At 34.8% G+C, this 275,955-nt stretch overlaps 4 protein-coding genes across 4 annotated transcripts; 2 read left to right on the top strand and 2 right to left on the bottom strand.

The window, feature by feature from the left end:
* Positions 1-56,883: 56,883 nt before the first annotated feature.
* Positions 56,884-62,366, bottom strand: LOC149964405 (uncharacterized). Its single transcript, XM_090167212.1, has 3 exons — positions 62,217-62,366; positions 57,484-62,173; positions 56,884-57,431 (listed from the first exon to the last, which is right to left on the bottom strand). Exons 1-3 carry the CDS (start codon positions 62,364-62,366, stop codon positions 56,884-56,886), a joined length of 5,388 nt encoding a protein of 1,795 aa, XP_090023338.1.
* An 8,011-nt stretch (positions 62,367-70,377) lies between these two features.
* LOC149964404 (multidrug resistance-associated protein 1-like) lies at positions 70,378-106,891 on the top strand. Its single transcript, XM_090167205.1, has 16 exons — positions 70,378-70,598; positions 72,836-72,982; positions 73,042-73,144; positions 74,045-74,232; positions 74,538-74,714; positions 84,162-84,329; positions 91,530-91,756; positions 92,818-92,833; positions 93,550-94,083; positions 95,944-96,143; positions 96,929-97,055; positions 97,856-97,957; positions 98,471-98,617; positions 102,076-102,401; positions 104,089-104,283; positions 106,774-106,891. Exons 1-16 carry the CDS (start codon positions 70,404-70,406, stop codon positions 106,889-106,891), a joined length of 2,970 nt encoding a protein of 989 aa, XP_090023331.1. The 5' UTR covers positions 70,378-70,403.
* Positions 106,892-123,891: 17,000 nt separating this feature from the next.
* Positions 123,892-152,921, bottom strand: LOC149964403 (uncharacterized). The gene is made up of 5 exons (XM_090180902.1): positions 152,850-152,921; positions 151,950-152,006; positions 148,419-148,565; positions 131,550-131,660; positions 123,892-126,782 (listed from the first exon to the last, which is right to left on the bottom strand). Exons 1-5 carry the CDS (start codon positions 152,899-152,901, stop codon positions 123,994-123,996), a joined length of 3,156 nt encoding a protein of 1,051 aa, XP_090037028.1. The 5' UTR covers positions 152,902-152,921; the 3' UTR covers positions 123,892-123,993.
* Positions 152,922-190,678: 37,757 nt separating this feature from the next.
* On the top strand, positions 190,679-191,378 carry LOC149964402 (uncharacterized). Its single transcript, XM_090167195.1, has 2 exons — positions 190,679-190,903; positions 190,950-191,378. Exons 1-2 carry the CDS (start codon positions 190,679-190,681, stop codon positions 191,376-191,378), a joined length of 654 nt encoding a protein of 217 aa, XP_090023321.1.
* The last annotated feature ends 84,577 nt before the right edge of the window (positions 191,379-275,955 follow it).

The following is a 275,955-nucleotide window of genomic DNA, read 5'->3' as shown; positions in this document are numbered from 1 at the left end:
CAGACAGGTTTCCCTGGCCCCCGACCTTTAGGGGGCCCCATCGCGATCGCGAACAAGAAGGGGTGGCCCGGGTGGGATATTGGGGAATCACTGCCACAGGTAGGGTGGGGGCCCCTTTTTCGCGTTCAATCCTGGGCCCTACCGTCATATATTTACGGCGTTTTAGGGTCAAGTTAACCTCAAACTTCGCCTCCCCCGCCCCAATTTCGGCCCCTTATCGAAACCGTGTATGGTCAGAAGTAATAAATAAGTGTGGCACTTTCTTATCGAAACCGTGTATGGTCAGAAGTAATAAATAAGTGTGGTACTTTCTTATCGAAGTCGTTTATTTGTGGCGCAAAATAATATTATCGCCTTCTTGGCGAACTTGTATAGTTTGTATAGTTGGTTCAGAGATTTGGTCTCATTCGATAGAACTCTTTGACGCGCACGCAGTGCCGTTAATTTCCGCCCCCTTCGACTAGCCCCCTTAAAGGGAAAGTGACCGAAAAAAACAAGTTGGTCTCATTCGATAGAGCTCTTTGACGCGCACGCAGTGCCGTTAATTTCCGCCCCCTCCGACTAGCCCCTTAAAGGGAAAGTGACCGAAAAAAACAAGTTGGTCTCATTCGATAGAGCTCTTTGACGCGCACGCAGTGCCGTTAATTTCCGCCCCCTCCGACCAACCCCCTTAAAGGGAAAGTGACCGAAAAAAAACAGTTGGTCTCATTCGATAGAACTCTTTGACGCGCACGCAGTGCCGTTAATTTACGCGCCCTCCGACCAACCCCCGTAAAGGGAGAGTTACCGGGAAAAAAGTTGATTTCATGAGGGTGGGCGTTGGCCACTCTTTAACATAGGATGGTGAATTTTATATTAAACAATAGGAAATCACCCGGGTCAGCTGATGGTGGGCGGCATCCAGTCTTTAACTTAGGGTGCCAATTTATTTATCAAACGATAATAAATCACGTAGCCTCAACAGTTTTTGTATTTGTTTGCCTACCTGTGTCAACTAAGGGTGTATAGGTTTGTCCACTCTAATACACTGATGTGGAACTCATATTACGGCCTGGGCCGACTTGATTACAGTTAAAAACCCACGAACGCTCGGTGCCAGCGGAATTTCTTTACAATAGTCTTAAGGCTGGTTTTCACTAGGGCAAAAACGCAATAGCGGTGAGCGTCAACGTAAAAATATTGTATTAGGCCTAACGGGATTTTTCGCGTCGACGTTCACCGTTGTGGCTTTTTTGCCTTAGTGAAAACCAGCCTTTAGTCGATAGCTACGCCGCAAAATCAAAATTTTCGTTTGGAAACGAAAATGTTTGAGAGAGTTGGCCGTTTTCGGTCTATTGAAATCTGGCAGCATTGCCTGCCTTCCGTCCTGTATCTCCATACCGAAAATGGCCGACGATTACGTCGCCGAAAATATATAACTAAACTGATCGGCGGCGTTTTTGACCGTTTTTTCTAGCACCTACCGGTGAAAAAATATTTTTAACAAAAATCCGAAATTATTTACGATTTTTCTGAATTTAAAGCGATCCCACACTAGAAATAATACCCTGGAAATTTCACAACTAAGAAATTTTAGTTTTTTACAAACTTCTTACATGGCCAAAGCTGAGGGATTCATGCATGCGCAGTAAATTGAAAAACATGTACTAGCAATTTCTTTTAAATGCCTCTCAGCTTCTGAGCCCCTTTAACGAACTACGCGAACACCCGGTATCGGACATGAATGTTTCTTTCCTATCTGTATAATGGCCACCGTTATGTTAATCCTTTAAGAATAGATTTGTTTCCGGCACCGTCATTTTAATCCTTATTTTGCGAATATTGTTGTCCCACTGGCGCCATTACCACTCCCAACAGTCACCACTAAAGGCCTAAGTCAACTTTTGGGGTCTTTTTAACCAGTGGCCGGGTTATACATCGTAGGAGAGTGGTGGCCAACCCTTCATACCACGCGAGCTAGCAACCGTCTCTTACTTCCAGATATAATTTTTGCAACGCCCTGTGGCATAACCGGGTATAAACATATAGTTTTCGTATACTTATGGTATTATGTTACTTCTGGTCATAAGTTATGTTTAAAAAGTGGGTAAAAATTCACGTTTGACGAGGAATATTTTGCATTCCTTCCTCGGTGGCTTCAAATACAAGGCTACAGAACCTAGTTGCGCCACCAAGTAACAGATAAGATATATTAAATATACAAAACTGTGGTGCACTTTAAATATAATGCGCAATAATGCGGGCGCGTGTTTTGAGTTAGAAAATTAGTTAAGCATAACCCAGAAAAACAATAAAGTTATAGTCATGTCTGTGATAGGCGCAACAACGGGTTAAAAGTTTTTCGCCAATCGCCATTTCTTGTTCACACTAAATGTATTTAGACATTTTCGCTTTACTGCTACAAAAGAACACGGTCTGTTTTCGAAATTTCATCAACATCTGTAAGTTGAATGCTTCGGCCGTGTTATTAATCATATAAGATTTCATTCCTACAAATCTGAATATTCGGGTAGACGTACAAACAGGTCATATGTCCAGTTGCTAGGAGTATTTACTAGGGTTATTCCCACTATTCCGGTTACAGACTATTCCGAAACATATTACGCGCTATTCCGATTACGCGCTATTCCAGTTACTCTCTGTTCCGAGTACCTGCTATTCTCGTTACTGGTTATTCCGAGTACCTACTATTCCGGTTACCGACTATTCCGTAATGAAACATTTTACGCATTATTCCAGTAACCGACTATTCCGAGTACGTACTATTCCGCCCGCCCGAGCCAACAGCTCCCTACACTAACTTTTACCGTTAACCTCAACAAGTTTTTATGGAAGGTGAAACCGAAAAGCTCGTGGGAAAACCCTTTAAACCAGTGAAGAGAGAACTTGCAAACTCAACGCAGAAGGAGTTGTTCCGAGTTTTCACCCAGTGCCACAATCTGGGATCAAACCCGGCTCCTCTTGCTGCGAGGCGAAAGTGCTAACCACTCCGCCACCCCACGATCAACTACTGTTGTCGTACGAGTGTTTATTCGGAACAGATGGGCCATTCAACCTTCAGAACAACCACATGTGGGACTACGAAAATCCATACTGGGGATTCCCTCACCACCACCAAGTGCAGTTTCTCATGAAGGTGTGAGCTGGTCTGTTAGGTGACAGACTTATTGGCCCGTTCTTCCTGCCAAATCTTTTGAACGGACCAAACTACTTGGAGTTTCTTCAAAACGAAACATCCAACGAGTTGGACGTCATTCCTTTTGCCGAGTACAGACATATCTGGTTCCAGCAAGATGGGGCGCCGGCTCATCAACTTCGTGATGTGGTAGCATATCTAAACGACGAGTTTCCTGGAAGATGGATCGGAAGAAACGTTTCTGTTCGTTAGTCTGCAAGGTTCCAGGATCTAACACCACTCGATTTTTTCCTTTCGGGCTTCATAAAGGAATACGTTTACCAAACACCTGTGACTTAATACAAAGAATCATCGAAGCCTGTCGTCGCGTCACTCCAGAAATGGTTCGGGGTGCATTTCAAAATATGGAACACCGTGCATATTTGTGCATTGCGTCAGGAGGCGGAATTTTTTTTTGTAAAAGTCATTAATAGACATTTGTCACTTTGTCTAATTTTTTGATTTTGTAAAATATATAGCTGAAAAGCATGTTTCCTACAATTCGTTAAGGGCTATTGGCTCGTAGAACCACTTATCTTTTTCCACGACCTCCAAACTCTTTTTCGATCGAACCAGATTTATTTTAGAATTTGACTATGCTCTACAACTTTGCCGTTGAAACATTTTGTGTGACACCTACCGATGAAAAAATATATTTTCCATAAAACGGCGAAAATTCGTTCGCTTTTTCTCTGACATTTTGAAACAAAACCCTTCCATACCTAACAAATATACCCTGAAAATTTCAAAACACTAGAAGAAAAAAGCCCTGATCAAGCAAAAATTGAGACATAATCAATTTTGCACTGCCTAATTTAAGATAATGAGCTGCGCAATGAACAACTTTTGCGTTTTCCTCAAGCTTCAAAATTTGCTTTTACCATAGCATTTAAATAGCCCAATCAAGTTTCCTTCCTTCGCGTATCCTGGTTTATCATGAAAATAGTAAGAAAATGCATTTCCCATAAAATTACACACTGAGATCTCTTAAAGGTCGATGGACGTCGACTTCGCACTCAACACTTAGTCACCCTAAAATTAGGCTGTGCCCGGAAAATAGTTTTTGATAATAAACCAATCATTGAAGGTAGAAAACAGCTCAGACTAAATATGCGACAACGTCCGACCAATGCGACCATTGCAATTGCATACATATTTTTTTGACTAAATTTTTTTTACTAGAATTATGCACTAATTCTAGGCAGTATAATTTAAAATGAAGTAGAGTAGATCTCGTAACTCGGTAAGATAAGCTATTCATCTATAAAGACTGAACTCAGTGTGAAGCTAACCCTTCCTTAACCTACCTTTAGCGTCAGCTAATAACTTGCTCACCTTTAAGTCCTTGATAATTTGCGCCCCCAAAATCTCTTACGCCCGTACGCATTTGCGAACCCTAAGTGCCCTAAATCGCGACCCCTGGCTCTAGATAATTTTGAGCTTTCTATTGATACATGTAGTTTGATTAAAATAAAACAGACAAGAAAATTCACACAAAATCAACGTTTTGGAAAAATAATTACCTTTTTACCGCAGAGCCAAAAAGAAACTAAAAATTCCCACGATATGGGAAATTTTCTACAATCTGGCAACACTGACACCGTGTTTCCATATTTAGTTAAAGGGGAACGGTCAAGCTTTAACAAGTTAGATAGCCCTATAGCTCATTAAAAACTAAAATTTATGGCGAAAACCGCATCAAAACATATTGAGGGGTAAATTTTTAATAAAATAAAGCAATTTCGGGAAATCGAAAAGCGCGCATCCGCCGCTACACCTGGTGAGAAGTCGGTGAGACAGAAAAAAACGTAAAAGCGCGGGCTGCGGAAGACGCATAAAATTTGTTTTGCACGCGCGGCGCGTTCCAGTTATAAGATACCTAAGCCTAAATTGTGCGATTTTAAAAGTTGGGATAGTTCGAAAATCGCTCATACGGGATTAGGGGCGCTGGCGGCAGCACCTAAGATGGCGACGAAAATTCAAACCCCACCTGGCGTTATTTTTCGTTTCAACTTTTTGGGCCAAAAGCTATTTTGTCAAGACAAAAAAAGTACGTGTTAGTATATTGAACGTCTTGTTAATCTTTTGATACGGAATTAAGGCCATATTTGGAAAAGCTTGGCCGTTCCCTTTAACTCTCGTCAAACCAATATGGCGGGTCGCAAAAAAATTAAAGATATATTACATGTACTTCAAAAATACAAAAGTGAAATTTATCATGAAGCTACTGATACTATAACCAGCAAGAGCTCGGATATTTGGAAATTTATGCCAAAGGAGCTAAAGGAAGTGAAGTCATCTTTAGCAATATACACCATAGTTGTTAAAAACTATCATCCTTGTTGGAAGTTTTTAGAAATCAAGAGAGGGGGCGTTGATTCAGATGTTTTAGAGATAGAAACAACCGACGCCGAATCTGTACATTCTGAGGACGATGAACAAATGAATCTAACTCTGATGACGATTCTAAGTCCCATGATGATTCTACGTCACCTTCCAATGATGAGATCGGATTTACGATCACATTAACACCAGAAGAGTATATGAAAATTGCTCCGATAAAAAAGCTATAAATTAAAATTAAATTATTACAAAAACTATTGTAGAGCAAAATATAATTGTAGTGTTGTATAATGGAGCAAAATGAGACGAATCTAATGCACTTATTAGTTTTTGAAATGAGTGAGTTTAAGGGGTGCTAGTTATGAAGTTGCCCCCCCAATTAAAATTAAATTATTTCAAAAACTATTATAGAGCAAAATTTAGATTTAGTGTTTTATTTTGGAGCTAAATGAGACGAATCTAGTGCACTAGTTAGTTTTTGAAATGAGTGAGATTTAGGGGGACTAGTTATGAAGTTGCCCCCCCCAATTAAAATTAAATTATTTCGAAACCTATTTCTAGAGCAAAATTTAATTGTAGGGTTGTATTATGGAGCAAAATGAGACGAATCTAATGCACTTATTTGTTTTTGAAATGAGTGAGATTTAGGGGGACTAGTTATGAAGTTGCCCCCCCCCAATTAAAATTAAATTATTTCAAAACCTATTTCTAGAGCAAAATTTAATTGTAAGGTTGTATTACGGAGAAAAATGAGACGAATCTAATGCACTAATTAGTTTTTGAAATGAGTGAGATTTAGGGGGGCTAGTTATGAAGTTGCCCCCCCCCAATTAAAATTAAATTATTTCAAAAACTATTATAGAGCAAAATTTAATTTTAGTGTTGTATTATGGAGCAAAATGAGACGAATCTAATGCACGTATTTGTTTTTGAAATGAGTGAGATTTAGGGGGTTAGTTATGAAGTTGGCCCCCCAATTAAAATAAATTATTTCAAAACCTATTTCTAGAGCAAAATTTAATTGTAGGGTTGTATTACGGAGCAAAATGAGACGAATCTAATGCATTTAATAGTTTTTGAAGTGAGTGAGATTTAGGGGAACTAGTTATGAAGTTGCCTCCCCCCAATTAAAATTAAATTATTTCGAAACCTATTTCTAGAGCAAAATTTTATTGTAGGGTTGTATGATGGAGCAAAATGAGCGAATCTAATGCATTAAATAGTTTTTGAAATGAGTGAGATTTAGGGGGACTAGTTATGAAGTTGCCCCCCCAATTAAAATTAAATTATTTCGAAACCTATTTCTAGAGCAAAATTTAATTGTAGGGTTGTATTATGGAGCAAAATGAGACGAATCTAATGCACTTATTTGTTTTTGAAATGAGTGAGATTTAGGGGGGCTAGTTATGAAGTTGGCCCCCCAATTAAAATTAAATTATTTCAAAACCTATTTCTAGAGCAAAATTTAATTGTAGGGTTGTATTACGGAGAAAAATGAGACGAATCTAATGCACTAATTAGTTTTTGAAATGAGTGAGATTTAGGGGGGCTAGTTATGAAGTTGCCCCCCCCCAATTAAAATTAAATTATTTCAAAAACTATTATAGAGCAAAATTTAATTTAAGTGTTGTATTATGGAGCAAAATGAGACGAATCTAATGCACGTATTTGTTTTTGAAATGAGTGAGATTTAGGGGGTTAGTTATGAAGTTGGCCCCCCAATTAAAATAAATTATTTCAAAACCTATTTCTAGAGCAAAATTTAATTGTAGGGTTGTATTACGGAGCAAAATGAGACGAATCTAATGCATTTAATAGTTTTTGAAGTGAGTGAGATTTAGGGGAACTAGTTATGAAGTTGCCTCCCCCCAATTAAAATTAAATTATTTCGAAACCTATTTCTAGAGCAAAATTTTATTGTAGGGTTGTATGATGGAGCAAAATGAGAAGAATCTAATGCATTAAATAGTTTTTGAAATGAGTGAGATTTAGGGGGACTAGTTATGAAGTTGCCCCCCCCAATTAAAATTAAATTATTTCGAAACCTATTTCTAGAGCAAAATTTAATTGTAGGGTTGTATTATGGAGCAAAATGAGACGAATCTAATGCACTTATTTGTTTTTGAAATGAGTGAGATTTAGGGGGGCTAGTTATGAAGTTGGCCCCCCAATTAAAATTAAATTATTTCAAAACCTATTTCTAGAGCAAAATTTAATTGTAGGGTTGTATTACGGAGCAAAATGAGACGAATCTAATGCACTAATTAGTTTTTGAAATGAGTGAGATTTAGGGGGGCTAGTAATGAAGTTGCCCCCTCAATTAAAATTAAATTATTTCAAAAACTATTATAGAGCAAAATTTAATTTTAGTGTTGTATTATGGAGCAAAATGAGACGAATCTAATGCACGTATTTGTTTTTGAAATGAGTGAGATTTAGGGGGGCTAGTTATGAAGTTGCCCCCCCCCCAATTAAAATTAAATTATTTCAAAACCTGTTTCTAGAGCATAATTTTATTGTAGGGTTGTATGATGGAGCAAAATGAGACGAATCTAATGCATTAAATAGTTTTTGAAGTGAGTGAGATTTAGGGGGACTAGTTATGAAGTTGCCCCCCCCAATTAAAATTAAATTATTTCGAAACCTATTTCTAGAGCAAAATTTTATTGTAAGTTTGTATGATGGAGCAAAATGAGACGAATCTAATGCATTAAATAGTTTTTGAAATGAGTGAGATTTAGGGGGACTAGTTATGAAGTTGCCCCCCCCAATTAAAATTAAATTATTTCGAAACCTATTTCTAGAGCAAAATTTTATTGTAAGGTTGTATGATGGAGCAAAATGAGACGAATCTAATGCATTAAATAGTTTTTGAAATGAGTGAGATTTAGGGGGGACTAGTTATGAAGTTGCCCCCCCAATTCAAATTAAATTATTTCGAAACCTAGTTCTAGAACAAAATTTTATTGTAAGGTTGTATGATGGAGCAAAATGAGACGAATATAATGCATTAAATAGTTTTTGAAATGAGTGAGATTTAGGGGGACTAGTTATGAAGTTGCCCCCCCCCCCAATTAAAATTAAATTATTTCGAAACCTATTTCTAGAGCAAAATTTAATTGTAGGGTTGTATTATGGAGCAAAATGAGACGAATCTAATACACTTATTTGTTTTTGAAATGAGTGAGATTTAGGGGGGCTAGTTATGAAGTTGCCCCCCTCAATTAAAATTAAATTATTTCAAAAACTATTATAGAGCAAAATTTAATTTAAGTGTTGTATTATGGAGCAAAATGAGACGAATCTAATGCACGTATTTGTTTTTGAAATGAGTGAGATTTAGGGGGTTAGTTATGAAGTTGGCCCCCCAATTAAAATAAATTATTTCAAAACCTATTTCTAGAGCAAAATTTAATTGTAGGGTTGTATTACGGAGCAAAATGAGACGAATCTAATGCATTTAATAGTTTTTGAAGTGAGTGAGATTTAGGGGAACTAGTTATGAAGTTGCCTCCCCCCAATTAAAATTAAATTATTTCGAAACCTATTTCTAGAGCAAAATTTTATTGTAGGGTTGTATGATGGAGCAAAATGAGACGAATCTAATGCATTAAATAGTTTTTGAAATGAGTGAGATTTAGGGGGACTAGTTATGAAGTTGCCCCCCCCCAATTAAAATTAAATTATTTCGAAACCTATTTCTAGAGCAAAATTTAATTGTAGGGTTGTATTATGGAGCAAAATGAGACGAATCTAATGCACTTATTTGTTTTTGAAATGAGTGAGATTTATGGGGGCTAGTTATGAAGTTGCCCCCCCAATTAAAATTAAATTATTTCAAAAACTATTATAGAGCAAAATTTAATTTTAGTGTTGTATTATGGAGCAAAATGAGACGAATCTAATGCACGTATTTGTTTTTGAAATGAGTGAGATTTAGGGGGTTAGTTATGAAGTTGGCCCCCCAATTAAAATAAATTATTTCAAAACCTATTTCTAGAGCAAAATTTAATTGTAGGGTTGTATTACGGAGCAAAATGAGACGAATCTAATGCATTTAATAGTTTTTGAAGTGAGTGAGATTTAGGGGAACTAGTTATGAAGTTGCCTCCCCCCAATTAAAATTAAATTATTTCGAAACCTATTTCTAGAGCAAAATTTTATTGTAGGGTTGTATGATGGAGCAAAATGAGACGAATCTAATGCATTAAATAGTTTTTGAAATGAGTGAGATTTAGGGGGACTAGTTATGAAGTTGCCCCCCCAATTAAAATTAAATTATTTCGAAACCTATTTCTAGAGCAAAATTTTATTGTAAGTTTGTATGATGGAGCAAAATGAGACGAATCTAATGCATTAAATAGTTTTTGAAATAAGTGAGATTTAGGGGGACTAGTTATGAAGTTGCCCCCCCCCCAATTAAAATTAAATTATTTCGAAACCTATTTCTAGAGCAAAATTTTATTGTAAGGTTGTATGATGGAGCAAAATGAGACGAATCTAATGCATTAAATAGTTTTTGAAATGAGTGAGATTTAGGGGGGACTAGTTATGAAGTTGCCCCCCCAATTCAAAATAAATTATTTCGAAACCTAGTTCTAGAACAAAATTTTATTGTAAGGTTGTATGATGGAGCAAAATGAGACGAATATAATGCATTAAATAGTTTTTGAAATGAGTGAGATTTAGGGGGACTAGTTATGAAGTTGCCCCCCCCCCAATTAAAATTAAATTATTTCGAAACCTATTTCTAGAGCAAAATTTAATTGTAGGGTTGTATTATGGAGCAAAATGAGACGAATCTAATACACTTATTTGTTTTTGAAATGAGTGAGATTTAGGGGGGCTAGTTATGAAGTTGCCCCCCTCAATTAAAATTAAATTATTTCAAAAACTATTATAGAGCAAAATTTAATTTAAGTGTTGTATTATGGAGCAAAATGAGACGAATCTAATGCACGTATTTGTTTTTGAAATGAGTGAGATTTAGGGGGTTAGTTATGAAGTTGGCCCCCCAATTAAAATAAATTATTTCAAAACCTATTTCTAGAGCAAAATTTAATTGTAGGGTTGTATTACGGAGCAAAATGAGACGAATCTAATGCATTTAATAGTTTTTGAAGTGAGTGAGATTTAGGGGAACTAGTTATGAAGTTGCCTCCCCCCAATTAAAATTAAATTATTTCGAAACCTATTTCTAGAGCAAAATTTTATTGTAGGGTTGTATGATGGAGCAAAATGAGACGAATCTAATGCATTAAATAGTTTTTGAAATGAGTGAGATTTAGGGGGACTAGTTATGAAGTTGCCCCCCCCCCCAATTAAAATTAAATTATTTCGAAACCTATTTCTAGAGCAAAATTTAATTGTAGGGTTGTATTATGGAGCAAAATGAGACGAATCTAATGCACTTATTTGTTTTTGAAATGAGTGAGATTTATGGGGGCTAGTTATGAAGTTGCCCCCCCAATTAAAATTAAATTATTTCAAAAACTATTATAGAGCAAAATTGAATTTTAGTGTTGTATTATGGAGCAAAATGAGACGAATCTAATGCACGTATTTGTTTTTGAAATGAGTGAGATTTAGGGGGTTAGTTATGAAGTTGGCCCCCCAATTAAAATAAATTATTTCAAAACCTATTTCTAGAGCAAAATTTAATTGTAGGGTTGTATTACGGAGCAAAATGAGACGAATCTAATGCATTTAATAGTTTTTGAAGTGAGTGAGATTTAGGGGAACTAGTTATGAAGTTGCCTCCCCCCAATTAAAATTAAATTATTTCGAAACCTATTTCTAGAGCAAAATTTTATTGTAGGGTTGTATGATGGAGCAAAATGAGACGAATCTAATGCATTAAATAGTTTTTGAAATGAGTGAGATTTAGGGGGACTAGTTATGAAGTTGCCCCCCCCAATTAAAATTAAATTATTTCGAAACCTATTTCTAGAGCAAAATTTAATTGTAGGGTTGTATTATGGAGCAAAATGAGACGAATCTAATGCACTTATTTGTTTTTGAAATGAGTGAGATTTAGGGAGGCTAGTTATGAAGTTGGCCCCCCAATTAAAATTAAATTATTTCAAAACCTATTTCTAGAGCAAAATTTAATTGTAAGGTTGTATGATGGAGCAAAATGAGACGAATATAATGCATTAAATAGTTTTTGAAATGAGTGAGATTTAGGGGGACTAGTTATGAAGTTGCCCCCCCCCCAATTAAAATTAAATTATTTCGAAACCTATTTCTAGAGCAAAATTTAATTGTAGGGTTGTATTATGGAGCAAAATGAGACGAATCTAATACACTTATTTGTTTTTGAAATGAGTGAGATTTAGGGGGGCTAGTTATGAAGTTGCCCCCCTCAATTAAAATTAAATTATTTCAAAAACTATTATAGAGCAAAATTTAATTTAAGTGTTGTATTATGGAGCATAATGAGACGAATCTAATGCACGTATTTGTTTTTGAAATGAGTGAGATTTAGGGGGTTAGTTATGAAGTTGGCCCCCCAATTAAAATAAATTATTTCAAAACCTATTTCTAGAGCAAAATTTAATTGTAGGGTTGTATTACGGAGCAAAATGAGACGAATCTAATGCATTTAATAGTTTTTGAAGTGAGTGAGATTTAGGGGAACTAGTTATGAAGTTGCCTCCCCCCAATTAAAATTAAATTATTTCGAAACCTATTTCTAGAGCAAAATTTTATTGTAGGGTTGTATGATGGAGCAAAATGAGACGAATCTAATGCATTAAATAGTTTTTGAAATGAGTGAGATTTAGGGGGACTAGTTATGAAGTTGCCCCCCCCAATTAAAATTAAATTATTTCGAAACCTATTTCTAGAGCAAAATTTAATTGTAGGGTTGTATTATGGAGCAAAATGAGACGAATCTAATGCACTTATTTGTTTTTGAAATGAGTGAGATTTATGGGGGCTAGTTATGAAGTTGCCCCCCCAATTAAAATTAAATTATTTCAAAAACTATTATAGAGCAAAATTTAATTTTAGTGTTGTATTATGGAGCAAAATGAGACGAATCTAATGCACGTATTTGTTTTTGAAATGAGTGAGATTTAGGGGGTTAGTTATGAAGTTGGCCCCCCAATTAAAATAAATTATTTCAAAACCTATTTCTAGAGCAAAATTTAATTGTAGGGTTGTATTACGGAGCAAAATGAGACGAATCTAATGCATTTAATAGTTTTTGAAGTGAGTGAGATTTAGGGGAACTAGTTATGAAGTTGCCTCCCCCCAATTAAAATTAAATTATTTCGAAACCTATTTCTAGAGCAAAATTTTATTGTAGGGTTGTATGATGGAGCAAAATGAGACGAATCTAATGCATTAAATAGTTTTTGAAATGAGTGAGATTTAGGGGGACTAGTTATGAAGTTGCCCCCCCCCAATTAAAATTAAATTATTTCGAAACCTATTTCTAGAGCAAAATTTAATTGTAGGGTTGTATTATGGAGCAAAATGAGACGAATCTAATGCACTTATTTGTTTTTGAAATGAGTGAGATTTAGGGAGGCTAGTTATGAAGTTGGCCCCCCAATTAAAATTAAATTATTTCAAAACCTATTTCTAGAGCAAAATTTAATTGTAGGGTTGTATTACGGAGCAAAATGAGACGAATCTAATGCACTAATTAGTTTTTGAAATGAGTGAGATTTAGGGGGGCTAGTTATGAAGTTGCCCCCCCAATTAAAATTAAATTATTTCAAAAACTATTATAGAGCAAAATTTAATTTTAGTGTTGTATTATGGAGCAAAATGAGACGAATCTAATGCACGTATTTGTTTTTGAAATGAGTGAGATTTAGAGGGGCTAGTTATGAAGTTGCCCCCCCCCCCAATTAAAATTAAATTATTTCAAAACCTGTTTCTAGAGCATAATTTTATTGTAGGGTTGTATGATGGAGCAAAATGAGACGAATCTAATGCATTAAATAGTTTTTGAAGTGAGTGAGATTTAGGGGGACTAGTTATGAAGTTGCCCCCCCCCCAATTAAAATTAAATTATTTCGAAACCTATTTCTAGAGCAAAATTTTATTGTAAGTTTGTATGATGGAGCAAAATGAGACGAATCTAATGCATTAAATAGTTTTTGAAATGAGTGAGATTTAGGGGGACTAGTTATGAAGTTGCCCCCCCAATTAAAATTAAATTATTTCGAAACCTATTATAGAGCAAAATTTAATTTTAGTGTTGTATTATGGAGCAAAATGAGACGAATCTAATGCACGTATTTGTTTTTGAAATGAGTGAGATTTAGGGGGGCTAGTTATGAAGTTGCCCCCCCCAATTAAAATTAAATTATTTCAAAACCTGTTTCTAGAGCATAATTTTATTGTAGGGTTGTATGATGGAGCAAAATGAGACGAATCTAATGCATTAAATAGTTTTTGAAGTGAGTGAGATTTAGGGGGACTAGTTATGAAGTTGCCCCCCCCAATTAAAATTAAATTATTTCGAAACCTATTTCTAGAGCAAAATTTTATTGTAAGTTTGTATGATGGAGCAAAATGAGACGAATCTAATGCATTAAATAGTTTTTGAAATGAGTGAGATTTAGGGGGACTAGTTATGAAGTTGCCCCCCCAATTAAAATTAAATTATTTCGAAACCTATTTCTAGAGCAAAATTTAATTGTAGGGTTGTATTATGGAGCAAAATGAGACGAATCTAATGCACTTATTTGTTTTTGAAATGAGTGAGATTTATGGGGGCTAGTTATGAAGTTGCCCCCCCAATTAAAATTAAATTATTTCAAAAACTATTATAGAGCAAAATTTAATTTTAGTGTTGTATTATGGAGCAAAATGAGACGAATCTAATGCACGTATTTGTTTTTGAAATGAGTGAGATTTAGGGGGTTAGTTATGAAGTTGGCCCCCCAATTAAAATAAATTATTTCAAAACCTATTTCTAGAGCAAAATTTAATTGTAGGGTTGTATTACGGAGCAAAATGAGACGAATCTAATGCATTTAATAGTTTTTGAAGTGAGTGAGATTTAGGGGAACTAGTTATGAAGTTGCCTCCCCCCAATTAAAATTAAATTATTTCGAAACCTATTTCTAGAGCAAAATTTTATTGTAGGGTTGTATGATGGAGCAAAATGAGACGAATCTAATGCATTAAATAGTTTTTGAAATGAGTGAGATTTAGGGGGACTAGTTATGAAGTTGCCCCCCCCCCAATTAAAATTAAATTATTTCGAAACCTATTTCTAGAGCAAAATTTAATTGTAGGGTTGTATTATGGAGCAAAATGAGACGAATCTAATGCACTTATTTGTTTTTGAAATGAGTGAGATTTAGGGAGGCTAGTTATGAAGTTGGCCCCCCAATTAAAATTAAATTATTTCAAAACCTATTTCTAGAGCAAAATTTAATTGTAGGGTTGTATTACGGAGCAAAATGAGACGAATCTAATGCACTAATTAGTTTTTGAAATGAGTGAGATTTAGGGGGGCTAGTTATGAAGTTGCCCCCCCAATTAAAATTAAATTATTTCAAAAACTATTATAGAGCAAAATTTAATTTTAGTGTTGTATTATGGAGCAAAATGAGACGAATCTAATGCACGTATTTGTTTTTGAAATGAGTGAGATTTAGAGGGGCTAGTTATGAAGTTGCCCCCCCCCCAATTAAAATTAAATTATTTCAAAACCTGTTTCTAGAGCATAATTTTATTGTAGGGTTGTATGATGGAGCAAAATGAGACGAATCTAATGCATTAAATAGTTTTTGAAGTGAGTGAGATTTAGGGGGACTAGTTATGAAGTTGCCCCCCCCCAATTAAAATTAAATTATTTCGAAACCTATTTCTAGAGCAAAATTTTATTGTAAGTTTGTATGATGGAGCAAAATGAGACGAATCTAATGCATTAAATAGTTTTTGAAATGAGTGAGATTTAGGGGGACTAGTTATGAAGTTGCCCCCCCAATTAAAATTAAATTATTTCGAAACCTATTATAGAGCAAAATTTAATTTTAGTGTTGTATTATGGAGCAAAATGAGACGAATCTAATGCACGTATTTGTTTTTGAAATGAGTGAGATTTAGGGGGGCTAGTTATGAAGTTGCCCCCCCCAATTAAAATTAAATTATTTCAAAACCTGTTTCTAGAGCATAATTTTATTGTAGGGTTGTATGATGGAGCAAAATGAGACGAATCTAATGCATTAAATAGTTTTTGAAGTGAGTGAGATTTAGGGGGACTAGTTATGAAGTTGCCCCCCCCCAATTAAAATTAAATTATTTCGAAACCTATTTCTAGAGCAAAATTTTATTGTAAGTTTGTATGATGGAGCAAAATGAGACGAATCTAATGCATTAAATAGTTTTTGAAATGAGTGAGATTTAGGGGGACTAGTTATGAAGTTGCCCCCCCAATTAAAATTAAATTATTTCGAAACCTATTTCTAGAGCAAAATTTTATTGTAAGGTTGTATGATGGAGCAAAATGAGACGAATCTAATGCATTAAATAGTTTTTGAAATGAGTGAGATTTAGGGGGGACTAGTTATGAAGTTGCCCCCCCAATTCAAATTAAATTATTTCGAAACCTAGTTCTAGAACAAAATTTTATTGTAAGGTTGTATGATGGAGCAAAATGAGACGAATCTAATGCATTAAATAGTTTTTGAAATGAGTGAGATTTAGGGGGTTAGTTATGAAGTTGGCCCCCCAATTAAAATAAATTATTTCAAAACCTATTTCTAGAGCAAAATTTTATTGTAGGGTTGTATGATGGAGCAAAATGAGACGAATCTAATGCATTAAATAGTTTTTGAAATGAGTGAGATTTAGGGGGACTAGTTATGAAGTTGCCCCCCCCCAATTAAAATTAAATTATTTCGAAACCTATTTCTAGAGCAAAATTTAATTGTAGGGTTGTATTATGGAGCAAAATGAGACGAATCTAATGCACTTATTTGTTTTTGAAATGAGTGAGATTTAGGGAGGCTAGTTATGAAGTTGGCCCCCCAATTAAAATTAAATTATTTCAAAACCTATTTCTAGAGCAAAATTTAATTTTAGTGTTGTATTATGGAGCAAAATGAGACGAATCTAATGCACGTATTTGTTTTTGAAATGAGTGAGATTTAGGGGGGCTAGTTATGAAGTTGCCCCCCCCCAATTAAAATTAAATTATTTCAAAACCTGTTTCTAGAGCATAATTTTATTGTAGGGTTGTATGATGGAGCAAAATGAGACGAATCTAATGCATTAAATAGTTTTTGAAGTGAGTGAGATTTAGGGGGACTAGTTATGAAGTTGCCCCCCCCCAATTAAAATTAAATTATTTCGAAACCTATTTCTAGAGCAAAATTTTATTGTAAGTTTGTATGATGGAGCAAAATGAGACGAATCTAATGCATTAAATAGTTTTTGAAATGAGTGAGATTTAGGGGGACTAGTTATGAAGTTGCCCCCCCCCCCCCCAATTAAAATTAAATTATTTCGAAACCTATTTCTAGAGCAAAATTTTATTGTAAGGTTGTATGATGGAGCAAAATGAGACGAATCTAATGCATTAAATAGTTTTTGAAATGAGTGAGATTTAGGGGGTTAGTTATGAAGTTGGCCCCCCAATTAAAATAAATTATTTCAAAACCTATTTCTGGAGCAAAATTTAATTGTAGGGTTGTATTACGGAGCAAAATGAGACGAATCTAATGCATTTAATAGTTTTTGAAGTGAGTGAGATTTAGGGGAACTAGTTATGAAGTTGCCTCCCCCCAATTAAAATTAAATTATTTCGAAACCTATTTCTAGAGCAAAATTTTATTGTAGGGTTGTATGATGGAGCAAAATGAGACGAATCTAATGCATTAAATAGTTTTTGAAATGAGTGAGATTTAGGGGGACTAGTTATGAAGTTGCCCCCCCCCAATTAAAATTAAATTATTTCGAAACCTATTTCTAGAGCAAAATTTAATTGTAGGGTTGTATTATGGAGCAAAATGAGACGAATCTAATGCACTTATTTGTTTTTGAAATGAGTGAGATTTAGGGGGGCTAGTTATGAAGTTGCCCCCCCAATTAAAATTAAATTATTTCAAAAACTATTATAGAGCAAAATTTAATTTTAGTGTTGTATTATGGAGCAAAATGAGACGAATCTAATGCACGTATTTGTTTTTGAAATGAGTGAGATTTAGGGGGGCTAGTTATGAAGTTGGCCCCCCAATTAAAATTAAATTATTTCAAAACCTATTTCTAGAGCAAAATTTAATTGTAGGGTTGTATTACGGAGCAAAATGAGACGAATCTAATGCACTTATTTGTTTTTGAAATGAGTGAGATTTAGGGGGGCTAGTTATGAAGTTGCCCCCCCCAATTAAAATTAAATTATTTCAAAACCTATTTCTAGAGCATAATTTTATTGTAGGGTTGTATGATGGAGCAAAATGAGACGAATCTAATGCATTAAATAGTTTTTGAAGTGAGTGAGATTTAGGGGGACTAGTTATGAAGTTGCCCCCCCCAATTAAAATTAAATTATTTCAAAAACTATTATAGAGCAAAATTTAATTTTAGTGTTGTATTATGGAGCAAAATGAGACGAATCTAATGCACGTATTTGTTTTTGAAATGAGTGAGATTTAGGGGGGCTAGTTATGAAGTTGCCCCCCCCCAATTAAAATTAAATTATTTCAAAACCTGTTTCTAGAGCATAATTTTATTGTAGGGTTGTATGATGGAGCAAAATGAGACGAATCTAATGCATTAAATAGTTTTTGAAGTGAGTGAGATTTAGGGGGACTAGTTATGAAGTTGCCCCCCCCCCAATTAAAATTAAATTATTTCGAAACCTATTTCTAGAGCAAAATTTTATTGTAAGTTTGTATGATGGAGCAAAATGAGACGAATCTAATGCATTAAATAGTTTTTGAAATGAGTGAGATTTAGGGGGACTAGTTATGAAGTTGCCCCCCACCCAATTAAAATTAAATTATTTCGAAACCTATTTCTAGAGCAAAATTTAATTGTAGGGTTGTATTATGGAGCAAAATGAGACGAATCTAATGCACTTATTTGTTTTTGAAATGAGTGAGATTTAGGGGGGCTAGTTATGAAGTTGGCCCCCCAATTAAAATTAAATTATTTCAAAACCTATTTCTAGAGAAAATTTAATTGTAGGGTTGTATTACGGAGCAAAATGAGACGAATCTAATGCACTTATTTGTTTTTGAAATGAGTGAGATTTAGGGGGGCTAGTTATGAAGTTGCCCCCCCCAATTAAAATTAAATTATTTCAAAACCTATTTCTAGAGCATAATTTTATTGTAGGGTTGTATGATGGAGCAAAATGAGACGAATCTAATGCATTAAATAGTTTTTGAAGTGAGTGAGATTTAGGGGGACTAGTTATGAAGTTGCCCCCCCCCCAATTAAAATTAAATTATTTCGAAACCTATTTCTAGAGCAAAATTTTATTGTAGGGTTGTATGATGGAGCAAAATGAGACGAATCTAATGCATTAAATAGTTTTTGAAATGAGTGAGATTTAGGGGGACTAGTTATGAAGTTGCCCCCCCCCAATTAAAATTAAATTATTTCGAAACCTATTTCTAGAGCAAAATTTTATTGTAGGGTTGTATGATGGAGCAAAATGAGACGAATATAATGCATTAAATAGTTTTTGAAATGAGTGAGATTTAGGGGGGCTAGTTATGAAGTTGCCCCCCCCAATTAAAATTAAATTATTTCAAAACCTGTTTCTAGAGCATAATTTTATTGTAGGGTTGTATGATGGAGCAAAATGAGACGAATCTAATGTATTAAATAGTTTTTGAAGTGAGTGAGATTTAGGGGGACTAGTTATGAAGTTGCCCCCCCCCAATTAAAATTAAATTATTTCGAAACCTATTTCTAGAGCAAAATTTTATTGTAAGTTTGTATGATGGAGCAAAATGAGACGAATCTAATGCATTAAATAGTTTTTGAAATGAGTGAGATTTAGGGGGACGAGTTATGAAGTTGCCCCCCCCCCCCAATTAAAATTAAATTATTTCGAAACCTATTTCTAGAGCAAAATTTTATTGTAAGGTTGTATGATGGAGCAAAATGAGACGAATCTAATGCATTAAATAGTTTTTGAAATGAGTGAGATTTAGGGGGGACTAGTTATGAAGTTGCCCCCCCCAATTCAAATTAAATTATTTCGAAACCTAGTTCTAGAACAAAATTTTATTGTAAGGTTGTATGATGGAGCAAAATGAGACGAATATAATGCATTAAATAGTTTTTGAAATGAGTGAGATTTAGGGGGACTAGTTATGAAGTTGCCCCCCCCCCCAATTAAAATTAAATTATTTCGAAACCTATTTCTAGAGCAAAATTTAATTGTAGGGTTGTATTATGGAGCAAAATGAGACGAATCTAATACACTTATTTGTTTTTGAAATGAGTGAGATTTAGGGGGGCTAGTTATGAAGTTGCCCCCCCAATTAAAATTAAATTATTTCAAAAACTATTATAGAGCAAAATTTAATTTAAGTGTTGTATTATGGAGCAAAATGAGACGAATCTAATGCACGTATTTGTTTTTGAAATGAGTGAGATTTAGGGGGTTAGTTATGAAGTTGGCCCCCCAATTAAAATAAATTATTTCAAAACCTATTTCTAGAGCAAAATTTAATTGTAGGGTTGTATTACGGAGCAAAATGAGACGAATCTAATGCATTTAATAGTTTTTGAAGAGAGTGAGATTTAGGGGAACTAGTTATGAAGTTGCCTCCCCCCAATTAAAATTAAATTATTTCGAAACCTATTTCTAGAGCAAAATTTTATTGTAGGGTTGTATGATGGAGCAAAATGAGACGAATCTAATGCATTAAATAGTTTTTGAAATGAGTGAGATTTAGGGGGACTAGTTATGAAGTTGCCCCCCCCAATTAAAATTAAATTATTTCGAAACCTATTTCTAGAGCAAAATTTAATTGTAGGGTTGTATTATGGAGCAAAATGAGACGAATCTAATGCACTTATTTGTTTTTGAAATGAGTGAGATTTAGGGGGGCTAGTTATGAAGTTGCCCCCCCAATTAAAATTAAATTATTTCAAAAACTATTATAGAGCAAAATTTAATTTTAGTGTTGTATTATGGAGCAAAATGAGACGAATCTAATGCACGTATTTGTTTTTGAAATGAGTGAGATTTAGGGGGGCTAGTTATGAAGTTGCCCCCCCCAATTAAAATTAAATTATTTCAAAACCTATTTCTAGAGCAAAATTTTATTGTAAGGTTGTATGATGGAGCAAAATGAGACGAATCTAATGCATTAAATAGTTTTTGAAATGAGTGAGATTTAGGGGGGACTAGTTATGAAGTTGCCCCCCCCCAATTCAAATTAAATTATTTCGAAACCTAGTTCTAGAACAAAATTTTATTGTAAGGATGTATGATGGAGCAAAATGAGACGAATATAATGCATTAAATAGTTTTTGAAATGAGTGAGATTTAGGGGGACTAGTTATGAAGTTGCCCCCCCCCCAATTAAAATTAAATTATTTCGAAACCTATTTCTAGAGCAAAATTTAATTGTAGGGTTGTATTATGGAGCAAAATGAGACGAATCTAATGCACTTATTTGTTTTTGAAATGAGTGAGATTTAGGGGGGCTAGTTATGAAGTTGGCCCCCCAATTAAAATTAAATTATTTCAAAACCTATTTCTAGAGCAAAATTTATTTGTAGGGTTGTATTACGGAGCAAAATGAGACGAATCTAATGCACTTATTTGTTTTTGAAATGAGTGAGATTTAGGGGGGCTAGTTATGAAGTTGCCCCCCCCCCAATTAAAATTAAATTATTTCAAAACCTATTTGTAGAGCATAATTTTATTGTAGGGTTGTATGATGGAGCAAAATGAGACGAATCTAATGCATTAATTAGTTTTTGAAGTGAGTGAGATTTAGGGGGACTAGTTATGAAGTTGCCCCCCCCCCAATTAAAATTAAATTATTTCGAAACCTATTTCTAGAGCAAAATTTTATTGTAGGGTTGTATGATGGAGCAAAATGAGACGAATCTAATGCATTAAATAGTTTTTGAAATGAGTGAGATTTAGGGGGACTAGTTATGAAGTTGCCCCCCCAATTAAAATTAAATTATTTCGAAACCTATTTCTAGAGCAAAATTTTATTGTAGGGTTGTATGATGGAGCAAAATGAGACGAATCTAATGCATTAAATAGTTTTTGAAATGAGTGAGATTTAGGGGGACTAGTTATGAAGTTGCCCCCCAATTAAAATTAAATTATTTCGAAACCTATTTCTAAAGCAAAATTTTATTGTAGGGTTGTATGATGGAGCAAAATGAGACGAATCTAATGCATTAAATAGTTTTTGAAATGAGTGAGATTTAGGGGGACTAGTTATGAAGTTGCCCCCCCCCAATTAAAATTAAATTATTTCGAAACCTATTTCTAGAGCAAAATTTTATTGTAGGGTTGTATGATGGAGCAAAATGAGACAAATCTAATGCATTAAATAGTTTTTGAAATGAGTGAGATTTAGGGGGACTATTTATGAAGTTGCCCCCCCCCCAATTAAAATTAAATTATTTCGAAACCTATTTCTAGAGCAAAATTGAATTGTAGGGTTGTATTATGGAGCAAAATGAGACGAATCTAATGCACTTATTTGTTTTTGAAAAGAGTGAGATTTAGGGGGGCTAGTTATGAAGATGGCCCCCCCAATTAAAATTAAATTATTTCGAAACCTATTTCTAGAGCAAAATTTTATTGTAGGGTTGTATGATGGAGCAAACTGAGACGAATCTAATGCATTAAATAGTTTTTGAAATAAATGAGATTTAGGGGGACTAGTTATGAAGTTGCCCCCCCCCCAATTAAAATTAAATTATTTCGAAACCTATTTCTAGAGCAAAATTTTATTGTAGGGTTGTATGATGGAGCAAAATGAGACGAATCTAATGCATTAAATAGTTTTTGAAATGAGTGAGATTTAGGGGGACTAGTTATGAAGTTGCCCCCCCCCAATTAAAATTAAATTATTTCGAAACCTATTTCTAGAGCAAAATTTTATTGTAGGGTTGTATGATGGAGCAAAATGAGACGAATCTAATGCATTAAATAGTTTTTGAAATGAGTGAGATTTAGGGGGACTAGTTATGAAGTTGCCCCCCCCCAATTAAAATTAAATTATTTCGAAACCTATTTCTAGAGCAAAATTTAATTGTAGGGTTGTATTATGGAGCAAAATGAGACGAATCTAATGCACTTATTTGTTTTTGAAATGAGTGAGATTTAGGGGGCTAGTTATGAAGTTGGCCCCCCAATTAAAATTAAATTATTTCAAAACCTATTTCTAGAGCAATATTTAATTGTAGGGTTGTATTATGGAGCAAAATGAGACGAATCTAATGCACTAATTAGTTTTTGAAATGAGTGAGATTTAGGGGGGCTAGTTATGAAGTTGCCCCCCCCCCAATTAAAATTAAATTATTTCAAAAATTATTATAGAGCAAAGTTTAATTTTAGTGTTGTATTATGGAGCAAAATGAGACGAAAATTTTAAGTTTTTGCGTCTTCGTCTAGAATCAAAGGGGGGGACAACTTAAGGGACCCAAAATGGGTCACGACTCGCTGGGCGACCGAGTAGAATGTCGGGAGAGGAAGGCTACGCTATGAACGAAAGGAGCGCGAAGTGAACGCGTTTTTTGAGCCCGAATTCCCTTGTGGACGAGAGTTGCCTTTAAATAACGATGGTGGCGTTGGGGTAGCGGCGACACTAGCCTAACAACAACGCCTACCTTCATTGCAGTCCAGGTGTAAATGGTCTTAGGATTAAGCAAGCTGTTTACTTTGCGATCCTCGCACACACGGTGCAGAGACGTTTAAAAATTTAATTTTCCCTGGAATCGGGGGTGTTTTTATTTTTTCCACTTTTATCATCAAGGTACGTACCAATGAGAGAGCTTGAATTTTGATACAGTTATTGTCACCTTGCGATTCGACATTGTGAGCCTCGCTCTTGCGATAAAAAAATTTCTTACTCTTATTTTTTATTAGATATTTTAGTTTAATCTTTATATTTTAATAAAATGTATTGTGTAAAATATTTTGTTATAGCAATATAAAAGTTAATGATAATTAGGTTTTTCTAATTAAAAACCTTTTTAAACTTATTAATATATTTGTTGCACCTACTATATAAATTAATAGTGTTGTAAGTCGGAAAATTTTCCGCTGAAATTTTTCCGGAAAATTACCGAGGCCTTTTTTCCGGAAAATTTTCCGTATTTTTCCGAAAAATATTAAAAACGTTTTCATTACATGATTTGTCTAATATATTGTTTGCAAATTTAAATAAAGCGGCATTTCCACCTCATTTTTTCTAATCTAAAAGTAAAACTAAACCTATAGACTAGTTTAAACTGGTTGAAATGTAACACTATTAATGTTTTGTTGTATGTTTACTGATATTAGTCATTTTAAATCGATAAAAAGTTTAAAACTTTAAAAACCCTTGAAAAGTAATTTATGTTTAAATTTTTTATTTTTCCGATTTGCGGAAAATTTTCTGGAAATTTTTCCGGATTTAATTTTTCCGGAAAATTAACAACCCTATAAATTAATGATTTTGTTATTTTTTATTTAATATATATTTAAAATATAATAACATAAAGCTCGCGCCTTAGCTCTGGACAAAGTTTGACAAATACACTTTTCGGGAAGTGATAATTAGCCACAAGCTCTCGTTCCAATAAATTCAAAGTATCTGACCATTCGTGTTATATTATTTAATTTCTTTAATAAGGTTCAAAACCGTCTACCTCTAAAATTATGTCCTGTACTTTTCTCGTATCACCAAACGATAAATAATCCACCATTTTAGCTAGACCACTTGCAAAATAAACAGAACGCCATCCTGTTATTTTAGCAGTTGAGATGTCTCTGCACACGAAGTTGATGATTTAAAGAAACCGCACCCCATTTCTGTTAATATAGCGAGGAATCGTTATTTTCAATTCTGAAAACCGTCTCTGACCTGGGCCCTTCGTTTCTAAATCAATTTGGGATATTCTATAAAATAAGGGAGACCACGTCGTGTTTATGTTAGTTTTTAACGTTTAGGATAAGAGCGCGTGCTATTTTAATTTTAAAGACCACGTGCAAAATTGCGCGAGTCAGTTTATATTTATGAACAAACATACAACTTTTACGTGTTTTAACAATATATTATTTAGGAAAAAGCTATTATAATGGGATTTTTTTAATATTAAGTAATTAATTTATTAATACAGTTTTTAAATAGCTACATGTTTGACGAGACATTACTACGGTATACTAAATGTATGCTACCATAAATGGTCGGGAATATCTTTTACGTTTAACGACTAGTTGAGAATTCCTCTCATTAGAAATACAATTTCCGAATTTTTGTTTTTTGTTTTGGTGTTCAATTTGTTTCGGAACAACGTTACCTTGTTGAAGAAACACGGCGGAAAACGTTCCAATTAAAGACGCGAATTGAGACGAATATAGTGAAATCTTTTCTGAAATCGCCGTGACTAAAGACAGGGATATTATGGAGAGGAAAATAATTCCAAAAAACTGAAATAAAAACAAATATTTAGAAATGGTATACTTTCTTTTGATCACTTTCTTCAAATAAACGCTTCGATGAAATCAGTCTCAAAGTTAAATTAAAGTTTGAGCTATCCCAATTACGTGCATGGGTTTCTATAGTGTACAGTTAACGTTGCGTATTTTATTCATGGTCCGAAAGTAAATTAGAGAGTCCGAAATAATTTTATGGAAGCACCTTTTGAAATTATTATTTTATATGAGACCAATAATGGAGGGTCTTTAATTGATAAGTATCCTCAGGTGGATAAAAATCTTTTTTTTTTGGAATTATTATAATTTCCTAATTATTTTAAATCAGAAACTGGACAAAATATTTTTATGAGCAACAATCGATATGGCACTTTCAAATAAAAAGCTTTTAAAACACAAGTGTGCCACTGTTATTGTTAATTAAGTTTGCTCTTTTATTGGTCTGAAGTTTTAGAAACCCAAAGAGGAATTTGAAAAAGATTATTCAGAAAGCTTGAAGGTGTTGCCACTGGAAGTTGCGAATAGAGATAAATGTTGCCGTAATAAAGTTCAGCACTTGCTCCGTAAGAATTGAACCGCTGGTGTGTCAACGAATTAGGATAGCGCTTTACGTCAACTATTGCTCTCTGAAACAAACACATTAAACATTGTTTCAACCTAGGAGCAACAAACGCAGCACCCCACACAAGGTGAACGCAACCCGTCAAAAGTCGTGCATTTACTTGCGTACAATTTTCATTGGTTAAACGCTTTAGCGCCTGCTGCCGTCGGAAGGGGAAAATTCGGAAATAGTCTTCCCTCCGCCCTTAAAACGATCAGTGTAAATGCTCGTCCTATGAAATTTGTACACAACACTGCGTTAACGTGTTTAAAGGCTAGCTGCATTCTCCTTGTGTTTTTTGCTCTTATTTTTAATATTGTTGCCTGACTCGCCATGTAACTGGAACGGGAACCTTAAAATGCGTTTAAGTTAGAAAGAGTGAGAGAACACAAAGTTTTACGCGTTATCTTTATAAATTGCTACTAAACGTTTAATCGTTTCATTTCTATAGACAGGTTAGTCAATTTACGTAGCATTTTCTCTTAGCATGAAAACTTTAACAGTAAAATTTCATTTTCTACCAAGAAAGAATAAGTGAGCAATTAGGTTTAGCTAAATTCCCTTTTATCATATTTCAATCCATTAGCAGATTTTTTCGCAATGTAAGTTTCAAAAGTACTAGTTGGCAAAAGTAAATAGTTAAAAAAAATTCAAATAACTTGACTTAATTTAGAAAATTTGTGGATTTATAAATTACTATAAACAATCTATTAATTATTGGTTTTGGTCATGGTAACCTTTGGTTTTAAATCATTCAATTCCAAACACGTCAAAACAGTAGTGGTGGAAATTTGGAGTGGTGTTTCAGTTCTGTAGTTGGTTGTAATAAATTATTATACCAAGCTTTTCAATGGAAAACACAAAAATATGAAATTGAGCCATGATATATATTTTCATAGATTGGACACTTAATGTTTTTGGTAAAGATAAACATGATTTTTTGATGGGATCGGAAAATAAAATACAAAAACCAATTTAAATGAAGGAAACAATAAAATTTAGCTTTCGACCAGCAGGTCTTTATAAAGATTTTAATATTAATTGCATTAGAAGAAGATACGGAGAGCATCTTTGGATATTTCTAAATTGATCGTAAATGGGTCATTAGCTTAATGTTTGGTTCATCAGGGAGAGTGAACTCAATCTTCTCTAGACTTGATTGACACAAAATGCTTTTTACCGTAATTTGTCACTCGCAAATGTGAAGCTGGATTTTGTCTTAACGTATTATCCACAACAACGTTGAATAGAAAAACTAATCGGAAACATTTACTCTATTTTTAATATGATCCAAACAAAAAAACCGTTGTAATGATCCTTTTAAGTTTTGCTATTATTGAACTTATAGCATACCTTCTACTCTCTTTTTTCGATTTATTTCGAGGCAAGAAACTGATGTGATATACGAGTTAACCCAGTTAGGTAAAGGCTTATAGTGAAACACTTATTAGCTAATAGGTCTTTGCCCAAAGCGTATTATGTTCATCAAGGGATCGATCACATGCACCACTTTCAATTAGATTTATGATTTTAGTTTAAGTTTTATTCTATGCTCTACATGGTTGATATTAATTAATGAATTGTAATGTTGAAGTGCTATTCGACTAGAACTCGTCGAGCTCATAATTTTTGTAAATAAAGATGTAATATTTACTTTGGTTTACTAATTATAGAAATTTATTACGTACAATAAATATTGTTTCGTGGAATAATTAACAAATAAAATCTGAAAGACACCAGCTCATCACGTCACTCATCATTAAAGTATTTGACAATTCGCGTTCTGGATCTCAAAAGTATTCCAACATGTATATACGAAAGCAGACACACTAAAAAATAGACTTTTTCATATATTTTTTACAACGGGGTTACCTTGGGTCTAAACAATATGCCAGTATCTATCTAATTTGTTATTTTTAGTGTTATGTTTTGTGTTTGTAGTTGTCGTATGTCGTCATTTTTAGTTCGTGATTTTCCCACATAGCTTGGTTATCGTTGTAGGCGTTGGTTGGGAAGCATTTTTTCGTCTTTGGTTATTTTCCAGAATCCTAGACTATTCATCATTAAACTTAATACAAGCTTACTCCATAAGTGACAATTCACTTGTAACTTTTATCTCTAAAACCATATTGACTTGGCTAAAAATATCTTTCAGGATCATATAAAAATATTTCAGTAAAAGACAAACGACATAAACCAAGAATTCCAAATTGAAACTTGACTTGTCATAAATTTAACTTACCGTTACTAAACCTCACCAAACCTAATACTGCATAAACCTTTTGCATCGGAAGTGAAGTTAACATTAATAAAATGGTGAATTGTTGCAGTACATTAACTAACTTGTTATTGTTCTCCCGTATCCCCATATTTCCCCAGTCAACGTTTGGATGAAGCTCTACAACACAATTCGTTTTGAATAAATAAAAAAAGGTTCAGTTATAGATTAATTTTTGCTAATCATTTTATCTTCATCATAACAATTTCAATTTTCTAGATTTCAGAATTTTGGAAATGAATCGATTTTCCGAACAAAAAACGTCTTGCAATAATGTCATATTTATCATTCGATATATGTATCATATACCTGTATTTGTGCGTTAAATTTATAAGAAAATAATTAGATTTTTATCTTACATTTGTTGATGTCTTGTAAGTTAAACTGTAATTGAAAGTAAATTTCAAAATTAATTTAATGTTAATTTTGCTTAAATTTTTATTGACGCTTATTTTTAATCGGGAATTATCAAGATATTTAGTGGTCAACGAGAATCCCTTTGAATTCATTTGTTTTAGCGGTCCGTTTGGAGGATTCTTTCAACGCCACAATTATAAGCAGGGAGTCAGTTCAGGATACTAATGAGAAGAATCAGGCAACTTTCTTCAGGGTTTGATCAATCGTTATTTTTTTTCCGACCGAAATTTTATAAACAAAAAAATTCGAATTTTTCCATATGTGTTTTAAATTTTCATCAAGTAAAAAGTAAATGATTTATGGTAATTTGTTACTGACGAGACGATTAGGTTTTTAACGCATCTTCAAATCCCGCAACTTTTTTTTACGCAAAACTGTACCACAATATATTTTTGTCTAACAATTAAAATAATAAGCTTTAGTTTCAGCTACTGTAAGCCGCCAAAGCGAGTTAAAACACATTTCATTCCTTTTTTAAATAACAAATGTTTTTTAAATGAAAACGTTCAGGGGATAACAGCAATATTTTATCAAAAAGCTTTTGTATTGGTCCGAAAACACTCCGAATCTTAGTCAGTTATGAGAAAAGCTAGTGTTTTTCATTTAACAGCGCCTGCGCAATCGATCCAGGACGATATCACTTTAAATCGGATTTCAGTCCCTCTTCTCAAAATCATGAGCTACATGTATATATCACGGATCTGGTCAAGAAAATAACTCTGAAATAAAATTGTTCAAGCGAAATGACACAAATTTGTTCTGTAGAAGTTTAATTACGTCTGGGACAGTGTCTTCGCGAAAATTAACTGATTTATAATTATGTATTTTTAAATTTACCTCTGAAACAGTTTAAAACAAACAAACACTATAAATAAGATATAGTAATATATCAATTCAATTCAATTCAAATTATTTTATTATCTTTAGACATTTTTGTACAAATTCGAGGGCCAAGTCATCTTGCGACTTATAGCCCTTATTATATCGATAAATAATATATTTATCTAAAAATGGTTAATATTTTCTAATTTTTATATATCACTAAAAATTTCCATAGTTTTAAATTCTTAATCGGCTTTGACCACACTTCTTCACAATATCCACACTTTTTCCACCCTTTCTTCCCAATTAGGCTGGATTTATACCTTTTCAAAGATCAATATATCCGCTTATAAAGGCTTTCCAGCCACTCATCGATTACTTTTTAGGCGTTTTTGAGTCGTCGTTTATTGTTCAAAAAGAGTCCACTGGGTCGATGTAGCTTAAACGTTCGGCGTAACAGGGAAATTTCTATATGCTGATTAGGCGTTGCTGTGGGTATTTTTTATCTCATTTCTGCCGTACATTTATTATTATTATATTATATAACCTAACCAAGGGAATCTCAATTGTTCAGATTATTGATCGAAGTTGGAATTTTTTAGATCAAGATCGCCGTTTTCGAAGTTAAGATCATCATTTTGATATTAGATATTTTTCATAACGATTTAAATATTTTCGCCGATTTGGCTTCTTAATTCCTAACAGCCAATGGAATAGACGAGCATCAATTATTTTCGTAAATTAGTATTACCAAAATAATATTTTCGAATTATTTTTACATTAACAGTGCTAAAGTGAGTTCGGATTTTTAAAAAATTAAAAACTATTCAAAATTATTAAATTTCCTTTAAGTAGTTTCCTAGTGAGGCGTTTCTAAAACTTAATACAGATGGCGGCAATCCTACTGGATTTATAATAATAATAATAATAATAATAATAATAATCAGCTAGGCTAATACCCAAGGCACCACCTTAGGCCTAAGTCGTCAAGCGAATTTTGAAGCCATTAATTCAGGTGGCCGGGTTACAATGCTACTCGACTAGGTTTTATTGTAGAATCGGGAAAACGAAATAGCTGAAGCGTCTAGAAAGTGATGATTTAGGCTTAGTTTTAGGAGTTGGAATAAGCCTACGAATTTTAGACAGAATTTTTTACTTGTAATTGGATTGTAACCTCTTGAAAATATCCGGAATGATGCCGACATATCTTCCGAACAGCAAGTTAGGGTTTTTCCCTTTTTTCCAATAAATCAACCTGTCAAACTAATAAATTCAATGTTTAAAACCATTTTTTTACTTTATCTTCAATATGTGTCACGCTTTGAAATGGCTAAACCTTAACTTTCACAACATATAGTAGATGTTCGTCAAAGCTTGTTTAGACTTTTTGTTTAATCGCGATAATCTCAAGATCCCGCTTAAGCTTTCCTTGATTTGATATACCACCGTTAATAATTTTCCTATAATATCATTAGTATGACGAACCCACTGAAAGGTGAAATTTTTGTTCATTTTCAAGTTAACGTTTTAGAAAAGATTGAGGGTAGATATATTTTTATGTATTGAATTTTAGATCGATTTAAGGTCCAGGGTGTACATTGATTTATATCGCTGTACTAAGTAATTAAATTTCGAATTAAGTTTACAAGATTTAGTTTTAACCGATTATGACAGTTATTAGGAAATTACTATAATTCCATTATTGGATATCTTTGTGGATTTAGAAATCTTGAATCTACGGAAACCAGTATCGCGGAAAGCAGGCCGAGACCCGCGAAAGGAATAATGACGAGACGGGAATTTTGCTTTTAAACAAAACGGTATTTCCTTACTTGCTGTGACACATCAAGATATATTTCCTTCGAGCTTGTCCACATGGTCTTAGAATTCTGATTAGAACGTCAATTCCTTGTTGTGTTACGAGACAGTTGAGGTTTCACAAAAATTGAAGTGATCAAGACATTCTAAGAAATTTTTAATAGATTTTTTTTATTTTATAACCTGTGGCGCTACCGTGAAAATATTTTTCTTAGATCCTATCTGCTTTTATTCGTGACTTATATTGTCAATTTTTTTTAAATTAAAGGTTAAAAAGTAAATTATTTTCGTGAGTTGATTATTTCTAATAAATGAAATTTTTCGCTTTAATGAATGCAGTACCTTTTTGAAAACTAAAGTGGACTACAAAATGATAAATTATAAATCGAATGTTATTGGTTTGTACGCTCTAATTATCTTATGTCTACGAGAAAGAAAGACAGCAAGTTTTAAATCTGAAATTTTTCTGTTCACAATTACAAAAATTATTATTCTTTACACTCGTGGCACTAGCTCACACCTTTTCAGAAAAATGTTATTTCGTGTTAATCATAAGTACTTTTCCTTCCGAACCATCCTCACTATCGAATTCCTAAAAATTTCGAAACTTGCGATAAGGTGCCGTGAGTGATGATAAAATGCTGGCTTTAGACTCCTTAAATTATTTATTTTCAAGGATATAAAGAAGCGGTAAAAATTCATTAAAATAAAGAAAAACAGACGAAATCTACTGATCTCTTCTGTTTATACTCTAGAATAAATACGGCCGGACTGCTGTATAACTATTCTTAAATATAAGTCTAGCTCAGTGTGTGGAAATTGAATATTTGTGCAAGGGAAGAGTTAATAATAAACAAGTACGCCGGTTATCCATAAAGTATGGACTTAATTTATTATAAATTTGAAAATCATTAGTTTTTTCCTCGCAACCTGATTCGAAAGATAAGCGGAACACTGTCTTGTTCGGAAATATTTATACTAGAAGGACATTGAAGACGCGCTATTCAAGCCCCAAGAGAAGTTACAACAAGGGTTTAAAACGGGACCAAACTAAAAATGGAAAGACATAAAAAGGCATACGCTCGCAAAATAAAAACTATTTCCAGAAAACGACTACCAATTGGAAAAAGGCTTAAAACGACGCAAGTTATTGAAAAAAACACCTCACTTGAAAATCTTATAAGATTGAAGATTATCCGATATAGTTTAAACTTGAAAAATAATAGCTTAACACTTGCTTTGACTTAAATTGGCAAGAAACGCACGAAAGAAATTGTATATTGGGTCAATCCATGTGAAATCGACAACTTCATCGATTTTTTTAACAAAACAAATTATATGAAAAAGGTGTCAAGTATATTAGTGAGAGCGCATGGTTACAAAATATACCCGAATTGTTCGAAATTGGTATACAGCTCTGAAAATTGATACACACGTGCCTTGAACTATACTCTCAACTACCTAAATTTTATTTTTCAAAAAACCGACTGGCTAAACTTTTATAAGCAAAAAACGCCTTTGTTGCCGAGGACGCGCGCATTTAGTTTAAAATGTTTAAAAAAAAATATGATCTAAGTTGCACCGCATCTCCGCAACTTTAGGAATAAAAAATGGTAAATCGCGTGTAGCTCGCGTGGTAAAGGTGATAAAATTAGGAATTTTTTATGGTAATACGTGTCACAGTGCTACTTAAAACCTGATATGGAACCACATCGAGGTATTATTTTTACTGGACGTTTTTTACCATTTTTCATTTTCTCTCTAGGAAAAAATGGTAAATCACGTGTATCTCGGGTGGTAAACGTGGTAAAGTTATGAAATTTTTTATGGTGATACGTGTCATTGTACTACTTAAAACCTGATATGGAACCACATCGAGATATTTTTTTTACTTGACGTTTTTTCGTTTTTCTCTATAGGAAAAAATGGTAAATCGAGTTCAGCTCGGGTCGTAAAGTTGGTTAAAATATTGATTTTTTTATGGTGATACGTGACATAGTATTACTTAAAAGCTGATATGGAACTACATCGAGACATTATTTTTCTATTTCCCAGCTTTTATCTTTTTTATATAGAATTTCCATGGCAACCACATTTAAGCCTAATTCCGCGGTTTTCAAAAGGCTGTTACATAAAGTATGTAATAAACGTAGATCATTTCAGTTGTATTTGAAGTTTTTCTTATTTATCAGGTAGAAAAAAAACGGGAAATTTAAAAAAACAAAAACGTTAGTGAAATAATATCTCGATGTGGTTCCTTTCAGGTTTTAAGTAATACTGTGACACGTATAACCATAAAAAATTTCATAACTTTACCACCTTTACCACCCGAGATACACGCGATTTACCATTTTTTATTCCTAAAGCTGCGGGGATACATTGCAACTTAGAACATAGATTTTAAAACACGATGAAACTAAGATGCGCGCCGCCTCGGCAACAAGGGCGTTTTTTGCTTATAAAAGTTTTTCCAGTTGTTTTTTTTTGAAAAATAAAATTTAAGTAGTCGAGAGTATAGTTCAAGGCACGTGTATATTAATTTTCAGAGCTGTATACCAATTTCGAACAATTTATCACCATGCGCTCTCACTATATTCTAGTGTTGTAAGTCGGAAAATTTTCCGCGGAAAATTTCCCGCTCGGAAAACTTTCCGGAAAATTACCGAGGCCTTTTTTTCCGGAAAATTTTCCGTATTTTTCCGAAAAATATTAAAAACGTTTTCATTCCATGATTCGTCTAGTATATTGTTTGCAAATTTAAATAAAGCGGCATTTTCACCTCATTTTTTATAATCTAAAAGTAAAACTAAACCTATAGACTAGTTTAAACTGGTTAACAATGTAACATTATTAATGTTTTGTAGTATGTTTACTGATATTAGTCATTTTAAATCGATAAAAAGTTTAAAACATTAAAAACCCTTGAAAAGTAATTTATGTTTAATTTTTTTATTTTTCCGATTTGCGGAAAATTTTCTGGAAATTTTTTCGCATTTTATTTTTCCGGAAAATTAAAAACCCTACTATATTCCATTTCCAAAATTTTGATCTTTTATCTTTTCTGGTTTATTTTAAAACACCTATGTGGTCTGCGACCCCAAAAAGTCTTATATTTCACCAAAGCTTCCATTAAAATTACTCCATACCAATAAATGTTTCCCAGCTGGTCAGATTTTGGATGGGATATCGAAATCAAAAGCTGTAAAGTAGCTACGGATTAGAAAATATAATGGTTTTAGAGACGTTTTTAGTTTTTATCATTACCGGAACTCACGTCGACTTTAAATTAAATTTTGTATTATTTATTACTTTTGACTCAAGGAGCTGTTTTAAATATCGAAGATGATAAAGAGTCGGCTCACAATTTTCAAGAAGTGTTTTTATTGTTATCTTGCCAATGAACCTAACGATTCCCGATATAATTTCCTTTTGATCTTGAAAACGATTAACAAGATCGTCGGAATTTCCATAATCCAATGCCTCTTTAAATGGTCAATTTGTCATGAAACTTCAAACTTCGTGGCATGACTTTTTCAGGATTAGTATCTCTTTAGTAGTTGTATTCATAGAGGAATAGCCCTGGTGTGGTATTGATAGTTCTGATTAAGCTAAGCACTGACGTTCCTCTTCAGAAATCGCGTAAAGGGGGATGCAGAATAGGGGGGGTATGTCGAGGTATACTTTTATCTATTCCTCCATTTTTCATACATTCCAACACATCAGCGCGACCATGGTGTGATCTACCGGTTAGGGTTTGAATTCTGTAAAAAGTCTACCTCAACTTTCCCAACTTCCCCCCCGCCGCCTCGAACTGGCACTACGCGGTCGGATTTAGTGCCTTCTTTCCTTTCCCCTCCTCTACTATTCCTCCATGTTGCACTGTACTTTTCTATAATTTTTATTTAACAGCTGGGGGGGGGGTAACAGAATTGAGGACCAAGGGCATCTCAATGTTGGACTTTTCCCTTGGTACATAGCAAGTAAGAAGAAAGCCGTTTTTAAATCTTAGAAAAAAGCCTCTCACCAATGAACACAGACGCATGCCAATAGTTCTGATCTTCTGCTTATCGTACCCACGTCAGTAAACAAAACTGGAAATCCCGGCAAAAACTACAAACCTAAATTATTTTTTAAATTTTGGTAAAGATTTCCATCCTCTTATAAACGACTATTGTTTTTGGCTAAGCTTAGGAGAGTTTTTGAATCTCTGGTTTGTACAAGAACTGCAAATGTTTTTGAGCACGCGATTATCCCAGCGGCGTTTTTATCCTGCTAGTGCTTCAGTATAAAAGGAAACCTTTTACTGTTCGAGGACTTAGAGGTGTGATAAACAAAGTCCAAGTGCTTCACTACTATCACTAGTTAAGTTTTACTGTCTGCTGATGAAGTAAAGCCGGGCAAACAACATTTCCAATACTTTTTTTAAATAATGGTACGTTTCTATAAACACAACTATGCCATTATATTTTAGCGTTACTTTCTTAATGTGTTTTGTTACTTTGATAAACAATAATGGCTCTCTGCAATTAGTAACCTAGGAAACAGAGACCGTTTTTAACAAAATAATATTATTGCCTGTTTGTTCACGAATACATTATTTTTACAAATGTTTCGAAAAATCGAAACTTTTTGTGTGTGCCGTTCACTGTAAAGCTCTTAAGTTTAGTAATGGAACTCCGATAAAATTGTTTCACACACTTTTTACTGTTAAAAATCTACATTAAGGAGTTCCACTGAAGCTACCATTCCATTACTTCATATGCTCAGAAGTACATTTATAAATAGAAATCCTCTACTTCTATACGGCAGATAAATTTATTGATTTCAAGTCAAACCAGTGAATATTATATTTTAAACATTTGTTGCGTTGACAAATAAATATAATTAAAAAATTAAGTTAAATATTTGTCTGCATCTTCTGGATAATGATTTCGTTAAAATTTGTTTCAAATACATTTTTTCTTAATGTTATTAGTAAATAAGGTGCCTTGATATTGTCGCAGAAGAACCGCACTTGGAAAACGTATAGGACGGACTCACACCGCAAGCTCGGGGTTCCCCAACTTCCCCTGTTCGGCATCCGCGCCGTGGCTATAAAAGGCACTGCTTCGACAGCCAAGATTGATTCCCTCCGCCTCGCCCTACAGAGGTAGCTTCTAGCGAGAACTAAAGACTGAAAAGTCCAGCTCGCTAAAGGTTTAGTATCCTGGGAGGTAAAGCTGAAAAGCTAACCTCCGGCTGCTAAGTTTTCTCGCGGTGACATTAAGCTGAAAAGCTCACCTCAGGCTGCTAAGTTTTCTCGCGGTGACCTTAAAGCTGAAAAGCTCACCTCAGATTTCTAAGTTTTCTCGCGGTGACATTAAGCTGAAAAGCTCACCTCAGGCTGCTAAGTTTTCTCGCGGTGACCTTAAAGCTGAAAAGCTCACCTCAGATTTCTAAGTTTTCTCGTGGTGACCTTAAGCTGAAAAGCTAACCTCCGGCTGCTAAGTTTTCTCACGGTGGACTCAAGCTGAAAAGTTCACCTCAGGTTGCTAAGTTTTCTCGCGGTGACATTAAGCTGAAAAGCTCACCTCAGGCTGCTAAGTTTTCTCGCGGTGACCTTAAAGCTGAAAAGCTCACCTCAGATTTCTAAGTTTTCTCGTGGTGACCTTAAGCTGAAAAGCTCACCTCCGGCTGCTGAGTTTTCTCGCGGTGACCTTAAGCTAAAAAGCTCACCTCCGGCTGCTAAGTTTTCTCGCGGTGACCTTAAGCTGAAAAGCTCCGCGCTATGAGAATTATATTTCTGTAGGGCAAGTCTGCAAACTTTATGCCGTTGGAGTCCGTCTGTAGGCCTACTCGTCCGGTCAACTTTTACGTCGCGATTTAACCTTACCTTGTAAATAATTTATGTTAATATATTCTGCAAAATACGTTTCTCCAAATAAATGTTTTAAGTGTTTTTATCGACTGCTCATTTATTACCACGACAATATATTGAATTGAGTTTTATGGTTTCGGTGCTCCCACATTTCTTTTAATTCGAACATTTTGTCGAAAAAGTTAAAATTAACCGTTCCTTTTGTAAAAACATCTTACGCATGCGATAAATCTTTTAGTTTTACTTGTCGGTCTAAAATTTCATTTACTATATGGAGATTCACAAAACTTAAATTTAAAAAATTTGGCAGTTTAAATTTAAATACATATATTTCATCATTTGCTAGTAGCAGTATTAAATAAATGCACAAAACCTTGGGCTCTGATTGTCGAACCCGTTCGAAGCTTCCGGGCGTGTTACGAATAGTGCCACAGGACTCAATTATTATTTGTCGTAGGTCGTCATTGTCGCGGACTTCAGTTTGGTATATGACGTCATTGAGGTGTCCCCAAAGAAAAAAATCCGGAGAGCCAGTCGACCACGGAACTGGGCCCCCTCGACCAATCCACCTCAAAAGGAAATGACTTATCAAAGTGGTCCCTTACTTGCCTGATCAAATGTGATGAATCTCCTTGGTGCAAAAATCGCATCCGGACTTTAGTTGCTAATGGCACGTCGTCCAATATCACGGGTAAGAGTTATAACTGAAAACAATTGGGATCAAGGTAGAATACAGGACTTCACTTATAAGGTTGTTTTGGTGTTTTGAAGGCAAATTTTCGAGGGCCAATATTTTTGAAACGAAACGCTTTAGGACTCATGCTCACAAGACATTTTCAATTCAGTAGGACCCAAAGAATACGCTCTATAATTTATGACATGGTCACCCGTAACACCCTGTGTGTATGACACCGTTAAAAATTAAGTAGGAAATCACTTTATTAATAAAAAGACTATATAAAAACTTAATTTTTTTTAGATAAAATATATAGTTTAACTTCAATTGCAGCCTTTTTTTCCTCTAGAATATTCACTCTCTGAAATTCCCGTGTTGCCAGGAAATCAATACGCATGGAAAGTCCTTATAACAGGATTAAATTTTAACTATCAAATGTTAAATGGATATAAAATTAATGAAACATTTTAAATACATCTTATGTTCGATGTTTTTTAATTATATTTATTATAATGGTAAAATTTTCTTTTTATTATTGATAATTTCTCAAAGTTTGTATTTACAATGAGCCAACAATATTTAAATGTTAAGTTGAATTAAATCACGCTTTATTAAATGTTCATTTCCATTTCATAATGAATTATTAAATATTTTAATTTAATAATGGTTAAACAATATTGATTTTTAATATATTAAATTACACATTTAAGAGGATTGAATACTTTTTTAGTCGTGACGATATTTGGTTTTATTTGATTACCTTAAATCCTCATTTATCTGTTATTATTGATCTACCATATTAATAAAAATAAATCTTTAGTACTTGAAACCTTAATTATTAATAATTTTTTAATTTAATCATGACTATTATCTAAATTTTTTTATTTAAAAAAATATTTTGTTTTCATGCAGTTCAAATAAACACGGTGATTTGGGTTTATTTTGGAAATTATATTCCCTTAAACACCTTAATGTTACACTCAATGGTGTTTCTGAAAATTCCGAAGGTGTTATAAATGTGTTTACACTCTTTTATCCCATTTAAAAGATTATGATCACCTTTGAACACCGATTCAACTCCTAAAAGTGAAACTTAACACCTTCTTTAACCATTGTAAGGCCATTTTAACACGCTTTACAACACCCATTTTTAAGAGTAAAGGATAACTTAACTTAATTTTAAACATAAGATACACTATTTCCATGCCTCAATATTTTATTTGCCAATTTGCCAGTCAAGCATATCAGCAGTATGCTTTACTTTCGCCGTAAACTGCTGCTTTTATATTCTAATTAAACTTGAGATAGTCAGATATTTACAAGGCACTATTCTTTGAATGGTCCGAGAAACAGTTTTATTACGTCCGCCGGATGTGAAAAAGAAATTTATCAACTGGCTGTGTCTTATGCTACAGGTACCCTAGCCAAGTGGTTTTAAAAAGTTTCAAATAATAATCTTAATAATAGTAAGAAATACTTTTGGGAAAATACCAATACAAAATCTTTGTTTTTTTTTTGGTTATTGATTGAATATAAAGACCAATCTTTGGTACATTTGTGTTAACTTACAGTTCTCGAAAAAGTTATTGCATCCTATTCACAAATTGATCTTTTTCATGAACTAATATCTGTATGGAAAATCAATCTTTTTTGACCGAGCCAAAGTTATTTTAACTTCTTAGTCTATCACTTATGGGTCAAATAATTAATATTTGAGGATCATGAAATTCTTTAGAATTTACCGTGTAAATTTCAAAATACGTTTTATCAAGAATATATTTATTTATATTTAGGAAGAATGATTATGTAGCGACAATCGCCGGGCACGTTGAACGCCTTTTGGCCGTCTCGCGCGGGGGGAAGACAAAACGTCACCGGCGTTTGATTTCCATCGCGTTAGGTGACGTAAATTTTAAGCAGCCAATGAAATACCGGGACTATTCGTTTTATTTTAAGCGAAGGAGCGTGCTGGGGGGACCAACGGTTGGATTGAGAGAAAGGCTAAAAACCGTCTCGACATAGACATTCTCCCTAGGTATAAATAAATACATTCTTGGTTTTATTATAAGTTTTTAGAAAAATGCGATTTAAGAGAAAAATTAGATACCCTGTATAATTTATGAAAACAGCATTATATTAGGCTCAAAATTTCAAAAACTTGATACAATGAAGTCCTAAACACCTGTGGAAAATGTCATTAAAATCGCCGACTCCTGGTTTCATCAATCCATGATTACACGTGGATAGACCCACCAGTAAAATTCAACTTATTCACACTTCATCGTTTTTTTAAATATAAAGTTATTTAAAATTTCTATATTAGGCTTTTTTTAACAAATTCTTTTTTGACATTGAGCTTTTAGCCTTCATTCGTAACAACTTCGGTATTAGACTCGACAGACTTCCTAATTATATCGGCCAACCAAAAAGAATTGTAATAAGTTCATTGGCTTTCTAAGCTATGAAAAAAAAGAGGTAAAACTGTTTAAATGGTTATATTTTCAAAAAAATGTAATATTGAGAAAATATTTTATTGTGCGCATACACGGTTCTAAACTGTTCTTTGATTAACGATGCAATGTGTCTCCCAACTATTTGGTTATTTTTGTGCTTTCTTTGACAACGTTCTCCGTCGTACCCAGAAAACTGTCCTCACGAGTTGTCATCGGAACGTGTGTTTTGAGCTGTTTCCTTCAATCGAAATATTCCATCGTGACGTACGAGTACGTCGAAATTATCGATGACGTGATAACTAGATACGTCCAATCTCTAAGTAAAAGAAAGCAGTACTGAGGAATATTTAAAAAAGAACGTTAGACTAATGTGATTTATCTGTTTAACGTTTAAATTTTTCATTTCTCCTTTAACAAGGAAGCCTCGATAATAGAAATTTAAAGATTTTGTTTGCAATTTCAGAAATGTTTTAATATTTTTATTAATTAATGTTGAGTTAAGCGATTAACTCTTAACTGTAAAGCCTATAATTCAGGAGACCACTATTCTTAACATTGCCTTGTTACTAGTTAAAATCTAGTTAAAATTTACTTGTGATAATATAGCATTTCATTAATTTAATAATTTAATTTTAGGAAAGTGATAAACAGAGGCTTATAAACAATTATGTTGGGTTTATTTTGGAACTTTTTACAAATTCTTTGGAAAATATTTCTTTATAATTTGTGTTGGTTCAAATTTATTTTATATAGAATTGTTTATGATCCAGAAACAAAAATACCCTATTATATTAGGTATCCCTAAATTAATTTTTAAATAACCTTCTTAACTCTATATGCATATTTTATTAAGTTTAATGAATTTTAAATTTTGTTGCCCGGAACAATTGAAAAACTTAATCAACAGCCGGGGTAGATTATTAATTCTTATCTAATCAAACATTTTAGAAATAGTGTATTATTTATTTTCAAAATGCTTATCTATCCAGACAATTACTTTTCACAAGTGTAGTTATTGAAATGTAACCGAAATACGTGACCTTTGTAAACATATTATTCTAACGAAAACAATTCTTTTAACGGATGCGAAATTTAGGAAATGGTTTAATACCAGAAGCAAAGATACATTTATTTATTTATATATTCACTGAAACCACAACTGCGAAGCCAAAGGCTGGCTTTTGTGTAAAAAAAAACAAGTTATCAATATAACACAATAATATAGATCAAAAAGAATACATTAAAGCAGTGGTTCCCAAAAGGTGTTCCGCGGAACCTCAGGGTTCCGCGGAAAGGTCACAGGGGTTCCGAGAATTCGTAGCGCGTCCATCTTTTTTTCTGTCAAGAGTCTTTCGAGATAAGTAAAAAAAAAATAGTTGGGGTTCCACCAGAATTAGGTGGATAATTTAGTGTTCCATAGCAAAAATAAATTGGGAACCGCTGCAATAAAGAACATATTTTAAGAATCAACATTGTAAAAGAGGGACAATTTTGAGCGGAATTTGAGGTAATTTTTTGGGTTATAATTTCGTTGAGTGTAATCATTAATTACACTGTTTGAAAAGAAATTAAAACTCAAATAAGATTTTCAAGTAGGTTTGTGAAGTTTGAGCGGTGACCAATCCATGGGTTAATCCAATAAGATTTGGACTCTTGTTTCGTTTCTCATCAATCGAATATGAATTTATGGAAACCATTTCTAGCTCACCTATCTTTTTCTTTTCGATCGTCTTCATCTGTCGGTTGGTCTTTTAACATCTTGTATATTAATTGAAACAAGTTTTACTATTAATCGAGATGAATAAGAACGAAGCTCTGAACCGAAGCTACTAAAAGCTTGCTGAATGTATTTTAAATTGTCGGTATTATAGCTTATCATTCTTATCCGCAGGAAATTCCCTGCACAGCACTGATTAGCCCCAAGAAGGCCGAAACCGGTCTATGTTAAAGATTCTGACAAATTTGTTAAAATTTTAATTCGATTATGACTCTTAAGGCTATTTATTCAGAGTTTGGCAACATTATTCTCGACGACCTATCGACCCAGGTAACTCGTAACATCTTAAAATAACTTTTAATTCTTATAGAATTTACCTTTTTTGGATCTTTACATAGTTGACCAGTAACCACTTTTTAATATACACGTTTTCGAGCATATTTGTATCTCCTTGATGCCCTATTCTTTCGAGATCCTTTCTTATAAGAATATTTTTTATACATTTTTGATTTCTGTAGTCTATGCTTACCAAGTAAAAAATATTGTGGTGGTCAGTCTTATCTCGTGCGCAGTGTTTCTTTCAGAAAATTTTCTTCGGGGGGGTCTCCCAGACATTCGGGGGTGCCGGTATCCAGTGGCGAGCGTAGCGCTTCCTGCACGCCCGGCAGTGGCGTCGGAAAAAAGGGAAGCTCCCAAGGGGGGGGGGGGTGGTAGCCTTTTCCCGGAGAGATGCCTGAAAGAAACACTGCTCGTGCGACAAGCGCTTTGGTTCGTGGCATCCTGTTAAAATTTCTAGCTTGGATACCAAATGCTGCGTTTTTTAAGTCGTAGCCAATATGCTTTGCAGCTTCTTAATCAATTATCATTATAAAATTAGAAAACACCTTAAATTAATCGTTTTGTAGTCGTTATGCAATTGCTGTTATATTTTCGTGATTTAGTAACAGGAGGGCCTAAAATTACGCGCTGTTTAAGTGTAGCGATACTCTTATAAAGCCAACACTTTTCAAAAACAGCTGTTCTTCCTCTTGCAATGCTGCTTTATTCTAATTATATCATTCTTTTATTTACAGTATAATTACAAATTTTGAAAATAAACCTCATGATTATTTGGTCAACAAGTATGTTAATTGTAAAGAAAATCTACTTTCGCGCAAACCAACGGATGACATGCAAATTTTGCCTCTCACTGATGCCATGACACCTTTTCAATTTTATGCCGGTGGTCTTGTGTTTTCGTGGATAGTTTTTCTCAATGAGGTAAGTGTTTTTTTTTAAAGTTTGCGTAGAGTGGAGATTTGGTTGTTAATTTTGTGTGCGTTTATATGTAGAAATAAGCGAACACCGTCAAACGAAATTGCATTATTTTGTTTTCGTCATGAGCGTCGAAACTATTTGTAACGGATATATTTTTGGCAACGGCAATTCTTAAGTTACTAAATAAATGTGATTTTTTTGGATATCTAGGTACCGTCAGTTATATGCACCTGTTCTTAGACGAACGCTATTTGGGTCCAATAACTACTAGGAAATCATTTTGATTTTGCACCGATAAAACCATGTAATAAAATATTTCGAAAAGGTTGCTTAGAAAGATATAATTTTATAAGATTTGGATGAAATATAAAATTTTGATTTGCCTTAGCTTTACCAATCCTATATTCATTTAAATATTTGAATTTTTTTTACCTTTTACGGTAAAACGTTTACAAAATATGTTGGGCAATGTTATTGTAAAAAGGCTCAGTACGCTGAAGCTCAACCTCATTTTCGAACTCAAAATATTTAAAATCTTTCCTTAAATTTTCACACATTTAGTTGCCAGGTCTTAAAGCCAATGGTGCTATTTTTTCGCTTTTACGCTGTTTCCCTATTTGTAAGCCTTAACGTAAACATCTCCAACGTACAATACACTCAGGGTTTTTGGGAAAGCCCTACTTATTTGAAAAACAATGCAACACCCTGTATTCGTAATTTAAATATTGAACGGATATCTTCTTTCGTGACCTTGGCATTGTTCATCTCAATCGGTTTTCAACGGAGCTAGGAAGTATGTGAGATATATACGCCAAAGCTTAAGTACTGAAGCATTTTTCCTAGTATCTAATCTGTTATTTATCTAAATGCTGTTTTGACAAAAATCTCTCAGCTTCTCTAAAGAGTTACAATAAAGTTATTCTAAGTCAAAAACGAAGAGACCACGGCGATAAAATTAGCGTGTATGTTTAAACTCATTCTAAAACGAGCAATCGTGCATATTTAAGTTAACCGTCATATCTCTTCAATTTTATATCTTTTATTCAACGCGCTGTTTTGCTGGAGAGAAAATTTGGAATATGAACAAAACTGACGATGTTTTCCATGGTTTGTGCAATACCGTTTTCTGGGTAAGTATTTTATTTGACTATGGTTTCCTAATAGATCAGATTTAAAAAGATTTCATTTAACGAAAACTATTTCTGGTTGGATTAAGTAAAGTTTAAATTTACTCTTAATTGACAGTCTTAGCTAAGATTAAGAATTCAAGTGGCGGGTATTTAAAGCAACGGAATTTCTCAGTGTTGGTTTTGATTACCCGTAGCGTTAGAGATGATAATAAGAAAAAATAATGAAATAAGAATATTAAATCCAATTAGACCTACGACTTCTGAATAGTTTGGAAAATATGAAACTATTATTTTGTAATGCATTATTCCTCTTAAAATTATAGATTAAATGTGTCAGTTTTAAGCCTTGGTCGTATAATCTCGTAGTCAAACAAAAAAATTACTTCGTATAGTATAGATTAACAAGTCGGCCAAGGCCGTAATATTAGTTCCACATCGATGAGGTGAAATTAATTATTCTCTAAGCCTTGGCACGTGTCAAAAGGTTTAAGTATAACGTCAGACGTTAGCTTCTTAATCTGCATTCTAAGTTTCAGCTCCGTATCTCAAATCCAATAGGAACTACGAAGAAAATTCGCATACGCTCACTAACCCTTGGCGCGGGTTAAAATAGTTAAACGTAGTGTCAGACTTCAGCTTCTTAACTGTATTAAAAGTTTGAGCTCCGAATCTCAAATCCAATCGAAACTACGAAGAAAATTACTGTAGGATCTATAAGCCTTGGTGCGTGTTAATATGGTTAAGCATAGTGCCAAACGTAACCACCTTTGCCTATATTCAAAGTTTGAGTCCCATATTTCAAATGCAATAGGAACTACGAAGAATATTTATTTTTCTCTAAGCCTTGGCGTTTGTCAAATGGGTTAAGCATAGCGTCAGACGTAAGCTTCTTTATCTGTATTCTAAGTTTGGGTCCAGTATCTCAAATCTAATAGAAACTTATCTATTAATAACGCTTTACCCGGGAGATTTTTGGGAACTTTCGTACTCTGCGTAAATCAATGCTCAAAATCGGCAACGGGGGTTGTTGCGCCCTCTGTTTACCGGACAGTGTAGAGGTATAGCAGTTATATAGATTAAAACTGAAACGGAATTTAAAAGTCTGTCGGATCCAAAATTATAAGACTGCGTAAAAATGCTAAAACTAGGTGAAATTAAAATTAAGTCTGGTAAAAAAAAGCAATACCCATCCTAATAACTACATCCAGTTTCAAAGTTATACCTCAAATCGTACGCGAATAGCGTTGGCCATACACGTCTCCGTTAAGTAAGTATCACACTTATTTGTTACTTCTGGCCATACACGGCTTCGATAAGAAAGTGTCAAACTTATTTGTTATTTCTGGCCGGCCCTTAATGGGTCAGAGTGTGCAATAACTGGTGGCATTACCGAGGAGTCGGGGTCCCGCTCTTGTAACCCTCAAGCTCTGATAAAATGGTCCTATCTCCACCTCCGACTTCGGTCGGGTAGGGGCTGGATACTGGGTTCGGCTCACGCTAACGGAGAGGGCCCAGGCAACCTGGCCGCCTCGGCGGATTGGATAGCCTGCTGTGGGGCGGCGGGCCTCCGTATGAGGGCATGGCGGTCCTGTTTCCCAGCCTTTTGGAGTCTCACCGGGATGTCCGGTGCCAGCTGTGCCGGGTTACTTGGACTGCTGTGTGCCCGTTGTTCTCCTTTAGGAGCTCTCTCCAAAGGGCTGGGCTCTGTACCTTCGTAGGTGGGGTGCCGACTGGAGTTTCTAGAGCATACGCTCTCTATCCCCCAGCTGTGCGCGAAGTGGCGGGCTGGTCGTCCCATTGCTGTGCCTTTTGTCGGGATGAGCGGCTTGCGTCGAGGGTGCGACCATCAATAGTGGGATACTGCTACCTATGCTGGCTTTGTCACCTGTCCGGGCTTTTTGATTCGCTTGGAGCACCGGTCTAAAAATTTCTGACCACATGTTACTTCTGGCCATACACAGCTTCGATATGTAAGCCACGCACTCTGCGTAAGTGGCACACTTATTTATTTCTTCTGCCCATACGCGGCTTCAATTACAGATTTGAGACTTGCACAGAGTGTAGAGGTATAGCAGCAATATAGATTAAAAAAGAAACGGAATTTAAAAGTCAATCGTATATAAGATCGCGTATTTTTAAAAAGTGTTTAAAAGGGATAGAAGGGGCTGGAAAATCGCCACTAACTACTTTTAACCCGCGGAACTTGGTTTTGCAGATAGTGGAAACCCTATTTAGTATTCTTAGAAAAAACAGCGTGGTTATGTCACCCCGTTAACAATATATGGAAGGTGTTGCAAATATGAACGCCAACAACGGCGACGACGACGACACTTCACAACATTCTAACGAAAACAATAGTTCCACTCGATCTATATATATATAATGTGGAACTAAAAATTGAGCGAGCTATCTACATTAAAGCCGAAGAATGGAAATTTTTATGCAGATGTTATATAATAGAAACAGATCTTAAGCCCAAAGTTTAAAACGCTGTTTTATTTTATGTGTGATTTTCATTGAAAATTTGTTTTTATCTTAATATTTCATTTCATTTAGTTAGTTCTATTGTTCTCGTCTTTGAACATAAACATAAAATATAAATTTATATAAATACAAAGTATCGTAACCTTCAAATAAAATTGTCACTGACATTTTTCAGAATTTCATGTATCATTGAGGAGATGCGTCACGTAGTTGTTATTTACGGGGTAATATTTTTGTTTATATCCTTTTTCAGGATTTAAATTTGACGTGGTATACTACTTATCCTGATTTTACACCATGTTTTCAAAACACCATTTTGGTTTGGATTCCCTGCGTTTTTCTATGGACATTCCTTTTGTTTGAAATTCAAGTCTTCAGACGATCCAAAAGAAACCGGATTCCTCGGACACTTCTAAATGTTACTAAGATAGTAAGTCTGGTGCACTGTCTCGATTTCCGTTTCTAATTTGTCATTACTTCCAAACTATAAACATTTTACGTACAACATTATGGGGAAAATATGTTTGGGCAAAAGAAATATAGAAATGCAACATCAGACAAATAATGATAATCCTATATGCATTCTGCCAACTGGTAACCTTTTAACCCTATGAGATAAATATTTAATAAATATTTATTTGTATGTAGATTGCAGCTTTGGCGCTTATGGTCGTCAGTCTCCTGAAAATAGCCTACAGCGTTTACTGGAATCAACTCTTCCTGGTGGACATTTTTCCTTCATTATTAAAACTTGTGACTCAAGTAAGCGGTTTTTGCTATTGAACTTTTATTTTATTATTTTGGTGTTTCTTCTAATTAAACTGAAGTTCCAAATAAAATTCGTTCTTAACTGGGATATTGGTAAAGGGCCTTTGCGCACGCTTCCAAGAATCAAAGAGTGAAAAAAAATTAAAAGACTAGAGTGCGTATTATGTAAATCTTATATATGGTTTATGCTCTTAAAAATAAAACAGTATCTCAAGTTTGAGAGCATATCTCCGAAAGAAAACGGTTTGTTTTCAAGCTGAAAAAAGTCACTGTTGGTCTGAAGTTCAAGAGATCTGACGAAGCCCGGGTTTTACAAGTCGTTCATTGACTCCAATTATTTGAGTTCCAAGATTTATTGATATAATTCTTTGGCAAAAATTTAAATTTATTTACTTGAGCAAAATACTGTTATTGTTTTAGAGATTTAACCGAATAAACTATTGATTTTACGAGTAATTAAAAATTTCCTTTTATCATCGTGCGATGCGTTTTAAATATAAAAACAACCATCTTAAAAATATTTTTTAAATAAATTTAGTTAAGATTTTATTATGTACATAACTGAAGCTGAATTATCATTATCCATTGCAACAAAATAAATGATAACTTGCTACCTATTTTAGGAAGCAGCTAGCTTCGCTTCAGTATCAGGTCATTTAAATAAACCTTGTCCGCATTTCCCTTCTTGAGAACGAAGTCAAGAAAAAAACCCTCTTCGAAAAAACTATAAATAAATTTAAAATGTACAAAAAAAAGGTTTAAGCAAAATTAAACATCGTAATGAGATTGTCTTATGTAAAAACCCTTGGGTATTTTATTTTCAAAAGTCACGTATTTTGACGCACTTGTATTTGGCTCCTAGGTAGCACTTGGATAAAACGTTTTACACAGTATTTTGTTTAGTTTTTTGTCATATATACTTATTTTTCTATTCAGGTTTTGTCGGTAATATTAATTTTACTTGGACGAAAAAGTGGCATTCGACGTTCGGGGATTTTACTCGTTTATTGGTTGCTTTCAACAATAGCAGGATGCATTTCATTCAAATCAGCCATTTCATTAACGTTAGACAAAGTATGTGTAGCAACTAATATCTAAAAACAATTTGTGCTCAACACATTGCTAACCATGCTATTTATACTTTTGTCAGGAGCACTTGGAAAATATCATAACATTTTCATTAATCACGGGGGAGTTTTCATTAGTGGTTTTGCTATTTCTCCTGTCTTTCTTCTTAGATGGCAAACCTATTTACGAAAAACCACAGATAACTGATGATCTGACTGAACGGGTAAATATTTATTATAGTTAACCTATTGATGAACGCACATTTTTTCACTAGAAATTGCTTTCTAAGATTTTTATCAATCCTCTTATTCAAAGAAGCTAATTAGCTTATTGCCACAGTTTTTCCAGAATTCGACTTCAGAAGCTGAACAAGATTTAATAAAATTAATTTAGCTAGCTATATAAATAGCGCTTTCTTTTCCAAACGTGATTGATAAATTTGCTAATCTCTTTATCCTCACTATCCTTCAAGGAATGATACACCAAAAGAAATGAAAAAATAGAAATCTGGTAGTCGTTCAATCGTTTTTATTTATATATAATCCATCCCTAGAGGTCGGTAACGGTTAATCATTATCCATGTTTAAATTGATTTTTTTGGGAAAAAACGTAAACAAAGAAATTTACCGGTTAATATTTCGGAAAATGATTAAAAAACATGTATTATTCGTAAAATTTCAGCTTTTTATCAAAAAAAAACCGTCGTTTTTATCCGATTAATTTTACAAATTTATCAAAAAATTAATCGGATAATTCCGAAATATAAATTACTTAAACAAAACGTTTTACGAATAATTTTGAGAGCTTTATCTATTGAATAAAAGTTAACCATCCTCGACCTCTATCAATCCCCATGAACCTTAAAATTGGTAACATTGACCATGGACGATTTACTGAAGGACACTTTTCGTGTAGCTTCTACAACAATATCTCAAAAGTGTCCTTGAGAGGCGCACGTTAGAATATATGGGAAAGGCGAACAATAGAGGGGTGAAATTGTGACTTTTCAGGGGCGTCATGTGACTACTGAACCGTGTGCTGCGTCGGCTGATACTTTTAGGCTCTAGGGAAAAATTACTCCCGCCATTATCGGATTCTTTCTCTTTGCTTTTTAACCATGATTTCATGATTTAATTAAATTATCAAGGGTAAGCTAATATTTCAATATTTGGTTTCTATTTCACCATAAACAAACTGCAAATTAATTTTAACTTATGGAATATTTGTAGCTCAAAAATGAAGAAGCATTCTATTGTGAAAGGATGTAACAGTGACAGTCGGTGCAGTGTTATTGCGAGCATATGAATAATGTTTTCTTACCATTTCTAAAACAAAAATACAAGATACCAAAATTCCCCTGTTGGTTGAAGTTTTTAAATCGAGATGATTTTGATATTAAATGTATTTAATATTATACATTTGTGGTTAAAACATTTTGTTGGAGTCCATGGCCCTTCTACAGAATACGCAGACCCTGTTCATTAACTTGATGGAAATGAAATTCAAATACTAACATTTTATCTACCATGATTGATGTTTATGTTATCAGTGACTTTGAAGAAAGTGAAGCCAATAAGGAAGAGGACGATACTCCCGATGTAAGTTTTAAATTTAGACAAACATATTCTCAAACATCGGTAAATTATTTAATTTGAATTGCAGGTAGAAGCTGAATTCCAAATGGAAACCCTGGTAGCGAACATAGCTGCTTCAACTGCAATCCCTATGGAAACGTTTCTATTTGATTTTAATAAAATGTAAAAAAGTAGTAGTTAACTTTACTGATTTTTAAATATTTTAATCAGAATTAACTAAAATTTATGGCAGGGATTATACATACGCTATTGGTAAAAGCAATATCAGCATGTAAATAACTTGAAAAACACATTTCTACAGAGAATTTACTCCACCACTAGGATGGTTTGCACTTCGTGATAATAAGATTTTGCAACTCGGAAAGCTAAATTAAAATACCAACGGTGCAATAATGAAAGTAAATGTGGAAAATCGGGAAATGAATTTTCGCACTACAAAGGGCCGTGTGCGTTTGTAGATAACGCGAACATGAAAAAAGTGTCCACAGTAATATGAAATTGAATCAGTGCGAGAGGTGTCAAGAAAAAAATTAAATTAGATGCGCCAATATTGAAACATTTTAATGAATATTTTAAAGCCCTACATGAGGAAATTCATTTTAAAATCTTTTTCTTAGTCTAGTTTTAGCCTTATTTTTTAATTAAAAACGTTAAGCCTAGCTTTCTCTTTGTGATGGTTTTTCAATTTTTAAAGTTCCCCATTTCCATCAGTCTTGAGTTGTGTGTTGATAGCCAACTTCAATAGGACATCCAACATTTCCTTGACTAAACGGAATTGCACCTAAATCCACGAACCGTTTTCAAGTGCTTGAATCTTCTCATTTCCCAAAATGTGGTCTTTAGCTTGACATTTTTTATTCTTTAAACATTTCCCATCATAAAATGGTGCAGCCTCATTTAATACTGAGTAGAAAGAAGGTTTGTACTTCGTAAGTTCCATTAATTAATCCTCCTTTTGACTGCGTCTTTGCCCAATTTGAAATTGATGTATGTTTTCCATCAGTTACGAGTAAGATCATCACTGTCGTAGAACCATGAGCTGAATGGTTAAGTAGGCGTTTCAGTACACTGACAATTACATAATGTAAAACGTTTGGTGGGTTTTCGTGAAGCTTTTTGACATTTTCCTTAACATATTTATTATGTTCTTATGTTTCAAGACAATGAAACATGGTATCCATAAGTAGCCACACGCCATATCCAAGATTATTGTCAACTTTTCGAGAATATCAGAATCTTGACGTAGAACTCTTGGCCTATTTCAAAACATCTCATGTTATACGTTACAACATTTAGAAAACCGGAAAAACCACGAATACAATGTTTTGATTTGTAAACTAACGATCCAATCACTGAGCTGTTTGATTTCTGTGGAATGATAATCTTTAAGTGCTAATTTTATCTTTTGCATTTTTCTGGGATTATAGCATCAAAACATGTTTTAGGAAACTCCATTTTTATTCCTTGAAAGTTTTAACTAATTAAAACTCACCGTATTTTTTATTGCTATATAGGAACATTAGTAATATCAGATAAAGTTTGAGTAGATAAATCCATTTCATCATGTAAAATCCATAAAATATAGGTCTTTTGGCATTGACAACTTACCACTTAATAAAACATCGAAATAACGACAGTTTAAAGAGAGTTCTAGTGGCTCCTCCATTTTCACATTTTCAATATCACTAAAACCAGATTTTAACTTAATCAATCCATTAAAAATTCCTTATTTGAAAATACAATCTACTTCCAATGTTGTTAAAATATTAATATTCGTCCACAATTTTTGCATGCTTGCTCCTAATTGACACGTGACCGTTTCATTTGCCTCTGAAAACGAAGCCAGCACGCCCTGGCGATAGAATCGCTAACTAACTCCTTTGGGCTTGCGCGCAACGTTAGCGTGTAGTAAAAAGCCGACCGAGAAGTGTCATTCATAATTCGTCCAAGCATTGACCCAGCTAGGGGACACCGCAAGGTTGGAATTGAATTATGAAACAGTACGTTTCGGTAACGCAAAGAAGGACATCTCTATGAATATACATTTACATATAAATGTATATATTCATACATCTCTATGAATATACATTTACATATAAATGTATATATTCATACATCTCTATGAATATACATTTACATATAAATGTATATATTCATACATCTATAAAAATACATATATACATATAAATGTATATATTCATACATCTATAAAAATACATATATACATATATATTCATATATTTATACATTTATTAAAATACATATATATTCATACATCTATATATATATTAAAATACATATATATTCATACATCTATATATATATTAAAATACATATATATTCATATATATACATATATTAATAAACATATATATATATTTAATAGCTTAATATTGCAAACATTTAATTTCGTCTTGACGATGTCAAATTTTCGAAACATGCTCTTCAAAAGGTGGTTTTTATGAACATATATTTTTAATTAGCATCTATATCCATTATTTACAGGTTTCAGAAAATACCATTTTTTCGTTAAATGAGCATATGTTGGTTGTAATTTATTTATTTATTTATTTATTTACATAAGCGTATCAGCTCAATAAATGTTTGCAAGTTTAACTTTAACGCAAACTAATTTTAAAAAACCACACATTTCAATGGACTTTAGACAAATTAATTGGCTTTAATGCGTGCTCTTTACCTCATCGCCATTGCGAGTGCGTGCATTCAGCCCTGCCGATGCGTAGTGCCACTGCTTGACAATACCTATATCGTTAGAATCTGTTCCATGGCGCCGAATCCCAATCGACCGAACCCAATGCAATTCGACCGAAAAAGCCGCACTTTGGCGGATTTAGGATTCGGTCTAATGGGATTGTCCCATTCGACCGAAAAACCCGCACTTCTCCGGGTTTAGGATTCGGTTTTCTCCGTTTCAGCATCTGTCAGAACAGCATGCAGTGTGACCTAACCTAACCTAACCTAACCTAATCTAAGCTAACCTAACAGACTTAAAAATATAGTAACACGCTTCCATAAAAAAACAAAAGGAGTAGAACGAAAAACTTTTTTTGCGGTCGCTCAATTGTGAATATTGCGTTGGCCACTTAGGAAAATACGAAACCCGCCTTTGGGCTAATATCATCAAAAACATAGGCGGAATTCAGTCTAATGGGAATTCGGTCGAATGGGATTTGGCGCAATGGGAAGATACCTATTGTTAAACCCGATTATCTTCTTTTCACTATTCTGCATTACTCCACTTATCAGTAAATATTTAGAGATACTGGCACCTAGGAGCAACAAACACAACACCCCACACAAAGAAACACCCCACACAAAGAGAACGCCACCCTTCAAAATTCGTGGATTTTCTTTTGTACAATTTTCATTGGTTAGGAGCTTTAGTGCCTGCTGCCGTCGGAAGGGGGGAATTCGGAAATTGTCTTTCCCCTTTCCGTAAAACGTTCAGCGTAAAAACTCGTCGAATGAAACTTGTACACAACAGTGCCTTAGCGTGATTAAAGGCTAGCTGCGTTCTCCTTGTGTTTGTTGCTCCTAGCTGGCACACTTTATGAAAACATTTTGTAGGAGAATATTACCACAGAGGCTAAAATAAGGATTTTTTAGAACTGACCAATAAAACGGCTTTACACAAACTAGACCTCCAAAAACATAATTTCAATGAGCTATAAAATCAGTTGGAATTCACAATTTGTAGCAGAATATTTTAACAAAATTAAGAGATAAAACTGGACTGTAAATCTGTAATTTAATTCAGCAAAATTTTTCGATGTGTATCGGAAAGACCAGTCGACCGCGAAATCTCCCATTACATGAGGTCATCAGCTATTTTTTAATTTTTCATACTTTTTAGCGATAAATTAACGATAAATAGCACTGCCAAATCAAAGTTTTAGAACTGACCAAAATTTCCAAAACTGCCCACTCTTTTAGGCCCTGTATTATCCATTAAATTGGGAATAGTACCGCTGGAATTCATTGGGAGCGTTCGGGAGTCGTGGTTTCGTGAAACAAATTCTGACAATACGAGTCGGACTCATTCAGCCATCAACTCTATCATTATACGGTGGGGCCACCTATCTCTTTCAAGGTGAAAAATTGTAATAAGTCATTTTCTTAGGGTATAGTTCTCGCAGCTACCAGCAGATGGCGCCACCGCCAAATGAATAAGTTCTCAATTTTGAAAAATTTGTTTCGCGGAAGGCAGATTGAAACTGTAATTCCCAATTCAATGGTATTATCATATTTATATTTTGAACAGACCGAAGAGGATCAAGCTTCTTTTTTATCTCTCTTATCTATTTCTTGGATGAACAAGTAAGTTGAATGTTCTAATCCCTTAATAGAATTTATCTATACTATTTCACAAATTTGTGTCAATGTTTAAAAGACACGAAAGGAGCCCTAATGTGGTCCCTGCTTGCCCCTCTTGAAAGGTGCACCCATTATAAAAAGAATATATTATCTTCTTATGTATCAATGCCTTATATTATTTATTTATTTTTAGCGTTACCAAATAGTATTAAAAAAATAATAAATATTTTTCAATTCTGTCTAATTAAATTCGCAGTTTCATTCAATTAAAAAAGGCATTGAATGTACTTTTGTTGGTTTTAAAAAGGTGTTTACTTTTTCACACCTTCTGGTTGTCTTAGAGACACAATTTATTCTATTATCAAAGTGTTGAAGGATATTTTATTATTTTATAATTTCAAAAGTAAACCAAAATCACTACTTTTAATACAATGGTATTATACCTTTTTCATTGTTCTAACTTTAAAATCATGATACATAATATTATCTAAATAAAAAGAACAATGTTGACATTTTATCTTTTTACTCTATTTAAGTAAATCAACAAGGCTGTCATAATATATTCCTCTTCGGATAAATTAATTGGTCTGTTAATCAAATTAAGTAATTCTTGCTAAAGATCTTTAAAACAAAATAATTTTTTAATGAAATAGCATATCAAATAAAAAAAATTCCTCCCATATTTTTTAATTATTATTTAATTCGTTATATATTATTAGATGTCTCCTTGAACACCAATAGGTTTTATATTATAACTTAAAGGGTATTAAATAATAACTAAGAGTTTGAAATAATAGCTTAAATTGTGTTGATTTATAGTCTAACAAGTGTAATTTAGTAATTTAACGTGTAATTCATTTCCATAAAAAACAATTGTCTACCCCTTTAAAATGGCTTAATGTGCATGTAAAGGATGTAAAGGTATCCCTTTAGGACCAAATTTGTATTCTCAAAAAAGTTTTCGTTCTGTGACTTTTGAACTATTCTTTATTGAATGTAGACTTAAAGTAAAATTAGCATAAGTGGGAAAGATATATCTTTATGCGTTACAACCGGCTACGATATACTTCATTTATTTTCAGTGTTATTGAATAGCAATCCATTGCTTTTCTCAATTGTAAAAACATTTTTGATTTTCCACTAGGGTTATATACACTGGATACAAAAGAAAATTAAAAAGTTCTGACGTGCCTCGAATAAGCTCCAGTTTGCATGCCAAATATACCAATTCTAAACTAGAAACATCTATTCAAAAAGATTTTAATCGTGCCAAAGATTTAAAAAGGTAAGTTTACTCATGTTTTTTTCTAGCCATTTGTAGACGATGGCTTATGCATATAAAATAAACAACCCTTAGTATGTTTTTATAATAAATTTTGTAGCCTAGCCAGAATATGTTTGAGTTTAAATTAAGTACATTCAAGTGAGGGGTTCAACCTATTACTCAATATCACTGACATCAAACCTTAACCAAAGCAATAGGAACGGTACACAAAAAACTTCAAATCATATACCCTAAAAGCAAAAACACATAACGTAAACTTCTTGATAGTCGCTTTAAAGAGTTATATAAATTTTATGATGAATTCTGTTGAGAGTGGTGAAACCAGCAGTCAAATATTGAAAATATTCGTGAAGTTAAGAAATGTTTAAAAATCAGAAGCTTTAATGCCTTAGTCTTTCAAAATATTAGTTGGACGACGACCGGTAAAAAAATGAGTTAAAATCAAGCAGGTAGACGTAAATGTATATTATAATTCAGGAAGACCAACAAATTCCAAAATAAAAGGAAAAAGATAGTTAAAGAACAATAACAAGTGTGATGTTTGGCTACTTAAAATAATTAAACGACTCAATATAATTATATGGTTCAAATTGACACGACCTGAAAAGAAGGGGTTTTGGTTCTTCCAATTTTTGTTGTTTTTTGGGAGAGCTAGTTTGGCTAAATACGTTAGCCCGGACTGAAACAACCTAACGTATTTTAAAGTTTTAATGTCTCTCTAATCCTAAGTTTTAGGCCCGAAATAAAGACAAGGGTTTTTGTTTACAAAGGTTTATTTTTACCTTCTTCGTTGAGAATTGGTTTCTTTCTGCCCTTTCCCGCTCTCTGGACCCCCGAGGAAACCTTCATAATAGAGGGAGGGGGGAAATGGCGCCAAAAGGGTCAGGTAGGTTGTCGGCTCGACCGGGCCCAATGAACGGCGCACGTCACGGGAAATTCCAGAAGAGGGACGCCAAAGGGCCATTTCCCAGAAGAGATTATTTGGGGTTTTTCCAGAGAGCGAGTGAGGGTTGGAAATACAAAATATACAATACAAAAATATACAAAGAAATTTCAAATTTGTTTAACGGTTACAATATTCAAGTTTTCATTAAGTTTAAGTTTAAATTTTCATTTAACAATAATTTTACATTTAATTATTTCGCGCATTAATTATTCAACACTCCCGCCGTAATACTGTAGAGTATTACCACTGTTATTGCGCGTCACTTTCTACATCACTAATTTCCAAATTGCATAAGTGCTGTATCGAGCGCTTTATGCTGTTTCCGTTTGTGGTTCGCACCACGTAAGACCGAATTTTGTTATCGCGAGACCCGATAATTACGTCGGTGATCAAGCCAAGCTTCCACATGTGACGTGGCTGCTTGTCGTCTTGAATTAAAACAACGTCACCTTTTTTAAGGACAGTCGCGTTTTTCACAGTTTTTGAGTGATGGGCGGATCTGAGTTCTTTGATGTAGTCCCCGCACCATCTTTTCCAAAGCTTATTCAACACTTGTTCGCGATGTTTTAACCGTTTACACAATTCGCGTCGCGACATTGGTGCATGATCAATTTCGTTTTTATTAAATCTAAGCGGGGGGAGACTGGTTAACCTGCGACCAGTGAAAAATTCAGCCGGGGAAAGTGGGGTCGGTTCATTAGCATCATTGTAGCAATAGGTAATCGGCCTTGAATTTATGATTGCCTCGGCTTCGGTCAACGTTGTCAATAATTCCATAAACGTTAGCAAAGCCATACCTAAATTTTTTTAAACAATTTTTTGTCGATTTGACCAGTACCTCCCACCAACCTCCGTGCCAAGCTGATCTTTCGATTATATATTTCCATTTAATCCCACGAATTCCGAAGAATTCTTTAATTCGCTCCTCATTGAGGTTTTGCCAAATTTGTTTTAAATCTTTATCAGCCCTTTTGAATGTGCGCGCGTTATCGGTCCAGACGGTTTTCGGGACTCCGCGTCTAGCGACTATTCTTCTAAAGGCTAGGAGAAACTCTTCGGTACTCAAATTTGGTATTAATTCTAGGTGTATAGCCCTAGTTACTGCGCATGTCATTAAACATATGTATGATTTGGTCGGTTTTGATTGACCTTTCACTAGCAGGGGGCCGGCAAAATCTATTCCTACTACGGAAAAGGGCTCTGCCTGCTGTATGCGATCTTTGGGCAGGGGCGCAGTCGGCATATCGCCCGTTTTAGCTTTTAGTCGTTTACAGATTAGGCAATCCTTGACGACGGTGCGAGCGAGTTGCCTGGCAGCTGGCACCCAATACCTCTCTCTTAATTGAACCAAGGTGTCATTTATTCCTCCGTGATAAACTTGTTTATGACTACGGACAGTTAATAATTTTGCTAACCTTTGATTTTTAGTTAATATTATGGGATGTTTTTCTTTATACGTAAATTCAGATTCTTGTATACGTCCCCCGACACAAATAAGGCCATGGGCGTTTAAAATGGGGTTTAACGTGGCAATTTTTGAGTTGGTATTAATTTCTTTTTCCCATTGCAACGCGTTTAACTCTTTCCCGAACTCCTCAGCTTGCACCGCTCTCACCCAGGTTATTTCGGCGCATTCTATTTCTTCGACGCTTACGGGGCCAATTTCGTAGGGTAATTTTTTTACTCTATTTGCGAGTCTTAAAAGATGAGCTGTTATTCGCAGTACCGGATCGAGATAGTAATGTTTGCCTAAATCAATTAAATTGGTAATACTCGATTTCGGAGCTTCCATTATTGCGGCTGTAGTTATTTTTCGCCTTTCTTTGTTAATTATTTCTAAACATTCGGTTTTAGGATTACCCTTTGGCCAATTTTCTTTCGATTCTTTAAGCCAGGCTGGCCCTTCGAACCAAAGGGCGCTATTACGCAACTCCCTAGCGGATAAACCTCGGGTCGGTAGGTCCGCTGGATTTTGTTTTCCAGGACAATGTGCCCAATTTTCAATTTTTGTTAAGCGCTGAATTTCAGACGCGCGATTTGCTACGAAGGGGCGCCAATTTTTGGCGGGTTCTTTTAACCACCCTAACGCTATTGTAGAGTCGGACCATAGGTAAGCCTCCGTCAAATTTTCTTTAAAAGTGTCGGTTACGTAATTTATCAGACGAGCGCCTAATAGGCAACCCATCAGTTCTAATTTTGGAATGGTTAGATCAGGGTCGGATTCTTTAATTTTTAGCGGCGCGACTCTACTTTTAGCGGTCACTAGAGAAACCCCCACCCTACCCTCTTTTGTTTCGTGCCTAACGTATACCGCGGTAGCGTAGGCTTTAGAACTAGCATCGCAGAAAGCGTGAAGTTCGACACTCTCAATTTCGTCGTCTGACTTGGCGAAATAGTGCCTGTTAATTTTGATCGAGTTTAAAATTGCCAATTCTTGGCACCAGGTTTCGAATACGTTCGCGTATTCTTCCGGAAGTTGGGCGTCCCAATCTATTTTTGCCTCCCACAGGGTTTGAAGGAGCATCTTCGCACTTATCGTGAAGGGGGCTAGTAAGCCTAACGGGTCGAAAATTTGCGACACGTAACTCAACACCTGTCGTTTAGTTCTTTTAAGCGTACTTAAAATATCAATTAAGTTTGATAAGTCAAAGGAGAACACATCCGCTAACGGGTCCCACTTTAAACCTAGAATTTTTGTGTCTGACGTTTCCGCCATATCAAAGGCGATATTTTTATCCTCTCTCCAGAACTGCCTAAGTTTTTCGGAGTTGGTACCCCATTTCCGGAATTTCATGCCCGCGTTTTGCATTAGGTTGGCCGCGCCTACCGATAAGTCGTAAGCCTTCTCTACGCTTTTTTCTCCGCTACAGAAGTCATCTACGTAGGTATCGTCGGAGATTTTATTTTTGACAATCTCATCGACTCCTTCCGCGGTTTGCGCGTGATAGCGAATAGTGGCTGCCAGTAAAAAGGGGGATGCGGTAACCCCGAAGGGCACCCTAGCCATTCTTAAGTGAATAAATTCCGAGGGATTAATTTGCCCATCTTTCTGCTCCCGTACCCATAGGAACCGGACAGCGTCCTTATCATCGTTATCTAGAGCCACTTGCAAAAAGGCCTTTTCGATATCGGCTACAACGGCGATTTTATTTTTTCTAAAACGGATGATTAGTAACAATAGGTCCTGGTTGAGATTGGGGCAGGGAGACAAACAATGGTTCAGCGAGGGGGCGCCGTTCGCGTGACTGGAGGCGTCCAGCACCACTCTCAACTTTGTTGTCGCGGAGCTATCTCTGACCACCCCCTGGTGCGGAATGTAGTAAGTTCCAGGTTTGGACTGACTTAATTCATTTTTCGGCATCTCTTCGGCTATCCCTAACTCTAATTGTTCAGTTATGACATTTTTGTACTGTTGGTAAAAGGAAGGGTTGTTTTGAAATTTTTTAACCAAGCCTCGCATTCGTTTCGTCGCGACTGCTTGGTTATCGGCGAGGTTCTCTCTATCAACTAGCCAAGGGAATTTTACGCAATACCTCTCGCCGTTGTGTTTAATAGTTTCATTAAAACTAGTTAGTGTTTTATCGTTGGGTGTTACTTTTAACTCGTTACTGTCGATCCCAATGCTTTCTAACTCCCAAAAGTTTTTAAGGGTGTCATTGATTTGTTTTTGACCTAAGGTTATTAGCATCGTCGTGACGACATTGACTGACACGCCATTAGTTGCAGCAGCGGTTACCCCTTGTAGGCACCATCCCAATTTAGTTTCCTGGGCTACTAAAGCGGGTCCCAACCTCATTGTTTTGTCTACGGTAACTTCCCAATAAAAATCCGCGCCTATCAAAACGTCTATTTCTGAATTAACGTTACGGGCGTTTTGGTCGTCCGCTAATTGTAGGTTTTGGGGTAACATTAAATTATTTAAATTTACGTTACTGAAATTTGAAAAGGCGTGACAGACAAAAGGGGTTTCGACTGCTCTGACAACGACAGTTTGATTTGGATGTTCTCTGTTTACGAGAGTTAATTCGACCCTTCTACTGCTTCTCTGCGATGGCTTAGTTTTCCCAAAGCTATAAACGTCTAATTTTTGATACCCTACCACGGGCAGGTCTAGTTTTCGCGAAAGCTCCTCTTTGATGAAGCTAATCTGGCTCCCCTCATCTAGGAGAATTCGCGCCATTGTTTTGTTTTGGGTTTGAAAAGGGTTTTCTACTACAGCTACCGCCGTTTGCAGTAATACGGAATTTTCTATAGTTTTGACCGGCGCCACCGCGGTGGTTATCGGGGTCTCGCTATTTTCAGTTTCTTTTAAATGCGACGGGTTTTGTTCGCACACGGCGTAGTTATGAGTTTTTTGACACCGCTTGCAGGTTCGAAATTTCGACCAGCAATCTTTCTCTTCGTGAGTTCTAAGGCAAATAGAGCATTTTTTATTATCCTTAATTAAGGTTTTCTTTTGAGATAGGGTAAATTTTTTACAGTTAATAGTTTTATGGGCATCTAAATTACAGAAAACGCAGAAAATGTTTTCTGTGGGTTTATTCTGAATTCCCGTGGCGAGAGCGGCAGCTGAAGGGCTTGAGGGTTTTTGATTTCTATTTTTATTTTTATTCCTATCTTGGGAATACCTATCATTTTGGTAGGAATCATTTTTTCCCGAATAATCAGATTTAGAACTCAACATGGTCGCCATTTCGCGGCACTCCACCTGCTCCCTGATAAAACTAACTAACGCTTCAGCGTCCCAGTCGGTCGCGTTACCGGAAGGTTTATATTTTACAAAAAATTCCGTTCTTATATCATTTGGCAAACACCTCAATAGGGCGGGGCAAACAAATGACGCTTTTTCCTTAGTATTTACACCTAGGGCTTTCAGGCTTCTAATACTAATTTCTACCGTATCTAGTAATTCTCGAAGGGCTTTTACATTGTTCGAATAGCGGACCGGCTGAATTTTCTCGAGCTTTTCCATATATTTATGGACCTCAAAATGGGATTTATCATATTTAAGTTTTAGCAAAGCTAAGGCTTGATCGTATGATTCGTCCGATATAACTAAACCTTCAATAGCCTTAAGGGCTTCGCCTTCGAGATAAGAACTTAAATAGTAAAATTTTTCTACCTTAGATAAGTTTTGTTTGTTGTCGACTGTGGCTTTAAAACGTCCCCAGAAAATATTCCATTTTTCGTAGTCGCCGTTGAACTTGACGATGGGAAGCGGCGGTAATTTTACCTCCTGGCGGTCGTTGGGGATGATGACCGTTTGTTGACCTTGACTGCCGGATTGCGAGACGACCGAATGCGTTGAGCTCGATGTTTTCGATAGCTCCTTCTGGATGATGCGGTTGATTTTGGTCTTGATAAGAGTGATATCTTCGCGATATCCGATGGCTTCATCCACGTGCGTCTCCAGCTCCTTTTCGTCGGTGATCAGCGACTCCATTTTAGCGTCGATCTGAACCAGCTCCTCTTCCTTTTGAAGTAGTAGCGCCAGTTCATCTTCAAGCTCGTCGGTTGTGTAATTTTTACTAGTCAAGAGCTTGTTGATGGCCGTGATCCGCTTCGTTGGTGCTTTTCCTCACCGCTTTGGCTGCCATTACTCGTTGATTCGAAGTTTTCGAAATTTTAGATGATTTTGAAGTTTTTTCCGTTGTTTTCGACGCTGCGGTTTCAGCGTCCGATTCCTCGGTTCCCGAAGATGACTCCACCGTTGATTCTAACGGCGACGGCATTTTGTTGATTTTGGGCGGCTTCTGTTTTGCGACCGCGTGTTTCGTTGCCAGGATAGAATCCCGGGTTTCTTACACCATGAAAAGAAGGGGTTTTGGTTCTTCCAATTTTTGTTGTTTTTTGGGAGAGCTAGTTTGGCTAAATACGTTAGCCCGGACTGAAACAACCTAACGTATTTTAAAGTTTTAATGTCTCTCTAATCCTAAGTTTTAGGCCCGAAATAAAGACAAGGGTTTTTGTTTACAAAGGTTTATTTTTACCTTCTTCGTTGAGAATTGGTTTCTTTCTGCCCTTTCCCGCTCTCTGGACCCCCGAGGAAACCTTCATAATAGAGGGAGGGGGGAAATGGCGCCAAAAGGGTCAGGTAGGTTGTCGGCTCGACCGGGCCCAATGAACGGCGCACGTCACGGGAAATTCCAGAAGAGGGACGCCAAAGGGCCATTTCCCAGAAGAGATTATTTGGGGTTTTTCCAGAGAGCGAGTGAGGGTTGGAAATACAAAATATACAATACAAAAATATACAAAGAAATTTCAAATTTGTTTAACGGTTACAATATTCAAGTTTTCATTAAGTTTAAGTTTAAATTTTCATTTAACAATAATTTTACATTTAATTATTTCGCGCATTAATTATTCAACACGACCAAAATACCAAAGTCTTAAAGCCAATATCAGCCAGCCATGAGGAAATTCAATATTCTTGGCTTTTGTATAAAATTATACTGGCAATTTGCTACACTGTACTCTATTTCAGTGTAAATTATAAACTTAAATTTACATTATTGTAAGTTACCATGGTACCTTGTTGCCAAATTATGAAAAGGTATGATAACCGAGGTCAAAACCGTGAATTCCTTAAAGCCAGGCACCTGAAATTCTGTTATGAGTGTTGCTATTGCTAACAGAGAAAGGTTTTGTTATTTCAGTTACCCCGTCGCGTTTATGTTGTAGCCTTCTCTCAAGAATGAGTTTGGTGTAAAAAAGACCAAAATTATTTTTCCATAAGGAGCTGTTTGAAAAAGATAATATTTCCCGTATTTGGCTCTCTTTACTTTAATCTTGAAAACGTCGCAGAAATAGAAAACCCACTAACTAAAGCTCTCGTTTTTTTTAATTTTAATTTACCATTAATCACACACAATCAATTAGAAAATACCACTTTTATAAATAATTGTTGCTTTAACCGAAAAATAAATTTAATCGATTTTGCAGGAACCAATTTTCCCAAAAATTTAACTTTCTTTCAAATAATTTGTACAATTTTAAATGGGGCAATATATCGAAGATATTAAAAAGATTATTTTTGCATTTTTAGTGTAGTAGTACTTAATAATAATAATACTAATAATAATAATAATAAAACCTATAAAATCAGTTTAAATTCCGAATAATATGTATTTAAAATTGTAACGTTTTGCAGGATTGTTACCTCTTTCAGATTCTATACAAAAAATTTATGCACAGAATATTTAAATTGCTTTTTCCACTCGAAAGACCTTAAAAATTTTATCTTTGACACATTCGATTTTTAAAAAAGATTTACTTTAAAAATAAATAGGTTTTATTTCTCGTAATGAAACTTTTTCCATTCTCTCTTTGTTTCTCTCGTGATCTAGTAAAAATCCTCGAATGAATAATCAATACTTTTTTTTAAAGAAATCCAAACACCCAAAACCAAAGAAAACCTGAATGTGAAAAAAGTCCGTCAGAAATTAAAATACAAAGAGCTCTACTGAAGACGTATGGCCCGTCGATGGTTTTTCCTATTTTTGTGCAAATATGTTCTGACATACTTTCTCTATTCATACCATTCATAATCAAGTAAGTTTTCACTTTAGCATTTTCAAATAAGAAACGAACACTTGAATATTTATTTTAAATTTCCTTGATAAGAATTTAATGACTTAAGACAAATTTTCTTTAGCTAAAAGGCTCATTGTTTGTAAATGGTATTTGCCCATAGCGCCGTTGGAAGCTGTCATAGCTTTCAAACATCATCTACGTCAATATTTTATGACACACATCAAATGGTAGTAGAATGGTTTCCTTTTTTTCCTCACATCCAGAGGAGCCGGGTTCAATCCCATAGTGCGGCACTGGTTAAAAACTCGAAGGGTTTGGCTTAGAGAGCTACATTATGATAAAAAATTACCATTCTTGTTGAAAGTTTTCCCGTTGAAAGATTACCATTCCCGTTCAAAATATCCCTCTTCCATCTGTTACCGTTCCGTAATTGAAGAAAGTAGTCCCATTCCCTATCCATTACCGAAATTTTAAAGGAAAAAACTAGAGGAAAAGAGTTGTTTTCTAGTATTTTTACGACTTGTACATCAATTCAAACAAAAGCACGAAATGACAAAGATTGTTTTTATTTCAAAAAGCCATTTTATTGTTTTTACATAAATACTAAATTATGAAATATTGAAAACGAAACTAAAAGTAAAACCTCGATTTTCCATTTAAAGGCCGCCTAGACGTCCTCTCGCTGACTGGAAAGTAGAAACGGCCCCTCCCTTAAACGTGCATTTCTGTTCCTTTCATCGACACGAAACTAGTTCGCCCAGTGAAACAAAATCAACGTTTGAACTACGAAGTTACGAAGGGGAGGTCGGTGGGTGAATGCGACCAGCAAGCGCGTTGAAGACTGAGACTCACGCTAGAGCATTGGCGTAGCTAACGATTTTTCCTAGGGGGGACCATAATCGGCCGGCCACGGCAAGGTGGTCACTGACTATCAGCGCATGCGTAACTTCCTAATTTTTACCTTCTTAGAATATGTACAGGTTTTGGAAAATAATTAGATAAGTAGCTAATTAAACTAATCAATTCTCAAAAACACGCACATGAACGGACTTTCTTCCGAATTCCGAATAACTATAAAGATTTCAAAATTATATTTTCCCATCTTATCCTACTTAGATACTTAGCATTATTGAGAACAAACACGGATTATATACAACGGTATATTAGTATTACCTAAACAAATTTTTATTTTATCTTCGGTGGTCGTTCACCCTAGTACATAAGAAAAATATCGAACGCTCGAGGGAAACGATAGTTATAGTTTCACTTTGTATTATTTAATTTCAACCCTGGTTGGATCTTTCGATTTTAAACGGCTAATTCAGGTTGTTAAATTACAATATATATGTAATAAAAACAGAAAAAAAAAGAACTTACGTTAAAATCCGATTTCATTAGGGGTAATATTAAGACTGAACACACTCGGATAAAACCAAGGGGAGCGCATTCGCGTTTTTGCCCGGCGTTCCTTTTGACAGCCCTGCTTTTGAGAAACATCGCTAGCTCTCTTTTTACCGCGCGAGTGACCATGGCACTTTTAAGACTAATTCCGACCTCCCCGCCTTCATCCAAAGGGCGTCACGTGGGTGGTTACAAATCATCTAGCGTCTGTTAATGCCTTTAAACAGGCGGCCGCTGGTTTACAAAGCTTAGGAGGGTGGTGGCAAACAAAAATGGGCACTATCATATCTTTTTTTAATCTGATACTGTTATTGATCGATTTCAGAAATATACCTTATAATTCTATCAATTTTGATACGATTATTAACAAAAAAATTATATACAAATTGATTGGTTGTGATTCCAAGGATTTTTATTTATAGAAAAATTGATCGAAATAGTGATGGTCGCGTTATATTAAAAAAATTGAGAGGAATAAAATTGATCGAGAAAAATTACTCATCTATGATTTTAAATTGATATTTAAACATTGCGGGGTTTTGATTGGTGGTTTCGAAATTTCGATGTCATCACGTGTGGTTGTTTCGAAATTTCGTTGTCATCACGTGGGCTAGCCGAGAGTCACGGAAGTGACGGACCTCTGCATCTTTTGTGTAAACTGTAAACAATTTCTAGAAATTTCTTTATGGCGCTGTATATAATACTAAAACCAAACCAAACCCAAGGGGAGCGCATTCCCGTTTTTGCCCGGCGTTCCTTTTGAGAAAACTCGCTAGCTCTCTTTCTACCGCGCGAGTGACGTAGCTGGTTGACGGTTTTCCCGTAGACACGGAGAGTAGGGTGTCTTATAAGTACCGTGTAGTTTGTCTGACATGGGTAAAAAAAATCTGTGCAAAAATGTTGTGAAATTGCAAAATCTTGGGAGAATGTGAAAGAATATAAATACGTTGGAATTATTTTTGGGTTTTTCAAATATTGTGGTCGGACGTGGTCAGAAGAAAGAAATATATTTTTTAATAAAACTTTTATTAAAATAAAAAAAAGGAACATTTTAATATTGAAAAGACACATTTTGAAATTCATTAAAAAAGGATTATATTGTTCCGTTTAAATCTGTCAACTGAACAAAAAGGTAGCTTTTTTTTAAACTTAACTACTTAATTTTTTTGTTTTCTTATCTTTTTTCCTGTCTTGAGCCTCAGTAATACTTTTTGAATTTAAATATTTAATTCTAGTTCTCATTTTTAAATAACAAAAAACAATCTCTCTTGGATATTTTGAAAATAATGGCATACGTTCATTAGTTAGGTTATTGACAAAAGTTTAAATCTTAATTTCCTTTCCAACTTTACCTTAAAACTATCACTTTTACAATTTCACTATTAATTTATAATAATATTAGGCCTAGGCCCTATGCTATAAGCTTATAAAATTTCTGGGTTTAATGTCAGCTAACACTGGAAGTTTTAATAATTTAGAGAATATAATACTTACAGAACTTTGTATAAAGTGCCAAAAACAAGTGTAAAATTGAAGGGATAACGACCGCACGTATTTATTTTCTATACCGCATTTTTTCTGGTTTCTTTTATTAGGAATTCGACTGATTTTTCTAGTCTCTCCTCTCTTCGCGCTCTACTACCCTCCCCGCGGCTTGTTTCTGGTTTCTTGTCAACCAGCGACGTCACTGAAGGTGGGCCGGTAGTTGCCAAGCCCCCCAACGTACCCGCTGAAGCGCTTCTCTACAGACCCCGTCGAAAGAGCTAACCTTATTATACGCAGTATTTTACCAACCTTGGGATAAAACGGACTTCTACGGTCTACCTCACGGTTATTGCTACGTTAGTAGCCGTCGGACTGATGAAGCAAAATTCGTATTTTATTTTTATTTTATTAAAAGCAAGATGGAACTGACGCTTCTTTTTTTGTAGACTTGGTCATCAGGACTTTGTTTTAGATCTTAAAAGATAAGATTCGCCCGGTTGGATTAACCTATCGAAATCGCACGTTCTAGAATTTTCGAAATGAAAGTGAAAATAAAACCTATCACCTCTAACCTTTTAACTTTCCCAGAGACAAACAGAATGAGGAAGGGTATTTTTCTAGGGTGGGCCCAAAGCTTTTTAGGGTGGGCCCGGCCCACCCTGCCCCCCCCCTAGCTACGCCTATGCGCTAGAGCTTGAAATTTCGATGCATTTACCCCGAATTTCTCGGTCGGCCGCTTTCTCGAGTCACTAGAATGTGAAGAATTAATTCCCAACCATTCCCGAACTGAAATTTTCCATTCCCATCCATTACCGACCAATTTTTTTTAATTAACGTCCATTCCATTACCTGATTCTAAGGGGTGTACTCTGGTACGGCTTAAATAAACGTCTAAACCTCTTTAAATATAATTTTTCAATCTCATTACCAACCATTCCCGCGGTATTCCCGTGGTTACCGCGGAAATAGGGAAAATACCGTTTCCATGCAGCTCTCTAGTTTCACTCTAGTTTTTCGGTTTAAGCTTTCGATAATAATTTAATAAAGTTAACGGTTTAAGCTAGGATAAGAAACTGTTGGATCTACTGGCACGAAGGGCTTACCACCACCCTAATACGCGATGTAACTCGGGCACATCAATTAATGGCGTTAAATAGCACTCGAAGACCTGGTGACTTAGGGATTATTATTGATAACAGTTCATGATCCGTTTTTACAACGAACTACGTGATTATCATGTGCTTCGGAATGCCATGGTCAGCATATGGCAATATAAATAGGAGACAACCAAAATACATTTACGAATAGTTGTCGGGGCAGCACGAGCTTCATATTTTAACTAAATGAGCGCGTTGTCTAGAGCTAAACTTAAAATCAGATACTGAATAAGTCCTATTGTGTGGTTGTCACTAGCATCTAAAAACATTCGAAGAAACATTGTGGAACTTAATTTTTAAATTACAAAAATACAGTTTTCATATTAGGACAGGCTTATTTTCCCACATTTTATTCTAAATGAACATAGAAAACAACTTATCTTTATCGGTATCGGAATCAACTGCGACAGAAATGATTTTGAGAATAACATAAAATCCCTGGCTGTTCCTCGAAGCTACTAAAGAGTGCTCATGTTTATTAAATTTTAAATTCACTTTATAAAGCTGAAAAATAAATCGATACAGAAATGAATTTTTAACTAGAAAAGGATTCCCTAAGCTAAACTTGTTTTTCTCGATTTCTCTATATAGTATATTGATATTATTTAATTATTCTACGCTTTTCAAGGGCAAAGCGAAGTCAGGAGGGGTGATAGCTTTACTGGAAATTTTTATTAAATTAAATTGTTGAACCAATTTGATTATATTCTTAATCAGAAACATAAGATGTTTTATTAAAATAATCAAACTACATTTATTCCTGTTGGGTTTAAAAGGTTTTTTTTAACAAGATTGTATTTATTTATACTGGAATTGTGGTCTTGTAATCCCTTGCCACGAGATGAGCTAAATATAAAAAATCACTTTTCGGAAGACATAATATTTCAAGGAATCAATGAAATACTGAGCTGATTTTATTTATAGGTGATTGGAAAAAACTCTCAACATGGTCCATCTATCGAAATAAACATAATTGAATTCTTCGTTATATAAAATGCATTTAAGTCTTATATTTTTCTTCTCTAAGAAATGTTTGCTAGTATGAAAAAATATTGGTTTTTCTTTTGTAGGTGGTTAATTGAATTCATATCTAGTGACTCACCTCTTTGGCATGGAGTATTTTTGGCGCTTCTAATGTTCATTATTGTAAACGTTAGAAATTGTTTGACCGATTATCGGTTTAGGCTTTGTAATATCATTGCCACCGCATTACGATCATCAATCATATCTTCTTTATATAAAAAGGTAGGTGAATTACAATAATGATTATTACTGTTTAGTAAAATTATTTTATTAATAGTCTGCTACATTTAGTTTCCATAACTGGGTGTGGTAAACTTATTCCATTGAAAAAGATATGTTTAAAATCCCAATTTTTTACTCCATTTAGTCTTTGCGGTTATCTCATAAAAGTCGAAGCGATTTGGCGGCTGGTGTTATCCTCAATTGCATGGCAGTGGACTCGGGACGATTCCGAAATGTCGCTTTATTTTATCATTTAATAGTGACTGCCCCAGTTACAATTGCGTTGGGTACTATTCTTCTCTGGTCTTTATTAGGAGAAGCAGCCTTGATGGCACTCATTATACCTCTAATAACATTGCCAAGCATACAACTACTAGCGAAAATTTCTAAATATCACCAGGTAAGCAAATATCTAACGAACTAGAATTTTCTGAACTTTTACGGACTACTCAAATAGTCTTTTTAATTGATTAATAAACTTATTACTTAAAATTTGCACACCACACATAAAACAGTAACCGATTTTAAAAAGGTCGTAGCTTTCGAGTAGACAATTTCATTAGTTATAAACATATTAAATTTTCTAAATTTGTTTATAACATTTATTTTTCCATAATTTAAAATTCTGCTTAAAATTCAGAATATTATTACACTTTTTATGTATAAAATATGCTTTGTAAAGACAAACGTATGGAAATGATGAAAGTCGTACGACCCTCTCCAGTATTATTGGTCAGCTATAAAAGTTACCATATTAAGGCACTCTATTTAAAATGAACAAATTTTTACATACTTCTTTACACGATATACAATATAAGCAAATTTAGTTCCAAAGTCTGTTGCATTAAATTCAATGCACAAATAAAAATTGAATCTGCCTTTTCCCATAAATTATCATTCGACTTGAATTTCGATTTTAACGGATTTTTACATTTTTAGCGTAAACTCATGGTATGCAAAGATAAACGTATTAAAATGACAAATGAGATCTTGAACGGGGCTCGTGTTCTAAAGATGTACGCTTGGGAGAAATCGTTCCAGGCTAAAATTGATGAGCTTCGGAGCCAAGAAGCTACACATTTAAGAAAAATAGCCAGAATAGCGGCGATCAATTTTTCCTTTACGAGGATTTCACCGATTTTGGTAATTTTTATTTTCCATCCTTTGTTATTTCCGTTAAACACGGTTCCAAACTTAGCGGGTTTCAACATTTTCACAATTAGCAATGGGTTAAATTTAAAGGCCTAGGTTTTCTTCTGCCTGTCCCCCTTTAGTTTAGGCCAACATGTTCAGCGGTTGGCCTACCACCAGGGTATTTGTGCTCCACTAAGTTAATTGAAAGGAGGACAGGCAGGAGAAAACCTAGGCCTTTAAGCATGGCATCGAAATCAAGAACTTTAGGATTATTCATTAATATTTATTTTAATTTAAAAAAATACCTAAATCAATCCAGTAGCGATTTGGGGCTTTAATAACGGAAAGGTATACAAAGGGAATGTGGATTAGCATATCATGTGTTTAGAACTCCCGACGGGAATCGTTTTTTGACCATAAGTAAATCTATGGAGCATTAATCAGAATTGGTATCATAAATAAAAAGTGTTATTATATCTAATAATTTTTTAAACGCCAGAATTACTCAGAAGTGTTTCTTACGTTTATCATTAGAGGTGTGCAAATATCATTTTTTGAGGATCGAATCGAACATCAAAATTTTTTTTCCGAGGCACGTCAAGTACCGAATCGAATATTCGAATATTTAAAACGTCAAATAATTTTGTCCAAGCCAGTTAACTGATCAAATATCAAATAATTCAACGTATTTGGTTTTCAAACAACCAATTAGTTTGTATATTTGTCCAAAATTTAAAAAAAGTAATAGAAATCACGCCAGTATTTGCAAATATGTCGAAAAATATGAAAAAAAAACACAATTAAAATCACGAGACGTTTTACTTGCAAATAGCAAAATAATAAAATAATTTCATTTGGGCCTTTGGCTTAAAATTTGGGCTTCTCAACCGTAACCTACAATATTATAGTTCATTTTAGTATCTTTTGTAAAACATTTATTCAATATTTTAATAAATGCTTGACTTACCATTGGAATAAGTTCAAAAATGCACTTTTTTAACCAAAAAGTTACTTAAACCTTTCTCCCGGTTTTGTCTTAGACTTGGTTTTCATTTTACTTTGTTATTCTAGAAAATTCTAAAACAGAAAACAGTGAAAGCAAATTATAGTCTAGACAATAGGCGCTAGAATAAACAATTAAACAGTTTAGGCTTTCGCTAAAAAGTTTAAATACACAGAGTATGGACGCGCAAGGTAACTCTTTCTATGGTCCTTGCCTCTGTGGCCTAAAGAGGTGTCAGAAATAAGGAATAGTTCGGAATTTTAATTGCGTTCTCCTTTCATGGCCTTGTGACTTATCAAATTAGAAAAAGACCCGCGGTTATTCGGCCATTTGCAAACTATTTGAAAACACCAAATACCCCCCCCCCCTCGAATATTCGGCTATTTGAATCAGAAAATAAGAATATTCGCGAGATTTTCCAAGCGCTTTTCGATAGGTCGAACGAATATTCCATTTGGTATTCGATCGAATTATTTGGTCTCACCCAATATTTTGCACACCCCTATTAATCATCTATAGTTTTTATCGTGCCTCGCGATCATGTGATTTCGTTTACATGTTAATATACATATACTTACTCATTGCAAAGTGGTCAATATATGACTGTTGATAAAGCTCAAAAACGACGCCTCCCCCGTAATTTTTCCCCCGGTTCCCTTATCAGGAGGGAAACACTAATCGGGGTTCTCCCCCTTTTCTTGTAGGCAAAGAATATCGCCCTAATTGTTTTTACAGTTAAAAAACTACAAATTGAATAAAAAACCATATTTTCCGCAGTTGAATACAAGTTTTTTTAGTCTTAGCAGAAACCTTATTAACTAAAACAGCTTGTCTTAAACCGAAGTATCAAATATTTAAAAAAAAACTGTTTTGGATTTTTTTTAATATATTTGTTTATTTTTCAAGATTCTACATGTATATAAGTTTGTTTTTTTATTTTTGAAAAAATACAGAATTTCAAAAAATTTTGGTTAATTTGAAATTTGTTTTGGAGTTTATTGCTAGTTTCAGATTTTTGACAACATTTGTATACATTTTTTGAGTTATAAAAAGTACGAAATTATTGATCAGATTTTCCTGAATTTTCAATGAGAGAGCGATATTCTCTTTTTTGTCCCACCTTCCCCGTCTGAAACATTTCTCCAAACGCTTGGTATGAAACGCATATATAATCTGCGTTCTATAATTCCACGTTGAATTTACTTTATTTTTATTCTACTTTAAAAGATTTTTCTATTTCCAGGTATCTTTCTTGTCCTTCACGACGTTCGTCATGTCGGACACTTCTAATATTTTAACACCTGCAATCGCTTTTACATCATTGCAAATAAATTGGGCGATCAATACAGTTTTCTCATTATTTCCGCTGTTTATCAATGAATTTTCCATGGTACTTTTTCGGTTCACTTCCAAGTATTAAAACCAAAATTATTTATATTATTGCTTTAGTTACAGGTGTCTTTGAAACGAATGAATGGAATTCTTAACAGCAGCGAGTTGAAATTATATGTTCAAACAGGGTATTCAAAATCTATGAAGAATTCACCTAGTGGTACGTGGCTAACTTCATAAAAAGCTTTTAAGGATAAAAGTTTAGGAATTTTTAATTCCCAAACAGTAATGTAAATAGCTCCAATTTCTACGGCACCTGTCAGATAAAATATTAGAAAACCATAATCTATTACAACAAAATCATTATAATATAAACTTTTAAATATTTCTATAAAACCTTAAATAAATTGTCAATACTTAACGATCTTAGACATGTTAGGGTGATTGAAGAAGTTTTTTGTTACAAAGACGAGCAAGCTGGAGTAGCTGTAAGACCTTGATCCCAATACACATTTTAGTTGTTCTTGATTTTGCGGTGATGGCTTTTGGCGAACAGGTTTTTCAAAATTCGCTGAATTTAGTGGTTAATGAGTGAAGGACGGTTTTCGGTTTTTGGGCTTTTAGGCTATCTGCATGTACATGATTCACTTACTTATGACGCATGATTTTCTCGAATAGAATCACTTTATCAGTGATATTCATATCTCCAAGGTTGTCACCAAAGGGACCAGATGGAGTGAGAATGGACTAAGTAGTGCTCAGAATTACCTATGTCTGACCCACAGACACAGGCAGGACTAAGCACATGTACTAAACTATGCTCGTGACTAAGGAATTTACCGTGACCACTGAGCATCTGCGTTGAGAAGTAGATTACCTGATTCATTAATGTCCCCTGGGCCAGGCCATGCACTCTCTCGTTACCTAAAATACCACTGTGCACTTAAACCCAATTAAGGGTGTCGTGTGAAAATGAAGCCTTCGCATTCTCGAAATGGGGGATAGTAGAGCATGCGGATCGCTCAACGTAGCCATTATCCCTTAGTAAAAATAAATGCGTTCAAGCTATCTTTGAATCCATAGAATGGTCAGTTTATTTTTCGTATACTTATTTTTAAAGCAATTGAAATTGTTGATGGTTCATTCAGTTGGGATTTATCTAACGAGCCCGTGGTCAATGAAGTCAATCTAGATTTTCCGAAAGGGGTTTTGGCTGCCGTTGTTGGAAAAGTCGGATCTGGAAAATCTTCTCTTCTGTATTCTGTTCTTGGGGAAACGGAGAAATGTCATGGAGATATAATAGTCCAGGTAAGATCTCTTGGAGCGTTAAAATTAAATGCGGTTCTTCGGCCGAATTAGGCCTATTAGTAAACGAGTTTTAGGAAGAAAACGCAATTTCGCTATTGCGTAAATAATATAGGACGGAAAATTAATTGTACTTAGTATTACTTTTAAAATCATTCGAGAAATCATATTCTTCTATAAATACGTTTACTATTTTTACATTTATTTTCTATGTGTCTATTATGACACGTATTATCGTTGTTTTTATAATCATTAAGGACCTTCAATAGTGTATTTATCAACCTTTTGCTTAATATAAAAAATTTAAGGGATCGGTGGCATATTGCCCCCAACAAGCTTGGATTCAGAATGCGACTCTGAAGAACAATATCTTGTTCCACGGTGAAATGAACATAGGAAAGTACGAAAGAATTATTGAGGCGTGCGCTTTGGATGAAGACATAGACATTCTACCCGCATTCGACGAAACCGAAATTGGCGAAAAAGTAAGTCCTATTTAATTATGCTATTGGTTGCAATGAAAAGTTGAAACGAAGCTAGCGTTGCATTTCGTTATCAGCTGAATTATCTAAATAGATTTTGGTAAAATGGTAAGATAAGACCCAACTTTGAGATATTTAATTTCATTTCACGCTATGTAAATCTATCATATCCTTCCACGGTTTTGTACTTTTGGACGCAACCAATAAAACCTGAAGCATGCACTAAATATCTCAAAGAAAATAGTTCATCTCTAAATTCGAGTTATGGTTTTGATTTGTAACATATACCTCTGCCTAAAAGTAGGCTCTAACAGCTTTTAAAAAAAGACCAGTTAAAAACTTTAAGGGCCTACCAAGAATGTATTTATTTATACTCAGGGAGAATGAATATGTCGAGACTATCACGCTAAGGGTGGGGGGGGGGAAGAAAAAAGGAGGCGGTCCTATTTTTTGCGTCCTCGCAGCAGCGTTAATTGTGCCGAATAACGTAATTTTTAAGAACCAATGAGATTGCAGTATTATTTGATTTTATTAAAGCGGAGGAGCATACCGGGGGCCCCAACGGGTGGGGTTGGAGAAACGCTAAAAATAATCTCGACATATTCATTCTCCCTGAGTATAAATAAATACATTCTGGGGCCTACTTTATGGGGAAAATAGGGTTTCTAAATAAGTAAAAAACCAGATTTTAATTTAAGGCTGTGTAAAGGCTTTACATTTTTCACTTGTGTGGTAGCTTTTAAGCAAGACATTCTTGACCATTAGGTTGTTTTTTTAAACTTTGATACATATTGAACTTTGATAGCCTCGGTGGATACTTCATTCAAAAAAATTATACGTAGTAAAATAAATTGATTTCATATCTCATTTCCATTTCATTTATTTATTTTAAACCACAGACATTTAAAATAAAAAGTTCTAGCCAAATTGAAACACAAATTTTACCACTTCAACCATAGATTTTTTGCTACCAGTACCCAGGTACACTATTTTAAAAAACTTCTTTGTCAGTTGCAATATTTGCATTTTATTTTAACATTTTTATAACCTATTATAGTTTGAACTAAGGAAACAATTTTATTCTTATCATTGAGTAGTATCGCTCGGTAGCTTTGGGCTATGACCACTAATTTGAGGGCAGAGTTTTATCTATCGGTAATGCCAATAAAGGTGACCTATATTAATTTGAGGCTTTTATTATTCTTGGGCATATATTATTATGAGATCAAGGGTAAAGGGGCTCAGTCTGGAGTCTATTTTATCTTAGTCTAAGAACGCCATAACGACGTGGGCAGTGTGAGCAGGACCGTTGTCCTCCATGAAAAATGCCCTTAAAGTAGAGGTTAGGGAATAATCAATTACTGGATAACCGTAGAGGAAAAATAATTTTCTTAAGTTCCAGCTTCTTCTAGATCAGCGGTTCCGATTTGTTTTTGCTATGGAACCCTTAATTATTGATCTAATTCTGGCGGAACCCCATCTTATTATTTTTATGTATCTAAAAAGACTCTTGACCCAAACAAAGATGGCCGCACTTCGAATTCTCCGAACCCTTCTGACCCTTCTTATACTCGGCATTCTATAACCTACTGGGGAGGGTAGTTTGAAGGTGGAAGTAAATGTCACTCTAGTCCTCAGCTGTGCGAGGGTGGGTTTCGGGCAGCCCATGGTGTTGCCTTTTGTTGGGCCATGATGAGGGCGTTTGTTTGCTATATGTGGGGCAGTCACGATGGCTGTCTCACTGGCCGAACGTTGTTTCGCAAAGCGCACTTTTGTCCCAGCCTGGTTAGTCTCGAAGGCCGCTGTAGTGCTTAAGGCGGAGCAGTGGGCTACAAATACATAGACTTATGACCCTTGCCGGTACCAGCGGCGGCATTGAGTCGCGGAGGATTGCTAAATTTAAGTGGCTGACTATCGATTTCAAGATTCCTGCTTGACCATCGCCCAGGCCACATCACACGTTCACCGAGCATCATCCACTCGTTTTCATTCGGGTAATTTTTTCGAGTAGCTTCTTTGGCTCTTTCGTCTCGTCACCCACACAGTCGGGCAACTGGGAGTCTGCACTCTTAAAACAGTTGGGTTAAAATCGACCCAAAATGGGTTATTTTTGTAACCCAACGCTGGGTCAGTATTTACCCTACCCTTTTTTGGGTTATTTAAATTTCAACCCAGAATTGGTTAGATCTTGCAACCCAAAGTTGGGTTGTTATGTTTTAACCCACAGTTGGGTTACAAGAATAACATAAACTGGGTTATTTTTCGTAACCCAAAACTGTGTTAATATCTAAAACAACCCATTTTGGGTTGCAATAATAACCCAATTTGGGCTCTTTTTTAAACTGAAACACCCCATTTTTGGTTGCAATAATAACTCAATTTGGGCTCTTTTTGAAACTGAAACACCCCATTTTCGGCTTTTATTTACCCAAACCACCCATTATTGGTTACAATAATAGTCCTATTTGAGGTCTTTTTTAAATTTTAATCCATAACTGGGTTAATATCCCATCAATAACAGCCCAATTTTGGTTGCCTTACAAAACAAAACTATGAAGGAATCCATATTTGGGTTACAAAGGGACCCAAAAATAGTTGGTTTCCAGACTATATATAAAATAGTCATAATACTGGATCTGTATTTACTGACATTTAGCTTAAAACTACACTCATTTAGTTTATATATACCGAAACTTCGTAACATTCTTAGTAAAAGAATCAAAACTATCTCTGATTCACCTAAAAGAATCCTTTCTAGCCTAAGCAGGTATAACCTAGCCCGTTCATCTACCCTTTGTGAATACAATCAATAAATAAATACCAAACTCAATCACTTAGGAAATTTTTTTATTTTCAAAATGTTGTTGTAAATAGTTAAATTATGACATTATTGTATTTTAAAAATTATATTGTTCCTTGGTTTTTTAAGTTAAAATTTTTACTCAACAGAACTATTATGTAACAAATTTTTAAGATACCTGTATTTTACCACAACTGTCAGCAAAATACTAATATTAAACTGTGGTAAAACAAATTAAAAATTGTTTATTACAAACATACAAACCATATGAAAAGGAATTTGGCTTAAAACTGCTTTTTGCTTCACAAATTATAAAAAGTTCAGCCTCGCTATATAAAAGTATATTATCTTAAAAAATAACAATGAAAGACTAGATTTAAAAGTTCAGTGAAATTAGGATTAAAAAAATGAAACTATAATTACGAAAAATTTTAACAAGTTGTTCAACTTATGTGAAAAATATAATTATTACACATTTTGGCTGAATACATCTTAGATTCACGAAAATTCAGTCTCACAAATTTAGTAATTTTCGTTAATTTAATTACTTAAAAGTTAAATCCCAAATAAACTGATGTTCACAATGGGCAACAAGTACCAAAACCTCAGTTACTTTTACAAAGGAAAGAAACCAAAAATCCTAATTTTTGAGAGCAGGATTTAACTAATTATTTTATAAATAGCAACAATGAGTCTGAAATGGCACTGAATTGATTTAAAAAAAAACAATTATAAAAGTGTTAGTGTGGGCAATAACCATAAAAGTACCAAAACCTCAGTTACTTTTACAATAGAAAGTAACCAAAAATGCGAATTTTTAAGAGCAGGATTTAACTAATAATTTTACAAATAGTAAAAATAAGTTTGAAATAGGTCAGAAATATAGGTATGATAAAAAAATGATTTTTCAAAAACATTTATAGAAGTGCTAGTCTGTGAAAGTTTCATAAATGTTTCGTATCACCCGTTGTATAACAAGGGACGAAGACCAAAAATCCCCATATTTAAGAGCAGGATATAACTAATTATTTTATAAATAGCAACGATGAGACTGAAACCATAACTCTATTTCTGACCTATCTCAGACTCATTGTGGCTATTAAATAAAATATTAGTTAAATCCTGCTCTTAAAAATGTCAATTTTTGATTTCTTACCCTTGTGAAAGTAACAGAGGTTTTGGTACTTTTATGGATATTGTCCACACTAACACTTTTATAATTTTTCTTAAAATAAATTCAGTACCATACCTCTATTTCTGACCTATTTCAGACTCATTGTGGGTATTTATAAAATAATTAGACAAATCCTGCTAATTAAAAGGAGGTTTTTGGTCTTCATCCCTTGTTAAATCAACTGGTTTTACGAAACATTTATGACTAGCACTTCTATAAATGTTATTGAAAAATAATTTCTATATCATATCTATATTTCTGACCAATTTCAAACTGATTTTTACTATTAGTAAAATCACTAGTTAAATCCTGCTCTTAAAAATGAGGATTTTTAGTTACTTTCCCTTGTAAAAGTAACTGAGGTTTTGGTACTTTTATGGATATTTCCCACAATAACACTTTTATAAATGTTTTTGAAAAATAATTTCTATATCATACCTCTATTTCTGACTCATTGTGGCTATTTATAAAATAATTAGTCAAATCTTGCTCTTAAAAAGGAGGTTTTTGATCTTCATCCCTTGTTAAATCAACAGGATTTACGAAACATTTATGAAACTTTCACAGACTAGCACTTTTATGGATATTTCTGACACTAAAACTTTTATCAATTTTTTAAAAATCAATTCAGTACCATACTATGGTACTGATTTGATTTTTAAAAAAATATAAAAGTGTTAACGTGGGAATTACCCATAAACTGTGTTTCATGATTCGGGCAGTTTCATCGCAAAGAGGCCATTAACCAACTGAAATATTTCAATCAGATTAATTTTCTATTAAGCTATGAAGTAGAAATTACATCTTTGAATGTTCCCACTTAAAAGGTACAACTGGTAAAATGACTTGGAGTTAGTAATATATTTTAATTAACCCAATGGCTGTAAATTCGGTTAAGCGAAAGTGAATTTTTTTTACTAAACTTCATATTCTAAGAGACCTATTAAATTTGAAAATTAATTTATATATACAAAGTATCAGGTTTAATAGATAAAAATTTTGATATGTATGAGTAAATAAATTAAAGAGACTTAAACGGTTTTAAATTCACAATATTTTTATTTATAAATATATATTACTAACTCTTCAGGGATTTTTACAAGTATGACGATATAATGGTAAAACTTTGGGACGAAAAACATTTGTGCGCTTAATAGTTAGAAGTTTTACCATTATATCGTCAGACTTGTAAAAATCCCCTGAAGAAGGTGGAAGAGTTCCTCCGAAACGTTGGATGTTATAAATAAATATATTGGGAATTTAAAACTGTTTAAGTCTCTTTTAATTAATTTTTTCACAATGTGCTTCTCTTCACTTCTATGAGTAATTAGATTGGATATAAATCTTTGTGTTTGACCACTCGGGCAGTTTATCGCAAAGAGCTCATAAACAAAGAAATATTGTATGAAATATTTTTGTATTTACCAAGCAGTGTTTTTTGTTCAATATAGGGAGCTAACAGTTCTACGTCTCACGATGTCACCCATGCTTTTCCCTATTGAAAAAAAAATTCTACCCAACATGGCGGCCAAAGCCAAAGCTACGGAGTGTTAGCTCCCTATAGTGTACTTTACAGCGTACTTCCAACTTTCTTCAAAACCATCAGATATTCAGCCGCGTTCGCTATTAAGCTTACAAAAATTAAATTTTTCCCAATGGTTGGATATATTTCATCTATGATTTTTAAGTTAATTTGGTTATGGTAGATTATCAAATTCAATAGACCCATAACAAAAGAGGGGCCGCAGACGAGGCTTAAGTGAGACCTTTGAACGGAACATCCTGTTTGTGACGTTTTGAACCACGTGGCCGCCATCGAAATATACAGGCGGAAGTAAGGAAACGGATGTTCCGTCCAAATGCCGAGCTGCCAGGTAAAAATGTTAATTTTCGACCCCCCAACTTTCAACATGGGTCTATAATTTTAGATCTAGGCGCATTTGGTATGTGTAATAGTTTACTTAAACATATATTATAGAACGCAATCTGCATAGAAATCTCATAGGTAACTAGAATGCTGCCGTGTAACTGGCAAATGGGCCAAACGCCGTGGCAGACGATAGCCAGATCTCAGCCAATCAGAGCTCAAAGAGTGGTTCTGCCAAGAATTTAATGTCACCAGAGAGAATGACGTCACCTATCTCCCGCTATAGTAACGGAACCAAGGAGGATTATTATCCTCCTTGGTGGAACCACTCTACGGCCTCTCATTGGCTGAAGGTTCAAGGCGAACTGGCGTCAAGCTCGGCCGTAGGCGGCAGCATTCTAGTTACCTATGAGATTTCTATGGCAATCTGCTTTTGCAATTGTGCAAAGGTCTATTACTACTTTTTGTTATTCTGGCAACACTTAAGCCTAACACTTTGAAGCATGCATGTTTAGGCTTATTGGAGAAATAACCTTGAATGGACCTGTTCATGGATGACTTTTACCCTAAATATTTATTATGAAGATGCTGCACAATAAAGTCGTTAAACTAATTATCTTCACCGTATAATTGAAAAGGTAAAAAGAATGAAAACAACATTCACTCACTCGAAAAAACGCTGCTTTCGCGCGAAAAATATGGCGTCGCGCGATTACTGACGCATCGTTACGATAGTGACGTCATAATTAATTTTCCCGCGAATTTTGTAACTCAATTTTGGGTTGTAAGAACATGTGACCCAAAATTGGTTAATAACAACCCAGAATGGGTTTAAAAAATAACCAAAATTTTGGGTTACACATTCCGACCCAGTTTTTTGACCCAGAACAAAATGTAAGAAAAACCATAACCCAAAACGAGTCAATTTTAGCCATTTTTGGGTTAAAACTAAAACAATTCAAAATATTTAACCCAACTGTTTTAAGATTGTGGGATAATTCTGAAACGGCTAATTCTAAAAGAAATAAACAGTTACAATGATTTAATTTAAATGTTCTAATAATATTCCATCGTAATATAAATTTTGGCGGTATAAAACGTCTCTAGGCCATCGAAGTAGCTGGCGACAAATTTGACGGCGAATCCCCAAAACAAAGAAATAGATTCGTCCATGCGTTTTATCCCAAAAAGTAACAGTGCCAATTAAATATCTTCGCAAATTATTAGACAATTAGTTGGGGCACTGATCCGCGAGTGTTTCTATTTTCCATTTACCATAAAGTGTCCTTATTTACAAGTTCTCAAAAATTAATTTTTCCAATACTGTTCAAATTATCTGGAAGTAAGGCGTGTTTGATAAAAATGGTCCAAATGTAATGCATTTCACGCAGGGTTAGCACAATTATGCTAAGGGAGGAAAAAACTAGATTTTTCCGTGGTTCTTTTCACCTATTGCTTTCCTGTTAAAAACCGTGTGGTAAATCGTACTTCCATGGTTTTTCCACCTCTAGTGGCAAAATTCCATAAAAAATTAATAATAAAAGCAATATATTCTTATACAGGGTGTCCACTAAAAAATGAACCAGGGCGAATATCTCAAAATCTGATTAAGGTACGATTTTGAAAGTTTCAAGTCGTATACAAGATCTAGGGGGAAACCTACTGCGAAAATGTCGATGACCTTGAACTAAGTCTTGAAGGTCATCAAAAAACTAACTCGAGAACCGTAAGTGTTGCAAAGTTGGTTTCAATTAGAAAAGTGTTCCACATGACATTTGAAGTACAAATAGCTTTGACCTGATCGGATTTGAATAATAGGAAGCCGAGAAATTGTAGAGGAAAATTAAGAAGTTCGTTAAGTTGATAACGTGTCGAAAGCGAGGTTCGGGAGCTGATAACTCTAAAGATACTTGTGTTAGAGTACTGAAATTTGCCACACATCAGGATTGAGGGTCTTTAGTTTAAAAATTTCAATGACCTTGAACCATGTCTTCAAGGACATCCAAATTGGTTCCAATTAGAAAAGTGTTCCACGTCCCATTGTTGATCTAATTAGCTTTGATTCGATCGAATTGGACCAATAGGAAGTCGATAAACTGTTTTTCAAAATCACAAAGGTCGTTAAAATGAAAATTGAAAGAAAACGCACATAACTCGAAACCAATTCGTGTTACATCGAAATTTGCTAGACAAACTCATTATGGTGGGAGTTCTTCAAGTTTGTAAAATTTGATGACCTTGAAGATGTGGTTTAACGTGAGAAAACATTATCTCGCGATCCATTGGGTTTAGAAACTAGGTTTCAATAGGAAATTTGCTAATCATCACTTTCTTGTCAAAGTAGTTTTGAACCATGTCTTCAAAGACATTCAAAAATGACCTTGAGAAAAACTTGAAACTGAATCAGCTTAAATCGCGTCTTCAAGGTCATCCAATTTTACAAACCTTGTAGACATGATTCAAGGTCATTGAAATTTTTAAACTAAAGACCCTCAATCCTGTTGAGGATGTGTAGCAAATTTCAGTACTCTAACACGAGTATCTTTAGAGTTATCAGCTCCCGAACCTAGCTTTCGACACGTTATCAACTTAACGAACTTCTTGTCTTTCATCTAGCATTTCTCGGCTTAATATTCGTCAGATCCGATCAGGTCAAACCAACTTGTACTTCAAAAGTCACGTGGAACACTTTTCTAATTGGAACCAACTTTCGAACACTTACGGTTCTCGAGTTAGTTTTTTGATGCACTTGAAGACATGGTTCAAGGTCATCGACATTTTCGCATTAAGTGTCCCCCTACATCTTCTATACGACTTTAAAATTTAAAAATCGTACCTAAAACAGATTTGGAGATATTCACCCTGGTTCATTTTTTAGTGGACACCCTGTATTATATTCACTCTTCTTCTGGCCTTTTTCATCTCTCCTATTTGCAATGACCAAATTAGTCACTTCATAGATATATCAATGATTAATTTAGCATGAAAAGAATTTTGTCCATTTTCCCCGATTTTTACCAGTTTTTCCCACATGTCCCAGCAAAAACCTGTTTTTTCCGGGTTTTTGCCAACCCTGATTTCACGAAAACCTATAAGATTGAATGGCTATAGCTCGTCAACCATTGGTCTTCGAGACATAAAAATAACTTCGTAAATAGGAATCAACCATAGTTAATCTAAAAATGCAGTGGCGTACCTCTATTCAAAAATTATTTTTTTCATTTCAAAGTTAAGATTTAAATTAAAAAGTGAATCAAACAATTATAAAAATAAAATTGATTTCATAGTTCAACCTTTAATAAGTTTTTGAGAAATTTAAAATAAAGTGAAAATATTCTTAACCGAGTGTACGGATAAAATATAAATGATTGTTTTTTCTGAGTTTTCGGAGGTAAAGTCTTACATGGTTGGCTTACCTGATTTAGAATTTGATCAAGCTACTCAAAATTCCATTACTTAAAATGCAAAAAATCCTAGATTTACTCCTTGTATTACGAAGAATTTCCGGTTCCTGTAGGCTTCTTTATGAACTAATGGTGTAAAATAATCCTAAGTTTTCATCCACTTAACTGGAAAACTTTAACTTTTGTGAAATCAAAACATTTCCAGGGAGTCAATCTCAGTGGCGGCCAAAAACAACGAGTGAGCCTGGCCAGAGCCGCGTATTTGGACCGGGATATTTACTTGTTGGACGATCCTCTGGGTGCCGTAGATACCCACACAGCAAATCATATATTCCAAAACGTGATTGGACCGAATGGGCTTCTAAAGAACAAAGTACACTTTTTTGTTATTTTGAATTTATATTTAAAATGTAAATATTTCATTTAAAAAAAGTTTTTGCCTAAACTAAATTCCCTGAGAAATGCAATATTTATTATTTTCTCAATGCAGTGATGCATGCAGTAGAAGCTTCTATTAATAGATTAATGGATTTTAGAAAATAATTTATGTTACTTAAAGATTGAACAAATTCGTTGTATTTTTTCGTGTGAATGATTTAAGATCGAACCAAATCTGTTTAATTTAGCAGCTTTTAAATTTTACAGTACCACAATACATTACACGGATAAGTATGTCAAAATGTCAAAAACGTGTTCTATCGGTCCTAATGAGTAAAACATGTCTAAAGAACGTATATTCTAAAGTGCTTCAATTCAGAGATTCCAAAATTCTAGCCCAAAAACGGTTATGAGATATGGGTTTCCAAAATTCAACCCCAGAACGTGTACACTTCTTTAAATCTGACGAATCTGATACTTCCCCGAACCAAATTGTTTTCAATGAATTATAATTTTTTTTAACCGAAAAATCTATAACAAACGGCTAAATTTCATTATTTTGAAAAGGGAATACATTTTATTGATGCAGTTCCGAAATAAAAATTAAAGAAATAATATTTTGTCGTCACAAATGCTTTTAATTATCAAAATTAAAGACACAAATGCCGGCAATCTATTACCGGAATTGATTTAAAATTTTTAATTTCGCTTTGTTCCTAATGTGGCACATTTATACAAAAACAAATACTATGATATGCCCTTATTGTACGGACTGGGATCAAGGAAAGGTCTTGAAGCTCAAAGATTTCCCCAAGAAGAAATTACTTAAAGAAGGGTGCAAGTTTGAGGCTGTAGATAGATGGGTAAAAGAAAGCTGATAAATAGAGATTTCTAACGCTCAGCAAAGGGCCCAAGACGTTCAATAACACGTAAAAGGACAATAATTTAATTATTAAAAAAACTGTTTGAAATGACCATCTCAGGCACAAATACAGACGTAAGCCCGTTGATTTAGGTACTCCTTTAAAAATTCCAGACGTGTTAGGAAGAGTTTCACAACCTGCAATTATACCTGGTCTCAAATAATCAAGGTCGTGCTTTTCTGTCACACCAAATCCTTCCGATTATTTCAAACGAAAAAATAACATGGGTTTTATTATGGAGGTCGGACCCAACGGGGGCGCATTCGGGAAAAAATGTTGCTCCTCTCTTGAAAACGTTTCTTTTTCTCTTTCTCCTCCTGCGCAGTCGTGAGTGACGTCTCTGGAGTTCGTGTTTTCGGGAGATTAGAGGGGGCTTATAGTTTACTTCCATTTGTCTGTCGTTTCTTTTTTCTTTCTGCCTCATTCTGATTTGTTTACAATATTGCAAATTTAAAAAAAAATAACTGTTCAAAAAGGTTATGTCACTTGAAATGTTTCAAAAAAATTATAATTTATTTGATAAATTAATAATATAATTTAAAAAACATATATTGAGTCATATTTTAAATTATACCATTGAATGACACCCATTAATGCAATTTTAATTCAAAACTATCCGATTTATTGGATTAGGCCTTATTTAAATTTAAAAAATGGAAAAGTATCCAGAAGAATATCTAAGGATCCACAGACCCCGCGAGGGGGGCGTAAAATGTTAACTAAATAGGGGGCCCTTTCGTTTTAAGTATTCATTTTAAATAAATTTAAAAATTAATCTTTAATTATTGTAGAAATCTGGCACGTTCTCTGTAAAGGATTCGCTTTATGAGCCCCAGCTCGATATTCCTAGCCTAAAGGAATCCGTGCGAGCCGCCCTACATTAACCTCACCTCCGTGGTCCTCACTGTCGCGCAACCCCTACTATCGGGATCAGCGAGGTCGATTGGGTTCTAGGGGTATGCTTATGTTAAAATGATTGAGGATTGCCATTGAATAGAGATTAAACTATTAGTTTTAATTAAGGAGGATAAATGCAAAAATATAAAACACAAATAAAACCGACATGGAAGTAGAATAGCGACTACGCTATCTAAATAAACCTAATCGTTAAATCGGACAATTAATGTCCCAGTACAATAGTTTTGATACTTATGGTTCGGGTCCAGTTCGTTGTCCTAGACGATCTACCACGTGATCCGCACATAGAAGGCACCTGGGTCGGCACAGCCGCGCACTCACGCTATTTCACCGACATCTTTACCGGTCGGACGCGATTTGGCATTTTCCTGGTCCCAAAGACCTCTAACGTTGCCCGGTGCGTGACTTAGTTTATTAGTCCCGTTCGGTTTGCGAGATCACTACCATTCCGGATCATCTTGACTGAACTCTTCTCTCCCGCGGGGCAGAGAGCTCGTGCCCGTCTTTTCCTAGAAAAAATCAACTCCCTGGTTTTGTTCTAAACCAATTCACCAATCATAGTGCTGTGCTGGAATCCGGGATGACCCGATGGGCTCATCCAATCCGAACCTTGCGTCCTCACGCTAATTATAAAATCTTCGTTTCCATCGTCGGGAAACCACAAAGGGTCAGTCGTTCCATCGTCCATAAATCGAAGGTTAAAATAATGTCAAACCTGGCGGCATTTAAACGCCAGGCATACATCACTCTATAAATATGACATTTTGAGAAATACCTTACAATAGAGAAATTCTCTGAACTCGATAATTGGCAATCCTCAATTTATACTGGTAATAAAAACAGGGGAGTAAAAGGGTTTGCGAAATTGGGAACGCGCTAAACCCAAAAGTGAGGGGACGGTAAAGATGAAAACCACGAAGGGGGAACTAAGGATACCTCTGGCCACAAGGATTCCCTGGACACCCCCTTCCCGAGACCCACACGTCACCTTTGACAAGCGACCGTGGTCCACTTTGAAAGTAGAAGAAAGTTTCTAACGGACCACCAACTACGATGACCAACATCGTGAGCCGGGACGTCCCAGGAAAAACTCCTAGCTAAAATGAAGAAGAACGGAAGGTCGAAACCTTAATGACGTGGGAAAGTGAAAGTTGGAAAATATTTAAACGATATTAAAAATGTCGGGGCAACTACTAAAGATAAATATATTTAGCTGACGACGTAAAATTGGTCGCTTCAACTCCCATATTTTCGATGAACTTGTGCTCAACCTCACTCAATATCCTACTGCGGATTGCGGGGGGCCCAAATTTGGTTGTTACGCCACCGAAAGTATCTTGTAATGGAAATTTTGATCAGTTTCTTAAACAGTCAAAATAAAAGGTCTAAGCCTGGGACAAAAAATTATACAAAAAAAATCATCTTTTTTCTGTATTCATTAAAATTTTCATAAATATTTCGACGTATTAAGTGACAAGATAAAATAGAGAAGGGGCAGATGATATTTTCGAGGGGACAGCTGGGGCAAATCGAAATGAATTCCAATAGATCTACCATGGATCCACTAATAGAGAAAGTCATCAATACCTCAAAAATGTAATTAGGAAAATTAATACTTACAAAAACATCAATTATTTCTTGAACAATGTTTCGTTTGTTTGTTGTTTTTTTTCTTCATAGCGGCCACAATTTACATTGGCCGTTGTTTATTATCGCGACCAGTTAGAAGAAAAGCCTAAAAAGGAGTGGTTTTTTTTTCGTTTCTCAACTTTATACTCGATTCTCACGACAAAAGGGAGAGCGACGACTTGTTGCCTGACATCCAGTGACGTGTTTTTAGGGGGGAAACCGGATATCTTGCCCCGTTTTTTTTAACGGGAGTGTTTGGTTTTTTTTTGTATGAAAAAAGGCCATATGCGCCAACCTATATAAGAGACTTTTCTAGGAACCATGGGTCGGACCGGCCATTCAACGGAGCCGTGGCGCTCTATTCATCCTACAGTAAACATAGTATCCATTTGAGCTCTAACTTTATTATAAAAATTATCTTCGTCTTGCATGAGCCACATTCGTGGTATCGTTTCTAATGGCACGTCTACGAGTAGCTTGGGTAAATAATCTTGCAAAAAACGTAGCCTAACTAAATTATACGTTAAAAAGCTTGTTTTCCATATAAGAGTTATCCTACTTTTAAAACCACAACCAATATATTTTGCTTCTTGTTATAAATTTTATAGCTTCACTGATGAAAAACCACTGATAAAACAATTTGGCTTCTGGAGATAAGATAAATTTTTTCAAGTTTTAAGGCTGTGAACTCTTTTTAGGGATGGATTTTGGCAAATCCATATCAGTGAAACCAAAAATAAATAGGGGGAGAAAGTCTGGCACTTGGGTCCAACCGCACGACGTCTTATTTGAGGGGTAAAATTTTTGGGCTTCGGAAATGACTTCCCCCTCGCCTCTTTACAGGGACACAAAGGTATCGGTTGTACTCCGCCACGATGAAAAATAGTTCTCTATAAAATACGTGAATATTAAACTTTTGCTTTCGATAATTTGGTTAATTTAGTTCCTAAATAAAGTAAATATATCATAGAAACTAAAATGCGACATTTTAAAAATAATAACATGACTTTTGAAAAGAAATAAACCGTAACTAGAATAACACTCGCTTAAATCGTGGAGAGCGTGGCGCCATCTAAGAGCGGAGATCGGGACTAATTGGTAAATCTACGATGTTAAGGCCTAACAATTGGCAAGTTTAACTGAAATAATAGCTATAGCTACGAGCTTTTTTTGTTTATTTTACAATTGATATAGTAATTATTAATTAAAATCAACCGTTTTCGAAGGAAATAATGGTCAGCATTTGACAGAGAGACTATTTGAAATCGCGAGGCGGTGACATGGTTGCCAGGGAATAAAATTCAAAATTTTCATCTTGAGCGCGGACCGGAATACCACAAATGCACTACTTCGCGCGTAATGTGATATACTTATTGGTTAGAAATATCACGTGATCACTAGCTCTTCAAAAAGGGTGTCAAGCATGGTGGAAGGTAAAATCTGAAGGCATTGATAGACTTTCTCCCCATATTTACTTTTGGTGAAACGAAGCACTTTAGAACCAATGTTCATGTAACAATTGTTTCTCAATGGGACCTATAGAACAATTTTCTGACTTTTTGACATATTTATTCGTAGCACATTGTTTATGTGTTTATGGATTTTATTGACTTTCCTATAAGCACGTACTGTGATTGTGCAAATTTTTAAAAGATGCTACATTATTTGGTTTTTGGATGCTTTATAATCATTTAATCGAAACAATTGAGACCTATTTTTTTACTTACATTCCCATAACACTTTGTAAATAATAAAGGTATAAAACACTGATATCAGCAGGATTTCAATTTAAATGCTGCAAGCAGAAATTCAAAACAATATTTCATATGAATGCTTTATAGTTAAAGAGATAGTGCCAACTCAGATTAATTTAAAATTTTGTTCTTTGGCTTACACGTTATGATAGATTTTTAAGTCCTGATTCAGTATATATATATACATATTAGCACTTTCAATTAGTATTTAGTTTTATAATTTAATGTAAAATAATGGTATTTCAATAGCCGCGCAAAACTTCACATATTGTTGACGTCATGAGTTTGGTCGATTTCGGCGCGCTCGAGCGGCGGGGAATTTCCAGTAGTCTTTTTCTACTATCGCGTAGAGGATTTGTAAGCGCGTTTTTTGACTTTCTTCTCGCGGACCACGCGGTTCGAGATTCTCGAATCACGACTTCACGAGCCGGCTACGTGTAAAAATGTTATTTTCAAAGTAGAAATTGAAGAAAAAATCGATAACAAGGTATTGTTTATAAATTATATCATTATTTCTTATACGTAGTCATTATAACAATATTTATATTCTACGGAAATATGCCATCGAAAGCACCGAAGATCGTGTATTGTGCAGTTCCTTCCTGCAGTAATAATAACAACAAAAGTGGCTTATCTTTCCATTACTTTCCATCGAATGAGGGTCTTAAAGCGTGCGAAAGCGGGAAACTCGGATCAAAAGAAAGCGATGGGAGTAAAATTTCCTCCTGTAATCCCCTAAAAATTCTATTTCCAGCTCGCTCTAGTAGCAACCAAAAAATATCAACCTATCTATGTCGTAGACAGTATGTGATAAAAAAAGTTACGCTATCTTTCTATTTTAAAATTTGAAATTAATCGTGAATATTTATATTTATACCAAATGTTTTATAGCTATATTTGTCTTTACTATTTTTTAAAATAATTGATGAAAAAACTTCATATACGTAGAAAATTCTGACACTATCTCTTTAAATTATTACGATAGTTAAAAATTCATTTGGTAATCTTATTGTGCCGGGAGTAGTGGCTCACTCCTGTAATCCCAGGCGTCCGGGAGGCAGAATTTGTGAAAGGCCGTGTGAGGACGACTACCAATCCCCCAACGGGTGGTCGGGATGCTTCCGCCACTGGTGTCCCGACCCCTGTCCCCACGTATCCCCCCGTTGGCGTGGCCGTTACACATATCTCACCCTGATTAATCAGTTATTGTGTGTGTGCTGGTGTCTAAGGCCTCGGGTCGACACCGATGTTTGTGTATCTCAAAAAAAAAAAAGGTAATCTTATTGTTTTGTAAGTTATCTGCTAAACATCGTTGATATTGCCAGGAAAAATAAGTTCAAAAAGAAGCCAATTATTGATTTGCACTCTGTGGCTTCAATAAGATGACATAAGTGTTGATGCTGTTTGCTATGATTTCACGAACTAAGAACTTATGAAATAGCTGGTTCAACGATTTTTAAGTTCATGTGTCAGGGAAGTAATATAATACCCTACAATATCCTTTAATAATATTTTATCTTATACATGTCTTTTGAAATACTGGATCTATAATCGTACTGTTTCTCATTGGAAATTTGCTCTTTAACCCTTAGATCACGTCTTAAATTTAGTATTACAAGTGGAAGCTAAGACAACTTAGACGGAAGGAGAAAAAATAATTTCGGAATAGTTGATTTTATTTATTTTTTATATATTTTATATTATTACTATTTTATTATTATTATTTTTATTAATATTTATTATTATTATTATTATTATAATATATAATATATATATAATAATATATAAGAATATATATATTATGTATTCTTATATATTATTATAATATAATATAACATTATTATAATTATTATAATTTTTATTATATTATATTATATATTATATATAATATAACATTATTATAATTATTATAATTTTTATTTTATTTTATTTTTTTATATATTTTATTTATATTTATCTTTTGATTTTCAGACGAGAATAATAGCTACTCACAATTTGTCGCTTTTACCACACGTGGATTTTGTATACGTGATGGACAATGGTCAAATTAAGGAGAAAGGAACGTACGAAGAACTGATCACGAAAGATGGTGTGTTCAAAGACATCCTAACTGAACTAATCAAACAAGATCCCGAGAAAATAGGCTCAAGCGAGAAAGACCGATCACTCGACAACATTCTGGAATATATTCCAAAATGGTAAATAAAAATTATACATTAATATTGTTTAAATAGTATATTTCCTTAGGCCTTACGTCCTATCGTAGCTGCTATATACTTACATTTTAGTGAATCCAGAAACATATTTTGTTTATCATTAATCTTAAAATGGTTATTTTCGAAATTAATCTTCCATATTTCTTTATTGATTTGTCTGATTTTTCATCTAATTATAATTATGTTTTTAGATAAAATTAAAATTGAAGTAATAATTTGATATATTTTTTATTAATAAAATTAAGTAAAGTGATTGCCACCAATTTCTAATACACCATATTAATGTTCTATTTAATTATACAGGGTGTTAACTAAAAATGGACCAGGGCGAATATCTCAAAATGTGTTTTAGCTACGATTTTGAAATTTTAGGTTGTTATAGAGCGCTCAGGGGGTCACCCAACAATGAAAATTTCAATGACCTTGAACCATGTCTTCAAGGTCGTTCGACAATTAACTTGAGAACCGTAAGAGTTACGAAGTTGGTTCCAATTAGAGAAGTGTTCCCCGTCTCATTTTATGGCTAACTAGCTTGATCTGATTTGCGAAATAGGAAGTCGAGATATGTTAGGCCAAAAACAAGAAAGTCGTTAAGTTGATAACGTGTAGAAGACGAGTTTCGGGAGCTGAAATTTTCAAACTAAAGACCCTCAACCACGATAAGGTTGTCTAACAAATTCCAGTACTCTAACAAGAGTACTTTTAAAGTTATAAGTTGAACATCGTCTTTAACACGTTATCAACTTAACGGCCTTCTTGATTTTGGCCTAACATAAAATGTGACGGGGAACAACTTTCTAATTGGAACCAACTTCGTAGCTCTTACGGTTCTCAAGTTAATTTTCGAATGACCTTGAAGACATGGTTCAAGGTCATTGACATTTTCATAATTGGTTGACGCCCTGAGCGCTCTATAACAACCTAAAATTTCAAAATCGTAGTTAAAACACATTTTGAGATATTCGCCCTGGTCCATTTTTAGTTAACACCCTGTATAAATAAGCATAATACCGATTAACGTGTCTTTTTATTACGAAAAATAGGAAAAACAAAGAAGAAAAAAATGAAGATATTTTAAATTGTGATAAAGAAATCATTGGAAAGCATATAATTTTAAAGGAACAAAATATTCAAAACAAGGTAAGATCGTGTTAGGTAAAAACATAATAATTACCCATAACATTAATAAAAGAAGAGGTAAAGGCGCGTAAATTTCTCAATGTGATATGAATTTGAACTGCAATATCCGTGATAGACCAAAAATTGTTCCACTTTCGACTACCATATCCAAAATATTTGAACATGAAACAAAAACACTACTATCTAAAAAACAAATCGAAAAACTACGAAACTACAAAATCCAATAATTAGGAATCTGTACAATTTAAAGAATATAATCTTAAGTTATTGCGATTTGATAAGAAAAATCCTATAACGAATCTTAATTAGGGTAAGTCTAATAGATGAAATTTTAAAACTCGCCAATAACGTTATAAAAATGATATATTTAAAAATAATTAATATAATGAGTACGATCTCTGCACAGAGGCATCGTCAGATCTGAAAAATTCTATTTGGTACTTCTTGAAATAAAACATTCTGATGTTTGCGATTTTAATTTACCTAGCTCATGAAAATATATAGTTCTTAACTTAAACCTCTAATGTCAACTAAGCTTAAAACTGTTAATTTAAAAACTTGTGTTCCGCCACAATATATCAATTAAGAGTAGAAAATGGAAAATTTCTGTTTAATCTGTTTATTATATTTTTCAGGGAACAATTTCAATTGGGCACCAATATTTCAAATTGATTGGTATTAGCTGGTGTTTGTGGATTATCTTCGGTTTGTCCTGCGTTCAAGCTTTATCGGTTTCTTCAAATTACTGGTTAGTTATTTGGACTCAAGATTTTCAATCGGCGTATACTAATCAAAGCGAAGCCAAATTATCACAAATGGCGTCGTTGTCAATTTATGGAACAATTACACTGTCTCAAATTGCCTTTACAATAATAACTGCGCTAGTGTTACAAATTTCAATGGCCAAAGTGGCGATTAAAATGAATCGAAAGATGATTTCGTCCGTTCTTCGATCGCCAATGTCTTTCTTCGACACAACGCCGGTCGGGCGCATCCTCAACAGGTTCTCTAATGACATGGAGGAAGCCGATCAAGGGATGAGTCGCCACATGTGCGGGCTCACCTTTTCCTCCTTTCAGATAGTGGCTTTTTTAATTGCAATATCTGTTGAAATTCCTTTATTCACTTTGGGAGTTGCAATTTGCATTGCTCCATTTATATTTATAAAGGTAAGAAATATTTTACGTGTACAATTCTTATTATCTGTGCGGAACACCCTCGGAAAATTTATTTAGACTGAATCAAAACGATTTGGATTAAATAATTAATTTACTATTAATATATTAAAACATGGTTAAAATGATTAATAATGATCTGAAATCGTTTTAAAACTGATTATCATTTAATAATAGTTATAAAGGATTCCCGGTAGTCTTATTTTTATCATAAAGTATATTAAAGGGGAACGGCCAAGCTTTTCCAAATATCACCTTATTTGCGTATTAAAAGATCAACAATATGTTTATTTTGTCTTGAAAAAATAGTTTTTGGCTAAAAAGTTAAAACGCAAAATAACGCCAAGTATTTGGGTTTGAATTTTCGCCGCCATCTTAAGGCGTATCGCCAGCGCCAGCAGCACCCTAGAGAGTTATTTGCGTACTATCCTAACTTTTAAAATCGCGCAATTTAGGCTTAGGTCTCGTATAACTGGAACGCGCGTGCAAAACAAATTTTTCGCGTCTTCAGCAGCGCGCGCTTTTATGTTGTTTTTCTGTCTCACCAATTTCTCACCATGTGTCCCAGCGGACGCGCGCTTTTTTATTAAAAAATTAACCACTTAATATTTTTTGATGCGGTTATAGCCAAAAATTTTAGTTCTTAACGGGCTATAGGGCTATCTAACTGGTTAAAGCTTTACCGTTCCCCTTTAAGTAATATCAGTAGTCTATATTAAGAGAAGCCATTAACTCCCTATTTCATTAGTTTGTATAATTATGATAGAAAATAATAGTTTTAACATTTATTACCTTTATAGTAATTACCAAGCTCAATGAAAACGAGGCGAGTTAAAATGTAAAGAATCGTCTACATTTTTCAAATGTTTTCTCCAATACTGCTCGCGTATGAATCGAGAGGCTATCCAATCATGCCAATGTTAGAAATTTTGTACATCTGTTTTCAGGTTTCAAGTGATTTCAATATTTAATTGATTAAAGTTATTAAAGCTACTTAATTTACATAATTTCAAGTGATTTCAGTGCTGATTTGTAGACCCGAAGTCACTCGGTAAGAATATATCGAGAGGACTATATTTTCTGCCCACTTATAGCTTTAACAAATCTGTATCCCTCCGAATACCTCTAGTTTGAAAACGAGATGTTTCACGATTTTGGGCGAGTTAGAGGCTTCTAGTAATATTTACAAGTTTTCACTTAAGGTAAGTGTGAAAGCACCGCCAGCAGTGGCAGTTGAACCAAATAGTCCAAGAGCCCATGAAAAAATAAGCATGTGATAAGGTACACGATGGGTCAAAGTATTTTTTAATTAGGTTAGTGACTTGTAACAAAGAACTGTTCGTCTTACGGGTCAAAATGGGGGCTCTCCGGAAATACGACGTCACTTCCGGTGACATTGAAAATTGACATGACCTGATATTGGTATCATTCGATTGGTCTCAACGTGCTCTTACCAAATATCGCTAAATTAACCTTCAAATCTAAACCAAGAGGGGTATAAGATTAAAAAACTAATTTCGAGCTCCTCCCAAATTTACATGTATAAGACAAAATTACTTTTTTAGTAATCGTTAGAAATATCTAACTAGAAATCAAAAATACTATTTAAATCTTTTCCGACAAGTCTAAGCGAAAATGTATTGAATACATTCAAATTAATTTTTACATGCACTTATATTTAAGTGATAAAATCGTTATTATTCATTAACTAAACTTATTTTGATCGTTGTTTGAGCATGTTTTCTAAAATTTTTGTTTCTATTGTACCTGGGATAAAATGTATATACCGTAAAAAATCTTAGCTCACCCAGAAAAGTACTTTTTTAAAGTGTTTAAATGGTTGTTTTATTATAGCTTTACTTCGAAAAAGCTCATCTACAAATGAAAATGCTGTTCGTCAATTCCAACTCTCCACTGATCACTCATTTTTCGGATACTTTGGCTGGAGCAACTGTCATTCGATCTCTTAAAGCTTCTGACCTATTCACGGAAAAAGCATTCAGATTAATTGACGACCACGAATCCAAATACTATTCATGGGCCAGTTTAACAAGGTTCGTGCATTTTATTTTAATTTTAAAGTTGAAGATAGTTAGTATGATCTTGCTTCTAAAAGAATGAGGTGCTCAATATACTTTCTTCGTGCACTTAAATCATGTAATATTAAAAACACTTTGCGAATACCATTTTACCAGATATTTCGATTAATCTAGTGATGTGAGGTGAAACCCCGGACCTTCTCCACCACTTCCTCCTACGCATTGTAACACGGCCACCTGATTTAATGACTTTAAAAATCGCTTGATGACTTGGGCCTAGGGTGGTGCCTCTTGGGTGTTATGTTATCCACATAACTTATAGCCACCATAATCTGGCAACCTAGAACAAAGACTATATAATTACTAATTTGGTCAGTCCGTGTTCTCTCTAGAGCCGAAGGCGGTATGAGTGGACAGGTGTATTTTGTATGTTACTATATTAATCTATATATCTAGCTAATTCAATGTTATTGACAATTCTAAAGTCATTCTTTAGCTTAGCTGATTATTATTAAGAGTTTGGATTTCAATCGGTGTGCTGATATTGCTGGGATGTCGTGGCCCCCTGGGATATGGTTAACCTCCTGAAGAGTCTATGACGCACTATTAACCACGCCAAAAATTAACAATACCTACGTATTTTTGGGGAAACTACACATTATTAAAAGAAAAACGAGGTTCTAAGGCTGAAAGGTCTTAGAGAGTCTTTAGTGAAATGTACATTTTTTTTTATTTTTATTAAAATAAAATATTTTAAGACATTTGACGAAAATAGTACACTAAACAAGATATCTTTCCAGGTGGATGAGTTTCAGAGTGAATCTGTTGGGAAGTGCACTGGTTCTTTTCGCTTCAGTATGGGTGCTCTTCGCCAAAGGGTATCTTTCACCTGGAACAGTTGGATATATTTTGAACAACATTAACACGGTTGGCTATAAGTATATTTTTACAGTAGCAATTGCCAATATGGGTATTATTTAATTAGGATCAGCCGATCCATTACGGAATGTATACTACTAAATTTAACCAAATAAAGGCCCTGTGCTAGGAGACATCTGAAGGCCCTTAATTAATGTGCAGGAGGGTGGAGGTCAATGCCTTACGAGGTCCGCCAATTTACACTACGAGGAGGTTGAAACCTTGTTGATAAGAACACAAAGTACAATGAGAAATCCAGAACTGGTGCCTTCATTTATTCGTATGCTTTAGCTTTTTAAATCAGTTTTTGGTATTTTTTTCTGTAACGAAGTAGATAACTTCTATCTTACCAAGTGTTTAGTAAAAAAAATATGCAATGTATAATAAGCCAAAAAAATCTTTTTGTGAAAAATTTGAGTTTAACCTGCAATAATACCAATAATGTTATAATTTATTATTATATCAACTGGTTGTTTCTAGTTCCTATAAATATATTTTATAGTATGCCAAAATAGCCCTTCCATTAAGAGCCGATCAAATCTTAGCCTAAAGGTTTAATAATTAATGCCTGATAACCCTGTAATTGACAAAAAATTAAGTTTTCGGCATACATCTGTTTATTACTATTTATATATCTTAAAGGCCTAGGTTTTCTTCTGCCTGTCCCCCTTTAAATAAGGCCAACATGTTCAGCGGTTGGCCTACCACTAGAGTATTTGTGCTCCACTAAGTTAATTTAAAGGGGGACAGGCAGAAAAAACCTAGGCCTTTAAGAATTTATGATAATTTCTTTTGATAATTTTTTATAGATTATTCCAGTTCTGTATCTCTTCCTTTTTTTCGAATGCAGCGTCGAAGCCTCTTTTCAGAATATTGGCAGAATATTTGAATACTTCACCTTAAAACCTGAAGTGAGTTCTTCATATTATTATTTGCGACAGTTTCTTTTTACAACCAAATAAAATATTGAGGTCGATCGCAGCAGGAGTATCATCTGATTTATGTTATTTGTCTGATGCCTTTTTTTGTGTTTTTTAATTGTTTTATAACAAAGCGTCTTATAATAATTTTTGGTTTTGCGTTTGTCGCAGCCTACTTCCAAGGGCTAGAAGGCCACATTTTGAAGCTCTCTGGTGCTCTTTTAACTCATCTTGGCAAATTGAAAAAAAAAAAACAGGCACACGTCTTAACTCATCCCCTACAACTCCTTAAAATTTTTGCATACTCATTTTAAACACCCTGTAAAATTTCTTAGATCTACGAGAAAAGGTGTATATTTTGCTCTTTGGTAAAACTGTCATATTTTGCAAATTAATTTTCCGTCGGAAAAATGAAAAAATTGAAAGGCCGATGTTACTCTTTAAATATTTGATTTTCTTCTTACTGGATCCATTTTGATGAAGTAAATTGTTTTCTTAATGCAGGCTAATTGGGAAAGTTCAAACGCAGCTTTGTCTCCGCAGTGGCCCGATAAAGGTCAAATAATATTTCGGAACTATTGTACTCGCTATCGAGAAGGATTGGACCTGGTTTTAGATAACGTCTCTTTTATTGTAAATCCAATGGAAAAAGTAAGAAATTAAGAAGATTTTCTATAATACCCTTTAAACATTTTTTATACTCCCTGAACTTATAATGATACCTCGGGCTTATGGTGTCGCCAAAAACTTTCCTCGCTCCGGGAAGGAGGCTGCGACCGATTTCGCAAAACCCATCGTAGGGGTTAAACCTCCGACCTGAGCGAGGAAAAGACAGAATTGAGAACGAGACCAAGAAGATGCGACGCGGTTTTAGATTGGTGTGCGCGCCGTGACTTTGACCCTCTCGGACAAGCTTCCGCGAGACGGACATGATTTTGTGAGACGCCTGAACAGTCTCGAATGTGAATAACACCGAAATATTGTACAAAGTGTACTAGTCTCAAATCTGAATAGTCTCGATTATGAATAAACATGAAACTGATTTAACTCGAACCGGAATAGTTTCGAAACTGATTTCACTCAAATCTGTTGGAAGGGAAACATTCCAGGCATTATAGGATTTCAATGGTTTCTTTACCTACGTAGGTAGGGTGTCGGCTGGAGATGCTTTTGCATCCGCTCTCTATCCCGAAGTGGGTGCTAGTCGTCCCATTGCTGTGCCTTTTTCCCGGATGAGTGGCTTGCGCCGAGGGTGAGACCAACAGTATTAGGGTTCTTCTACCCATGCTGGATTTGTGGACGCAGGCGTAGGGCATTCTCATGAGACAACCGGTGTAAGTGGCTGTTTGACGCTTGGTTCACCGGTATATACATTTCTGACCACTGTCATTCAACGTTGGTAACGAAACATTATAGTAGTACGGTTTAATAGTAATTGTTGGCAGTATGAATAATGCCACCAATAATATTAATTAATTAAATTTCTACAATTTTGAATCTTCGGCAATAAACGTAACTTAGAAAAGTTGCTGAATTTTAAAAGTGTGTGATTTTAAGGAATTGAGTAATAAAATCGGCAGCTTCCATAGTGCTTTCTATTTTCATGTTGCCAATTTTTAAATAAGCGTTTTATTAATAGTCAATGTTAACTGTTTAGATTTGAAATAAAAGTTGCTCTCCTGGAACTAAGACGTCTTATCATTTTATCAATTTTAAAAAAAGTCAGACCTTGAACTTCAAGAAAGCGCTGGCGGCGAGTGCCGATGGCCCACTTTATGGAAAGCCAGATACACGACAAGTGCCACGGCCAAATCTTACTGTAACGCTATTTTCGCTTATTTTACTCCCGTTTTGCTCAAAAATGGGGATACAATTATCACCCAAGAGAGAGAGATGTAGGAACCAGAGTCTGACAAGCCTAGAAACGAATGATCAAAGCTTGGAACCGTAACAATGGGGGATTTTTCCCGCCAATGTTCCGTCAGCACACCGGTTGACCAAAGAAGTGAAATTCTGAGTATTCGGAAGTCCTTCCTCGTTACCGGCTTTCCAAACGTCCGGATTTTGCCGAGGCTCACTATGTTTCATGGATGTACAACCGCTTAATTGGAAGGCCTCCCTCGCCAGTTCCCTGTTCGGGACATTGGCGTTTGATAGGTCTGGGTTTCCAACAACCATAACAAACTAAATCCTGACGAACTGGCCCAAACTTTCTACAGGATTCTGCTGGAAAGTTTGAGGGGCGACTTCCGCACTCGACCAATTAGCAGATTGCCTCTGAACCCTAAAATGCCAATAAGGATCCAGAGCAGATAGGCCTACTCCCATAACACCAAATGCAAATAAGAGATACCGGCTAGAATTAGCCGGCACCCCGGTGGCTGCTACACTCACCGCACCACCAGTAACGGGGGGCACTCACCCAACCTGCCCTAAAGTTCCACCGTAAGTCAAAGTTGGATCTAGGGATTCTAAAGCGGTGTGATTAATGGCTTGCGCGAGAAGGTCAGAATCAATAATCTTGGCCCCCTGCGATAACTCTTTCAGGGTGGCGAATACCTTTCGGGTGACATTGACGTAACACTCGAGCTACCTTATGGGCCTCAGTGGCGTTTCCCCCAATACACCGGTAGTATTCAGCTATAAAGTGAATATACTTTGTCAGAGGTTCATCCACACCTTGAGTTCAGGTATCCAACTCAATTTGGATAAGCCTGAGATAAACGGCGGCCACATATTCGTGGCGAAATGCCTGACGAAAAACGTTCAAGCAGGGAAACAAACCGTGGAACGACCACCAAAGTGCATCGGGTCCCCGCATGCATGACGGTAGTACCTGCACTTTACTTTGTAACCGCCTGATACCGGTCTCTCGGGGAATTAAAACGGAGACTTCTTGACGGCCGGACCCATGTAATTTGGCACTTCTACATTTAGCTTAACCCTCGAGATTTTGGCAGCGCGTGCTCCCGCATCCCCGTTGCAAAACCACCCAAGGCCTCGCGCAACGCACGAGCTATGACTTGCGCCATATCCTCCTGGGCTAGCACCATTACCCCCTTCGCTTCCCAAAACCATTCCGGACCTAGTTTTAATGTAAGACTAAAACCGTGACACTAAAAACCCTAGAGCGACCTAACCCCAAAACCCCTCCGAAATATCCACTGGGAATCAAAGGCACCACCAATACACTACAAAAAAATACACTAACACTAAAAATTTAAATTGACCTATTCTCTCGTACATTCAACAACTCAGGCCCTACGTTAGAAGCCAATTGTGAGGTCTGGAAATTATTGGCTTATGTTTAAACCATGGACGAGAGTCAAACTCTAAAATACTATATATATATATATATATATATATATATATATATATATATATATATATATATATATATATATATGGCAAACAAATAATAAATATCTCTAGAAGAGAGAATAAAAAAGATCCGACCCGCTAGGTGGCACTCCGGAACCAAAGAGAATAAGTCCAATGTCCCGACGTCCCTTGTATAGTGGGCCCATAGGCTGACGCTATCGATCCCCAACCTAATTGGCTGGAGACGAAAGCCCGCCAAGAAATCTTTGCGAACTCACTGTGGTGCAATAGTAAGCGTCACTGGTAACTTTATCCCGCTCGTACCTTACGGGTCAGAGGTCTCCACTTTCGTAGAATTCCGAAGATGGACGACGCGAACGAGGATGAGTCATCCCTTCCTTCCCCAGCAGTGTTGACCCAAAACAACGAGATAACTCTCTGAAGTAAGGGGAAAGGCTGTTAGGGACAAAGCCTACATTTGCGGATGCAAATGCGGGCTTTAAAAAGCAAATGCTTTTAAATATAAGCAAATGTTTTAAAATAAGCAAATGCTTTTAATATAAGCAAATGTTTTAAATATAAGCAAATGCATTTAATATAAGCAAATGTTTTAAATATAAGCAAATGCTTTTAATATATGCAATTTTGTAATATAAGCAAATGTTTTTAATTTAAGCGAATGTTGTTATTAGGATCAAATGTTTTTACAATAAGAAAATGTTTGGCTATTGAAGATATAGACCTAAATTATGATATCGAAATATTTCAAATGTCAGTTAATTTTCTAGGTGGGCGTGGTAGGACGAACAGGCGCTGGAAAATCTTCTTTGGCATTGGCTCTGTTTCGAATGATTGAGCCAGCTAGCGGAGAAATCATCATCGATGGACAAGATATTAGCAAACTGGGGCTCCACGACCTGAGATCCAGATTAACCATCATTCCTCAGGATCCAGTTCTCTACTCGGGTAATCTCAGATTCAACTTGGACCCTTTCGAATCATACAGTGACGATGAGCTGTGGAGGGCAATCGAACTAGCTCATTTGAAGAATCTTGTCAAAACGTACACAAATGGTTTAAATCACGAAATAACGGAAGGGGGACAGAACTTAAGGTCAGATAATAAAACTTATGCATATTTTATCGGAATTATTTAGGTTGTATGTTAGAAAAATTTTAAATCCCGAAATATCTGCAGGGTGTGGCGGACAAGTCTTCAATATTTAAAGGTCGAATTCTTTAAGAGAAACTGAACCTAAAATGTGTGAATAATATAGTCCTTAAGTGAACAGTTTTAGGATATCAGTCCAGGAAAGTTCAAATAACTATTGAAATACCTTAAAAAAACAATCATATTTTTTATGTTAAAAAACGTACGAAAACTAGATCGATTTGAATTTTATAAAGATATCCTTTTATTACAAACTTTTTTCGAGATGTAAAATTTCATTAAATGAATTAACTTACTTGATTTCAATCATTTGAGTGGTAAATTGGCGTTATTTCATTTTAGTTTAGATTTATTTTGGTCACTGAAAAAACCACATTTCCGTTAACTTAACTTATCCTCAAAAAAAATTGCAATAAACGAATAATTTTGACCGCAAGGATGCTTTTCTAAAATCAAATTTCAATAACTGTTCTGGTGTTAGGCAAAATAACTAGAAATTAAATCAAAGTCGAAATATCTAGGCGTACAAATCTGAGCCTAAAATTAAGTTGTCATTTTAATACCTTATAGATAAATAATAATAATATATATATTTTAATTCAACGAAACCAGCCATATGTTTGATAGCAATACCTTTTTTTTTCACATTTCCCGAAATGGGCAATTTCATTAAATTTCAAACTTCTGCTCTCTCGACTCAAATCTTGTGAGTGGTAATTTGATTTTGTTTCATAAAATCGCTTCACCCAAAGAAATAAATGCATTGAGAGCAAAACGTTAAGGTTGACCAAAACTTACTGTGTTTTATTCCTGTTCTCAAAAGAAATGAAATGAAATAATGAAATCTTACTGCTCAATAGATTTGAATGAAGTAAGAAAAGTAATGTAATGTATCGGTGCATCTCGGTGAAATATACCTTTAAAATATATTCATAACAGATACATTTCAAATTTTTCGTGAAGTTTTGAAATGATTAAAGTGGTGTTTAAAATATGTCTAACAAAATGAACCAGCCAATAATTGCCTCTTCGTGGTAAATACATTCTTACCTATTATAAAACTTTTCGGGATTGAAATTCAAGGTACCACATCCCGAAAACGTGATCGGCTGGAGAAGTCGGTTTTAACAAAGAGTGACCGTTAAATGACGGATAATAACGAATGCTTATTTAAATAGAATTAACTAGCCCTAGATTAAATTTTGAATATAACTATACCTCTAGTTACAACTATAATATGATTTTGCTTTATTTTCAATATAAGTACCGTTAAGTTAAACACAATAAAAAATAAAGGAAGTTCATGAAGTAGTTCAAGTAAACATTACTTTTTTCCAAGAAAATATAACAGATGAAAAAAAGATAAGTAACCGAACTTTTAAATTAATCGTTACGTAGCTTCCTACGTGTCATTGTTCATCGATTTATTTTTTTTACAAAACGGATTCTATCCAATGTGGGCTATCTCAAAGTGGTACACAGCCTAGTATTACTATTGAGAAAACTACTTGTTTTCGCTAGCCTTGCATCATATGAAAATTTACTACAGTATTAACATTATTAGAATAAAAGTTTAGTTTTTTTCATTAGGTCAGCGTATTCATATCAATTCTCTACTTTTATCATTTAGCGTTGGTCAGCGTCAACTGGTTTGTTTGGCAAGGGCACTTCTGAGAAAACCAATGATATTGGTGATGGACGAAGCGACGGCTTCAGTGGACATGGAAACAGATGAGCTTATTCAAGCGACAATTCGAGAGCAGTTTAAAGCTTGTACAGTCATCACTATCGCGCACAGAGTAAACACTATTATGGATTACGACAGGTATTACAACCAAATCGATCGACTAACCTAACAAACAAAAATTTGGGTGGCATTTTCACATCGCAGCCCGAAATTATCTATCCATTGCTTAAAGGAGCTTTCCTGAGCTGGTCGGTTTTCCTTTTTCAAAAATTTGCTTACGTGGCACGAAGGGCTTGCCACTTCTCTCTTGCGCATTGTAACCTGGCCACTTTAAATTTGATTGATGGTTTATGTGCCTTAAAAATTAGCTTAACTTCCCTTTTTTCGGTATAATATCTTTTTTATGAGGGGAAAGTAATTATGAGGGAAAATATCTTTTTTGATAGATAAACTTCAATCATTACTTTAATTTGAATAATTTACCGATTGATAACCGCGAAAAGCTGGAAGTTATGAAATGTATTCAGACCTACAGATTCCAAAAGAAAAGTGTGTTAATTTTTAAATAATCCGGCAAACATTTTAATATCTTTTACTTGAATGAAATTATAGCCTTATTACATGCATCATGCCTTCCAAAGTATCATTCGAATTCTTTCTATTTACCGATGCTAATACCAAAGGTACCAATCTAGTGCAAAGGCACTTGGAAGTCTTCATGAAACTCTGCTTTTGAATGTAGGCCGTCAAATAATACGTGGTCTCAATTTGATATTTGCAATTAACTTATAGGTATTAAGCATTCATATCTTCAGGTTTAGGTTTGCGGAACTCTTGGTAAAAGGACTCTGAAATCAGAATGTTACGGCCGAGTTTAAGGCACACATTATAGTTGTAGCGCACTTCACAGCTAGTGGCCTAGACGTGTTATTTTTACAGTCATACAAAACTACTGAAATTATTAACTGTTAACCTTAGTGACAAATATTAATTATAGGAAGATACCTACGTACCAGTAATATCAGGGCTTCGCGAATACTCGATCATCATCGAGTAACCGAACTCTAACTCGAATTAGAAACACGTAAGCACTCGTTGTTTATCACGTCCTCGGGAAGTCGATTAGCTGATTAAGCTGCGTGTTCATCTCGTACAGTAATTATTATACCCGGTCTCGTTCGTATATTCGAGCAATGGTTGTGTATTTTGGAAGATCGATTATCCATAAGCTATAGAAACAGAGCTTACGCAGTCTTGAACGGATTGAGAAAAGTAAACGGCCTAAATGAAATAGTAAATGTGTACGAAAGGGGTCGGAGACCATCGCCTTTCAATGCCCTTGCGAATTTTAAAAAATGCTTTAAACGAACTTTTTCAGTACGACTCTTATGTTATGTTTTGGTTTTAGTTTCGAACGTCACATTGGCGTTCCCTCTAATAGAGTTTTTAATAGTGGTTTCAGTGGTTTTAGAATAGATTAACAATTTCACATGTTCTTAATTATGAATAATATTTATTACAAGTTTTGAAGCAATGATCGTGTTATGTCAATGAAGGCACCCAATGATGGTCTGATTTTTCGGAAGTAGTTACAGAATCGGCAATCAGAATGCTCTCAGAATTCGAATCTAGGGCACTAAATTAATATTATCTATGATTAAACATCCATTATTATCGCTGGATACATTTAGTTAATAATGACTGTTCATTAATTTACTGATAACTACAAGTTCGTACGGGCAGCAAACACAAATGTGATAAACAAATTATATTTCAAGTGGAAATTGTATAATCCAAATGAAATTCGATAATCAAGTACCCGAGTAAAATAGACTGTTAAAAACTCTTTAACTCGAATAAGGAGTACAACTTCATTACCCGACTCGGTTACCTAATTCAAATATTTTCGATTCCCGATCTCCTAAAACCACTATTTGCAGAGCTCTTTTCAATTAAAGTCGGCCGTCAGTGGCCTCTTTTATCTCTCGATTTTTATTCTGCACTAGCTCATCAGCAAGGCTCGACGTGGTAGAGCAAAATGCCGTGTATTTCACCGATGTTTTTACAACCTAAGCTTAAATAAACTTTAAATTCTGCTAAATATTTTAAACTTGTCTCAACAGATGGCGCGTTTCAGACTTTAAATTCGTGTAAAAAATTGATTCTTTGTCTAATTCGCCCACGCTTAAAAACGTTAGACATAAAGGTAAAATTTGCCGATACCTTATTCTCCACGGTACCAATTGTAATCTTCAGATAACATTACGTTATTATTACCTCGGCTTTTGAATTGAATTGGCTATTTAGCCACAACCAGATCCAGCCATGACGTAGGTTTTAGCCACGCAAACCTACCTTTTCAATAGAGCCATCTTAATTTTTATTTTTTTATTGTAAAGAATGTTGTGTATCAAAATTATTTATAACATTAATATAATATTTTCTCATGACCTAATTTCAAAAGTATCCGCCATGAACTATTGTGTTAGTTAATCTTTGACGCAACGGAACGTTAACATAAAGTTTCGATGTCGCTTTAGTAAAACCGTTAACTAAGATGTCAAAGCTCAATCTTGTATTGAGTTTATAAAACATAAAATTACTACTAATAGCATAATTTTCTCGTAGGATTTTGGTTCTGTCTCAAGGTAAAATCGCCGAATTTGGCCGACCTCAAGATCTTCTGAAAGACAACACGACGTTGTTTTTCGAACTTTCAAAATATGCGGAATTTGGAAACCACTAGCTTGTATATTAATTGGTTGTAGCGCAGAGTAAATATGAAACCGTCTTTTAATCAACGAAACTGTCCACCTCTATCAAATAAAGTACTTTTGTGAATATGAAATCTTGAGTGATATAAGGGCCAGCCTTCTGAACAGTCAACTTAAACAGTGTAAATATGCAACACAGCGGTTTCAAATATCATAACGGTTGGAAAATATCTTTAAGTTTTAATATCAAGAAACCATTTCCCATAGGAAAAGGTAGGCGGTAAGTCAGATGATAGCGACATTCAAGCAAAAGATTACTTACTTAAAATAAACTGCTTGAAAAATTTTTGTTTTAAAGGGATCATTATTAACTTAATTTTGTGAGAAATGCGGAAAATTTAATATAACTAAAGATACTATCAAACAAATACAGCTCGAAAGGAAATCTTACCAAAACCTTTCTAAATGAGTCAATAATTTTTGCCATTAAGACATCATATCACCACAAAAAAGGTTTATTCTGGAGCTTTGTATATCTCGAAAGCGAAGTAATTTTGATTTAATATATTGCTAAAAAGTGTTTTGTGGAAACTTCACACACTTCCGCTTAAATACTGTGGTGTTCTCAAAGGTAGCAATACTTCCTCGAGTTTAAAATGCAATTCGTAATAAATGGAAAATGTTCATTTAATACAAAAATTAATTTGGTTATTGTTAACTAAAAAATGTCATCTTTGCTTTGTTGCGCAAGGTCCCATACATTCTGTAAATGTTATTTCAATAAAATCACAAGAAAATTAAAATAGCTGTACTTGTTGGTCGTTTAACAACGTCTCAAGAATTGTTTTGAGAAATAATTTTATTTCAAGAATACAGTCATTCTTTAGCAAGGGTGTTTTTCTAAGCTACAGCTTAACTTCACAATTGCTATATAAATCAAGGCTCTACCATATAAGTATTTAAAGACGTAAAGATTTCGTGGCTTATGACTTTAATTGCGAATTAAATAAAGTTTTGACTACAATTAACCTTTTTATTATCTTTCTTACAAATTCTTAAACTGTTATTAGAAAACCATATAAAATGAAAAAGGGTTTTCTATTTTAAATTTTTGAAAAGTTTCTAAACATCACACCTATATCATGATGTGCATCCAAAATAAAATTTAGATTCGTGTTGTATAACTCTTTGCAATACAGTTAATAGGTAATCTTTTTTTTAACAAATTATTTCGTAAAAAATTTGCCTTCTTATAAATAACTTTAATGGTTGTTTCAAAAAAGTGGTGCTCAGATTTTGTCGCTAGACAAAGATTCTCGTCATATAAAATAAAACATTAGACAACATTTTAATTTTCCAGGTATTGAAATTTAATTTCTTCCGCTAGAACAGCTCGATCATGATCCAATCAGAAGGACCCTTTGCTTAAACCACCCATTCCCCGCAGCCCTCGTTCTAGCATAAACTCGTCAAAGTCGGACCCTTTAAAAACCTGTAAGCATCAACGCGAGTTATTTTAAATTTCTGGCGAATGATAGCTTTGGTCTTTAAATTTCTGGCGAATGATAGCTTTGGTCTTTAAATTTCTGGTGAATGATAGCTTTGGTCTTTAAATTTCTGGCGAATGATAGCTTTGGTCTTTAAATTTCTGGCGAATGATAGCTTTGGTCTTTAAATTTCTGGCGAATGATAGCTTTGGTCTTTAAATTTCTGGCGAATGATAGCTTTGGTCTTTAAATTTCTGGCGAATGATAGCTTTGGTCTTTAAATTTCTGGCGAATGATAGCTTTGGTCTTTAAATTTCTGGCGAATGATAGCTTTGGTCTTTAAATAGAGGCCATAAACCCATTCCACGAACAGAAGAAAATAACGTATTTAAAAAATTAAATCATCATTAATAATAAGTTCCTTCATTTATCATTGATATAATATTAATTTCTTAATTTTATTAAAAAGTCTCAGATGCAAAAATCGAATTACTTGTATCAAAATAATTATGGTTTAAATTTTAAAAATAGCAATCTAATATTTTACTTTACCTATATTTAAGATATTAATCACATCCCGAAAATTGAAATTCATAGTCAAACATTAAAGGGTTACTTTATTTCAAGTGATGATAAAATTAACGAATATGTAGATTAGTCCATTATGCAAAAGGGATAAAAAAGGTAAAGCCTAAACAAATTTGAAGAAATTTGAAAACTTACTAATAGCTCGTACCGATAGGTCTTCGAGCAAATAAAAAGACGCGAAACTCTGACCAAATAGATCTTCGAGTGCAAAACTAAATTAAATTAAATTAATTAGCCAGAAATTACAACGTTAGACCGGTTTCGTCCTATTTGGGACTCATCAGTACCGTGCGGGAAATCTGGCTCGCGACTATAACACCGAATCAAAAACTAAGCCTAAATATTAAAAATTTCAAAACGAGTTGCGTTGCAACGGAAAGCCGAATAGGGTGACAGTGCATGGTGGAAATTAGTATATACGCAATGTTAAGTTAAAAGGAACCGCCTTTGGACTGCATTGTAAAGGATGATAAAATTAACGAATAAGTAGATAAGTTTATTATGAAAAGTGATAATAAAGTTAAACCCTAAACAAATTTTAAAAAAATTAAAAACTTACTAATATTTTAGCTCGTACCGATAGGTCTTCGAGCGAATAAAATGACGCGAAACTCGGACCAAATAGATCTTAGAGTGAAAAACTAAATTAAGTTTAAATAAAATAGCCAGAAATTACAACGGTCGTTTTCTGCAAGTAACCAGAAAAAGTAAGGCGCCGTCAACACACCTAATCCCAGCGCTTTCATCCTCGCTGAAGCGGACAATAGAAAAGTTTCCATTGGGTGGGTCAACCGGCTCAAGCGTTAAAAGTAAATACAAAAATCTGTCCAATTGAGAATAAGCTCAGCGTGTAATACGAAGCTAACCAAAATAAACCGCAAATTATTCCCAAATAAATTTAATATAAAATAATTTTGAAAACCACATAATTACACTAGAATATAAACGGTGTGCTTAAAATTAACAAATATCTAGGTAATCGTTCAAAACCGCGGGATGATCTAATCCGAACTTCAATATAAGGCTGTTTTCTTCGGAAACTCAAAAATCATGATCATTGTTGAGTGTCTTCAAGATGTGGACAGACATTACATTGACGGTTTGAACATGATTGAAATGACGAGTTACATTATTCTTATCGCTGTGACTTCAAAAATCAACTAATTGTTCCCTCATACAATCAGATGTAAAGCTTTTGGTAAAAGGTGCAACTTTATCCTTGAAAAAGTTTGGCTGACGGCTATCGGTATGAAAAAAATTGTTGAAATCTACGATATATTAGATTTTTTAAGATTTCACAATCAACAAAGTTTCCTTGCTAGATAATATACACTCCAGATGAAATATTTTTTGAGAAACATGCCCTGGCCGATCAACCTGAGGTGTACCTTGTATACTAAAATATTCTTTTATAAAAACCATTCAACTTGAACTTTTAAGGCACAGGGTGTAGGATCTATTACTTGTACACAGACAGACCAGCTCTTGGTATAATTTATTACATTTGACATTTTCTTGTACATTTTTGAAACCATTTTAATTCGAAAGTTTGAATTCACTTAACCTTTATTTTGTTGTACGTTCACTACCCTTTCAATAAAAAATCGTGTTTAATATCCCAAAAATACGTCTATACGCCCAATAGACTTTTCAACAACAGGAAATAGAGCCTAATCATTACTGTGCCAGTGACAAGAAAGCTAATGATGTAGCAAGGCAGATCTGTTTATATTCATTTACAATTTAATCAACTGCACTATCATTTCATGTTAAAGAAAGTAAGGGCTTCTAACATATGGTAAAGACATAATCCTCCGTGAGTTGAGTGTAATAGAAAAGAGCATAGCAGGTACAGGGTGATTCCCACTTCAGTCTAAAGCAATGGTTTTACAATTTTTGAACTAATTGTGGAAATACTATACATGTAAAGCATATTATACTTAAAAAAGATAAAAAAGCTGAAACCTAAACAAAGGACCCCGCACATTTAACATGGAGAAGTGCTTTCGGCTAATTTTGATGAAAATTGGGATTTAGGTAGAATGATGCTACTATTAAAATCTGTGCCATCTTATTTTAAGATTTTTCAGTGTGAGTTTTTTCCCCGACTGGTACGAGCTCGTCTGGTACACGGATTTATTTTTAGCTTTGTAATATTTAATAGATTAATTCAGTATTAATGTTGTGTGAGCGCGACAAACGACTGCATGTTGACAACCAATATTTAAAAAAAAAATATTTTATAAAATTATTAAAAAAAACATTTTGTTTGAACAAAAATACCTATGGACAATGTCGATGTCCAGACGTTTTTTACTGTTTATCTCAATCCACCTGTGGGTCACCCCGTTACGCTCATGCGCTTAAAATCAATCAAATCTTCTCGGTATTTCATTGCCTCGTTAAAAAGGTCACCCTACGCGATGGAGTCAAAGGTCGGGGACGTTTTGCATGTCGTCCAGCATCAGACATTAAAGGATTAGAACTCCTCCTCCTTTTTCAAACGGGCTTGGGACCGGTTACGGCGGAGTTTATTTGTGTGCTTTTTTAGAGCGAGTTCCCTTGACTCTCGCTTTTTGTGCTATTTAAATCAACGGTATTAAATAAAAAGCTACACAGAAAAAACAACGTTTAGAATTTAAACATTTTCCTAAACGCCATCTTGTAACGCTTTTTTAAGCACGTTTTAAACCTAAACGCGATTAGACATCAAGTGTTTAAAAGGTAAACGCGTTTAGACATCAAGTGTTTATAAGGTAAACACGTTTAGACATCAAGTGTTTATAAGGTAGACGCATTTAGTCACTAAGCGTTTATGTGACATAAGTGTTTAGCCGCCAAGCGTTTAAACGACAAACGTGTTTAGCCGCCAAGCGTTTGTATGATAAACGCGTTTAGCCGCCAAGCGTTTGTATGATAAACGCGTTTAGCTGCCAAACGTTTGTATGTTAAACGCGTTTAGCCGCCAAGCGTTTGTATGATAAACGCGTTTAGCCGCCAAACGTTTGTATGATAAACGCGTTTAGCCGCCAAGCGTTTGTATGATAAACGCGTTTAGCCGCCAAACGTTTGTATGATAAACGCGTTTAGCCGCCAAGCGTTTGTATGATAAATGCGTTTAGCCGCTAAGCGTTTGTATGATAAACGCGTTTAGCCGCCAAGCGTTTGTATGATAAACGCGTTTAGCCGCCAAACGTTTATGTTATAAATGCGTCAATCCCCCATTCGTTTGTGATAAACGCATTTACGCGCTTGTATATCGTGGGTAATTTCATGTGTATCTGTCTTTCTACTGTACACAAGCCAGTGGACAAAACAGACAAATTTATTTGCAGCGAGCGTTTTATTTTAGAAACTAGTAAAAGAATATATTTTTATAATAATAAAGACTTATATTTTCGTTAACTAAATTAAGCCCTGTTTGAGCTTATCATGTCCGCATTTGAAACATCGTCCTTGGAAATCTCGATGATGGTGACGACGGCTACGGGCTCTACACCTTGTTACTGCTTCGTCCTTTGGTTCCGAAGTGGAAAAGCGTACCACTCTCCTTACTGGACTAGCTGGCAAGTGCACAAATTTCACAATTAGTGACCAAGACGAAAAAAAAACAATAGTTAGTAACATTATCGAGCTGGTCTAACTATATATAGTTGAAAATTATCTTCATTAGTCTGTGTGCACCCTCTGAGTGTGATGGTAGCAAGTTAAATTTTTCATTGCATTAACTTTTTTAAATTTAAGTCTGAAATTTTAGTTTCCACATATGTCAATACGTGGTCAATGTAAAGTAATTAAATTGTAAAATCGGTTTAGGATTTAAAAAATACTCAAACGTTATTAAATAAATCTATAATGAATAAGAATAATTGTTGCATTGGCTGAAAAATTAAATGGAAACAAGGCTTAAACACTGAACTTGAGAATGGAATTTTTATTATACTAAAGTTTTATCGCTTTTGTTAATTAGATTTGAATAAGTCGACTTACAATAATGAAATAATAAGAAAACTGTAAACTTACCCGATTTCAATTCTCTGTTCTGTCTGTTGGCTATTGTTGAAAAATGCCACAACTTGCTTTGGGCTTTGGTAACTCGTGTAACACGTTTAATATCTAAACCCCTGGAGGTAGTTTTATTGTTTTTTTGTCATTTCTAAACACGTAAGTTTTATTAATGTTTAAGAGGCGTTTATCTTAAGCAGTGTGTAGTGCGTGGTCGTTAAGTTTTTACCGCTAGGTGCTGGAAGGTTTGGGTCCACTTGCGCAGTTTTCATTTGCGCAGTTCCATTTGCGCACTTCCCACTCCCGCAGTTTTCGTTTGCGCACGTTCCCAATTGCGCGTTTCCCATTTGCGGAATTGCTATTTGCGCAGCTCCCCATTTGCGCAGTTTGTCATTTGCGCAATTTACCATTTGCGCGCTTTTTCCCGATTGCGCAGTTTCCCGCTTGCGCGGGTTTCTCGTTTGCGCAGTTTCCCGTTTGCGCGGTTTCCCTATATGAAAACGGTGCCTACGCTCCTGCGGCGCGCCCGGCTAACCTAACCGTTGCGCGCTTCGCGCGCTAACCTTGATATAACAACCTCTATATGACAAACCTGCGCCAATGAAAAACCGCGCAAATGAAAAATATCTGCGCAAGTGGAAAACTGCGCTTACGGAAAAAGCGCAAATGGAAAACTGCGGAAATGGGATACTGCGCAAATGAGAATTGCGCAAATGGAAAACCACGAAATTACATTTGCGGAAATGGGAACTGCGCTAATGGGAACTGCGCAATTGGCCCATTACCTGCTGGAATTAATTTGTCAATGGAAAACGTGTAGAGCCTCATCGAAAACATAAGAATATCGTTGGTTCGAAAAATTAAACGAATTTTTCACTAAAAAGTCCGAGTTGATAAAGTGACAAGTTGGGCTAGCTAAGTGTGTATTTCTCTAATTTTGATTATTTTGATAGTAATTGTACTATGGTAATTTTTTCTCGATAATTTTCTATTTCTACAACATTTATTAAAATTGGCAATTATCCCATGAACTTGAAGCATTTAAATTTAAAATAAAACTATGAAATTGGTTGCCAATATGACTAACTGTAGGCCTAGAATAAAGAGCTACACGGAGACGTTGGTAACTAAATATAGGAAAATAATAAAAGGTCAGTGAACACCGCTCGTTCATTTTGTATAAAATATAACGCATGCTGTTTTTCAAATTATTATGACATTTAATCGTGGTTATAATAATAATAATAAAGAAATAGTATATACTGTTATTTTAGAAAAGGCTAAGGTTATATTTGTGAAATATTATTTACTGATATTTCTGATCAGGTTAGGGTTAAATTTGTGAAATAATATTTACTGCTATTTCAAAAAAGCTAGGGTGAAATTTGTGAAATATTATTAACTGTTTTTTCTGAAAAGGTCAGTGTTAAATTTGTAAGATATTTATTTACTGATATTTCTGAAAGGGTTGGGGTAAAATTCCTTAAATATTATTTAAGCTTATTTCTGAAAAGGTAAGGGTTAAATTTGTGAAATATTATTAACTGTTATTTCTGAAAAGGTTAGGGTTAAATTCCTTAAATATTATTTAAGCTTATTTCTGAAAAGGTTAGGGTTAAAATTGTGAAATATTATTAACTGTTATATCTGAAAAGGTTAGGGTTAAATTTGTGTAATATTATTAACTGTTATTTCTGAAAAGGTTAGGGTGAAATTTGTGAAATATTATTTACGGATATTTCTGAACAAGTTACGGTCAAATTTTGGTAATACTATTTACGCTTATTTCAGAAAAGGTTAGTGTTCAATTTGTGAAATATTAGTTACTGATATTTCTGAAAAGGTAAGGTTAAAATTTTTGAAAAGTTATTTACTCTGAATAAGGTTCGGGGTTAATTTGTGAGAAACAATTTACCGTTTTTCTAAATCAAATTAGTTTTATAAGAAAATAAAAATTTTATCTAAAAGCTTAAAAAGTTTTTTCGATGCTTTTGGTTTAATTAAATCAATTTCATTACCAGTACATGTATTTCGTCTGAAAATATACCACATCCGTAAGTACTAATCTTTAATTTATTGATCCTATCTTTTTCGTTAAAAAACAAAACTAGTATTAAAAGTAGAAAACAGTAAGCTTCCTGTAGAAAGTGTTTCAAAGTGACTACGCCTATTAAAAAAGGCAATTATTGAATTTCGATTTCTATTCCTCTAATGCCATAAGTAAATATAACTTTAACACATTCTGAGGCATTTTGGAACGTGACTACCTCATCTCCGTGCTTTTATTTCGAATTCTACTACACTTAATGTAGTTGACTTGTATAATTAATTGTCACATGTTCTAATAAGTTGAGAGGCCTCGATAATTTAATTCACATTTCGTATCTTAAACCTGCTATGGCGTACTTCACTTATGCATAATATCCCGATATGCATCTTATGTATGGACTCACTCAGGGAAATGTGGTGGAAGCGCGGTGCTGGTATCAGGTGCACTTTCCTCAAAGATAGCTTCCCAATCAACAAACGTTCACGGCGGTTGACAGACGCTTAAGAGACACTGGAAAAATACAACCCACGGGACCTACTACTGAAGAAGGAGACGTTCCGGAAGACGTGGAGGAGTACTTACTATCTTCGAAAATCATCCTACGACAAGGTAGAGGTAGGTTGGACGTCCATTGTTAGTCGACCATGTACCTGTTTCGCGTATTCTTCGAGGACACTAGAACCATCCATTCCATTTACAATAGGTTCAATATTTTTAATGAGGCTGATTATCCAAAACAAGTCGAATATGGTTAAAGGTTTCAGGAGAAGACTAACGACGTCAATTGGTTAAGTACGCTCTTAGTCTCTGATGAGGTGACGGAATCTTAAATTTACATAATTGTCATGAGTGGCAGCAAGAAAATCCGCACGCGACTTTCATTAGGTCGCATAAAGTATAAAGTGTCAACGTCTGGTGCAGAACTGTTGGTGCCCATTTAGTTGGACCGAATTTTCAACCACCAAGACTTATTGGTGAGTCGTTCTTAACTTTTCTACAAGATACTTCACAGAACTAACTTAAGACGTACCGTTAGACAACGGAGCACCACCTGATTTTAGCCTTCGAGTTATTGCTCATCTTGATGCCAAGTTCCCTCCGAAGTTGAGAGGTCGAAGCGGAACTGTTGCATGGCCAGCCAGATCTCCTGATTTTAACCCTTGTGATTTCTTTCTTGGGGCCATATTAACGACTTGGTATACAAGACTGAAGTTCGAGACGTTGAAGACATACGTCAACATATAATTTACACATGCGACACAATCTGAAACACGCCAGAAATCTCTCATCGTGTTCGATAATCTTTCCGAAGACGCATCCAAGCTTGCCTACACGCCAATGCGGACCATTAAAAACAATTTTAGTAAATAAAATGTAATGTTGTTAGGTAACCTCTCAGAAACCATGAAGCAAATAATAATTTTTTTACTGTGTCTCTTGGTAATTTAAATCACCTGGTCATTATTTTATATCGTAACGATAGCATACTTCTAGATGCGAACGCATAGTAAGTTTTCCTACACAGAAAAAAAGGTGTTTAGATACTATATACTTTCTTAAACACCAAAATGCAACAGAATATTTATCATGTTTAAAAAACGATCATGTTTAGGCGACATCATGCGTTTAGAAAATATACGTGTTATTTGATTCTCATATTTATCGTTGAAACGTGTTTAGATAGAATACGTTTAGAGATTAAACATATTAAATGCTTTTGGATCTTACAAAGAAAACACGTCTAAAGATTTTTAAGGTTAGTTTCTAAAGATGTTCAAATTTCGGGTGTTGTGGTTTAAAACATGCGTTAATTTGCCGTATACGCCACTCTTTGAGTAGCCGTACATTTGAGTTGTTTAATTACGATCTAAAATAACATTAATATTAATTTGCTACGAATTAATGAAACCCACTGCCTATACTGTCGATTTCATTTCTTTAACTGCCTGATTATCTTTTACCGATATTTATTTAAATTATATTTGTGTTAATACGGCCTTAAATCACATCAAAAGTAATGCTATTTTATTAATTTATAGTAGTTCATGTTCAATTATTGATGTATATACATTAGTGTTATTTAATTAGTCTTAATTACCAATAACTTAAAATTATGGGATGATATAAGAACCCGGTCCATATAGTAGTTAACACTTAATATAACGGTGGTTGACAAATATTATTTTGTTTAGAAAAATAGAAAACGAAATTAAACGAAATATATAGACAACGCGAAATATACATTAAACGTGTAATGCAATATACACTTATTAAACATCAGTGTTTAGCATTATGTTTAAAAACCACGAAGTTTAATTTCTAAACATGACCTCTTATACCAGCTGTTCCGGTTTGGAACACTACCGGAAAGATCTTGGAAGATTGTTTGAGAAACTCGTTTTATTTAAGCAGATGTGTTTAAGGAAACAACACCAACTCTTACCCATGTTTAGCTTTCAAACATGTTTAGATGTTAAAAACCTAAACACCTTTTTTTCTGTGTAGTATCAATTTTTATTCACTTATCTCATAAAATGTTTTTACTCTATATTGCTACCCATACCTAACTTTTAGTTCTGGGGACATCTTGAAAAATTGGTACATTCATGACCTACGACAACGCATTATTGATCGCTGTGAAACCTTTCGCATCCAACAGTGCCGAAGCGTATAAGGAGCCTAATTACGTCAGGCATCTGCTGAAGTTTCTAACTTGCTAGCTTCGACAGTGCATTAAATTTGACCATAGTTTTCGGTCGCAAATTCGTAACATGCCCCAAGCCTTCGAAAGGGTTCATGAATGATTTACGTGTGCCCCACGAGATTATTTTTAACACTTTTAGAAATTCAGTTAAATTTGTAACTATTGCATTAGAAGAAAATAAAATGAAATTCAATAAGTTACTTTCTTTCAAATAACGTGGTTACTATGAGACACCTTGTTGCGGTTTCAATTACCAACGAACCGTTAATACAAGTTATGTTTATCTTATGCTTAATAAATGGAAACAATTCGGTCCAAGGAATAATTGAAACTGCACATATGCGCGTTTTTCTACGTTTCGGAAGCCGGATTTTGACGTACAATTACTCGGATACGGTTCAATTTAGGCTAACCTTTCTTCGGAACGTTTCACTTCCTTGTTACCCAAATATCACGTCTGTAAATGTTTGCCAGATTTATCTGAAATACCATGTATATGTATATAATTATATCCTTTAAACCTCTTATTACGATCGGATTTTTTTAAATAACGTAAAATTGATATAGCTTCCATAAACTGTGCCAGACACATTTTACAGGGGAAAATAAGTAATGCAATTTGTACTCTAGAAAAAACATAATTGTACTATTGCTGTGGAAGAACTTAATGATATTGTACTATTGTAAACACCCAATAAATTTGGTACTGTACTGTATAAAAACTTGATGATACTGGTGCTGCGGAAGAACCTTACGATAACTGTCCTGTGGGAGACAGCTTATGGAATTTGTGCTGTAGAAATAGTGTTTGTTTTTGAAAGGTAAATTTCGTTTTAACTTGGAAAGGCAATTAAAAAGGAACTAAACGGAATTTCAACCAGCATCACACATTAAACATTATAATTTGGAAAGTTGGAGGGACAACTTATCTGATAGCACTTTGACCCTCGTAGTGGAGGGATCTTCACCGATATCGACGTATCCGTAATGCCAATTAATAAAACTTTTTAAGGTGCAATTGCTTTTCCTTCAATAAAAACAGTACTTTTCTAATTTTGGATAAAACAAGATACATGTCACTAGAAACAAAAGTCCAGTACGCTGTTATTCCAGCGTTGGTAACGTTAATTTAACTGTTCCTCTTCGAGTAGTCGCTTACCCTGTCTAACCTCACAAGTAAGAAAAAATAACGTAATTTTAATAGCGGAAACTACAAGACCATTTCGTGTTGGTTTGAAATATAAACAAACAATCGAGTTTAAGCATACTTTCAACTCATTTTCCGACATAAGGCGTAACTATCTCGTCACCTAGCTTCTAGCAACTCCAACGACAAATATTTATAATTTATTAATAAACGATTCAAAATATATCCCACATTTTAATTATTGTCGTAGACCTTGACGCCGCCGATAGACGAACCGGCACGACGCCGCTAACGAATATATTTTTGGCCTGCCACCGGCGACGCTTTCTCAGCGCGTTGCGGTGCCTTTTTAACTTTTGAAAGCAGGGTTTCCCCATTTTGCATTTTCGTCAGACTTTGTAGCTATAGCTAAATTCAATAGATTTCTTTTAATGTAGAATGATTCTGTGTAACTTAAAAATACTGCCGTTGCAAACGTCGAAAAGTTTCAACCGCAATCAAGACTCAAAGAGTGGTTAAAGAAATTACCTTTTTTTTCGTTCTGTACACCTTATTACAGGCCATTTGCTTCTCACCTAGAGTAATTTTTTTAAAGAACACCATCAAATAAAACATGGCTAACTTTTTTCAATTCACCCCAAATATTACTAATAATTAATTTATTTGAAGACCAATATTTATCTTAGTTTTTCTATGTTAATTAATCTGAAATAGTGTCTGAAATATAAAAATTGTACAGTCCCATCAACACCCAACGGGGATTTGCAGAACCAGGCCGTCGAAGTTAATATATACAATTTTCCAATGCCTGGTTGAGCGAAGAGAAACCATTATGTCATCTCTCATTGGCTGAAAGGTCCTGAACCAACTTGCTTCAGTCCCCGCCATAGATGCTGGCATTCTAGATACCCATAATATTTTTATGTAAAATTATCTTCCAGACTGTTTTCGTTAATTAAGTGCAATGAGCAGTATCAGCGCGATATTTAGATTGTTATCTGTTTTGTGCATTTACGTTTTAAAAGAGATTTTTTTTCGTGAACGTCATGCGCCGCCGACGAAGATACATAAAAAATTCACGGTACCACCGCGCAAAAAAAAAACAATCACGCCACTGAAAAAAACACTGGAACCCCGCCGCCGGCCACACTTTAAGCCTTCGGGGACTCGGTGTCTATATTGTGGTAATCATATGACGGACAGTAGATGTTTGGTAGCATATTTAGCCAGTTAGTCAGTGATGTAATGGTAAATATTCTATAAGGGGTATTAAATTAGAGCGGGTATTAAAATAGGGCAGCTTTTACTAAGATGTAAACTCCGCAAGTCACAATAAAAATTACTTACACTCTTTACTATTATAATTATTAATAAACCATAACCAATACTATAACATGTTGTCAGAAGCGAGGATCTAATTGCCAATTGTTGGTTAACTCAATTCCAAAGAAGCATCAATTTACAGAACTTGATTTTAATACTGAAATTCAACAACACTGTTAAGCCTAACCACATGGCGACCACAACTACTTTTACAGGACCTGAGGCCTTTGTTCTAGACACTAACAACCCATCTCGATCATGGGCAGATTATAAAGACAGATTCAAAATGTATGCAATCACCACGAAACTCCACAAAGAATCAGATGCCATTAAAATTTCTCATTTATCTATACTTTGTGGGGGAAGCCACTAATAATAAATATACCAGACTTTTAATATACCAGTAGGTGCTGGCCAATCATTAACACTGAATTGGATATTTACAGTTTTCGTCGAAAACCTCATAGCTGCTCAATTCGACCTTCTCACTACCAAACAACAACATCATCAACCCTTTCCAGACCTGAACAGTGTTAAGTATGCACTCTAATCGTTATGGAAGTTTGTAGCGCTTAAATTTGGAAACGAATACTGGCAAAACGAAATGCTACATATGATCAAATTGTGTCAATGTGTCAGGCTGAAGACGCCTCCACTCAACATGCAAAGACTAAAGACACAACAAAAATGCCCACACATTCGGATATGTCTCACTGGATGTTCTACGTCATCACCATTCAAGGGCTTCTCGTTATCACTGGGAACATCCTTCTCCGGGCCAAGTTCCTCTGTCCACCCCGCACCATTACATCAGTCTTTACAGCGCTATTCTCAGCCAGGGTTTTCAAAACAACACCTTACACGATCATCATCATTTCACAAGACTTCCTGGATTCTTGTCTCTTTTTCACATCGCCCACCATACACCACATCATATTGTCGCAATTGTGGTATCTTACATCATTAATTAATGTGGGGTGGCGGAGTGGTTAGCACTTTCGCCTCGCAGCAAGAGGAGCCGGGTTCGATCCCAGCTTGTGGCACTGGGTGAAAACTCGGAACAAATCCTTCTGCGTTGAGTTTGCAAGTTCTCTCCCCACTGGTTTAAGGGGTTTCCCCCGAGATCTTCGGTTTCCCCTTCCATAAAAACATGTTGAGGTTAACGGTAATAGTTAGTGTAGGGAGCTATTGGCTCGCGTGGCTTGCAGTGCTTGCCAGCACCCTACTACGCATTTGTAACCCGGCCACCTGAATTAAAAGGCTTTAAAAGTCGCTCGATGACTTAGGCCTAGGGTGGTGCCTTGGGTATTAGCCTAGCTGATTATTATTATTATTATTATTCTAGAGACCGTGTTTCCGCAATCAGTCCTATGGTAACCGAAGCAAACTATGGTGGGTTCGGAATTACGGCAAACACAAACAATTTCGAAATTTACCAAAAAAAATAAAATAAATACTTGCGGCAGCCAGATAATATTTTAACTATTTGGATTGAACCTCCCTATGGTCTAACTTGACGAAATCAAATGTTTTTAGGGGAGTTAGGTAAACTGACTACTTTAGAACATATTGACCACTCCCATAACACAAGAAACCTTTTGGACCATATTGACAACTCTCATCGCAAAATGACCATTTAGGACCATATTGACCACTAGCTGTCATCGCAAACTGACCATTTTAAACAATTTTGACTACTCCCATAGCAAACTGACCATTTTGGACCATATTGACCACTCCAATCTCAAACTGACCATTTTTGACCATACTGACCACTCCCATCGCAAACGGACCATTTTTGACCTTATTGACCACTCCCACCACCAACTGACCATTTTGGACCATATTGACAACTCGCATCGCAAACCGACCATAAAGGACCATATTGACCACTCTCATCGCAAACTGGCCATTTTGGACCATTTCGACCACTCCCACCGCAAACTGACCATTTTGGATCATATTGCCCATTCCTACCGCAAACTGACTATTTTGGACCATATTGACCACTCCCACCGCAAACTGATCATAAATACCTTTATACTCTATACTATTATAAATATTAATTAGTGTAACAAATTTGACAACAGTCAGATATCGTTTAACAACTCAGCACCTTTTCGTTCAAGATAATGTCCATTATCACAACTTCTTATCCAGCCCTGTGCGAGGTTAGTGTAGTTTGCGCTTTATTTAAAGTCATTTGTGCAAACGTCACGATATCAGCAGTTATATAGTTTGTTCTTATTTTTTTAAACAGATTTGTATTATTTTTTAGACTAAGGTAATTGTTTAGTCCAAGCTCTTTATTCTTAATTTGTTATTTATATGTAAGTTGACATTATGCTGAGTATTTTATCAACGTTTGCTAACTAAGGACTACGCGTATTAAATCAATAAAATGGATAGATACATAGGTCGCATGATGACTTGGCAAATAAATGAACTGAAATGAATTTAATCGAAAATTAAAATGGAAAACCAATATTGAACATTCTAAAGGAAGTTCGCCGATGAATGAAAATCCTTTATTTTAATCGAACTTAGTAATAACATAATCGTTCAAAAAATATTTAATTATTTAACATTACTGATTATTAATCATGGATTTCCCGACAATATCGTTCTGGATAATTCCGCATATTTCTTTGTTGAAAGAAATGACCTCAGGTAATTTGCAATTAATTAATCTATATAATAAGGTTCGTTCGTCGTTTGCGTCAACACTTTGAAAAGCAACCCGCCGCGGTCGGTGCGAGCTGCGGGCACTTTTCCTTTTCACCCTTTGTAACGCTTTTCTACTACTAATATAGGCCTATACGTGCCTAGCGTTGACATATACTACTACTATGCGAATAGATTAAAAATGATTCGTTAGTACGCTAATGAATAATTAAGTAAGGACAAGTTTTTGCCATACCCAGATTCTGATTTAATGATCAACTACTAAATTTACTATTAGACAAATATATCGAATCGAACTACTCAATAAAAAAAACAATACCGCTAACAAATAAAATACTACTAGAATAATTTACATGACCCCCAAAATAACTACATGCACCATGCACTCGACCAATGCCAGACTACTAAAAATACGTGGTCTACTATATACACTAGTTGCGCCATATAAAAAGTACTCATCACTATTATCGTTAGTCTCGAGACTTGAAAATAAATGAATAATGTAGATGCGAGGAGAGAGTTCGTAGAGTTGAAGAGACGAGTTGAAGGCTTGAGACGTTGGAGATACGATGAGGCTACTACTATCGACTACGAGGTGTCGTGGTGGTGATTAGCAGAGGAAAACCATGGTCCGGCGATAACTGCTCAATTGGCTGGAGACATTCATAGATTGCGAAAGGCACGAAAACTATGTTCCTTTTCTTAAGGTAGGCGAAAACATCAACTATTGTTTTTCTCTGTTCTAGGAGTCAAAGAGATATTAAGATAACTAATAGAATTCTACTGACACAAAAAAATTGTTTGTAAGCTATGCTACCCACTGGAAAATAACTCTATGTGCCCCTGATTTTAAATACGCAGACCACTAAATCTGCGATATGAGCCTTATTTTCTCTAACGGTTGGCGCAATTTCTACAAACAATCAGAGATTGTTAGAGTTAATTTGGTAATATGTATTCACATTTTAAATAAGTATATGTATGTTCAAATTATTTATCACTTAAATATTCAACCAAACTAATGTTGAGAAACGTTCGCCGTGAAAGGTTAAATTGGTCTATTTATTATAATTATCAATTAACAATTACAAATTTAAATTTCGATAATCAATATTTAAGGTAAAAATTTAAAACGTGAAAAATAATTAACCATGACAAATCCACTTAATACGTTTTTTTTTCTTAGATTTGGTTGTCTGAACTGGAGCAGTCGTGGAGCTAATCGTGGTCGTTGGAACTGGCGTTGGCGTTGGGATAGTGGTCGTTGTTGGAACTGGAGTAGTCGTGGGGCTAGTTGTTGTTGTTGGAACTGGAGTAGTCGTGGGGATAGTTGTGGTCGTCGGGACTTTAGAAGTCGTGGGGCTAGTAGGGGTTGTTGGAACTGGAGTAGTCGTGGGGCTAGTGGTGGTTGTCTGAACTGGAGTAGTTGTGGGGCTAGTGGTGGTCGTCGGAACAGGTGTGGTCGTGGGGCTAGTGGGGGTCGTCGGGACTGGAGTAGTCGTGGGGCTAGTAGTGGTTGTTTGAACTAGAGTAGTTGTGGTCGTCAGAGTTGGAGTAGTTGTGGGGCTAGTGGTGGTCGTCGGAACTGGAGTAGTCGTGGGGCTAGTGGTGGTCGTCGGAACTGGGGTAGTCGTGGCGATAGTAGTGGTTGTAGGAACTGGTGTAGTTGTGGGGCCTGTTGTGGTCGTCGGAACTGGAGTAGTCGTGGGGCTAGTGGTGGTCGTCGCAACTGGAGTAGTTGTGGGGCTAGTGGTGGTCGTCGGAACTGGAGTAGTAATGGGGCTAGTGGTGGTCGTCGGGACTGAAGTAGTCGTGGGGCTAGTAGTGGTTGTTGGAACTGGAGTAGTTGTGGTCGTCGGAGTGGGTGTAGTTGTGGGGCTAGTGGTGGTCGTCGGAAGTGAAGTAGTAGTGGGGCTAGTTGTGGTTGTCGCAACTGGAGTAGTTGTGGGGCTAGTGGTGGTCGTCGGAACAGGTGTGGTCGTGGGGCTAGTGGGGGTCGTCGGGACTGGAGTAGTCGTGGGGCTAGTAGTGGTTGTTTGAACTAGAGCGGTTGTGGTCGTCAGAGTTGGAGTAGTTGTGGGGCTAGTGGTGGTCATCGGAACTGAAGTAGTCGTGGGGCTAGTGGTGGTCGTCGGAACTGGGGTAGTCGTGGGGATAGTAGTGGTTGTAGGAACTGGAGTAGTTGTGGGGCCTGTTGTGGCCGTCGGAAGTGAAGTAGTAGTGGGGCTAGTTGTGGTTGTCGCAACTTGAGTAGTTGTGGGGCTAGTGGTGGTCGTCGGAACTGGAGTAGTCATGGGGCTAGTGGTGGTCGTCAGGACTGAAGTAGTCGTGGGGCTAGTAGTGGTTGTTGGAACTGGAGTAGTTGTGGTCGTCGGAAGTGTAGTAGTTGTGGTCGTTGGAACTGGAGTTGTCGTGGGGCTAGTGGTGGTCGTTGGAACTGGAGTTGTCGTGGCGCTAGTGGTGGTCGTTGGAACTGGAGTTGTTGTGGGGCTAGTTGTGGTCGTTGGAACTGGAGTTGTCGTGGGGCTAGTGGTGGTCATTGAAACTGGAGTAGTCGTGGGGCTAGTAGTTGTCGTCGGAACGGGTGTAGTCGTGGTACTAGGGGTGGTTGTCGGAACTGGAGTAGTCGTGGGGCTAGTGGTAGTTGTTGGAACGGGAGTTGTCGTGGGACTAGTTGTGGTTGTTGGAACTGGAGTTGTCGTGGGGCTAGTGGTGGTCGTTGGAACTGGAGTTGTCGTGGCGCTAGTGGTGGTCGTTGGAACTGGAGTTGTCGTGGGGCTAGTTGTGGTCGTTGGAACTGTAGTTGTCGTGGGGCTAGTGGTGGTCATTGAAACTGGAGTAGTCGTGGGGCTAGTAGTTGTCGTCGGAACGGGTGTAGTCGTGGTACTAGGGGTGGTTGTCGGAACTGGAGTAGTCGTGGGGCTAGTGGTAGTTGTTGGAACGGGAGTTGTCGTGGGACTAGTTGTGGTTGTTGGAACTGGAGTTGTCGTGGGGCTAGTGGTGGTCGTTGGAACTGGAGTTGTCGTGGCGCTAGTGGTGGTCGTTGGAACTGGAGTTGTCGTGGGGCTAGTTGTGGTCGTTGGAACTGGAGTTGTCGTGGGGCTAGTGGTGGTCATTGGAACTGGAGTAGTCGTGGGGCTAGTAGTTGTCGTCGGAACTGGTGTAGTAGTGGTACTAGGGGTGGTTGTCGGAACTGGAGTAGTCATGGGACTCGTTGTGGTTTTTGGAACGGTAGTAGTTGTGGGGCTAGTGGTGGTCGTTTGAACTGGAGTTGTCGTGGGGCTAGTGGTGGTCGTCGGAACTGGTGTAGTCGTGGAACTAGTGGTGGTCGTTGGAACTGGAGTTGTCGTGGGGATAGTGGTGGTCGTTGGAACTGGAGTTGTCGTGGGGCTAGTGGTGGTCGTTGGAACTGGAGTTGTCGTGGGGCTAGTGGTTGTTGTTGGAACTGGAGTAGTTGTGGGGCTAGTGGTGGTCGTTTGAACTGGAGTTGTCGTGGGGCTAGTGGTGGTCGTCGGAACTGGTGTAGTCGTGGAACTAGTGGTGGTCGTCGGAACTGGAGTTGTCGTGGGGATAGTGGTGGTCGTTGGAACTGGAGTTGTCGTGGGGCTAGTGGTGGTCGTTGGAACTGGAGTTGTCGTGGGGCTAGTGGTGGTCGTCGGAGCTGGAGTGGTCGTGGGGCTATACGTTGTTGTGGTTGTAATAGGAATTGGTATTTTGTTTGCTTGGCATATAAACCAAATTTTTGAGTGGCAGTGGTGTCGTACATTATCAATTTGTTTAACATTTTCAAATAAATGAACACATGAACGATGCTTATATTTCGAATATCCTTCTCGCTCTTTTGCGTGGATCTTGCCTAGAAATGGAAGTCCTCTTTTTCGCCAAGGTAAAAATTTTGCTTCAACCTTAGGTTCATCAACATACATGAAAGGTCCTAAAAGAAATTTTTTTGATTTTTTAATGACACATTTATGTCGTTAATATTAGCACACGAAATGTTTAAAAAATGATAAAATCTGACCAAATTGGCGAATTTCCCAAACATTGCACATATGTTTCGATGAAAAATTATTTATTAAAACATCAAAATATTATTTTCTTTCAAGAGCATTATTGGCCACATACTTTAAAAAATTAACCGAGTAAAGTTTGTTTTTAATACCTCAATACGTAAAAGAGATAGATCTCAGTAAATTATTTATCTTTGCCACAAATTTAAAAAATAATTAACACAGCTTACAATTTTATCTAATCTAAAATTGTGCAATCTGGAAAATAAAACCTTAACAAGGTAATTTAAATTACGATTTTTTTTCTACTCTCGTAAGGAAGAGTTGCAAATGAGACAATTCCCACTTATTAATTTCGCAACAAATTATAAAAATTATCTTAATTTATAGTAGTCCTAACATTTCTGGTTTAATTTCTAGATATTTATAGGAATAGCAAACAATACATTTCTAGAGTTTTTTTAAATATTTATAATATCTCCCCTTCCCTATGTATCATTAGGTATCTTAAAACTATTTTCGCAGTCATACCGTAGATAAATTGTGAAAGGCCCATATCCTTTATAATATATAAGTTTTAAAGGAATTTAATCATTACTTCGGTAAAATAAAATTTAGGCACGAGTAACTTCTGTCTCTTACCTTTGTCAAATTATATGATATCGTATTTTATAACTTTTATTTCTCGGGAAAATATGACTAAGCAAAATCAAAACTAGATAAAATAGGGTTGACTGACTTTAATATCCGAAAAGATGTCGTGTATTTTTACCTCTCCGAGGGCACAAAGTTGTATTATAAATCTGTAATATATTATTCAATGACGTTGTTAAACTCTTTAATTGTCAGTAGGTTTATTTTTTCGGATACGCTTTTTTTGTTGTGTTTTTTAACTGATCGAGATTACGTTTTTTTTTTGTCTAATCTTTGGTATTGTTGGTTTTTTCTGTCTTATATTTGTATCTACTTTTTTTAAAAGTTTATTTCCTTTTTATCGCAAAATCTTTCAGTCTGAGAGGAACCTTTAGGAGCGTAAGTCATGCACAAAAGCTTATCCGGTTTCATTATAATAACGTGAAAAATCGTATTTGTGAATGGTAAGGTGTTGCGCTTCTTGATATTATATTTTCAATTGCTGGATTTCTAAGTATTTTAACTAATTTATTGCTTGACTGCGTTATAATATTTTTCTATGAATTATTTTGATTCTGAAGTCTGATTGCTTGACTGCGTTATAAAATTTTTCTATGAGTTTTGTTTCTGAAGCCTGAATGATTGGGTTGTTATTGTGTATTTTTCTATTCGTTATTTTTATTTTTTGATACTCTAATATTTTAAACTGGATATAGTACAACGTTACTTCTGCGTATTTCGAATGTGCGTGACGTGGAGGGTATTTTCACGTTTTATTACTATCAGTTTTTTAATTTTAAATATCTTTCGTTTTATTTGTATTGTATCTCGTTTTTTTCAGTCGTATATTTTTATCGATTAAGATGTTTAATTTGAAATAAAATGAGCGTTAAAGATGCGGCAAGTATTTCGTAAGCGAGAAAAATACAAATACCCTCTGTAGATATTTCTTTCATTAAAATTGGCTTCGTATTATATTTAACTGATAAACTTGTACCGTAAATAGGGTTAAATTCAATTGTGCATTGTTTTAGTACGTCTAACTCGCTGTTGTTACTACTTAATTTATATTATTCTGAATAAATTAAACTCGGTTGTTTCGTCTCAATTATTTTAGTTAAAATTAAAATTTTATACCGGGCGGGATCGAACCGTGATTACGTTTTAAGTAAATAATTCTGAATTGCGGAGATATATCTTTAAAGGGGAACGGCGAAGCTTTTCCAAATATGGCCTTATTTCCGTATCAAAAGATTAACAATACGTTCAATATACTAACACGCACCTTTTTTTGTCTTGAAAAATAGATTTGGCCCAAAAAGTTGAAACGAAAAATAACGCCAGGTGTTTGTGTTTGAATTTTCGCTGCCATCTTAGGGGCTGCCGCCAGCGCCCCTAACCCCGTATGAGCGATTTTCGAACTATCCCAACTTTTAAAATCGCGCAATTTAGGCTTAGGATTCGCAAACTGTAACGCGCGGCGCGTGCAAAACAATTTTTTTGCTCCTCAAGCAGCTCGCGCTTTTACGTTGTTTTTCTGTCTCACCGACTACTCACTAGGTGTCGATTTCCCGAAATTTCTTTATTTTACTAAAAATCTACTTTCTAAGTGTGCGCTTTTTGCGTAGTTGGCAATAGTTTCCATTTTTTGATCGGATTCACGCAATATGTAAAATTTTTGTTTTCTTGTATAATTTTCTTTTTCATATGTTTGCCTTCAAACTAACCGCAAAAAAATGTTTTGCACAAGCGCGAAACAATTTAAACTCATTTCTTCATGAAAATATATGCCTTGGAAATTTGGATGTTAAAGAAAAAATTACCTGATAAAGCAATTTGTAACGCGATGTATTTGAGGGCCATTAAAGTTATAATTACAAAAAGTTAATTTAATTTAGTATTGTCAATAATATAAAGGTGTACAGAATGTCTGACTTTGCTCGGATTTGATTTCATTTCGAAAACTACATTAGGTAGAGTTTTGAAATGTTTAATAAAAATTAAAAATAGTTTCGTGTTTTTCCAAAATTTATCCTTTGACCATAAGGCGATATATATAAAGCTGTAAATGAGAAATTTGTAGAGCAAACGTATACATAAAGTTGGTTCGGTTGAAAAATCCTGATTTATCATGGTGCAAAGATAAAAGGTCATAGGAGGCCATAGCCATGTTTAAATATTTTGACCATTTATTTCGTGTGTGCCCAATTTGTAGCTTATCAGCATTATTATTTTTTTTTATTCGATTGTGACGTGTGGGACAATTCAGTCCTCTCATCCATTTGATTAATCAGGGCGAGATATATGTGTAACGGCCACGCCAACGGGGGGGTACGTGGGGACAGGGGTGGGGACACCCGTGGCGGAAGTATTCCGACTGCCCGTTGGGGGATTGGTGGTCGTCCTCACACGGCCATCCACAAACTCTGCCTCCCGGACGCCTGAGTTTACAGGAGTGAGCCACTACTCCCGGCTTATCAGCATTATACATTTCATTATTTTCGTACGATATCTAAGGTTGAAAAATATCAGCCGTTGGCACCGATAACGTTAACTAGTTTGTTAAAACATCAATGTTCTAATCGAGTTCGAAATTACATATCATTATTTTTTCATTGTAATGGTTTTTACCAAGGCCGGATTTCAATAAAGAATTTAAGCCACACCAGTATAAGTTGTCGTAAGTCTTTAATTCCAATCAAGTGTGCAGTGGCATAACTAGGAACTCCGGGGCCTCCCCGCGTAAAACGACTCGGGGCCCTTTTAAATAGTACCAATTTCAATTCACGCCCCCCCCCGCGCCGCGGGGTCTGCGGGGGCGCTATTTACGCCACTGCAAGTGTGCCTGTTGTACTCACCAAGAGCGCGCTTTAATGGTCGCATTTTTTTTCGTTCAAGGAAATTACCACGATTAGTGGTTTTAATATCGCTTTCTCACAGTACACCAAGTTGTAACGCCGATCTCTGAGCAGTTTGGCACTTTAACCATAATTTAGATATGAATCGCAGGTTCCGCGGACAAGTCCATCCCAACATTAACCCTCAAGCTAGCATTAGACGTGAACGAGAGGACTGGGTTTAAAATGCTTCATATCTCTATTTCCATTTATTGCGAGTGACTTTCCATCAAGTTATTCATTGTGATTTATGGAACATTCAATTGATTTTTTTCTACTGCCTAAGCATCATGTCTAACGAAAACCCCATTTTCGTCCTTTTCTAAAAATAACCCCATCTACCACATTGTTCGGAAACATGCAAACGCTATAATAACCCCATCTACCACATCGTTCGGAAACATGCAAACGCTATAATAACCCCATCTACCACATCGTTCGGAAACATGCAAACGCTATAATAACCCCATCTACCACATCGTTCGGAAACATGCAAACGCTATAATAACCCCATCTACCACATCGTTCGGAAACATGCAAATGCTCTAATAATTGAACATTTTAAATAAATTGTCTAATAATTATAAAAATTATAATCTCTAATTCATGTGAAGCTAATGAAATGTAGTAGGTTGATAAGCTTCAAATTAGGAACACATGAAGTGAATTTTATCAATTTGGCCTCCTATGACCAGCTTATATCTATCAAAAATCAGTCTCTTTTAACCAAACCAACATTATTTTAACGTCGCCAAAATGGATTGAAAATTTGGTGACATTTTCCTGAAAGGTGAAAAAACATTATTTATTATTTATTTTAAGATCCTTTCTCTCATTGGATGTATTTATAAATGTAGTATGATAATAAAAGATGCTTTACTACATTACAGAAATAACATGATCAAATATAAAATTATAAATAGGGTATCGTTCGTGGGGAACATTCCTAATTTTCAGCTTAAATGGTAGTTAAAACGCCAATCATTAAGATTCATAGTTAGAACAAAAATATACATTCCTAAAAGGACTATTCGAAACACTCCCCTATAATTGTTTTGAAGACGATAAATGTTAATTTTTCTAGGGCTATTTTGGTATTAGAAAAAAGATTTTAAATAGACTTTAAAAAAACAACAACGACATGTAGGTAAAATATCCTACCGGTTGTATTAAGTCTCTCAATTCCAAGCCAAAAAACTCGTTTACGTTGTCCAAATGAGAATCCTGTGACTTGATCTAATTCATCCTGTGATTCCATTCGAAATAATATACCTTTTAAGAAAACAAACAAAGGATGCGAAATGCGTTCGCAAATTAGTATTCTGCTATAGTAGCAAACAGTGCCAATCGCCAGTTTAAAAACAAGTTGGCAAGCCAAAATATACCTCTCCTCGGAAGAGTTTCTAATTTTCAATGTAGTGTACAATGTATCTGTGGTTCTGTGGTAGAATGCTCTCCTGACGTGCAGGAGGGCTCGGGTTCTAATCCCGCCCGGTAAAAAAGCAAAATGAACAATATTTATACTACACCCAATGACAACAAAAAACGGGCTCTTTTGGAAAAACCTTTTCCCTATTTCTAAGAAACTGCGTACGCAGCGATTACCCTTTGCCCCGAAAATGCGAACGCGTTCGCAGGCCTGACAGACAGACACGGTGGTTGTATAACCCCTCCTAGGGTACAAAGTCCCCTCGGAGAGGTAATTAGCTGGGCCAGTTTAAATATTAAATGCTTGGGGTGTTAGTGACCCTGGTGAACACTTAACTAATTCAATGTTTTTTCCCTTCAAGATTTATTGTTCTTTATTTAACACTCCAAAATTTGGAAATACCCATAATAACTAACCTACTAGGCCTATGCCCTAGCACATATTGCCAAGAATAGATAATTTGACCATAAATGAAATTTTAAATTTAGAATTAATGAGCACAAGTTGGCCGTCCGTAATATAAAAATTAATGAGTCAGTCATAGCCGAACATGTATCTACACTGGACACAAACTTGATTTCGAAAAAACTACCTGTTTATTTAAAGCTCAATGTTAGAGAGTCGTTAGAAATAATTAAAAAACGTACTTCTGACGAGGACCTATTAAATAGAGATGATGGTCAAGGTAGTTTTATCGCTTTGTTTTGGTGTAAAAATTGTTACGATTTGTAAATTTTTAACCTTTTTACCTCTCCGAGGGTACTTTGTACCCTGGAGGGGTATTACAATCACCGTGTCCGTCTGTGGGTCTGTCTGTCAGGTCTGCGAATGCGTTCGCATTTTCGGGGCAAAGCGTAATCACTGCGTACCCAGTTTCTTAGAATCAGGGAAAAGGTTTTTCCAAAAGCGCCCTCTTTTTGTCATTGGGTGTAGTATAATTTTTAAATCGGTCGGGATTCGAACCCTAGCCCTCTTGAACGACAGGTGAGCGTCCTACCGCAGCTTCACTGAAAATTAAAAACTCTTCCGAGGATAGGTATATTTTGGTTTGCCAACTTGTTTAATCTTTACCCGACACGTCGCTTTTTATGTAAATCAACTTTTATTGTACAATAATTAGATGTTGTTGTTTTTAAGTTAAGCGCTTAACAAATTTGTTTAATATCTTGCGAAAGAAAAACATTGAAATTTCGCTGAACAGTGTCCCCGTAAAGCTACTATAAACTGGGTCTTGACCCTAATTGTTTAAAATTCACGTAAAATGTAAAGTTTAAATTTGGTTGAATTCCAAGGGTTCTGCTTTATTAATTTCCTAAAAATAAAATTCAAATTGAAGCTAATTAAACACACGATGCAATGACCTTTAAAAGATCTAGAAATAAAGTATCATAATTTAAATATAACTTGACGAACTTTAATTGAAATGAACAGCATTTTAAGTTTTATACACAACTAGCTTTAATACCCGGCTTCGCCCGGGTATTTTTGATTTGTACGTCATAAAAGTACGGCACCATAACAAAACTCGGTAACTTTCAATACGCAAAAGAAAACCGAAAAATAATACAGTAAAAAATACGGGTGAAAAGCAAAACTCGCTAACTTATAATATGCGAAAGAATACCGAAAAATAGTACGGTACGGGAAAATCAAAACTCAAAAGAATATCTACAAATAATACGTTAAAGAATACGGGCGAGAAGCAAAACTCCGTAACTTTCAAAACTCGAAAGAATACCGACAAATAATATGGTAAAGAATACGGGCGAGAAGCAAAACTCGGTAACTTTCAAAACCCGAAAGAATATCGAAAAATAATACGGTAAAGAATACGGGCGAAAAGCAAAACTCGCTAACTTATAATATGCGAAAGAATACCGAAAAATAGTACGGTACGGGAAAATCAAAACTCGAAAGAATATCTACAAATAATACGTTAAAGAATACGGGCGAGAAGCAAAACTCCGTAACTTTCAAAACTCGAAAGAATACCGAAAAATAATACGGTAACGAATACGGGCGAAAAGCAAAACTCGCTAACTTATAATATGCGAAAGAATACCGAAAAATAGTACGGTACGGGAAAATCAAAACTCGAAAGAATATCTACAAATAATACGTTAAAGAATACGGGCGAGAAGCAAAACTCCGTAACTTTCAAAACTCGAAAGAATACCGAAAAATAATACGGTAACGAATACGGGCGAAAAGCAAAACTCGCTAACTTATAATATGCGAAAGAATACCGAAAAATAGTACGGTACGGGAAAATCAAAACTCGAAAGAATATCTACCAATAATACGTTAAAGAATACGGGCGAGAAGCAAAACTCCGTAACTTTCAAAACTCGAAAGAATACCGACAAATAATATGGTAAAGAATACGGGCGAGAAGCAAAACTCGGTAACTTTCAAAACCCGAAAGAATACCGAAAAATAGTACGGTACGGGAAAATCAAAACTCGAAAGAATATCTACAAATAATACGTTAAAGAATACGGGCGAGAAGCAAAACTCCGTAACTTTCAAAACTCGAAAGAATACCGACAAATAATATGGTAAAGAATACGGGCGAGAAGCAAAACTCGGTAACTTTCAAAACCCGAAAGAATACCGAAAAATAATACGGTAAAGAATACGGGCGAAAAGCAAAACTCCGTAACTTTCAAAACTCGAAAAATACCGACAAATAATACGGTAAAGAATACGGGCGAAAAGCAAAACTCGCTAACTTATAATATGCGAAAGAATACCGAAAAATAGTACAGTACGGGAAAATCAAAACTCGAAAGAATATCTACAAATAATACGTTAAAGAATACGGGCGAGAAGCAAAACTCCGTAACTTTCAAAACTCGAAAGAATACCGACAAATAATACGGTAAAGAATACGGGCGAAAAGCAAAACTCGCTAACTTATAATATGCGAAAGAATACCGAAAAATAGTACGGTACGGGAAAATCAAAACTCGAAAGAATATCTACAAATAATACGTTAAAGAATACGGGCGAGAAGCAAAACTCGGTAACTTTCAAAACCCGAAAGAATACCGAAAAATAATACGGTAAAGAATACGGGCGAAAAGCAAAACTCGCTAACTTATAATATGCGAAAGAATACCGAAAAATAGTACGGTACGGGAAAATCAAAACTCGAAAGAATATCTACAAATAATACGTTAAAAATACGGGCGAGAAGCAAAACTCCGTAACTTTCAAAACTCGAAAGAATACCGACAAATAATATGGTAAAGAATACGGGCGAGAAGCAAAACTCGGTAACTTTCAAAACCCGAAAGAATACCGAAAAATAATACGGTAAAGAATACGGGCGAAAAGCAAAACTCGCTAACTTATAATATGCGAAAGAATACCGAAAAATAGTACGGTACGGGAAAATCAAAACTCGAAAGAATACCGACAAATAATATGGTAAAGAATACGGGCGAGAAGCAAAACTCGGTAACTTTCAAAACCCGAAAGAATACCGAAAAATAATACGGTAAAGAATACGGGCGAAAAGCAAAACTCGCTAACTTATAATATGCGAAAGAATACCGAAAAATAGTACGGTACGAGAAAATCAAAACTCGAAAGAATATCTACAAATAATACGTTAAAGAATACGGGCGAGAAGCAAAACTCCGTAACTTTCAAAACTCGAAAGAATACCGACAAATAATATGGTAAAGAATACGGGCGAGAAGCAAAACTCGGTAACTTTCAAAACCCGAAAGAATACCGAAAAATAGTACGGTACGGGAAAATCAAAACTCGAAAGAATATCTACAAATAATACGTTAAAGAATACGGGCGAGAAGCAAAACTCCGTAACTTTCAAAACTCGAAAGAATACCGAAAAATAATACGGTAAAGAATACGGGCGAAAAGCAAAACTCGCTAACTTATAATATGCGAAAGAATACCGAAAAATAGTACGGTACGGGAAAATCAAAACTCGAAAGAATACCGACAAATAATATGGTAAAGAATACGGGCGAGAAGCAAAACTCGGTAACTTTCAAAACCCGAAAGAATACCGAAAAATAATACGGTAAAGAATACGGGCGAAAAGCAAAACTCGCTAACTTATAATATGCGAAAGAATACCGAAAAATAGTACGGTACGGGAAAATCAAAACTCGAAAGAATACCGACAAATAATATGGTAAAGAATACGGGCGAGAAGCAAAACTCGGTAACTTTCAAAACCCGAAAGAATACCGAAAAATAATACGGTAAAGAATACGGGCGAAAAGCAAAACTCGCTAACTTATAATATGCGAAAGAATACCGAAAAATAGTACGGTACGGGAAAATCAAAACTCGAAAGAATACCGACAAATAATATGGTAAAGAATACGGGCGAGAAGCAAAACTCGGTAACTTTCAAAACCCGAAAGAATACCGAAAAATAATACGGTAAAGAATACAGGCGAAAAGCAAAACTCGCTAACTTTAAATACGTGAAAGAATACCGAAAATAATAAGTTTAAAAATAATTGTTGGCCGGGGACTAATTAGCGGTCTGGGTCCGATGGCCCGAAGACCAACCAATCGAATGGGGGTCCAACGGACCGAAGTCCATCCAATCGAAGGAAAGCACTAACCGACCGAAAATTAAAAAATTCCTTTATTATGAGATAATTGCAGAAGGTTTCAACGGACCGAAATATATTTTTTTAAAAAGCTGAAAAAAAATCACTTTCGTGGACTAAGTACACTTTAAAAAAAACTACTTTAAACTACTGTTAAAAATAAATATCAAAACAAGAACATGCAAAGCAGACCACCTTGAAAGGGCAAAAAATATACACCCCACAAGAAATTCGCGCGCGCGTTTTTGTTTTTCACTCGAAGGCCTTTCCTTTCGAATAGTAATTAAGAATAGTAATTTAATGCAAAAATTTTGCTTTGGACCCATTCGACCGAAATCCAATTCGTTGGAAAACGATGTAACATTGAATTCCAATCGATCGAAAATACCCCAATTGTGCGGTTTACAGCCCAATTTTGCACCTTTATATATTTTTTTAGTACATCGAATTAAGGTTTTTTTTATAGATATATATACGTCACGGACGTATCCAATGGTGCCTACGCGCCTTCGGCGCGCGTATATTACCTAACCTAACCTAACCTAATCCGAACTAATCTAATCTAAAACGTTTTTCGCGTACCCTGCTATATCTCGGGGCAGAAGTAAAAAACAAAACAGTAAACTTGAACAGTAAAAAAGTTATTTTAATTTTTATTAAACGATATACAACTTTTCGGTCCGTTGAAACCGTTTCCCTTTTGTTGCTATAAAAAACGTATGACAAATTTCGGTCGGTTGGTCCTTTTTTTTCGGCCCGTGAATTTTCGATCCGTTGGACCCCTTCGATCGGTTGGTCTTCGGCCCATCGGACCTACCCCTAATTAGCGGCTGCGGGAGGGCGAAAACGGAGGAGACATATTGTTATAATATTTATATACCCCCAATGCCGCTAGGCACTACTGGGGGTACAACAAATTATACAACTAAGTTGCATAAAACAGTCCCACTATTTTTCTTTTTCAATAAAAAGTAAAAACAATATCATGTATAAAAACCCAAAAGTCGGGTACTATGCTAAAATAAATTAAAACCAATAATGTATTTATTTATACCTAGGGAGAATGTCTATGTCGAGACGGTTTTTAGCCTTTCTCTCAATTCACCCGTTGGTCCCCCCAGTACGCTCCTCCGCTTAAAATAAAACGAATAGTCCCGGTATTTCATTGGCTGCTTAAAATTTACGTCACCTAACGCGATGGAAATCAAACACCGGTGACGTTTTGTCTTCCCCCCCCGCGCGAGACGGGGGAAAGGCGTTAAACGTGCCCGGCGATTGTCGCAACATAATCATTCTTCCTAAATATAAATAAATACATTCTTGTTAAAACGACAAGTATAAATAAAATAGATAAAAAAGCCAGCAATCAACCTGGACATATGTCCCCGAAGTTGCGGGCTATAAATCGCATGATTTTTTTTAACACAACCATTTTTTCTGTAAACTCCATATCCCTAAGGTTGCCTCTAAGGACCAGATGGAGGGTGAGGGGACAATTAACTAAGTAGTGCTCAGAATCGCCTATGTCTGACCCACAAACACAGGCGGGACTGAGAACATGTCCTAAATTATGCAAGTAGCTAGGAAACTTTCCGTGACCACTGAGAACTTGCGTTGAGACGTGGTTAGGGTTAATCGCATTGTCGCCCACGTTAGGAATAAAATTCCTCGTTACATTGCCTTTATTGCTGTCGCTCCAACTACTCTGCCGATGCTTCTTGGTAATGCCCCTCAAAATATTTTTAATGCTACCCTTATCGGGTTTTATAGAATGGATCAACTGATTTGTTAATGCACCCTTAGCAAGCGCATTCGCTCTCTCGTTACCTAGAATACCACTGTGTGCTTTAACCCAGTTAAATATTAATGGTCAACTAGCCTTTGGGAGAGCTATAGATGATAACTTGTATTAAACTCGCGGACTGAAACACGGGTTCAATAATGAACTAAATATTCCGGGACCTGACACGTTTCTATTTCTTGAAGTAGGAAGTTATTTTGTAAAGAAAATTGATCGGAGGTTATAAAAGATAAACAACTTTTATTAAGGATTACCGAAAAAAAAAACAACAGCTCCGCACCTAGAGCACACTAAGCCTCTTATCCAAAAAATCAAAACATAACTGCCAAAATAATTTTGAAAACGAGCGCGCCTTTTTAAACTTCAATCTCGCGTTTCATAGATAAACACGCGCCCCTTTCAATCCCTTTATATCGACAATTTTGGTATTATTATAAACCAATAAAAATATACGTTACGTAATACAACAGAAATCATTTCAATTTTTAACACTCTCCCCACCTTGAACAGCGTTCAACATTTAAATTTCCAGTGGATATAAAAGTTGAGTTGGCCGTTTAATAAGAATTCCATTTGGTAAACGAACTACGCACGATCTCACTACGTTATCGACTCCCTTTGGGGCCTTTTCTACTACTGCCATTTTCCACAATAAACGAGGCAGTTTTTGTTCTGCAATAAGTACAACATCATTTACTTTTAAATTAACACTTGGGGTACAATGTGGCTTATGGTGAAGAGAGCGTAATTCCAATAAATAACTCTTTTTCCATCGTAACCAAAATTTATCTAAGAGGGTTTGTCGATATCTTAACCTTCTAGTTAGCGCGTTTTTCGTGGCGGTCATGGTTTCACTGTTCGTATAAATGCGCGAGGGCAGTGAAGTTAAACGTCGCCCTATCAAAAAATGTGCTGGAGATAAGGGAGCCGGTTCTCCCGGTCCCTCGTAAACAAAACTTATAGGCCTGGAATTAACAACTGCCTCTATTTCGATAAGCAAAGTTTCAAGTTCTTCGTAAGTGAGGCGCGCCGTGCCTAGGGTCCGGCGTAGATTTGATTTTACCGTACGCACGGCTCTTTCCCAAAATCCACCCCACCAGCTTGCTCGGTCTGCAATGTACCGCCACTTAATACGTAATGACCCAAAATATTTTGTCACTTCCGAATGCCTTAAATTTTGGAATAAATCGGATAAATCGGCTTCGGCCCTTTTGAAAGTCTTTGCATTGTCGCTATAAATTATTTCAACAATACCTCGGCGAGCTATAAACCTTCTAAATGACAACAAAAATTTGTCCGAACTGAGATCCGAAACAAGTTCTAAGTGCACTGCGCGTGTAACCGCGCAGGTGTACAACGCGATATAACATTTATTTCCTTCTCTGGTGTATAAAGGGCCAGCGAAGTCGACTCCAGTGACCGAGAAAGGTGGAGCTGGGTTTATTCTGGCCGAAGGAAGGGGAGCCATGACCACCACGGGCGCTTTTGCTCGAAATTTCTTACATCTGGGGCAATTATGAATTTCCTTTTTAATTACACCTCTCGCTTTAGTAATCCAAAATTTTTCACGAATTTCTGTTAGAACGTGATCTACTCCGGCATGTTTTAATTTAATATGACAATCATCAATTATCAGTTCGACTAATTTACTTTTGCTATTAAGAAACCAGGGGTGTTTTTCTTGATAAGAAATATTGGCGGCGTCTAAACGTCCACCTAATCGCAATAAACCATCTTCGTCAATAGTAGGAGATAATGACAATATTTTTGAGTTCCTAGAAATTCCAATGCCAGAGTTTAAGCTTTTTATTTCTTCACTGTAACTTTCCACTTGGGATATCTTAACCCAATATTTTTCCGCAATGTCCAATTCCTCGGTCGTTAAGGGCCCTGTTTCCCTTTTAATTCCTTTAGAAGCTCTTTTTAAATTCAACGTATAACGTCTAGCCCATGCCGTCACCCTAAAAACTAACGCGGCTGAGTGGTATTTCTCAAGCTTAATTACGGGAACTTCAGTTTTAATCGCAATTACTAAACTAGCTTCGGCTCGCGTTTTTTTCAGATAGCCATGGCGGTCCATTTAACCAAAGCCGTGATGTACGCATTTCCTCAACTGTCAAACCGCGCGACGGCAAGTCAGCGGGGTTTTCTTTGCCAGCTATATGGAGCCAGCACGAAGGGTCAGTAAATCTCTGTATTTCCTTAACTCTGTTGGATACAAAGGGCTTCCATCGAGCCGCGTTATCCTTGACCCAGTGTAGCGTTATCGTGGAATCTGTCCACATGTGTACCGTCCTTGGTGTATATTCTAAGGTTTTTAATAAGTTTGTAATAAGCCTGGCTCCCAGTACCACACCCATGAGTTCCAATCGGGGTAAAGATATGGTTTCTAACGGGGCTACCCTTGTTTTAGCAGCTACCATCGTGACACACACACATCCATTTGAATAGATGCGTTTTACGTATACCACAGCCGCGTAGGCTTTGTTACTCGCATCGACGAATCCGTGCATCTCTATTTCTGCTCCGTTCGAGTTAAGATCACGCGAAAAATAATAGCGTGGTATCTCAAGCTTAGTCAGGTGATGAAGTTCCGAACTCCACTTGTCAAACTGACGCGCGAGCTCTGTTTCTAAGGGTTGATCCCACTCTAACCCTTTTCTCCACATTTCCTGGAAAAGCAGCTTTGCGCGAATTGTAAAGGGTGATAGCAGGCCGAGAGGGTCAAAAATTCGCGCTACTGCCTGCAAGACCCAGCGCTTCGTGTTTTTTCTCGATAACAAAAATTTCAAGAGCCCGCTGACATCGAAACTGAAAGTGTCTCTTTTTTCATCCCAAATTATACCTAACACTTTGGTTATTTGGGGGTCTTCTAAACTGTTCTTTAGTGAATTTTCGCTGTTTTCACCCCATTTTTCTCTAATCTCTTCGGAATTACTATGAAATTTTCTTAGTTTCATCCCCGCTTCGGTTAGAATGAACGAAGCCTCCCCGATCAAATGGTCTACTTCCTTTACTCCCTCGCCTCCTGAGATTAGGTCATCGACATAGAGATCACGATTTAATACGGCATACGCCAAAGGATGAGACGACGAGTACTTCTGGATATGGTATTTAATGGTAGCCGCTAATAAAAACGGACTCGCGGTACAGCCAAAGGGAACTCTGGTAAATCTGTAAGTTACCCATTCAGTTTTATCATTATCTGATAAACCCTTTATCCAAAAAAATCTCAGTGTATCCCTGTCCTTTTCTACCACTGAAATCTGGTGGAAAGCCTTTTCTACATCTCCAGTGAATACTACTTTGTGATTCCTAAATCTGACTAAAATGTTAAATAATACCGGTAACATGTTGGGTCCAGATTCCACGCAGTCATTTAATGACAGGAAATGTCTCTCGTGAGACGTCGCGTCATACACAATTCTAAGCTTGGTAGTTGCGCTACTCGCTCGGAAGACTCCCCGGTGCGGAATATAATAACTTGACTGGGGTTCTGCGCTATTTTCGTTAATGTCTACAATTTCTATTATTCCGGCTTTTAGCTGTTCTTTTATGATGTCATCATACTGTTTTAAAGCTCCGGGACTAGCTTCTAATTTCTTAATTAAATTGCTTGTCCTGATTTTAGCCACTTTCCAATTGTTCCCCAAACTATCTCTATTTGGTTTCCAAGGAAGAGCTACTTCATATCGGCCTTCTTTAAATTTAATGTGTTCCTCGAATGCGCTTAAAGTAGCCTCACTCTCACTAACCTTCGTTACTGCACTATCATTAATTCCTAACGATTCCAAATTCCAAAAAGATCTTAACTGATCAGACACTAAGCTATCTTCTAAGTGGGTGGATACGTGATTCACCGCAACGACACTAACTGTTCCAGCGGAGCCGTCTCCCTCCTCGGACCTGCCTTGAACAGTCCAGCCCAAAACGGTATTTATTGCCATTAAATCTGGAGAGAGTCGTTCCATTTCTCCATTGACTACTCTCCAAAAGTAATCGGCCCCAACTAAAAACTCGATAGGTGGGCTAGTGTTCTGGTTATTTTGATCAATTAAATCCGATAAATACAAATTTCTGCGTCTCATTTGTGATCGAACAATTTCCCCAGGTACGGCGAAAACCGCTCCGTTTATCGTGGGAGTTTCCAAAGCTACAATTTCCACCCACTCACCCGTGTTTATGTTCTTTAGGGTGACTTTGACCTTTTGGCGCTCCGACTGAATAGGTACTGCACTTTCAAATGGGAAAAGACTTACGTTTTCTGTACCAACTACTTCTAATTGTAACTTTCGTGATAACTCCTCTTTTATGAAACTTCTATGGCTTGCGCCATCTAACACGCATCTTATTTGTACACTTTCCCCTAACCTACCACTGATTTCTGCTCGGGCAGTTTGTAGGAGAATCACATTACATTCCTCAGAGCCTGTAGCTAGGGTGACTGCACTTTGGGTTCGATGTTTATCAATTTGGGTTTTACTGTGATCATCTTGGCCTGGTGTCATAGCACACTTTGAATCTGGTTTGTACGACCTTTGCTCGCATATTACTTGATTATGCTTTTGTTTACATGTTTTACAATTTTGTACCTTACCCCGGCATTGAAACCAGGGATGACCCGGTTTCAAGCAAAGATAGCACAATTTCTTTTTACGCACTATAGCCCGTTTATCTGGGATTGGAATTTCCTCACAATAATAAAAAGGGTGATTAGATTTTTCACAAAAGACACATTTTCGCTGATAATTTTGATTGTTACTAACACACGTAGATAAGGCAGCACCCGAAAATGGCTTAAAACCTGAGTTCGTATTATTCGCTACATTTTTAACAGTATTCTTTTCCAAAACTTTACTATTCGTTTTATCATTATGGTGGAGGCCATTTCGATGGACAGCTAACGCTCTTTCACGACAGCGAATCTCGCTACTTAAGAAATCCAGCATTTCGTTTATATCCCACAACTTATCTTCATCTCTATTTCTATTGTACATTTGCAAAAGATCCAAAGGCAACAAACCTCCAACAAGATGCGCTAACATATCACCGTAGCTTTCGGTCAAACGACCTACAGCCTTTAAATTTCTTACCTCTATCTGGCAACTATCGAATAAATTTCTCAAACCGGCTACATCCGTAGACTGTAACACAGGGCGCATTCCCATAAATTTTCCAAGACTAGTACTAACTTGCAAATCGTCCCTGCCGAAACGAGCTTTCAAAATTTCGATAGCTGCCATATAATTATCATCGGTTAAAGTTAACCCCTCAATAGCTAACTCCGCTTTCCCTACAAGGTACGATTTTAAATAGTTAAACTTATCAATATTGCTCAGTTTCAGATTGGTATGAATCGCTCCTTCAAATTGTGTCCAAAATGATCTCCATTTGTCCCAACTTCCGTCGTATCGCTTGATCTCTAGTTTGGGTAGTCGAACCGCAACTGCTGATCCGTTGTCGTCGACCAATGGTGCTCTCGATGAACTTGCGCCACTCAACGCTCCTATGCCGTTTGACGATCCTCTAGCGCGCGTTACCCGCTTCTCCTCGATATATTTCTTAGCTCGGGCCCTCCAGTGAACCAGTTTTCCGCTGTATCTCTCGTTCTCCGCTAATTCGTCGTCCAATTGCTCATCGTTAGTTACCAGCTCCAATATATGTTCGTCTAATGCTTCTAATTTCGGCTCCTTAGCGTTCAACTGAGCTATATTGTCACTTAAAGTCTGTTCACATATTCCAATAGCTTTTTCGAGTTCGTCCTTTATAGTATTACACGCGAGCGTTACCGCACCACGTATAGTTCCTCTTTGTTTAATCAAAATGTTCAAATTTGGCGCCATTTTTTTTTTCAAATTTTTGTTTTTACCGATCCTTTATAATTGTCCTTTCAAGAAGTTCCCGGGTTTCGGCACCAAAAAAATGTTAAATATTAATGGTCAACTACAGTACCGCCTAGAACAAAGTTCACTAAGCGAGCGCTCGCTTAAAGTGGCGCTTATGGGGGGGAAACATGAGCTAGGGCTGCTGCAAGACCCCGGCTTCGCTTTAAGCGACCGCTCGCTTAGTGAACTTTGTTCTAGGCGGTACTGTAGCCTTTGGGAGAGCTATAGATGATAACTTGTATTAAACTCGCGGACTGAAACACGGGTTCAATAATGAACTAAATATTCCGGGACCTGACACGTTTCTATTTCTTGAAGTAGGAAGTTATTTTGTAAAGAAAATTGATCGGAGGTTATAAAAGATAAACAACTTTTATTAAGGATTACCGAAAAAAAAAACAACAGCTCCGCACCTAGAGCACACTAAGCCTCTTATCCAAAAAATCAAAACATAACTGCCAAAATAATTTTGAAAACGAGCGCGCCTTTTTAAACTTCAATCTCGCGTTTCATAGATAAACACGCGCCCCTTTCAATCCCTTTATATCGACAATTTTGGTATTATTATAAACCAATAAAAATATACGTTACGTAATACAACAGAAATCATTTCAATTTTTAACAATGTCTGACCCACAAACACAGGCGGGACTGAGCACATGTCCTAAATTATGCAAGTAGCTAGGAAACTTTCCGTGACCACTGAGAACTTGCGTTGAGACGTGGTTAGGGTTAATCGCATTGTCGCCCACGTTAGGAATAAAATTCCTCGTTACATTGCCTTTATTGCTGTCGCTCCAACTACTCTGCCAATGCTTCTTGGTAATGCCCCTCAAAATATTTTTAATGCTACCCTTATCGGGTTTTATAGAATGGATCAACTGATTTGTTAATGCACCCTTAGCAAGCGCATTCGCTCTCTCGTTACCTAGAATACCACTGTGTGCTTTAACCCAGTTAAGGGTGATTCTAGCGCCATGATTATTAATCAACTCCTTAATGTTAGCACACATTCCATTAAGGTCGGAAGGATTTCCAATGGCTCGTAGAGAAGATAAACTATCACTAAAGATAGATACATCTTCATCGTGGGTTCGCTCCCCAGCGAACCACTTAATGCTCTCCAATATGGAGAAAAGCTCAATATAATAAATACTAGGATTATAACTCATGTCTAGACGAAATGTCTTTGACACAAGCTCCAATCCATTTCAGAAGACCACAAATGCTCCAGATGCAGCATTCTCCGATAGCGAGCCATCAGAGGAGATCTCTAAACCTGCATTAGTGGGAAGAGCGTCTCCACTTGAAATCTCTACACGAGAGGCTGGATGCCTTGCCCAAGGGTCACCAGGGTAAAGAAAATTTCCACCTATTACATTGTAATCACAGTGTTTAGCGCACATCTGTTGGTTGAAAGACCTAAAGATGGTTGCTTCCTCACTTACAACGTTTTCTATTGGGGTTAAGTTGGTAATTACCAATAACGCATCGGTAGATATTGTACGGTAAGCACAGCAGACTCGAAGAGCCGCTACCCGTTGGATTAAAGGCTTCAAAAGTCACTTGACGACTTAGGCCTAGGTGGTGCCTTGGGTATTAGCCTAGCTGATTATTATTATAAGAGACCGAGAGCGAGGGGGGAGTAAAGTTAGGGGACGGTCATCGATCGGTCCACGGAAGCCACAAACACCCAAACATTGAGGATTTTATATAAGATTATATAACGTATATTATTCTGAGAAAATTGAAACTTTAATTATATACGTTTGACAACGTTGTCTATCCATTGTTTTTCAAATTTTCTTCATATCTTAATTAGTTTAAATGATATTAGGTATAAGGTTAATTTAAATTTAATTTTGACACTCTTAAAAACGTGAAACTTTTACATTGGAAAATATTTTGAAAATCACACAGCGCCATCAATTTTAGTGTCGATGCGCTATTCAAATTTAACAAGTCGGCCCAGGCCGTAATATTAGTTCCACATCAGTGTATTCGAGTGGGCAAACCCATACACCCTTAGTAGACACAGGTAGGCAAAGTAATACAAAAACTGTTGAGGCTACGTGATTTCTTAACGTTGGACAGAGCAGATATTTAATATGGATTATTAACAACTGCATAAATCATATTATTGCAAGAATGTATTTATGTACTAAGAATATGGCAAGACGGAGATTCTGTCCCCATGGTCGCATACTTTTCAGCTTAAGGGCCTCTAGCCAAAGTGCCAGCCCATTGAACTTAACATGCTTGATTCTAGCAAAGCAGACTTTTGCAACACGCCCTAAGTGCGACTGCTTTGGATTTTTTGGTCTCACTCTTTCAAGTAGACGCTAGCGTAGACGATCCAATCTTTTACTTTTATTGTTCTATGAGACCAAATTGTTTTTTTCGATCACTCTCCGTTTAAGGGGGTTGGTCGGAGGGGGGCGGAAATTAACGGCACTGCGTGCGCGTCAAAGAGCTCTATCGAATGCGACCAACTTCTTTTTTTCGGTCACTTTCCCTTTAAGGGGGTTGTTCGGAGGGGGCGGAAATTAACGGCACTGCGTGCGCGTCAAAGAGCTCTATCGAATGAGACCAACTTCTTTTTTTCGGTCACTTTCCCTTTAAGGGGGTTGTTCGGAGGGGGCGGAAATTAACGGCACTGCGTGCGCGTCAAAGAGCTCTATCGAATGAGACCAACTTGTTTTTTTCGGTCACTTTCCCTTTAAGGGGGTTGTTGGGAGGGGGCGGAAATTAACGGCACTGCGTGCGCGTCCAAGAGTTCTATCGAATGAGACCAAATCTCTGGACCAACTATACAAACTATACAAGTTCTCCAAGAAGGCGATAATATTATTTTGTGCCACATATAAACGACTTCGATAAGAAAGTGCCACACTTATATATTACTTCTGACCATACACGGTTTCGATAAGAAAGTGACAACACACACTTATTACTTCTGACCATACACGGCTTCGATAAGAAAGTTCCACCACACTTACTTATTACTTCTGACCATACACGGTTTCGATAAGAAAGTGCCACACTTATTTATTTCTTCTGACCATACACGGTTTCGATAAGAAAGTGCCACACTTATTACTTCTGACCAAACACGGTTTCGATAAGAAAGTGCCACACTTATTATCCCCAGTCCGACCCGCAGACCGCACCGTCAGCGGGGCCTCGCGATTCAGGGGCGAGGGAGAAAATTGACGGGCGAAAAAGTCTATGTGATACGAAAAGAGAACGGAATATGGTTGTCCGCAAATCCTCAGTCCCATCCGCAGACTGCACCGTCAGCGGGGCCTCGCTTTTCAGGGGCGAGGGGCGAAAAGGCCTTAGAGTTTTATTATATAGATTATATGCTCTCTGCTGCAATGTCTAACGGATCTAGCTCTCCTGCCTCTATGGGCACTACTAGTTAACAAACTACTTGTCCCGCTTTTGAGTAAACGCAAAATTTCGTTCCGCCCCCAATGGAAGAAATGCGCCCCCCTATAGGGCGGGCACGAAACAAAAACTGTTCAAGGGTAAAATTTCAAGCGAACGACTACTGAAGACGGCGTGACTCGGTTGGTAGGCCGTGGGGTTTTTGAAGATAACGCGGCCCGCAGCTATCTTTTCGAGTCTCGGTGAGGCCACTAATATAAATTATATTAATAAATTATTTTTCGAAGCTCCATCTACCGTGTCGTCGCTTTCCACAACAAACACACAAACAAACCAACACACACACAAACAAACAAACAACACTTAACGACATTCCGTCCATAGCAATAGTCCCACTTCGATATATATATATCGATGTGGAACTAAAAACGACCGAAATTATACAATCTACCCTATTTTAAGTTTTATGGGAAAACTACATAACGAAATCACTATGTAAAGATCTAAAAAAAGCTATTGAACGTTTCAATGTATTAATTTTGAAATATTTAAAAATTAAAGTTTCAAGATTCTCAGAATAATACATTGTGCATAAAACTTAAAATGCTGTTCATTTCAATTAAAGTTTGTCAAGTTATATTTAAATTATGATACTTTATTTCTAGATCTTTTAAAGGTCATTGTATCGTGTGTTTAATTAGAGCTTCAATTTGAAATTTATTTTTAGGAAATTCATAAAGCAGAACCCGTGAAATTAAACCAAATATAAACTTTACATTTTACCTGAATTTTAAACAATTTGGGTCAAGACCCAGTTTATATTAGCCTTAAGATTTTCACACTTCTGGCCAATGGTGATTTTGAGAACAAAAGCCCCTGGCGTTAAAAAAACTAATTTTTTGTGGTAGTAGAAATTGAAATACTTACCCCCAATTTTTTTACAGTGGTCTTGAGAAGCCCAAAAGTCTAACTTATTTTCAGAAATATAAAAACAGAGATCGGCCTCTTCTTTTCCTTTAAATTTTGGAGGACAAACCCAGTTAACGGTTGCGTTTCTTTTCATTTTCGGATGACCTGTTTGAGACGAGCAAATTTATATATTAATAGTGTGTGTTTCCACTAGACTTCAAAATCTGAGAATATTTGCTCTGGCAGCGCCACCATGTATAAGATGCTCTCTAGAATTAATTTTTAGAATTCCTAATCAACTAGTTGTTAGCATTTCTCTTAAACCAACGGTCAGAATTCCTCATGAACTAATGCTTAGAAATTTGAATGTACTAATTGTTAGAATTCTTCGGAAACAAATTTTTTAAATTTCCAAAGAACTAATGATTCGAATTGCGCATGAACAAATAGTAAGAATTGTGCTTGAAAAAATTGTATGACTTTATCGTGAACAAATGTTTGTTATTTCTCAAGACCTAATGGTTATAATTTCTCATTAACTAATGGCGAAAATTTCCCATATACATATAGTTATAATTATAATTTCCCATTTACTAATGGTTAGAAGTTTTCATGAAATAATTTTTAGAATTTCCATAAACTAATGTTTAGACTTTCTCCTGAACTAATGATTAAATTTTTCATCAGAGCTGAATTCTTAAAAGGTGGCAATCGAAAGGGCTCTCAACTTTTAAAACGTAACTAATTCTTTTGAAAGTCTTTCGTCTAGATTATCTTAAATTCAACGTTATACTTAAAGATATAACTATACATTTTGGTAATATATTTACCACTCGTTCTTTCTGGGTGCACTCATTTTCTAAATTGAGGTTTAAGGCCTCATTAAAACTCTCTAGAAAAACGCCACAGCCGATGACACAATAATTATTGTAAACACGAACGCCTTGCGCCATCTACTGGATGTTTTTTTTCCAACGAAGGGTGCTACATTTTAAACCATTTCTAGACCTTTTCATAATTTGTGAGAAAAATAAATTTCGTACTTCGTATTTTATGAATAAATTAAATACTTGATTGAAATTCAAACCTTCCAAAAACTCTAACTGCCTTCTAAAAGCTGTGTGCTTCGCAAATCGTAAGAAAACTATGGGTCATGGACGGCTTTGACGACATGAGACATCTTGCAAAGCCGACTTAGTTTCTCGCTGTATTGACTTAATTTAATGAATTAAATCAACGAATAGACGTTGAAATAAAAAGGACTAGAGGTCCATGATTAAATTGATTTTTTTTTGAAAAAAATGTAAACAAAGAAATTTTCCGGTTAATATTTCGGAAGATGATTAAAAAATATGTATTACTCGTAAAATTTGAGCTTTTTATCGAAAAAAACGTCGTTTTTCCGATTAATTTTACAAATTTATAAAAAAAATTCATCGGATAATACAGAAATATAAATTACTTGATCAAAACGTTTTACGAATAATTTTGAGAGCTTTATCTATTGAATAAAAGTTAACCATCCCCGACCTCTAAAAAGGACCAATTTTAAACATAGTCCTGCAATTTCAGAGCTGGATGCTATCTAGGAATGGATTTCCGGATTGCTTTAAACCATTGGAAGCTCAAATACCGTTTCATTAGTGATCAACCGATAAACAAATAACTCTGTTAAACATTACTCACTATCGAAGCATCTTTTAGAACTGATGATCACGAAATTTACAAAAATTATGTTTTGGATTAGTTCTATTGATTTTTAACCGAAAATTACTCAAGAGCTGAAACAAATGCTTGTTTAACGTGAAATTTAAGTGTTACTTACTATCTAAAGAATTATTCGAGCAATTATTCCCAAATTAAATATTTGATTAGAGCGTATATAACTAAGGCAATCACTCTACTAAGCAAAATCAACTAACTAGCAACCTTTGAAAAGTCTTTTTTTCCGTGAAATTGAAAATATTTCGATTTTCATTATTTCGTAAAAGATTTGTATTTTTAAATGAAATAATTTGAGAATTTATCTAAAGCTGACTTCATCTAAAATTTAAATGCACAATGTAGTTCACGTTCCAGAAAACCACAAATTAGTTCGAAAATTAAACGCCGAATAATGTGAGTAGGGAAGCTTTCTCTCAGACTCTTAATTAATTGTTTTTATTATTTTTTAAGCCATACGCTTTTCACTTGGTTTCGTTTTGCGAGATAGCTTGTTCATGGTAAAAGGTAGAATTTAACTTCACAAGACTGGAAACCATGCGCGTAACCAGGGATACGGTTATTTATAATTTTGATAATTTTTATTTGCTTTTGAATTGCGTGAAAACCCACTTTGACATAAAATGCTGTCTAAATAGACGGTAGACTAAAGAGGGGGGGGGGGGGATGTTTTAACCGTTGATAGGAATCCAAACCTCTGTTTGCAATGCTTATCCTGCCGTATCGCAGGCGGCTTTGGCCCCACCTATGTTTTCTCTGTATTTGTATGTATAAGTGCCAATTCTATTTCTAATATGACCATTTTATGTCGAAAATAAAGGCTTGATAAAATGACTATTTAACTAGAAATTTAGCTATAGCTTTGAACCCGTTAATTTTAAACGCAAATTATTAATTGAATGAATCCTGATAGACGTGGAAAATGGTGGAAATGACCTCCGTGACTATTGAAGTCACAAAGTGATGAGGATTACCGTCAACAAATGTTCCCCTTTCATCCAACCCCACTTCAAAAAATCCTCCTTGGCCGCGAAGCCGTTGGAATTTATTTTACCGTTTGTAAGAGATTTTACTTCGAACGCTAGCGTAGAACATTTGTTTATCAACAACAAAATCGCAGTTGACTACACTTTTGTTTACTATAGCCTGCATTTAAAGATAAAGATTTTGGAGTTTGTTGTCAAACTGGAGTGTCTACATGGTCGTACTTTACAAAATGTCTATTCGAGTTTCAAAACATTTATCCCAAAAATATAATTTAAAAAGAAATATTTTGTAGCGAGTAGTTCAAGACAGTTATCCAGTTTTACATAGAGTTATACAATATCGAATAATTTGGACAATAATTTAACGGCAATGTGTGTATTTGTTAAAAATTAACTGTATTCGTAAAATGTCTCTTTATAAATATTACTATAGCTTAAAATTTGAACACAAAGCGTTGTTTCAGATATGTACATGTATATGTGCTTATGGTTTCTTGTAATAATTTGAATAGGCTAGTGATATTTTCACATTTTGAATTTTTTTGTGCAATTGATTATTTTTCAGTATTGGTGATTTTATTTGATAGATATCGTTTTTCAGGTAGAGGTATTAGCCGATAAATCCCATAATAGACCAATAAAGAACAATTGTGCTTTTTTTATAAGAATTTATTTCCTAACTAAGAAAATCAGGTTATTTCCAATCTAACTGAACCGCCTCTGTACAACTATTTCTTTTGGAAAAAATGGCGCTGCCAGATTTCAATTGAAGTAAAGTATTTATAAAATTCCACAAGAATTAGAAGTTTTATGAAATATTAAAAAATAATATAAAATTTACGAATGAGAGTCAATTGATTGGCGACATCGTTTTTTATGGTGAATGCATGCGTTTCCCCTAAAAGAAAGTGGAATAAGTAATTACGTCAAAAACTCATAAGATATCTTAGTTCTTCTTTAAAATCTTCGAGGCTCTCCCAGAGCAATAGCTCTTTCTGGCGATATAAGATAGTCCTAACGCTACCGTGTTGTCTTAGCTATTGCATTTATCAAAAATATTACAATTGATAAAGAGCATTAGTACATTTAGGGCTCAAGATAATATATATTCATATTTCAATACTGTATGTGGTTAAAAGGATATCATGTGTCAAATCGACTTTAATAACTCTATTGAAACGAGTCAAATGATTTCTATTAACGTTCCATATTAGTTTTAACAAGGGCCGACTGTTATTTGGTTCCTTATTTTTAGATACCCAACCAGAAACCTGATCTCAAATTGAACTAATTTGTTACAGTTCTTTTCACCAGATTCAATTAGGTGAACTGTTATCCGACTAAATCGTTTAGTAGATATATAATGCGGTAGAAACAAATTAATTTACATAGTCAATTAAACTTTTGGAAGGTAATATAACATGTAAACAGTTGATATGAAACATCGATAACTGTGAGCCATCTGAAATCTGCCCACATTCTGTTACAATGGATTCAGATTAGTTTTGAGCTTAAATTATGTGGTTGTCATTCTAAACTATACATCAACCGAGGTAATAATTATTGCCGATAATATGATTTACCATAACTACCATCTTGGTATAGATTGCGCAATAAGTAATTTCTAGGATTTACTAATTCTAATGACTCACATACATATATATGATTTCGTTAAATTTTTTAGAAATATAATTTGTATTTAAATTGCTCAAATTTCGTAATATTATATAAATTAACTTACATAAGTATATTGTCAATAATATTAGAGAGCAGATTGAAATAGTGTTACTCATTTGAACAGCTCAGTCCGTCTTACTGGATTCGATAAGAAATATAAGTGATCCTTCGTGAAGTAAGTTGTTTCAGTAAAGCAATCAAAATGTTAACAAGGTAATCCTATCCAAAAACATTTCTTGGTAGATAAACAATGCCTCGAAAATGATATTGACGGTATCAGGTTATTTTATGTTCCAATTATAATTCTGTCGAGACATCAAATTTGACTTACGTAATGTGATATAAAACATTTTATTTATTTACTTGGAAATGATGTTTCGAAGGTTTTATTAAGTTTTAAAACCACTCAACTAAAAACGTGGAAATGCATAATAATTTTTGTAAAAATCAGTTTATTTTTTAAAGCTAAAGAAATGAAGCTCGTATTGGTTAAATTTAAGAAATGCCCTGAATAATTTGGAAGTTTTATGATTTTTTTATCTATATAATTTTCTGTGTTTAATTTCTGTTATAAGATTACATTGTTACATATAATTAATAAGTATACAGGGTGTATTTTAAATAATATGTTTGCAATTTGTAAGAAGATTAAAATTTTTATGTTTCGTTAATCATGGTGGGGAACATTGTTAAATGAAATTTCATCGATCTCCAAAAATAGGTTAAAACTTTTTGCAAAATGTATTTTTTTCAACAGTAGATACTAGATCAAATTTGTCAGTGATAAAATTCTGAAGCGTAATAGAAATCTTACGAACATCGGTGGTTCGATAAAAAAACATATTGGTAAATAGTTAGAAGTAAATCAAACTTTTACTTTAATTTTGTTTATTTTATTATTCTTTTTTCTTTTCTTTTTCATTTTTAATATTTCCATAACGTCTTCCACACTTTTCGTTAACGGTGTTTCTTTAAAACACGAGCTACAAAGTGTAAGTAATAGACCTAAAAAAAAATTTAAACATTTGCAACGGCTTCAGCGATGCTCGCAAGGCACTCTGGGAGAAAAGGAATAGCCTGATTGGCTAAAAATTTCAGCTCTCGCTCATGCGCAAAAACGTATTTTCGTGCCAAGTGGAGAGAGGTCAAGTTCTCGAGGATGTTACAAAGATTTAAAAGTTTTTAATTTTTCACCTTAATGAAATTACATGCATTTTAACCAAAGCTATTTTTTTAATTACGGAAAAAAATGATATTAATTTGGGGTAAGATTTTTTTATATTTATAATATTAAACAATGTCTACAATTTTAGTTTCATAACTATGCATTGGCCAAGTCCCAATGAAGATCTTGAAGTAGGAGTTCAAGTGGAGGATCTTAATACCAGGTACAGCCTTTTACTATAACTATGATATGGAAATGATTAAATATTTATGATTATTATGATTAAATATTTAGGTCCTGTTCAAATGTTGTTTTGAAAAATGTTGCTATTTTACCAAAAGGAAATTGGACGAAGCTATTAAAAACAATTCCAACAAGTTTTTCAAATGCTGAAATAAATAAACATCACGGATCGTTAAATCTTGGTTGAATAATAAAAGCTAACGCTTACTGGATATTTCACACGTCAAACTTTGGAGAAGACGGTGGGGTAGCGGGAGGAGACAATTTAGTGGGACAAGCTTCGCGGCGCGTGCGCGAGATTTCAAAAATTAGTTAAATAACGGCAGTTTGAAATTTGAGTCCTGTTTTCGGCTTCGTGTGGAATCATTGTAAGCTATTAATGGTTAAGTCGTTATTACTTATTAATTCAATGGTATAATACGGTACAATATTGTTATAAAATGTTAAGAGTTAAACATTGTTTATAACCAAAATTTTCATTGTTTTCACAATGTAACCGAAAATTGATTCCAGCCACTGAAACTCATATCTAAAACAATAAATAATTAATACTTATAATAATAACCATAATATGCGGTACTTACTTAAAAACTCCAAACAATAATAATTTCTATACAAGAGAAAATAACATAGGGTAATAATCCACCACGTGGAGAAACACGTGCGCCCTCCTTAAAAGTTTGTCCCACCAAAACGCGAAAAATCGACAGATGGCGCTGAAAGCAATCCCAAAGTTTGGTGGACCCGGAAAACCGAGAGTGAAATATCCAGTAAGCGTTAGCTTTTATTAGTAATCCCAGGTTAAATAGTAAAAAGCTCAAAATTAAAGGATATCGCATGTTCAAGGCAAAAGAAAGTTAAGAATGTGTTAATATCCCACGACAAAGATAACTCCCTTACTTATGTGAAATCACGAGTGCATGCATCGTATAAGGGGAACAAAATTTATAACGCGTATGTGATGCTTGATTCAGAAGTTGTATCAATTTTTGAAGCTTTGTGCTAGTGCAAATGTGGCCAAGGAGGAGGGTGTTGCCACGTAGCGACAACATTGTGCTTCATATTGGACTGTCTATTAGAGGGGAAAAAATAATCCCTAATGATTTATCACCAACCAAGATTGCCCAAAAATGGGGTACGGTTAATGTCAGAAAAGAATTATCCACCAGCGAATTTTGTATTTTGGATTTTAGAAAGCAAAGCCCGGAACAAAATTACAAATTTAAGCTAGCAAACTGGAAACCAAGAAAGCTACGCGTGAGTGGTTACTCTTCTTTCAATCTAGAGCCATCATTTGACTATGGTAGACAGGATTTAGTTTTCTTAGCCAGATCCTTTAAAGAGGACAACGTGCTTACTATGTGGCAACAAAATTTAGATGAAAACGACTACACTCCGAAAGAGCCAGCTCAAATACATTTTTATCGTGACGCACCAGAGGTAGTTAAGGAAAAATCAGCACCACCTGTACAACGCTTAAAGCTTCCGGCTCAGATAATTAAACCAGAAAATGAAATCGAATTTCCAAATAATTGAATGGTTACATTAGCAGAGGCTTATTTAATAGCAGGACAGACACGAGACCAATCATTCTCACAACTGTGGATAACGGAGAGCAGAGACAGACTCACAGCATCCAATTTTGGTAACATTGTAAAGCGTAAGAAAGCTGTTGATAAAAAATTTGTGGAAGGCTTAAGAGGAGGTGCAGATATTTCAAAAAATAAATACGTTAGAGAGGGTACTGAAATCGAAGATAGAGTACTATAAAAATATTTTAGGTGAGAGTAGGGAAAGCTTACGCTTTAAAATCAGAATTTGTTGTGAACCCTGGGTTTCATGTCTTGGCAACTAAAATACACAGATATTTAATGTCCACTGAAGCATTAAGTGTATGATTTGACTAAAATACCGGATAAAGCATAACATACTGCCACTACTTAAAATTGAACTTACACAATAGATAGTTCGATCGAATTTTTGTGTTATTTTTCATTGTGACAGAATTTAGCCTGATTCGTAACGGATCTATCTAAATTCTTCAAGATTTTTCAAAATATTATTTGGAAATTGAGGTAACAAAGGACTTTCGGGTTCAGTTATATTGCAGCTATATTTAGTCATTTCATTACAGGAACATTTTGCATGTTTCTTGATTTTTAAAAAAAATTAAAGTCATAAAAAAATCATAATTTAAAGGTATCAAATCAAATTTATTTAGTAAAAAACACAATTTCACATACCAAAGTCATAAAGTGACTTTAAATCCTTTTTTCGTGTTGTTGATAAATATCAAACGAAAACAATTATTAAGTTAAAAATATAAAAATAATATTTATTAGAACATTCATAAAAACTATACAGTATAAAGTTATACAGTTTAAAAATTAACATTGATACTTTCATACATTTGATTTCGAAGTACCTTAATATTTATATTTAAAAAAATTCACATTTATGCGGATACATTTAAGTGTGAGTGTTTAAATATTTAGCATAGGGTTCTCGTAATCACGCTAATTTTATAAAAAAAAATATTTTCTTTTAAAATGTGGGTTCTTTCTCGATAAGTCCAATTTGGTTAGTACAAAATTAAATTGTTTTATTCCATTATACATTAGGAATGTTATTTTTTATTAGTTTTAGATTTTGAAAGCTGGAATAATTTTTTAGATCTTGTATTTACCTTTCTAAAATCAAAATTAAACAACTGTTTAGTACTCTGATATAATTTATAGGATAATTATACGGAAAGGTAGTTAAATAATTTATTCATATCTAGTATTTCATTTTTAACGAATAAGTCTTTAGTATGGGCAAAAAAGGGGCTTTGTTTCTAGAACGAACTATTCGTTTTTGCAATGTGTTTAGTCAGGCGATATTATTGGGGGCCCTATTTCCCCAAATACAGATTCCGTTTGTAGTTTTTAGTGAAATAATGTGCTGTCAATCCTCACTGAGTATTTCCACATTACTACAAAATGCAGTAAAGGCTATAGGTCTAGGCTTAACTGCTTCGAGATTACTTTTTGGCCCATTTTTCCTTCCAAATCGTCTAAATGGGATGTTGAGAGTTAAAAGAAATTCAATTGGCCTAATTGTGATATCTTTATTTGCAGCATGACGGTGCACCAACATATCAGGAGCATGATGTCGTTGAATATATAAACGCAGTCTTCCCTCAGCCAAGTGATACCATTAAATGGGTTGCAAGATTGGCAGATCTGAAAGCGCTCAAATTTTTCCTTTAAAGCTGGAATTCTGACCACGTGTATCGGACGCCTCTCAACAAAGAACCATTCAAGTGCACAGTCATGATTCTTAGCTCATATAACAATGATTTTTGTAACAACGAATTATTGAACCTTTATAGTTTAATTTATTTTCTGAATTACTTTATCTTGTGAACCATTTTTCCTTAAAAATGCTCTGTTTTATGCATGTAACACATAGATTTTCATAATGCTTTTACATTTCTATGCAAAAGATGAAGTTAATAGAAAAAAATACGCACTGAAAATATCAGAATGTTAGAAAAAATAGTTTTTGAGAAAAATGACCTGGTTGATCAAATTAAAATACCCTGTATATAGGCCGTTCTTTTTTCGAATTAACCCACTAAATGTGTTTTCGAAAAGAGCATTTTTTTATGTAACCGACCATCGAAAATCTGCCTAATTTTTCATATTTTAATGTAGATTTCATTAATTTAAATACGAGGTGCATGTAACTAAAATGTTCTGTTACGAATGCAAACGTAACTTGATTTTTAATTGAATACTTTTCTAGGACTTCGAAACAGATCAATATCGTAGTACGGTACATTTAAATTAAAAAAGGGCAAACTTCGGACGAGATTAGAAACAAGCAAATCTCAACGGAAATGGCATCTACCCATGGTGCTAATCACAGGAAAAAGAGTTGCCTATTGTTGGGGGGGGGGGAGTTCCCCAAAAATGGCCGCCATCTTTGAATTTTGGGTTTTTTGCTGTTTACGGTGAAATGGCTAGGTTTAGCAATAAAAGAGTAATTGGCATTTCGATGCTACTATTCATTAGCCTTATAATAAAAAAGACCGCATCGAAATAATCCAAGCATAACCAAAGGTACAACCCAAAAAGCAAATCATTATTTTACGTTTTCGACTCCTTTCGAAAATATTACTTTAAAAATTCATATATGGTTAAGAAATCATGTCAATCTTAAAAACATTTATTTTTCATTGATGGTTACATTTATTTACAACATTCAATATCTTCGTCATCAGAAATGTTATCTTTGTGACTAGAATTTAGGCAAGATATCCCGTTACATTCTGCACACATAGCGGAACATACCATCCCAAACTTACGACAAGAACAGCAGGCTTTGGTACAATTGGTAGCTTAGCATTTACAAAATATAAACCTAAGTATACTTTCTGGCGTGGGGGGGGGGGGGGAATATTGCAATAAATCGGGACCGAGATAGAGTGGCTTAGTTTCCAACCCCATTTTTCGGCCTTTATTGTTTTTAATTTCCATTCTTGGGTCTGAAAGTAAACTCGATAAATATGTTGCTCTAAATTCAAGTTCTCAATAGAGTATAAACTAGTTTTTTTCATGTAAAAAGGGATATGAATCAATTTTCAAAAATAACTTTTAAAGTAAAAAACCAATTAAAGTTGTTGTTATTTTCGGTGTGGGAACCTGAGTAGGTGAGAACACAGCCTTGGGTGTATGAAGCCTGAATCGTAATTTTTGGCTAAATATTATTATTTCTCAATTGTCCAAGTATAGGTATAGATGTTTTAATAATTGGAACGAAAACGGTCGGACAGGGGGCAAAGTGCAAACTCGATTCGCCCGATTTATTTTTAGTATCGGTTGAAAACAACAGAGTTAATAGAGGCGATGCTCGAGACAGTTGGAAAATTAATGGAGGCGTCTCCTTCAAAGTAAGTTCTTCCACTAAGACTAACTTAATTACGTTCCTTGCCGAGGTTTGGAGTTTAAAATTGGACTCGATAGGCACAACCGTGTTATACGTTGCCTACGGTGAAAAATGTCTTCCGATATCAAGAAGAAATACTTAAGAGGTTGAGGAACTAAACTCCACCCAGAAAGAGGCAGAAACGATAATGCTTCTAGACGCTAAGCATGCTCCAGAGCGCGGCTTTAAGTCTATTACCATTGTGGCAGAAGACACTGAAGTCTTCATTTTATGCTTAACGTTTTCATACAACATAACGGCTGAAATTAATATCAGATATAGAAGGAAAAATAGGACTCGCTTAGTAAGTGTAAGTAAAGTGGCAGCGTCACTAGGATTTGAATTGTGCAAAGCTTTACCAGGACTGCGTGCCTTAACCGAATGTGAGACTGATAGCACATAATAGGTCAGGAAAAAATTAAAGGGCTCAAACTCCTTCGACAACATAAGGCGAAAGCTTTTGGCAACTTTGTGTTAGGCAAGAGTTTCGACTTACAAAGGAAGGTCTTGGACTGTAATTCGGGGGTCCGAGAAAACGTTATGCCAACCTTTAGACCATGCCCCGGGAAAGGTATCAACCGGTCGAATTTTTGAGCAGAGTCAAAACGTCAAATTTTATGACCTTTCGAAATTTTCACCTTGGTCGAGCCGGAAATTCTTAATGAAATTTTGTATGCTAATTTCATGGGCACCCCTTGCAAAATGTTGAAATTTTAATTTTTGAGGTGCCCATGTCAAACATGCGTAAAACTGGTCATTCAAAGTTAAAATTGGGTAAAATGGCCAAAACAGCCCAGTTAGAATCATGAGTGGTCAATATGGTGAAAATGGTCAGTTTGCGATGGGAGTGGTCAATATGATAAAAAATGGTCAGTTTGCGATGGGATGGTCCATATGGTACAAAATGGTCAGTTTGCGATGGGAGTGGTCAATATGGTAAAAATGGTCAGTTTGCGAAGGGAGTGCTCAGTATGATAAAAATTGTCAGTTTGCGATGGGAGTGGTCAAAATGGTCAGTTTGGGATGGAAGTGATCAAAATGGGCCAAACTTGTCAGTTTGCTAACGCCCTTTTTGGTTCATTATTATTTCCTTTAGGGTTAAAAATAAAACCTTCGGTAGTTTAATAGGATTCAAAATAAAACCCTTTATGACTTAATTTGAGTTCATTTCGCATCTAAACGACAGCTTTAAATTATATTATTCAGCCGTAAATGGTTCAATATAAGTTCATTTCGGGTCAAATGTACTACCCTATAGGGTTCCATATTAATTATTTTAAGGTTTATATTACTAACTTCTATAGCTCAAATTAAGTTCCTTTTGAGTATTAAATACAACCATATATGGTTCAATACTATTAAATTTATGATTTTAATCACCACCCTGATGGTTCAATTTTATCCCACATTCATTTCTAATAAAGGTAAACATGGTTAACGAGAAAATTTATCTAAGAGCAATTACGAAAGAATTGGAAACAATTTTATACTTTATTTAACAAACAGTATAATAAATCCATTTAAGAAACTTGCTAAAAGCATCTTTTAAAAAATTCACTATATAGCGCGTAGTCTATTTAATGAGGACTGAGTTGAAGGAGGATGTTTTTGGGTTTATCTAATTTTAACATTACAATTTGTACAAACTCCAAAGGCCTTTTCAAACCCTCTTGGTAATGTAACTGAAAAATATAATAAGCACTAAATGCCGTAATACAAGCGTTTAAAACGGTTGAACATGGAACTTTTACATTTTCAACTGTTACAAACACCGGATGAAAAAAAACTGTGCTTGCTTCAACTCTGACTAGAGGTATTGGACATTCTTCGTCCTAGAATGAAAAATCCGCTAATAAAATTTCGTTTTCCAAATCAATTTACGTGAAATTTACATACATTTTCTGTGAACCATAAGGAGATATTTTCATTGAACAGGAAAGGTAAACCGAAAATTGAGGCTGTAATCCTGCATTCTGAATTGAATTTTTTTAAATAACTGAAAATTTAATTAAAAACATTTTCATCAAACTTACCTTTAATTTGTTGGTCGTTTAAAACTTCACGGTGAAACCTCAACTTTTCAAGAAAAGCTTTTGACTTTGGTTTCTTTTCCATGAGTGATAACAATTTCTCATAGTATTCAAAAGCAAAGTTGACGAATAGTTTATCTACTTTGCTAATTAAGTTTACTCTACGATCCATTTCTTTCATAAACTATTCATACATAAAAAGTAAATTAATGATTTTATATTTGTTAGGCTTTTTTAATAACTACCTCTTTTTCGTTTTCCAATATTGGAAAGCCTATAAAAGTTTTGTAGTGTATCATTGTTTTTAAGGGTTGTTGAAACTAAATTAGATTTTGATTTCAGTTAGAGTTGGAATTTCAAGCGCTTGCAAAACTAAATTATTCAAGCCCGAAGAAATATCTTGCGCAACAGAAATAGGGAGTTTATGAACCTCTCTAATTTTTAACATAAACTTAATGGACGATTCCTCTGGCAAGTCCTCTAAAATTTGATGTTTTACAAGCTTCAATGTAGTCCTCTGTTGGTTTATTGTCTTCTGTTGGTTGATGGTCCTCTGTTGGTTGATGGTCCTCTGTTGGTTGATGGTCCTCTGTTGGTCGATGGTCCTCTGTTGGTCGATGGTCCTCTGTTGGTTGATGGTCCTCTGTTGGTTGATGGTCCTCTGTTGGTTGATGGTCCTCTGTTGGTTGATGGTCCTCTATTGGTTGATGGTCCTCTATTGGTTGATGGTCCTCTATTGGTTGATGGTCCTCTGTTGGTTGATGGTCCTCTGTTGGTTGATGGTCCTCTGTTGGTTGATGGTCCTCTGTTGGTTGATGGTCCTCTGTTGGTTAATGGTCCTCTGTTGGTTGATGGTCCTCTGTTGGTTGATGGTCCTCTGTTGGTTGATGGTCCTCTGTTGGTTGATGGTCCTCAGTTGGTTGATGGTAATTATCATTATATTCAATTAACCTTCCTAAATTTCTTGAAATATTGTTGGAAGTTTGTCGAAAGACGATAACTCAATATTTTAGAGGCTGTTAATTAAAAAACTAGATTTTTAAAGTCGTTTAAATAATGAATTGGTCAATTTTAACTATTGTTAGTTAAAATTTCATCTGCTTCCATATCTAATTAATATTATTGTATTTACCAAATTTAATTTACGTCTTAAATTTAAGTAGTAAGTTGAGGAATATTGGAATATTAAAATCTTAATAAGCCTTAAGCCTTTTCCAATCACGTGGAGAGCACTGGCGACGTGGCCGCGATGCCGATGATGGCAATATTTAACACTCAGAATAAAATTATGCCTATACGTATAAAACATTTTAAAATGTTTTATAGTTCCTCGATTTATCGTATGTTATATTAAAACCCATATCTTACCATTAACGACTTGAATTAAAGATCCTTCTTTGTAACAAAGGTGCTGAACTTGATTTGGGCGTCGGGAACAAGCTGAAGCAGCCAGTGAGACGGTTACAGGTTTAAGCAGCATTGCCAACTTTCCCACAAAATCTACCTATTTTTGAAAAATTTCCCTGGGTTTAACGCTTGGAGTTGTTGGGACTGGAAAATATCGCCTAGAAAACTAGAGGCAGTGCTGCAATTCGGAGCGTTCTTCGAACCGTTCAAAAAATACGTTTTTAGTGTCTTTAATATCTTTCATATAGTTTTGGTTTAGGCAGTTTTGATTTTCAAACTCTAGAATTATATTTTGCTGACTTTTAAGTAGTAGCGATTTCATAGTGTACCATTTTAATGGATCGTAAATGATTACAACAAAGATATCGTTGAAATAGAAAATAAATTAAATTAAAGACAAAATGGAGTCTTGCGGAACTCCACATTTGGAGATTTATTTAATAATTTTTTATTAATGTTCTATTAGATAGTCACGATTTCATGCTCAAAGTTTCCAAACCTTTTTTTAAATCTAAGAAATAGGTAATTGATAAAAATCTTGGGCTGTGAGTATTTTGTTATTCGCAGTTGCATTGCCAATGCCGCATTTTTCTCTTAATCTCTCGCTTAATCTGTACGGTCTTTCTGAGAATTAACAGAATTTCGTAACAAAACGAAATTGGTAGTAAAAGAATTTGTCGAATATTTTATTTAAGACGGCCGAAAGTGCAATTGGTCTATAATTCCCTCTTTATGAATCGGGAATAATTATTTATTTTTAACACATCCTGATATATTTCTGTGTAGAAAGGCAAATGGATTAAGAAAACTTTTATATTTTCCAATTTGTTAAATAGTTGTTGGGGTTTTTACATAAGAAAGGATTTAAATTTCATCTGCCTCGAAAAACATCATTGGGTTATTAAAGTTTGTAGATAAATCCTAGCAGTAATTGTGTGTAGCGTTTTTATTAGATACATAATAAACAATTATGAAATTCATCGGGGCGTTTATTTGTAACAATTGACTTTTTTAATATTTCTTAATTGATCACAAAGATATCACTTAATAGAGTTTTGTGGTACATATTACTAACGTTTCGTAATGGATTATTTCAACTTTATCTGAGGTCCGTATAGTTAGTTTGATTTCTCAATAAGTGAGCGCTTCAAGGCATTTAAAAAAAAACATCTTTGATTTTAATTTTTTTTTTTACGTTTTAAGTTATCAAACAGTGCCATGCTTTTTAAATACCGTGATATATGGTATGTGGCAGATATGTATAGTTTTAGTCAGCACCGTAACCAGGATTTGATTTCAAGGGGGGGGGGGGTGGCACGCAATGGAAACAAATAATAAAAAAAAATTGTACATACAACCATACGTTTCAGGGTGGGCATGGCCCGACCGCCCCCCCCCCCCTGGTTACGGCCCTGGTTTTAGTTCCTAAACATGAATAGTTGCATGTGTAGGAAAACGTCAGTTACGGTAATAGTATGCTACTACAACGGCTAACTTCGATTGGCCTGCTTCGAGAAAGCTTGGTGGTTTGTAACCGCCCTGACGTATATCCGCCATGATTTTATTTAATACATTGAAACAATTTGTGACTACAAATTGTCTTGTGATTTATAAAAGAATTTTGTTAGCTGCGATCAAGGTTCCAAAGAGTATCTGTTGAAAAAAATCATATAAGAATAAGAATATTTCAATTCAAAAAAATTAATCAATCTTTTTCTTTTATGTCCAATGAAAAAAATAGGACTAGATTCTAAACTCTCTCACCTCTCCAACGGCAACGATACTGGAAATGATAAGACCATAAAATATAAATTGAAAAGGTGCCAATAATTCAAATAAAGTAATGTCAGTCAAAGAATCAATTGGCTTGGTCCACGATATATAATCTAAACTGTATTGAAACTTTTGGTCAAGGAAATCTAAGAGCCTGGATTCAAAGAACGGATACACCCTAGAAAATATTGTTTGTCAGTGTGTGGAGCACGTTATGTGACAGTTTTTCCAGTTAAAACCAAAGTAAAGACAATTAATTTTTTTTAATTATCTTACCCTAGGCTCTTCAATTCATCGGCCCAAGGATCGTTTTGGCAATAGCTTTGGTTGACAGGGAATAAAACATAATCAGTTTTGATTCTGTGCTTTCCGAAATAAAACCCTCCGTATTTCTGATTGATGTCGTTCATGAGCTTTCGATTTTCGGCAACTACCTCCCCCAACAGCCAACTGAGAAACAATATGGTGATAATGAGAGATTTCTTGCCTTCTAGCACGTCCAGGTATCGATTTAGTGATAACAGATCCTTAAGAGAACAGAAATTGTGACGATATCAGTTTGAGCCTATAAAAATCAGATACTTTGCACTCAATTCGGAAATGGTTCCTACATATTGGTTCTCAGAAATATCTGTACAAATATATGTAACAAAATAAATGTGGTATAGCACTGGATTTATTAATGGAATTTAGAACCCAAGCCGTTGGACTTTTCATATTTATTTCCCGTTGAAATTATCTTTCTAACAAACATGAAATTCCGGTCCATTTCGTCCCTTTTATAGGATCTCCATGAATCTCCGCCACTGAACACAGTATATACGCTAAACCTCGATTTCGATATGAATCCACCTTATTCCCTATCGACAGACGATGAGGAAGAGTAATCTGTCACCTGCTACAACTCTGGAATTTCGGAAAATTTGTTGGTTATGGCGTATTTTCAAGTTATGTTATTTTGAAGAGAAGAATAGTTTTCAATTGCTTGAGGTTTTAAATAAAAACAATAAACCTTCAAATAGAAAAGTAACTAATAACCGACATTTTTCTAGTCTAAAACTACTTTGAAAGTCACATGGCTTTAAACTAAGGCGTAGGGTTACAGTTTTGACCCAAGTGTTGAGGAAGAAAACATTTATTCTTATGGTATTGGGAAAATTATATTAAAATCAACATTCTTAAAGTGCTAACTTATAGAAATATTCTAGGTTGTGGGAGAAACCGGTATGGGCTGCGTTTGTTTCACCAGCTTTTGTAAGACTAGAGGACTGGCAATAGGTTACTCAACTCAAATGCAAGGTATGTTAAACTAAATTATAGTATAATACAAATGTGTAAAATTTATATTTGATAATCGGTACTCTGCTCTCTTTGTAGTAGCTTATTGTTTTTGAAGAGATGCCGTGGTTTGCGTGTGCACAGTTGTTTGCTGCCACAGCAAAGCTGGCTAAAATAGCTTATCAAATAACATTTATTTCCACGAATTTCCCAAGAATGAGCACCGGAAAATTGAATGGACTAATTTGGCATGGGAAGAACTTGCAAGAATCTAAACTGTCACATCACGCCTTAGTTTGAAGCCATGAGACTGTTGAATAAATATTTCTAAGTAATTTTAAACTAGAAAAATGTTAAATATTAGTTATTTTTCTATTTGAAGGTTTATTATAATATTTTTATCAAGCACTTGAAAAATTATTTTTCTCTTGAAAATATCAAAAATAAATTGAAAATACGCGATAACAAACAAGTTTCCCGAATTACCGGAGTTGAGGCAGACGACACCGTTACTCTTCCCCATCGTCTGGCGATAAGCCTAAGGAATAAGAAGAATTGGCACGGAATGATTTAAAAACGAGTTTTTCTTAAAAAAAAATTCAAATATTACAGAAAAATATAAATGTCACAACTGTAAAAAACATTAAAGAACTCTATGAAAACAATAAGTATGCGTACCTCTTAAAAAAATAATTGTTTTTTGGAAACCACAGCTTAAACATAATGAAATAAATACACAATATTAAACGCTCCACAATTCCACGGCATTTTTTACTGCTCCGGAAATAGAATTCAAGTACGTAAGCATGTAAAACTGCTGGGATTCAAAACAGCACGCTGCCATATTTCGAAGCGAAAGATCGTCTGCTTGCCATTCATCGTAATAAAGACGTTTACGTTTAGTTCTAACTAAGCAAACGAGTTTTTTTTAAGAAGTCTATTTCGAGGACTAATTGTATTTCTCCAGATTAATGGGAACCTGAATTAAATCTTGACGGTATCGAGTGTTAACGGCTTACACCGATTAATTAACTTAATAAAATTTTCAACCGAATGGTGCGTTTTTATGAATAAATAAAAGACAATGAAAAATCAAATACTGAGCACTAACCATTCCTTTCAAGTGAATGTGGGCAAAACTTCCTTTGATCATGAGTGGCTCAATCTTGCGAGAAATTATATCATCGAGAGTCTCCACGATGTCGTAAGTGACAATAGAGTATTCCGATCTCAAGAAACAGCCCAACACGCACCGAATGTAAACCACAGCCAGAAGCCAGACCCCGCAAACAATTCTCGCTGACAGCAACGGCGGAATTACAGGAAAAGCTGAAAATTGATTGACCGTGAAGTATTTGAGACGTGGTGTTTGTAGGGTTGCCCCTTTTTTAATTGACAGTGCCAGTTTCTTAAAGTGAAATAACTCACGCTCACAAAACAGCAAAGCTGCCGTGTCCCAGACGAAGTGGTAGAAAATTAAAAGTTTTCGAGTCAGGCAAAATGGTCTATTTCTCGGATTTCCCACTATCTCGGTTAAAATGAATCCAATCGCAAGAAATAACGCGACTACCGAAATAGACAATAGCATCATCACAATGACCTGTAAAAATATTGAAGTTATCGATCAAATAAAGACAGGAAGCAGAATAAGAACACTACCCACTTCTCTGTTAATAGCCAGTAATGTCATCGAGTTGGTGACAACTTTCTTGGGCTTCGAAGAAACGATGATCGTTTCCGTGCTGTCAAATGCTGAAGTAGGAACAAACGTTGTCAGTCGGGAAAATGACGAGAGCTCTATCGGCATCATGAAAAAATTAATGGCCTAAAAATAAACGCATTAAGTAGCCGAAGCAGTGATAAACATTTATCTTTAAACCAAAGATTTAAATGGTTTTTAATAGGAAAATGGAAATCTGCGCAAAACGTTCGTGATTAAAAGAATATCAAATCATTTGATTGTTGTACTTTACTTCGTTCATTCTCAATTGTCACTTCAGCAAAATTGGGTTACAGCATGAACAAATTAACAACAGGGACGGTCCAGATCTATAACATTTTCCTATAAAGACCCAAAAAAAGTGTTAACGCATTCAGCAGCGTTGCCAGGCAAATATTTTTATCCTGGTGATTCACACGTCATTAACTGGAAACTGATTTTTGAAATTTCGCCATCTGTCGGGAAACATTTTTAACGGTTTAGCGGTTGCGATTTGAATTTTCAGATTGTTGTTTACAAAGGAAGCCCCAAACGTGCCTCATTACCATCTTTGTTATCACGTTAAATAAGTATAATTAGTATAGTTAAATAATACGTTTTCCCCTTCTTATTCTAAATTATTCATCATAAAAAAGGTAAGCAACTATTAAGCCATCGTACGATCATTTATATTTATAAATAATATTATACAATGTTAATTATAACAACCGTTACAAATTTGGAAATTGCTTTCAGACGGTAAGCAGAATCTTTTACTAAAAGTATGATCGAAGAAGCTCGACATTCTAAATTTTTACGACGATTAATTTAAATATTAGCACCGCATGGTAATCTCGTGGTTCAAATTTTAAATTCCAAGCATTCCAAGGAAGCTTCTTTCCCTATTTTACTCCCCCCGTTTATACAAGCATTTCCTGTTATGCCTGCGAGTACCGCTAGAGTGCGTCGATGCTTGTAATTTTTTACTTTTTCCCATGCCGAAACGCCCCTGTTGTTAATTAGTCGGTTTGGGTCCACTTGCGCAGTTTTCATTTGCGCAGTTTCCATTTGCGCAATTCCCACTTCCGCATTTTTCGTTTGCGCACGTTCCCAATTGCGCGTTTCCCATTTGCGGAATTGCTATTTGCGCAGCTCCCCATTTACGCAGTTTGTCATTTGCGCAATTTACCATTTGTGCGCTTTTTCCCGATTGCGCAGTTTCCAGCTTGCGCGGTTTCCAGCTTGCGCGGTTTCCAGCTTGCGCGGTTTCCCCGTTAAAATGCTGCTAATACCTTAGCACCACTTTTAAAATGGCTTCTGTCGTAGGACAATATACGTCTTCTGTAGTAGAACACCTATATGAAAACGGTGCCTACGCGGCGCGCCCGGCTAACCTAACCGTTCCGCGCTTCGCGCGCTAGCCTTGATATAACTACCTCTATATAAAAACTATTTCGTTGAAATGGCCTCCAATATAGGACAGTAAGCGTCCTGTATTTCGTAGGAATGGCCTCTGTCATAGGACAGTTACGTCCTATGTGAGAGGCCAATACCAAGATATTTCGTTAGAATGGCCTCTGTCGTAGAACACCTCCTATATGAAAACGGTGCCTACGCGCCTGCGGCGCGCCCGGCTAACCTACCCGTTAAAAAATATTCTTTCTGACCCCTAGTGGAAAACCACGCAAATGACAAACCTGCGCAAATGAAAAACCGCGCAAATGAAAAACCTGCGCAAATGATAAACCGCGCAAATGGAAAATATCTGCGCAAGTGGAAAACTGCGCTTACGGAAAAAGCGCAAATGAAAAACGCGCTAATGGAAAACTGCGGATATGGGATACTGCGCAAATGAAAACTGCGCAAATGGAAAACCGCGAAATTGCATTTGCGGAAATGGGAACTACGCTAATGGGAACTGCGCAATTGGCCCATTACCAATTAGTCCATGGTTACAGCAAGATAAAAGAAAATCTAAGCTTTTAGTCAGAGCCATTTTGTGTCAAGATTTACATCTGAGAAATCGGTTGCCGTGTCGTTAGTGTTAGGAGAGTACAGCTTCTTTTTGTAATAAAAAATTGAGACCAAAAACGATTATGAACAGATCGTCTGCCCTTGTTTTGAAGACAATCAATTCGCCCAGACGTTTATGGACCGAAGCAACAAGATTTGTGTCAACAAAAAAGGTGGCGATGGCCCTTGCTTTCTTTTGTCCTTCCAGTCTCATTCTTTTACATTGGTATTTACACTTATCTAATTTTTGGGTATTCGCCTCTTAATTTAAAATAAAATTTTTGTTTGCAAAATATTTAAAGGGACTACTAGTTAAAATTGGGATGATTTTGATTCAATCTACTTTTATTAATTACTAACTTAGAATCTAAAAAATTTCGAAACTATTTAAAGCATTAGAAGAATTTTACCTATGCATATATGCATAGATAAAATTCTTCTAGTGAATTTTTAAGAAATATATGCGATCTAGAACTAAAAAACTTTTTGTAGAACCCTGTGATGGTTCATAAATGAACATGGAAAGCAATTAAAGAAGCCGTCAAACGCAAGGCCGTGCTTAGGTCTTCAAGGGTCCTTGGTGAAAATCAAAAAATGAGAATGACCTTGAGCCAGATTCTCAAGTTCATTTAAAATCTATCTCTTGAACCATGAGGCTTAAAGACTTAGTTCAAATAAGAAACGTGTGCGCCATCGCATTTTAGGTACAAGTGCCTCTGAACCGGTGTTAATTGGCCAAAGGAAGCTAAGAAAGTTAACATCAAAAACAATTAAAAAAACATTTACCTCTGGATCGCTTTTTAATGGACACCCTGTATAGAACGACGATTTAAAACAAATCTTAAACAAGTTGGCCCAGGCCGTAATATTAGTTCCACATAAGTGTATTCGAGTGGGCAAACCCATACACCCTTAGTAGACACAGGTATTCAAACTAATACCAAAACTATCGAGGCTACGTGATTTCATATCGTTTGATATATAAATTGCCATCCTAAGTTAAAGAGTGGATGCCGCCCACCATCAGGAGACCCGGGTGGGCAAACTAATATCATAGCTGTTGAGGCCATGTGATTTCCTATTGTTAGATTTATAAAATAACATCCTAAGTTGAACGATTAAAACTTGGGCGCCACCCACCCTCAGGATACGCGGGTGGGCAGATCAATACAAGAGCTGTTGAGGCCATATAATTTCCTATCGTTTGATAGACTGAAAGTATCAAAGGTGAAATAGGAAAGCAAAACACGACGAACATAATTCTTTTTAATTATTGAAATTAGTGGTAATATGATTTAAAAAATTCTTAATCTGTTATTCGAATGTGTTTATTTTAGGAAATTTATATCAAACATTTGGGTAGTTTAGGCACCAAAAGTCATGTAAATTCGCAAATTCTTCAAAAAATACCCATTAATGTAATTTTGCCGAAAATAGGAAATCAGCTGAAGACGCGTCAGTGCGATGATTTCATCGCAATTTTTAGGGCGTATTAAGATTTTCGTGGCGTACGATATCGTACCATTCGGTGACTCTCCCTTTAAGGGGGTTGGTCGGTGGGGGCGGAAATTAATGGCACTGCGTGCGCATCAAAGAGTTCTATCGAATGAGACCAACTTGTTTTTTTTCGGTCACTTTCCCTTTAAGGGGGTGGTTCGGAGGGGGCGGAAATTAGCGGCACTGCTTGCGCGTCAAAGAGTTCTATCGAATGAGACCAACTTGTTTTTTCGGTCACTCTCCCTTTAAGGGGGTTGGTCGGGGGGCGGAAATTAACGGCACGCGTGAGGTGGCGGAGAAAATCTCGGAACAACTATACAAAGCTATAAAAGCGTTCAATTCTAAAAGTTCAAGCATGGAATTTGAAGAGACGGCGTGACCTGCTTGGTAAAGGCGTCGGTTTTGGAGATTACGCGGCCAGAATTCTGGGTTGAATCCCGGTGTCACGAATAGTATAAATTATATATATAAATTATTTTTCGCAGCTCCATCTACCGTGTCGTCGCTTTTCACGCCGCTAAACAAACAAACAACACTTAACGACATTCCGTCCATAGCAATAGTGTCACTTCGAATATATATATTCGATGTAAAACTAAAAAACGAGCCGCGCAAGGTCTAGCGTATTTGATGTAAAGTAATATGCGACATTTTTTCAAAACATTTATGGACAGACCCATGCAGAACTTAAAGTGATGGCCTTTAAAACCTGACTTTGATTACTGTATATAAAATGTAAAGTGCACGCTAACTTTCCTTCTTTTAAGTTACCCTAGGTGGTGGCACAACTTGCACGATCCTGGTTAAACGTTATTTTCCCTTCAAAGTAGCAAGGTTTAGTTAAACTTTTTTTCATAATTGAAAAAATATATACTTGCGTTAAACATTTGAGGAGCCTTTGCCAAATTCACAAAATCTTCATAGCGAATCATGTAATCGTCAAAATTTATCCTGATAAATAGATCAGTAAGATACCATTAAGTAATTAATAACATTGTAATGCACAAAATTATGGAACCCTGAACGAATCGAAGCAACTGAAAACAAACAACTTCGTTTCTATGATCGGAAGTTTTCTTAAAGAGACGCGCGAAACTTCCTGTGAGTGGAATGATTTTCCAAAACCAGAAAGGCTTAACATTTACATTTGGTAGGGAGAGAAAGAGTAACAAATGTTTTCGGTCAACTGTAGGAAACACGGCGCTATCTATTGAGGGTGAGACGAGAAAATCTCCAAAATTTGGAGAGCAAGCCTTAAATGAATTCGTTCTATACATTTTAGCACCACAAAGAAATCGCCAATTAGGATAAGATTCTAAAAAACTATCTCAAATGAAATTCGGATTGGAGTTGGTGAGTACAAAAAGACCTCCCGCGCAATAGTTCAAATTTACAGTGTTTCCAGTATTAGCAAGAACCAGGAAACTATAGAGGTATACACTTGGAATGTCTAAGGTTCCATTTGGACAGTGTTACGAAAGCGCTTCGAGAAAAAGGCGGGGCTTAACTACGTCAAGTGTAAGACGTAACACGACATATCAAATTCATTCGCTCGAGGTTTGACGCGAAAAGAATGCATCGTCATGGTAACAAATATGCGATCTTACCGCCCAAAAAAGGCTTATAAAACAATGGATTTTAAAACCTCAATTTGTTATCGTACTTAATATTTTGAAGTAATTATTATGTTCTTCGTGAAAGAAGTGAAGTGGTACCTAATTTCAGGTATTTGTATGGTAACCCGGCCATCTGAATTAAAGGCTTCAAAAGTCGCTTGATGACTTAGGCCTAAGGTGGTGGCTTGGGTATTAGCCTAGCTGATTATTATAATCAGGTAAGCTAATAATATAATAACCATGACTAGGCTTAATGACGCTTTTAGACACACCCGTTTCTACGAGCTTCATCACGGCCGTAAAAATATTACTTAGACATTCCAAGTGTATACCTATATAGTTTCCTGCAAGAACTAATTTATGTAGAAGAACGATCTAGGAACCAAATTTTCTAGGCGTCAATTACTACTTGTTTTTACTTTATGGACGGGGCTTCGTATTTTGGGAATTCAACGTCGCCATCTACTGATTTATTTTGGTATTTCAAAAATGGCTTCTGTGGAAAAGCGAAAGGTTACTGATAATTTTTCAAAATCGCACCATAATATTATTAATACCACGGATTTGCTAAAGAAAATACCAAACGAAAAGGTTTTAGATGAATTAAACAACTATCTAGAGGAAAACCCGTTTGTGAAAGAAGGGCAGAGTTATAAATTTCTAAAGACTTGGGCCTTTACGTTGAACGTTTTACGGGCGGGGGAAGACTATTTCCGAAATTTCCCATTACGACGGCAGCAGGCGCTAAAGCGTCTAACCAATGAAAATGGTACAAACGCAAATGCACGACTTTTGATGGGTTGCGTTCCCTTGTGTCGGGTGCTGTGTTTGTTGCTCCTAGGTATAAGTGACCAAAGTTCATTGATGACTTTTTAGAAGTAATATAAGTAGGACTATAAATACAAGCTATTTGAGGCCCTGTGCTTAAAATACTTATGGAGCCCCCCCCCCCATAAAGGTCCAAGTTATAGATCATTAACGGCGTTAAAGCAAGTCGCGGCATATTCAATATTAATGGTTAGAAACTTGAAAGTTTTAGGTAAAATGGCTTTTTAAATTTAAACAATACTAAAATAGGCATTATTTACTTATATTTAAAATTCCCAATAAATAGTCACGTGTTGCTTTAAATATTTCGTCGCGTGATTTTATGTTGCGAGTTCTTTTAAATTTGTATGACTGTACGTGTAACCTAGGAGCAACAAACACAGCACCCCGCATAAGGAGAATGCAACCCGTCAAAAGTCGTGCATTTTCTTGTGTACATTATTCATTGGGGTCTAACTAGACGGTTTAGCGCCTGCTGCCGTCGGAAGGGGAAAATTCGGAAATTGTCTTCCCCCCCCCCGCCCGTAAAACGTTCAGTGTAATGGTTCGTCCAATGAAATTTGTACCCGCATTAGCGTGTTTAAAGGCTAGCTGCGTTCTCCTGGTGTTTGTTGCTTCTACGTGTAACGATGTTTGCAATAGTAGGATCTGAGTACTAACATAAGTTTATGGTAAAACTATTTAAAACACTCAAATACATAGAAAGGTAGAGACAATAAAACGTGTGTTCTGTACTAATGTGGCTTCTTTCGCTACGCCAATTTATGGAGAAGACTTCATTGCTTAAAATTAAGCATCGATGATTTAAATTATAATTATTTGTTTAACAAAATTATTATAGTAATTTAAAAAAAATATAATAGAGACGTATAAAATAAGTAGTTTAAGAGGAATCAGATAGATTGTTATTTGTAAACTTACATTACAGCTGCATTGCGCTAAACTGGGAACCCCCGAGTATAAGCGGAATAATCTACACAATATCATATTCGCAACGAAAAGTTTCACTAACGCCACCTAGTGGCGATGAACCTCAACTACGATCTCAAGGAAATAAGTCGGTCTGATAAGGACAGTTAAATATTATTGTTCAATCAATTAATGATATTAATAAATACTTTTCTAGTAAAAATCATCAGCATGGAAGAAAGTGGTACGACTCAATATTGGAGGTGAATATTTTTGAAAAAGGAATTTATGAAGTAAGCCTTGACCCATATGATTGCCCACATGATTTTTATGATTGTTTTGGTTTTATAAAAATGCAGTTGAAATCAGTTTACCATTATCGAAAATAATAGTGAAACAAAGTGAATTGTATTCAACAAGGAGAGGAAAAACTAAGAAGTTATCATGTAATTTCACTGAGTATTTGACAAACTGAAAGGTTACAAAATAGAGGCTTTAGTACTTCATTTTCTGAAGATCCAACATCACGTAACTTTGGAACTAATTTAGTCCTCTCCCTAGGGCATCGAGTCATAAATTCAAAGAAAAGCAATGACTGTTTCATAATTGAATTGAAAATTGACAAAGAGTTGGGTCATAAGCTTTTGCTTAAATTGCAATATGTTTATTTTAAATATTTTTTTAAAAACTACATTAAGTCAAATAAAATTTATTATCTGTCAAAATAGATGTTGACAAATTTACTTCAGCACTCGTAACAGTGAACATTTTATCAGCACATGGTTATAAATCCCAGGGTATGCTTTGAATTATACCCTCAACATAAACCCTAGCACAAGCAACTTTATATGTTAGCAAAGCGTCTTCTCGGGAAAATTGTGCCCTCGTCTAAGTTTTTGCCCTTAAGTCTTTCTCAATGAAAAGTTGACTAATTAATTTTAACACTCTCCCGGTAGAAAAATTATGTTGAAAGTTCTTCTCTAACTATTTTAAGTTTTTAACTATTTCATTAAAAAGTTCCATTGACTGAATTCCAGTCAAACACGCAACAGTTTGTGGTTTCAATTCGCCGCAGCTAGCAGTTACTTTACACTTATGTTCTTCATGCGTATTTACTGTAATTCCTTTTCCCAAAGTACGAATGACATTAGCATTTTCAATGCATTCAGCTTGATTTTTTCTACCAGGTTGAGGTTCTACGAGATGATCCGTAAGCAAATGTTCCTCTAAACTCTTCTCCTCATCGTACTATTCCCCCCCCCCCTGGCATTATTCAGAGAGGTTCGTCTATTTAAACATTCATTGTATCTACTAGTTATGTTTTATGATGCTTTGGTTGATTTTCTGTCATGCAATTCGAATAGGCAGGTTCTTGGAAGGAATTCCCAAAGGTCTTACACAATGTGGATACTGCTGGAACTGATCTGTTGATAATTTCCAGATTAAAAAAACTCCTACATTTTTAATAAATACTCCATCGTAACATTGTCTTACCTTTATAGGCTTCAGGATTAGCTTTGAGATTTTCCTTCCTAAAATGCGAAAATCAAACAATTATCGTTTTACTATGTGTCTTTCCCATTTTCAATGAAACTTCCCAAGCCTTAGCTAATTTTGGTAGCTTTGAATGAAAACGATGAAACCACATTCCTTCTATGGTACCGTTGTTTTTACAACCATACCAAGTAACAATTGTTAAAACGACCTTAATTTGATTTAATATTAGATGGTTACGAACGAAATAAACCTAAACGTACGAAATCTTGAATCTACACTATTATGTCGTCTGATTTGTTTCCTTTAGATCGCGCCATCTTGGAGCGACCGACGCGCCACCTTTTATTTATTTTCGATGCGAATATGTTTTTAAAATTAAGTATCGTGCACCTTCTAAATGTATGAACTTATCCGTTCTTCTTCACAACGCGAGGTAGAATTGGAAATACTAACTATTTATTATTTTAATGTTTGATACAGAGATAATAATGACGACTAAAATGTTTAAATCATTGAGTTGAGAATAATATAGAGCCCCAGGCCGTATTTTCTCCATAGGCATTAATTTTAACAAAATTTATTCCTATTATGTGAATTTATCTACAGTTTATTGTCAGCGATTTTCAGTACTATTTGTAGTCATTATCAGTATTACGTAGTTCATGCTCGGTTTTATTATTTTTATTTTTTGTATAGTATTATTTGAAATTCCCTCCTATATTTTTTGTTTGTTGCTATTCAGTTCATTAGTCGGTTAGTATTGTATGTCGACAACTATATAGTTTGTAAACACCATGTTAGAATAGTAAGTATATGCAATATTCGTTGTAAATAAGTTAGGTTACTATAATCGTACCTAAAGTTGTAAATAAGTTAGGCTACTGTACCTGGACTAAAATATGCAAATTTTAACAAACGTTCTTCCTATTATATGACTTTATCTACAGTTTATTGTCAGTAGTTTTCAGTACTATTTGTAGTCATTCTCAGTATTTTGTAGTTCATGCTTGGTTTTATTAATTTTATTTTTATTGTTATTTTTTGTACAGTATCATTTGAAATTCCCTCTCCAATTTTTTCTCATCGACTGTGCTCCCATCTGGTGAGCCACTTCGTTACAAGGAGGCTGTATTTTTATATATAAGTCTTCAATAAAATCTTGAATCTTGAATCTTACCATTAGTGGCAAGATATTATAAGATTATATTATATAAGATAATATTAAAATATTATTTACCTTCTACAAGGGATTCTCGTCTCGCGCCAGACTGCGCGCACATGCAAGTCCACGAGACATTAATGCTCTGTCAAAGGCTGTTTAATATTGTCAATAGAAGGCGCCAGGCGTACTTTGATTAAGTTCCTTGATTCTCAGTCCCGTTGCCACTAATGGTAAGCTTAAAGCCAGTAGAGAAAATCCGTTCTCAACTCAATGGTTTAAATAGACTTATTAAAGTTATTATTTTAAATTATTATTTTTATGATTTAATTTATAAAATATATTTTAATCGTGGCCGTGCGGCGTGCATAGTTTTGAACAGCACCGTCAACAGCCTTAAACTGCAGGTGGGGCACACTTTTTAACTACATATTTTTCAAGGGCAAACTGATGTTGTAAAAGTAAGTAAGTTGACATTTAACCAATTATTTAAACTGACAATCTTATATGAAATACTTTTGTATGTATACAAATACAATTTCATTTGAATTGCATTCATTTAAAGCATGAGATAAAGATAGTGCTGACTTTTAACTTCTATACAAAAAAGACTTGCCAAAGGCCTAATTTAATTGTGATCTGTTCTTTTATAAAGATTGTAGAATAATCTCTTTATCATTTATGATTGTCTCAGTGGAATTAAAATCTTATATTCAATTATCTATTTTACAAATTTACTTCTGCAAATTTTATACTGAAAAGTGTCACTTACCAGGAACTGAATTTTGAAAGCACAACTCGTTACTCCAAGGGAAAAACCGGGAAAGCAGTTCTTCTCTCAGTGACGATTTTATTCGTGTGGCCGGAACAACGAAGCGCAATAACTACGAGCCACACTCTGAACTAATTTCGCCAAGGTGGGGAGAGGAAAATCATGCAGGACCGGGAAAATAGTGCAAATTTCTACAAACATTTTGTAGGAGGCAAGGCTCTATTTTTAATTTAAACCTTTTGGAGGAGAATGTAAACCTAGCCCCGGCGAGGCGCCTTCAAATCGCGAGGCCCTGTGCTGCAGCACACTTAGCACCTACGTAAATCCGGCACTGATTCATAGTGTTCCAAATAAAGCTAAAATACAATTTTATTCAGCTAGTTCTCACAAATGTTTTTAATTATTATAATAAGATATATAAAAGCATTTCTCAGAGCACAAGAATTGTTTAAAATGACCTCCTTTGGCATAAATACAAGACCAAATATCCGGCATGTTACGAATATCCTCATAACCCTCAATTATGTGTTGTCGAATGTTTTCGACGTCACTTGCACACTAAATCCTTCAGCTAGCTCTAGAGGAAAAAATCGCGTGGTTTTAAATATCTAAGATCCACCTCAAAGGAACGGTGCATCCATTTGCTCTATTTTCACGAGTAAATTGAGCTGGAGCTCTGTCGTGAAAAACCAAATCCGCCGTCTGGTCTTGCATAAAACTAAGATATGCCTCACGAATGAGACTTAATTGGTGGTAGAAAATAAGGTCGAACTAATTTATCACGACCAATTTAACACCTGTTAGTTAGACCGAACACTTGCATGATAATTACTATGCCTCCACTGGTACTATGTTATTTTAGTATTCCGCTGAACGTTCCTGGTATTTGTAGCTTCGATAACGGTAAGTTCCTATTGTGGTCACATAATAAAGTAAATTAGAGGAAACATTGAATGGTAACATAAAGGTAAGTAACTGTTACTTTACGTATTGCGCTCTTACGTTAGAAGGTTGTCCTTGTCCACACTCTCCTAAACGTCTATTTTCAGCCTTAAACGTTCGTGAACTCGTCCTTGAGGAAACTGGTCCTGATACAATCTTTGCGCTTCTAGACCATTTCCTTGAAACCGTCCATACATCAAGTGCATATCCTCGTATACGTTATTAGAAAACCAAGTGTCAATTAATCACCATCTTTAATAGAGCATTGCATTTTTTCGAAACAGCACTTTATTTTATACTTCAGTATCTACTTTTCTATGCCATCTGAGGAGCTACAGACAATTTCCTGACGAAAAGGACTAAACATTGTATTAATTAATGCTTTCTGTAGCTCCTTCAACAGGAAGATTTTAGGTTTAGCGTCTGGTGTGGGATGGTTGGCGATCATTTAGTTGGGCCTTACATTCTAATGGTGAGGCATACCTAGCTTTTCTTCAAGATAAATAATCAAAACTCTTTATCAAAGACGATGGGATTACAAGCGAGACGACGCATTTGGTTCTACCGCAATATAGTTTTAACTAGTACTACTCGTGTAATTGAAGCTCATCTGGATGCAACGTTTCTTTTACCGAAGATAGGTCGACGGGGAGCAATTGAGTGGCTGTCCCGATCTGAGAGACTAAAGCCCATGTGACTTTTTCCTCTGGGACTATCTGAAGGATCTAGTATACAAGATACAAGTACGTGACGTTGAGGACTTGCGACAACTCCTAATTGGAGGTTAATTGTTAGACTAATCGTAACAAGTGTGTACTAAGAAATGGCTTTGTATCTTTTATTTTAAAAATCTAAAACCTTTGTTGCGAATAGCTCAAAACGTTTAATTTTAACTTTATTTGAAGCAGTTTAATACTTCAAAATACCCGGTTTTATGTTCAGACGTATCTTACTTCTTAAAACACTTTTGTCACTACTTTTTAATTTTCTCGCTATACCGATAGTATAAATCTATTGATTTGAAACAATCCATTTTGTTCAAGGATATTATAACTCCACAGTTCTAAGGCTGTGAGCTGCCGAAGTGGTTAGCACTTTCGACTCGTAGACAAAGGGTGAGAACTTAGAACTAATCCTTCTGCGTAGAGCTTGAAAGTTGTCTCCCCACTAGATGGGTTTTCCGGAGTTCCCCGGTTTTCCCTGTCTAAAAACGTTGTTGAGGTTAACGGTAATAGTGAGTGTTGGGAGCTGTTGGCTCGTATGGCATGAAGTGCTCGCCACTAACCTCCTAAGCAGTATAGCCAGCTAAAAGGCATAAAAAGTCGCTAGATGCCTAGATTAAAAGTATTTTGGGGTGATTTTTTGGGAGCACATATCTCTGAAACGAAGTACTGAGAGACCAATGTTGATTAGACATTTACTACACATTAGGACACAGATGACGCCCTAGAGTTTACGACATTGTTATTGGAAACACCCTCTCAACGTAAAGGGTGAAGATGACAATAGAGGGGCGTAAGTTGTTTCTTTAGTTAATATGTGGTATGCATTTTGGCACGAAAAATGCCCAACAGACAGCGCTTTTCTTGCATTCATTCTGATTTCATGAAATTTTATAAATTTTATATTTTTTAAGTGCCGTGAACCAATTGTTTAAACTATTGTAGTGCATCTTAAAAGATGATAGGTGAGAAAATGATGAAAACTCCGCAATTAAAAATGAAATTGCACAGAACCTTATTATTTTAAATTATTATAAAAATATTAAAATTTGAAATAATTCTGAAAAATGCTATCAGAAGTTTCATAACTTAAATATTATTTATAATAAAAATCGATTATTTTTAGTAGCCGACACTCTCTATTATTGGACATATTCGAAAAAATATGTTCCAGACATCTATATCAACACGTTACTACTTGAAATATGAATAAAACGTACTTCAGATTTGATGACCTTTCAAAAAACTCTTTCGCAATTTCGAATTTCCTCGCTTGAGGTCCCATTCCCCAGGTCTCCTGCCAATTAAACGCAACCTCTATTAGATTTTGGAATTTTAGGAAGAACACACGAAGGTTTTCTTTGAGATAAAAGCACATTTTAACTAAACGTATTCGCCGTGTGTTCTCTACCAAATTCGAAATCTTTACATTTAACAATGGATTACATTTTATCGTACCCCGAGAAAAAGTTCGCAATAGCACTTTGAAAACATTCGCTTAAATGATTAAATTATAATAATACCTTCTCTAAGAGCTGAATTAAAAGCCTTTCAAGCCTTAAGCCTTAAGCACTTAAAAATTTGGTGAATTCATATTTATCTGAACCAGATTCAGTTGCCACCTAGGGCCGTAACGAAAGAGCCTAATTAAATTTTCAAATTAATGCGTTAATCATTAACAACCTGCTTTTCTGTAATAGTTTCATATTATTTGGTTTTATATTGTTGACTTTTGATGCCAACCATTCTAACAAAATAATTTTGTTTGAAATTTGCCAAAAGCAAATAACCGCCAATCAAAAACCGCCTAAGAGGCACAAAATTCATAACATGTTGATTTTTAAAACCCACTGCTAATAAAATAAAAACTATAAAATAGAAGCGGAGAAAATTTTCTAAATAACCAATAACTAAACTATTTTATTGGCTTACTTTCATCCTGGGCTCTTTATCAAAAGGGAGTTCAAACATATTTTTTATTTACCACCAGAAAACTATGTACTGATAAAAATCGCGCGAGACCATTTATTTAATAAATTATAATTATAAATTTTAATAAATGGTCTCGCGCGATATTATTTCAAATATTACTACTTTCACGTTTGCTTTTGTTTCACTTGAAAACCAAATTAGGGTTAATTTTCGTGTTTTACGTCGTCACTATTTCTTCAACCACAATTCCGATTAGAAAAGTGAACCCAGATTGGGTTTTTAAATAGGATAACGCGTCGAACGAGCGTAAACACGACAAATTATACTAATGTTTTCGTGACGCCATTTCGGAGGGGTTTTACTATTTCCGGTATGGGTTGTGCCCTACTAGTGGTAGCGCATTATCGTAACCGGCATAATATTTTCGTGAGGGTATTCTTTCCGCGAAGCCCTCACTCGGCTCTCTACCTAAAATAGAAACAAATTGACTGCCAAACAAAAACGGCCAGAAACTTTTGATCAGGACTGTACATGTACACACTAGGAATATCTTAGTCAGACTATAACGGCCTTGTTGATTCTCAAAGAAAAAGGCATGGTTTACATCGAAGCAATACACTCGCAACTCGCTAATTTAGACTCAGCTCGTTTTTCGCCTTAAGACTTGACTTCAAAAGACGTTCACTTATCATTTCAACCTTCTAAATGCGTGATATTACTTGACTAGTTCTGGGACCAACACGAAAAAATCTTTGGTGTGAAAAGTGTTTGGGATTTCTGAAATTTATGTTCGAATAAGTCAATTTTAAGAGTGAATGTCCTTAATTTTCTTTCAGCGGTGCGGTTTCCTAGCGACGGCAGCCAGTAAATAATTTGAAAAATCGCGTAACGTCTCATATTCGACGGAGTTGAAGCCATGTCTGTATTTTCAGACAATTTCGCAGCACGGTGTCAATGGATCCTTAGACATTCATAGTGTAAGCATATATAGTTTCCTGTTACCACAAATTGTTATTTTTAAGTAGCTGTTCATATCACATTATTTAAATATACATAAATACATATAAATAATTTCGGTTTATAATCAAACCTAGTATTTATAGGCAAATGAATAAACCAAAATTATGGTCTTACCGCTATTGTGCCATAATTAACTTGTTCTGGAATTTTATACCTAAAAAAACAAACATGAAAATTCAGAGACCAAAGTGAATTGTTAGGAATTTGAACGTCTGTCGGTTGTTTTACTATCTGTTACAAATAAAGGAAGCTATTTCTAGAATTTTTTGTTATTATAAATTTATTTTATTAATAATGTATTATAATGAGAAGTGTACGGATCTCTTTTTGAGTACTTATGATGTCAAATTTCTTACTTGTACTTGAAGTATTTGTGCATTCCTAAGTATTCCAATTCCTTCCCAGACATATTTGATCGTATAATATATTCAACAATTCTAAAGAGTATTATTTAAAATATATATTTTTCTAAGTGTAAAAGGCACGAAATTTGAAAAGGAAATAGATTTTGGTTCGTAAAAATGAACCGATTTCCATAAAAGTCATAAATATTGCTAAAAAAGAAAATATTACTGACAATCACCTTTAAAATTTTGGAAGTTGTTTGAGTCATTTTACCCAAATCTTATGTCATAGCTGACGAAGACTCTACAGACAATCCTAATTGCGCATTTATTTGAAAAAAATAACGGTCACAAAATCACTTAAAAACCCATTTAAGCCGGTTTAAATCAAGTAAAATTTACAGAAGCTCGCCCTTAAAACTGACTTCAGGGGGTAGGTTGAGTACGCCTTGTTACAAAAAAGGGGCACCTTAATTTCGCTTTATGAGACGCCTATTATTGCCGTTAATTCTGAATTTTTAAATTCAATAGATTTTATTTTCCATGTCCAGGTACGATCTAAGATGATTTTTATTACTGGTATACCAGTTTAGAGGACCACATTAATTACCAAAGCATATAATTGATTGAGGATAGTTATATTAGCTTTCAATATATTTGTTGAGCCCGAACTGAAACAAAGTCAGTGTGACGGTCTCTACACAATGGTAAAACTCTTTTCAGGAATGCTTATTTCGATTTTACATAACCTAAAGATTATCAGCGTGGAACATATAAAATTGAGTTATGAAGAAGAGGGCGAAATTTACTAAGCAATGAAGTTTCTTCTTAAAATCTTACCAAATTTGAATCTTTGAAAAGAGAGCGTAAAATGTTAACGCAGCTCTGGTTTCCATTAGCCGCGGCTCCGCTCATCGGTCACCGTCTCGGATGGATTTGAAAGAGATTTTTATGTCCATTTCAGAAACGCTTTATGCTCGAAACTCTTTATTAGTGGATCCTGTTTCATAAATTAATAAAGCCTTTGAAAAATCGATACATTGCATTTACGTATTTCATTTTGCGCCTAAAACTCAATTATTAAATAAATGAATTATTGATTTTAAGTTTTTACTCGTGCGTAAAGTTAGATTAAAATGAAAGTGTGATTGATGAGTTGAAGTTAACTTTTAATTTATGTAATCGAAAAACTATTTTTTGTTAAGATTTAAGGGGATTTAGTGTTTGCGTTTTATTGTTAGAAATGCAAGGGCTAAAATACAAGGTTTGTTGCTGAACATCAGCAATTCAGTCAAGTCAAGAAGCACTTGCAGATTCCGTGACCAAAAATAAACCGAAGCAACACCGAGTTTGTTCGCACTGAACTCATAGTTGTGGTGATTTTCCATTCTAAAATCGAAATAAGTACATTCCCGTAATTAGTTGGTATTGCTTTGACTTTAATCAATTTCATTACTGTAAACTGCACGACCAATTTAAACAGAAAATCCTAAAACTCAACAAGAGTGCGCAGGTCTAACGTGCAGTTCACCACTTAATTTGATATGTCCCGTTTATGAGCAATAACTTAGGAAAAACGTTAACGCTAAGGGGCGCAATTTCTTTTCGATTCATAAATCAGTTATATCCCGTACTATTTTTAACCATATAGGTTCGGAGAAATCAAATGCGTAATATTTATGGCAATTTTTTCCCAAAATTGATTTGTTGGACCTTTGAGATGATATTTTTCAAATCGATTCCTGTTAATTAAAGATTTAACGTTGAGAGGAAACACACTTTTCGTGGGGACCCAGTCAGAGCCTAATATTTAGAATTTTCTTTTAGGGACGTAGACCCTCCTAACTAAGTTAGTAAGAGAAAACTAACTACCCATCAGACCGATATCGAGCACGCTTAAGAGCATTCAGATGTCTCAGGGTTTCATTTACAGCTACTGTTTTGTATTTATATTTTACAGTATTTCCCTGTTTTAACGAAAGTTTTAAAATACTGAATGTTTCTCTAACAACAATTAAAAACTATTTCCTGTAACATTTACTGATGAATGGTAATTTCTACGATGTGTTTGCGTATAAATTACAATACATCTGTAATTTATACAGTTTTAAAATACAAGTGGTTTTGGAAACTTCTTTGTGCAGGTTTTACCTGAAATATTTTGTGAGCTTCGGAATATACTACAATTTGTCTGTAAATTCTACAGTTTTAAAATAAGTGACGTTTCGTTGACCACTAATAAAAGGTAATTATTTTGAGTTTTACGTTGCGTGTGGTTATAAAATAGAGTAAAGAGTTTAAAAATGTGTTTCATAAAAGACCTTGTAAATTTAAGGTAATAAATAACTCTTAAAACAAATTTTATAACTGAAAATTTAAAATTTTATTGAAAAAATCAGCAGAGACCCATGTTCAAAGGTCAGTGAAATAAAGAACCAAATATTCAACTTTTTAATAATTATGAAGTGCACTTCTGGTCTTGAGTTTATGGTTTTTCTATGTAAATCGTCTGCATAATGCAGACGACATAGCATCAACGTATGGGTTATTTTATTTAGCCATTGGGTAATAATTTTTAGTTATTGCTACTTTAAATATATTATAGGCAAACTTTTAATGATGAAATCCTATTATAGGTAATATTTTGAAATAACTTGCTAAATTTCAAGTTTAATAACTCATTTTGGGTGATATGGTTTCACTTACGAAGTGAGTGGACAACTGAAATATTTCAAGGAACGGTCAATCAAAATTAAGTCACATTTGCTTTGAAGAGCCTTCAAAGAAGACTGACTCCTTATCATCATTAATTAACTTCAAATTTGCCCAAAACAATTATCACAAACTAGTCTAGTTAAATTTGAATGAAAACTAGAGAATACGTTAGTTTTGTTTTACATTTTTCTATTCATTCAATCACCTGAGATAATAAAATGGTTTTGAAGCGCTTTGAAACGAAGAAAATTGATTCTGAAACAGTTTTGAAGCCATTTGAAGATGGCTTTGGAGTTCAGTCAACGGTTATCCACTTATAGAGGGTGTCTGCACTTCCCAAAAATAAAATAATTTATGCTATTCTGCGGTACCGTTAATCGTTTCACATTATCCGTGATACGATTATTTCAAAGTAAACGTATTCTGACCCGACGAAATGGTTAATCATTGAAAATAATAATATTTCTAAAACATAAAACGACTATTCGTCATTAAAAATAAAATTCAATATTTAAAGTCTTTACGATTAACTCTTTTTTTAAGACAGGCAAATAAATATATCTTTATGCTAGAGAGACCAAGGTGGAACATTTTCATTTGTTTAAGTATCCCTAGGTTTCGATTATTTTTAAATATTTTTTTCCATATATTTTGGAGTAGATAACGTTACTGACCTTTCAACATAATTGCGTATGTATTCGCAAAGTTAGACTGTTTATCGAAATATTTGTGTTAGCTGTTTGAAGTGTTGGTTTCATATTAGTTCTAGTTAAGACAATGACGGAGAAATATCAAATACCTAATTGATGGTAATCAAATGGCATGATGGAAAGTATTTATCGTGATACGACTTATGATGGTAGTAAGAAAAGGAAGTACCGCAGCGTTATGTGGCAGCATTTTCTTGTGAAAAATTAAACGGCAATTTGCAAATGCTGCGAAATGTAAGTACTCTTTTCAAAGTTTACATAATAGTATTTTAAGGGGGTGTGTGGCCAATCCTATTTTACGGTGGTGTTGTGCCAAAAACATTTTAAGGGTATGTATGGGCGATCCTGTTTATTGTATTATACGAAGTAAATGAACCCAAGTTGAATTTCGTGTTTACTAAGTGTATTGTGATTAGAAGTAAATAATCAGAAATTATGAGACACTTAAAAGACATCCAATTGCGCTAAGTAGTTGTGATCAGAAGTAAATAACGCGAAGTTATGGAAATTACTGCGATAAATATCCTCTCATTGTACATTGTTAGGAGTCGTCTTAAGTAAATTCACCAAAGTTATTGTCCCACAAAATATCCTATCACTGTACTCTGAAGTCGCTTAACGTATGAGTGACTAGAAGAAATTAATCAGAATTTAAGAAACTCTACAAAAGCTATAAAATTGCCCGAAGTAAATGTGATCAGAAGTAACCAAATTAAAGTTTTAAGAATGTTCCCGAAAAATATCCTGTAAATGTACTCTGGTCCATTTACTAATGACAACACCTAAGTTAGAGAAATTTGTCGAACAAAAGCATTTAGGAATGTAATAAAAGCTGGTAGATTATTGTTTTAAATGTTTCGAAGATATGTTTCGTTAAATGTAGAATAGAGAATTTGAAAAGAGCCAAACAATTAGCTGAAGCGCGCCCCTAGGCCAGTCCCTTAAGCTAGTTACCATTAAAGAGAAAACATCAGGTGTTTGAAGCTACGCCCGTTGGGCAGGGATTTCAATCCCGTAATATTGGGGAAGCTATCACGAAATATAAAGGTTCTTATGAAGAGGGGGAAATCACTATAGTTTCTTGCAATTGTGCGGGTACAGCTTTTATATAAAAATAATTTTTTTATTTAGCAATTTAATTTCATATTTTAATTTCTTGAATGTAGAGGCAAAATCTAAAATCAGTGAAAAAACAAAAAATCAAGGAACTTGCCACTTAAAATATCACCTGGAAAAGAATCATCCTGGGTTGTTTGATACTTCATTGGTATGATTAAAGGAAAATATTTAATTTTTGATATACATTCAGAGTGCCCTATATATGAGCAGTCCATTGCAATTTATAGTGAAATTGCAATGGACTGCTCATATAGGGCACTCTGAACGTATATTAGTTTTGCTGATATCGGCAGATTTCTGAGTAAAGCCAGAGTTCCTAATACACTTTGGCACACAGTACTGATGAGCCCCAAAAGGGCGTAACTGGTCTACTGTTGAAATATCTGGCTAAAATTTTGACTTCTGATATTCAATTTTTGATAAGGATAAAAGAGTGCAACGTTGTTTTTCTATTTTTCAGTGTAAAAATGTCGCGCTAAACAAGGCAAACAATTGTTTAATGCGTTGGGTCACGGAAACTGACCAACCATTCACTGTTGTAGAACAGACAAAGTTTAAGGAACTGCTTAAATCTATGAATCCTGATAACCCATTTATTGCTGAAAGTGTAGTAAAGTCTGCGAAAGTACTTAGAACCAACCTAATGCTACGAAATCGAAACACAAAAAGTCTTAGACCTTTGTAAAGTACGTTTAAAAACAGACTTATATAATATAGTGGTTAGGATTTTCGTACTTTTGCAGACTATTCCAGGTCAAGTCGCTTTTACTATGGATGGGTGGACGTCGAACAATCGTATACCGTTTTTGGAGTTACAGCACATTGGATCTGAAAAACACACTTTTGGGGTTCATTCATTTCGCAGTACGCCATACTGGAAACCATATTTGCGATGAGTTCGCTGTTCTCGTACAGCAGTTTGAAACGAAGGTAATATATATTCCATGTTGTTAAAATCGTAAAAGACAATTAAAAATTAAACCCAACTCTAGGTGCTAGCGATAACAATGGATAACGCTTCAAACAACGATAAATGTAGTCAGGAATTTGAAAAAACGAGTAGGGATATTGGACTAAGATACACTGCACAAAATCGCATCTATTGTTTTGCACATATTTTGAATTTGGCAGTGCAAGATTTGCTAAAAATAAACTATTACAACCATGTTATGACGCCGAAGAACCATATATAGAAGAGTTGAAAGAAACTTATATGGCCACGGATAGCAATATTGGAAATGCAGTTAGAAAGGTAACTGGAAACCGCAAAATTGTGAGAGCGTTCTTTACTTATCGTAAGCGTAATTGAATCTGGCTTGAATAGTTCTGACAATGTCATTGAGTCACCAATAGAGTAAAAATTTTACTTCATTATACAAATAGTAATAATAATAGTGACAGAACTTTTTCGATATTACAAAAATGTGTTTCTGTAAACGTAAATGTATTTGAGTGCCTATTTTCAGGTCAGGACTTTAGTCACCAAAATTCGGTTATCAGTTCAACGCGAAAAGATACTGTCCGAGGTGAATGCCGAATTTGGTATAGCAGATCGAAAAGTTATAATGGATGTAAAAACCCGGTGGAATTCTACTAATGCTATGCTTGCCCGAGCTATTTATTTGAGACAGGTGATTTGATAACAAATAACAGTCAAACTATATTTTTACATACACAATTTCGATAATTGCTTCAGTTTTTTTAGACTTTAGAATCCATTACAAAGACTGACAAAGATTTAAGGAAATTTGCATTATCAGACAGTGAATGCGAAATCATTAACACGCTATTGGTTCTATTAAAGGTTTTTACCTTACGTTGAAAACGAAGTAAATATTCTCTAAACCCGCGACTTTTAAATTAAATTTTAGAATTTCGATTTTGCTATAAACATAATGTCTTCTGCATAGTATCCTCAAGGTTACGTTCAACAATGTATGAGGTCAGTGGAGTAAACAAGGGGTTGGTTTGTCGCTTAAACTTTTGTTTTTCGTATATATGTGATTGTTAAAGACCTATAATACAATGGGTTGCATTTTTTCAATGAAATAGTTTCTCGCACGTATATATTTTACTTTCGTGAGCGTTTTTATAATTGTTTATAAGGAATTTATATTTCTCATTCTTGTTGCTTTGTTAATTTAATAACGTTTAAGGTCTAAAGTTGGTTTTTTGTCGTACTGATATTGAATTTTGTTTAAGGCAATAACATTTATAATATTTATTTTCCTAATAATAAAAAATACTCTACTGGTTGGGATAGGACTAGGATTACGTTTTTAGACGCACGCTCTGAATATGGCGGTATATAGTTGAATGCCATGTCCAGTAGTTAATACGTTCAAGGGCAAACGCTAACGAGCAGAGGTACATTTTGGCTTGCCAACTTTTTAATTGGCAGCTTTCAAATTGGAAATATCAAAACGTTAATATACAGTATACCCTCTGTAATAAATTTAAAAAGTTTGTAAAATTTTTAATGTAATAGAATATATTACCTCCTTTTACGATTAACTTGATCTTCGATGCTAGAATATTTTAAATTAATTAAGATTTTGTACTATGTTATATTTAACTGTATTACCGTTTCTTATATCAATCCCGCGGACGCGTGAAGGAGGCTTACTATAGATGATGCGGCTCAAAGGCCAGAGATCGTATGTGGCCCTATTGTTAGATATTATTTATTTGTATAGAAACTTCTCAAGGGTAGATGTGGTTAGAATTTATATACCGGTGCTCCAAGCAAATCAAAAAGCCTACTACACCGGTGGTCTCATTAGAATGCCCATTGCCAGCGTCCACAAGCCCAGGCAGGTGACAAATCCAGCATGGGTAGTAGTAACCTACTACTGATGGTCTCACATTCGACGCGAGCCACTCAATCCGACAAAAGGCGCCACAATGGTTCAACCATTTTCCACTTCGCGCTCAGCTGTGGGTTAGAGAGTGGATGATAAAGCAACTTTAGCCGACACCCTACCTACGTAGTTAAAGAGTCATACCCTTTGGAGAGAGCTCCTAAAGGGGAACCACGGGCTCACAACGGTCCACATAACTCGGCACAGCTGGTACCGGAGATGCCGGTGTGCTCCAAAAGGCCGGGAAACAGCAACACCGTGCCCACATACGGAGGCCCTCCGCCCCAGAGTAGGCGGCCAGTTTGCACGGACCCTCTCCGTTAGCCTGAGCCAAAGCTCAGTTTACAGCCGAAACCAGACCGAAGTCAGAGGTGGAGATAGGACCATTTGATCAGAGCTAACACCAGCTGGGCCAGCTAGGCTAATACCCAGTGCGCCACCGCCCTTATGGGTTACAAGAGCCGGACCCTGACTGCCCGGTAAAGCCACCAGTTATTGCACACTCTAACCTATTTAGGACCCGTTTCGACAGCAGTGAAGATGGACCTCTACCGTACACGCGTAGAAAGGTGGAAATTGAGCAACGTTAAAGATCCTACCAAACGAGTATCTATATTCGCGAAATCTGCGAAACGGTATTTTGGGTACCAAGCAGCGACCAAGTTATCTAAATGTCAAAACAAGGACTCGAACTAGCAGATACGCCGTTAGAAGATAAATTTGGAAGTAAAGCGAGCGGAGCGATCGATATTCTTGTCGGCGCTGATTACTTGTGGCAAATTATGAGAGCCGGAGAAAATCTACGCTTAGGAAAGGCCACCTTAGCTTCAGAAACTCTTTTTGGCTGGACTATTCAAGGTCCCACCGGTGGAGACGAAACATTTGTCAAAGATGCGGTAGCGATTAATTCAGTAACCGTATTGCATATCGGGATAACCGAAGACGAAGCTTTTTCTAGTAAATTTGCAAAAATTCTGGAACCTTGAGGCGCTGGGAATTAGTGAGCACTGTGAAACCCTGAAGAATTTTGAAAAAACCGTGACGAAACAAGATGGGCGCTATCAGGTAGAATTACCTTGGAAAACAAATGTTAAGAAGCTGTCCGACAATTACGAGTTAGCTCTTAGAACGACCCAGAACTTCTTAGATAAGCTCAAAAGCAACAAGTCCGTTTTCATGGCGTACACTCAAGTGATTAAAGAGCAGATACAGTTTGGAATAGTCGAAAGAGTTGAAGAGGCTAACGAATGGCAGACAGCTGGACCCGTATACTCTATCACTCACAGTCCTGTAATTCGAAAGGGAAGCGAGACTAATCAGTTTCGCATAGTTTACGATGCCGGATCCCTTGGAAAAATGTTCCATCACTGAACGAATGCCTAGAGTCTGGATCAAACCTACTTGAAGAACTCTTCAGCGTTCTGATTCAGTTTAGAGATAAGAGTGACGCGATAACGGCAGACATGGAGAAAGCCTTTCACCAAATTGGAGTAGCGGAAAAGGACCGAAACGCTCTGCGATTTCTTTGGGCAATAAATCTGTCAAATCCCAGTACAGAGGGACTAGCGACGTATCGAATAACTTGAGCCCCGTTTGGAGTGAAGTCCTTTCCGTTCCTTGTAGAAGCTCCTTTTAAATTTCATGCCAAGGGTGACAAAAAGACCTATCTGAATGCTACTGAAACATTGGAGAAGAAACTATACCTCGACAACATGGTAACTGGCGAACTTGGGGTTCAAGAAGCTATCAAGCTAGGCAGATAAACATCGAAGATCCTTCAAGATGCTGGTATGTATCTCCAAAAATGGCGGAGTAACCGAGCCGAAGTGAAAGAAATATTAGAGCCAAATTCAATACAGGAAAATGAAGCGAAACCGTCGGTGCCTTGTAAAGTACTGGGACTGTCCAGGAGCTAGGAGTGAGACCATTTATTAATAAACGGAAACGCGGTAAATGAAGTGGCGATGAAGAGAAAAGATTCCAAGCGCTGGGTTATTAAAGTTGCGGCGTCAATTCTTGAATCCATGTTGTTTCTCACACCCTTTAGGACGAGAGCCAAATTCCTACTTCAATAACTTTGGAAACAGAAATGTTCTCGGGATGAGACTCTACCTGAAGAGATCCACAAATCATTATCCGAATGGTGCGAAGAGCTTCAAGCGATAAGTTCTATCACTATTCCACGCTACTATTTCAACGGATGGTCGGACATAAGCCGAAGCGGTACCAAGCTGCATTGTTTCGTAGACTCCTCAACTCAAGGTTACGTGGCCGTAGTCTACTTGCGTTATACCGTCGACGAAGGCAATCTTTAAACCTCGTTCGTTGTATCCAAGGCTCACGTTGCGCCGAAACAAGATGATCCAGTCGAAGGGGAGACAATTCAAAAGGAGAAACAACGACAGACATGGACATTACCAAGACTTGAACTCGGGGGATCGGTCCTTGGAGCAAGGCTCGTAAAGCCTCTATTGGGAACTTTTTCTTTCGCCCCAGCTGCGGTAAAAATGTGAGTAAGAATACATGAGTATTTTCTGACAGTAAATGGCGCTCGTAAAAATCATCAATTTTTACGCTGGAAAATGCAGGTAAATAGAATTGTTTGTGCAGGGCATGTAGTGATAGTTAAACGGTCAGGATACCTTAAGGGAAATGCAAAGATAATTTCATTGGTTAGTAAAAACAAAACTAAACGGAAAAGATTCGTGACGGTAATTTTAATTTAAGCTCTATATGGATACGAATTTCGTGTCTCCAAAGTGCGTTTTCCTTTGATCGTTAATGCTAGTATGAAAGTAGATAATATTAAAGACCATTTCTGCATAATACACGTAAATAAATAATTTTAATGAAAATTGCTTTGCATTGATCGACGGTAGAGGTTCTAGGAAAGAATTCTTTTATAACAGAGAATAAAAATATATAATATTTCATTCCGAGACGGGATCTAAACAACCAACAACGTTGAAGTAAATATATACGTACCCAATGCTGTTATGATAACATTTATGAACATAATAAAGCAGTACATAACCCTTTTGTACTTAAGGTGATCATAAGTAGTGAGAAATACTCCTCAAATTCGATTCCGTGTTTGTAAAAAAAAGTGATTGTTTATTTACTAGTTTTATAAATTGAAATTGGATTTTCTTATTTTTTATTAACTATAGAGTATAACCTAGTACCAAACTCATTAATTTTTAAAAAAAAGATATTTGTTACAAACTTACCTAAGAAAATATAACTTTTAATTTGTAGATCTGATTCTTTTTGTCGTTTAAGCTTAGTTTTAAATTATTGATTATCCGCCTTTTGTAAATAACTATGACCAGGATGGAATTTAACTTGGGAATTGTACAAGTAAGTCGACAAACTTCTAATATTTACAAAGGAAAATCATTATTTAACATAAAAACCTGTTATTGCTAGCACCAATATCTAAGTTTTGCAGTAATATTTGTTGAATAAACAAACTAAAAAACACAGAACTAAAGTTTAATGATGATGACTTTATAAAATAAAATTATTATTATTTATTGATATAATAAATTAAATAATTATTTAACTGTACAAATGTGTAAAGTATTTTAAGAACAACAAATAAAATAAGGGTAAAGAATAAGAAATTAATAATATATATGTTTATCTTTTTCAAAACTTAACCTCCGAAGTTAATAATATCTGGTTAGACCATTCCATCATGGATAAAAATCTTGGTGATTGAACAGGCTGAATGAATTTGGGCAAAATACCAGCAATTTGATCATCCCGGCTGCAAGACTGATCTCAATGTCCACAGCTTGATATTGTTATAGAATGAAATCAAAACTTCGGTCGTTACGGTTTTTGAGCTGATGAAATTGGATTATTATTATACTGATGTTTTCCATCTCCCAGACCCGTAGGTCTCTCATGGGGGCGATTCCTTTAAACAGATTCGAAAGCCAGATGACTTCCTTTACTTTTTTGCTTCCAGCCAGGCTTCAGTTGAGAACAATGAGATGAAACTCTGTCTACTGTTTGGCCCAGATATGACCTCACTACCGTACGGGAACGCTTTGCTACTGACTAAGGGAAAGCTTCTAAGATCCCTGGTTGATGATTGGCTTTTTAGAGGATAGCCCTTTGCCTCGTTCTGTTGATTTGGTGTTTGGCATCTTTCAATGCATTGCAGTAGAGTCATCATGGAATCAGTACACAAGTTATTTCGCCTGGAACAGAAAGCCAGGTGGTCGAGGCTACCAACAGCTTCTTTGTACGGAATAAAACCTTTTTTTCTGTGCTTTTGACTGAAATCTGTCAAGCAGATGAAAACGTTCCAAGATCCTTTTTAATTTATTTTATTGTTGGATGTAAGCTTGTTCTGCGCGCCAAGAACATATTTAGCTGGTGGAACTGTATCTGTAGTTTACTACTGCAGCTCCATTAAAAGCTATCTCTGTAATGCGTTATGGCGTATCTTTAACGAACAGGGCTATGTATAGCCTGAGTCGTTGAGGAATCTGCGGTGTCCTTCTTCAGAAAGTTGGTAATTCAAACACCTTGAACGAAAAAACTTTTCTTCAAACTGAAGACTCTTAATTATTGCGTGTTGATGTTCTCTTTCGTTAAGTTCTACAGAAAGGCTGTCTTAGTGTTGAACTGGAATTATTGAATAATTGTTCGCTCCTATAATGAAGGTGGTTCGGATCGTGTCATAGCGTGCAACAAGAGTAAAGCATTCTTGGTAATCGACGCCTTTCTTTCAAAGTTCACCGTCGGAGTTTGGAAAGACCAGTAAAGCTGTTTGAACATAGCTTACGATTTCATTCCCTGTCAATGACCGAATTTCTTCATCCATGTTGTAGTTATCGTTATGGTTCGATTTTTTTAGATTCTGAATAATTTGTGGCTCGTAGACTTTGAATATCATTGCTGTGAACTGCGGTTGAGTCGGCTTGTTTGTGGTTGTCAGAACAATAGAAGTGTCAGCTTAATCTGACACAAGACATCAGAAATCTTGGCGAATTGAAGCCTCTATCTGATAAGCTCGTCAACTTCAAACAGTTCTTGGAAAGTACGTTAATTTGATTTCCATTTCCTTTAGCGATGTGGATCGATTCTACAAATTCATTAACTAGACAAACTACCATGTTCTTAAAAGGATCAATGACACAGAGGCTTCACCAACCAATATATAATTTAATCTTTAATTTGTCAGCCATTTTATCAAAGATTGATGTTCTTTTTTGGGTTCCTTTCACCTTTCTTGTCTGAAGAGGAGTTCGTGTTATCAATGCCGTTGTTCCTGGACTTCTGCCCAAGAAAGCGATTTTGCATGACGACATTCTGTATCAAGCGTAAAAGATATTCTTACTCGTAGAAACGGATTTTTCTCGTTGGGCTGTCCTAAGAATGCTTTTTTTTTCTCCTTCAAGCAATGAGGCGAAATGATGGTCAAGAGAACAATCAGCTGCCGGCTTAGTGAGCCAGAGTTAGCTCATCATTTCCAAATCATACAGTAGAATGTCCTTTCATATTTTTAGGTTTCTAGAAAAGGATCGAAATTGACTTCAGCGTGACGAACGAACACCAATCTTGCATCACAAGAAAATTCGTTAATTTGTACTTTATGGAATTTTAACTTATAAATATTACGAAAGGAAGTTGCATCTACGCGTTTCGTCTGAATCTGCTTATTTTAAAATCTTATTTTAGATTCCTAATACTTGATTTAAATGCAGACAACGATTCATCAAAATTAAGAAATGGTCGGGAGTTTAAAATAAAATTTCGTTAAACATGATATCTTGCTAAGATTACAGAAAGGGGGCACATAGAGAAATGACATTTTAAAACATAAAGCGTCTGCTTAGCAGGAAAATGTACCGAATGAAACTTGCATTGGCTGCTTGGTAGATTTATTCAATATGAAGAATCTTATTGCCATTCAAAAATTTGAGTTGATTTACATTTGTTAAAATAATTACCTAAAAAGTTTCTTTATTTAAACATATCTTTTTTATGATAGGAGACACTACTTATCGACGCAGTAAAAGATCAATTTTCCGTTTTAATAGACATAATTCAACTGGTTTTCAACGCAAGGTAAATTTAAAAACAATATTTTATGGAATTCGAAAATACTTGTTATAAATATGTGACCGTTGACACGTCTTCAATGGCTACAAGTGATCGAAGGCGTAATACGTCAAAGTAGTCGTTTTACTCTCCACCTTTGTCTTTGTGGACTTTATGAATTAAATAAATAAATAAGATAGATAAGTTAACTTAAGCATACGTCAAAGCTGATGCGATTTCATGTTCACGGTGTTTTGACTTCGGCCAAATAAATGAGAAGCACAATTTATTCAGAAGGGTACATTGGGCAAATATCTCTTTCAGGGAAATAAATGTTAGTATGATCGGAATTTTAACTTAACAATTGCTTTATTCGTTTGTATTTCGACTTCCCTCCGTAAGTTAAAAAGCTGGCTGCTCTACTGCTGAGCCGAAAACTTTCTCTTTGACCCTAATTGGGAATTTGTGTCTATTGGTTTTACCTAACGCTTATTTAAGAATTTAACAGTACAAAGAAATAGTAATTTAGGATTTTAAACATTCAAATATCTTGCTTATGTTTTTCTTATATCAGCCCACTGCTTTTTATTATACGACAGATCAAAATGATATTTATCCAATAGAGCGTTCTATAAAATCGGCGTGTGTGCTTTCCCCCTTTTGAGTTCGGAGGAGGTGAAGGTTTGGCCAGTTTTTCGTGTGAGTGAAAAATATTTATCTGCCAAACCCGTATGTAATTGAGAGCAGTCGATTTTTAGGAGTAGTGTAGTTGCTAGCCTAAGCTTCACTAATTTCCGGCTTTCCGCGCCGTTTTTCTTATTTTAAATGATTTTTGTAATAAATGTATGATGGCAAATAAGCAAAATACTAGTCCCAAATCCACGGGTTAAAGAAGAAACTTAGATCATGAAAATATTCTTAACCCCAAACATAGTTCAACACCTAGGGTCCCCCCTCTTACAACTCCTAAAAGGTACGTCTCTAAAATATTCATATAAAGACCGGACATAAGCGGAATTCTCTTAAACCAAAGAATAACAAATGTTGTTAGTCTAGCTGAACTAGCTCTATAGTCTGTATGAAAAGTTTGGCCGGTTTTGAGCCGATTTAATAGAACGCGCTATTAACATGTATAGTATAGTTAAACTTGTTGAAAACCCTTTTTTCAGTTGCACTAAGTTCCTGATACAATTTGCCGATTTAAGAGAAACAGGAGTCGACCAAGCATTTCCATGGGTACGTATACCAAGAGTAAACAACGCACAGCTAAATAAACTTTACGAAATTTATAAGATTGCAATCCATGTTTTCACGCTTAAAAAGTGACTTGTTTAGTCTGTACGTTTCATAAAATGAATCTATCCATGTATGCTTGTAAATTAATAATATCAATTGAAAAACCTACTTAAAACCTTAACTTTCATATGACCTAGTATTACAAAAATATTGTTACTCGTTTTAATATAAAATTTTGTAATAACATTATATATAGAATTACTTTCATAAATTTCCATATTCTTTGTAAATTTTAGGCGCACAATAGATTCACCACTACTGTAAGGTTGTTTGAAAATTTTTAATACGCAAACTGCAATGAAGTTATAGTAATTATTCGGACTTCTAAAAGTGTACTTTGTAGAAACTTTTTTTCTCTTACGAAATAACGTTAAGTATTTTTAAAAAAATAACTATTTTGTGCCCATTTTTTCTTTGCTAATTGTTAAATGTTAGTTTTGGTCACCACGCATTCTTTTTTTTTCGTAAATATTGCTTTCAACCTTGTACAAAAGCAGATGTACACGCTGGTGAACTATAGTGAAATCACATTTCTGTCTTATGTTTTTTTTCACTATATTGTAAATTATGTTTTTCTTAGAAATCTGGTAAATAGGAGATCACGATAAACGCATAGTTCATAACCTTTTTCGAAAATATATTTTTTGACATATTTGTTTATTTTGTACATTTAGTAAACAACCAAAGAGGTTTTTTAAGACATGACACCGAATCCTCTTACGGGATTTAATATAGAGTATTAAATTTAATTATCCGAAATTAAGAACATACTTACTAAAGGCGGGAACACGCATTAGAAAAGGTTTTTAATGCTCACAACAAATATCAAAATATTTACTCCAATAGTCAATAAATTCGGTATATCCGACCGGTCAATGAAAATAGCCAACCAAACCCGGCTATTTAATATTGCCTCTGCCTATACAGGTTGTCTCAAAGCGATCGGCGAAGGGAATTTTTCTCAAAACAAATTTAATCAAGTGAACTGAAATTTTAAGAATTTATATTTTTTGACCGGGGAACCTTCTTATTTGTCAAATTCAGAATAATTGGAAACGATTTCATTGTTTTCTCAAAATTATTTTGAATGAGTAAATGTAAAGCGTCCTCGATGAACCTACCAATAATATTTGTACCATCGAAAATATTTATCAACACCGGACGGCTTCCGGGTTTCGACAAAATAATATTATAAAAAAGCTACTTAGTTGATTTGGGAGATGTTTAAAAACATTTAAGAGACTGAAATAGTAAGCAACCTAAATTACGTAACATTGAGAAACTATTCCGATTTATTTTATTTTCTTAACCTTTTTTAAAACACAACGTAGTCAGAGAAAATATTTTTATCAACCCGCTCGTTGTGCGAAAAATTATATTTTACTAAAGCCACATGAATAATCTTTACAAAATACTATTTTTACATACAATCAATATTTATCTTCTTCCAACAAAATTTAACAATTGATTGAAGTATTACGGTAGAATATATACTATTAATTTCAAAAGATACAATTCGACGCTAATAAACAGGGTGACTCAAGCGACTAACCCGGGTATTTTTCTAAAAACTAAGGAAACTAGAGTTCTAAAATTATCATGGATTATTAACAAGGGAAATCTTTGATATGTAAGCTTTAGAAAAATCGCAAACGTTTTCGTAGTTTTCTGAAAATTAATTTTTCACCGATAAAAGTCAGACCGAACGTTTAAAGAAAGTGTTGTAGAGTGTACTCTCGAGCCTATAAATAAAGATTTTTCCATCGGAAAAGTTCAATTTTCACATTTATACAATAAAGTAAAATTATTTGGCACTTCCTAAAATTGCTTTTGAGTGGCCATTTCGAAAGCACAACACTAATCATTGTACCAAAGAAATAGCTTTTATTCAATTAAGCAGTTAATTACTTAAAACCTACTAGATACAACAAAATATATTTTGTTTTACGAATTTTAATGATTTGTTGAAAAACAAAAATTTTCAATTAGTATTAAAATTTACGTCTTCTATATTTAAAATAATTCACGTTTTTCTTTAGAACAGCACGCGTCTACGCTAGAGTTACTTCTTGATGATGGGAAAATTAATGCTACTAAAGTTATCCAATTATTAAACATATGGTCGGAAATCATCTTACGGGACCGTTTTTTCTTCCACCTCGTCTAACTAGGCAAAAAACATAGTGAACGAGTTGGAATAATTCTGAAGCCTGAGGTTGAATGATTCGAGATTCAGCATGACGGTACTCCAATACTTCAATATCGTGATTTTTCCCCTAGGATGGATTAATCGAAACGGTCTCGTTCCTTGGCCTCCAAAATCGCCAATGTTAAGCTCGCTCGACTTTTTCCTGTAGGGTTTCATCCCGGATCACGTATATCGAACGCCTCTCACCACTCTTGACAATTTGCAAAAGCTATTAATTGACGCTTACCGTTTCGTGACTCCTGATATGATTCAAATGTCATTTCGCCATATGCATCGCAGGAAAACGATAAATAGACCTTTCCATAAAATGTTCGTTACGGTAAGAGGGGGAAGGAAAACTGTCTTTGCAAGGATGATTGAGATCATGGATAGTAGATTTTAGAGGATCGGTAAAAAGCCTGGTTTTTAGCCCTCGTAAACCAATCACACTAAGGGAGTCGTCCAAGGTTGTTTGAAATCTTGAGTGGACGATACTGTTCGAAAAAAAAAATAAACACGAAGTACATTTTTACGCCAAGAGGTATTTTTTCACGTTTGTATATATTAAATATGATATACTAAATATCAGTTGATAGTTTTTATTGAATTAAAAAATTACGTAACAATATCAACCGCATTAGATTGCCATTTTGAAAATTTAAGATCACGTGGTACAAACGACCTTGCAAGACTCCCTCGGAGTCTCTCGAGCTGATTGATACGCGGGGAGAAATGCACTGTGGAAGGCTATCGAAAACCTGTCCTCTTAATTTACTGTCCATTTTTAGATCAACGATAAATATATTACTCCTTGTTTTTACCCTCGCTCGACTCTTGAGCTCGGTAAGTCTTCTGCTACCTAGTGTATGTATTTACAAAACACGGCTGATTAAAATTAATCCAAATGATATTGTTAAATGTTTAAAGTATAAAAGTATATCGTTTACTTATCTATAGTCATAAAAGGAAAGGATTTAAACATTTAAAATAACGAAATATTTAGTACGGTTTCTATGTTGTTTAACAGTTTATAGTGTCATGAACTAAGGCTTAACATTTCATTGACAGTCACAGAAGTGTATCAGGTAAAGATTGTTGTTTATCATAAAATACTAGCTAGTAAATATCTGAATATTAACAATACTTTCACAGAGTCGATATGAGTATTGCAATAGTAATTCATTTAATTAGTATCGAAAATAAATAAAAATCAGTCCGTGTAAAATGTTTAGGGAAATCTTATCAGAAAATGCCAAAAGTACAGCCAAATTTTTGTTTAGGTCTAGCGAAACTGGACGTGGGTGACGTGGAAAAAACAGTGAACGCACGTAGAAATATTTTATGGAAAGGCCTATTATTGGACTTAACCTGAAATTAATTTTTTATCTTTTAACTCTTATGAACTTTTTGTTCAGAAACTAATCGCTTATCTAGTAGTTATTTAATATCAATATGTTTGATTGAATAGAAAACTTATTCTTTGGTACACTAAATAGTGTTATACTTATAAATTAATTCTGAAATAGCTCCACAAAAGCCATTTTAGGTAAAAGCATCTTGTTTTTGTTTATGACTTAATATCTAATTGAAAACTAACCTTTTCCGATGGTATTATTTTAGTTGTTAGTAAAAAAAACATTTAGAAAAATACGAACTCTTTTCCGTGTTTTGACTAGTGCCACAAATTCGGCTCCTCTTGCTTCGAGCCCCAAGTGCTAACTAATTAACAATACTTTTCTCAAAAGCTAGAAAAAAAACCAGATAAGACCGATATTGGCCGACATGGACAAACTCAGTTAATATCTATCTTTTTTTTCTGGCGTTATAAAAGCCTGCCGAACACTTATATATTTTTTTTAAGTTACTTGTGTTTTATTAATTTAATTCAAAACATTTGTATATAATATTTTTCACCAAAAATTGAAGAAGAAACTTTTAAAATATCTTGCTAACGTTAGGATAAAAAATATTCATTTGCCTACCCCCCTACAAGCAAAGTTCTAAAGAGGCAGGCCAAGCTCAAGCTCAGTAGAGAAGCTTCGTTGATGGAGACGTGGACAGACACGCGGAACATAATTGGAAAATTAAGGTGGCAAGGACACAGGTCTCTTAAAGTATAAAAAAGCAAGCTCAAGCCAAGAGTACTACGACGGAAGTTTCTACGGTGGGCTTCTATTTGAAACACAAACAGGTGCATTGCTAACGGTCGAGCGCTTGGGGCAGCTTTTTGAATGTCCACCTAGATGCTTGCAATGTGGTGCGAAAATTGAAAGTTTAGTACATGTCCAGCTCTAGATGCCTTCGACGAGATTCGAGACTAGAGAGAGTCATCGTTTTACTTCGCTTCACGGGAATCTATTGGAACTCTCCACTACTCAAACATTTTTAACGATATGCCATTGGCCGAAGCAACGAATTTTGAATGATAAGATAAGAGATGTTGAATAAATCAATTTTAAAATTTTATGTAACGATATTTATAGAATAAAAATGTTTATTGTATTTTAATTGCTGGTTGTGCTACCCTCAGCGGCGCCGCCCAGAACGCAAAAGGGTGCGTAGGTACGCCCACCAAATAAAACAATAGTTCTTTTTATAAAATAAACTTGGCCATCTTGTTGAAATGTTGCCTCCCCGCTTCAGCTGTGGATCCGTTTTCTCTCCCACTAAAGAGTTTATGAACTCATTCTTAGGCATTGGCTGAACTATTCCATGGCAACATTTCAACAAGTTGGGCAAGCGTAAAGACATTTTATAAAATCAACTATTAATTCATTCTTTCTCAAACTATAAAAAAAATTGGCAAAATTAAAAGTAAACAGAAAAATGTTAAGGAGAGCGTAGTACGTATCTATAAAAGTGTTTCCCACGAGAAAGAAATATATTGAAGTAGTCTTACTACTGATGCCAAATTAGTATAAAATGTTTTGGAAAAAGGAACATTGGAAATTTGGTTTAAAAATATAAGCTTCTGATATTTATGTGCGGACAAATTCTGCTTTAGTTTATTTCAATTCTGTGATATTTTGGTTTGTAATGATGCTTCAGAATATTGATTTGTTGATGATGCCCAGCGATCTTTCGTCGTTTTCTCCGGTGAGAACGGACAAGCACAATATAATCTCTGGAATATACCGGACGTCGCAAATTAGGCTTATATCGACGAGTCCTCTAGCAGTTACAACCACTTCAATGTCCATTGTGAAAGTAACACCGACGGTGAGTTCAAACAGGTTTTTATTATCTTAATTTGTATCTCGAACTTGTTATTTTGTTCATAATAAAAAGCAATGGAGAGATACATGTAGATGGTCTCAAGTCACAAATTTAAAGAGAGAAAAATTCGGCGCAAGTTCCTAAGGTTTTTTATAAAATGAAAAACAAATTGGTACTCCCAAATAATGTATTTCAATCATTTTGTTATCACCACTCCCAAAAAGTCATTTTAGGCAGTATCATCTTAATTCTTTCATGTCCAAAAAGGCACTTATACTTCATCACCTAAAATTATCTAAGAGATCAAATTGTAATTATAGACTATCTATCATAAAAACCCGAGTTGGCTGATTTGAAAAACAAATCATTACTTTTAAACAAAAATTATTTCAACGGAACAATAAAGTAAAAGTAAAACTCATCATTAAAGGGAATATAACCTCGGGTATTTGGTGTGGAACAGCAACGTTTGCAGCTCTGAGCGCTCTTGCCTTTGGTTTAAAAAATATTTGGCGCCACTGTACAGGGAAATTAAAAAAATTGGAGGGGTCTTCCATAAAGATTGCTTTGCAGGTTATATTCCCTTTAAACAGTTAGTTTTCGAAAACAATTGAAACATTTAAAAGATACAAAATGTTATTGAGGCTTCATTAACCTTTAAATAATATAGCCGATAAAAGTAAAGTAGACTGAAATAGAGCCCCTAATTGTTTAAAATCAATAAATCCAACATAATAAAATAAATAAATTTACTACTAATCAAATATTTCATTTGCTTTTCATTGAAAAAAAAGACCAACCCTGAAAATAAGTTTTGTTATATTTATCAGAGAAACGCACCATTTGAGGCCCAAGTCATCTAGCGATATTTAATGCTTTTAACGGTATTGCTATTCTAGAAATGTGTTAATTTCGTAAAATGGATAATTCTTAAATTGTATTTCAGTAATTTTTGAAAGAAATTTAAAATATTTTGGTTACTTTCTTGAAACTTCAATAATTCTGAAATATTTCTTTTATTTCAGTTCTTTATCGTTTTTGTCATCTGTGTCCTTACGATATCGGTGATATTGACAATTTCTCTTGCTGACTTTCGATATTGGAAAGGAATAAGATTTTGGCAAATTTTTGCGTTAAAAGCTTTGGACTCAATTTGGAGATTGATGCTATTATTTTTCTATGAACGTAAGAATGTCGATTCCCTAGACTTTTAAACGGCTAATGTTTGATAATTAATTTTTAAATAAATGGGTTTCCCACTGGCCATATAACTAAATCATTGAGCAAGCTTATACGAGATCTAATTTAAAAGCAGTTACCTGGTAAAGAGCTCAGTAGATGTCGTTGTTTGCAGTCACTTCCAGGGCATAAGCCTCCTAATTGGGTATTTTTACCAAGCGAAATCTGGCAAGTCAAAGTTATTTCTTTAAAGTCCAACTACATGTACAGTTGGGGGCACCAAAATCTGATCAGGTTTGATATAATATTAGAAATAGTTTAAATCATGCGTTAAGAGATATGTGTAGCTTATGCATGCCAAATATTATCTTTTTAAAAATTTCTTCGTCAGATAAGAACAAGTAAAGAAAATAAATTAGATGAAAAGATAATTTTTCAGGTTGATAAGTTATATATAATGTGAAGAGTTAAGAATACTATAAGCCAACTATTGATACTTATTCATTCAATTATTTCCAAAAGTTAATTTTAATACCAGTCATTTCCTACTTCATTTCCAACAACGGTTAACAACTCTTCACACGGGATTTTCATAAACCACTTTAGAACTATATTATTTTCTATCGGATTTCAATATGGTCCTTTTGGTGGCCAAATAAGAAAATGAATACCTTTGGTTTTGTAGTTTTCATAGGAAAGAAATTAAAATTTAAAAAAATTAAAATATTTAACATGAAGACATGTAGCTGACCTTCAATGTGAACCTTATGAAAGAGACTTAAGACCTTTAGCACTGCTATTCCAGTCCTTCTGATTTTTTATACTTTTAAGATTTAATTTGTCGTATCAAAATAAGAAGATGCTCCTAGCTTCTGATCGCAAAAAGCTTTCCTTATTCAGTCATCGCGATATAATATAATATAATGCTGTACAAGTTTTGTTATTTCACCGTTTCTAGAACCTCATAAAGCGTTTAATGAAAATAATAAATTTTGGTATTCATTTGTAAGGCACACATTTTATACTTCTAAAATAGAGAAGCCTACTAAAAATGAATACCAACACTTGGTTTGTTATCGTATTTGCATTTAAGACATACGCCGAAAGCGAAACTTTTGTGCTCTAATATATTACTATGATATATCGTTCTATGAATAGTATAATATCGACTTTTTATAAAATTTATTTTTATCTGTTTGGTTTCTTGGGTAGATTCTGGCAAAAATATTTTGATTTAATCAAAGATTAGTATAAATTTAATATTTCATGCCTTTCGTATATTAATTAACCTTATTTGTATGAAATATAATTATTAGCCTGAAGCAGCATAGATAGAGGCTAAATTAAAAAGCGTAAATTAAGAAAAAATTTATTAAAATTAAACATTTAAAAATTTTATTACTGAGCTTTTCATACTTCGGTTTCACGTTCTATCTTATCCTTTTGGCAACTTATTAACGAAATTTGCGAGAAAATGTTTTCGCTGGTTTGACTGTGAAATACCAGAAACAGGCCTTCGCGTGAAATTGTTACATTAATTTATCGTGGGTTTATTCTGTCGACTTATAAACTATAATATAAAGGACTCAAGTTAAGATTAAGAAAAAGAACTCATTTATTTCCGAAAAGCACAGTCCCTCAAAACTTCACTACAAATCTAGCCTTCCGCTCTCGCGCGCGTTCACCAAACAACCACCTCGATCCCTCTCTCTTTTCTCCATTCTCCCCCTTTTGCAGCGTTACCCCCTTGACCAGGTCCCGCAGGGGTCCTCCCTTTCGTCCCACTCGCGGAACATCATCCGAGCCTGTCAATCAGAGCGTTTAACAAAAGTCAGGTGTTTCTTGGCGTCGGAATGGAAATTCCCCAAAATACCGAGAATTCGAGAGAGTTTTAGGCTTACTAAAAATAACAACTAACATCACCTGGGCTTTGCCCCTAAAATACAGATAATAACATAACCAGGCCTTGACCCTGGTACCACTGTAACAATATAGTCAAAATATTATGCACTGCCACTAGGTTAGAGAGTGATAGTTTAATAGCTTCTTTGATGAAATATGGCTGTACCCTTACTCGATTTATTGATTTCATATTAAATATTGGCGAAACACTTTAACAAATCATCAAATTTAAATATGTAAGTTACCAGGTTCAGAATCATAAAATTTCACCCCTCACTATCAAAAATGGCTTCCAAAATATGTTTGCTTTTACCTTCGTTACCACCCTTTGCGTTTCTCAAGGAAATTGTAACGGCTGACAATGTGTCCAGCGCTTATATTGCCGAATTTAACTCAACATTGGGCATATTGAAGAGGTCAGGAGAGTGAGTTGACCTTCTCTTCAGTGAATGGGGTTTCGAGGCAAAAGCAAAAAAAATCGAACTGGTTTTTTTAAGTAAAAGGGGTGAAACTACGCCTCGAAATGACTCACTAGAATAGAATATAATACATCATTGAAAGGTGAAACTTTCATCTTATTAAGAGGTCATCATTTTATTCATCAAGTGTAGTTTCCACTACCCTGGGTCATAAAGGTTTCTTTGGATCTTTAGTAGAAAATCTCACAGCTACAGTTGCTAGTGGAAATTAAACTTTAGACCCAAGGATATCTGTAATTTTAAACAAATTGTTGGCGACCTAAGATTTTCAAATTTAATTTTAAGAACGATTGACTCTGAGCAGATTAATGAGTTTTTTTAATAAAAATACATATTTCATAGTCTGCTTATAATAAAAAAATGTTTCATTTACGTATAGCATACAAAGTGGTTCCCGCTTCTTTGAGTTCGAGATGTTTGTTGGCGTCCTGGCTTCTGGCAGTGCTGTTCCTCTACAACGATATTGTCAGTCAAATTAAATCGGAATTCTCAGAAACGAACTACGTGCTTGTTGAAACGCCGGCGCAATTACTTCAAGAAAAATTCACCAAATTAATACTTGCTCGAAATTTATCCGAAGACATTTTTTTTAAAATAAAGGTATTACATAGTTCTAGTCAAAATATGTCTCTTTATATTAGTAAACTAAAAGTGGAATAAAATATTGATTTTTTTCATGTTGAGATTTATAATTTAACTCTTTATTATGTAAAATAACGTTACATTGAAACAAAGTGTTACTTCAACTAAGAAATTTTTGATTATTTCAAAAAAGAGAGAACGCAATTAAATTTACCTTTAATGGAACTGCCATAAAATTTTACTTTCCTTCCTTTTTTGAGAAGAAAGGGTTGTCTTTTCTCTTTTATAGATTAAAAAATAAGGTAACTGTTCGACCCACTAAATTCAATATTTACGACCCTTATTTTCCCTGGGCACCCTCTTCTCTAAGAGCTAGAGCGGACGACATTCGAACTACAGCACGCAGCGAAAGGCCCAATTGAGGTACTACGCTCATGTTTGGAAAGGTAAGGAAACTACAAGAGGTGGCGCAACTTAATTACCATGACGGTAACACATGTTTCCAAAACTAATTATTTCTATTAAGCCGGATTTTTTTGGCTTTACACATTTTTACTTTCTTTATCGACGCTGGATATTATAAAAAATCTATAATTTTTGTAATATTTAACTTAGCAAAAGTTGATATACTTTATATATGTTAATAGTAATACAGTATAGAATTAAATTAATTTTTGAATTTTTTTTATGTAGGCCAAAGAAGATGCCAGCTATAAACAAATATTAGAAATAATAGATTCCAACGACCACTTTCGGGTGGATTTAAACGAGGTCTTTTTCAGTGACATCTTCGAAGAGTTTTTCCGTGAAAGACAGTTTATTATATCAACGGACATTCACACAGAGATCGTTTTTCTGGTTAAATTTGAAGAATTTAAAGAAATTGGTGCCGGTAAATTATTTATGTCAAAAGGCTTAAATATGGATTATCAAGTCTTTCCAATTTCAAGAAACTGCTCGAAAGAAAAATTCGATGTTATTATGTTTGCGTAAGTATGATAAATTTGAAGTTTGAAACGTTAGAAATTGCTTCAATGGCCAGGGGGTCAAAAGCAGCAAGTGCCCCCCCACAAACGTATGATTGAATGAATTTTTATAATTAAAATTTTCATTTCTCACAACAAATAACTCTGGGCACACCACAGAATTCATGCAGGTAATAACAATAGACGTTTTGAACTAATAGGGTCTGCCATTACTTAGTTAATATTAATACAAAAAATGACTCTTTATTTGTTTAACTTCAATTTGGTTTGATAAAATAGGAAAACGCACAAATAATGATATAATTAGATTCAGTAAATAAATGAGAACATTTATACGGCACTCATAAAGTGACTTTCATTGCTAAATTGCGTAGGATGGTGGTGGAAAGCCCTTAATTCCACGCCAACAGCTCCCTAGACTTACTATAACCGTTAACCTGTACAAGTTTCTATGCAATGGGGAAAAACGAAGAACTCGGGAAAATAGCCCTACAACTTGCACACTCTAAAAATTTTCACTTTATGCCACAAGCTGGGATCGAACCACGAAAATACTAACCACTCCAAGTCTCGCAACATTTAGCTTCCTGAAAGCCAAAATTAAGGAAGTTTTAAAACCTCCTGTTGTCTTATTCTAGAGTAACAACAATAATTAGTTGATAGTGAAAAGAGGATTTTAAAAATGTTGATGAGCCACCCTAACGGATTTCATACTTTGAATATCTAGACTTGGGGGGCTTTTGCAATCATAATAACAATAATATTAAAAATATAAATAAACGAAAAGGCTGACACCCATTCTAAGTAATATAAATAAAGTAATGCAGCTGAGTAATGACATTTTCTTTAAGCAAATAATAACGTATGGTTTATTTACATGCTCTCAAGAAAACGTTAAAAAAGGTTAAAATCTGCTTGAGCCCCCAATTTCCACTAGCGTCTGTAATGAACCGTAACCTCAATTTTGAGAGTAAATGCTTCTACTGGAACTCAAAAGGGTTCATTATGAGTGTTATCGAATAAACAGTGCATGGCTTTCACTGCAGTTTTTTCATTTCAAATGATAAGATAAAATTAATTTCAAACCTCATTGAATAAGTTCTAAAAATGCTTGTTTATTCTTATGGTTTTAAAAGTTTTAAGAGCATTTCAGTGGATCGTTTCCTAAATAATCAGAATATTTTTAAGAACTTTTAAGTAAGTTGGAGAAAAACGCATTGGCCAGGCGGAGAACTGGGCAAAATGTAACCGTCCCACGGGGCAGTGCACAAATTTTACTTTAAGGTGGGTCACGAAAGGATTAAAAAGTGGTTTAGCACTGCAAGGATATTAAGATAGAATATTCTAAACTGACCTATTCGTCTTCAGTCAATGGAATTGAAGGTTAATTATTTCCTTTAAGCTTGTCATATTACGGAAACTGTGGTCTTTGTCACCTAAATTAACGTTTGATTTATAAAATGATATTTTAAACATAAATAAAATTTAGTAATTTATAAACCCAATAGTAGGGTCTTCGAGCGGGTCCCAGGGAGTATACAGTGGAAGGCCTCCACCCGTCCCGCCCGCACCGCCGTCCCGCCCGCGAGTACAGTGGTGGTGAACAGCCAAAGGTAGGGTGAACTAGCAAAGTTATGTTTAACGAAAGAGTGACGCAATACTTAGGTGTTGAACGTACAAAGGCAGGGCGGTGCTGGGTGGTGCTGGGTGATGAACTAGCAACGCTAGATCACCACTGGTGGTGAATTGTAGAAGGCAGCCACCTTTCTGTGTATTAATGGTTGACGGTCAGCTCTTTACCCACCTCCGGAAAAGAAGGGCTATGATCCTGATTGACAGTCCCCGCTTTTCGTTGGGTGGAGAACTAGTATAGCTAAAACATCCCTGGTGGTGAACGTGTAACGCTATAGAGAGTGGTGCATAAGAAAACGTAAAGACTGTACCCCGATAAAATGAAAGCTTTATAGAAGGCAACAGTCTTTATCGCTATTAATGATAGAAGGCTCCCACCTGCAGAAACAAGAGTTTTAATCCTGATTGACGTTCCCCGCTTTTTCACCGCCTGTATGAAGCGCGTGCGTTTCTCCGATACTATTGTACACGTTCTACCGTACGAAGACCGTGTAAACTACGAATTAAGAAATAAACAACATTTTATTATGCAACTTAGATTTAAATTTGAACCACTGATTTCCACGGTATTATTAAAGATGCGAATGAGTGGTGGTGAATCTTTCAGCGGTGGTGCGAAATCCATGGGTTTTTCAGCTGTGGTGATGTAAATACAATGACGCAATAACTGAGAATATAAACTCGAGCGTTCAGTAGATAAGCATTCAAACACGAAAACTCAAGTCAAGAAGACTAACCCGACAAAAACTATGTAAGTATAATCCCTTTTTTTATATTTTAGTCCTCTTTCTCGGAGGGTAATGTATTTACTTTTTAATTATAGGCATAAGAAATCAATAGTCATTGATTTTGAATTCTTTGACGGGCGGACCAAAGATGAGAAGCCGGAGAAAATAGTAAAAGAAGCGTCAGCCTGTTCGGCCGAAAATACATCCCGGGTCGCATCGTGGGTTTTCCTGCCGCCGTACCCCCCGAACCGATCTACCGTCCCGCACTCAACGCCAGAACACGTGGGTTGAGAAGAACATACACGGCCTTGGTTGGGACTATGGTTTCACCCCGTACAACAAATTGGAAGAATGCATGCTAATGACTACTCACGGCTATGACCGCGTATTTTGTAAAGGCGAGGAGAAATGTTTATTTTTATTAGAACTAATACACCGCGAAGTGATAGACTTAAATGGTGTAGGGTGTCCGAAGATTACTGAATTAGATGAAGACGGACCCATGTTTTCGTGTCTTACCCCTCACAAAACGAACTTTTTAAGTAGGAAATATTCATGCGCTCTTGAAAAGAGTACATTATATGCAGAGTGGCTATATCAAAATATGGACCATGTAAATATGCAATTAGTAGATGAATAAAAAGAAATTACTTATTTAGTTCAAGAGTTTTATTAAAATTGAAAAAAAAAATTAAATTAAAAAAAAACATTTTCATATTTAAATTCTAAGTGCATTTGGAAAATTTTCCAAGGTGGTCCTTGTGATGGACGCACCTAGATGTCGCATTACCGCAACATCTAGGGCGTCCAACATGTTCCGACGCTCTTCCGTCATCAGATGGCGTACATCCCTCCTCCGGAGGAAAAACGCCGTTATAGCTGTTTGGATGCTAGTTAAAGGAGGTTAAGTTAAGTTAATTATAAATATATAAGAAAAATGTATAAATATTTGTATATATTAATTATACATACACGGGGAACATGTTTATCGCGATAATATCCTCAAGTGTCTCAAGGAGCGCTGCGATACCGCATTCAGCTCCTTGGACACTTGGGGAGAAAATCGATCTGATTAATGTCATGACCCTAAATAGATATATTGATAATTAAAAAAAAAACAATATATATATATATATATTGAAAATGTAAAAAAAAAATAATAATATATTTACACAAAGCCATCTATATTTAAAATTGTGGCTGGCATTTCCTCCACTAGCTGACTTATGTAACCCTCAGGTGCGACTAATTGGTCTTCTTCTTCGGGTTCATCCGCATCTTCCTCAAACATTTCCCTAAAAATTTTATTTAATGTATAGTAATTTACAGAAAATAACCTAGCTTATAATAAATTAAAAAAAAAATACTTACAAATCTTCGCCGTTTATGATAGGGAAAGTATCTATGGAATGGTTAGATTCAATGTCGTCGTCGCCGTCTTCATCCTCGGAAATTGAATCTAACCATTCCATAGTTAGAGGTATCTTGCCGGCCACCATTTTGGATATATGGAACGTTGTAAAAATAAAATCTGAGAATACACTTTCTGGTCATCGTGAACTCCCTTTTATACGCGTTTAGAGGTCATGAAGGGTTTTGCCCATAGTTGGAAAAAATAACGTGACCAAAATCTGCGTAGTGTAAATCATCCTAACGAGACCATGAAGATTCCTGGTTTTAATGACGTGGATAGGTATATTCTTACTAGATATGGTGAGGAAAACCCATCAGGTGTTCACTAGTTTTCGATGAACAACGAGAGATGGACAGTGAAAAGTTTTCTTAATGCATTTTGGGATAATCCCTCGTAGAAACCACTCTCCCTAATCACCCCCCACTTTTTATCCTTTATGTCAATCATCGACACACGTGCGCTTTGGAGAAAATTTAAAAATGTTGCATTAACCTAACTGAACCCCATAACTGAGAGAGAGAGAGTCGACACATTAAATAGAACAATAAGTTTAATTTAAATATCAAGTCAATAACCGAAGTTTACAATAATTCGACATTTTTAAGTTTTGAATTTTGTAAGCAAATAATATCTATAATTGTTTGTACTTCGAAACAGAATTTGTGATTTTAATAAAATTTGCAATTTAATTTAATTTAATAATTTGCAATTATTGTAAATATTTTAAGTCAATAAAGAAATTAAGAACTGTTTTAAATAATATATCTTCTATTTTCTACAATAGTCACCTTATATTTTTCGAAATCTGATACACACATTGAAATTAATAAAGTAATAAATAAATAGGATATCAACGTTCAATCGCTTATGAAAATGTTATGTAAAGTTACTTAGAGGACAGAAAACTGAGCTTTGCAACTAAATCGGTACTAAGTGGACAAATATAAGCTTATGAACTATGGAATAAGAAAAAGAGGTTGCGATTTAATTCATTTATTTTTTTTAATAAATATTTGACATCATATTTTCGTGAACAATGTTGATAATATCTTTTACAAATACATTTTCCCTCGAGAATATGTTCAGCCAGGTCTCTAAGCAACCACCTACGTTCCGTGGTGACCCTTCACATACGGTCAATTACACTAAAAGTATTATAATATTTTGGTTTGACGATGTTTTTCGGTGTCTACCTAGGGCTGGTGATCATTTTGTTTTGTATCTAAATTCGGAATTCACATATCCTAGGGTTGGTATCCATATCGTTTTGTCTAAATTTTCTTAGGTCTTGAAATATAAAGTGTGCAGAGTCCACCCACGTGATTTATATAATAAGAAAAATAAACAAAATAGGAAAAAGTTGTCATTTTGTTTTGTCTAAATTTTCTTAGCTCTTGAAATATAAAGTGTACAGAATCCATATATATTAAACTTATTATTTACCATGGTGAATATTAGTAGAAATTATGTTTAATTCAGAGAAAACGGCATGGTATTAGAAGATAAAACTTATTTTATACAAGACGTTTCGAGCCGAGGCTCTTCTTCAGTCGTTCGTTAGTTTTAATTCAGAATCCACCGACGTGATTCATATAATAACAAAAATATAATAGTAATTAACCTGTGGACATGCACATTTCGAGTGACATAAGTAATTTTACTATCGAATCAATAACTGAATTTTACAATAATTCGACATTTTTAAATTTTGAATTTGGTAAGCATATGGTTACTTGTTTGCACTTGAAAACAGTATTTTTAATTAAGTAAAAATTTTAATTATATCTTTAACTTCATTTCTCAGTACCATTTCTCTTTGACAAGCTTCATCTAGCTTAAATCTCCACTCTTCAATATGCTTTTCCATTTCTGCCAAATGCTTTCTTATTTCTAGCTCATCTAGAAACGTCACATTATACTCTTCCACTATTTTACTCGCTTCTTCAAATGTATTGAAATCCATATGGTTATAACTAACAAAACATAATTAATATAAAACGTTCAGAAATGCTAAATTTAGGTCGTCTGAAAGACCCTTCTCTCTACTACGTCACAAATGTTTTGTTAAAAATAATTAAATTAATTATGAACTCCATTTAATATCATTAAGTGTCTATATACCAAAGTGGCTCTTTAGCCAACATCACAAGAATTTTGATAAAATAAATATATCAAGTTTTGGTATGAGAAACTTATATTTCTCAAGTATTGTAATTGTTCATGTGATTCCGTATGAGGACCTGGTAAATTTATATATACGTAACGCTACTCATTTCAAATGGGTATACGAATACGTTAAATTACATTCCGATATACAAATATATATATACTTGACGTTCAATACGTTTAAATAGACTTCCAAAATAGTAAAATACTAAAAAAAAAAAAAAAAAATCCCTCTTTCTCTACGTTAAAATAGATTTCAATACGCAAATATAGGTAGAAAAATACTACAAAATCCCCTTAACTTGGCGTTCAATATGTTAAAATACTTTTCCGATACGTAAATATAGGTAAAACATATAAACTCTACTTTTAATACAACAAAATACAATTCTGATATTCAAATATTTAAAAATACTTAATGTACTGAGTTACGTTTAAAAGAACCTTTTGTAAACACGAATTCATCCAATTGTTAATCATAAATTCCATATTAGATGGTGTATGTATGATTGGTAAGACTCTTGTCAGTAAAATACATTTCCAATGTGAAAATATAGATAGAAAAATACTACTAAAATCCCATTTTAAATTTGATAAAATACATTTCAGATATGTAAATAGGTAGAATAATACTATAAAATTCCTTTTTCTACTTTTAATACGGCAAAACACAACTCCGATACGCAAATATATACAGAAAATACTAAAAAACCTCTATACTCTACGTTCAGTACGATAAAATACATTTCCGATACCCAAATATAGATAAAGAAATACTACAAAATTTTAAAAGGTAGAAAAATACTACACATTAACCATTATTAATTTAAGCTTACAACATCCTTCCCGTAGAGTGAAACATATAAGTTCAGAGTCAACGTATATGTTTTACTCTACGGGAAGGATGTTGTAAGCTTAAATTAATTTAGTTGCAAAGTTCAGTTCTATGTCCTCTAAGTAACTTTACATAACATTTTCATAAGCGATTGAACGTTGATATCCTATTTATTTATTACTTTATTAATTTCAATGTGTGTATCAGATTTCGAAAAATATAAGGTGACTATTGTAGAAAATAGAAGATATATTATTTAAAACAGTTCTTAATTTCTTTATTGACTTAAAATATTTACAATAATTGCAAATTATTAAATTAAATTAAATTGCAAATTTTATTAAAATCACAAATTCTGTTTTGAAGTACAAACAATTATAGATATTATTTGCTTACAAAATTCAAAACTTAAAAATGTCGAATTATTGTAAACTTCGGTTATTGACTTGATATTTAAATTAAACTTATTGTTCTATTTAATGTGTCGACTCTCTCTCTCTCTCAGTTATGGGGTTCAGTTAGGTTAATGCAACATTTTTAAATTTTCTCCAAAGCGCACGTGTGTCGATGATTGACATAAAGGATAAAAAGTGGGGGGTGATTAGGGAGAGTGGTTTCTACGAGGGATTATCCCAAAATGCATTAAGAAAACTTTTCACTGTCCATCTCTCGTTGTTAATCGAAAACTAGTGAACACATGATGGGTTTTCCTCACCATATCTAGTAAGAATATACCTATCCACGTCATTAAAACCAGGAATCTTCATGGTCTCGTTAGGATCATTTACACTACGCAGATTTTGGTCACGTTATTTTTTCCAACTATAGGCAAAACCCTTCATGACCTCTAAACGCGTATAAAAGGGAGTTCACGATGACCAGAAAGTGTATTCTCAGATTTTATTTTTACAACGTTCCATATATCCAAAATGGTGGCCGGAAAGATACCTCTAACTATGGAATGGTTAGATTCAATTTCCGAGGATGAAGACGGCGACGACGACATTGAATCTAACCATTCCATAGATACTTTCCCTATCATAAACGGCGAAGATTTGTAAGTATTTTTTTTAAATTTATTATAAGCTAGGTTATTTTCTGTAAATTACTATACATTAAATAAAGTTTTTAGGGAAATGTTTGAGGAAGATGCGGATGAACCCGAAGAAGAAGACCAATTAGTCGCACCTGAGGGTTACATAAGTCAGCTAGTGGAGGAAATGCCAGCCACAATTTTAAATATAGAAGGCTTTGTGTAAATATATTATTATTATTTTTTTTACATTTTCAATATATATATATTGTTTTTTTTAATTATCAATATATCTATTTATGGTCATGACATTAATCAGATCGCTTTTGTCCAGGGGCGGATTAACCCTTTCGGCACCTTTAGGCACAGAACAATTTGGCGCCCCTTGGGATTGGTCAGCTAAGGAGGGGCGTAACAGTTTTTAATAAATAAATAAATATATTTTGTTTCCCCAAACCTTTTCGGCGTTATTTTGAGTAGGGGCAAGCCAAGTACATGGACCGTGGGGCTTTATCAGAGTTTTGGCGCCCCTTGAAAAATGGCGCCCTAGGCACGTGCCTACTTTGCCTAATGGTTAATACGCCCCTGCTTTTGTCCCCAAGTGTCCAAGGAGCTGAATGTGGTATCGCAGCGCTCCTTGAGACACTTGAGGATATTATCGCGATAAACATGTTCCCCGTGTATGTATAATTAATATATACAAATATTTATACATTTTTCTTTAATATATATTACTTTCATATATTAGTCCTTCCCGAAACGCAGATGTCTTCTATATCCCTCCTCCGGAGGAGTATTTAGAGTTAAACGGCGATGGCTTTGCGTACGTATTTGTTCTAATAATGCTTATATATATATATTTATAATTAACTTAACTTAACCTCCTTTAACTAGCATCCAAACAGCTATAACGGCGTTTTTCCTCCGGAGGAGGGATGTACGCCATCTGATGACGGAAGAGCGTCGGAACATGTTGGACGCCCTAGATGTTGCGGTAATGCGACATCTAGGTGCGTCCATCACAAGGACCACCTTGGAAAATTTTCCAAATGCACTTAGAATTTAAATATGAAAATGTTTTTTTTAATTTAATTTTTTTTTTTCAATTTTAATAAAACTCTTGAACTAAATAAGTAATTTCTTTTTATTCATCTACTAATTGCATATTTACATGGTCCATATTTTGATATAGCCACTCTGCATATAATGTACTCTTTTCGAGAGCGCATGAATATTTCCTACTTAAAGAGTTCGTTTTGTGAGGGGTAAGACACGCAAACATGGGTCCGTCTTCATCTAATTCAGTAATCTTCGGACACCCTACACCATTTAAGTCTATCACTTCGCGGTGTATTAGTTCTAATAAAAATAAACATTTCTCCTCGCCTTTACAAAATACGCGGTCATAGCCGTGAGTAGTCATTAGCATGCATTCTTCCAATTTGTTGTACGGGGTGAAACCATAGTCCCAACCAAGGCCGTGTATGTTCTTCTCAACCCACGTGTTCTGGCGTTGAGTGCGGGACGGTAGATCGGTTCGGGGGGTACGGCGGCAGGAAAACCCACGTTGCGACCCGGGATGTATTTTCGGCCGAACAGGCTGACGCTTCTTTTACTATTTTCTCCGGCTTCTCATCTTTGGTCCACCCGTCAAAGAATTCAAAATCAATGACTATTGATTTCTTATGCCTATAATTAAAAAGTAAATACATTACCCTCCGAGAAAGAGGACTAAAATATAAAAAAGGGATTATACTTACATAGTTCTTGTCGGGTTATTCTTCTTGACTTGAGTTTTCGTGTTTGAATGCTTATCTACTGAACGCTCGAGTTTATATTCTCAGTTATTGCGTCATTGTATTTACATCACCACAGCTGAAAAACCCATGGATTTCGCACCACCGCTGAAAGATTCACCACCACTCATTCGCATCTTTAATAATACCGGGGAAATCAGTGGTTCAAATTTAAATCTAAGTTGCATAATAAAATGTTGTTTATTTCTTAATTCGTAGTTTACACGGTCTTCGTACGGTAGAACGTGTACAATAGCATCGGAGAAACGCACGCGCTTCATACAGGCGGTGAAAAAGCGGGGAACGTCAATCAGGATTAAAACTCTTCTTTCTGCAGGTGGGAGCCTTCTCTCATTAATAGCGATAAAGACTGTTGCCTTCTATAAGGCTTTCATTTTATCGGGGTACAGTCTTTACGTTTTCTTATGCACCACTCTCTATAGCGTTACACGTTCACCACCAGGGATGTTTTAGCTATACTAGTTCCCCACCCAACAAAAAGCGGGGACTGTCAATCAGGATCATAGCCCTTTTTTTCCGGAGGTGGGTAACGAGCTGACCGTCAACCATTAATACACAGAAAGGTGGCTGCCTTCTACAATTCACCACCAGTGGTGATCTAGCGTTGCCAGTTCATCACCCAGCACCACCCTGCCTTTGTACGTGCACCACCTGTACCACCCCTGCCTTTGTACGTTCAACACCTAAGTATTGCGTCACTCTTTCGTTAAACATAACTTTGCTAGTTCACCCTACCTTTGGCTGTTCACCACCACTGTACTCGCGGGCGGGACGGGCGGGACGGGTCGAGGCCTTCACTGTATACTCCCTGGGACCCGCTCGAAGACCCTACTCCCAATACATCGCTTAAACACAATTAATAGTCTATGAGCCAGGTGAACGTTCCACAGGAATCCATAACTTTACTTGGAATGCATATTCTCCCGTATCGCGTATGGTAAGAACACTCTGTCGGCTTTGGCCCCCCTTACGAGAGAAAAAATCCCCTCTGCGCGCGCTGTGATTTTTTAAGTTAACATTGTGACGTCAAAAAAACCCGTCTTCCACATCGATACGAAAATCTGCCGCGATAAGCATTCCAAGCTTTCCATTACCAACTCAGTGCACAAAAAGTTATGTTATTTTCTGTTAGAAGGTTACTTGGGATGACCAAAAATATCGGGTGTCGCGTTATTTCTAGTAGGCTATCCAAGATGGCGGCCAATTCAAAATAGCAGCGCACCGCTACATTAAAATGGTCATTTCTCAGCAGCTATAACACCTATTGCGTTGTTATATACCTCATTCGATAGGCAACATGGCAGCCCTAATTTCTTAGTTGTAGAAAATAGTAAAACACTGGTTTTTCTTTGGTGTAAATCGGCCTATTGATCGATTTATTTTAAAGATATTTATAAGTTTATTTTTAGTTCCACCTGATAAATTACCCAGTTTAATTAAGAATGACCGGTAGGTATTCTTGTTTAAGGGGTCAGCGCGATTTTCTATGGCTAAAATTAATACAGCCAAGCGCAGGAGAATGAATAGTCGGGTCACTAAAATTTTTAAGATCGCTCTGATCAACATTTTATGTTCCATTTGGGGGCTCGGATCTGCTCCAATAAAGTTTCACGTGTTCCATTTGCTGCTCTCGGGTTCTCCGAGATCGCCCAAAACCGATTTCGACAGATCAACAGAAAGAGATCGAGATCGAACCAAATTTTTGCCTGTTCCATTTGCAAAATGACAGTCCAAGGCTTAGAAAGACGAAACGCTGTGAAACTTGCTTTTTTATTGTAGGAATCATCTTCAGATAGTTCATAAGATGAATTTAGCACTGTTTTGAATTATAACATAAGAAATGACCGCCCAAAAATTAACAATTATGTTGAAGAAGTTGTTTATAATTACTCCAACGTAGAAATAATAATTTTTTTAATCGTAAATAATTTGAATTCATATTTAACATGTAGTCGCCCCCATGGATATATGTAATAGCATATTTCATATATCTATGGTCGTGCCTGATTCATACTTATGAACTTTATAGTTCCGAAGGAATTTTAGATTTGAACGTGACACATGTTATGAGCTAATAACCAGGTTTCAAAATTCAAATTTATATCCTAAAGAAGTCCGTGGTCGAGAGCGAGTTTCAGCAGAAGTTCATATTCTGTCCTTTCTTTGGTAAATATATCTCACTATAATAATTGAAAAAAAAATATATTGAAATATATTTCTAGGTATGCGGGTAACAAAAGTGCTATAAGAGATGTAGCTGGTCGTTTTGGAGTCTGTGAATCATCGTTCCATAGGCAAATGCAGCAAGTAGTTAATTTTTTAGTCGATCTAGCCCCTTCAGTTATTTAATTTCCTGTCACTGATGAAGATAAGCAAGAAATGGAAGAAAATTTTAGAGCAGTAATATTATTTTTTCTCTTTATACTTGATTGTTATTATAAGGTAGTTAGTTATTAAAATGTTTGGATGCAGGTTAGTGGATTTCCAGGTGTTATTGGATGTGTGGATGGGTCATATATTAATATACGAACCCCAGCACATAAAATTAAGTCTACCTACGTTAACCGTCATGACACACAAGCAATAACACTACAGGGAATTTGTGATTATGAAAGGAAATTTTTGGATGTTTACACGGGGATTTCTAGCAAGATTCATGACTCTCGAGTCTTTCGTTTGTCATTCATTAGCAAGGAACTTTCTGCTATTTGCGGCGATGACTATCATATACTAGGAGATGGAGCTTATTTAATTAGGGAGTGGTTGTTAACTTCATTTCTAAATTACGGAACTTTATCTGAAAATCAATTGCGTTTCAATGAACGTCTATCTGGAACTAGAGTTTTAATTAAGAACTGTTTTGGAATATTGAAACAGCGCTTTCGTCAGTTGGTTCGAACTGATTTTAACAGAGTGGATACTATAGCGAAATTCATCTTAGCCTGTTGCGTTCTTCATAACATTTGTATTCGTAATCGGGATCTCTGGAGAGATGATGATAACTTTAATGATAATAGCTCTACTGATGAAGAGGAGAGAGAAGGGTAACCACACTATCCACGAATTAGAATAGATGAAATAAAGCGGCTAGGAGAAAACGAGATAAATCGCATTTACGCAATGTTTGCTAATGAGTACACTACAGGCTTGGATTTTTTCTTTATTAACTTCCAAGAAAAGAATTTTGTAATAAATGCATTTAAATATATAAAAATATTACATTTCAAACTAAAGATTTTTATTTTGAACTCTTAGGTTTAATACTTTAATGCCTTTAAGGTTATAGCTAGTATTCACTATTTCACTGAGTAGACTTGAGTAGACTAAGACTTATAATATATAATAAAATATTATCAGTATCACCATGTTTCTATTAGAGTGAAAACCACCTTTAAGGTTACTGAATGTTTTAAACACTAAATATCACTTTGTAGCTTATTTTTTTAACGCATATAATATCTTCAATCACATATTTGAAGATTGTGGGGTAAGGATATCACGAATGAGGGCCATTTTATCTTCATGTGTCTTGTTCTTAGCCTCTTCTTTTAAATTATGACTGCAAAGTAAGGTTTCATTAATACTCTATTGCTTTGGTTTGTTACGACGCTTCTTAGCTGATGATTCAGAATGGCTTTTTGTTGAGATAATAACATTGCCAATTCCTTGTTGCACCTCTGGCTCTAGACTATCATCTTTATCCGCTATCTTTGCAAGTTCTTCTCTGTATTCTACATCGTTCCTTGCAGAGCCTGAAGTCTTGTTGTTTTTTTCGGCCTCCTTTTTTCTTCTCAAGATAGTCTTAAAGCGGGTTTGGCATTGAATGTAATCTTTATTAGCATGGTTTGTTAATAGATCTTCAGAAATTTTTTCCACATTGCTTTTTTAGTGGGGAAGGTTTTACGTGGTCCAACGACAGAAATATATTCGCCATACTTATCTAGCATGAACGTGCTTTCTTCGGGGGTTCATTTTCCATCTTCTTCTTCGGCAACTTTATCATTAACTGAACATTGGGTTTTAACCACATTTTGAGCTTCATTCATAATTAGTCCACTTTCAATTAATATACTTTCATGAAATGGTAGTATGTTTTAAATCCTATGAGTTTAAAAGAGGAATAACATTAGCATCTTAAATAAAAAAACGCCCTTTTCAGTCTGAAAGATTACCATTTTCAATAACATTACACATGATCATTCCACCTTGTAGCATCACTGGTTTGTTGTTTTCATCTAAGAGCAAGCTTTGAAAAAAAACGTTCTTTCTTCATTAGCCGAACACGCCATAGGGGTTTAATAAAAATAAATTTGGGAAAAAATCCACCAAAAAAAATAGACGCAAAAAATTCCAATTACTAGCAGACGATAACCAAAAAAAAACGCGGAAATATGTTTATGGAATGTTCCATTTGCAGTTTTACTGTAGTCGATCGGGGCGCAATCTATCACGTCAGAGAGATTTGGAGCGAATCTCGAGCAATCAAATGGAACACGCTATTTATTTTAAGCGATTTTCATTTCCAAGATTCAGTATTGTGGATGCCTAGCGGCATTCCTCTTACTGTCAACAATTATTGTCTGCCAGTACAATAATTAATATTAATGTATCAGCGTTAGTGTTCAGTACAGAGATAGCCATACGGATTTGTTGCTACTGTCAACATCAGCGAGAAACGTATTAGAATCCCGTCATTTAACGAAAGTTAGTCGACTGTAGATAAGAAGCTTCGTACTGTTATGAGTAAGTGTACCAATTTTGACATGGAAGGCCAACTGATCAGCTCGTAGCCAGTTTCCCGGAAAAATGCAAAAATCAAATTTTGTCCGTCTTCGAGTTAACGTTGATTTTCGCACTTTACTCAAGAAATAATAAACCATTTCTTATGGGAACTTTTTTGAAATCTCATTATTTATACGTAATTAAGTATTTTTAAGTAAAAATATCATTATCGTTATTAATTTAATTGCAGTTTAATAGTAGTTAATAGGGATGCAACGGATAACCGGAACCGAGAAGAACCGATTATATTCTAGGAACCGGAACTGAAACCGGAACCGATGATGTAATAATTTGATAACCGTATCCGGAACCGGAACCGAGAAGAACCGATTATATTCTAGGAACCGGAACTGAAACCGGAACCGATAATGTAATAATTTGATAACCGTATCCGGAACCGGAACCGATATTTGTAAAAAAATTATAACCCAAACCGGAACCAGAACCGAGTCATTCATTGTTTTAAACGGTATTTTAACAGTTCTATAACTTTATTTACCAACATTTAGCGCATGTTGAAATTTAGTAATTAAACTTCCTAATTTACTATTAGTTTTTCATAGAAGCTCATCTTTATCCTATCTCAGATAACTCTATGTGGGTTTCTACGTAACTGTCAACTGACACACCCTTATGTATTCTCAATTGAAAATGGGCTCGTCCTCCAAATGTTTGCTTTAAAAAAAGCATAATCCGGAAATCCGCGATAGTTTTAGTTTTATTTTCTTCAGTCGGAAAACTCGACACAATTTTACAAATGTAGCAAAGGCCACAAAAATATTTGTCTTCGGACTTGGGAGTCTGAACTCGAGTGATTTATCTTAATCGTTTCACTTGGGGCTTAAAGCCATTTTTAAGCGTTTTATATATATAACATGCAAGTACGTATTAAATCTAAATGTAGAAGGTGATACATGTTAGCCCTAACTCTAGATAACGATAATCGCGACTCAGCCTTAATGATTATAAGGGACCACAAAAACAGTTTCGCGGCCTTTGCTACATTTGTGAAATTGTGTCGAGTTTACCAACTGAAGAAAATAAAACTAAAACTATTGCGGATTTCCGGATTATGCTTTTTTTAAAGCAAACATTTGGAGGACGAGCCCATTTTCAATTGAGAATACATAAGAGTGTGACAGTTGACAGTTACATAGCCACCCACATAGAGTTATCGAAGATAGGATAAAGATGAGCTTCTATGAAAAACTAATAGTAAATTAGGAAGTTAAACTACTAAATTTCAACAAGCGCTAAATGTTGGTAAATAAAGTTATAGAACTGTTAAAAACCGTTTAAAACAATGAAAAACTCGGTTCCGGTTCCGGTTATAATTTTTTTACAAATATCGGTTCTGGTTCCGGATACGGTTATCATGTTTTTATATTATCGGTTCCGGTTCCTAGAATTTACTCGGTTCTTCTCGGTTCCGGTTCCGGTTCCGGTTATCCGTTGCATCCCTAACAGCTATTAAATAAAAAATGCTTTTATCAAAGCAGTTGGAAGGTTGATTTAAGGGGTAGTTGGGATCTATGAAGGCACAGATATTGGAAATGTTTTAGAATTAAAGAATTATTTTTTGGGATTATTTTAAAAATCAAAATATATTTCTAAAATAATTTCCATCAATTTTTCCTCACCTTTAATATATTTTAAAACCCTTTCCTTAAATTTGAGCTTTGAAACTGTAACAGTAAACTGAGAAAATTTTAAATTGTAAAGGATTACGTGTAAAATTACAGCATTTTAATTGTTGAAACTCTTTATAGAATATAAACTAGTAAAAAAGTCATCAATAAAATAGATTTGCAATCAATTTAATGAAGAAAGTTATTAAAGTTAACAGAATAGGTGCAGTTATAGCCTCTATTTTCACAATCATAGCCGCCTACAGTTAAATCTAGGCGGCTATGTTACAATCAACAGATGGTATTTTCTACCTATAGAGAGAGCATGCAAGTGCAAGGAGAGCCATGTGTTTTGTCCTTTAGCTTAGAAAAGATAAGTCAGAATTTTCTTTTATTAAAGAGACTTTCAAGAGACCCTCTGATCAATTTAAAATACGTAATTCAGTTGCCGTACATTGTGAACCCAAAGTTACGACCGAATGACTTGTTTCAATTCGACTAGGTCTTTCTTGAAAGTCCCTTTAACAATTCAAACAGGCTACTGCAGTGTGACTGCACACATTTCATCAGGCCTTTCTAGAAAGAAATGTGGTCATTTTAATGTAACTCTATTGTCACTCTTTTTTACTACCAGCGAGTACTTGACTTGTGAGGATCTTCAGATTTTCATGATGCAAGCCAAATTTCAATACTGATGTGTAGTTCTACTTGAAACCAGAAGTTTAAAATAATAAGACGTGGATAGATATAATTAAGTACATGTCTGTTTTATAAATTCATTAAGAGAATTAGCTTACATAGAAAGTTGCAAACTCCTTTAACCGTTTAATTTCTTATGTATTTATACAAATTTTCTATTTAACATATAAAACAGCATATTAATTAAGGTTATAATATTTTGCGAGTAGTAGTTTGAAACACAAAACTGCAGAATCCAATTACGACAGCATAGCAGACGTCTATACAGGGCTCCCACATTTGATATCAAAAATTTTCCTCTTGTGATAATTTCATTAAATGAAAAATCCCGCTTTTCGAGTTTTAGACCTAGTAATTCCCATTTTTTGTCCCTCGCTCTTAATACTAATTTATATAGATATTAAGATTAATTCTGAAAATGAATCCAAATTTAAGGTTTTATTTAACACAAAATTACTTACATTTTAATAATTTTGCAAAAACATATCCTCAAAAGTTGTTTTGGATATTTAGATCGTGACTTTCATCACTTTTATAATGACCCTTTATTAAATTTCCATCGCTTTTCCCGTTTTCCCTTTTAAATTGCATTATTCCCTTTCAGAGTTTTGAAAGGTTGAAAAATTCTGGAAAAAGGAAAAATTTCCCGCATATCAAGCAGAATAACTCAGCATTTAGTATGTCTTTTTCTTTGAATTTTTTATCCCACAGCCCTATTTTATATCCATGGGGGCCGATTTTAAAATTCATTTTAAATATTTCCATTAGAATATACATAATTCTGAACTAAACACGCGTACTCCTTTACAATTTAAAATTTTATCAGTTTACTGTTACAGTTTCAAGGCTCAATTTTAAGGAAAGGCTTTTAAAATATATGAAAGGTGAGGAAAAATTGATGGAAATTATTTTATACCAAAAATAACTCTAATTCTATAAACATTTCCAATATCTGTGCCTTCATAGATCCCAACTACCCCTTCCAACTGCTTCGATAAAATAAAATAAATATCCATTTTAGAACTAACACTTCAAAAAGTGACGCTACGCTTGAAAACGGTTAGGTGGGCGCGAAATTAAATTGCAATTTTCGCCAAAGTCTTCATACGGTTGGCGCGACCACACCAAAAAACCGAGGTTTTTTAATGGGAGAGGTTTATTTGAGATGACTGGAAACATCAGGTGTCGCGTTCTATCTGGTAGATTCCCAAGATGGCGGCTATTTTAAAAGGAAATTGATAATTGCAGTATCCGTAGTTCACGACGCACTTTCTTGGCAGTAGGAGCAGTAAACAAAAAATGCGGTAGTATTCTTCATTTCTGGTTAAAAGCAAATCGCTTTGCATGGAGTTACATTAGACCAACAGAAGTGATTTGAGCCGTAGCACCTCCATTTTTTACTGTGCCGCCATCTTGTAAAATGTCCATATATTTAGAGAAGTACTTCATTGAAATTAACAAATGAGGTGTAGTTCTTATTCTTAGGTAAGTGTCTATCGAATGCATTTCACCAAATCTCAAAAATATCAAAAGGTCAAAGGTTATTGATAAAAGATCTTACTACCAACCCATAAAATGAAAAAAACTAACGCTTTCAGTCATGTAATATAAAAAATCTAAACAAAAATATATTGAGATGAACCTCTTTCTTAAGACCAATCTGCAATTTAAATAAATTAAATTGATAAAGTCATTAGCTTATTATTTAATTTTAAGTGTAACCCCTCCCCAACACTTTTAGCGATAAAACATAAGAAATTTCTTCTTTAGAGCAATCTACATTTTACAGTGCCTTATCAGACTTATAAAATATTTAATTTCAGTACCGAAATAGTTGGTACCGTTGAAGTCGACCATTTTGGAAAATGGACGTCATTTCTTAATAGCGTATACGTTTAACCAGATCTACCCAAATCTAACAAATAAGGTGTCTTTCTTTTTCTACGACCAATACCTCTCATCAAGAGTTCAAAAAATATCGCTAACGTAAAGTGCACAAATGTTACAGTTCTAGAGATTCACAAAAACAAAAAATGTTGGTTTTTAGTATTGTTTAAAGCGTTTCTTTATTTCGTCACGTACCGATTTAATTGTCCTCGACTGTCGAGAAATTATTGATAAAGATGTCATAGAGCATCTCTACAGTGCAGTTAAGCATGGATTAAAAATGTTTTAATCGTTCGTCCGAGAGAGATTAGTGGAGAAAACAAAGCACTATTATGATGCTATTCCGAAAATTTCCACAAAAATATTTGCTTTTGAAGCTAGATCTCAAAACCTGGCACATAAAAATGCAATGAGGTGCCTACAATTGGACGTTTATTGGTTCTCAAGACATTTTATTGGAAGAAAATCTCTGTCACAGATCGGTTCATTACGAACTGGACAACAGTCAGATCTAACGCATATTTTAGAAAGTATGGGTGCCGGGTGGGAGCACTATTTTGTTGGTTGTATATTAAAATGTACTTTAATTTTTAAGTTTTGAACGATAGCTCAACTGTACCCCTATCTTTCGATGCTGTTGTATATGAAGGGCAACACTGCCACACTTTTAAAGTCCCCACTCATCAAAGATTTTTCAGCAGTACTTCGAATTACAATTTCAACCGTTTCTTCAGAAAAACACCTCTGACCTTAATGAAAAAAGATAATATTCTACTTCTAGTATTAAGAACGCCGTACACGAACGTCGAGGGGATGGTACTCGATGGCAAGTTCTTTCAAGGAGAAAACTACCAGTAAACTGGGAAGATTGAAAAAGAACAAGAACGCGTTATTCCGTTTCTTAGGAGAGTTAACCGTAAATGGCATAGATGACTTAAGCGTTGTCACAAACATTGGACCGAACATCTACTTATCGGAAGGAACTAAAACTTCTCTAAATGGGTGCTCTTGTGAGGAAATGGACGAAGCTAATGGTCGGATTATTCTACATGCTACTGATTTGGCACACCATTGAGCTCGACGTGTCGTTATTGGTACGGTAGATACTGATGTACTTGTGCTTGCTATTGCTTTTTTATAAACTTCAAGCTCTTGTGTTGGAGCAGCTGTGGCTCTCATTCGGAGTTGGAGCAAAAGCGACGTTATATTGCTGCGCATATGATTGCAGGTTACTTCCGTAAAAGGTTTGTTTGTTTACCATACACTTAATTCTTCAATGCATAATTACTTCCAGTTTCACTCGGAGAAACGAAATCTCAAGCGTTACTTGGATTCCACAGCTTCACTGGATGCCACAGTGTATCTTTTTTTCATCAAAGGGCAAAAAGGCAGCTTGGAAAGTATGGATTGCAAAAGAGAAAGCGGCACTTGCGTTCTTGAACCTTTCTAGCCCGCTGCCTCTCGAACCAGTAGAAACTCTAGATGAGTTTGTTGTCAAGTTATATGACTCAAAAGGTTTATTAAAGAAAGTTAACGAAGCCAGAAAAATAATGTTTTGTACCAAAAACTAGGTTATTCACTTAAAACCTCCTACATCAGCCTCGCTCTACCAGCACATTTTGCGTGCAGCGTATCAGTTGGGACAGATTTGGAGCCGTACGGATTCAATTGGAGAAAAAGCACCTTGGTCCAGATGGGAGTGGAGAAATAGAGAAGATCGTTTAACTCCAATAGGTCTGAACTTCCAGATGTATGGCAGACGTGCCGTAAGTTTGAAAAATGTGGGTGCAAATCAAGGAGGGACTCAAATCGCTGCTCTTGTCGCAGACATTTTCTACCCTGTACTCTGCAGTGTTGTAATTGCAACGGATCTTGTAACAACGTTCGACGAGACATTTTTTATAATTGTTTTCGACATACCGAGTCCTACGTGGCCCCTTGAACCAGCCTGCGCTACACTGCAACGTTCGCGTGTACTGGGGAAAACGCAGTGAGAAAAGAACCAGCGACGAATATTCGAATGGTAACGGCGGGAATAACTATGGATCTCTTAAGAGAGTTTGGTCATATTACTCTCGCCATTTTCGTGCCTGAGAAGATCGAAGAGTATTATAATGGTAACGGCGGTGCCAGGAGTAGCTATGATTCGCTTAAAGAGTCAAAGTTACTCCTGCCGTTTAATTGTCAAATTTCACCGCTCACTCTTTCAATATTTTGCCCATGCGAGTATACCGGATACGTTCAACCACATAAGAGGCGAAAGTTTCAGGGAAGCACAGGCCTGTTTGAAGGGTCGTGCAGCCCCCAGTATTAAAAATCGAACCAATCTTGTCTTTTTCAGATATGATGTAACTGAAAACCCGCACAATTCTAATGAAAATATGTAGTATATAATTCATTGTTCAATTGTTGATATAAAAACAGAAACAAATTTCTATCATAGAAATAAGTCTGATAAGGCTCTGTGAAATGTAGATTACTCTAAACTAGAAATTTCTTATGTTTTATCGCACAACAAAGGTACAAATGTTGAGGTGGGGTCACAATTAAAAATTAAAAATAAGCTAAATTCTTTATCAATTTAATTGATTTAAATTTCAGATTAATCTTAAAAAAGAGGTTCATCTCAATATATTTTTGTTTAGTTTAATTTTTATATAACATGACTGAAAACGGCAGTGTTTTGCAGTTTTATGGGGTGGTAATAAGAATTTGTATCAATGACCTTTGACCTTTTGACATTTTTGAGATTTGTTAGTTGTACGCGTAAAAAAAATTGGCGGACTTTTTCGGACGAAACCTTTTCCTAAATCGAGGCCCTTCCGTGTCAGATGTACTCAAACAACACCAAAGTTAGACAAGTCAACACACTGCGATATCAAATAATTAAAGCAAAGAGAGGAAACTTTGAATCCGGACACCTCCCACCGTGTTCTGAAATGGCAGCACACAAATAGAGCCACTTACCAAAAGGCGATTTGGAAAAGAAGCCTTAAATAGCTTTCAATGAACGCTGGAGATATTTTGGATGACTGGCCACCAGCACCCCAAACGGTTCTCTCCCTCATGGCTTGACAATGTCCTCGTGTTTGTAGACCAAATGAATGCACGTGCACAATATATTATCTTAAATGCTCAGCAGCCTTCAAAAATCCAGATTGTTCAAACATATACGAAACCAAGCAATATATTCGTGACACAGACCGTGACGCTGATTCCGAATCTGATGAAAATTAGTTTATTGCCGTTTATATAATAGGTTTAAAATTAAATATTTAGGTAAAGTTGGTCGATGTATTTCTTAAAGACAGGGTACTGTTGTCCTGCTTAATCGGGTTAACTACGATAGATATTACAAAGAAGAATTTCATCCCTTAAATTTTCCCGCGCCTAGGTGTCACCATAAGTGAAAAAGCATTAGCAGTTAGAGGAATAAATTCGTGATCCCGTCAAACGTATACAGCTTTATGTGAAAAACTCAATTTCAACAGATCGTTCTCCACCAAAGGAAAACCGGTTTTCTACTTTTCCTGCTAGATGGAGCAAGCTTTGAAAAATTGTCACTTACCATTTAATGAGGGCCGCCATGTTTTCTATCGAATGATGTGTGGAATAACGCAACCGGTAAAAGCGGCCTAGATATGACCTTCTTAAACTATCTTGGATAGCTACCAGATAAGCCTAGGGTTACTTCAGGAAGGGGTAAAATAATTTAATTGTAGTTATAAATTAGATATTGAACAGGGTAAAACAAACTCATCAATATTTTTACTTTTCCCGCTAGACGGTGCAAGCTATCAAAAATTGTCACTAAACTAAAGTAAGGCTGCCATGTTACCACTAGAATGATGTATAGAACAACGCAATGGGTGTTATACCTTTTTAATGTAGCCGTGCGCCGCCATCTTGAATAGCTTCCAGATAGAACTCGACACCCGAGATTTTTGGTCATCCGAAGTAACCCTCTACCAGATAATAACATCACATTTTGGTGTGACGAGTTGTTAATGAAAACAGTATTTTCACCCATCTGGCTCGCAAACTATAACAGTGCAACTCACTTTCCATCAAAAAACTAGTACAGATCTCACTTATGATTACCATCTTTATCCTGATTTTGTAACATTCCGTCTTAGTCCTCAGAAATTAGTCCCACACTCGCGACAACTCACGTCACCTATGCTGCACCCATCCTAAAATAAATCAATGTTATTGTGAAATTTATAATAGTAATACAGAAGCCTTATTAAAATCTTAAGAGTTCATATTATATTGAAAGAGAATTGAATGAGAATGGCTATAAAGCTTTATAACACACTTTCTGAAAGTTTGTTTTCTATTAACTTTTTTTTCGTAACTATTGTTTCAGGACTTCAGTGATTTTCGAAAATAAACTGTTTCAGCCGCTCTTCTCAACTTACGAACGCATCTTGAATATTGGTCTCTGGAAGAAACCGATTAAGGACGACATGATTTTGTCTTTTAACGACATTTCAAGTGTAATTATAATTTACGTCATGGGAAATTTCGCTGCAATTTTATTAATTTTGATTGAAAATATGTGCACTTTTATTCGTTACTAAATATAGTCGATCACCGTTTTCAAATTCCGGTTTATCTATAAACGCAATAATTATAATTGCTTTATTTGACGCCATCAAGCTTAAAAATTGTCCTTTTCAGCTTACAGCAATAGGCGTTTGGCCATAATTTCTTAATACAATTATTCTATCGAAATATAGAGGGGAAAGAGCAGAACCGATTCTATTAGATATCAAACAATACCATTTGAAAATGAACATAAAAACGTTTTGACTATTGCTTTTAAAACCGAAATAATAAAACAGCAGAAGGTAAAATACGATAACATCACAAACCCACATTAACACAGTAAAAAACCTATACTAACATGATCCAACCTAATGTATCATATCCTAACAAAACCTAATATCTCGCAATCTACCTTATCCTAACCTTATCTTACCTTTCCTAAGGTATGATATCCTAACACAACCTAAAATATATTAATCAATCTTACACTAGCTTAACTTAACCTAACATTACCCTTTTTATCCTATCCTTATATAACCTAATACATTCTTATAACCTTATTCGCAAAGTTATATTATCCCAGCTTTATCAAACCTAACCTAATCTATCTTATCCTAGCCTAACATTGCCTTACCTAATCTATCGTATCGTTACCTTATCTAATCTAACTTAATCTAATATATCCTAACCTAACCTAATCTAATCTCTAACATCCCAATCTTAACTAAAATAAAGCCTAAGCAAAAGAAAAAAATTTATATACACAATTCGTAAGATAGATTAAAAAACTAACAGCATTTTTTGATTCCATGTAGTCACTTTTCTCTTCAGCATTATTGCACGGTTTTCTGAGGAACTATTTTGGAGTAATAATAAGTAGCAGTGTTAAAGCAGTTTTGACTTATATATTTAAGTAACTTACTTTCCCGGTGGGGATTCGGATGTTCTATGAATAATTAGAAACCACGCTAATAACCTTTTCATTTTCTGATCAAATCTGATATTATAAAGTTCAATTCATACGATATTTAAATTAAAAAAATAAAACATACTGGTAAAGTACCCCCGAGTTTGTTTTGATTCAAAGATGTCATACCCCTGGCTTTCATATCAAAGGTCATACCAGCTAAACATTTTTCTATATTGCGCCTTTTTTGTAAATTCGCACGAATTTCCTTTATTATGTTAAAATTTAAAAACGTATTGCTTGTATAAAATTAAAATGCTTCTGGCTTGTAAAAAAAATAAATATTTCGTACTTATATAAAATATAAATGTCTGGTTTAAATAACATGCAAATATCTTGTTTAAATAAAATATAAATGTCTGGTTTAATTAAAATATAAATGTCTGATTTAAATTAAATACAAATGTCTGGTTTAAGAAAATGGAATTTTGTTTAAATAAAATATAAATATCTGGTTTAAAAAAAATACAAATGTCTGGTTTAAATGAAATATAAATGTGTGGTTTCAATAAAATACAAATGTCGGGTTTAAATAAAATATAAATGTCTGATTTCAATAAAATACAAATGTCATGTTTAAATTAAATAAAAATGTCTGGTTTAAATAAAATAACAATATCTGGTTTAAATAGAATACAAATGTCTGGTTTAAATAAAATACAAATGTCTGGTTTAAATAATATAAATGTCTGGTTTAAATAATATAAATGTCTGATTTAAATAAAATATAAATGTCTGGTTTAAATAAAATATAAAAGGTATAGTATATTTAATATAAATGTCTTGTTTCTTAACAATACATGTATAAATGTATTGTTTTTTTAAATAAAAATTCTTCGAGATTCGCTGAAATAAAAATTGCTTGCTTGTAGAAAAGAAAAATAATTATCCGTTATAATGTAAAATACGACCTTCATTTATCAATAAATAGTAAATGAAAATGAAACCAAACGTTATTAAAATTAAAATTTATAGAATAACCTCCAGTTTTAGTTTTTCTAGTTTTTTTCAAAAGCTCTATTAATAAAAAATGAATTTTTTTCATTATATGACAGCTCGGATTTCCTTTCAACAGGTATGGAAGAAGATGAGCAAGAAATTATTGAATAAACTATCACAGTACGGACACGCCTCATTTAGTCAGATTCATTCCAAGATAGAGGTACTGAGAAAAAATAAAAATTTTAATAACAGATATTTTTAAGTTGCAATGTAAAAACGAATCATCAATGGATTAACATTAAAAAAAAATTATATTTTTTATAAAATATCATCTATTTTTTGACTCGAGTAATGCCCTTAAAGACGATGAAGCATGGGCCAAATAATGATAAATCATTTATCATTATTTGGCCCATGGATGAAGTACCCTACGAAAATATATCCATATTAAATTATATAAGATAATTGTAACAGTATGTTCTATAAGAATGATTTTTAATATAAAAATTCTGCCATTTAATTATTTAAGCATTTAGTTTTCTTTTACCTTCCCTAGCGAAATTAGTGCGGTTTTGGGCTAAATTTCCTTAATTTTAAATTTTAAAATGAACTTTCGCGTTTATCAAGAAATGTTTATGAATGGAATTTAAATAAGGGGCAGTGTTCTTGTGAATTAAAAAAAAACCAGATAAATCGAGCTTTTTCATTTTAATTTCGTTTGTGCAGAGAGCGTGAATTTACCTTAGACACTGAAATGTTCCAAAATGACTAATCTGATGGTGAAATATCCTTTGGTTTTTCGATTTTCATTTACTGCAACTAGTTCCGCCACTAGGGTTCTCAATCCTGCAGTCCCTATATAGTATAGCGTACAGTGTGTAAAATTGTTTACTTATTAACTTTTTGTGGAATTAATTCCAAAATTTGGGGTCTCTGGAACACTGTGGTCTGGTGTTAGTGTATAATGATGCGCACGATTACAAAAATTATTAAAACTAAAAACCATATTTTAACAACAATTGTTCCCTAATCAAGATTTCGAATACATTGTAACATAAAACGCTAGCCTTTCTGATTATTATTTTTAATTATCAATTATTGTTTACTTCCGGTAGCTACCAAATACATGCAAATAACAACCTATAACGAAGCCTAAGGTTAAGCTAAAAAAGTAATGTTTAGAATTCCTTATAATAATTTTATCTTAACCCACTTCAGAAGAAAATGATCAACTGAAAATCTTTAATTCTAAAACATCTGCCTTCTCGAGGATTTCTCTTTTATAAGCATCAAAAACAAGTATTATTGAAATAATTTGCAGAGCTATGGAGTGGATAACTGAGAAGGTGTCCGGCTGCCTTTTTAATCTGCTCAGAGTCAATCGATTTTAGTTCCTCATCGATATATATATCGAATGGGACTTTTGTTTTCATTAAAATGTTGTGAAGTGCCGTCGTCGTCGTCGTTGTTGTTGTTGGCGGGGTCGTCCACATTTGCAACATCTTCCATATCTTTTTATCCAGTAAACATATAAATGACATTTTTTCAGATATACTAAATAGGGTTTCCTCTACCCGCCAAATCAAGTTTCGCATTTTAAAAGTAGTTAGCGGCGATTTGTCAGCCCTTTTCATCCGACCCCCCTTAAACACTTTTTTAAAAAATACGCAGTCTTATAATTTTGGATCCGATTGACTTTAAAATTTACTCTATTTTTTAATCTATATCCCTGCTATACCTCTGCACTGTGTGTACGTTTCAGCTCTGTCAGGTAAACAGGGGGCGCAACAGCCCCCTTTATCTGATAATGAGCGTTGATTTACGCAGAGTACGAAAATTCCCAAAAATCTCCCGGAGAAAGCGTTATTAATAATTTAGTTTCTATTGGATTTGAGATACGGGACCCAAACTTAGAATACAGATAAGGAAGCTGAAGTCTAGAGCTCGGGGAAACAGATAAATTAACCGCCAAAATTTCAATTAATCATAAAAAAATCGATTAACTGTTTACTTATGGATATTATTCACGACTATTATACGAATTAATATGCAACAAATAAGCTTTTATTCGGATAATTTTCGGATATGGATTTAAAAGAAATGAACGGAAAATTTATCTTCCGAACGCCGAGCCCTACTGATGTCTAAAGCTATGCTTAACACTTTTAACCCGCGCCAAGGTTTAGTGAGCGTAAGCGAATTTGCTTCGTAGTTCCTATTGGATTTGAGATACGGAGCTCAAACTAAGAATACAGATAAAGAAGCTTACGTCTGACGCCAAGGTTTAGAGAAAAATTAATTACACCTCATCGATGTGGAACTAATATTACGGCCTTGGCCAACTTGTTAAAAGTAAATTCGAAAATCTTAGGACGCAAACAATTTGTTTAAAATGACAGAAATCGTTGGGTTTAAAGTTTATTTTCCCCTAGCGATTCTAGCGGTGCGATTCTCGACTTAAGCTTCAAAGAAACCGATATGATCCGGAATAGTGGAAACTATCATATATATAAAGATGAAGGCTTCTTTGTTTGTATATAAAAACATGTTTGCCCGCTATAGGGATCTACAGTTTTTAAAGGTCAACCACATTTGCTATACTTTCGACGGTTACGGTCGGCAAAACACCTTTAATTAATTGAATTTAATGAATAATTAGGTACATCTGTTAAATAAGCTAGCATACTCTATTTATGTCTTATTCAACTGGTTAAAAGGTTCCACGCGCGTCTTGATATTTTAGCGTAAATGGGCTTGAGTGATTTCGTGAATGCTCCGCGAAAAAAAATGCACGAGCCTTTACGCTCAAATATTAAAGAGCGCGTGGAACATTTTAACAAGTTGAACAAGACATTAATTAAAATTTGACGAGTTGCCCTTTTTCTAAAGATCTAACCTCCAAAACTGAACTGAACTCCTACGTATCTCGTGACGAAGGCGATACATTAAAACAAGTTTGGCAAGCGTAAGGATGTTTGTCCGCTATAGGACTCTACAGTTTTCAACATAGGTCAACCACATTTGGTATACTATCTCATTTTACCCAGACTGTGGTTTTCAATGATTACGGTCGGCAAAACAACTTTAATTAATTGAATTAAATTAATAATTAGATTTATCCGTTATATACAAGATAATACACTTTGACCTTAGCCAAAAGATTGAATTTCGTAGTTCTTTAGGCATACACACGAAAAAAGCTTAAAGGAAAAGTCCAGGTTGGGTGAAACTTGGGTCTATTTGAAAGATCATGTTTAAATATACTCAAAAATATCAGTCGTAAAATTGTATCTTTTTTTAATGACGAGAAATTAATTTTTAAACGAGCGAAATTTACCGCCAAGCGAGCTGCCATTTTCTTTCGCCTTCACTCCGCAGACCGCACGCGGAGCAAGCGCGCGCGGGGAACAGAGCGCTGTTAAAGCCTATTATAGCGCGAACAGCGCGTGATTAAAGTCCTAAAACGTCACCGCGAAACAAAAAATGGCAGATCGCTTGGCGGTAAATTTCGCTCGTTTAAAAATTAATTTCTCGTCATTAAAAAAAGATACAATTTTACGACTGATATTTTTGAGTTTATTTAAACATGATCTTTCAAATAGATCCAAGCTTTACCCAACCTGGACTTTTCCTTTAAATAATGACCATTTTTTTAAACATTCTTCTATAGACACTAGGACGTATAATAAAAGGTAAATTATTACGTAATCAACGTGTTATTGGTTATTTTGGGTACGGTGCCATGCGTGGATACATTTATGGCAGCGTTTAAATCGAATGATCGGGCTGGCCAAAGCAACTGGTCCACCACGTCCTATCCACCTCAAGTGGAACGTCGCATCCAGTTGGGCTCATTTATCTCGATTGAATAGAGCTGGTTTTTTATATGTTAAATCCGCATTCGTCGTCTCGTACAATACCGGCACGTCTCCAAGTAACTCGGGTTATTTTCCTGAAGAAAACGTAAGTAAGCTTAACCATTTAGCCTAGGTGTTTATAAAAGGTCCCATTAAAGGGTTACTGACAAAGGCAAACCAGACGTTATGACTTAATTTCTCTTTATGAGCCCTAAAACCAGTCGTAGATGTCAAGCGTATTAAGAACTCCGTCTCTTGAGAAATTTGACTCTTCGGATGTCAACAGAATACTCTGGGAATTATCTACTCTGTTCAACAACTACTGACAAAAATCAATTCGTCAAGGATAGCCCGCTCCATTTAATGCTTGAACCTTTTGAAAGTGGTGTGGGTGAAACTGAAGCCCATTTAAAATACGCCAGACCAAAAATAGATTTTTACCTAATTTCCGATCTTTTGGTCTGGCACTTGTCTTAGGATCGTCTTCGATAATGGTAAATACCTAAAGTGTGGAAAAAATGTTGACGAAAATACTAATAATAAATTACCTGTTCTTCAGTAGCTTATAAAACGTCTTGCGTACTCTCTCGATTACTTACTGGTTATACTCGAATTGTTTTGTATTTAACGAGGCTTTCCGAAATCGTTGATAAAAGCTAGGAGCAACAAACACAACACCCCACACAAGGAGAACGCAACCCGTCAAAAGTCGTGGATTTTCTTGTGTACATTTTTCATTGGCTAGACGCTTTAGCGCCTGTTGCCGTCGGAAGGGGAAAATTCGGAAATTGTCTTCCCCCCGCCCGTAAAACGTTCAGCGTAAAGGCTCGTGACCCCCGTCCAATGAAATTCGTATACAACCCTTCGTTAGCGTGTTAAAAGGCTAGCTACACGTTCTCCTTGTGTTTGTTGCTCCTATATACACTCTAAAAATTAAGGGTTTAAATTTAAACCATTAATGTGTATAAACATTTTGTCCAAAATCCAATCCATCGAAGGATTTCATAAAAACCATTCTAAATTTAATTGGTTTAGTTCTAAACCATTTATATTTCCAGAGAATTTAACATTTATTTATTTGGTTTAATTTTAAACCATTACTGTAGCAATATAAAACGATTTATATGATATTAGAGTTTAATAATGGCTTGTATATAAACAATTTTAAATATATTTATATGCTACTGCAAATACCACAAATGTTTAAAGTTATACTCTTACTAATATGGCGAGATACCTTTACTGCGCTTCCAATAGCAGCTTAATGGTTTGAATTTGAACTTTTCTATACTGCCGGGAGACCTTTACTGCGCTTCCAATAACAGCTTAATGGTTTGAATTTGAACTCTTACTATAATGCCGGGAGACCTTTACTGCGCTTCCAATAGCAGCTTAATGGTTTGAATTTGAACTCTTACTATACTGCCGGGAGACCTTTACTGCGCTTCCAATAGCAGCTTAATGTTTTAAAGTTATACTCTTACTAATATGGCGAGATACCTTTACTGCGCTTCCAATAGCAGCTTAATGGTTTGAATTTGAACTCTTACTGTACTGGCGGGAGACCTTTACTGCGCTTCTAGTGCCACCTTAATCGTTTGAAGTTAAACTCTCACTATACTGCCGGGAGACCTTTACTGCGCTTCTAGTGGCACCTTAATCGTTTGAAGTTAAACTCTTACTATACTGCCGGGAGACCTTTACTGCGCTTCTAGTGGCATCTTAATGGTTGGTGTTTAAACTCTTACTAAACTGGCGGGAGACCTTTACTGCGCTTTGGAAAACACAGTAGTGGTTGTTCTGTTAGCATTATTTACCAGAAAACATATAGTAGGTTGTACACAAAGCTAATGGTTTGTAATATGTAAATAAAAGTATTTTATACCCAAAATCAATCTTTCAATGAACAGTTATTTATTTTATCTTTTTCATTAGATTTTTCACTTGGGCACTTAATTTTGTGGAATTTAGGCCCAAAAAACATGCTTCTATAAAACTTAAGGTTTTTGACAACAGACAGGGGTATTTGATGTTAAATACCCAATACGTTGAAAAAACAGCACACATCGCTGAAAAAAAAAATCAAACGCGGTTGTAATTTTTACCCCGTCAATGTAAAGGTCATACTCTTTACTAGCGAAGACATTTCCATTATAAACCAAAATGGGTGTTTTTGTCTTGGATTGTGATATATCTTTTTTTTACAAAAAACTGCATGTAATTATCTTTTAAAACACCCGGAATCAACATAAACGTATATGCTTCTTTGGCTTCTGAAATTAAAAAAGGACTCAGAATTAAAATGCACACCAAAAATAGACAATTGAAAAAGTTTACTGGCTTGAGACTGGGCTCCTGCTAATTTACTAACGCAGTTCATCAGCTCTGCCCTTATTTGTACTGACTCTTCTTGGTTTATTTTCCAAATTTTAATGGAATATTTTTGAAGGGATTCTAGTAATATTATCTCTATGTCGATTTGGTAATTCTAAGAAATTCTAAATTAATCTGCTTATTAGTCATAAGACATTGAAATTCCAATAGAAATATAGGGTCCCAAGCCAGGAATTTTAAAAATTACAAAATAACTATAAGAATTAAAAAACCAATTATTACAGTTTTATAGGGTTAAAAATATAGTAAATATAGGATAAAAACGGAAATATAGGAATTTATACTATCATTTTATAATTATAGGAATATATAGAAAATATAGGTTTGTTTGGAACCCTGCAAATGGCATACAGGTTTTTTTAACCTGTCTAAAGTCCTGAATAGCTGGATATTCCGTCAACGAGGCATCCAAAGTTGATGTTTCTATAAATTATGTTCTTTAACGCTTGATTCGTCTTCAAAATCTACTTCAGAATATACTTTAGAATTCACAGTATTTCCCATTAGCAAGGATAAAAAGATATTGATGTGGGCTTACCCGACGATGTTGATGGTTCTGTTTCACCAGGCATGGTTTCTGAAGTGGGCTTATCCAACGATGTTGATGGATCTGTTTCACTAGGTATGGTTTCTGAAGTGGGCTTACCCGAAGATGTCGATGGGCCTTTCGCACGTAAACAAATTCCCCTTGTTCGCTTTCCTCGTGACGAGGTTGTGGATTTCGGTATAGGATCATCTGGTGTTTGTGATACGTCGTTCGACAAGCAGTTTTTAAATGAATTGTTTTTTTATGCGAAGCTTTTCCGTGTTTCAATCTTTTTTGGTCGACTTCAGGAATGCATTTCAAATCTTGGCGGAAGTTTTTGAACAATGCTACTAATTTTTGTACCAATACACCTGACGTAGGACAAATTATTAAATTCCATAAATGAATGAATCAAGAACACAACGGGTTCACCTTCTGATTAACATAGAAAAAACTACGCCCGACATCTTTAACCTAAGGGGGGTGGAAGAGAGATGCCGCTAAGGGGGGGGGGGGAAGGGTCGAAGAGAGACGCCGCTAAAGGGGGGGTGGAAGATAGGCGCCGCTAAGGCGGGGGTGGGTGGAAGATAGTCGCAGCTAAGGGGGGGGGGGAGGAAGATAGACGCCATATGCTTTAGCACGTTACATAAATTCTTAACAGTCCCTAACTTACGCAGTCTTCCTTTCCATCATTTTGAATTAAATGTGGGTACGTCAAAACAAGTCTTTTGGCAACGAGCATGTGAGAAGGTGGGTACCTTAAAAAGATAGGTAAATTCATGGATTACATGATTAAAATTAAGTTATTAGAATAATAACGTTCATGAACTCACAAAGAATATTTTTTAAGAGTTGCATTGAATAAACTGATCGCGAGTTGTTGGTTCATTTTGCCTTGGTTCGATTTTGGAATGGAATTATACAGTTCAGCATTATTAAATGTGTCAATAATATCTGGCAATTCATAGTGTATGGCAAAATTATTTCGTGCCTATAGACCAATCATCTCCTTCTTGCTTCCTATAATCCTATTGCTATATATATCAATAGCGTCGTCAGGATTTGGTTTACGTATTAGTATTATAAATATACGTATGTATATTATAAATATACGTATGTATATTATAAATATACGTATGTATATTATAAATATACGTATGTATGTGTATAATAAATATGTATATTTATACACACATAGATATAGATTTTCATAAAATTTAAGAAGAAATTGGTATTTCAAAATCACCATGGACGATCAGTTCCAGATGGGGCATCACCAGCAGGGTGAGCCGTTCCAGATAGGGATTCATCAACAGTTTCATTTCCAGAAGAAGCCCGTATACCCTACATGCATATAGAAACTTTTAAATTGATTCAATATCAACAGAACAATATCACAAGATAAGATGAACTTGACAGTAATGGCAAGTTATATCGGAGACTCATAGAGAACCAGCTCTAATATATTTGTTTTTTCATGATTTGTTTGATATCAATTCGTCAATCAGTACCGTTTCGTCACTGGACCGGCGAGCTTTTTTTTCATGGCAAGCCAATTAAATCCTCATTTTCAATTTTTTCCTTGAAAACGATATTTTAGGCGTATAATTTTAGGTTAAAATGCCTTAACTCTCATCGTTTCTCACTTGTGTCACTTTAGTTGTCATCTTATTTGTGATTTTGGTTTCAATATCCAAGTCCACAAATTTTCCGAAATCATTGTCAAAAACCTAAAAGGTAAATAATACGCTTTAACTGTAATCGAAAATGAATATAATAGACCCATAACGTCATAGTATATATAGTCAAAGCGTTACTAACGCAGTTTATTTTAATGAATGAGTGATTATAGTTGAGAATGTTTAGTTGGGGGAGAAAGAAATCAAAGGGGGAAAGAGAGAGACAGCTTAGGGGGAAAGAGAGAGACAGCTTAGGGGGAAAGAGAGAGACAGCTTAGGGGGAAAGAGAGAGACAGCTTAGGGGGAAAGAGAGAGACAGCTTAGGGGGAAAGAGAGAGACAGCTTAGGGGGGAAAGAGAGAGACAGCTAAGGGGGAAAGAGAGAGACAGCTAAGGGGGAAAGAGAGAGACAGCTAAGGGGGAAAGAGAGAGACAGCTTAGGGGGAAAGAGAGAGACAGCTTAGGGGGAAAGAGAGAGAGACAACTTAGGGGGAAAGAGAGAGAGACAACTTAGGGGGAAAGAGAGAGAGACAGCTAAGGGGGAAAGAGAGAGACAGCTTAGGTGGAAAGAGAGAGAGACAGCTTAGGGGGAAAGAGAGAGAGACAGCTAAGGGGGAAGAGAGAGACAGCTTAGGGGGAAAGAGAGAGAGACAGCTAAGGGGGAAGAGAGAGACAGCTTAGGGGGAAAGAGAGAGACAGCTTAGGGGGAAAGAGAGAGAGACAGCTAAGGGGGAAGAGAGAGACAGCTTAGGGGGAAAGAGAGAGACAGCTTAGGGGGAAAGAGAGAGACAGCTTAGGGGGAAAGAGAGAGACAGCTTAGGGGGAAAGAGAGAGAGAGACAGCTTAGGGGGAAAGAGAGAGAGAGAGTATAAAAAGGCTTTATTATTCTAGCCAAAACATAGTCAGTTTTACAATATAAATCTTATGAACAAAAACAATTCTTTGCATTAGCGATGAAATCGATTAAATTAGTAGTTTAGGGATACAAAATATGCATGTGAAATGAATAAATAATAAAATTGGAATTTTAGGTTACAAGAACAAATTAAAAGTAAACGAATAAATATATGCAAGAGTAACAATTTTTTTTCGAATAACAACAGAATTACATAATTTTTTTAAATTCATTCAAATTTACACGCCAGGTAGAGTTAAATTCTTGCATTTTATCATGTTTCTTGGCAAAAGTGTAGGCTAATTTAATTCGGAAGATGAATCTACCACGCAGCGTTTTTTTAGAAGCTAGACTTTCCCTCCAGGGGTGATACTCTAACTATCCCGTGATATATATATGTTTAAATTTATTTTTTGTTCAATTCACAGTATTTCACCATAAGCCATTAATTTACAATTAATAAGTCTTTCCATAAAATGTGTCAGTCCGGGGGTGGGGGGAGGCAAAGTTTTTGCAATAATGATTTACATTAACCTCAGTATGCATTCTCCTTGTGTTTTACTCTTAACTCTCGATGCTTCGTCCGCTTGCAGGGTATTTTAACACAGAGAAAACATTCGAGATATGATTAGAGATCGGCGTTTGAATAAGAAACTATCCAATTATTTATTTTTATCCATAACCGACAATTATTCAAAAATATCCGCCAAAAAACCCGATTATTTTCGTATTATAAACCGTTTTTTAATTGTATAAAATATTCATAAAACAGAACCAAAATTTTTATTATTAATCGAAACTTTGACGGTTAATTTATTTGTTCCGCCAATCTCTGGATATGACGTCAACTTTAAAAAATGATGCTCTGTTATTCATCGATTAATTATTTAATGTTAAATCGTAAAATACTTCAAATTGCCAAATATAAGATAGTAACTCTTTTTAAGTAACATATACTAGTAGGGGTTACGAATTACAAATCACAATGCAAACTGGGTGTTGTATGTTGTTGCAAAGGCTATTTATTAGTTAGGCTTAAGAAATATATCGACCAAACAACAATATCTTACCTCATAAAATAAGTTTTCTCCTGTAAAATCTTTCAATGATACATCTGTTTCAAGTTTTTCTCGGAATGTCTTGTAAGAAGGTTTTTCTAACGTAATTTTTTTGTTTCTTTTGCAGTAGCTTAATAACCAAATTACACTAACTTGATCACTACTCATATTTCAATCTTACCATTAATGCTCTGCGAATAAACCACGAGCTGATAATTCCTCGACGACACCGGACTCTTTTCGGCCTATTGGAAAGCGCGTTTCAAAGGGAGGCGTGTTTTTATATTATCTTTCACCAATTGTTTCAACATGCTGAAGCCAACGCTCTCCTTACGTCTAAGGTATACAAGTCATACTGATATTGGAAGCTTAGCTTCGTATGTGTTGAAAACTAGGGTGGAATAGATATTGTACGTGTTTTGGCGGGGAAACATTGCTGTTTGAATTAAGCAAAATATTAAAATGGTATATATCTTCGCTTTTTCGCGGTGTTATATGCGCCATATATTAAATGTTCTAAATTTTTGATAAAAATATATAGTCCTGGTCTTTCGAATTATATAATTTTGATAGTATATTTATTTTAATTATTTGATTGTATATTTATTTTAATTATTTGATTGTATATTTAATTTAATTATTTGATAGTATATTTATTTTAAATATTTGATTGTATATTTATTTTAATTATTTGATAGTATATTTATTTTAATTATTTCATAGTATATGTATTTTAATTATTTGATTGTATATTTATTTTAATTATTTCATAGTATATGTATTTTAATTATTTGATAGTATATGTATTTTAATTATTTGATATCATATTCATTGGAAACGTCTCTGCCCTTACAGTGCCGTAAGATACAACGACTTTAATCTCGTCTCCGATTTTAAGTTAAGTGGAGGGGCGAATCCACGGAGGGGCAGGTGGAGCCTAACCCCCAACCTTTTTTAGAGGGCCAAACTTGGGTTGAGTTGGCGAAATGATTTTGAAAAGTCTCTCTGCACCCTTCTTAAATTGCGAACTCGAACCCCTTCGTTAGCACCCATCTTGAGTTCCCAACAGCACTCCCGGCTCGGTTGGCGAGAAGTAACTTTCACCCCCCCCCCCCCAATAAAACATTCTTCGCTACACCTGGTTAAGCTAAAAATGTGTTTAGCTAATTTGCGAACCAATTCGGATAAGGTGCGGACATTAAATGTTAGAACCTACCTGGCGGACCCCAGGCTCTGGTCCGGCTGTACGATCGTTAGTACACTACTGCACATTTATAAGTGCTTATGTTACATATGATGACAGAAAATAAGCGAATTTCTAATACCGGGCTAGCGATCATGAAATATTAAACACAAAATAAACTTTGATAATACAAAGTACACATAAAACATTTGACCTGAATAGTGTTTGAATATTTTGATTTCTGGTTTGAATTTCCACTGTTGTACCGACTTCAAATGTTGCTTCAAATCATCGCCGTACTTGGAGGAAAAGGAATAATTTTCTTCTTTGCAACCGCGGAGTAAGACACTCCGCGAACTCGGTGTACACTGCCGTACCTTTAACAGTGCTAAATCCACGAACTCGGTGTACAGATTATCTGAGACTGTCTTGCCCCTCTTTTGCAACCGTACTTACCTGGCTCTAAAGATTTCGGCCTCCCACACTTTTTCTTGTGCTCATATTACCAAGATTCTTTCTTACACTCTCATACCTTAAAAAACATATTTTTCTTCGAATTCATCTCAATTCTTAATTTTTTCGCGCCAAAAGAAATCTATTACACCCGCTTTCCCCGCCAAAACACGTTAAATATCTTTTCCACCGGTGTTTTTTAACACGTATGACTTGTATACTTAGACGTAAGGAGATATAATAATAATATAAAATAATTAAAATAAATAATCTATCAAATAATTAAAATAAATAATCTATCAAATAATTAAAATAAATAATCTATCAAATAATTAAAATAAATAATCTATCAAATAATTAAAATAAATAATCTATCAAATAATTAAAATAAATAATCTATCAAATAATTAAAATAAATAATCTATCAAATAATTAAAATAAATAATCTATCAAATAATTAAAATAAATAATCTATCAAATAATTAAAATAAATATACTATAAAATAATGCAAATATACTATCAAATAATTAAAATAAATATACTATCAAAATTATATAATTCGAAAGACCAGGACTATATATTTTTTCAAAATTTAGAACATTGAATATATGGCGCATATAACAACGCGAAAAAGCGAAGAGATATACCATTTTAATATTTTGCTTAATTCAAACAGCAATGTTTCCCCGCCACGTACAATATCTATTCCACCCTAGTTTTCAACACATACGAAGCTAAGCTTCCAATATCAGTATGACTTGTATACTTAGACGTAAGGAGAGCGTAGGCTTGAGCATGCTGAAACAATGGGTGGAAGATAATATAAAAGCACGCCTCCCTTTGGAACGCGCTTTCCCATAGGACGAAAAGAGTCCGGTGTCGTCGAGGAATTATTGTCTCGTAATAAACCTCCTCGAGTCCTCGTGCCTTTCATAAAAAAAGTATGGCAGCAGTGTTGCCAATGTTTGGCGAGCGAAATTCCCATTATTTGATTTAACCCGCCCCCAACGAAAAATCTAAACGTGCTAAAATTGCCATATTTTTAAAAAAATAAAATCTTTTTTTAGGTGACCTACCAAACTTAACTATCGCCGCTCTATTTCTGGAGTTTTTGGAGTTGAATTCTTTAAATTATTTCAAATTACCCCAAAATACTGAACAATTTATAATTTTAAACCAAGGTTGCTAGAGACGCTAATATAGGTGTGCTCATGCAGCCCATTTTAAAGCCTTAAAATAAGAAACGAAATGAAAGTGACAGGGTAAGACGACGACGTCACTAAAACATTTCATTAACGCCTCATACGTAATAAAGAATGCTAAAACATATATCACAAATACATTGCTTGGGTACGGTAGAAGTCAGAGAAAATATAGTCCGAGGACATAAAACAAATTCTTAAAATAGTGAAATCGGTGAAAGACCCTTGAAACATAAAGGAAAAAAAATGACTATTTCAAATCAAGCGTGAGAACCCCTTGTCTGTAAACATCTTACGTAAAACACAGTATTGTTTACGTAGTTCACACTTAATGCCGGAAACGAAAATGGCGCTGTCACCGCTGAATAATTTAATTCACCGTTAATTTCAAAAGGCCTTGGCTGATCTGAAACTAGCATATTAGTCAGGAACGCCGTCTTTTTACAATATCAGTTACAAAACTTGCGGAAGAGGGCGCCTTCGGCGGATTTTGGCAATTTTTAGTAAAGCCAAATCTACGGTTCTAATCGGCGGGCATTCCGCCATTGGAAAAATTGTTCTAGTTACCTTCTGATTACTCTGATTTATATGCCGGCATCCCCCTTAGTGTTGTAGGAAATTTCACTTCCGCGACCTGGCATCACTTCTCATGATGTAGTTCGCACTATTAAACAGACCGCAAGTTTTCTCCACGTGCTAAAGCAGTGTGGATAAATATTTTTTTTAGAGCTGGAATACCAAAACATTGTATGTCAGGTTTTTGTATGATGACCGAGCTCTACAGTTGTGTTAAGTGCACTTATTTTTCTAAGAAATTTAGTACTCTATTAACGCACTTGGAAAACGCTCATGGGAGCGATCCTAATTTTAGTGTTATTTCTGGGTTAGATGGATGCGGCAAAAGTTACAAAAGAGTTGAAACATTTCGTCACCATGTAAAATACAAACAGTACCACATGTTGAAAAACGAAACCGTTACTCAAAATCTCCACAATGAGCTAGACCAAATTAATCAAAACGTGAATACGGAATTTGTTGGATGTTTAACTAACTACGACGCTGCAAACGAAAACAGAAGCGACGACCAAAATTTAAAGCAGCCCGAAATCAGCGAATCACTGCTAAAGATTATCCTTAAATACAGGGAAGTACATCATCTACCACGTAGTGTAGTGCAATCTCTGGCTAACGATTTACTTGGTTTCTGCGAACATATTCTAACTGTTAAAAACGAAAATATAACCAGAATAATTCACGCGAAAGATAATAATAATACTGACCTCGACGAAAATAAGTTAATTTTGAAAAATATGGAAGTTAAAGAAGCATTTGTTAGTTTAAATTCAAACCAGTGGCGTAGCCAGGGCCCCCCCCCGCCCGAAACAAAATCCTGGCTACGCTACTGATTCAAACCACAAGATATCCGCATTGTGTAAAATTTTAAAAGGACTAGTAGAACCAATACAGTACACGTTTTCAGAAAAAAGGTCTTTCAATATGTAACAATTATCAAAGTGCTTGAAAATCTATATTCCACTTAAGAAATGACAAATAAGTATGTCAACCTGGGTAAAATTCCCCAAAATTGTATTGGGCACTTTTTGCAAGGTGATTTAGCGAAGGTGATTATTAAGAATAATGAAGGATTTACGATGGATACAATTCACTTACAAATTTATCAGGACGAATTCGATTTAGTTAATCCTTTGGGCTCGAAAAGAAGCAAACATAAAACTTAAGGGTGTTACTTTTCTGTACTAAATCTATATGGGAAATACAAAGCTCAGCTAAGTGATATAAATTTAGTCTTTTTGGCTAAATCATTAGATATTGATAGTTTTGGATTCAAAGAGGTAATGAAACCTTTAATTCACGATTTAAATATTTTGAGTAACGAAGGGTTTTTGGTAGAAAAATCTGGAATTAGATATACTTGCACTGTTGCTATATTTTCGGGTGATAATCTTGGGCAACACAAATTGGGGGGATTTAACTGTTCTTTCTCTAGTGGTAGAATATGTAGATTTTGCATGATCGAATATAAAGATATTGCACATAAAACTACAACACGACAACTCTGTGAACGCATATTGATTCGACACCAATATCATTTAGACGGAATATCTACATGTACAAATTTTTCCAAGAAAAGACTTCGACGTGACGCCGCAACTACCTCCTGATCCAATGCACGATCTACAAGAAGGAGTTATTCCAAGCGTTTTAAAACGTGTTTTAAACCACATGATTACAAATAATTTTATGAGTTTAGAAGAATTTAATTCTTGCGTATCGTCTTTCCCGTTCGGCAAATCTGAATCCAACCGACCCGAAAATCAAACTCGTAATGCTATATGTGGAACTGGTAACATCAAAGGATCAGCAAGCGAGATATTTTGTTTATTTAGGTTGCTCCCTTTAATTTGCTATTCTTATTTGCCGAGCGAAGATAACAATTGTTTTTCTGTATATCTGAAACTCAGAGAAATAATCGAATATGTTTACGCGTCGCATTTGCACGTTTCATTTTTCGTCGTGCTTGAAAGTTTAATACAAGAGTTTTTAAATTTATCCTCGGAAGTATTTGGGGGAAATGCTTTAACCCAGAAATACCATTACATGGTGCATTATGTTGACGCCTTCCGAAAATATGGTCCCTTAAGAGCTATGTCTTGCATTCGTTTTGAGGCCAAACACAGCTATTGTAAGAAAATCGCTAACTCATCTAAAATTTTTATAAACATAACCAAAACGTTAGCGTCCAGGCATCAATACTACCAATGCTGTAGCGCTTTATCTGAAAGGCAATATAATGTACAAGAAACTTCATCAGGATCACTTTTAGAAAAAAGAAGTTTACCTATAGGCTTGCAAACATTACTTAATGATTATCCGGATAAACTCTATTCCGTTAAAAATGCAACTTACGACAATATACATTTCTCTGTCGGGTGTTTACTTAAACACGATATTGCAGGCAAAGACATTAAGTCGTTCATTCAAATTAAGTATACAGGGTGTCTCAATTTGCTCCATCAAGCCATTTTTCTGAAAATGTATTTATGCTAGGGTTCTGAAATTTTCAGGGTTTATTTGTTAGGTATGGAAGGCTTTGGTTACTAAATTGCAGAAAAATCGAACGATTTTGTGCCGTTTTGGAAAATTTATTTTTTCACCGGTAGGTGTCACGCAAAATGTTTCAATAAAAAAGTTGTAGGGCATAGTCGAAAGTGTAAAAAATAATTTTGGTTCGGTTGAAAAAGACCTATTTTTCACTGAGTTTGGAGGTCGGGGGAAAAACAAGTTGTACTAGGAGGCAATAGCCTTTAACGAATTGTAGGTAACATGCATTTCAGTTATAAGATTTCGAAAAATAAACAAATAATAATTAGCCCAAGTGACAAATGATTTTTAATGACTTCTACAAAATGTTTTCAAAAATGCCACCTTCTGATGCAATGCACAAATATGCACGATGTTGCATATTGCGAAATGCTCCCCGAACCATTTCTGGAGTCACCCGGCGACATGCTTTGATGATTCTTTGTCGTAAATCTTCAACGCTCGTCACAGGTGTTTGGTATACGTAGTCCTTTACGAATCCCCAAAGAAAAAAGTCGAGTGGTGTTAGATCAGGGGATCTTGCAGGCCAACGAACAGGACCAGTTCTTCCGATCCATCTTCCAGGAAACTCGTCGTTTAGATATGCAACCACGTCACGATATTGGTGAGGTGGCGCCCCATCTTGCTGGAACCAGATGCGTCTGTACTCGGCCAGAGGAATTTCGTCCATCACGTTGGATATTTCATTTTGAAGGAACTCAAAGTAGTTTTGACCGTTCAGACGATTTGGCAGGAAGAACGGGCCAATAATTCTGTCACCTAACAGACCAGCCCAAACATTTAAGCGAAACTGCACTTGGTGGCGGTGAGGAAATCCCCAGTGTGGATTCTCGTAGTCCCACATATGTTGGTTTTGACGGTTGAAAGGCCCATCTCTTCCGAATGAACATTCGTCGGACATCAGTAGTTGATCGTGAAAATCCTGGTGTGCGTTAGCCATGAGGCAAAACCAATTACAGAAGTCGAGTCGGCGCTGTCTATCACCATCATGCAGTCCTTGGTGAAGTGTCGCTCGATAAGGATGAAAATGGTGTCTTTTGAGTTTTCTCCAAACGTAGTTTCGATCAAACCCTAAGTCAAAGCTGGCAGTCCTGACGCTCGCTCGAGGATAGGCGACGAAGTAGGCAAGTATGGTGTTTTCCATGTCGATGTCCTGGAGACCACGACCACGAAACCTCGGATTGATATTACCCCAGTTGTCGAAGTCGCGGACCATTCTAAGAACCGTCGTATGACTTGGTCTGCAATTGGGAAATCTTCGTCTAAATAACTGACTTACTAGAGTAGCATTACGACGACCTTCTCCGTAAAATAATTCTAGCATATGAGCGCGCTGATCTCGAGTGTAAAGAGGCATACTGGACAACAATCGGCCAAGCTGAGATAATGTTTTAACTTTGAAATGTAAACGCTTTAAATACTACTCGGACAATTGATATTTCACGTTAAAAAATTACAAAAGAAAAATAAGCGTAATTTTTGGTCTACAAATCTTTGTTTGATGATCTTACTCGTAACCACGTCGAAATGGAAGACGCGGTCTTTGTCTACTTTGACTAATTAGGTGTTGAACGTAATAATTTTCTTTAACAATAACTTTTTGCAGATCTGATTATTAACTACATAGCTGAAAGCATAAGTTCCCTAAAACAAATGTACATATGTGTTGTGATTATGTACGATTGTTTACGTTAAAGGCTATTGCCTGCTAGTACATCTTGTTTTTTCCCCCGACCTCCAAACTCAGTGAAAAATAGGTCTTTTTCAACCGAACCAAAATTATTTTTACACTTTCGACTATGCCCTACAACTTTTCTATTGAAACATTTTGCGTGACACCTACCGGTGAAAAAATAAATTTTCCAAAACGGCACAAAATCGTTCGATTTTTCTGAAATTTAGTAACCAAAGCCTTCCATACCTAACAAATAAACCCTGAAAATTTCAGAACCCTAGCATAAATACATTTTCAGAAAAATGGCCTGATATAAAATAGAAGGTAAAAATTTTATATCTTTGAGGTCAAAATCTGTAAGCATCAAAGTGTAAATAAATATATGGTTAACCTCAAATATTTTTCAAAAGAAAGTCTTTCGTCGTAGGTTTGGCATTCTTTAAAACAGGGGTGATCAAACTGGCGTTCTTTAGCAAATTCGACCTTCAAAGCGTTAATCTCGAAAATAATGCAAAAAATTTATAAAAAAAATACTATGGCGATTTCAACCTTGGAAAAGGCGATCTAGGCCTTTGAGATCACATTTACCAGTGCATTAGGCTGAATTTGGTTTCGGAGTGGTCGGGGTAATGTTTACAATTGAATTGAAGATTAATATTCAAGATGTAATTAAGGCATGTGCAATAAAATGACATTTTGTGGGCTATACATAATAGGACCAGAGGTATCTCCATCAATGGGAAAGAGTTATGTGTTACCTCTGGTCATACGTTGAAAGTGACGCATAATGTTTCGATAAGTGCCACACTTACTTGTTATTTCTGTTCATAATAAATGGTCATACTTTCAATGAAATTCAAATATTCCAGCATGCGTAAAAAATCCACGTTTAACGCGAAATGGCTAATTATTTAACTTTTTTTTTCTACGCGAGGCGACACAAACAGGCGAAGTTTGTCCAATGCCGACCTTTTTTATAATTGCATTTTTCTCTCGATGGTTTCAGCAGCACAGTAAGGGTTACCCAATAGTGGAAGAATAGTTTAGCTTCCCGCCATCATACAGTGTTAATAGCACAATAATGGTTTATTTCTAATATAGTAGGAGTTTAACTATAAACCATTATGGTGTTTTCAACTTTATAGTAAAGGTTCCCCGCTGTTATATTAAAGGCTTACTTTTAAACCAGTATAGGGCTTTCAGCAGCACACTAAGGGTAACCCAAAAATGGAAGAATAGTGTAGCTTCCCACCATTATGTTGATTTAAATAGCACAATAATGGTTTATTTCAAATGTAATAAGAGTTTAACTATAAACCATTATAGTGTTTTCAACTTTATAGTAAAGGTTTTCTGCCAGTATATTAAAGGCTTACTTTTAAACCAGTATAGTGCTTTCAAAAGCACAGTAAGGGTTGCCCAATATTGGAAGAATAGTTTAGCTTCCCACAATTATGATGATTTAAATAGCACAATAATGGTTTATTTCAAATATAATAAGAGTTTAACTATAAACCATTATGGTGTTTTCAACTTTATAGTAAAGGTTTCCTGCCAGTATATTAAAGGCTTACTTCAAAACCAGTATAGGGCTTTCAGCAGCACACTAAGGGTAACCCAAAAATGGAAGAATAGTGTAGCTTCCCACCATTATGCTGATTTAAATAGCACAATAATGGTTTATTTCAAATATAAAAAGAGTTTACCTATAAACCATTATGGTGTTTTCAACAGTATAATAAAGGCTTCCTGCTATTATATTAAAAGCTTAATTTTAAACCAATATAGTGCGTTCAGCAGCACACTAAAGGCTACCCAATAATGGAAGAATTTTAACTAGATTTATGGTTTAGAACCAGTACAGCAGGTAATCCATTTATGGTTTAAAGTTGGTTAAATTATTTACAAACCATTATACATCCATAATTTTCGCCATTAATAGTATACAATTTCCGTTTAAACCAATTATATGCCATATTTAAACCTGTAATTTTTAGAGTGTAGATAAAAGGAACTAGTTTCAGATTTACCAGGTAAAGATTTTTAACGGTCTACTGTATGAGTTGGATTAAATGAGCTAGCTCTGGTAGACTGGTTCAATAAGCCGGCAGCTGACTGTTCTCTTGACAAGCATTTCGCCTCATTGGTTGTAGAGGAGAAAACGCAAAGTCTAACGACCGCTTAACGAGTGAGGACCTCTTCTAGGCTTAATACCGAATTGACTCCGATTACATTCTTGGGCTGAAGTTCAGGAAAAACGGCATTGACAACACGAACTCCTCTTCAGAAAAGAAAGGTCAAAATGGCCCCAAGTAGAACCTTAATCTTTCAACCATGGTTAAAGGGTAAAATACAAAAGCGAATGCAATGGCAGACAAATAAAATATTTTATGATATAGCAGTTGGTAAAGAGTCTGCTTTCATTTATCCCTTTAAGAACATTGAAGTTTGTCTAGCTAATGAATTAGAAGAACCGATCCCCATCACTATAGGAAATTTATAAGAGATAAACGTACTATCCAAGATCCGTCTTGAAGATGATGAGCTTCTCAGTGATAAGCTTCTGTTCTCCAAGATTGCTGATGTCTTGTTCTAAGATAAAGTTGACAATTATATTCTTCTGAGAACCACCATCAAGCCGACTTGACCACAGCTTGCAGAGATGATATTCAAGGTCTACGAGCCACAAAATATGCAAAATCTAAAATATCGAACAATTACAATAACTGGAACATGGATGAAAATATTCGGTCATAGACAGGAAACGAAATCTGTTATCTAGTTGTGATTCCAGAGGGAAGGAAAGATCTGTCTAAAAGAAAGGTCTACCATTTGAAACTTTGTACACAGAGCTTAACTGGCCGTTCCGAACCCAGACAGGAAAATTTGTAAGGAAGGCGTCGATTATCGAACCATCTTCATTATAGGAGCGAACAATTAGTCAATTATTCCAGTTCGACATTAAGACAGCGTTTCGGTAGAGCGTATCGAAAGAGAACATCAAAAATGAAGAGGCTGCCGCTTAAAAGAAAAGTGTTTAGGTTCAATGTGTTCGAATCACGACATTTCTGTAGATGGAACCCACTGATTCGTGTCAGTTCCTAACGCCTCACGCTACACATACTTGTAGCCCTGTTTATATAATGATGCTTAAAGAGCTGTAGGCCATAATGAATAAGAGGTAGTTTTAAATGTAGTTGCAGTAGTAAACTAAAGATAGAGTTCCACCAGCTTATTATTTTCTTGGCGCTCTGATCGCTTATATCAAGCAAAAAATAAAACAAAGATGATCTTGTAACGTTTTGAGATGAAAATTTTCATATGGTTGAGATATATCAGTCAGAAGCTATGGGAAAAAGAAGCCCCAACTATCTGTTTCAGGTGAAATATCTTCTGTACTGATTCCTTGACGACGCTTCTCCAAAGATTTGAAAGGTGGCCAAACGCCATATCAACAGAGCGAGGCAAAGGGGTATCCTCTACAAAGCCAATCATCAACCAGGGATCTTAAAAAAATTTCATTAGTCCGTAGCATAGCGTTTCCGTACGGTAGTGAAGTTATATCTTATGCATTGTCCTTAACTGAAGCATGGCGGCAAGCCAAAAAGTAAAGGACATCATCTGGATTTAGTATCTGTTCAAAGGAATCACAGCCGTGAAAGATCTACGGGTCTAGGAGATGGAAAACATCAGTGTTATAAATAATCAAATTTCATCAGCTCATCAACCATAACGACGTACGTATCCTAAACATTCGACAGCGATATCACGCTGTGGAAATTCTGATCAGTCTTGTAGCTGGGAGAGATTCAACTGCTAATATTTCAGCCAAGTACATTAAGCTCGGTCAATTACCAATATTTTTATCCATGATGCAAAGGTCTTACCAAATATCTTTAACTTTTGAAGTTTGGTTTTGAAAAAGACAGATGCAAATGTAGTTATTTTCTTATTTTTAAACCTTATCTACGGTGTAGTACATAAAATATTATCATCATTTGTAAGGAAATTAATTAAATAAATATCAAGTATTAATTTCATGCATTTATTCCTTTTTATGAAGTGATCATTATAATACCTTAGTTCTCTTGTTTTTAATAAGTCCATTCAACAAATATTACTGCAAAACTTGGAGATAAAAGAAGTTTGTCGACTAACATCCCAAGCGAAATTTTATCTTGGTTTTAGTTATTTATATACCGGTTGTTTTTTTTTTCAAACACTATGTTTTCCAGAAAATTGAAATTTGTACTGTATATTATACGTGGCCTACGAGGGGTCGGAGTGTGCAATAACTGGTGGCTATACCGGGGAGTCGGGGTCCGGCTCTTGTAACCCACCACGGGCGGTAGCGCACTGGGAGATGTTAGCTCCATCCAAATGGTCCTATTTCCACCTCCGACTTCGGTCCGGTGTGGGCTGGTAACTGGGCTTCGGCCCAGGCTAACGGAGAGGGGCCGAGCAAACTGGCCGCTTGGGCAGATGGAGTGGCCTGCTGTGGGGCTGCGAGCCTCCGTATGAGGGCATGGCGGACCCATCTCCCGGCCTTTGGGGTTCCACCGGGATATCCGGTGCCAGCTGTGCCGGGTTATGCGGGCTGCTGTGTGCCCGCCGTTCCCCTTTAGGCGCTCCTTCCCAAGGGCTTGGCTCTCTACCTTTCTAGGTAGGGTGTCGGCTGGGGTTGCCAGAGCATCCGCTCTTATTCCCACTGCTGTGTGCGAAGTGGCGCGTTGGTCGGCCCATTGCTGCACCTTCTGCTTGGTTAAGCGGCTTGCGTCAAGGGTGCGACCATCAGTAGTAGGGTTCTGCTACCCATGCTGGTTTTGTCACCTGTCCGGGCGTGTGGACGCTGGCGTAGGGCATTTGATGATGGACCTCCGGTAGTGTGGTTTCAATCTTACCGGTACACCGGGCTATCACCCTGATGCATGTATATTATACGTGCCGGGGGACACTCTCTACCAAAGTTGCATCTAAATCGAAAAATATTTTCACGTTTTTTTAAAATTTAAATTTTAACCGCTAGGTGCTATAAGAAAACTGTCAATGAAAATATTGTTGAGCGTCACCGAAAACGTACCAATAGCGTTGGCGCGAAAAAAAATAGTCGTCTTTTTCACTGACAAAATATGACTTGAAAAAATGACAGGTTGGGCAAACTAAAAAAACGTTTTTTGAATTCCATTGGGAGAGTAGTGTAACTTTATGAAAGTCAGAAATTTGTAATCTGGTGTTTAATGCAATAAACACCGCTGAAAAATCGAGGAGACGATGGCGAAGAGATTAAATTAAATTATTAATGGCGATTTAAATTACGTAAGATCTGGCGACCTTGCTGGCCAATTTGCCGAAACGTTTCACCCTATTCATCATTTTTATATACAGTATTTCACTTTTCTGGGGTCATGAGGCGTGGCACTGTTTTTGAAACCACAATCTGGCTCATTTAGCTATTGACTTTTCCTATTAGGTTTTTTATTTAATAGGCCTGTGTTTGCATCTAGTATTCAAAACCTATTTTGACCCTGATAGGCGAGAAGATAAATAGACCACAGGTTTAAAGGTCATTAAAAACCTTAAATTTATTTAGTATTTAAATAACTGTAATACATACTGTGTAACATTATCATCGTAATCAATCTTAACAATCATGCCTTAATATTCCATAGCTGATCGTACGGAACTATAGTGGCCATTTACTAAGCGGAAGGTGGAAGAAATCTACGACGAGTGAGTGAGATCTTTGAGCAACGGTAGATGATCCCGATAGAAGATCATCCATAACTACTGTAAGGCGAGCTGTTAATGACTTTCACCAGTATAGTAACGTACAACCTCGATTTCGTGGCCCTGGTCAGCGGGATTTGGACTTTGAAAACACCGTTTAAGCCTATTTTGCCACATACCAACGTAGTAGTTGTGCCGCGGCGAGTAAGGATTTGGCTTGCAGTAAAACTCGTATTTGGGAAATTATACATAGGCAAAAGAACCATCCTTACAGAGCAACGCTCGCTACACCACGGTTTACGAGATGGAGACGCTCAACAACGGCTGGTTTTTTGCAACTGGCTGCTAAATTCCGTGCACGACGACCCACAATTCCTCCGCAGCATGCTATTCTCGGATGAATCCTCGTTTGCAAGAGACGGCCCTTACGATCACCAAAATAATCATGTTTGGGCAGACACAAATCCACACTGGGGATATGAACACCGTCAACAATTTCAAATTGGGCGCTTGAATGTTTGGATTGGTCTTGTTTGAAACCGGTTAATTGGTCCAGTATTCTTACCGCAAAATCTAAATGGCCAGAGATAATAAGATTTATTGAGAACTTGACGAACTGCCGTTGGCGCAACGAGCAAGACTGTGGTTTCAGCAAGACGGTGCCCCGCCTCATTACCACAGAGCCGTGAGAGATTACCTAAACGATGGATATGGAGAAATGGTCCCGTACACTGGCCAGCAAGGTCGCCCGATCTGACTCCGTTGGATTTCTTTCTTTGGGGCTTCGTCAAGGACAAGGTGTACGCCACTCCGGTTGAGACCCTTGAAGAGCTGCGTCAACGACTTGTAAGCGCTTGCCGGTAAGTAACCCCGGAAATTATTCAAGCCGCTTTCGACAATATGATTGTTCGCGCCCAAGCCTGCATCGCAGCCGAATCATAGAATATAAAGCCCCAGGAATGGAAGGATTGATATTATTGGCCACGTGTTTTGGCCGAGCTAGAAACTTCCAGCAAAGTAAATCAGAGTAACCGGAAACGGTTAACGCAACCCGGTCTCTCTTTAAAAACGAGAGGCGCAAAAGTTCCACTTGACGGAGCTACACCTTCCATTCCTGGGGCTTTATATTCTTTGGTCGAATTGGTATTTTCGAAACGTACTTATTAATTTTGTTTGTAAGAAGATAAAGAAAATGTCTCTTTGTTTTTTCAAAAAATTCGCATTCGATTTTTCAGCGGTGTTTATTGCATTAAACACCAGATTACAAATTTCTGACTTTCATTAAGTTACACCCAGAGATGGGCATTATTTGAATAAAATTTTATTTAAATAAATTACTAAATAACAAAATATTCGATATTTTAGTTATATGTGTGTGCCAAATAATCAAATATTTTGTGGGGACGTTATTTAGTAAATACTTTTTTTTAAATATTTCCGAGTATTATCTGATAAATAATGTTTTACGAATATTTAATGTACATTCATTTGATAAATAGTTTTAACAAAATATTTTCATATGTTTATTTTTCCAAATAAAACAATTCAAATAATTCAAATATTTTCTTTAATGCAAATAAGGAATAAACAGTTTTCTTCTTTTGTTTGGTCAGTCCATAAGCAACGTAACAACAATAAGTATCACACTTCCTATTATTTAATACAAATTTCATAACGGAACCTTTTTTCGACACTGGCACTCTCGATCAACTTCAACTTGAGCTTGAACTGTACTCGGTAATATATTTTCATCCTTGGTTAATAATGTTTTTTTTGCGATCTCAATAGTCGCCATTTTACTTAATGCCTTACTTATTGTTATTAAGTTACTTATGATTAGTCGAGTAAACTTTTGCAGGATTTTTTTTCTTTCTGTTCAAATAAAATTGTCGTCGTCAACCTTAAAAGTCTTTGACACCAGAATTAATCCCAGTTCACATTATTGAATTAATTGGGCCACTTAATTGTGTCCAACTAACTGTAAACAAGAATATTGTATAATTGTAACCATTGTTCCCACTTTTTCTATTCACACTATACAATTTTCTCGCTCGCAATTAGTTCAATACAATTAAGTGGCGCAATAAAATCAATGGTGTGAACTGGGTTTACTTTCAGTATTTGAACAATTGATATTCTTGCCTAAGATTGAGAGCTCAAGTGGCGAACTTAAAGAATTATAGAGAAGAGGATTTTCTTAGTGACGGTAATGGTTTTTCATAGCGTTAAAGGAGTAGAAACTAAATAGAAAACTCGTCTGCTAACAATCGCTACGACGTATTTTTAACGCAGCTAGCGACAATAATTCCTAGATTCGGTTAAACTTGGTGATTGAAATGTGAAATTCATTGATGCACCATTTGCGCGGTATTTTATACTACCTTTAAGGCTTTTTAATCAAAATTTAAAAATGAATTTAACCAGAAGTAAATAATGGGAGTGGACCCTTGGTTGGGTTTGGAGTGGTGTCACCTCTGGGAGATTGACAAGCGCTTGCGAATCACTTTCCTAGAAACAACAGACGTTTACAACGGTATCTTTTGACAAAGGTATTTATAATAATAAGCTAGGCTAATACCCAAGGCACCACCTTAGGCCTAAGTCATCGAACGACTTTTAAAGCCTTTAATCCAGGTGGCCGGGTTACAATGCGTAGGAGGGTGGTGGCAAGCCCTTCATGCCACGCGAGCCAACAGCTCCCTACACTAACTATTATTAAGGGATTTAATTATTAAATTTTTAGGCAGGTAAAGTTAGTTGTTTAGTTGTCAAGTTAGTTGTGAAATAGGCAGAAAGGAAACAACTGACGTATTTTAATTTCCATTGCTTACTGTATTACTGTTTAACATTAACATACGAAGTTCCTACACTACTTTCAGCCAAAGAAACAATTTCCATTATGCGGGTACAAAAGGCTAGTATAGTTAATAAATTCAATAAAAAAAATATTTGGAAAATAAGATATTACATGTATCATTTGGGGAGACGTAAACTACTAATTTTCACTCACAATCTCTAGAAAATTGACTAAGTTTGAGTCGTTACGCGGAACGTCGACCGACGAAAGGCGCAAAAAACGGCAGAGGCTTATAAAACTTAGTATTTTTTTTCGTGGTTTGAGTGAAAATGGATAGTTTACATGCCCCCAAATGGTAATATTTTATTTTCCAAATTTTTTGAAACCGTAGAGCTATTATTTGAACAGAAAATTATGGATACGCCCTCTTTTAACAATCAAATTCTTAAATAAAATATATTTTATCCCTTTGGAATTATTTGATTTGCTATTACCCGGAACAGAATCGACTCCCAGATTTAAGCAATTTCGATTATAGCAGACGCTACAAACACAAGAAATGGCGAGGGAACGGTGGCGCCGCAGCGCCACCAACAACAGTTTCTGTCACGAATATTCAATTACCTTAAACTCGTTTTTAAATTTACGCTAAAAAACCGTAACGCTATGAGAAACCATTACCGTCACTGAGAAAATACTCTTCTGTCAAACTTTCGAAATCTACCACTAGAGGTCTTAGGCAAGATTACCAAAAATTATCTCTAAAAAGTAACGCGGCCTTCTTGTTTGAATGTTGGTCTTACGTCACTGTCTTTAGCTTAAAAATATGGCAATACTTTCAGCAATTTTACTAAAATAAAGTTATTTTCGACGATCTATTTGTAAACTACGCAAACCGAAAATAGTTGATGACCAAATATTTAAGTTCTATTTTATTTTGAAAATAAATTTATTTGAAATCATTAGATAAAACAGATATTTTGGACTTTTTATTGATAAACTAACTGATTTAAAAAATATTTTAGTATATTTATTTCAAATACTTTTATTCGATTAAATTATTCGCAACGTTATTTATAAACAACCACTAAAAAAGATTTATTTTAGTCGTTATTCAACAAAAGATTTTTTGCCCATCTCTGGTAACACTACTCTCCCAATGGAATTCAAAAAAAGTTATTTTAGCTTGTCCAACCTGTCACTTTTTCAAGTCGTATATTTTCAGTGAAAAAGACGTCTATTCTTTTCGCGCCAACGCTATTTGTACGTTATCGGTGACGCGCTACAATTTTCTCATTGATAATTTTCTTATAGCGCCTAGCGGTTAAAATTTAAATTTTCAAAAAACGTGAAAATATTTTTTCGATTTAGATGCCATTTTGGTAGAAAGTGTCCCCCGGCACGTATAATGTACAGTACAATTTTTCACTTTCTAGTAAAAAAAACACCCTGTATAAGCTTTAAAGACAAGAAACAATCAGATCTATAAAAAATGTGTTTTCTTAAAATAAGTTTGAAACAAATAATTTTTAAAATTAATCTGTTTACTACATTACAAATTTCATTTATCGAACAAGTAAATTTTTAAAATCATTTATAATAGAAACATGATAATTAATTTGATGATTTTTTCACCTTTATTTAGTTTATAAATCATAACAGTATTGGATGCGTAGATATTTTCATTATGATTGGTGGTTTTGAATATTTCATTCCGTAGCGGGATCAATATTTTAATTCTCTATTTTAATTGAAAGCTTTCATAGGGCCTCTACCCTCGATCAATGAGAAGCAATTTTCATTAAGATTAATTATTTACGTGAATTATGCAGAAATGGTCAGTAACATTCTCTACTTTCATACTAGCATTAACGATCAAAGGACAACGCGCTTTGTAGACACGAATTTCGTATTCAGATAGAACTGAAATTAAAATTTCCGTCACGATTATTATTCGTCAAGTTTAGCTCTTAGGTACCAATGCAATTATCGTTGCGTTTCCCTGTAGGTAGCCTGACCTGTTCGCTACCACTAAATGCCAAACCATTCTATTAACCCGCCTTTTTCACCGATAAAACTGTAGATATTTACAAGCACCATTTGCAGTCAAAAATACTTAATTTTCAGTTTCAGTATTTCGTATTAAACTAATCTTAGAAATCCAGTCAATAACTATTTAGTAACCGGTCATAGATAAAATCAGATTTTGGAAAAAGGTGAAAAAGTTAAAGAAGTCCATTAAAACGGACAAAAAAGCTAAAACCTAGATAAACTTGGAAAAGGAACACAACGTTTTACGTTACTCGGAACTATAGGCCTTCGAACATAAAAATAAATCACGAAACTCAGACTAAATAGGCCTATTCGAGGAGTTATCGAAATAAAAATGGTGAAATGAAGCCAGAATTGTAAACTGATGGGTTTTTCGCCATGTTTGTACAATGTAAGATATCTGGTGTTCAACTTCAAAACAGAATTAAAAAGTTAAGCCAACATTTAAAAAATTTCAAAAGGCGAAAGAGGAATGGTGTTGCGAAATGAAATATATATCGTTATAGAAGTTAATATGAACCACCGATGGAGTGTAATCCATTGAATTATTAGTCATAATAAGGTCCACCAAATAATCGGGAACCATTTAAATTAACGGGCCCATTAAGCTAAATACGACTCAGCCTATAGGTCAATCGACGTATGTAGAAATCCTTCACAAAATTTCTTCATTTTTCGTTCGGAAAATTGTGTTTTGTAAATTTAATCGATAAACGATTGCTTCATTTACTGGACGATAAAGGTTTTTTTCCAGGAAGTCTCTGCGATATTTTTATGTCATCGTTGCTATCCGATGCCCTTTGTCTTATCTTTTGTAATTTAACATAAAAAAATTAATACAAACATTTTTAAGCTGTGGATTAGACGATTAAAGAATCATGGATCGCGAAATTTTAAAATTTAGTCGTTTTGCAATGCTATCCGCTGTTTTTTGGGACCAAAGACATTTAATTGGAACGCAAGTCCATCTTTCATCGGTTGGAATTTTTAAGTGGGGACGCTGTTGACGAATGACCTTATTAATAAATATTGAATTTATTTTTTTTACATTATTTTCAATTTATTAAGATTTAGATTTTTTAGCATTTAGACAAAAAATTACATATTTGGCTTAATCTTTATTAATTTATTTCTAAAATTATTTAAATGTATAGACCGATGGAAGGCTAAGTAGAAGGAAAGTGAGGGCGAAACGCCAGTCCCAGGTTCAGGTTTAGGTTCGGGATCGAAATCCGGGATTTAAGGGGTGAAATGAGGGTAAAACCGTCGAAAAGTCAATGTATTTATGATATTTCTGGCGACGATTTGTTTGTTCGTATATCAACATATTATGTTCAGGCCAGCTTGTTCATTTATCTCCGCTTATCGCGAGTGACACTTGAACTTATATCTTATCACGTTTTATCGTACGGAATAAGTTGAAATGATGTAAAAATTGATAATAATAAAATAATAATAATCAGCTAGGCTAATACCCAAGGCACAACCTTAGGCCTAAGTCATCATGAGACTTTTGAAGCCCTTAATTCAGGTGGCCGGGTTACAATGCGTAGGAGGGTGGTGGCAAGCCCTGATAACCTAGGCGATGCGTGCGCAGAATCCCAGGGGGACGCGGTTAATTTGAATTTAAGAGTGTTTTGACGTCATGGAATAGTCGTTGTTAAAGTAGAATGGAAATATTTTTAAACTTCATTTTAATATCATTGTAGTATGCTTGGCACTTGAACCAATCTCACGAGTATTTCTTAAAACGAATATCTCGATCGCGTTTTATCGTACGAAATAAGTGGAAATTATGTAAGTTGTATGATACTTGATAACCTAGGCAGGAAGATAGCGCGCGCGTGCGTGGATTACCTGGGAGGCGCGGATTGCCCGGGCGCGCGGTTAATTTGAATTTAAAACATGGATTACCTCTCCGAAATAATTCATGTACCCAAAATTGGACCGCAAGTTTTTTTTTTCTTTTTAGGGGAATCTCTATGGGAGTTTAACATTACATAAAGCTAATAGGTCCAGTTTGGGGTACTTTTGGTCCGAAATGGGGTACATAGGGCCGAAAATGGTGACTTTGGTCGTTTTTAGGGTACTTTTGGTCTAATTTTGTCCATTTTTGGGTACATCAGAAAAGCAGTTGGAAAAACGAAGAGCCTTATTTTTTTTCCACCCATCTCCAAACTCCAAAAATTTATTGCTTTAATTTATTTATCGCTTCCGTAGGTATAAAATAAGATAAAAACCACTTACCTTTTAACCAATTTTCCCCAATTGTACTAATTTTTAACAGAATTTCCTAAATTATTCTAATTTTTACCATAATCCAAACTTAATTTCAAAACTATTGTCTATTTATGAAAATTGAGTTTTGTACGTATTTGGAATCGTTTCATTTTTATCCCTAAAATGGGTGATTTGTAGGAAATTTATATTATTTTTATTGGCTTTACGATATTTCAAGTTAATTTATAAAATTTATAAATGAGTTTAATTAAATTAATAATTTAGTTAAGCTGGACGTTTTATATTTATTGTGTTCTGTTACTTATAGTCATATGGATTTCCATTCATTCGAGGAAGTTAGTGAAATAGTGGAAGAGTATAATAGGACGTGGTTAGATATGCAAGAAATAAAAGAGCATTTGGACGAAATGGAAAAGCATTTAAAAAAGTGGGAATTGAAGTTAGAAGAAGCTTGTCAAAGGGAAATTGTACTGAGAAATAAAGTTAAAGATATAAAACCAAATACAATTGGATTGAAAATATTGCAAGATAGTTGGAAGGGAGCAGAGAAGTAAAGGTAATAATATTGTATGTCATTGATTGGCTTAAGACCTGTTAAATAAAATATAAAATAAAATATGAAATAAAAAAAAATATAAAATAAAATATGAAATAAAATAAAATATAATGAAAACGTATTAAGAGTCCTTCAAAGTACTATAAAAGGATTTTATTTACGAACTAAATTCATATTTTCTTCAAACTTTCAATTCGCTTTTATTACTATTTAAATACGGTAAAATATAATTCTTATACACAAATATAGTCAGAAAGATACTATAAAACACTAAAATTAAAATTAAATTAAATTTTTCTGGATAAGATTTGTAAATATCATTTTGAAACTAATAATTTTCACGTGAGCTCTGTTATTGAGATTGTTATTCCAATAAAGAAATTCTTTGGGTAGTGGGGAGGTTTTCCGGGAATTTTCCCGCATACGAGTGCGTTTACCGCGTATATTTCCGTATAAGGGCGTTTTCCGCGAAGTTTTTCCGCGAATGAGCACGTTTTTCGACACCGGCGCGTTTTCACGTATTTTTCTGTATTGGAGATCTTGTTTCTTGGTATGTTGATGAAAACTCAGAAAAATTTGAGATATACTAATAAAATATTACTCTGATTGACGGGAATTCTCGTCACTGCTTATCGAATGTATAACACCTTTTAAGGAAAATAAATTTTTGAGACAAGGCTGCCATCCATAGAAGCGTTTTACAGTTCATTGAAAAATCTAATTTTTTTTAAATCATCATCTCGTTCGTAATTGCCTTTCTATCTCTTCAATTTTAAAAGTATATCCTAATTAATTCTATATTTTTAACATTAACAAGTCGCCAAATTATACCAACTTTTAACCAATTTTCCCCAATTGTACTTATTTTTAACAGAATTTCCTAAATTATTCTAATTTTTACCATAAGCCAACTTAATTTCAAAACTATTGTCTATTTATGAAAATTGAGTTTTGTACGTATTTGGAATCGTTTCATTTTTATCCCTAAAATGGGTGATTTGTAGGAAATTTATATTATTTTTATTGGCTTTACGATATTTCAAGTTAATTTATAAAATTTATAAATGAGTTTAATTAAATTAATAATTTAGTTAAGCTGGACGTTTTATATTTATTGTGTTCTGTTACTTATAGTCATATGGATTTCCATTCATTCGAGGAAGTTAGTGAAATAGTGGAAGAGTATAATAGGACGTGGTTAGATATGCAAGAAATAAAAGAGCATTTGGACGAAATGGAAAAGCATTTAAAAAAGTGGGAATTGAAGTTAGAAGAAGCTTTTCAAAGGGAAATTGTACTGAGAAATAAAGTTAAAGATATAAAACCTAATACAATTGGATTGAAAATATTGCAAGATAGTTGGAAGGGAGCAGAGAAGTAAAGTATGTCATTGATTGGCTTAAGACCTGTTATATAAAATATAAAATAAAATATGAAATAAAATAAAATATGAAATAAAATAAAATATAACATAAAATGAAATAAAATAAAAAAATATAAAAATATAAAAATATTAAAATTACTAATTTTTAACAGAATTTCCTAAATTATTGCCATAAGCCAACTTAATTTTAAAACTATTGTCTATTTACGAAAATTGAGTTTTGTAGATATTTTGAATAGTTTCATTTTTATCCCTGGTTAAAAGTTATTATAATTGGGGATATTTGTGAGATTCTTTTAAAACAAAACTGCATAGTTTTGGTTATTTTCAAACAAAAATAGAAAATTAAAGCCTGCTTTTTGATTTTGGATACCTCGGAGCTTAATAACAACGCTAATCACTTGCATCTTGTAAAAAACAGTAACCTGAGATTAGAATTAAAATTTGCCAAACCGTTACCGGAGCCGATTTCCATTCTAATTTACGCTGAGTTTCTTTAAGTATTTTTTCAATCCTTATACCTATATTTACATATTGGAATTGTTACAAAAGTTTCTTAGTAACTTAGTACATTAATTTATTTTGGAAGTTCAAAACGTATTAAGAGCCCTTCAAAGTAATATAAAAGGATTTTATTTACAAACTAAATTAATATTTTCTTCAAACTTTCAATTCGTTATAATTTGAATTTAAATGAAAACATCATGGATTATAGGTGCGTAATCTACTATTAGACCGAACGGATTAAAAAATACTTAAAGTAAGTGGTTTTACTGATAATCTCTAAAGGAATTTAACTTTAAAGGGTATCTTAGATTATTGTTTTTAATTTTATTCAAGTTCAAAACGTATAAAGAGTCCTTCAAAGTACTATAAAAGGATTTCATTTACAAACTAAATTAATATTTTCTTCAAACTTTCAATTCGTTATAATTTGAATTTAAATGTAAACATCATGGATTGTAGGTGCGTAATCTACTATTAGACCGAACGGATTTAAAAATACTTAAAGTAAGTGGTTTTACTGATAAACTCTAAAGGAATTTAACTTTAAAGAGTATCTTAGATTATTGTTTTTAATTTTATTCAAGTTCAAAACGTATAAAGAGTCCTTCAAAGTACTTTAAAAGGATTTTATTTACGTACTAAATCCATATTTTTTTTTCAAACTTAGAAGTTAGTTTGTATGAAATACTTACTAATACCTGAAAAATGGACTTTAGAGTGGATAAGATTTGTAAATATCATTTGAAACTAATAATTTTCACGCTTTATTTAAGTCAAGCAATTACATTTTTAAAAATGAAAGAAGTTAAACAATATATCAAGGTATTACACTCAGGTAAAAAAAATTAGTTGCATTATGTTATTATATTTCTTTCTTAATTACAGTGATGCTTAAAAGCAAACCTCAAATCTAGAAAACAAAGTTTTTTTAACAAGGGATAAATTTATTTAAATAGATGCTTTGGTGACATCTAACGGCGGCAATGGAAAATAATAAACGAATTACTAAAAGTATCATGTGTTATTAAAATTTTAATTGCTTTATTATATTTATGGTATGTACTTGAACCCATTATGGTATTTGAAATAGCTTAATATATGAAGAAAGTAAACATATTTCTTAAAGCATAGAAAGCGTTGTTATTTTTATAATTTATTAATTAACTATTAATATGGTTACATTATTTACATAGGGTTCTTAGTTAAAAAGATCCAAGTACCTTTAAAGCTCACCAATACATAAATGTAATATTTAGTTGCATAACGTTATCGGTATTTATATTATCAATAAACACAAAAATACAAAACCTGATACATTAAATTATGCATTTGTACTTTAAACAATACCTGCATTTGAAATTATATAGCATAAAAACCCACAGCTTATAAATAAAATTACATCAAGGTTTTCAAATCAGTATTATCAGTTAAAAGAATTAAATTATTTGCATTGTGTTTTATATTCTTCAATTGTTTTGAAATCCATACGGTAATAAGGATCAAAACGCGATAATATAAAAAGTTCTGCAAAACTAATCCTTTATCGAAAAGTCATCTTAGTATTGTTGCTATTACAGTATGAACAAAACGATAACCAAAACTAAATCCTATTCCCCATTTTTCTTTCTTATGATGAAGGACGAGGTTTTTCTTGTAGCATTTACGAATGGAGGTTCAAAAGAAATCTGGAAAATTCGTTCGCTATGTCATTTTCTGTTCAGCTGTAGAACGAATAATCGTAATCTTATCATTTCAGGGTAATTAAAGCAAATTTAAGCTGTACCACACGGTCTTCGCTCCGATAAACGAAGGTATGCTCTATCCAAATGCATACAGATGGAAATTAAATAAAAAAAAATAGATACGCAGACAGAATAATATAGGCACGCTGCTTAAATCGTTTATAATATTTGATAAAAAGTACACTGGTTGTTTGCGAAAACATCTGCCACCTTTAATTACTATAAATATTATTTATTAAACAGATATTAAAAACATTATTATTTATTTTAATTTTCTATTCAGAACTGTTTTATATACAACTTACTTATCTCTTAACCTTTGGAAAAATTATAAATATTGCAAATTTGTGCAGAAATGATCTCCAAATGGCTATGGACAGATTAATTTACAAACTAAATTAATATTTTCTTCAATAAATTAACTTGAAATATCGTAAAGCCGATAAAAATAATATAAATTTATTACAAATCGCCCATTTTAGAGATAAAAATGAAACGATTCAAAATATCTACAAAACTTAATTTTCATAAATAGACAATAGTTTTAAAATTAAGTTGGCTTATGGTAAAAATTAGAATAATTTAGGAAATTCTGTTAAAAATTAGTAATTTTAATATTTTAATATTTTTTTTTATATTTTATTTCATTTCATTTTTTTTTATATTTTATTTTATATTTTATTTTATATATTTTTTTATTTTATATTTTATTTTATATTTTATATAACAGGTCTTAAGCCAATCAATGACATACTTTACTTCTCTGCTCCCTTCCAACTATCTTGCAATATTTTCAATCCAATTGTATTTGGTTTTATATCTTTAACTTTATTTCTCAGTACAATTTCCCTTTGACAAGCTTCTTCTAACTTCAATTCCCACTTTTTTAAATGCTTTTCCATTTCGTCCAAATGCTCTTTTATTTCTTGCATATCTAATCACGTCCTATTATACTCTTCCACTATTTCACTAACTTCCTCGAATGAATGGAAATCCATATGACTATAAGTAACAGAACACAATAAATATAAAACGTCCAGCTTAACTTAATTATTAATTTAATTAAACTCATTTATAAATTTTATAAATTAACTTGAAATATCGTAAAGCCAATAAAAATAATATAAATTTCCTACAAATCACCCATTTTAGGGATAAAAATGAAAAGATTCCAAATACGTACAAAACTCAATTTTCATAAATAGACAATAGTTTTGAAATTAAGTTGGCTTATGGTAAAAATTAGAATAATTTAGGAAATTCTGTTAAAAATTAGTAATTTTAATATTTTAATATTTTTTTTTATATTTTATTTCATTTCATTTTTTTTTATATTTTATTTTATATTTTATTTTATATTTTTTTTATTTCATATTTTATTTTATATTTTATATAACAGGTCTTAAGCCAATCAATGACATACTTTACTTCTCTGCTCCCTTCCAACTATCTTGCAATATTTTCAATCCAATTGTATTTGGTTTTATATCTTTAACTTTATTTCTCAGTACAATTTCCCTTTGACAAGCTTCTTCTAACTTCAATTCCCACTTTTTTAAATGCTTTTCCATTTCGTCCAAATGCTCTTTTATTTCTTGCATATCTAATCACGTCCTATTATACTCTTCCACTATTTCACTAACTTCCTCGAATGAATGGAAATCCATATGACTATAAGTAACAGAACACAATAAATATAAAACGTCCAGCTTAACTTAATTATTAATTTAATTAAACTCATTTATAAATTTTATAAATTAACTTGAAATATCGTAAAGCCAATAAAAATAATATAAATTTCCTACAAATCACCCATTTTAGGGATAAAAATGAAAAGATTCCAAATACGTACAAAACTCAATTTTCATAAATAGACAATAGTTTTGAAATTAAGTTGGCTTATGGTAAAAATTAGAATAATTTAGGAAATTCTGTTAAAAATTAGTAATTTTAATATTTTAATATTTTTTTTTATATTTTATTTCATTTCATTTTTTTTATATTTTATTTTATATTTTTTTAATTTCATATTTTATTTTATATTTTATATAACAGGTCTTAAGCCAATCAATGACATACTTTACTTCTCTGCTCCCTTCCAACTATCTTGCAATATTTTCAATCCAATTGTATTTGGTTTTATATCTTTAACTTTATTTCTCAGTACAATTTCCCTTTGACAAGCTTCTTCTAACTTCAATTCCCACTTTTTTAAATGCTTTTCCATTTCGTCCAAATGCTCTTTTATTTCTTGCATATCTAATCACGTCCTATTATACTCTTCCACTATTTCACTAACTTCCTCGAATGAATGGAAATCCATATGACTATAAGTAACAGAACACAATAAATATAAAACGTCCAGCTTAACTTAATTATTAATTTAATTAAACTCATTTATAAATTTTATAAATTAACTTGAAATATCGTAAAGCCAATAAAAATAATATAAATTTCCTACAAATCACCCATTTTAGGGATAAAAATGAAAAGATTCCAAATACGTACAAAACTCAATTTTCATAAATAGACAATAGTTTTGAAATTAAGTTGGCTTATGGTAAAAATTAGAATAATTTAGGAAATTCTGTTAAAAATTAGTAATTTTAATATTTTAATATTTTTTTTTTATATTTTATTTCATTTAATTTTTTTTATATTTTATTTTATATTTTATTTTATATTTTATTTTATATTTTTTTTTATTTCATATTTTATTTTATATTTTATATAACAGGTCTTAAGCCAATCAATGACATACTTTACTTCTCTGCTCCCTTCCAACTATCTTGCAATATTTTCAATCCAATTGTATTTGGTTTTATATCTTTAACTTTATTTCTCAGTACAATTTCCCTTTGACAAGCTTCTTCTAACTTCAATTCCCACTTTTTTAAATGCTTTTCCATTTCGTCCAAATGCTCTTTTATTTCTTGCATATCTAATCACGTCCTATTATACTCTTCCACTATTTCACTAACTTCCTCGAATGAATGGAAATCCATATGACTATAAGTAACAGAACACAATAAATATAAAACGTCCAGCTTAACTTAATTATTAATTAACTTGAAATATCGCAAAGCCAATAAAAATAATATAAATTTCCTACAAATCACCCATTTTAGGGATAAAAATGAAAAGATTCCAAATACGTACAAAACTCAATTTTCATAAATAGACAATAGTTTTGAAATTAAGTTGGCTTATGGTAAAAATTAGAATAATTTAGGAAATTCTGTTAAAAATTAGTAATTTTAATATTTTAATATTTTTTTTTATATTTTATTTCATTTCATTTTTTTTATATTTTATTTTATATTTTTTTAATTTCATATTTTATTTTATATTTTATATAACAGGTCTTAAGCCAATCAATGACATACTTTACTTCTCTGCTCCCTTCCAACTATCTTGCAATATTTTCAATCCAATTGTATTTGGTTTTATATCTTTAACTTTATTTCTCAGTACAATTTCCCTTTGACAAGCTTCTTCTAACTTCAATTCCCACTTTTTTAAATGCTTTTCCATTTCGTCCAAATGCTCTTTTATTTCTTGCATATCTAATCACGTCCTATTATACTCTTCCACTATTTCACTAACTTCCTCGAATGAATGGAAATCCATATGACTATAAGTAACAGAACACAATAAATATAAAACGTCCAGCTTAACTTAATTATTAATTTAATTAAACTCATTTATAAATTTTATAAATTAACTTGAAATATCGTAAAGCCAATAAAAATAATATAAATTTCCTACAAATCACCCATTTTAGGGATAAAAATGAAAAGATTCCAAATACGTACAAAACTCAATTTTCATAAATAGACAATAGTTTTGAAATTAAGTTGGCTTATGGTAAAAATTAGAATAATTTAGGAAATTCTGTTAAAAATTAGTAATTTTAATATTTTAATATTTTTTTTTTATATTTTATTTCATTTAATTTTTTTTTATATATTTTTTTTTTTATTTCATATTTTATTTTATATTTTATATAACAGGTCTTAAGCCAATCAATGACATACTTTACTTCTCTGCTCCCTTCCAACTATCTTGCAATATTTTCAATCCAATTGTATTTGGTTTTATATCTTTAACTTTATTTCTCAGTACAATTTCCCTTTGACAAGCTTCTTCTAACTTCAATTCCCACTTTTTTAAATGCTTTTCCATTTCGTCCAAATGCTCTTTTATTTCTTGCATATCTAATCACGTCCTATTATACTCTTCCACTATTTCACTAACTTCCTCGAATGAATGGAAATCCATATGACTATAAGTAACAGAACACAATAAATATAAAACGTCCAGCTTAACTTAATTATTAATTAACTTGAAATATCGCAAAGCCAATAAAAATAATATAAATTTCCTACAAATCACCCATTTTAGGGATAAAAATGAAAAGATTCCAAATACGTACAAAACTCAATTTTCATAAATAGACAATAGTTTTGAAATTAAGTTGGCTTATGGTAAAAATTAGAATAATTTAGGAAATTCTGTTAAAAATTAGTAATTTTAATATTTTAATTTTTTTTTTTTATATTTTATTTCATTTCATTTTTTTTATATTTTATTTTATATTTTTTTTTATTTCATATTTTATTTTATATTTTATATAACAGGTCTTAAGCCAATCAATGACATACTTTACTTCTCTGCTCCCTTCCAACTATCTTGCAATATTTTCAATCCAATTGTATTTGGTTTTATATCTTTAACTTTATTTCTCAGTACAATTTCCCTTTGACAAGCTTCTTCTAACTTCAATTCCCACTTTTTTAAATGCTTTTCCATTTCGTCCAAATGCTCTTTTATTTCTTGCATATCTAATCACGTCCTATTATACTCTTCCACTATTTCACTAACTTCCTCGAATGAATGGAAATCCATATGACTATAAGTAACAGAACACAATAAATATAAAACGTCCAGCTTAACTTAATTATTAATTTAGTAAACTCATTTATAAATTTTATAAATTAACTTGAAATATCGTAAAGCCAATAAAAATAATATAAATTTCCTACAAATCACCCATTTTAGGGATAAAAATGAAAAGATTCCAAATACGTACAAAACTCAATTTTCATAAATAGACAATAGTTTTGAAATTAAGTTGGCTTATGGTAAAAATTTGAATAATTTAGGAAATTCTGTTAAAAATAAGTACAATTGGGGAAAATTGGTTAAAAGGTAAGTGGTTTTTATCTTATTTTATACCTACGGAAGCGATAAATAAATTAAAGCAATAAATTTTTGGAGTTTGGAGATGGGTGGAAAAAAAATAAGGCTCTTCGTTTTTCCAACTGCTTTTCTGATGTACCCAAAAATGGACCAAATTAGACCAAAAGTACCCTAAAAACGACCAAAGTCACCATTTTCGGCCCTATGTACCCCATTTCGGACCAAAAGTACCACAAACTGGACCTATTAGCTTTATTGTAATGTTAAACTCCCATAGAGATTCCCCTAAAAAGAAAAAAAAACTTGCGGTCCAATTTTGGGTACATGAATTATTTCGGAGAGGGAATCCATATTTTAAATTCAAATTAACCGCGCGCCCGGGCAATCCACGCCTCCCAGGTAATTCGCGCACGCGCGCGCTATCTTCCTGCCTAGGTTATCAAGTATCATACAACTTACATAATTTCCACTTATTTCGTACGATAAGATATACGTTCAAGTGTCTTTCGAGATAAGCGTAGATAAATGAACAAGTTGGCCTGGACACAATATGTTGATATACGAAAAAACAAATCGTCGCGAGAAATACCTTAAATACATTGACTTTTCGACGATTTTACCCTCATTTCACCCCTTAAATCCTGGATTTCGATCCCGAACCTAAACCTGAACCTGGGACTGGCGTCTCGCCCTCACTTTCCTTCTACTAGGCTACATAATTCCGCCAATTTTTACTCTATACGGGTCCGGTCGTTTTGAAACGAATAGTTTCGGAAGACAGTATGCAATATTTTCTTATGTTGCATTGTGCAATTTATGTTTTCGCTAGTCCAGGCTTATATGAATCATATTCCGACTATGCTGAGAAGCTGCTTCGCAAGTTTATCAGAACAGCCCCTAAAATATATGGAAAAAGATTTGTTGTCATGAATGTGCATGCGTTATGCCATCTAGCAAATGATACTCGAACCTTTGGCCCCTTAGATTGGTTTAGTACCTTTGAATTTGAAAACCATTTGCAATTTCTGAAAAAGAAATTGAGGTCTCCGAATGACCCTTTACGACAAATTATGAAAAGGCTAAGTGAAAACTCTTCTATGCCATCTAGGCGCATAGAGACCAATGTACCAGTTTTAAAAAAGGCGTATCGTACAAATGACCCAAATTTGCCACGAGATGTTACATGTTTTAAAACCCTAATTTGTCCAAAACTTAAGATATCTACTCGTAAAGGGGAAAACTGTGTTAAGCTTACTACAGGTGAAGTGTTATTGGCTAAAAGAATTTTTCAAGACAATGTGAAGAATATCTTCCTGTTAGGAAATATTTGCAAAAAACATGATGATGTTTACAACTACCCTCTTCCATCCTCTAAATTAGGAATATTTGAAACTATTATATCTAGGCGGTCTAAAGTTTTTCCCTTAGATATTGTAAACCAAAAATGCTGTTACTTTCCCAAATCAAACAAAAATGCCTGTGTATTTCCACTTATGCACTATGCATAAAGCGAATTAACTAGTGATCAAAGTGCATAGTAGCCAATTTAATTTCAATAAATTAGTTTTACAGATCACGGTTGTCAATTTTCAAGTTGATATGTTTCTCTAGTTTATTTTCAGAAGTATTCTTTTGAATAACCTTAACGACATGTTTAGAATGCCCCAAAGCTTTTGCCATTTTCCTTTCCTAGCTGCCAGAAAAGTTCAAATTGCTCATTTAATTGCTTTCGATTGAGCTATTAGCCTTAATTTTTCGATTATGGTAATCATATTACATTGAATGCATTAAACGTTTTTTTAAATTAAATAACATAAAAACAAACCCTGAAGATTTACAATAACTTATAAATTTTTATTTTAAATAAACCCCCGACTCGACCCTGTTTTTAATTTTTTATCATCTCTTTGACCCCGACTAAAAATTGAAACCTATATGATCTCTAAAATATGGCCTAAATTATAAAATAGCTAGCTTTTATCTTATCTCATAGCAAAATTTTTCTGTATGTTTGATTATTTTTTTATTTGTAAATATTAGATTACTGTTACCAGTATACTTATTTGTTTGCTTACTGTACTCGTGTTAGAAGTTTTTAATTTTTTTGTCTTCATGTGTTTGTTTAAATCTGAAATAATTCAGCCATAGTAAAATATTTAACTATAATTAGATGTATGCTATTGTCCACTTCGTAAACGAAAATACGGTGGAAGTGGTCCCAGAATCATGGTGTTTAGGATTTAACAAATGTGTTTGGCCTGATGGCTTGACCATTGGTCAAGTTTCAAAGTTAGTAAAAGAAAAAATCGAGCCAAAGAAAGTGTGGAAGTCGCACCCAGTAAATATTTTATACAAAACTAGTAAGTTTCTTATCTTGCTCTCTCTCTCCCCATTTTTAGATTAATAATATATTAACTTATTCAGTGTCTTACGCGAGAGCCAGATTTGAATGTTCGAAGGCCGAAGTAACATCTGATTTAGGGACTGAATCAGATAGCAAACTAGGACGTGGCAAAAGAAACAAGAGGAAAAAACAAATTCTTCCTCTATTAGCGATGTATAATCTGATATAGATGAGTGATATCCTAGATGGTTTTATGAAATTAATGAAATGACTAATTTGTTTTGATAATATAGGCTTAATAAACACTAAAGTTGTAAAGCAAAAGAAAACCAAAGGTATCATACCACAACCACCAACTTTTAAACGTAATGCAAACAAGAGC

This window comes from Leiobunum rupestre, chromosome 1, assembly GCF_980474605.1.
Source record: "Leiobunum rupestre chromosome 1, qqLeiRupe1.1.hap1, whole genome shotgun sequence".
NCBI lineage: Eukaryota > Metazoa > Arthropoda > Arachnida > Opiliones > Sclerosomatidae > Leiobunum > Leiobunum rupestre.
This window is presented reverse-complemented; position numbering and strand designations above follow the sequence as displayed.

Excerpts from the sequence above, each read along its gene's own strand:
- LOC149964405 (XM_090167212.1), bottom strand. The coding sequence starts at position 62,366 with ATGCCGTCGCCGTTAGAATCAACGGTGGAGTCATCTTCGGGAACCGAG. Across the intron at positions 62,174-62,216 it reads GAGTAATGGCAGCCAAAGCG|CTCTTGACTAGTAAAAATTA; the intron begins GTGAGGAAAAGC and ends GCCATCAACAAG. Across the intron at positions 57,432-57,483 it reads AAGATCAGCTTGGCACGGAG|GTATGGCTTTGCTAACGTTT; the intron begins GTTGGTGGGAGG and ends AAAAAAATTTAG.
- LOC149964404 (XM_090167205.1), top strand. The coding sequence starts at position 70,404 with ATGGTATGCAAAGATAAACGTATTAAAATGACAAATGAGATCTTGAAC. Across the intron at positions 74,715-84,161 it reads AAACCGAAATTGGCGAAAAA|GGAGTCAATCTCAGTGGCGG; the intron begins GTAAGTCCTATT and ends AAACATTTCCAG. Across the intron at positions 97,958-98,470 it reads ACTTCACCTTAAAACCTGAA|GCTAATTGGGAAAGTTCAAA; the intron begins GTGAGTTCTTCA and ends TTCTTAATGCAG.
- LOC149964403 (XM_090180902.1), bottom strand. The coding sequence starts at position 152,901 with ATGAGTAACACTATTTCAATCTGCTCTCTAATATTATTGACAATATAC. Across the intron at positions 152,007-152,849 it reads ATTATTGACAATATACTTAT|GGGAAACGCATGCATTCACC; the intron begins GTAAGTTAATTT and ends ACTTTCTTTTAG. Across the intron at positions 148,566-151,949 it reads CAATCAATTGACTCTCATTC|GTCATCCGAAAATGAAAAGA; the intron begins GTAAATTTTATA and ends CGTCTCAAACAG.
- LOC149964402 (XM_090167195.1), top strand. The coding sequence starts at position 190,679 with ATGTCAAAACAAGGACTCGAACTAGCAGATACGCCGTTAGAAGATAAA. Across the intron at positions 190,904-190,949 it reads AAACATTTGTCAAAGATGCG|ACGAAGCTTTTTCTAGTAAA; the intron begins GTAGCGATTAAT and ends GGATAACCGAAG.